This window comes from Spermophilus citellus (genome assembly GCF_964194105.1).
Source record: "Spermophilus citellus genome assembly, chromosome: 7".
Lineage (NCBI taxonomy): Eukaryota > Metazoa > Chordata > Mammalia > Rodentia > Sciuridae > Spermophilus > Spermophilus citellus.
Window position 1 is genome coordinate 121,309,344 of NC_138188.1, and position 288,358 is coordinate 121,597,701.

Below are 288,358 nucleotides of genomic sequence, written 5' to 3' on the forward strand. Positions count from 1 at the left end.
TGGTTTAATAAACAAGAGTTCTAACAGCATGCTAAAAGAAACAGGGAGATGAAACTGGTGTCTGACTGCCACTTTAAGAGAGAGGCTTCCTCCATTCATCAGCCACAAGAATGACAAGACAATATGGGTGACAAGAGTGATATCAAGAGGTGGCAACAGTCAGGCTATCGGTGCACAGTGTAGAGAAAAGTGCAGATGGCTAAGTGGATGGCTGGGCAGGCGGGCAGGGCTGACATTGGACATCAAACCTGGAGTGAGAGCAGAGAACTGACCTCTGGACTGGGAAGGTTGGCACCTCTAGCTTTAGGAGAGCTGGGGTTAAGGAATCGAAAAACAAAACGTGACCCTCAGTTATGAGTGCTCCCGGCTATTTTTATCCCCTTCTGACTGAGTGCCTTTTGACTGTAATTCACAATAAGAAATACATTTTCACCCCGTGACCAAATACAAAACTATATAGGAAATAAATTTTCAGAAGATTATATTCTTGCAATGAATGAAGTATAAGAAAAGTTTGTATTAAATATTATTAATATTTAAATATAATATAGAGAAATTCCAAATAATATAATATCAAAAATTGGGGAACACTGATATTAGAAGAATATGAATCTGGTTTACAGGTTCATGCAACCTGCTTAGTACTTTCTCTGGAAAAAAACCAGCAGACTTGGAAATGGGTGGCTTCAACATCTGAACAAAGTATTCTAAAAGGTTAATTATTCAATTATGTATAATAACAAAAGAAATAACACAAATATCCTTTAAGAAGGAACTGGTGGGATTAACTATGTATATGTATTTACATATGATGGAATATCATGCAGATGTAAGAAGAGAGGAGACCTTTATATACTGGTACAGAGTGACACCTCAGATATACTAGTAAATGAAAAGGGAACCCAAAAGTGGGTATGGTATGCTGGAGGAAAGGAGAGCAGAAACAGGAGTATGTTGGTTTTTTGGTTATGAGAAAAAAAGAGTGAAAGAGATTAAAATGGTGAGGTTAATTTAAAAAATCCTGTATTCCTGTGTTTGATTTCATGATGTACTTTATTTTAAAAATAAAAAGAGCTTTTGAATGGGGTGTGTAGCATACATCTGTAATCCCAGAGACATGGAAGCTAATGCGGGAGAATAACAAATTTGAGGCCAGACTCAGCAATTTAGTAAGACCCCATAACAACAACAACAACAACAACAACAACAAAAGAACTTTTCAATGGAGTACAGTGACATATGCCTATAGTTCCAGCTATTCAGGAAGCTGAGGCAGGAGGATTACTTGATCCCAAGATCTTGAGATCAGGCTGGGCAACACAGTGAGACTCCATCTCAATACATACATACATAACAAATAAAAATTTAAAAATTTAAAAGCTTTTCAACAACTATTACCAACAGATTTAGTAACCCATAAGTAAGAAAATTCCTGTTCATATACATCTTTTTTTTCAATTATTGCATCTTCTATTTATTGATTTATACATATACATCTTACCAAGACTGAATTATGAAGGAATGGAACACCTGAAAAGACTGATAACAAGTAATGAGATTGACTCAATAATAAAAACTCTTTCATCATGGAAAAGCCCAGGACCAGATGGCTTCACTCATAAGGTCACCAAATATTCAAAAAATAACTAATATCAGTTTTCCTAAGTTATTCAGTTATTCAATTTCTTAAATTGTATAGGATGGAATTCTTCCAAACACATTCTGTGATGCATTATACTGATACCTGAGACAAGGATATTACAAAGAAAAAAAAAACTACAAACCAATATTCTTGATGAACATGTGTGTAAAAATTGTCAATAAAATAGTAGCAAATTGAATTTATAAATATATTAAAAAGATTATTTACCATGATCAAGTGTGATTTTTCTTAGGGATGCAAAGATGTTTTGATATATGCAGATCAATAAACCAGATATACCACACTAACAGAGTAATGGACAAAACCCATATGTTCAGGGCTGGATATGTAGCTCAGTAAAAGAGGGCTTGTCTAATTATGTACAAGGTCCTAAGTTCAATCACCAGCACTGCAAACAAACAAAAGACAACAGCAACAATGAAAACATATGGTCATTTCAACATTCCTTTAGGATAAAATACTGAGCAAATTAGACACAAAAGGAATGTACCTCAACATAATAAAGGCCACATATAATAAGCCAATAGCTAACATGATACTGAGTGAGGAAAATCTGGAAACTTTCTAAGACCTGGATCAAGATAAGAATGCCCACTTTTATTCAACATAGTACTGAATCTCTAACCAGAGCAATAGGGCAAGAAAAAGAAATAAAGGGCACTCAAATTGGAAAAGAGGAAGTCAAAGTGTCACTGTTTGGGGCAAAGACTTGACCCAAACCTATTAGAACTAATAAATGAATTTAGCAAAGTTGCAAGACATAAAATCAATACACAAAATTAGGTCTGGGGATAAAGCTCAGTTGGTAGAGTGCTTGCCTTGCATGCACAAAGCCCTGGGTTTAATCCCCAGCACCACACACACACACACACACAGAAAAAAAAATTAGTAGCATTGCTATGTACAAATAAGTATTATCTGAAATAGAAATCAAGAAAGCAATCTCATTTTAACAGTTATTTAAAAAATAAAATACCTAAGAATAAATTTAACAGAAGGGAAAGATCTCTACAACTAAAACCTCAAAATATTAATAAAAAAACTTGAAGTGCGCGCGCACACACACGCATACACCTACAATAAATAAATAAATAAATAAATAAATGGAAAGACATTCTGTGTTTATGCATTGGAAGAACTGATTTTGTTAAAATGCCCATACTACCAAAGGTATTTATAGATTTAATGCAATCCCTATCAAAACAGGAATGGCAGGGAGGGAGGGGGAAGATGCTGGGGAATGGTATTGGCCAAATTATGTTATTATATCATGTGTATGCACAGATATGTAACAGCAAATCCCATCATATGTATGACTATAATGCACTAATAAAAAAAATAAGGAGGGTCTGGGGATATGGCTCAGTTGGTAGAGTGCTTGCCTTGCATGCATAGGCCCTGGGTTCAATCCCCAGCACCAAAAACATTTTTTTTAAAATGACATTCTTTACAGAACTAGGGGAAAAAATTCTAAAATTTATATGGAACCCTATATAGCCAAAGCCATTGTGAGAACAAAGCAGGAGGTGTTATAGTACATGACTTCAAAATATATTACAAAGTTGTAGTAATCAAAACAGCATGAAGTCAGACACACAAACCAATGAAACAGAATAGAGAACCTAGAAGTAATGATTTTCTACAAAGGTGCTGAGTACATGAGAGAAAGGAGTCTTTTCAATAAATGATGACGGGATGCAACTATTTCTTACCAGTTGAAAAAAATGAACAAAAGGGACAAGATTGTACAGGTTTCTCTGCTCATCGAGTTCAGCCACTGTTCCCTGTGGTCCTTGGAGTGGCCTACAGAGCCAGGCACTGGTCACCTAAAACCCCAGGCAGAGAGCTGGGGTTGTGGCTCAGTGGTAGAGTGCTTGCCTAGCATGTTTGAGGCACTGGGTTTGATCCTCAGCACCGCATATAAATAAACAAAATAAAGGTGTTGTGTGTCCATCTACAACTTAAAAAAAAAATGGTTGATGGGATGAGTCCTCGTAAAACAAAACAAAACAAAACCCAGAAGAGGAGAGGCTGGAGCTCAGTGGTTGCGCACTTGCCTGGCATGTGTGAAGCCCTGGGTTTGATTCTCAGTACCGCAAATAAATAAACATACAAACAAACAAACAAACAAACTGTTGATGGAAGACATTGGGTTTGAAATAAACTTAAGAGAAAAAAAAAAAAAAGACACCAGCAGAGGAGGGAGAAGGGTAGCCATGGAGGAGAAGAGGCAGGCTGAGCTGAAGTGGATGGACAGAGAGCTGGCAGAAGCCCAAAACGACAGAAATGAGACACCCAAGCCTGCATTTCCTTAGCCCTAGCAGACGAATAAACCTTCCTCCATGTATGGAAAAATGAAGAAAGAAATTCAAGGGGCTGAGATGGTGGCTCAGTGGTAGAGCACTTGCCTAGCATGTGTGAGGCACAGGGTTCCATCCTCAGCATCACATAAAAATAAAAAATAAAATAAAATAAAGGTATGGTGTTCATCTACAGTTAAAAAAATTATTTTTTAAAAACTCAAAATGTATCAAAGGCTTAAATTTAAAAGTTGAACTAGAAAACCACTAGAAGAAAACATAGGGAAGACACTAACAATGGCATGGGCGAGGGTGTTTTGGGTAGGACTCCACAAGCACGAGAGACATGAGCAAGAACAGACAAACGGGATCACATCAACTACAAGGCTTCTGCACAGCAAGCCATCAACAGGGTGCGGAGACGACCTACAGAATGAGAGACGCTAACTGAAAACTGTACACCTGGGTTACTATCTGGAAGACAGAACGATTTTTTTAAGAAAGAATCTCCTCTATATGAGAAATGTGAGTTTTCAAAAACCTCAATAGTTAAAAACCAAAATGGGGATGAGTTCAATGCCAAAATGCTCGTGTATCCTGTGCAAGGCCCTAGATTCAATCCCCAGAACTGCAAAAACTAAAGCTAACAACCTGATTTTAAAATGGTCAATAAACCTAATTAGACATCTTTCAAAGGAAGACATACAAACGGACAACAGGACGTGAAAAAATGCTCCATGTTGCTCATCATGGGGAAATGCAAACCAAAGTCACAGTGGGGGTAACACTGGGCTCCAGTAAGAATGGCTGTTATCAAAATAGAAGAGATAATACGTGTTGTCAAGGATATGGAGGAAAGATAATCCTCACACACTACTGGTGGGAATGTAAATAAGTACAGTCATTATGGAAAACTATATTCCTCAAGAAATTAAAAAATGGAATTATCATGTGATCCAGCAATCAGACTCCTTGGGATATTTTCAAAGGAAATGAAAGTAGTCAGTTGAAGGGACATTTATACTTCCATATTTATTGCAGCACTATTCACAATAGCCAAGAATTGGAAAGAACCCAAGTGCCCCTCAAGTTGATGAATGGAAAAAGAAAATGTATCACATATACATAATAAAACACTATTCAGCCATAAAGAAGGATGACTTCCTGTCATTTGGGATGACATGGATGGAACTGGAGATCATTATGATAAGCGAAATAAACCAGGCAGAGAAAGGCAAGTACTGTATGATCTTACAGAATTTTAAAAAGGTGAACTCATACAAGTTGAGCTCTAGACATTGGTTACCAGAGGCTGGAGAGAAGAGAGGGGAGGGAGAGATGGGGAAAGGTTGATTAACTGTTACTAAATTACAGTCAGAAATAAGGAGTTCTGGTGTACTATTACAAATAACAATTACATGCTGTATATTTCAACAAACTAAGAATTCTGAATGTTTTCAACATAAATGATAATTGTTTGAGGAGATAGATTTGTTTTGCCTGATTTAAACATTATACAGTGTATACTTATATCAAAACATCACACAGTAGCCCATCAATATGTATAATTTTATGTGTTAGTTAAATTAATTTAATCTAAATTTTAAAAAATAAAAATTAAAAGTTGCTTTTTCTAGCTCTTTCCAATACTTATTTCACACTTAAACTAGTGTTCTTTGGAGAAACAGTTGATTCCATGTCTTGAATTGAGTCTGAAACACTCAGAAAATAAGAAACCATTAAAGGAAACCATTTAACACACAGGTGTGTTAAAGTGATTCAGAACTCATTTGAAACTGAGTCATTTATTGCCCCAAAATAGCATAACTGCCCAAATACCTCCAAAATGTCCATAAGATTAATAACTGCAATTATTTTAGATTCCTCAATTATGCTCATAAGTTCATAATTTGTTGGTCATCTTTGGAAGATGCTAGGGAACCAGATCATTATTTTGGAATCCATACAAGGTGGGGAAAGTTATTTATCCTGCCTTTCCTATATAAATTGCACTCAAAATAAAACAGCTGCTTCATTCCTCTTTACAGAAGTATATAGCTAATAAAAGAAGAAAGAATTGTGTTGTTATTTTTCAAACAATAATGAAATAATGATCTTGGTATTGATAATCAGTAACTATTATATCATCACATACAGAGACAACTAGACATTTCCTGATCGAAGTGTACAACTGCAGCCTGACGCTGTGGCACGCTTATAGTCCCAGCTACTTGAGAAGCTGAGGCAGGAGGCACACTTGTGCCCCAGGAGAGAGGGATATCAGTTAGGATTCTATCAGGGAAGCAGAGCCATTTTGGGAGATCTAAGGGGTTTGACCTGACATAATTGGTGGCGGGTGAGTTAGTCAGTCTATATAAGTCAGTGGTCCTGCATCTAATGCTGGGCTTGTAGTCAGGGCAACCTGCAGTCAAGAAGAGGTGGTGGGTTTCGAAGCCCAAGAACAAGAACAAGCTAGAGTACTGTTTCCCTGGAACCCATGTTGATCTCTCACCAACTTCATTTATAGGGAGACCTTCAGAGAAGTGAGTGCAATTTAAAATTTTTTTATCCATTTATTATAATTATACATAGCCGTGGGATTTATTATGCCATATTTGTACATGCATGTACTTTCATCAATCTCATTCCCTTTTCCTTTCCCTCATTCTGATATGCTTGCTCTCCTCTACTGATTGCCCTTCCATTATTATTAGTACTATTTTAATTAGTACATTATAATTATATACATATGTATGTATATATATATTCGAGATTCGTTGTGGTATATTTGTACGTGAATATAGCATAATGTGGTAGATTTGGTTCCCCAGCACTTCCCCATGCCCTACCCTCTTGCCCCCCCTCTTGATCCCTTTCTTTTATTAGTTTCCCTTCTATTTCAATGAGATTCCCCGCCCTTTTTTTAAACTGTCCTCTCTCCCTCCCTTGCTCTCTCTCTAGCCCTGACCCAGGATTTGGTGAAGCTGAAAGAGAGACCCCGAAGTATCTGGAGGAGCTGTGACCTGGCTGCTGCCCACATCAGCACAGCTGCCTGCCGAGAACACAGGTGGAATGCAGCAGTGCCTCCCACGACCCCAAATGTCAGACCTCCTTCATAAAAGTGGGTGGCTGCTGCTTCACTTGTGCCTTTCAAATCCCTCATGTTAGAAATATGCAGGGAAAGGGATTCTTCGATAAATAGCTAGAGTTTAGCCAAGTCAATATAAGACATAGTCACCAGAGTCATCCTTGTTGACTTGACCCCTGTATATACCTTTTATAATCGTACTTAACTCCCAGGAAAAGAATATAACACAATCATGGTTCTGCTTAATATAAGTTTCCATCATTTAAACAAAAGCATGCCAGCCCTTTCCCAAAAGAGTAGACAAAGTCCCTTTATTTATCACTGGGTGAATTTATTCTTTAGTTGAGTTACAAATCCCTTGATGTCCTATAATTTAAAAACTGAGATGTGAAGTTGGTTTACTATTAACCTGTCCTATGTTATATGGTAGGGCACTGGCAGGGGGAAGGAAAAGTTGGTTAGTATACACAGAAATTAGGAAGAAATGTTCCTAAGTATTACAGTCCTCAGTTTTGTGACTGGTCAGAGAGTCATTGCCAGTATTTATAACTTCTTTAATCCAATAACAATTGTGTGTCCCATCTACCTTCATCTTATCTGGTTATGATTCCTTGACTGGTGAGGTGACTCAGATCTTTAGTCTGGCGCATAAGAGTTGTGACTGGACTGAGTTTGTCCTTTGGGTTTTTTTTTTGTTGTTGTTGTTGTTTTGTTTTAACCAACATTAATCACAGACAGGGGAGCACACACAATATGCAACTAAAATATGTTGGCAACTGTGCTTTCTATGACTAACAGTCATAGGATGACTACGGAACTGTTCAAGGAACTTTAGATCATTTTCTTCTTATATATTCAAGGGTTTATCACAGCTAAGCATCTTTCTTATTTTGAAGGTCTTAAGCTTTTCATTTGTGAGAACACTAGTAAGAAGAGTACATCGTGATCATGTTCAGTGGTTTTCAAATATTTGCCATTACCATATTTGAAATGGTCTTGCATTTACTCATTTCCAGAATAAGCATTTTTTTCTGGATCTTGTCATAATTTACACTCCCCACGTCCAGCCGTTAAACTTGAGCCTGCCTTTGTATTTTTCACTTGATCATTTTTTTCTATGAAATAATTAATTTTAAAACATTGTGTACACATTCAGTTAAAATGTTATACATTTGTATCTTAAAGTGGACTGCAATATAATAATGCCTTTTCTGAAAAACCCTGAAAATTCTTATCTAAAATTCATTAGGAATGAACAATTTTTCCAACAACAGATAAAATTGTACTAAGCTTTGCTCTGATGTTAGCTGCAACTGTTCAACATTAACCTTTCCATGGTGATAAAAGTCAAATTGATCATCACATTCCAGGGAAATAAAGAAATCCTAACCAGTTCCTGAATTCATCACATCCCTTTCTCCCTCACCATTCATTGAACTTGTGCAGAATACTGCTAAGTATCCTTAGGATGAACTCTAGTGTTTTCTACTCTGTTATTTTCTAGTATATTTTATTGCTTTTTTTTCCCAAGTGGGCTGAGAGCCAGTATTTGATTTTATGACCCACTAATTAATGGTGACCTACAATTAGAAAAATACTTCCCTAGGCTGAGTTATATTTACAACCTTAAAATCCCTCCTTTGTTAATGTTTTAAATTTGCTTACCTCTTTTGACTACCTGTATCTTTATTTTTATTCTCTGTGTTTGTGTTCATTGCTTTCCCCTGCTCCTTATGATGGTCTATGCAGTTCAGGGATAGTATAGGAATTCTGAGTGTGTGTGATGTTGTAGGTCATTTTATTTTTTTTTAATTACACGACAGTGGAATGCATTACAATTCTTATTACACATGTAGAGCACAATTTTTCATATCTTTGTATATAAAGTATGTTCACGCCAATTCTTGTCTTTATACATGTACTTTGTTTTTTTTGCATTACAATTCTTATAACTTACAAATGCCACAATTATTCATATCTCTGTATGTATATAAAGTATGTTGACACCCAATTTGGATAATGATGTCCATCACATTCCAGCATCCTTGCTAATCCCCTGCCTGCTTCCCTCCCCTCCTACCCCTCTGCCCTATCTAGAGTTCATCTATTCCTCCCATGCTCCCCACTCCCTACCCCACTATGAGTCAGTCACCTTATATCAGAGAAAACATTCAGCATTTGTTTTTGGGGATTGGCTAACTTCACTTAGCATTATCTTCTCCAACGCCATCCATTTACCTGCAAATGCCATGATTTTATTCTCTTTTATTGCTGAGTAAAATTCCATTGTGTATATATGCCACATTTTTTTTTTATCCATTAAGCCACGGAAGGGCATGACTGGTTTTCTTCTGTCTTGAAAGAGGAGAAGGCAACCTAAATAATAGGCAATAGCTCAGTCCTCTCCTGTTTCCTCTTAGGGCTTCTTCTTGTCCAGCATCTCAGGGTTAGTCCTTCATCTCTGAAAGTTATTTTTTTTCTCTAAAAGTTATTTTTTCTTTTTTACTTATGATTCATAAAATCCTGGATTTATAAAATGGCAAACATCTGACACAGAGTATCTTTAAAAGGGGTAGATAGATATTGTCCTGATTTTTCTATTATTACATGTCAAGCTACGCCAAACTTGACAGCATGATACAGCCACCGTTTCATTATGCTTATGGATTCTGTGGGCCATTGATTCAGAGCGTGCCCAGGAGGGCTGGCCTGTCTCTGCGTCACGACATTCAGATCTCCATGAAAGGAGACTCTGGTGGCAGGAAGATGGATCACCTGGGGTTCTCATCACTCAGGAGCCTGTTGCCTGGCTGGGATAACATGACGCTGGGCTGGGCAGTGTCTGTCAGCTGGGTGCTTATATGGGGTCTCTTCACTTGGCCCGGGATTCTCACAGGGTGACTGGGCTCTTGGAGGAAAGACTTGGAGAGTGAGCAGTCCAGGAAAACCAGACGGGAAGCTTGGTTGACTTTCTGATCTAACCTGAGTTATCACATAGCACCACTTGTGTCAGATTCTGTGACTGAAGCACTCACAAGCCTTCTCCAGATTCAAGGGCATAGATTCCACCTCTTGGAACCGTGCTTCAAAACCACCAGTGGGGTCTGTTTTGGGTGCCATTTGAATGGGATTTTACATGTCTTCTCATTATCTGGGCTCAGCTTTCTTTGATTCATCCAGTACAATGTTGATTGAGTCCTGCCTTAGGTGACACACTGTGTTAAGCACTGAAGATAAGACGGCCAAGCTGATTGTCTTCAAAGTGAGATTAAAAAGAACACAAATGATCACACAAAGAATGCCCTATTTTTTTTCCATTCATCTATTGACTCTTGCATTGCTGGGATGACAAGCGTGTGCCACTGCCCCCAGCTTTGGCTGTATTTTCTTTACTTACTTCTCTGATGATTATTTCCACATTGTCAGCCTTTTCTATTTCCTATAACCCCCTCCTCCCATTCCACCCCATTGTTTTCACCTGGACCTTTCTAATCTATGTTATAAGTCTTTTAGTTTTTCTTGCATTGTTTTGTGGCTTATTTGTTTTGAATCTTTCTGTGCAAATACCCTGAGATTTAGATTTCTGGCTTGGTGGTTCTTAATTGTTAATTTGTTCAGTGACATCCATTCATATTTTTATCGCTTCTCTTATTCCTTTGACTCACTTCCAAAAATGTTGTAGGTCTTCTATGTTTCAGCTACTGTGCTGAGTGTGTGGATACAGAGCTTAGACACAGCCTCTGCCTCAGGCAGGAAATACAGTTTATAGGAGGAGCAAGTTCTCCTGTCAAGCAGATGGGACCTGGAATTATGGCTCATTATTTACTAGTTCAAAAGTTACTTGGTAAATTGTCCTCGTTTTCCTCCTGGGGATGGTAAAGTTACCTCTCATAATTTGTACTGTGCCTGGAACACAGTGGAGCCTACTACATGTTAGTTCCCTTTAAATAGAGGAAGCTACTTAACATCTCATTTAAATTAACAATTAAATCAATGTTCCCAAAACAGTGTAAAAGAGTTATGTAAAGGTGTGTATATAAGATGTTTTGTGAACATAGAGATGGCACCTAGCCTGGTGTCTTAAAAAGCTCCCTAGGGAATGAATACTGGTTTCTCATCTTGGGTGTGGGGAGGAAGGGATTTGGAAGCTGCCATGAATAATCTTTAAATTGAAGGGAAGAAGCTAAAACATATATTCAATGAGACCATTTTATATTTGAAGAAGTAAAAAACTGTTATGTTCATAATCTATAATTAATAATTTACAAAAAATATACCTCAGAAAAAATAATTTACAAAAAAAAATATACAAAATCATCCCAGTGATGGAGAGTTAGATTATTCTGTTCATCAACAATTCTCAAAGTGAAATAATTAGAGTCTCAGGGGAAGGTTAGTAAGAGATACTTGTATATATCACTTAGATTTGTTTTTATTTTTTTAAAGATTGAAAGCTGAGTGAGGTAGTGCACACCTGTCATCTTGGGAGGCTGAGGCAAGAGGATTGCAAGTTCGAGCTCAACCTCAGCAACTTAGTGAGTCCCTAACTAACTTAGAGAGGCCCTGTCTTATGCCGGGGTAACCAGCACCCCAGTAGAGTAGATTCCTGCTTAGAGGTATGAACCGCCTGGAAAAATAAAAAGCCTGAAATAATCAGTAAGGGATAAAAGACAAAACCAGAAATTAGATTTAAAAGGGGGGCACACCTGATAGGTCTTCCAGCCCTGATAGGAACTGGACCTGAATAACTGAAAAAGGTTCCAATCCTTTATTTAAGGAGAAGTACATCAAAGGTTTCAGTATGGCAGGGGTCTTTTGTTGTTGTTGCTATGACAGCAGAATGCATTACAATTCATATTATACATATGGAGCACAATTTTTCATTCACAAAGTAGAGTCACATCCTTCATGTCTTCTTACATGTACTCAGGGTAATGATGACTATCGCCTTCCACCATCTTTCTTACCCTTATGCCCCATGCCCCCTCCCTTCATCTCCCTCTCCTTTTCCCTTTTGCCCTATCTAGAGTTCATTTAATCCTCCCCTCCCCACCCAGCAGCATATTATGAATCCGCATCCTTAAATCAGATAAATCATTTGGCATTTGGTTTTCTGAGATTGCCTAATTTCACTTAGCATTATATTCTCCAACTCCATACCATTTACCAAATGCCATGATTTTATTTTCTTTGAATGCTGAATAATGTTCCATTGTGTATGTATACCAAAGTTTCCCTATCCATTCATCTACTGAAGGGCATCTAGGTTGGATCCACAGTTTAGCTATTGTGAATTGAGCTGCTATAAACATTGATGTGGCTGTGTCCCTGGAGTATGCTGTTTTTAAGTCCTTTGGGTATAGACAGAGGAGAGGGATAACTGGGTCAAATGGTGGTTCCATTCTCAGTTTCCCAAGGATTCTCCATACTGCTTTCCATATTGGCTGTACCAATTTGCAGTCCCACCAGCAGTGTATGAGTGTGCCTTTTCCCCCACATCCTCGTGGCAAGGTCTTGAAGTAAACAGGTTGTTTGGTCTTGGCAGGTTACACCCATCTCCTGGCGGCTGTGTTTGTTCCTAAGGCTGTGAGCTAAGGCAGGGCGCCAGCATGATCTGAACTTTCTCCAACCAGGGAATTTCACCCAGGAGTTCCCAGAAAAGCAGCTTCCCTGCCTTAATGGCACAAACTAACCCATAATTTATACATGGCTCTCAACACTGCCTCAAAAAACAAAAAGGGCTGGGGATGTGGCTCAGTGGTTAAGTGTCCCTGGGTTCAATTACCAGTAGTACAAAGAAAGAAAGAGGGAAAGAAAGAAAGGAGGAAGAGAGCGAGAGATTTATAAACTGGAGCCCTTCTAATTTGAATTGGAAAATTTTCCTGAGATGGGTTATTGTAATCCAGTGTTTGGCTTTTCTTTCATTTGTCAGATGATAATGGCACAGGTAAGGTATAGGCTTAGCTTTTACTTTTTTCTTTTTAACCTTCGTACCAGGGATGAAACTCAGGGGCACTCAATCACTGAGCTACCTCTCCAGATCTTTTTATTTTATTTTGAGACAGGTTCTCACTAAGTTGCTTAGGGTCTTGCTAAATTGCTGAGGCTGGCTTTGAATTTGCAATCCTCCTGCCTCAGCCCTCCAAGCCACTGGGATTATGGCAAGCACTTCTGCACCCAGCACTGAGATTTTTTAAATAACTGTTTAACTTCTCAGAGATACGTTGACATGTATTGTGCAAATTTTGTTTTAAAGGTGTAAAATATGCTAAAATAGACAAAGGATAAACATAAACTGGAAAAAAAAAGGTAGAGGGGCTGGGATGGGAAGTATGTACCCCAGTGGCAGAGCACTTGCCTAGCATGTAGGAGGCATACAAAAATCAAGTGAAGGCTATTTACTGGGGAGGTGATGGCTGGTGGGAAAGTGGGGGAGTGAGGCTGGGTGGCCAGAAGCTAATGCAGGGTGCTTTAGTGAGAAGGTTACCACTAGAAGCAACTGAGTCATAGTCCAGTTGAATTCCCAGTGCAGAGAGAGAGAGGGAGAGAGAGACAGAGAGACAGCTAGATTGAGACACTTTGCTATAATAAGTAACAACTAAGGCAAGCCTTGAATAATAAGTATGAATTAGAGTAGAGATGCAAAAGGAATTCTAGGTAGTAAAAACAACCCTTAAAGGGCTTAGAGGCATGACTGAGATGGGCTACTTGGGGACTGCAGATAGTTTTATATGGCTAAGAGTGGTGGAAGATGAGCTGGAGAAGTTGGCAGAAGCTGAATCTTAAAGCCCTTGTATGTTCTACTAAGGGAATTACAATGGAGGCAACTGGGAGCCATTGACAGATTCTGAGAGACAGAGTGACAAATTAGGTTTGCTTTTCTAATAGCGCCTACAAATTTCCTTCCATAGTGATAATTTTCTTCTTTAACCTTTTGGAAAATGCGAAGTGTGGTTTTCCTGTGATCAGAGTCTTAGCGGGTCTTGGTGTTTCTGTCATGGTAGATGTCCTCTTTCCCTTGCTGACTTTCTCTTACAGATTTTAATATTTATTGGTTGCATGACTTGACCTTGATGTGGTGGTTTTTTGACTTTTTGGGTGGGTCCAACTAGGAAATTTGCAATGCTGAGTTTACTTAGGGAAGCAGCAAAAGAAAGGAAAAAATATCTTGGGCTTATGGTTCAAGTCACTTACTTGATTCTATACCTTGCCCTGATTGACTGAGCACATCACAGGCTCTCTGAGCTTCACCGTGTAAAACTCTTGTGGGGATCAGAGCCAATGTTCTCTAAGTGCCTGGATTACACAGGTGTTCAGGAATGGTAAGCCCTGCAGGTGCTATCAGTGACTCACCCCACCCCCTCAGTACTCCCTGTTCCCTTACATGCCACAGTCTCTCACAGCAAGCACCCGTGACTCTGCCTCAGGGCTCTCTCTAGCCACAGAGGTACTATGCACCCCTATTTGGGGCAGGCTGGAGATGCCATGGAGGTAATGAAAGAATGATCAAGGCTTGCTGTCGGAGAAAAATGCCCGTTTATTGAGGAACAGCTCCGCATATTTATAGAGCCGGGGGTGGTTTGACAGTTATGACAGTTTAATGGTTGAAGGGTTTGACAGTTAGCACTCCCCCACTTTCCTACCAGCCATCACCTCCCCAGTAAATAGCCTTCACTTGATTTTTGTATGCCTCCTACATGCTAGGCAAGTGCTCTACCACTAGGGTACATACTTCCCATCCCAGCCCTTCTACCTTTTTTTTTTCCAGTTTATGTTTATCGTTTGTCTATTTTAGCATATTTTGATTGGTGGTTAAGGATCATGTGAGCCAGCAGGGCTAGTCTGATTGGTGGTTAAGGATCATGTGAGCCAGCAGGGCTCACCATTAGAGGGCTCTTCTTGGGGGATGGGGAAGTTAGTCTTTGGAGCCACGGCGACTCCCAACAGGTAATGCCACAGGAGCAGCCCTTTTGACCAATAATAAGTGGGAGCTGGTAGATTAAACCTCCTTGTTGAATCTCCAAATGACACAAACCTGAGGCCTGTTCCACACTTTCTCCCAGAGGTCCCCTGTGGACTATGACTCAGTTGCTTCTAGTGGTAACCTTCTCATTAAAGCACCCTGCATTAGCTTCTGGCCACCCAGTCTCACTCCCCCACTTTCCTACCAACTATCGCCTCCCCAGTAAATAGCCTTCACTTGAATTTTGTATCACTCGCTGCTTCTGGGGGGAACCCGAGGGAAGACAGTATCAGTTACTCAGTTATTTAATGGCTATCTGCTACAACATGTCAGCACAGCTTATTATTATTGCTTCACCCTCCATTTCACTCCTACACCTATGATTTCTGGTTTTTTTAATTTGAAAAATTATAGTATTAAGAAATTAAAGGAAAAACGTAAGGAAAACTCTTTCCCATAATCTCAAAAATTTAGCACAGACACTGTTTTGGTTTTACTTCTTCCTGTTTCCTTTCAGTCTTTACTTGTGAGTATGCACATTTCATGGTGCGATTTCAGGTACAACCTAGTGTTCTGTGATTTGGTTTTCCATTTACCTCCCTACCACGCTTACTTTCCCTGAACTTCCAAGTTAACACTTGCCCTATTGTAGGGCACTGAAATGATTAATATCATGTGTGAATTAAAAAAATATTTTTTGACATAATACCTTTATTTTATGTATTTATTTTTATGTGGTGCTGAGGATGGAACCCAGCGCCTCACACATGCTAGGCAAGTGCTCTACCACTGAGCCACAACCCCAGCCCCTCATGTGTGAATTTGAGTAGGTCACAGGATGACCATATTTGGTTGAACATTATCTTTGATGTTTTTGGAGGAGATTAAACTTTTAAATCAGTAAACCCAGCAGATTAGATTGCCCTCCCTAATGTGGATGGACCTCACCCAATCAGGTGAAGGCTTGAATAGAATAAAAAGTCTGCCCCTCCCCTGAGTAAGGCAAAATATCTCTTGCCTGTTTCCTTCCAATAGGTGTATGGCATTTTCCTACCCTTGAACTTGAGCTGGAGCTCCAGCTCTTCTGGGATCTTAAGGGTCTAGCTTTCAGGTTGGAGCTGTACCGACCTCTCCTAAGCTTGCTGATCACTCTGTAGATCTTGGGACTGGTCAGCCTCCATAATCATGTGAGCACATCCCTTTTAATAAATCTTTACACATACACATACATTCTGGAGAATGCTTTTACAGACATGTAATTTTTTTTTTCCAGTTATGGCCAGCAATGCACATGAAATGCCTGTCTATAATTTATTCTTTTTTGTGTGATTTTTAAAAAATATTTAACTTTATTATTTATTTATTTATTTTTAATGTAGTGCTGAGGATTGAACCCAGGCCCTCACACGTGCTAGGTAAGCACCCTACCCCGAAGCCACAACCCCAGCCCATGTGATTTCTTTTTATTGGTTCTTTTTTTTGTTATATATGACAGTAGAGTTCATTTTGGTATATAAGCATAGAATATATCTTATTCTAATTATAATTTATTTTTTTTTGATGTTAACTTTATTTATTTTAAATGAGCAATACTTGAGCATTGAACAAATTGAAAAAATTTCCCTCCCTACACAATGAAACCCACAGTTACAGCCTTCTTGTGCGACCTTCAGCGGGTGGACCAGTCTGTTTCACAATGGCAGCACACTATCCATATTGCTTTGTGCTCTTTACTGTTCAGTGATACATCTTGGAATTCTTCCCACCCACCCACCCCCTTTTTTAAGGTTATTGTTTCCCAAATTTTGTTGAGTTATATTGAAAAATAAAAATTGAATTCAGGCACTTGAGGTACACAGAATGATATTTTGATATGTACTTACACTGTAAAATAATTACCACAATCAAGCTAATCAACATGTCCATCACCCTACATAGTTACCTTTTCTGTGCCTGTGTGGTGAGAGTACTTCCTGTCTAGTCTCTACGCAGAGTTTGAGTATATAATACATTATTATTAATGATAGTCACCATGCTGTACATTAGGTCCCAGAACTTAGTCATCTTAAAACTGAAGGTTTTTACACTTTGACTGATGCCTCCCCATTTCCTCCACCCCTAGAACCCTGATAACCATCCTTTAGAGAGAACTCTGTATGAATTCAACTCTTTAATGTTATACATATAAGTAAGATCATGCAATATGTATCTTTCTGTGTCTGCTCCCCGCCTCCCCCGCCCCCAGCCACTTAGTGAAATAATACCAAAAGCACAGGCAACAAAAGTTAAAAACAAGTGAGACTTCATCAAACAAAAACTTTTCTCCCAAATATGATGTCTATTAGAAAAAAAAAAAACTACAAAGCTCTAATAGAAAAAATAAAAAAAAAATTAAAAAGTTTCTGCACAGCAAACAATCAGCAAAATGAAAAGGCAATCTACAGAACAAGAGAAAATAATTGCAAACCGTACATCCAGTAAGGGGTTCATATCCAAAATATATAAGGAACTCATACTATTCAATAGCAAAATACAAACTAAGAAACAAGTAAATTGATTTAAAAATGGGTGAAAGATCTGAACAGGCATTTCCCCCCCAAAAAAAATATTCAAATGGCCAACAGGGATTTGAAGGAAATGCAAATTAAAACTATGATGGGTTGTCACCTCACACCCAGTGGGATGGCTATGATCAAAAAGACAAGTGTTGCAAGGGTGTGGAGAAAAGGGAACCTGTGCGCACTGTTGGAGAAACTGATAGAGCTATTATGGAAGAGTGTATGGAAGTTCTTCTGCAAATTAGAAATAGAAGGACCATAGGATCCAGCAGTCCCACCTCTGGATACGGACACACAGGAAATGAAGTCAGACAGGAAATGAAGAGACACCTAGGCCACATTTATTGCCACACTATTCACAACAGCTAAGAAATGGGAAAAATCCTTAAGTTTCCCTCCACGGATAAACAGATAAAATGCATCTCTCACACACACACACACACACACACACACACACACACACACACGCACACACACACACACACACACACACACACACACACTATTAGCCTTTAAGAGAAGGAAATCCTGCCATTTATGACAACATGGTTAAACCTGGAGGACAGGACACCTTGGCCTTCTTTCCTGCCAGCACAGCTTCTCCTACTTTCAGTTTCTCTCTGCATTCTTTTTTATGGTAGCTTCCCCCGCCCCCCAGCACAGGAACTCTCCTCCAACAAACTAACCAATCGGCCTTCTCTACTCATTCACTCACTCTTTTAGTCCCTTGACAAATGCTTACTAAGCACTTAGTAGCTACTAAGCACCGAGCAAGTCCAGGGCATGGAATGCTGAGCCATATCCCTGCCCTCCTGAGTCTTACTTCAGGGAAATAGAGGCAGTAAGCAAGAGATTTCAGAGACTAGGTGACTGGAGTGAGGGAGGATATCTGGGGCACAATGGACCACACAGGAGGGCATCTTGGCCCCGAAAGGCTTCCTGAAGTCACCTGAGCTGAGACCTGAAGAATGTTCAGGAGTTAGCCTGGTAGAAGGATGTTGGGAAGAGTGTCCCTGGCAAGAGCTGACAGAAAAGAGTGAGTAGAGAGAAATTTGAATGTGGAGGAGAAGCTTAGTGGATGGGAGAGGTGAGGCTGGAGAGGTTGGCAAGACCAGGCCAAGGAGGCTTTCAGGATTTTTGTTCTGGGAGCAAAGGGAAACTACAGAAGGGTTTGCTTTTTGATGTTTCTATATTCCTCTTCTATCTTTTGGATAATGGTGATGATTTTGTATGTGGGAATCAAACCCAGGGCCTTACATATGCTAGACGAGCACTCTATGCTGAGCTACACCCCTGACCCTGAACTCTGTTACATCAATTGTCCTTTTCACTATTCTTCCTGAATTACTGATGGGTGTTCTGGGGATGACAGTATGCATCTATCACTTTTCAAAGTCTAATTTGGAGTTTATTTTGTATCATCGCTTTATGTGAAAGGTAGAACCTTGAAAACACATGAGCTTCCCCAGCCTCTCCAGTCTTTGTGCAACACCTATCATATGTATTACTTATATATGTATTAAAAATTCCACAAGAAATTATAATTTTCACTTTAAACTGACAATTTAAAAGAAATTTATGGTAAAGTCTTTTATATTATTCAGATATTTGCCATCTCTGATATTCTTCATGCCTTCCTGAAGGTGAATTTCCATCTTCGTATTCATACCCTTCAGCCTGAAGAATTTCCTGTATCATTTCTTACAGTACTCTCCAGCTAATAACACATTATCTTCATGTTCTTAATCCAAAAAGATCATCCATTTGCTTTTACTGTTGAAAGATACTTCTGTTGGATACGCAATTCTGGACAGACAGTTTTTTTCCAGCATTTAAAACATATTTTACTGTCGCCATAAGTTTCATATTAAAGTCAGTCACTCAAATTATTATTCTCTGGTATATAATGTTTTCATAATTTCCTCTTCATGGCTTTTGGCCATTGGACCATGATGTATCTTGGTTACCCTGCTTAGATTTCACTTGACTTTCTTTAATTGGTACATTTATATCTGACTAACACAAATGTTCCTCAACTTGAGATGGGGTTACATCCAGATCAATTGAAAACATTGCAATCTAACCAATTTAACATATCTAACATGCCTAACATCATAGCTTAGCAACACAGTACCCTGAAGACTATTAGTTGTGTACACTCGTGATTGTGTAGCTGACTGGGAGCTGAGGTTGCTGCCACTGCCCAGTATCTTTTTTTTTTTTTCTTTTTGTTCTTTGAGTTTCGATCTTTTTTAAAAATTTGTTCTTTATATATATATATATATATATATATATATATATATATATATATATATGACAGTGGAGTTATTTTGGCATATTATACATACATGGAGTATAACTTACTCTAACTAGGATCCTATTCTTGTGGTTGTACATGATGTGGAATCACCCTGGTCATGTGTATTCAAGTATAAGAATGTTATGTGCAATTAATTCTACTGTCCTTCCTATTCTCCTCCCCACCCCTTTGGCTTCATCCCCCTTTGTCTAATCCAAAGTACTTCTATTTTCCTCTTCCCATCCTCTCTTGTTGTGGGTTAGCATCCACATATCAGAGAGAACATTTGGCTTTTGCTTTTTTGGAACTGTCTTATTTCACTTAGCATAATTGTCTCCAGTTCTATCCATTTACCAGCAAATGCCATCATTTCTTTCTTCTTTATGGCTGAGTTATATTCCATTGTGTATATAAACCACATTTTCTTTATCCATTCATTTGTGGGTTTTTTTTTTTAAGAGTGGAAAGTAAAAGCTTTATTAAAGGACAGCAGAAAGGACTTCCCCGGAGGAAGAAGGGGACCCAAGAGGTGGAATCCGTGGAAGGGTGATGTCTTTCCCTTTTTATAGCTAAGGTCTTCTTTCAGCTTTCCCACATTCCTGTCCTTAGTTCTGTTATCTTGCAGTGATGGAATGTAGGTGGAAAGGCCCAAAGGGTGGGAGACAGGTGGGCTGAAGGAGTAATCTGGGCAGGAAGGACTTTTGGATTAGCATCTCCATGTTTGCTGGGAGCTGCTTCATTAACATTTCCTTGGGATGGGCTCTGGGCCTTGGGGACATTTTTAATTCCCCTTTTCCTGGACTACATTCTCAATATGGCCTTCATTCTCTATTTTACTCCATATTAGACCCGATTTACCTAACTACACTAACTACCTATTTGTAAATCTGGCTTCATTCCTCCCTCTAATTTGGGGAACTCCTTACTACTGTAAGGAAAGGGACTGATGACCATTCTGGCTTCTTTGAGCTGAAAGGGGGCAGTGTTGAGCAAGCAGTTTTGGAGTCCCCCTTTTTAAAAATCGGGTCTATCGAGTGGTCCGTGATAGAAGTCCAATTGAGAAGTAACATGCTGGAGGTCCATTTGAATGATGGGTGATCGGTGACAAGTCCTTGATTCCCCAATGCTGAAGTATAACACCAGAGAAGCATGCCGAGGCAAGTTTAGAGTGGAAAGTAAAAGCTTTATTAAAGGACAGCAGAAAAGACTTCTCCCTGGAGGAAGAAGGGGACCCAAGAGGTGGAATCCCTATCTATTCATTTGTTGAAGGATATCTAGGTTAGTTCCATAGCTTGGTTATTGTGAATTGAACTGCTATTAACACTGATGTGGCTGTATCATTAAAGTATGCTGATTCTAAGTCCTTTGGGTATAGACCAAGGAGTGGGATAACTGGGTCAAATGGTGGTTTCATTCCAAGTTTTCTAAGGAATCACTATGCTGCTTTCCAGAGTGGTTGCACCAATTTGCAGTCCACCAGGTGTACTTTATTCCCCCACATCCTCACCAAAATTTATTGTTGCTTGTGTTCTTGATAATTGCCATTTTAACTAGAGTGAGATGGAATCTAAGTAGAGTTTTGATTCGCATTTCTCTAATTGTTAGACATGTTGAACATTTTTTCATCTATTTGTTGATTGATTGTATTTCTTCTGTGAAATGTCTGTTCAGTTGCTTAGCCCATTTATTGATTGTGTTATCATATTATTTAATTTTTTTAGTTTTTTATATATCCTGGAGATTAATGCTCTATCTGAGGTGCATGTGGTAAAAATTTTCTCCCATTTTGTAGGCTCTCTTTTCACATTATTGATTGTTTCCTTTGATGTGAAGAAGCTTTTCAGTATGATTCCATCCCATTTATTCTTTTTCCCCCCCATTTATTGATTCTTGATTTTACTTCTTGTTCTTTAGGAGTCTTGTTAAGGAAGTTAGTTCCTAAGATGACATGGTAGATATTTGGGCCCACTTTTTCTTCTGTTAGGCACATGGTCTCTGTTCTAGTGCCTAGATCCTTGATCCACTTTTGAGTTGAATTTTGTGAAGGATGAGAGATAAAAGTCTAATTTCATTTTGCTACATATGGATTTCCAGTTCTCCTAGTACCACTTGTTGAAGAGGTACCATTTTTTCTCCAATGTATGTTTTTGGCACCTTTGTCAAGTACAAAAATAATTGTATTTATGTTGTCTGTGTCTTCTATTCTGTACCATTTGTTTATGTGTCTGTTTTGGTGCCAATACCATGCTGTTTTTATTACTATAGCACTGTAGTGTAATTTAAGGTCTGGTATTGTGATGTTTCCTGCTTCACTTTGCTTCCTAAAGATTGCTTTGGCTATTCTGGGCCTCTTATTTTTCCAAATGAATTTCATGACTGCATTTTCTATTTCTATGAAGAATGTCATTGGGATTTTAATAGGAATTGCATTAAATCTGTACAACACTTTTGGTAGTGTGGCCATTTTGACAATGTTAATTCTGCGTATCCAAGAACATGGGAGATCTTTCCATCTTCTAAGGTCTTCTTCAGTGTCTTTCTTCAGTGTTCTATAGTTTTCATTATAGAGATCTTTCACCTCTTTTGTTAGATTGATTCCAAATATTTTATTTTTGAGGCTATTGTAAATGGGGTAGTTTTCCTAATTTTTCTTTTGGTGGAGTCATCACTGATGTATAGGAATATATTTGATTTATGGGTGTAAAAAAATTGGGGGGGTGGGGGTGGTACCAGACATTGAACTCAGGCACTCAACCACTGAACCACACCCCCAGCCCTTTTTGTATTTTATTTAGAAACAGGGTCTCACTGAGTTGCTTAACACCTCACTATTGCTGAGGCTGGCTTTGAACTTGCGATCCTCCTGCCTCACTGCAACTGCATCCAGCAGGTATTAATTTTATATCCTACTACTTTGCTGAATTCATTTATCAATTCTAGAAGTTTTCTGATGTAATTTTTTGGATCTTCTAAATATAAGATCATGTCGTAGGCAAATAGGGATAGTTTGAGTTTTTCTTTTCCTATTTTTATCACTTTCTTTCATCTGATTGCTCTGGTTAGAGTTTCAAGGACGATGTTGAATAAAAGTGGTGAAAGTGTCCATTGATTGTATTTCTTCTTCTGTGAAATATCTGTTCAGTTCCTTAGCCCATTTTTTGTCTTGTTCCAGTTCTTAGAGGGAATGCTTTCAATTTAGAATAATGCTGGCCTTGAGTTTAGTATATATAGCTTTTACAATGTTGAGGTATGTTCCTACTATCCTTAGTTTTTCTAGTGTTTTGAACATGAAGGGGTGCTGTATTTTGTCCAATGCTTTCTGTACATCTATTGAGAGGATCATGTGATTTTTGTCTTTAAGTCATTGATGTAATGAATTACATTTATTGATTTCCATGTGTTGAACCAACCTTGCATCCCTGGGATGAACCCCACTTGATCATGGTGCACTATCTTTTTAATATGTTTTTGTATGTGATTTGCCAATTTTAATGAGAATTCTTACATCTATGATCACCATAGATACCGGTTTGAAGTTTTCTTTCCTTGATGTGTCTTTGTCTAGTTTTGGTATTAGGGTGATATTAGCTTCATAGAATAAGTTTGGAAGAGTTTCCTCCTTTTCTATTTCATGGAATAATTTGAGGAGTGTTGGTGTTAATTCTTCTTTGAAGGCCTTGTAGACTCAGCTGAGAATCATCTGGTCCTTGGCTTTTCTTGGTTGCTAGGCTTCTATTTCATTGCTTGAAATTGGTCTGTTTATATTGTGTATTTCCTCCTGATTCAGTGTGGGTAGTTCATAATTTGTTGATATCTTCAAGATTTTCTATTTTATTGGAGTATAAATTTTCAAAATAGTTTCTGATTATCTTCTGTTTTTCAGTAGTGTCTGTTGTGATATTCCCTTTTTCATCATGTATTTTTGGAGTTGTCTCTCTCTCTTCATTAGCATGGCTAAGGGTTTATCAATTTATGTATTTTTTTGAAGAATCAACTTTTTGTTTTGTCAAATTTTTTTTTCAATTTCATTGACTTCAGCTCTGATTTTAATTATTTTCTGTCTTCTGCTTTTGGTGTTGATTTGTCCTTTTTCTAGGGCTTTGTAATGTAATATTAGGTCATCTATTCACTTACTTTCTATTCTTTTAGTGAATGAACCCAATGCAATGGTCTTTCCTCTTAGCACTGCCTTCATAGTGTCCCAGAGACTTTGATATGTTGTATCACTATTCTCATTTACCTCTAATTTATTTTTTAAATTTCATCCCTGATTTATTCTGCTGTACGTTCATCATTTAATAGCATATTATTTAGTCTCCAAGTGTTAGAGTAGCTTCTATTTTTTATTTTATCATTGATTTCTAATTTCAGTCCACTATGGCCTGATAGAATGCAGGGTATTATCTCTATTTTTTTTTTTTTTTTGTATTTGCTAAGAGTTGCTTTGTGGCATAAGATATGATCTATTTGAGAGAAGGATCCATGTTGAGAAGAAAGTGTATTTGCTCATTGATGGATGAAATATTCTATATGTCTGTTTAGTCTAAATTATTGATTATATTATTTAGTTCTATATTTTCTTTTTTTAAGTTGTTATTTTATTGCAGAGGAAATACATCCTGAAATATTTGTTAAAAAACACAATTCCAGACAAAATCATTCTTCAAGGTTTATGAGTCTCACTGTCTCTTCAGATGTAGTGAGATGTCCCTCACCCTTGTAATAAGCTCCATTAATATTCCCATAAACCAAAGGAAAACTTAAAAGGTTTTAGATGGCTTCCAAATTTATGTATGGATGCCCTCACTTAAGGTAGATTATAAACAAGTTGACAGATAAATTATAAGATAGCTTAGAGAAAAAATAAAAAGGTTAACACTTGGTGAATCCAGAAAGAAGGACATATGGGTGCTCCTCATACCATTCTTTTGACTTAATTTTTGAGTTAGTTGCTTTACTGAGACTATTGCTCCTTTCCAGATTGGCCTAAAAATATAAATCAATTATTTCTTTTTAAACCAGAAATAAAAAAATCAGTTCTTTCCCAGGTGTTGCTACCTTCCTATTCCGTCTTAAAAATCTTCCAAAGCTCTCTAGGAAGCTTAAATTAAGGGGCTATAGTACATTGATATGGTTTTAGAGTGTTCAGAAGGTGTGTGAGCCAAATTCTCATCAAGGGTCTGTGACAATCACTGCTCTGTCCACAACAGTCACGTGGATATAGCTACAAAACAGAGTGGATCCTTGCTGTGGGGATGAAATCCTTTCTGGTGACATGAAGAAATCTCTTCTAGTCCATGGTCAGTTAATTGAAAGAATCCAGTTTCCTGAAACTTGGGGGATCAGACAATAGCTATTGACTCTGGCAGCATCATCTGGTAGGAATAGTGAGTGTGTACGTGGACACTGGAGAGAAAGGTGGTCTGTGTGGGATGGGTATGAATCCAGCCCAGTGTAATGAGACCCTGCTGATCCTGTATGAGGAAAAATTGTTCTTCATTCTCTGTGTTGCAATAATCAGACCCAGCAGTTTGCTTGGGGATGAGAACAGGGGTAATGGTAAATTCATTCCTCCTCAGTTTTCCAAGAGAATTCCACGTTTGTACTCTCCGAGCCGTGTTGGCACTGGCTAACTGGAGAAACTGCAGACACAGCCTCCCGGGCACCACCACATGGTGCAATCCATCAATTGTAGGAATACTCTCAGTGTTGCTTAGAGCTCCAGGTTCCAAGGATCTGTCCACCACTGGTGGCTTAGCTGGCCTTTCAGTTGTGTTACAGTCTGAAGGCTGTGTGGATGACACAGGCGAGGTGGAGAACCCATCTAAGGAGGGCTTTTCCAAGTCAGGCACCAGTGGACCACCTAGGCCAGGATCCACCTCCCCAAATTCCTGTACAATTTTCAGTTGCTCTTTTTCTAGCTCCTGGTTCTGGATCATTTCTTCAAAGGCATGGAACTCTTCCTGTTCCATCTGTTGCTGCTTTTGCTGTGCTATCCTCTGTCTTTCCTTTTCCAATTCTTACTGGATAGCCATATTCTGGGCAAATCCCTCTGCTTTTTTCTTCTTTTCTTCATTATACTGTGTATATTCTTTGGTATATGGTTTTAACAGCTCTGCCTTCAGCTGTTCTGCTTTGGGAAATGCAATCTACTTTAATTTCTTCACTGTATCTTTCTTTTCAGGAATAACAGCTGATTTATAATCTCGATGCTTTGGTAGTTTCTCAATAAAAAGCATGATTTACATGTTATAGAGGATGAAGGCATGTTCAATGTTGCCTTGCTCAGAGTAAATGGATCATCTCAACTTCAGATCGAAGTATGGAGAGGGTGGAATGTCTTCCTTCACTTCCACGGTACTTCCCAACTGGAACAGAGCCCTTACCCTGTCTTTGGGTGGGAGGCTCACATCTCCATGGTCAGACATCAGGACCAAGATGTTCTTTCCTCCAGGATGACATCTGGCGTCGCGCCCACTTGGGGCCAATCTGTCAATTATTTCTACAGTTTCTTTTTTTAGTTTTTCTTTGGAGGCTCTATGCAGTAGTTTGAGAGGTGTGTTAAAGTCACCCAGTATTATTGAGTTGTGGTTTATTTGACTCTTGAAATTGAGGTGGGTTTGTTACTTGTATTCTTGATAACTGCCATTCTGACTGGAGTGAGATGGAATCACAGTGTAACTTTAATTTGCATTTCTCTAATTGCTAGAAATGTAAACAATTTTTACATATTTTTGAACATTCATATTTCTTCTTCTGTAAAGTGCTTGTTCAGTTCTTTTCCCCTTTGTTGATTGGTTTATTTGATTTTTTTGGTGTTAAGTTTTTTGAGTTCTCTGTATTCCTGGAGATGAACGCTCTATCTGAGGTGTGATGGTAAAGATTTTCTCCTATTCTGTTGGCTCTCTCTTCATATTCTTGATTGCTTCCTTTGCTGTGAAGAAGCTTTTTAGTTTGATACTATCCCGTTTGTGATTCTTGATTTTATGTCTTACACTTTAAGAGTCTCATTGAAAAAGTCAGTTCCAAAGTCAATATGATAGAGAGTTGACTGTAGCTTGAGAGTATAATGTAGAGCATATCCCTAGCCCAGGAGTAGATGAAAATAAAGATTTGGTTTCTATTAAAGGATTATCACCTTTACACCATCACAAAATTGATCAAAAATTAAATCAAACTATCATAAGTTGGGGCCTTTTGTATAGGAAAGTTTTTATTAGTGTTTCCTAAATTATTCAGGGAATGAGGAAAGAACATCCTCATTCTCTTTACTTTGACAACCCATATATTGGACTTTTAATATTGCTTCACAAGTCCCTGGAGCTATTTATTTTTTCACTATTTTCCCTCTTTTTCTTCAGATTGAATACTTTTCAAACTTCCTGGGTTGTTTCTCTTTGATCTATATTCTGCTATTAATATTATCCTGTGAATTTTTCATTTCAGATGTTGTTTCAGTTCTAGATTTTTTTTTAAAGTTTCCATGTCTCCTAAGATTCTCTATCTTTTCATTGTGATCTCATTTTCCTTTATGTCTTTGACTATGGATATAGTAGCTTTTAAATCCTTATCTTCTAATTTCAGTTGAGTGGTGTGCTCATTGTTGGTCTCTGTTGATTGTCTTTTCTCAGAAAAATGCATCACGTTTTCATGGATCATTTGACTGCATTCTGGACCTTATAAATTGTAGAGATTCTGGATTCTGCTATATTCTCAGAAGAATACGCATCATTTTTAAAACAGGCAATTAATTTGATTGAACTTGAACTGGAAAAAAAAAACCCTGCCTATCCCTTTGATGGGAGCTCAAATGTCAATTCTTTTGTTCTTAGCTCAAATTTTTCTCAAACCTGGGTGGTTCAGGGGTCAACTAGTGTTTTGGAAAGAGTTTAGATACAGAATTGATAGCCTTTCCTCTATGCCTCTTTCTAGAATCCCACTTTCCCTTCTCTAGTATCGGGGATTCCCTGAATCTTGTCCTGGGATGCTTTTGACCAGAAAGACAGCAAGTGTTTTCTCTGCTTTAGCTACCACATGCAGTGCTGATCCTGGCCTGTCTTCAGGGAAGAGGCTCCATCAATGGATAACTTACCTTTTGAAGTTTGTTTTTCTCCTGACTGTTGAGTCCTCTCTAGGATATACCTGCTTTGTTTAATCTCTTTAGGCTTTGGGGTTTTGTATTTCATTCAAAGTTTAGTGATCTGTGTGAGGATTGTGTTTTCTAGGAACTATTCAGTCATGCAGCCAAACATCTTTTCTAGTTTTGAAACATGCTTAGAATAAATTTTCAGAGTTTAGATTTATAAAAGAAGATGTAAAATTTTGTCTCATGGTATGCTTGTTCATAGATATTTCTTATTAAATATTAATGAATACTTTAGAGAACCAATCTTATGCAAGTCTATTTGCTTATATCTCATTTTATGGTTTTGATTGAAATGTTTCTTTTATCTTTTGTATTCTCTTTGATTTTTCTCTTCTCCCTTTAATTCACTTTCTGGTAGTTTCAATTAGTATGTTTGCTTTGGGTATGATTTCATTTTTTTTTTTTTAGAAAATTTAAAGGTAGAAGATATGACATGAGAGAAAATGTTTCCAAGTTCCTATCCTAAATAGATACCTAGGATAATATGTTGCAGCAATTAAAAACTAAAGTGCAAAGGAATATTTGGTGGTTTAAAAAATAGTTCATGGTACACCAGAAAATATAGTTAACTAAGGCACTGAGTGCATAGCTTAGTAGTAGAGTGCCTTATCTAGCATGTTTGGTTCCCAACACTGCAAAAATAAAATAAACCAAAAATTTTAAAAAGTCCTAACAGGACAAAAACAGTGATAATAACTTTCTTGACTAGGGGTAATTGTTGAGAGTGAACCAACTAAGAATTTATACTATCAGCACTAAGAGCACAGAGAGAAAAAAAAGAAAATGTAGTTAATTAAAAGAAATATGCTCTCATTCTTGAGAAGCAGAAAAACGACAGGGGACTATGAATGTGGGATCAGTGTTGGACTCCAAGGGTACAGTCCACAGACTTGCCAATTCACAGCTACCCAAAGCTCACAGAGGGATGCTCACAATGGCTGGATCTCAGGTCCTGCCAGCTCCAATCATAAAGGTTTTTGAGTTTGGAATCTTCTATTCTTTACATCTATGCCCTTGTTGGGGTCTCATGATGGGCAGAAAGTGTTTCCATGCCCCCAAATAGAAAAATGCTATCTTCTGAGTTCTGGAGATCAGGGTATATTGTCCCTGTTCTTCATTGTTCAACCCCTACCCTTGGCCTGGTTCATATCCACTCTCTTTCCCAACCCTAGACTTTAGAGATTTGGGGTTTGTGTTCCTTTTTTATTTTATTTTTTCTTAGAATGTCATGTACTCCTTATGTAAATATTTCTCTCCTCACTGGAGACTAGATCTCATACCATGGGACAAGGAGGGTTACATTAAATAAAAGGCTTTGTTATATCCTTTTTCCAGATGTTGACTACCTATAGCTTCTATAACATTGCATAACAAATCTGAACCTGTATTAATATACCAAGATTCTCTTTGTGTTTTATATCAATCTACCATAATAATTCTACATAAAAATAAAACAACCCACAACACATTGATATAAAATCATAGTCATTTATTTTTCACCAAGTGTCTTCAAGTTGGCAGATGTTTTAAGCTGCAGTTAGATAAGATCATACTTTAAACTATGGGATGGGCCCATGTTTGCTCCACATATTTCTCATTGCCCTTGGATCAGAGATTACCGAAACATGTTATTCTCATGGAAAAGTTCAAGCAAAATTTTGCTAGTCCACTTAGAGCCTTTCCTTTGTTTATATTCACCCTCAATCCACTGACGAAAGCAAACCACATGGCAAAGCCAAAATCAAAGTGCATGGAATACATTCTGTTCATCAGGAGGACGTGGCATGGGGATCAATAATTCAATCTACCATAGTTAGAATGTCGTATTTATATTCCTCCTATAGTTATTTTTATGTAAATACTATTTCGGAAGCTGTTAGAGAACAGGCTTTATACTCCAGTCAGAATGGCAGCCATCAAGAATATAAATAATAAAAAATGTGGAGACGATGTGGGAAAAAAACCAATTTTACACTGTTGGTGGGATTGTAAATTAGTATAATCACTATGGAAATCAGTATGTAGGCTTCTCAAAGGACTAGGAATGAACCACTCTCTGACCACTCCCAGGTATTTATCCTAAAGAATTAAAGTCATCATCATACTGTAACACTACATGCAGACCCACATTTATATCAGCACACTTCACAATAGTCAAAATATGGAACTAGCTTAGTATCCATCAATGGATGAATAAAGAAAATACACAATGGAGTTTCATTGAGCCATAAAGAAAAATGAAATTATGTCATCTGTAGGAAAATGTTTAGAACTTGAGAACATTATGATAAGCGAAATAAGCCAAACTTAGAAGGTCAAGGGTTATATGTTTTCTTTCCATATGCAGGAACTAGAGAGGAAAAAGGAAAAGAAAGGAGGATGGGAATTTATGAAAATTGAAGGAAGGTCAGGAGAGTAGAGGGACAGGGGGTTGCAGGAGGAGGGGAGATAAAAGGGAAATGCTGGGGAATAATATTGGCCAAATTATGTTGTTAAATTGTGTGCCTGTAGCTGGGTGCAGTGGCACAGGCCTGTAATCCCAGGAGCTTGGGAGGTTGAAGCAGGAGGATGGCAAGTTCAAAGCCAGCCTCAGCAAAAGTGAGGTGCTAAGCAACTCAGTGAGACCCTGTCTCTAAATAAAAAAAGTATAAAATAGGGCTGGGGCTGGGGCCCAGTGGTCGAGTGCTCCTGAATTCAATCCCCAGTATCACCCCCACAAATTGTGTGCATGTATTAATATATAACAACACATGTCCAAACTATAATGCACCAATAAAAAATATAGGGAAAAAGGAGAACAGGCTTTATAATCAAGTTCATTTGAATCTATATCTTTCCTCCAGCATTTTGCTGATTATGAGAACTTGGGCAAATTATGTCACCTGAGTCATTGTTATGGTTTGGATGTGAGGTGTCTCCAAAAGCTCATGTGTGAAACAATGCAAGAAGGTTTAGAGAAATGATGGGGTTATGAGAGCCTTAACTCAATCATTGAATTAATCCCCTCAGGAAGATTAACTGAATGGTAAATGAAGGCAGATAGGGTGTGGCTGGAGGAGGTGAGCACTGGGAGCATGCCTTTGGGGTACTGATCTTGTTACCTGTTGAGTGAAGTCCCTCTCTGCTTCCTGATCATCATGTGAGCTGCTTCCCTCCACCATGCTCTGCTGCCATGATATTCTGTCTTACCTTGAGCCCTGAGGAAGGAAGCCAGCTATCCACGAACTGAGACCTCTGAAACCATGAGTCCCCAAATAAACTTTTCCTCCTCTAAAATTATTCTTGTCAGGTCTTTTAGCCACAGCAGTGAAAAAGCTGACTAACACAGTCATGATTCCCCATAAGTCATCTATAATTCCATCACTCAGATATAAACCCTATAAATATTTTGATGTGTTTATTTTTTTCTAAGTTTCTATTAATTTTCCCCACAAATTTGGAATAATACATATATTTTAAAAACTCCAACTTCAAAATAGCATTTCCCCAGAGAGTAAACATTTCTTGAAAAAGCAGTTTTTTTTCCCTGCTGGCTTTCCCAGTTTTTGCCAGAGTAAAGGCCTCTGTGTTTGAGGATAGGGTAGAGGGATGGTCGCCAGCCACTCTCCTGTCAGAATCACAAGGAAACTGTAGTAAAAATACAGATTTTGAAGGCCTCTAGATTGACAAAACTCTAGACCTGAAGCCAATCCTCTGAAATGAGACCCTCCACCTTCAGGATGGGTTGATTTTCATAGTCAAATGTCAGCCCTATAGCAAACAGAACTACTCCTGCTTTCCATTCTTAAAGTCCTAGACATTCAGAGAGGTTATCCAAGTTATTTTCAACTGTTACCAGTTTTAGGGAAAATTATAGTTTTTTTCTTATGTTAGTTATCGATGGAAACAGTATCTTTATTTTGTTTACTTATTTTTATGTGGTGCTGAGGATTGAACCCAGTGCCTCACATGTGTGAAGCAAGTACTCTGCCACTGAGCCACAACCCCAGCCCTAAATTTACAGTTTTTCACTGCTGCCTAATTTTTATCATGTGGATACAACAATCTACTTTCCTTTTGCTGGGTATTCAGGTTGTTTCCAATTTGTCACACAAATAATGTTGCAGTAAACATTGTCGTACTTTTTTTTTAAATGGGAGTGAGGGGAAATTTTTTTTAATGTTTATTTTTTAGTTTTAGGTTGACACAATATCTTCATTTTATATTTATGTGGTGCTGAGGATCGAACCCAGTGCCTCACATGTACTAGGCAAGCACTCTACTACTGAGTCACAACCCCAGCCCCTGTCGTACATCTTTGACCACACTTTGGATTACAGTCACATCACTTAATAATGAGGATATATTCTGAGAAATTTGTTGTTAGGTAATTTTGTCATTGTGGGAACATTGTAGAATATACTTGCACAAACTCAGATAGATATAATGTCACTAGGCAATAGAATCTTATGAGACCACTGTCATATATATGGACCATTATTGACTGAAATGCCATTATGTAGTATATGACTATGTTTCTAATAGAAAGATTCCTAGAAGTGTGATCACTGTGCAGAAGGGCATAAACATCTTTAAGGCTCTTGATTAGTATTATATTGCCAAACTGCTTAACAGAAAGATCATACCAATCTACTCTCCCACTAATATAATCTTTAAGGTTATTGTTAATAGCAACTCCAAAATGATAATTTGAGATCATTTAATAATAATGTAGGGGCTGGAGAGTGACTCAGAGGTAGAGCACTTCCTTGACATGCATGAGTTCCTGGGTTCAATCCCCAGTGCTGGGGGATGGGTGAAAGAGGGTGAAAATGTGAAACTTCTCTAAAATAAAATTGTATAGTTTAATACAAATTTATTTTAAAATTTAAGTTGAAAGTGCAGTCACATTTTGGATATGCAAAAATGATCTAATTTTATTAAATATTCTAAAAGTTGATGTCCTATAGCAGAGTGTTTACAGAAATCAAACTACAAATGGTTGCTGTGGGAGCCTTGCAAATAATCTTTCAGAGAGTCCCAGGTAAACAAAAATATGAATGATAAATTTTAAAAAAAGTAGAAAATAAACCAGAATCTGTCACACACACACAAAAAAAAAAAACCCACAAAAAATGACAAAACTAACCAAAGCTAGATATGATATATAAACAATATAGAGGGACTTGAAAAACAATTTGAGGGGGCAATGCCTGATGTCCTAATTAAAATAATGGAAATGGAGGTGACTCTAGGAGACTCTGAAATCAACCTTTAAATTGTCGCTTAAGTGATCAGGATGGAAACACTGAGAAGGAAGCTCACAGAGGTGTTCAGAGTGCAACCTGCAGCAGCCTTCTCACAGCTACTCTGGGCAGCAGGCTCTGCTGGCCTCTTCACCTGGTCTGAGGCCCTACCAAGCCCTCTGCTGACTCACAGAGAGCATTTCTGAGGGCCTCTGTGTCTGGGGTCCAGCCTTTCAGAGGCTCCTTTCCTCCATGTGTCCATATGACTCCTTCTCCTCTTTCAAGGAACCCCCCACTCATACTGAACATTACTGTGTAAAAGGTTGCTAAGATGGAGGGGTCATGAGGAAGGGTCACACTGCCCATTATGCCACAAACCACTTAAAATTATCTTTTAGGCTTTCTTGTCCTTTTGATCACTCCCTGCCGGCAGTTTCTGACTAGCCTTTACTTCAACAATGTCCCAGCTCCCCCACTCCTCTCCTCACTCCTCCACCCTACAGGGAGCCCCTTCCTACACCCCAACTCCCAAGAAAAATTAATTTCCTGCTTCTGTAAGTGCAGCCGTTGACTCTTTTTGGTTGCCTGAGCCCTAGCCAGGCCTCATGCCCTAGGGGTTTATCATGGTATTTCCTGAAACAAAGACAGTTACTTTTCCCAGGGAAAATTCTGCTAATAGATCTTACCACTGAGTGACACTCCTCAAAGGTGATCTGATTCCACATCTGCCTGCCTTTGACCAGTGACTGAGACTCGGAGATGAAAGAAACTGCCCCAAGTCCAAGTTCATAGGGTAAAAAAGTGGTAAGGACCAGAATCCAGGTTTTCTATTTCTAAAGTGGTGCTGTTCTTTCTTATTTGGAGTGCTCAACCAATGAGCAATACATCCAGCCTTTTTTAGTTTAGGTTTTATTTTGAGTTGCCCTGGCTGGCTTCAGGTTTTCAGCCTCCTTCGTCGATGGGATTACAGGCATGGGCCTCTACTCCCAGAGCTGTTCTTTGTTTCTGATACAAGTTAATAACTTACCTCAGAGAGCCAACTTGGTCTGTTATCAAAAGCAGCATCTTTGTCCTTTTTTTTTTTTTTTTGGCAATAATTTCTACGAGTAACTGAGTCGGGCAATTAAAAGTTCCTTTTTGCTGGATTAAACAGAGAACTGCTAACATGAATGTTATCAGACTTCATAGATACAGAAATCACCTACCTCTATCTCCTATCACTTCCCTTCTCTCAGAAAAGTCAGACCAGATAAGAGTTTAAACAGAGTTGGAAATAACACTGATTTTACAACTAAATCATGTTTCCCACTGACTTCCAAACTTAATGATGTTTTATCACAGGAGAAAAAAACTTTTGCCTGTAAGATAAATAACATTTAAGAAAGCAAAAAAGGGCTGGGGTTATGGCTCAGTGGTAGAGTGCTTGCCTAGCATGCATGAGGCATGGGGTTCTATCCCCAGCACCACATAAAATAAAAACTAAATAAACAAAATTAAGGTAGTGTGTCCATCTGCAACTAAAATATTAAAAAAAAAGAAAGCGAAAAGGTATTATAAACTACTCTTCAAAAAAAAAATCAAAGTAAGTTGTAAACCAGGCAAGGTTGTGTATGGCTATAATCCCAGTGACTCTGGATGCAGGTAGGAGGATCACAAGTTCAAGGTCAGTGGGGACAACTTGGTGAGACCCTCTATCAAATTAAAAAGTAAAAAGGGCTGGGGTTATAGCTGTGTGGTAAAGGACCTCTGAGTTCCATCCCTCGTATTACAAAAAAATAAAGCAAAAAAACCCCAAACCAAACCAAACAAAAGCAACAACAACAACAAAACAAACAAACAACAACAACAAAAAAAACAACAACAAGGAAGCCACATGTAGTTACTCTTCTGAATTAAAACCAAATCAACATATTATACCAAGCTGCAGAAGTGCTATCTGCTCAGACTGGAACATGACTTAAAAACTGCTTGCTAGTGTCTTTTCACAGCTAGTCTGAGTCTAACCGAAGACCAGGACAAGATTTCCCTTAGAATGTGTGGCAGGAATAAGGAGCTGAAGGCTTACTTCCTTGACCTGGCAAGGGCTGCTTTTAATATCTATTTTTAAAATAGCAAAAACTACACACTTGTACACACACACATATGCTTATAACCACTGCACGTGTGCCATTTAAAATGGCCTATTTGAATAATGGCAAACTTCTGACAAAAACAATCTTAAATTTCACATGGTACTTATTTGGTTGTTGACAACAATTAGCTAATCAAATCAGCTATTTCTGGGGTTGGGGATATGGCTCAAGTGGTAGCGCGCTCGCCTAGCATGCGTTAGGCACTGGGTTGGATTCTCAGCACCACATAAAAACAAAATAAAGATATTGTGTCCACCTAAGACTAAAAAATAAATATTAAAAAAATCAGCTATTTCTGAGACCACCTCTGGTGTGATTGCTAAAAATGTCTTTCATATAAAGAAGGTGATTTTAAAGGCTGTTTTCCAGGAGGAGATATATTCAATTAGTCTATCATGGGGGGGGGGTGGGGGCGGAAAACAAATAACCTACCAGAGGTACCTGGGATATAAACATGGATAAACTCCTATTACAAGTGGAATTTAGCTAGCCATGGTGGCACATGCCTGTAATCCCACAGACCTTGGGAGGCTGAGGGAGCAGAATAGAAAATTCACTTTCAACAACTTAGGAAGACTCTGGTTTGAAAAATAAAAATTAAAAAGGGATGGAGCTCAGTAGTACAGCACCTATGGGTTCAATCCTCAGTACCAAAAAAACAGGACAAAACCCAGATTTATAGAAAGAAACATCACATTGGTGAAAAAATAACAATAATAATAATAATAGAAGTAGAATTTAGTTTATCGAACCTAACAATGTCAATTCAGAAAAGAAAACTTCAAAAACCAGATGTGGTATTAATTTTAAAACAAATTACTAGCTGGGTATGATGGTGTACACCTGTAATTCCAGGAGCTTGTGAAGCTCAGGCAGGAGGATCACAAATTGAGGCCAGCCTAAGCAACTTAGTGAGGCCCTAAGCAATTTAGCAAGAGAGCCTGTCTCAAAATAAAAAATAAAAAGAGCTGGAGATGTGGCTCAGTGGTTAAGTGCCCCTGAGTTCAATCTCTAGGACCACCCCCCCCAAAAAAGAAAAATTACTGAGGCACCGTCATCGTGTTAAATATTTGATAACCACAACAATTTTCTAAAACTATGTAACTTCTCTGAGGATTGTAAGATTAAATAATATAGTAACCTTTTCAGCTACATCTCCTTGTTTCTTCTCTCAAAAATGCTGTGAGAGCCACTGATATAATTTTTCTGAATAACTTTGAACAGGGCTATTTCCATCATATCTTGTACCAGGCAATTGTTTATTGTGTAAAATGCCAATAATGCTACACTTCTAGAACTATTTCTTAGGTTTAAATTCATACGATAAAAACAAACTTTTCCCCCTTTGGGAACTGGGGATTGAATCCAGGGGTGTTTATTACTGATCTAAATGCCCAATCATTTTTTTTAAATTTTTTGCTTAATTTTTTAAATTTTGCTTTGTTTTGTTGTGTTGCTAGGGATTGAACCCAGGGCCCTGTATATGGGAGGCAAGCACTCTACCACATGCCCAGCGCTCCAGCACCCCTCACCCACCCCGCCTTTTTAAAAAATTTTAAGACAGGGTTTTACTAAATTGCCCATGGTGATTTTGAACTTCAGATTCTCCTGCCTCAATCTTCTGAGTTTCTGGGATTATAGAAATTCTTTATTTGAGCAAAATTACTGACAACTCTAGTTTTGAGACAACAGACTAATTTCCTTCTTTGACATTTTCCACTCTTTTTTTGTACTGGTGATTGAATCCATGGGTTCTTTACCATTGAGTTACGTCCCCAGTCCTTTTTATTTTTTGAGACAGGGCCTTGCTAAGTCACTGAGGCTGGCCTCAAACTTTTGATTCTCAGCTTCCTGAGTCACTGGGGTTACTAGTGTGTGCCACCGTGCCTGGCTCCATTTCCTCTTCTTTTATGTTAGAAAAAAAAAAAAAAAAAGAAAGAAAGGAAAAAGAAAAAAAGAGAAAAAAAGCTAAAATCCTAGAGTAATTTAGCAAATATTACTGCGCACCTTCTTTGGTGCATATGCATATGCACAAATATTTCAAAAGTATCTAAGTGTCCAATGAAGAGAAACTGAATAAAACTAGATAACCAGGATCACCAGCATTTCTATAAATGACCTGCTGGTTTTGTGTAGATCAACTTCTTGGCCTTTCCAAGCCTAGTGACCATGCTCTTGCCCTGGATCTGACTCACTGTCTTAGTTCTCCTTGCTAGAGCTAGATCCCAGTAAGAAGCATGTTTAGTGCTGGGCATCATGATCTGCATATGCAAAGGCAGGTCATCAAAGGGGTGAAGAATGGAGCCCAGTTAATGGGGATGGAAGTTCAGGGAATGGGGACACTGTAAGAATTCAGAGGCCAGGCTGACTGGTAATGTTGAAGGGAGGGAGGAGACGGCTTAGCCTGGTTCTACGGGAATAGCACCTAACCTAGCTGAGCCTAGGTTCTTCATTTGTAAAATCAGCAGGTAGGCTTGAAGATCTTAAAGATCTAAATGGTTGTGAATCTATAATTTTGTGGGGAAATTAATTTCAGCTCAATTCAAGGAAAAGCTTTCTCTGAATCAACCAGTTTTTCCATAATAGGCAGCTTCAGGAGGTAGTGACCTCTATTGGTAGGAACAGAGATGGGGTGAACATCTGTCAGGAATCTGTGCTAGGATCTCCTGCGTCTACTGGATCAGTTGGACTAGGTTACTGCTAAAGTCTTCCAAAGTTTTCTAGAAACTTTTCCTCTTTTAAGTAGGGGCCATATTAGCTTTCACTGTAGCAGCGCTGAAGTGCTCTAACTTACAGCAAGAAGAGGGAAAGGGCAAAAGTCCGTAGGACTTAACATCCTCCACTGCCCTCTATTGAGTGAGAAGCCTGGTACCAGTACCTGACTACAGCATCTCTAACTCTACTTGCAATTCCACAAGGTAGTTATTATTCTCTTTATAAAAGGCAAGTGAGGCTCAGAGAGGTTAAGTAACTTATCAAGGTCATACAGCTAGTGAGTGAGTTAGGGAATTTGACTCTAGGTCTGCTGACTTCAACACAACACCTTGCATGATGTTTTTCCATCTCAGAGGAGCAGCAGAATGGGAGGATGCAAGGAATATAGAGAAGGGGCAGAATGTCAGGAAAGCCACATGCACTATAAATTAGAAATGATGAACTAAAGACTACATTTGCATGGTCTGTGGGCAGAGAGGGGGTGTTTGCTTACATGCTGAGTATGAGAGGCCACCATACCAAGAGCAGATATGTAATTGCTAAACAAGGTGTTTTTTTTTTTCCCTACACCAAGACCTTAGAACATATTAGCATTTTCTAAGGTCTGCTACAATGAAGTCTCCTGTAAGATAATGCAAAATCCCTGACAACTAAGTCTACAATATCCATGAGTGAAAGTACAACCCACACCCAAATTCCCTCTCTGTCCCCACTCCCTTAAGGTGTATGATGTTTAGCAAGTGTTGGGTATATTTGGATCCTATGACTTCACAAACATGGTCTGTGAATCACCCAACAGAATTACTTGGGGTACAGGTTTCTGGATTTCCCCCATTCAAACCACAGAACTGATCTCCAGTTCTGGAATATGGACTTTGAACAAGTGTTGAGGTTATTCATATGTACGCTGGAGTTTTTGAACTACTGACTCTGCTATCTGAAGGTCAGGGATCTCAGATAAGGCACAACCAAGCTATTTATGTGTTTAAAAAGTCATTAGCTGGGAGAAAACAGAATTAAATAAATTAAATCTTTTTTTTTTTTTTTTTTTTTACTTTCTATAAAGCAATCTGGGAACTGTATCCAAAATCCTATATTGAGAGGTAACATAGAGTTGTGAGTAAAAGGTGAGTTTTGGAGTAAAACCTAGTTTGTGGTTTTAACCTAGTTATTTGCCTTGGGTAAGTTACCTCTAAACCTCAGTTTTCTCATCTGTAATATGGGAATGATAAAACCAACCTCATTGGCTAGTGAAGAATAAATGAGTCTGTTTATCTAAAGCCCTATGTGCTATGCCAGGTCAGAATACCGATGTGGTCAATTTATCTTAAGGATTTCAATATAACTGGAAAAATTCTCACAATGAAAAAAAAAAAACTAAAAAATATGAAAAGGCAAATATCCACAGGAAGTAGAAGAGTAGAAACTATGAGGATTGAGCAACCTTATAGACTCTCCTGGGAAGGTTTTATTATGGAAGAATAAACCAGAATCCTTTGCCCAGCCACTTACAATGACAAGTTAGATGCCTAGCTCAGAGGCCACCACTTTTGGAGTATCTGCTGGGATTCCCTTACTGGGGATGTCCCCAGTTTTAGGCAATTACCAGTGTTCGATCTTTATTATTTGACTTGTGTTCCCTTCGACAACAGGTTTATTAATGAAAGTTACTTTTTACTCTTTTATTGCTAGGTTACACATTTATGTACTTAAATGTATTGCAGTACAGCTTGGATATTGCCCACTTGCACCTCCAGAGCCACTCTACACCCTGCCCTATTGTGGCTGCAGGGAGCTCTGTTGCTCCCCGGCTTGATGCAGGTGACCATTAGGGCAGGAGCAGGAGGAGAGGAAGATGATGTTTATTCCTGTGGTTCCCAGCATGTCATGCTGCAGTGAGCAGTGACTACATTCCACTCAAGTCTAATTCTATTAAGCAGTTCTCTCTTGGTTCCATTAAGTAGTCCTTCCTGTCACCCTCAGAACAAGGGGTTGTAATGGCTCCTATTGCTGCTAGTGGCAGGGGTCTTCCCTAGCCCTTGTTATCTGTTAACTCCACTTACCACTCTAAACGGTACTTCTCTTAGATTTTTAATCACCCTAAGTGTGCCATCTGTTTCCCACTGGGACCCTGACTAATACATATACTAAAAGCCTTACTAAAAAGAAAGTCTCCTCACTCCTATTGTTCTTTCCTTTATTGATCTTCTATATATTTCTAATTTGATGATACCTTTTTTTTATTTATCAATCTTAACCATTATCTAGTTATTTTCCATTTAGTTAATGCCACTTAGCTTTCTCACACCCCTCTTCCCAGCATCATTAGAACCCAGTATTTTTTCTTTAAATTAGATGGGTGAATGTAAAGACAGCCTTTATTCTTAGATAGGATGACTCAATATCATAAGGAGACCTGTTATGCCTAAGTTGACTTATAATGTAATGTGATCCCAAAGAAATACCAATGACTCTTTTGGAGCTTGACAAGCTGGTACTTCATATGAAGAAATAAATTGTCAAGAATAGGCAGGAAAACACCAAAGGAAAAAATTTACAAGGGGGATCAGGCCTATCAGACATCAAAACACACTAGAAAGTCTTAATAATTAAACAGTGGGGTATGCCCATATTTTAAAAAGTACACTAGTAGAAAAGAAAGTACAGAAGTAGACCCAAATACACATGAAACACTTATACACGATAAAAGTGGCACCTCAAAATGCATGGGCTAAAAAGATGTTTAAATAAATGGTCCTGGAATAACTAGTTATATGCTTAGAAAAAAATGGTACAATTAGATTCATACCTCATCCTAGCATAAGACCAAATTTCAACTGGATCAGGGATCTAATATTAATAAGAAGTCATACACATCTTATTAGAAAATGAGTGAATTCCTTTCTAACCTGGAAAGGCTATGGGATAAGCTTCCTATTAATAATTTGGAATTAAGTGGAATTAAAGAAAAGATTGATAAACTACATAAAAGCAAAGATTTTTTTGAGAGAGAGAGAGTGTGTGTGTGTGTGTGTGTGTGTGTGTGAAAAACACCATAAATAAAATGAAAATATATTTAAAACTTGGGAGAAAAATATCAATATCTATCACAGATAAAGGGCTCATATATGTAATAATATATAAGTCACACAAATTGAGGAGAAAAATAGAAAATTCAGAAGAATAGGCAAGAAACATGAATAGAAAATGTAAAATAGATGATCCTAAATACATGAAAATATATTTCTTCTTATTCATAGTAAAAGAATTACAAATTGAAACTATACTGAAATATGATTTCTTACCTATAAGATGGACAAAAATTAAAAAATCATAATTACACTGTTGGTAGGTTGTAGGGAAATAGGCACTATTACACAGTGTTGGTAGACAGCAAATTGGTATAGTCTCTTCTTTTTGGGGGGATGGGGTGGTACCAGGGATTGAACTCACAGGCACTTGGCCACTGAGCCACATCCCCAGCCCCATTTTGTATTTTATTTATTACAGGGTCTCACTAAGTTGCTTAGGACCTTGCTAAATTGCTGAGGCTGGCTTTGAACTCATGATCCTCCTGTCTCAGCCTCTCGAATGGCTGGGATTACAGGTGTGTGCCACTGCACCTGGATTGGTATAATCTTTATGGAGAAAAATGTCACAATATGTATTTAAAATGCACACACAGGTACATATACTATTTTTTGATCTAGGAATCTCACTCCCAAAAATTTACCCCAAAGATAAACCAACAATGCAACACATATATTCATAGCATCTTTGTTTATAAGTTACAGGTACTAGAAACTACTGACATGCCCATATTTATAAAACACGAGTACCATGAAGCTGTTGAAAAAAGAAGAGGAAGATCTCTATGAACTAATATGGAGCAATTGCCAGGATCTATTGTCAAATGAAGAAAGCAAAGTGCAAAACAGTTTCAGTAATATGCTACTTCTTTTATTGTAAAAGAGAATAGGAATAAGAAAATATGCCTGTATATATTCATTTATGCAAAAAGAATAGGAGAAATACACCAAAGATGAGCAAGACTTGTTACCCTCAGGGATTGGGTGGAATTGGGTTGCACAGAACAGAAAAAAAATCATCAAAGATAGTGGTGAGGGGAACTAAAGTGGGAAAAGCAGAAACAAATAAACCAGCCAAATTTAAAATGAATAAGATAACCAGCACCTCAGGAGGAAAATAAAACTCCAGTAATTTTAAGCCCTGTATTCAGACATTACATCCTTAGTCTAAAGACAAAAGAACTCTCAACAAATATTAGATAGAAAACTAGACAATAGGCTTCTTTTTCAAAGAAGCTTGAGTAGTCTGTGTATTCTAGGGTTGAGCAAATAAGTAAATATATTGCAGATAATGAGAGCCAGGTTTTTGTTGGAAAAGAGTTACAAATATAAAAAGTAGGAAGGAGAATGAATCCTGTTTCAGTGTAACCTTGGATTTTCAATATAGTGGTACTAGATAAATATGATATCTAGTGGTACTAGATAAATATGATAGGTACAGATTTGCATGCATATGTATTTACAGATAATCCACTTCTTAAAATCCTCCAACTAAGAGGGTCTAGAATCAATGATAGTCCAATAGCAATAAGCATATCCATCATGCAGATCTTGGTTCCTATATATTGTTCTTGGCTAAACAGTAGTAGGGCCTCTTGAATAACTGTTATTATTATTATTATTAGTAGTAGTAGTAGTAGCAGCAGCAGCACTGGAGACTTAACCCTGGGGTGCTTTACCCCTGAGCTATATCCCTAGCCCCCCTTTTTAAAAATATATTTTAAAATATGTGTAAAGCACAATATCTTTATTTTATTTTTTTAATGTGGTGCTGAGGATCGAACTCGGTGCCTCATGCATGTGAGGCAAGTGTTCTACCACTGAGACGCAACCCCAGCCCCATCCCTAGCCCTTTGTAAAATTTATATTGAAACAGGGTCTTGCTAAATTGCTTGGACTGACCTCCAATTTGCAATCACTGCACCTGGCAAGTGGTTGATTTTTGGACTGAGGCAGAGAAAGTACAAGCTGCCAGCTTGAAGGGGCTCTTATTGGCCAAATCTGGGACAATCTGAACGTCAAAATAAACATTTCTAGCACTTTGAATAAAATCAGAATCCATTAGTTCGCACTAATGAATAATAAATGGGCGAACCCTTCCTTACTATAGGAAGCCAACTAATATAAAAGGAATAACAAAATTAAAATCACCACTTGGCAACCAAAATAATTCATGCAACATAGGAACATTCTATCAAATAAATACTGTACTAATCAAGCCTGGCATGATGGAGCACACCTGTAATCCCACAACTCAGGATTGCAAGTTTGAGGCCAGCCTGGGCAATTTAACAAGACCCTGTCTCAAAGTAAAAAACAAAAAGGGCTGGGGATGTAGTTCAGTGGTACAAAGTCCTGGGTTAAATCCTCAGTAAAGCCGGGGGGGGGGGGGGGGGGGAAGAGGGGGAGGAAGAGGAAAAAAAATCCACCCAAGAATCAACAATAGATGTTAAAACTGGTGAATGAAAATTTTTGGGGTAACAAAGTATCAACATGGTTTCAAAGAATCTCACCAAGACACACTTAGTAACTTTACAATAAGAGAGTGGATATATACCAAAATACCACTAGGCAGGCAAAGCCAGTATCCTCAGTATGGGAGAATCAATACCTCCTGACACACAGCACCATAACACCTAAACACAATATCACCTCTGTGGCCTTCTTGCAAGAAAATATATAAACTAAATTTAATCATGAGGAAACATCAGACAAACCCATACTGAGGAGCATTCTATCAAATAAATAGTCTGTACTAATCAAGAATGTCAATGTTATGGAAAACAAAACATCTGAAGAACTGTGCAAACTAAAGAAAAATAAACAGACAATTTTCTTCTGTGATAACAAATATTATTGCTATAACTGGTGAAATCTGAATAGGTCTACAGATTATAGTGTCAATATTTATTTCCTGGGTTTGATCATTGCATCAGAGATTTTTTTTCTTTTTTGGGGGGTCTTTTTGCAGTAGATACAAATTGAAATATTTTTATAGAAAGGAGCATTCTGCCTGCAGTTTATCCAAACAGTTGAGAAACAGAAAAGGATAAAACAAATGTGGTAAAATGTAAACATTTGGGGAATTTGAATTGACAATATATGTCACTTCCTTGTACTGTTATTGCAAACTTCCTGTTGGGTCTGACATTATATATACATACACATATATACACACACACGTATATACTATGTATATGCATATGTGATCTCTTTTTAGCTTTTTCTTTTAAATTTTATTTTTTAAATTGTTGATAGAACTTTTATTTATTTATAAATGGTGCTGAGAATCGAACCCAGTGCCTCACACATTCTAGGCAAGAGCTCTACCACGGAGCCACCACCCCAACCCCCAGCTTTTTCTTTTTAAGATAAGCTTTTGATTTAGAAGTTTCAATGGTAGGTCTTGGGAGTAAGTATTTTTTTTAATATTTATTTTTAAATTGTAGTTGGCCACAATATGTTTATTTATTTTCATGTGGAGCTGAGGATCAAACCCAGGACCTTGCATGTTCTAGGTGAGTACTCTACCGCTGAGCCACAACCCCAGCTCTTGGGAGCATGTATTTTTTAAGATCTTTCATTATATGATTTATAATGTGGTATAAGAATCATCCTCTGCCTCAGTGTAATAAGTTATTGAAAAGATAAGTACCCATGTACCTACCATCTAACTTTAAAAACTAACAAAAACCCATACATACCCAAATAAAAACTAAAGTTCTTGAGCTGGGGTTGTGGCTCAGTGGTACAGTACTTGCCTTGCATGCATGGGGCACTGGGTTCAATCCTCAGCATGACATAAATAAAATAAATGTATTGTGTCCATGTACAACTAAAAATTTTTAAAAAGTTTTAAAAAATTAAAGTTCTGTACTTATATTCTTCTATTCCCTTTTGTCCCTTCCTAGAGGTAATCATTATCCAAAATTTGGGTCTGTTGTTCTGATGTATGTTTTATATTTTCCAGATCATGCACAGTCACTGCAGTAATAGAAGAGGCAGAATCTAAGTAGGTGGGCAGATATGTTGAAGTGCTCTTCTGATTGTTTCTATTTTCTCAGTGAAATAAAAAGCAAGGTTTTCAGTAGAGACCTAAGGTAGAAGCACAATGGAAGGTGTGAAGAGAAATGAGATAATAAATAGATATCTAAGATAGTGACAGGCAGCACAGGCCTGTATCTTCAGCCTTACTAGGTACTGACAAATTACTCTTCAGAGTAATTGTACCAGTGTATACTCCTACCAGCAGTGGATGACTATTTCTGATGTTCCACACCTTCACCAATACCCCATATCATCAGTTTTAAAAGTTTTGTTAACTTGATGGTTGTGAACAGTTTTAATTTCTCAATTACCTGTGAATTATTTGCACCTTGTATTCTGTGAAGTTGCCCATTCATATTCCTGGCCCATTTTTTTTTATCCTTTGCTAATTTTTTTATTGACACATATTAATTACACAGAATTATAGGATCATTGTGGCATATTCATACAATCATATAACAATTTCATCAGTTTTACTCCCCAGTGCTCCCCTAATCCTCTCCTCCTCTCTCCTATTTATTCCCTTGCCCTACCGCAGTGTTCCCCCTTCTACTTTCATGACACTACTTTTTGTTTCTAGATTCCACATGGGAGAGAAAACCTAACACTTGTTTTTCTGAGTTTGGCTTATTTTGCTTATCATGATGCTCTTCAGTTCCATCTATTTTCCTGAAAACAGCATAATTTTGTTCTTCTTTATGGCTGAATAAAACTCCTGTGTGTTTGTGTGTGGGAGTGAACAGACGCCTAGGTTGATTCCATAATTTGGTTATGGTCAATCGTGCTCTAATAAACTTGGGGATGCACGTATCTCTAAAGAATGCTATCTTTGCTCACTTTTCTAATAATAATCTTTTTATGGTTGACTTGCAAGTTCTTTATGTAGTTTGGATAATACTGCAATATTTATATTATGACTGTACAAATATTTTCACTGTTTTGCCTGTGACCATTGCTCCTTTCTTGTATAACCATGTGTTTTTCCTAGAGTTAATGACTTCCTTGTTTCCGTTTGCCTGGTTTTCCACTTACCTGTGATTTCCCCTAAATAGTCTATGCCTATCATCCTATCAGAAATTAATTATTACATATTCATATAAATGAGTTTGCTGTGTGTGGGGGGCGGTAAGGGGACTGTACCCAGGGGCACTCTATCATTGAGCTACATCTCCATCCCTTTCTGAGACAGGGTCTTGCTAAATTGCCCAGGCTGGCCTCAAACTTGCAATCTTTCTGCCTCTGCATCTCAAATCATTGGGATTATAGGCCTGGGCCACCAAGCCTGGCACTTCTTCTTCTTCTTTTTTTTTTTAATTTGTTCTAATCAGTTATACAAGATAGCAGAATGCCCTTTGACTCATTGTACACAAATGGAGCACAATTTTTCACTTCTGTGGTTTTGTCCCTTGAAGTTTTCACTGAGCCATCTATCCTCTTGTTCTAATCTGTGCTGGTTGCTTTCTGGATGGCTACACTGCTGGCATTCTGGATTTTCTATGTATAGTCTCCTGCATTAGATTCTTCATTTCCCAAATCCCATGTCTTCTTATTTAATGTTGTGTTTGGCACTTATATCCCAAAAGCTTCCCTCCAAAATTTGCCAGTTTGAGGAGTACCTGGGCAACTTACCAACTTACCTGTCTCAAAATAAAAACAGCTGGGGATGTAGCTCAGTGGTAGAGTGCCCTTGGGATCAATACCCAGAAAAAAGGAAGAAAGAGAGACAGGTAGAAAGAAAGAGGGAGGGAAGGAAGGAAGGGAAAGGAAAGAAATCTTCTTGTTCTACCTACTTTACCTGCCTAAAACAATCTCTGAGAAACATGATGTTCTTTACTGCCTTTGAAACTTTTGAGCAAAAGTTAACACATATTTTAAAAAGTAATGTTGATTACTATAAGAATTTCTCCAGGGCTGGAAAGATAGCTCTGATATACAGTGCTTGCCTAGTATGCACAAGGCTCTGAGTTTGATCTCCAGTACCACAAAAACAAAACAAGTCTCCCCCACAAAAACAAACAAAAAAAAAAAACCAAAACAAACAAAAAACACTCTACCAAGAAATCAAAAACCAAGTAGCCTAACCCGCCCCCCCCCCCCCAAAAAAAAAACCCACTACATTTCACAACTATAAAAGAATTTCTCCAAATCTTTTTGACCACAGTTAAGCATTCAAACTGGGCACAGTGGCACATGCCTGTAATCCCATGTACAAGGAAGGCTGAAATGGATAATCCTTTGAATTCAGGAGTTTGAGATAAGCTTGGGCAACATAGCAAGACCTTGTCTCAAAAAAAATCATGAAAATCTGATAAGATCATCCAAGAGTTTCAAGTAACCTCCATTTCAGCTCTCTGGGGGAGGAACAAGGTAGGAAATCATAAGAAAACTCAAAAGGAACTCATGAGGAAACAGAAAATAAGTTTGTCACACGGAAGCAATAACCTCTGGATTTTTGGTTCTGTTTGCAGATTGTGCTTCCTATCTTCAAAGATTCCCCCCATTTCTTCTCTATCACATGAAAAAGCAATTTCAAACCCCAAGATAAGAAACTACAGATGCTGCAAATCAGAGGTGTGGAGAAAAAAACGACCATCATAGTTACTGTTCAAGCTCTTTTCCTGTACCACCACTGTTTACAAAATGCTAGCAGGACAGAAAACACCAAGTACAACAAAAAGCAGTCATTTCTCAGAAAAATATTTGATAGTTCTGGTGATAGGGTGAGAAGAGTCCACAGAAGCTCTCTCTGCTAAGAATATTTGGATGATAACTGCTGCCCACTAGAGTACCTATATTAAAACATTCGTAGTTTTGTAGTAGGACCAAATATTTGATGTGACTGAAAATATACTACAGAAGTTTTACTAACCTTTCAGAAAGGAATGAGACCAACTAGCCCTGACACTCTTTTGTTTCTCTTTTATAAAAATGTAGCTTTGAATTACTGTAAATAAAACAAACATGCTGTTCTGTCATGCAAAGGTGACCATACCAATTTGTGTAAATAATCTGAAGGTAGTTGACTCCCACTCTGCTGTGGTTTATGCACACACAAGTTGTTTTCATCTGTGACTCTCCTCCATATTTTAGTAAGGAAGCATCATACCTAGTTTATCTATTAGTTTGAGGAATAATGGCAAAGGAGCAGTAAAATTCAGCTCCTTTTCTAGAGATGAGGAAATAAGTGAATATTTGAGACAAAGCCAGAATTTAAAACAACTGCAAATATCGAGGTGAGAATGGATTCATGATTTTCTCTAGACAATTAATTATTTAATATTTCTTTTCCCCAAAAGAAAGCATTTTAAAACTCACAATAAGTTCCTGGGGCAAAGAAACGAAAAAGCATTCACTGTGGGTGCACTGTGTCTCATCACATTACTTAAGTTATCCTTCATTTAGCCTTTTTTATAGATGAAACTTGGGCTCAGGGATGCTGGGACCTCCTAAGCTATGCAGCTGGGATAGGGAGGAGGAAGGTCCGAGTCTCCAGCAGACAGACCTTTCACCATAACAATGTTTCCCCAACAAGAATCACCTTTCTGAAGATATAAAATCCAGCAAACCACATTCTCTCCACCGGCCTCGGAAACAGGAAAACTAAGGAAAGAATACTTTACGATCCAGCTAGGATACCCCAAACCTGTTCCATCCCTACATTTGTGGCTTTTACAACCAAAAGCACCCCAAAGCCATTCCTGATCAAATCATCAACTCTCTTACGGTTCCCTGAAGTTCAGTGCTTGGAATCTTCTGCCACTTTGCCTCTGAATCCTGTCATTTCTCTTTCCTATAGAATTTCTTGGCTGCGACCAGGCTCTAACCATCAGGCTTCCCGCCAGGCCCCTTAACTTGCTGCTCGTCTTCAGTCAGTCTGGCTCCTTCCAGAGTCCCTCAGCTTGGACTGTTCTCATCTCAACCCTGCCTCTTCCGTCGGTAACGCTGTTTCCTCTGCTTGGAAGGACCTCTTTCTTTCCCGGCCCTCTCCAATGATCAGAGAACTCCTACACAGACCGCGCGCCTCGGCTTCCAGCCACCCTCGCCTCCCTCCACCCCGGCTCTGGGACTGAACGCAGCCACGCAGCCTTGAAGCGAGCATCCGTCACCCGCGGCCGCGGACCCAACCTCTCAGGATCCGCCGCAGGCTCTTCTCCCTCCCGGCTCGCTGCCCCACCCGCCACCTGGTTGTGTAGGGACTGCGGGGAAAGCCCTCAGTTCTTCCCAGAATAGAGAGCAGCTGCCAACTTCAGGCTGCCGTCCGCCGCCGGGTTCCGAGCGCGCAGAGTCCGGGCGGAGAGGACAAGACTCCCGTAACTTTGGCCTTCCGCCTCACTTCACGAATCGGGAAACTGAGGCCCGGGGCCGGGAGCAACTTCCCCGGGTGCAGACCGTGAGGGCCCGCCGGGTCCCGGGCCCTAGGTGTCCTGACTCGCGTCCACGATCCTTTGACCACACGCGCCGCCTGCTTGCCTCCCAGAGCCGAACCCGAGTGCTGGTCCCCGAGCGAGCGCACCGCCGAGAAAGCGCAGGAAGCCAGTCTCGGCCAACTCGCTGCGAAAGTTGTCTTCCAGCCTGGCCTTGCCTCTCACCTCCGAGACACACCTTCCCGCTTGCCGTGGCAGCCGCGCACTAACATCCGGTCCACCTTGCGCACACCCCTCTCCATACTCACACGCAGCCCCTCTCCCTCCCACGCCAGCGGCTCCCAGCCGCTCCCCCGCGCCCTTCGCGCGCTCCCACCCGCGCTCGGGGCGCGCCAGCCCCGCTCCGTCGCTCGCCCGGCCTGTGCGCCGTGGCCGCCCGGGGTTCTGGCGCACCAAGCCCTAGCCCGGGGCCGCGACCCGCTTCCGCCCGCCGGGCGCGGAGCTGGAGCTGGGGTAGCCCCGCCAAGCGCTCAGAGCGCTGGGGGCGTGAGGTGAGGGGCGCAGCGGCGCGGGGCTGGGAGGGGGCGCTCGCTCGCTCACTCTCGGCTGCGCACACGCCCGTACAAACTCTCACACAGACACACGCGGGGTGCGCTGCCGCCGCCCGCCGCTGCTCCTCCTCCCGCCACCGCCTAGAGAGGGAGAGAGAGGGAGGCAGAGAGAGCGCTTTGTCCGCGCGCCGCCGCCCGGCCCGGGACTCTGCCCCGAGGAGGCAGCCGCGCCGAGTCCCCGCCTCCGCCTCTGCCCCCGGGCGGGCCGGGCCGGCCGCGGTGGGGGGAGCCAGGCTGAGGGTGAGGGTGGGGGTGGGTGGCGGGCGGGCGGAGGGCGGGGAGGGGGGGCGGAGGAGGAGGAGGAGAGACGAGGGCAGCGGAGGAGGCGAGGAGCGCCGGGTACCGGGCCGGGGGAGCCGCGGGCTCTCGGGGAAGGGACGGATGATGAACAAGCTTTACATCGGGAACCTGAGCCCCGCCGTCACTGCCGACGACCTCCGGCAGCTCTTTGGGGACAGGAAGCTGCCCCTGGCGGGACAGGTCCTGCTCAAGTCAGGCTACGCCTTCGTGGACTATCCCGACCAGAACTGGGCCATCCGCGCCATCGAGACCCTCTCGGGTGAGCACTCAGCGCTGCCCCCTCCCCCCGCCTCGCCCCGCTCGGGTCGGGACGGCTCCAGCTGGGAGGCCGAGTCCGGCGGGCGGCGCCCGGCGGGGGATCCCGCGCCCGCAAGCTCACTTCCACGCACCAGACCCTTAACTCTTGCCGCCCGCCTGCTCCCGGGACGGCCCGCTCCCCTCCCCCAACAGCCCCAGGCTCACCCCTAGCCCTCCGGGCCGCAGCCCAGGGGCGCTCCCGGTGTCCTTCCAAGGGTCCCTGAGGCTCTCTGGGGGCACCCTATGTTCCTCTGGTGCTCCGAACTGCTCTCCAAAGCTCCCACCCCCACCCTTCCAGAGTCCTCTGTACCCCCTCTTCCCTGATCTTTCTGTTACCCCCTTTATCAGGGGACTCCCCCAAAATCCAGCATCTTCTCTCCTGGCCGGACCTTCCTCCTTCCCATGCCTCGTGCCCAGGACCTCTCGCCCTCTGGCGTTCCCCTGAGCCGCACTCTTTTCAATCCCCCCCTCCCCACCTTGCCCCAAGGCCCCCCACTTTCTGCACCCCTCGGCTCCATCCTGCTGAACCCCTTCGATGCTCAGGGGCTCCCCAAACCTCAGCCCCTGAACGACGGCACATCTCCCTCAGTCCTTTGCCGAAGCTCAGTCCCCTCTTGCTGATCTCAAGCGCTCCTATTTTTCCCTGAATTTTTTGTCCGATTTTATTGAGAAGAACTCGGGGCTGGGGGCTTTCCGCCGTCCGTCCCCCTGCCTCCCGCTTGGCCAGAAGCACCTTTTTACGAGGTGCCCTGTCTCAACTCGGTGGGGGCCGGGGCTGAGAACCGGGAAAGAGGAGACCGGGGGGCCCGCGAGCGCGCTGGAGCCCAGACGGGAGTCGGAGAGCGACACACACACACTCGCGCGCGCGCACTCCCCAACTCTCCCTCCCTCACTCGCACCACTCGGAGCCGCGCTCGCCCCCAGTCCCCCAGCCTGCGCCCCCAGACCCTGGGCCCGGCGAGAGCCCCTTCCCCAAGGGCGCGTGGGGTGGGGGCGGGGCGGCGGCGAGGCCAAGGTGACACCCAGAAGCTGGCTGGGACCGGGCTCTCGCAGTAGTCGACCCGCGGGGGCTGGGGGGTTCGGCGCGTCTTCTCGGGGCCACCAGGAGGGAAGAGAGACTGGGGGAGCGCAGTGGAGTCTTCGGGTTTGGGGTTACCAGAATGGGGAGGTGGGGGCCTGGAGAGGAACGGAGCCACGCCAGCCCTGCAGCTTGAGTTTCAAATGAGCTCATCCTTTCAAATTGGCGCCGCTCTTTATTAAATTTGTTTTTCCGGTAATGCCACCCACAGCTATACCTGGGGTCGGAACCGGGCTTGCGCCCTTCCCACATCGTTACGAGACCCCGAGCACCCACCTTTCTTCACACTGGGCACCAACTTAGCCCAGCTGGAGCCTCGTAGAGACCCCTGGTGGGCGCCTGAAGGCGGAGCCCTAGCGTGGAGTTGTGTGCGTGCCCCTCCTAGACCCCCGCGGGTTTGATCTCAGGAAGATTCTGAGTGCTTTAAATTTTTGTTTTAAAGGTAAAGTGGAATTGCATGGGAAAATCATGGAAGTTGATTACTCAGTCTCTAAAAAGCTAAGGTAAATACATTTGCTTAGTTTTTCTTTCTTTGCGATTTGGCTTACATATAGGTAAAAACAACAACATAAGCCTCAGCTTTTAAAAACGTGTTCTTGTAGTTTTTTTTTTTTTAAAGGTTTTTGTTTGTTTGGATAGTGGAGATACATAATTTAGAAAGTTCCAATTTTTTACTTTCATTATATAAGGTGTTTACTGTACATGAAAAATAACTGGTGCTCAATTGGGGGTCAGTATAGTTAAAGTTAGGTGGGTTCAGTTCGCTGGGACCATTTGTTTATCAAAAGTTGCCTCCCACCCCCCACTTCCCACTCCCACCCCTATCCCCAGCACAATGGCAACAAATACTTGTCAAGACTTCCTGTGAGATGTTAAGAGTAAATATTTACTGTGTCAGCTGAATTGCTTAACTAAACCACGGGATTAATTACTTTTCTTTTTTAGATAGTGTAATGTTGAATAATAAAATAGTAAGGGGTCAATATTTTGCATAGCATTCTACAGAGTATGCTATTTGTATTGCATGGTAGTGAAAAGCTAGACTTTAAAAGAAAAAAAAGTCACTGAGAAAACTGAGTCTTGCTTTTGAGCATTTTGTTGTTATTGTTGTTTTAAGAAATTTTTGAGGCCAAACAAATATCTCAGTGAAATCGTTACATTTAACTGCACTATTGTTAGTGAAGGAGTAGCAAATTTTGTGGGGTTTGGATTGCTCCACAGTGATTTGCTAACATGAAAAATATCTATGAGGGAAGAATGAGCGAGAACATCTTTGTTTAAACAAAGTATATTGTGGACTTTAAATTCGGGCCCTTTATTAATCATTCTAATCTTGTGTATTGTCCAACTTAGCTTATATCCCATTCACATACACTTCTTCACCATTAGTCATTAAGTAGCTGAATTGGAGAGACTGTTTTTGATTCACCACCTTTCCAATTTGTAATAGTGTAGTAGCCATTTGATTTTTGCCAGGATTGATGCATTTTAAAATAATCTACCTTCATTTTATAAATGCTTAGATGTATTTTGAAGGGATTTTTAAAAATTGTGTCTACGTTTCCAACTACATTTTAACTAGTAACAGAATATCTTTTGTTTGCAAGTGATTCTGTAATATATTAGAAATTATTTTTCTTTTAAAAAAGAGCTAAGAGTTATAACTTACACTTTCATGTGTCATGCAAAGCTATTTCTTCTTTTGGGAAAAATGTAATGCATAGCTGATTGGTAAATATTCTTAATTTGTAAATTTTTCTTTAATATTACTTTTGCTGAAGAATTCCAGGTAGAAGCTGATTGGTATACTAAGTATTTATTGTAAATTTAAATAACTTATCCCACAGCACTTTAAAATTTGATGAATATATTGAACAGTGTTTGAAAGAATTCCCAAGATGTTAGCACTATGTTTCTATAAATGCCTGTTGGCCGCTTAGCTGTTGTGAATCCTTTTGGGGGTTATAATTAGTAAAAATCATTATAATTTTAACTTCAGTTAGTTGGTGTCTCATTTCATGTTGTAATATATGTCACTTAATTTAGCAATATAAGTGAAATACTAGTTTATTTAAAGCCATTATCATCTAAAACTTAACAAGCATACTACTTTATAGTTTTTTTTGAAATTCATAGATTATTTACAGTTAGTTGGAATGTCATTTAAATAATTTTGTTCTGTTTGTATGAGTTAAAATTCAGAAGTATATTCCAAGTTTTTTGCATAAATTAAAAAGAACTCTAGAACTTATCCAGCCCTATTAGTCCATAATTTCTCTGAATACGCTAGTGATATGAAATGTCCAGGAGGTAGATTAAAATGTGCTGTATATGATTCACTACACTTGAGGATGTTTAACATACCAAATGTATGCATAAGCTGCTGTTATAGAGGAGTTTGCTTCATTTCTGATTGGATGTCTTTAATACATTTTCCTTTCCTTTATTGGCTTAAAATGTAGAAATTAGCTACATGGACTGTAGGCTAAGGGAAAGAGAGCTTTAACTGGTGGTGTAAACTGAGTTCAGACTCCTGGGATGAGGCAGCTGTGTGTTATCGTGTAGTACTGGGCACTACCATGCTGGTGGCTTTCAAAAACCAGGGTACTGTGACATTTGAAACCAAAGCTTTCATGTTATATGGTGACTATTTTGGTGTTCTTTTGTTGCATTTTTAATGAAAATTAACAAGTTAAAAGTAAATTAGTGAGCGCTAGTTCAGTTCTATATGTGGTTTTTGTGTTAGTTGAAGTGAAAATGTGAAGAAAACAATTCATCTTCACTGCTTGCTTGCTTAAAAAATGATTCAACAATTGAGTGCTAATTTTCTGTATATTGTAGTTATTTCTTTGATTTCTCCAAAAAGAAATTTTAATATCTGCATCCTAAATAGATATTTTTTATGACTAATGATAATTTGTTTTGTTTTGTTTTTTAAATGGACAGAATGCCTTTATTTTATTTGTTTATTTTTATGTGATGCTGAGGATTGAACCCAGTGCCCCATGCATGCTAGGCAAGCACTCTGCCACTGAGCTGCAGCCCCAGCCAGACTAATGATAATTTGGAAGGAGATTTTTCTATCTTAATGAAATTATTGGCATGTTATTTGTTTACCAGTTGGGTCTTTTGTTAAATGTCTTTCCAACATCATTTTACATGTGCTGTTACACAGTAGACTAGATACTGTTATTTTCTCAGTCACTCAGAAATTGTTTTTTTGGCCATATGTGTTTCATTCTTCTTAAATGCAAATTATTGTAATGTAAACCACACACAGAGCATCTATTTCTCTTTATTTCCTAAGTTGGTTTCAGTCTCTCTTGAATGCATCTTTTTTTCCTCTATTCATATTTTGGTAGTATATTATGGCTTAAAGATTTATTAAAGAGGAAAAAACTGGTAACTATTAAAATACTGTTCAAAGTTGTGGAAACTTCCTTGAGAGAAATTTCAGTTTTGGCGTTGATGAAAGTTTACTTTAAAAAAAAAAAAAAGTCATATACACACACAAACATATTGCATAAATTGTTTTGAGCTAAGACATACACTAACTTGAATGTGCTTTTGTATCTAAAGTTGAATGATTCTGTGAGAAACAAAACTTTGAAAAATGCAATTTCTGCCCACTTGTAGGAAGTTACTAAGTAATTCTAGACATGCTTCCACTGAGATGGTGTGAATACTATGAGGTAGTGTAGGAAAAAGCTATGAATTTGTCTTTCATGAGTTAAAAATCAGTAATTGTGTTGTCTCCCATGCAAATGAATTTGGTCTCCTATAGGAATGTTAAAGAAAACAGTATCTCAATTGTATTTTGCTTGTATGTACTACATTGTGTATAGTTGAATTAAATAGCAAAAAAAAAAAAAAAAAAAACCCACCCAACCTCAAGTCTTCCTACAACAAAGGCTTTTGCTGCATCAATTTTTAATTTTCTAGAAACAGAAAAGACTTTATTAGGTTAAAATCATATGGTAGCTTATTTCAAGAATTTGTTGAATAAGAAATTAATACTTGGATTTAATTGTATAGATTTCATGTGTGGATAGAATACATTAATACAAAATGCACAATATCAAACTTTAAGATTTTTTTTTTTTTTGGTTTTGGAGTTGGACATTTAGTTTCCCATTTTAAAAAAGGTTGTTCTCATATAGTTCTAGAAAATACACATTTTTGTGATCTCTAAGAAATAAATATTAGAGTTCAAACAGAAGCAATGGAGAAAAAAATTAGTTGGTAATTTAATGATGTAGTTTTAAAATTTGAGTTTATCTTTTTAAAAGTCTGTTCATTGGATTTTTAACATTATTTTGTTAAATAATAAAACCAATGAAGTCTACATATCAAAATAAGTTTTATGTGTTGCTTGATTTTTTTCAGTTCACCAAATACATATTGATTTTAAATTGTAAGGTCTTAATTTATACAAATACTAGCTGACCACCTAAACACTCATTCTAAAAGGTAATTGGTAATATGTAGTACATTAGACAAATTGTGATTTTTCAATAATAAAAATAATGTTTCCTTGTTGCTATAGCTGGTAAGATGGCCAGTAGAAATGGTGTTAAGTTTTGTGTTTTACCATGTTGAAAGAATATTACTAATCTTTCAATCTTTCCTCATCATTCAATAGATGAGGAAAGATTAGTAATATTTGTACAAAATCTTCTATGCATAATGATTCAAAGTACAATATATTTTCTTTAAGAAAGTTAAAATATTTTTAAAGGGATTAGAGGATTTTGAACTAATTACTTATCAAAACTATTATTTCACTACTATTTTGAGTAAACAATTTTTTTTTAATGAAGTTTGCTCCAGGTTTTTTTAGTAGGTTGGGGAAGAATGTAAATGATAGTGAATTGAAATGATAGTGGCTATGGCCACTTAATTTGAGGGATGGGAGAGTTCTGTTTAACAAAACGTGCCCAAATAAAAGGATAATAACCTGGGTACATTTATTAGAAGTCAGCAAATCTGTGGAAAACAGATTTTTGTAGAAATCATTTGTACAATTTGATACTTTTAAACTTTCTAAATATTTGCAATGTACAACTGAATCACTCTTCCAAGTCTACGAATGAAACCCTCAAAAGTAGATGAGCAATTAATTGGTCAGAGTAGTTAGAGGATATTACCAAGCTAAATGTGTCATCACTGTGATTCAGTGGGATGTGTGCAAGAGTGTGTATGTGTGTGTGTGTGTTGTGGGGGACAGTGGTTTCAGACAGATGGTGTCAGGAGGGAAGAGGAGATCTTCAATTGAACAACAGTTGATCTGGATTTCAGTCCTGACTAGGCTAATGATAATCATTAGGTGATTGAGACTTGTAAAGGGGATCAGATGCAATGGTATTTGCCTTAAATGAGAGCACTTTAGGTGGTTAACCTTGTTGTGGAAGTGAAGTCACAGGCACCTGTGGTTGCTTTTTTAGTGAACATGCTACCGAGAGGACCATCTACTGCAAAATCTGCCTTTTTTCCTTTTGACTTGGATATATCCTCTCATGAGTGTGATTCTGTGAAGGTTTCAGTGATCCAAAAGCTATTTTTAAGTATTAGAAAATTTCAGCTTTGAATGTACATTTTCATTTAGAAATTGTATAGTTTGGAAGGTAACCCATTATTTTGCATAGCACAAACTGAATCAGTCTCATTAGAAGCAATGTAGCATTGAAATGTTTTTTTGTTTTTGTTTTTTTTTGGGGGGGGGAGCTGTTAAGGTTGAATTATAGATTTCAAATTTTATTTTTTAAAATTAAATTTAAATACCACCAAAGTGTCTTCAGAGCTCTTTTCAGTGTTTGAGACTGGAGGGGCTTGGCTAAACCAATTTTTTAAAAATTTATGCTCTAAAACTTTTAATCAAAAACATAATCTCTCAAAAGCTATGGCCACTTAATTTGAGGGATGGGAGAGTTCTGTTTAACAAAACGTGCCCAAATAATTTATTAGTGAAGTTGTATTCTTCCTACAACTTCAAGTTCAAATTAGTTTGGGTAGTCTTTCTAAACAATGTTATCAAGCAGAGAATAGCAAATAAACAAGCACCTACCAGTACAGATAATAGCTTTTCCTCCCATTTATTACCATTAAAACATTTAAAATCGTTTACTTCATAATTTGACTTCATGCATACAAACTTATAATTTTCATTTGGTGGCATGGACTGTATGGCTTCTATTTTGGGCAGCAAAATTGCAGAGTGCTCAGAGCATCATTTTTAAGGTTTTACTTTTCCTGTTTTGATCATGGATTTTAGTCTGAAAAAGTGAAGAAAAATAATTTTCTTTTACAGAAAACTTTAAATTTACTTGCTTCAGCTGCCAAAAAGAAGGGAGAATACAGTGGCTGTTCCTTTAATTTGGTTTAGTTTGATTGCATATTGAGGTAGAATAAGTAGATTAGTGAAAATGGATGCTTTTTTATTATTGGTAGGCAATCAAGTCCAAAAATCATCTCTGTTTCTATCATTTAATAATTATACATCTCTTCCCTAAGCTGATGGTTTTCACTCGCTAAGTTTGCATTCTTAGGATGTGTTTTGTTTATTCCTGGTTTTTCTAATTATTCATGCTTGACACTTTATTTCTTAAAATATGAATGCTTCCATTAGGATTTTCTCATTCTGTTAAAGTAGGTCTTTTAATAAGTCCCTTAAATGAAAACTTTCAAACTTTCTAATATTTACCTTTAACATAAGAAGTGTTGCACTAAGTTACCAGGTAATTTTGTATGGGACTGTGGCAATGAGAATGTTATTTTCAGGTTTTCTTATTGTCACATAATTCATCCCCAAATGTGAATTTGCCTTAGGGGGAAACTTGAATTTTTAAATTTTTGTTTTAAATGTATAAGAAAGATAGTTTCATGATTCCCTGTATTGCTATGTAAGCAATACTAGCAGCATTATTGTAGGGGAATGTATTTTTATGTTCCTGCATCTTATATTCATATAGTACTAAGGCTGTTCAAGGCTATTACACATATCATTTATTCCAAATAATAATTTTGTGAAAAAGAGAAGAAAATTGGTATCCCTTTTCTCAGATGAGGAAACTTAGTCTCGAAGAAACTAAGTTAATTAAATAGAAGAGCTAGAACCCAGGTCTTCTGATTCTCACTTCAGTGTGTTTTACTTACTTTTAACTTTTAAAGAAGCCAACTGAGAGAGTTCTAAGGCTCCAAGGCTGCTGTTCAATAGTGATGGAAATATGTGAAAATAGATTTGATCCTTTGCAACCATCTTATTTTTTAAGTCCCATAAATGAAAACTTAAGAGTTCTGATACATCTCTATACATCTGATTTGTATGTGGTTTTTTTTTTTTTTTTTTTGTAATGTGCAAAAAACATGCATATGTTCAAATAATCTGATCTTTGTTTGTTACAGTTTTATTTTTGTTTTTGGACAAAATAATTAGAAACAAAAATGAGGAATTTTAAAAGCAGCATTACCTCCTACCATCTGCTTGCTTGTCTGTAGAGGGAAGTGGGGTGTACCCAAGAGGGTTGTGTTTTTATTGTTTTTACATTGCTTTTTTCAGTGGATGCATTATTCGTGTTATGAAATAGAACATTGCCCTGACAGGTGTTTCACTTAGCACCTGAAACATACAGATTAGGCAGTGAGTGTAGCCCTGATGAAGACTGTGTGCCATGTGGTGAGTAGTGTGAGAAGTCTAGTGTGAGGACTCACCTGGGTGGGTTTGTCACGGGTTGCAGCCAGTCCGTCCATTCTGAGAGGTCAGCACTGTGTTTTGGTTTGTGTTTCCTTGGTAGGAACTGCCAGATCTTTCCCCAGATTTGCCCCAGAGGTGATGTTTCTCTCTGTTTCACTTTCTATATAAGAACAAGGCCTTTTACCTCTCCTGTGGGGATGGTTTGAATATGAATAGGGAGGGCAACCTTAATGTTGTAATCACTCTAAAACACTTATTAACTAAGCATGTGAAGTATAGTTCATTTCCCCATAATTGCATTTTTTTTTTCCTGCATTCATACTTCTGTTTCCTTTAACTTTCATGGACTATCATATTGATGGTAGTAGTGGGAGGGAGGGAAGAATTATTAAGGAAAAAAATAAGTGAAAGGGTTATTTCCAACTCCTCATGTATTTCTTCAAGTTAGTACAGTCTACATCAGGTTTTGGTGATTTCCATGGAAATCTAACTTGGAAGATGGAGAAGAGAAAGAATAGTAACTAATACTGAGTATTTGCTATGTACTAGACAATGGACTAGGCCTTGTAGGCCTTTTATTTTATCCCTTGAACAGCTTGGAGAGATCTGTATTTAATTCCTTTTACAGATAGGGCTGTGAAGCCTCAGATTCCTAAAACAATTCTGTCCATTGGACCAAAACTGCTTCAGAGAAGCAGTGGCCATATTATCTTTGCCATTCATCTAGTTGGAATAAAGTAATAGCACCTTAGCAATCAAGTAAGCAATTGTGATAGTTTGTACATAGGCTGTGGAGTAACTTTGTATATTACTCCTAGCTCTGGGTAAAATTTACATGTACACAGCAGATATAGTAAGAAGGATAAGGGGCTGAAGTTTAGTATATTTTAAATTTAATATAATTGAAAAATAATTGAAAGTGTTAGTCATAATTTGAAGCAATTTTCTTGAAGTAGATCTCTAGTAGAGGAATCTATAAATTATGTAAGGGGAAAAGATGTTGAAACAAACGTCATGGTTGTAATGTGCAAAAAACATGCATGCAACTAATTCCATACCTTTGGGCATACATACACACATATACATATATACACATCCTGAAACAAATCAACCCACAAAAAACTTGAGGGATTTATTAGCATCCAAATAACTTCATATCGTATGTACTGTGAGACCTATGCCTTTCCAAGGTCATTTGCAAGTGATCTATGCGGGATATTAAATCCAATCCTACCAGATTTTGTTTTGTTTGGGTTTGTTTTTTGTTTAGGATCTGGAATGTTACACAAAGTTTGGCATGTTTTTATTTTATCTATGTTTTTAAAAATGTCTATAGTTTGGAAAAGGGAAATAGGGACTCTTGAAATTATATTTTATAAAATGTTCATCTTATTAAAATTAGAAAATTTTAACTTTCTGAAATATGAAAAAGCTAGTGAAAAATAGGGAGCAGATTTGTATGTTCTTTGTAAGGCAGTCCTTAAGCATCTTGTGCATTTGTGATTTTAAATTTAGTAAAGTAGACCTTAAAATAGGGCTATATTCCAGTGAAATGAGATATAAGTGATTTGCTTCTATTAAGAAAGATGATCCTTTTTGATCAGAATATCATCTTATGAAATTTCTCATAAAATATTACTTAGTCAAGAACCTCTAATAGGGATTAAAATATTATCAGAAAATACATTCTTATTTCTATGTTATATCTTTTCTTTACCCTTTCTTTTTGAAAAGTGAGACAAAAAAAATTGAATGGTGGTTCCCTAGACAGGTTAACCTCCTACCAATTCATGAAGTAGAAGATCTTTTGAAATGTTCTTGTGAGTACAGGCCAGATAGTTCTTTTATATTACATAGAGAGACCTTTTACTTTAGTCCTTCCTGATCTTTGTGATTTTTAACAATGCATACTTTGAGAATTAGGTGTTTTTCTTCATAATTGTATGTATAATGTTTTGAAATAAAATGTTTTGTGTCTGTTGAGTCACATGTAGATGATGAAAACAGATTAATAGAAAACGTGCAGTTTTAGCCTCTTCAGTTATTAATAAAGAACAGAGGGAGAGGGAGGGATGGGAGAGGATGGAAGACAGGAGGGAAAGGCCACAGAAGCAGAGGTGACTGGGTGACTGAACCTGGGTGGTTATGCGTTCCCTATAATTCCAGAGCACATGGGAAGGACTGGTCCTCCGTGGTAGCGTGTAGATTCCATTATGACAGCAGGACTGAGAGTCTCCTGCAACTTGTTTTTTCCTTTGACATTTTAAAACTCTAAAGAGTATGTGGCTGGCCTGCCCCAAAAAAGGTTTTGCATTTCTTTCTCTAAGGGCCTGGGCTGGCCACTTCCTCTCCCTTATTCTCCTTCCCCTTAGCATGACGGAGGTGATGGCTGGGAAGGGCTGGGGTGCGGAGCCTATTGTGTAGGCCTGCCTGCAGCCCCATTGCCCCCTCTTTGACTGAGGTTTGGGGCGGCCAGGGAGGCGTGTGTGTGCTTGCTCAATGTGTTGGAATGTATGGGTTCTGTGGCACATGCTTCCTTGGAATGTGCAGCAGACACACGAGCTTCAATGGGTGTGGGGGTCACACGGTGTAGACTTTTGTAAGTGGTTGAAAATTTGGGAAGGAATTTCCTGGTGTTGAAAGTTTAGATTATGTTTTCTCCCCCTGAAGTGCAATTGTTTTTATCCTTTGTAAAGGGAAAACATCTTTTTTTTTTTTTTTTTTCCAATCCATTGAAGGATAGAAAAAAATTCTGTGGATGGGTAAATCATCTGACCTCTCTCCTGGATCCAGCTGGCCTCTTTTCCCCTTTCTCTTCAAACTGATAATGATGTCTTCAAGTCGGGGACACTGAATTTGTAAACCAAGCCTTTTAAAACTCTCTGCATTATGCCACCACTGAAGATGATGAAATCAAGGTTCTTTAGAAATCAAATTTTAGGCTCAGACATTTCAAAATGTAGGATCTGTTCTCCCTTTTAAGGAATGAAGAACAAAATACTAGTTGCTTAATATCTAAAAATTTTAGCTGCTTATTCTTAAAATCATCACACATTTAATCACAAAATAGTTGAGATGACAAAGATTTTGTTTGCTCAATTATTTGAAGTGAGATAGATTTAGGTTTGTGAATTGGGCACATTTAAAGGGCATTTTTTTAAGAGTACCGAGAACTGGGAACAGGTGGCTGGTTTCTGAAATCATTTTTTCTACATTGTGAGTTTTTTCCAGGGAAAAGTTAGCCTTTTAGTTAATTGATTTTTGTACGAATGGTTTTATGTGTATGTGTATTTCAATAATGGTTTCAAAATAATAATTTAGATATTAAAATTTATTTGTGGCTTCAGTTTATATGTAATGATTATGGTCAAGGTATTAATGCCTGCCTTAAAAATTTCTGGGCCAAAGTCATATCTTTTAATCCCATAGGATTGCTTTTAACACTGTGTATCTCAGAGCCTTAGGATTCTGAAGAGAGATGCCAAATGTATGGGAAGAAGGAATGGATGAATGTACATGAGGAATCTTGGCATCTCACCACCTTGCAATCTGAAGACAGCTACATTCATTGCTCTTTTATGTATTGGAAGTCAGTCTAGAATTTGGTTTAGAAAAGGGATTGCTACTTTAAAAACCAGTTTATGAGGTTCCATCCTATGGTGTGTTTTTCTGGGTCTTGATTAGGCCCTCTAGCAGATCCAAACTCTTTCCTGAGGGAAGCGTAGACCCTGCCTTTGTTACATCTGCATCTGCTTCCTGTGGAATGGCCTTCCATCTCATGTCACTTTCACTTTAGAAACAAATGTTTGCTCTTCCAACTGCAAGCCAGACTACTAAATCTATGGATGTTTCTATAACCAACAACAGAATGTGTGCCCTTCAAGAACTTTCCAGAGACCTCCTTGGCCAGCGACTGCACTCCAGCTCTTGGCAGAGCATTGGAGTCAACTGACTTGAAGAGTGGTGGATATAGTGACATGGGACCTGCTTATTCATGGGAAACAAGTTTTTTTTTTTTTTTTTTTTTTTCCTTTAGCAGAGCAGCTCTTGGCCTTCCTATCCCTTCTTCAGGCAAAGCAGCTCTCCTTTTATCTGTTTTGCTTAAGTTCTGTGAACACATGGGTGGTGCTCAAACATTTAAAACTGATTAGAGGGGATGCTCAGCAAATCAGACCACATGTGAACCATCTTACTCCAATATGCACTTCCTCAGTATCCGTCCTGCATAACTGAGTTTTGTTCAGAAAAAGGATATCACTTTAAAAAACACTTTTCTCTTTGTGACTTCTTACCCTATGGCAAAGAACTCTTGGGGAGCCCTGAAAGTCCTTGGAATTTGGCTTCTTTGTTGGGTAAAGAGCCCCTGATGAAGCAGAGCCAGAGAGAATCTGTATTCCATCTCTCTAGCTTCCTGCACACCAGTCTTCTAAGATCAGTGACTTCATTTCCTATATGTCAGCTGTAGTAAGATTGTTGTCAGAGATTGCCATATATTTATAAGGGACTGCACTCAGATGCTTGCAGGGCTAGTGCATGTAAATGAAATGAGTAAGTGGTGGCAAGGAGGTATTTGGGGTGTGCAAGGAAAGCTGAGATTGGCGCTAGCCAGCTGTTGTTATTTGGAAATGTGGGGCTAATGTTCCCGAATCTAAATTTTCAAGAGAAGCCAGAAGGGCTGGTTAGGATTTGGTAAAGTGCTTGCTTACCATGCATGAAGCCTTGGGTTCAACCCCCAGCACTGGCGAGGAAAAAAAATCTTATGTTATAAATCTCCAAATTTTAAAATTGGCAACAATTTAAAAAAAAATTATAGACCGTGAGGATGTTAAAAAGACAGCTACAGATTAAATCTGGCCCATGGGTTGCCAGTTTGCAGTCTCTGCCATATGAAAATCTATATTATCTCCAAAAACGTTGTTGAAGACACTGTCCAGTGTATTTAATATTTCTTGCACTTAGGTTTGTATATGGGTGTGAGGGAAAAGTCCTCTTGAAAAACTGGATAAACTAGTATGTCTCTTTATCTAACCTTGATAGCTGTTGGAAAGCTCAAAATTAAGTTAGTTCTCAGTAACAGCAACCATCCTCCATTTGGTTTTGTAGAATATTTATTTTATTTTCTCTATTATAAAATACCCTATATTTTTATCTTTATGTAATAATCTTATGATGTTTCTGTTATGTGAAACCATCTAAAATTATTTTATAAATATAGCCTTACATATGCTGAATGTGTGACAGTAATATAAGTTTGTGTGTACAAGTGTTTCATAATACATGTTCATGAGAAAAAAAGCCTATATTTTCATATAATTGGAGGAGTATTTCTGTATAGATCTAAATCACACTCTTTCCAATTAAGCACTAAGCCAACTATAGATGATGTTTTAAGCCATTTCCTAAGAAACTATGATTCTCATATGTTTGGCAAACACTTTAAAACAAGAACTTGAGTTATTCTGTCTCTAAAACATCTAATGTAAGGCAAGTGGTTTTAAAAGCAGAGTATACGGTAGGAAAATGCAGTGGTGAAAAAATGGTGCTTTTGAATATATTTGAGAAGTATTTTGGTTACTGTTGAACTTTCTTATATTTAAGTCAAGGAAATTGAAGGCCATATGGATTCTGCGTCTGGGCTTTGGGTGCAGTAAACACTCATTAAGGCAAACTAAAGAAAACTGCCAGTTACCTAAGGGACTTTTTAAGAAACAAAATTAAAAACTGCTCTGACAGTTGAAATTAGCATTTTTAAAGTATCTTTTTGCTCTGTAATTTATATGAATGATGAAATAGCTTCTTAGTATAGTGGTGAGATGGAGCACATGTCTTGGAGATCTTGAGTTGGTGAATCATCTATGGTAAGGCATGACAGAGTGGCAAACACCAATCTGGAAGTTCAGGATTACAGTTGGCTCCCCTCATTTGTGATGGATCCCAGTAGTTCCATAAAAATAGCCAACTCCATTTTGGGGTCTGGTCTTTAAAACTAAAAATTGGAAGTTCTGTGAGAGTTAGGTCTTATTTGTAGTTCCAAAGCTACATTCCGAATGCTCTGAAATAGCTGTTCATTAAATAATTTTTTTGTAAAATTAAAATTGTAATAAGATACATTAATAATTTGTTCCCTCTCTTCTTTATTTCAAACTGTAGGGGTAAAAAGCAGTTGAAAATTTTTTTTCTCTTGAAAATGACTTTTCAAATTTTTTACTCTATCTTTGACCTAAAATGGAATAAAAATATTAAATATGAAGGTTCTATTAAAATTTAAGGTGAGGGCTGGGGATGTAGTTCAGTGGTAGAGCACTTGCCTAGCATATGTGAGGCCGTGGGTTCAATTCCTAGCATGGCAAAAACAGTAAAACGTTAAGATGAGCTGCATAGGCTATTGCACAGGGCTGTGGAGTGAGCATTAGAAGGCAGAGTTTTAGATTTGTTGGAACCAGAATAGGTTTTGCAAATCAGTCTTTAAAGAAACAAAAAACAAAGATAGGTTAATTCTTAAATTATAAAACTCAGTAAGGTTACATGAAAATATTTTTCCCTATGTGTGTGTCTCTCTCTCTCTTTTTTTTCAAGTATTCAATTATTTATTAGAGCATAGTCTGCCTTGGGTGGAGACATGGGTCAATAAAGGAAAGAGAACTAAAAGCTGCTATTCATTGGAGGGTCACATCATTCAGAATGCCAAAAGAAAAATTCAGCTTGGGACTTGAAGCTTTCTCACCCCATGTGACGTGCTAACTATGTTTAATTTAATTACAAATAAAATTTCATTTAAAAATTTATTTGTTTTAAGTGGCATAAATGGTTATTTTTAAAAATTCCATTACTGATCTATCGACATTAAAGATAAAAATAAAAGTCAAGTCACATCAAAGTTCATAAGCAACTTCAAACAAATATGTAACTAGTATTGCAACCTAGATAGGAATGGATGGGGTCCAAACTTCACATACTTCTTTATGACATAAATCTGTATGACAGTTTTTCAAAGCCCAAATTATTATCAGCAATGATAGGAGGTTTTAACCAAAAAGGATATTAGAATACATTTGGTGTTGAGGTCTATGTGTCTCTTAAACCCAATTTACACTAAAAATCTGCGAATCACAGGAGAAAAACTGATTTAAAAACAAAACAGCTATACTTTTTAAAAATAATATTTTTAGTTGTAGATGGACATGATACCTTTATTTTGTTTATTTAGTTTTATGTGGTGCTGGGGATCGAACCCAGGGCCTCACAAATGCCAGGCAAGCGTTCTATCACTGAGCTATAACCCCAGCCCCAAAACAGCTTAACTCTTATTCACAGCTTAACTCTTGTATTCACAGTAGGTGAATACAAGAATCAAATATAAGGTATGTTTGTTTAAACATGTTGAGTATACCTTATTTGAAATGTTTGGGACCAGAAGTGTTTTAGATTTTTTCAGATTTTATAATATTTGATATATATACGCATATATATATATATATATATATATATATATATACACACACACACATATACATACATACACATACATATATATACATATATATAATATTTAAAATATATATATATGTATATATATGCTGCTTACTTAAGTAATTTTATATGGTGCTTTGTATATAATTTTGTACATGAATAGTGATGTGAAATTTTCCATTTGTGGAATCATGTTAACACTCAAAAAGCTTCAAATTTTGGTTCATTTCAGATTTCAGATTTTTGAATTAGAGATGCTTAATTGGTAGTAGATTAAGTGGACAGCATCTAAAGTTACTAGTCAAGACAAACAAAACTCAGGTGCACAATGCCATTTACCACTGGATAAGGTAATTCAGAACCAAGGAATTAGCTGATCTTAAATGTTAATTGCAAGCAAGATGCTTTCAGATGCTTTGTATTTGTAATCTATTGCTGCATACAAATTACCTCCCAAATTAGCAATTTAAAACAACAAACATTTATTATCTCACATGTTTTTGAGGATGAAGAATATGGCAGCAGTTTAGCTGAGTGGTTCTGGCTCAGCATCTTTCAAAAAAGTGTCATCAAGCTGCCAGCTGGGGCTGCAGTCAGCTGAAGGCTCAGCTGAGGCTGGGAGATCTTCCACCAGGCTTCCTTGTATGGGTTCAGCTCCTCACAACATGAGCTGCTGCGTCAGTCTGCTCACAGCAGGCTTCCCCTAGAGTGAGTAATCCAAGAGAGCATAGCAGAGGAGAGTGACTCCACACTGCCTTTCATGACCCGTCACTGAGCAGCATGTCATCCCTCAGCCTCATTTTCTTTGTCCAGCTCACATTCTTTGGGAAGGGATTACTCAGGATGCTGAATTTCAGGAGGTTGGGGATCTTTTGGGAGTCATGTTGGTGTTTATGGCAATCAGGAAAGATCAATAAATAACGATACTTGCTTTGTTTGGGGCTTATACCGACAAATAATAATCTCCTTACATTAATATTTATAGTAAGCCCTTTTTGAACTAAAACAACAGTAATAACAATTACTGATTAGTGAATCCTTTTATAACAATTTTCACAAGCCATGTAGGAAGACATCTGCCTACCTGCCCCCAATTTATGGATTAGAGAACTGAGGTCCAGATTGTTCAGATCAGAGAAATGTAGTCGGGGTTACATTTTTAGCTTTTAGTCTGGTTTTTTTTTTTTTAAGTTATAGATGGACGCAATACCCTTACCTTATTTATTTTATTTTATGTGTTGCTGAGGATCGAACCCAGTGCCCTACATGTGCTAGGTAAGCACTCTACCACTGAACCACAACCCCAGCCATCAGTCTGGTTTTTTAAAAAATGTTTTTTAAGTTATAGATGGACACACAATATTTTTATTTATTTTTATGTGGTGCTGAGGATCAAACCCAGTGCCTTATACATGCAAGGCAAGCGCTTTGCCACTGAGCTTCAGCCTCAGTCCCTGTTTTTAAATTTTTTTTCACCTCTTTCTATTCTTTCTCCTGAAGGGTTATTTCAACTTTTATAAAAATACAAATTATTTTGTCTTACATGAAAAAACTGGCTTTTTTAATGCCTAATAGAAGAATTTTAACGTATTACTTTTCTAGTATCAATAAAGATGTTTGTCACTTTTCTGCCAGCAGCAAGAATCCTTTTTGCTATTTTTGTAACTGGGTGAGGTCTGATTTCTCCAGAATTGTGCCATACTGTGGTTAGCCATGGTCTACAAGAGGAAAATATATTTACTCTTCTTTAAAATCATTGGTTTTCTAAGAAATATGCCATTTACTATACCAAATATGAGTAAGTCTTTCTCAAGCAAAATACAGTGGTCACTTTGATATGAGACCCAGCCAGTTCTCTTCCCTACTAAAAATCCAAAGCACAAAGCACTCAGATCTTTGGTATCTACCTCTATTATATATTGAGAAAATATTGCAAACATTTCTAATGGTTCAGAAAGTTCCTGAAGAAATTTGATAATGCTTTTGTATTATTTTTGATGTCAATATGTCCATGGCAGTGTTGAATGATCATTCTGTATTAGCATTTTACCAAAGTCATGAAAAACTCTCAGCTTGGCTATAGAATGTTCTAAATGACTATGACTTTTGGTCAACAGCACTGTACTGGTAGTCATGTTTTAAAATTTTTAGTAAATTTCAGTGCTTGCTTTATTTGCATTACATATTCCTGTTTTTTAAAGACCCTGATATATTGAGTTATGTGAAATTAAAAGTTATTTTGATTTTTTTCCTTTTGAACATGTATAGACTGAGGCTTAGAGAATGTTAGAGACTCTAACATAACCTAAATGCCTGCTCTTTAGGAAAGATAAATACTTTTTTATTGTTGGAAAAAAAAACTAGGGGTAAGTATAATATCAAATTTTCTGCACAGTTGATATAGTCTGGTCAACCAGAGTCTATCCTGAATAATCCATCACCCTTTTTTCCCTTTTTTGTATGCTCTAAGTGGCTTCTTGACCCCTTTGTAATTTAAAATATTGATGTTTTTTCACAATACAGTCCAGTGATTATATTTAATTATTTTCTGCTATAGAGTGTTAACTAAAAGCTCCCAAGTACCCTCAACAGAGAGACTGAATTTAAGATTTATTTTTATAATTTTCTCCAGTTACAAGATTAAAGGTAAGTAGAAACAAGAAATCTAGTGAGCTTCAAGGACTAAATGTGATATATATTTCTATACCCTTTTTTTAATTGTTGATTTTTAATAGTTTGACTGCCTGTGGATATGCATCCAAACAAATGTATTTTTCTTCATTTTTTTCACTGACTTTTCCTCTTGGTATAATCCCAGCCTGGGGGGAATCAGAGCAGGGAAAATCAGAAGCCATCTGGAGGCCTAGCTGCCTCCAGTGACCTGCTAACCTCTCAGACAGTCTTGGTTTCTCCTCCTTAATTTGCCCCTCAGTTTGTTTTTCAAGTCAAGAAAAACAGCTTTGGGGGTAGAAGAGAATATTCCTATTTAAATATGCCAGAAAGAGCCTGTTTCCCAGGCTTCCTGACAGAGCCACGTAGATGTCTCTACCTATAAAACCTTGCCACAGGGCTTTCCACAGAGCTCTGATCAGTACCCATCTTCTGAATATCCCATATTGGGTAGCTCTTGCATGTTTATCAGCCTTTGGGAACATCCATGTTTTCTGGACTTTTGGAAATGCTTCTGAGCTAGAGCAACTGATGTCTGAGCCTCTGACATTGTGTGTGTACAGGAGTTGAGCCACACAAAGAGTGCAAATGGTTGGGCATCCTTTATCATCAAATTCATCAGTCCCCTCTCTGAAAACAAAAGCAATATCAATTTCTCTGAGTTTGCCATTCAATTCCTGACATGAGGTTATAGAGAGAATCAAATACTTGGAGGCTTCACTGATTGAAACTGGTTGGGATAAGAGAAAATTGATGATAATTAGTAGGATGTTTGGGCGTATTTAAAATTTTTATATTGCTTTCATTTCAATATTGTAACCTGAGTAAACTAGCAAAGTGTTGCTGGAAAGCAGATCTTCTACCAGACCTTTTCATTGAACACAGAAAATGATTTGAATTCTACATACAGGTTTTATATACATGCTTCTAAAAATGAGTTTAAATAACTCTTGAGTAGTTTAAATATCCCTCCTGTGCTCTTATTTATATTGACTCCTTTGTTGAATAAGAACTATTCTTGTCTTTTGAAAGGAACAACAGAGTAAATCCCAGTTCTGTCCTATTACAAGTAGAATCGTCATGTTTTGCTATTCATTGAAGCACAGTCTGGATTCACTTTACATTTCTGATAGTTTTGAGTGGCAGTTAATACTTGGGTAGTGTCCTATCTTGGAAAAATGATGCCTTTAATACTCAAAAGAGATAATACTCAAAATAAAAAGAGATAATACTCAAAAGAGTTCAATTTAAATCATGGCAATACAGTATTATTTAATTGACAGAAAATGAAAGCAACAACTTTGATCAAAAAACTCACAGTTTAATAAAATGAAAATATTTTTTTTTCCTTTAGTTTTACTTCACCAAGAAGGATCCAATAGCCAGTAGTACTTTAAATTTTGGTTTGGGGCTCTTTGACATTTTATTCTGTACTGCTCTTGAAAGGTGAAATTTGAATTCATTTTAGTTAACCTGATCACCTGAGACTGAGTCTAGCAAACTACATTTATAGAAATAGGATGATAACCTCTGTCTTCAGCTATTAGGTAGAAGAGGCTGTCTAGAAACCCTGTTCTGGTAAGTGGTACACAGCCTGCCCTTTGTAATCTTGGCTACATTATCACTCCAAAGGATATTTCAGCCTTTAACGGTTACATTTATTTAAGTTCTTTTAAGAACACATAAGTGTTTGTGGTGTTCTCATCTTAAAAAAAAAAAAAAAAAAAAAAAAAAAAGCTTCTACTTCTGCCAGGGGTCTAGGGATCTCAACTTCATGGATGGTGTTCAATCAGGTTGGTGGGTGTAAGAGGGATTCCGTACCTAGTTGGTGATGTTGCATTTAGGTTTTGAAATTGACTGCCTGCCAGCTTTCAGTTCCCTCAGCTGAATTGATTGTTGCATGTCAAATGATGTCTAAATAATTTGAACAAATTCTTGAGACTCAGTAATGCATTGAACAAGTTATTTTAACCTGGAAGAGCATGAATTGAGGACCTACTACATATTTAGCCAGAGGGTAGGATACTCAGAGTAGGATACGGAATTCAGCCCTCTGTCCCTGCTAGGGAATGAGCCAGGCAATGAGGGATCTTCTCTTAGTATTTGCAAATTTACCTAAACAAACAGTGAAAGAGCTGCCGCTTCCCACCCTTACCATTCCATCGCAGCTTAATGTGATTGCCATAATTTGAGTTAGTCAAAAACATTTCTTAAGTGCCTTAGTATGTTAAATGTGGAATGAAGATGCTACTTACAGAGAAAAAGACTGGTGGTTAGAACCTGACCTCACCTCTCTACCTGTTTGCACCCCTGGGATGCACTAGGTTTACCTTCCACATTACATCTTTTCTTTGTTGACTCTCAAGTATTCAGCTATAATGTAAAGCATTGGGCTAATTGTTATAAAAACACAAAGGGAGATAAACCACAGAGATTGCCTTCAACCTACAAGTTAAATTAGCCCAGAATCCTGATCACTCCTGTGATGGCTAGAGATAAGTTCCAGGCAGTAAGCTGCACTGGAATTGTAAAATTTGTTGTAGACAGTGGAAAACTGGCAGCTGGCTAGACCCCTTGGAAACCCTGCTAAAAGATCTTGTCCTGAGTAAAGATCTTTTTGAATTGTTCCTCCTGCAGGTCTGTGTTACCTCCTTGGTCATTATCTGACTGCACAGTTGTGTTTGTGTGCATGGACTTGTGTCTGAGAGTCTGTTCACTTGTCTAGGAAGGAAAGAATGAATTGCTCATGGCACATTCCAGCTAATGCCTTGCACAAGCCGTTGATGGGAGGTGTTTACAGGGTCGAATTGAATTGCACAGGGTCGAATTGAATTGCGTCTGACCTTATACTGGTTTAACTTCAGTAATTAAAATTCTCAGGGAATGGGTGCCTTCTGATAAACAAAGTTACCTGTTTTAATTGATGGTTCAGCTTGGCTCCATGCTGTTGAAAACCTTCCTGAAATCTTAGCACTCAGAGTGGTTTAATTATTTTAAAAATAAATTAATTTAGAATAACTGCTAATGTTGCTTAACTGGAGAAGATGTTAGAGCAGTGATTCTCCATGAGGTCTGTGGACCAGCAGCAGCAACATACACCTGGGAACTTGTTAGAAGTCTCACAACCCTTAGACCTACTGAATCAGAAATACCCAGATGGGGCTAGCAATCTATATTTTAACATGGCCTTTAGCTGATTCTGATGCACACTTGTTTCTGAAAACTGTCAGTATAGGACAATTGTTCTCAACCCTATTTGCAAATCACAGTTACTTGGGGAGCTTTTTTTTTTTTTTTTTAGAATTTTAAAATATTATTTTTTTAGTTCTCAGCGGACATAACATCTTTGTTGGTATGTGGTGCTGAGGATCGAACCTGGGCCGCACGCATGCCAGACGGGCGCGCTACCGCTTGAGCCACATCCCCAGCCTCTTGGGGAGCTTTTTTAAAAAACAGAATGATGAGCCCTCTTCCACAAATTCTGATTCCATTGGTCTGAGGCAGGGCTTACCATAGCTAAGTGTCCCCATATGATGGTGATGTGTTGCCAGAGCTGAGAACCACTGATATAGGGGTAGAACAGAGAACTTTATCCTCTGTAACTTCTTCCTCTGAAAAATTGAATAAAGAAAAACTTACTTATATTTCACTTAATCAGGGCTTTAGTGAACAGGCAGTCCCTGCTTTCATGATGCTGGATTAATTAAAACTTCCCCATTTGAAAGCAGGTGTTGTAAAGCCAGTGGTATTTTCCCACAGGAACAATGTCATATTCATGTGTTTACTTCCTGATCCAGGCATTGGCATCAAATAAATCATAGATGGGGCTGGGGGTGTGGTTCAGCAGTAGAGCGCTCACCTAGCACGAGCGAGGCCCTGGGTTTGATCCTCAGCACCATATAAAAATAAGTAAAATAAAGGTATTGTGTCCAACTACAACTGAAAAAATAAATATTAAAAAATAAATCATAGATAGGGTGAATAATATGTCAAAGACTTGTGAAACAGTAATTATAAACTTCTGTAGTCCATTTAAAATAAAAGTTATGCTTCAAGTCCAATAAAATTGCCATGAATGTGGCATACACCTTAGGATTACCCCCAAAGATCTCACTGTTGGAAAATGCACATGGTCCTAGGGACACATTTTTCTCAATCTATTATGAAATAATATCCATTAAAACTATTTGTACTCTGAGAATTTAGACAGGAAAGATTTGGAGAGCCCAATTCTGTAAAAATGTCCCAGGAAGTCTTGGGTGAATGCCTTTTCCCTCCGTAGACTTACCAGGGGTAAGGCTGGGAGCTGGTAAAATCACTGGGACTCAGTCAGTATCTTCTGTTGTTGGAGGTGGAGAGAACAAGGGTGTTTGAATTTCTGAATAAACCTTTTTAAATGGAGGGACTACTCCCTGATTTCTCTTCCTGGCTTTGGTCCTTCCGAAGGTCTGCTATCAGCTGAAATAAAAATGAGAGTTGAAAACATCAGCACGCTTGTTAAAATTTTAGGCTGCTTTTAAGAGAGAAACTTTAGATGTTCTCTTTGGGGTGGCAAGTTGGCACAGGCTTGTGAAAGTGCATGCAAGTATTGTGGCAAAAAGAGCACTGAACTTGGGCCAGAAGACCCGGTCCAGCCAACCTGGCTGTGTTGAAATTCACACACAGGGAGGTCAAAAAGCATGTTCAGGGGTTGGTGTTGGGGTTGTGGTCCAGCGGTAGAGCGCTTGCCTAGCACAGGTGAGGCCCTGGGTTCCGTCCTCTGCACCACATAAAAATAAGTTAATTAATTAAAGATATTGTGTCCAACTACAACTCATGTGGCCCTGGACAGGACACTACTCTGAGTTTCTACCTTCCATAAAATTACTGTTAGTGGGAATATTGATCCATGAGGCAAACATGGGGAATTCTATCTGTCCTTGTCCTGGGAATAGAAAGCAGACACCTAAACAGAAAGAGTTGTAGGGGAGCTGAGGGAAAGGGTAGAGGAATGTTTCTCACTCTGCAAATCCTTCCTGGGAAGAGAGTAATGTATGCAGTCTTGTTTGTTAGAAAAAGAAAGTAGATGGCATTTGCAGTGTATTGTTGGTATCTTACCTGGAACCCAATCAGGGTTCTTGATGGCAAGAGTATGTTGCTCAGTAACCAGAGTACTATTTGGACCAAACTACTGTAGCATACTATTCTTGGCAGGTATGCCCTGTTGATACAGAGCCTGGTATGCATTGATAGTTTTATACCAACTGCTACAAAGTAACCACAAGTTCACAGTGACTCAGATTAAGATGTGACTCAGATTATGCAGGTACTGTGCTTGGGAAATTCTAAGGCAATTATCAAATAAGTGTACTACTAAGAAAAATTATTGCTTGTTTTATTAAATAAGTCTCAATGGTGTTTTTCCAGCTCAGGAACTCTTCTCATTGTCTCTGGAATTCTTTTTCAAGAATTCGCTAAATTCTTTTTATTTTTTTCATCTTTTCTCCCATTTCTTTTGATTCTTTTTCCTTTTTTTTATTTATTTCTTACATACATGACAATAGTGGAGTGCATTACATTCATAATTATCCATTCACAGCACAATTTTTTGTAACTCTGTATATAAAGTATGTTCACACCAAATTATGCCATTATACATGAGCTTTCTTATTTTTTTTGCATACAATTCTTTTTTTATTGTTTGTTCAAAACATTACAAAGCTCTTGACATATCATGTTTCATACATTAGATTCAAGTTGGTTATGAACTCCCAATTTTACCCCAAATGCAGATTGCAGAATCACATCGGTTACACATCCACATTTTTACATAATGCCCTATTAGTAACTGTTGTATTCTGCTACCTTTCCTATCCTCTACTATCCCCCCCCTCCCCTCCCATCTTCTCTCTCTACCCCATCTACTGTAATTCATTTCTCTCCTTGTTTATTTTCCCGTTCCCCTCACAACCTCTTATGTGAAATTTTGTATAACAATGAGGGTCTCCCTCCATTACCATGCAATTTCCCTTTTCTCTCCCTTTCCCTCCCACCTAATGTATCTGTTTAATGTTGATCTTTTCTTCCTGCTCTTCCTCCCTGCTCTGTTCTTAGTTGTTCTCATTATATCAAAGAAGACACTTGGTATTTGTTTTTTAGGGATTGGCTAGCTTCACTAAGCGTAATCTGCTCTAGTGCCATCCATTTCCCTGCAAATTCCATGATTTTGTCATTTTTTAGTGCTGCGTAATATTCCATGGTGTATAAATGCCACATTTTTTTTATCCATTCATCTATTGAAGGGCATCTGGGTTGGTTCCACAGTCTAGCAATTGTGAATTGTGCTGCTATGAACATCGATGTGGCAGTATCCCTGTAGTACGCTCTTTTAAGGTCTTCAGGGAATAGTCTGAGAAGGGCAATAGCTGGGTCGAATGTGGTTCCATTCCCAGCTTTCCCAGGAATCTCCATACTTCTTTCCAAATTGGCCGCACCAGTTTGCAGCCCCACCAGCAATGTGCAAGAGTACCCTTTTCCCCACATCCTCGCCAGCACTCGTTGTTGTTTGACTTCATAATGGCTGCCAATCTTACTGGAATGAGATGGTATCTTAGGGTGGTTTTGATTTGCATTTCTCTGACTGCTAGAGATGGTGAGCAGTTTTTCATATACTTGTTGATTGATTGTATGTCCTCCTCTGAGAAGTGTCTGTTCAGGTCCTTGGCCCATTTGTTGATTGGGTTATTTGTTATCTTATTGTCTAATTTTTTGAGTTCTTTGTATACTCTGGATATTAGGGCTCTATCTGAAGTGTGAGGAGTAAAAATTTGTTCCCAGGATGTAGGCTCCCTATTTACCTTTCTTACTGTTTCTCTTGCTGAGAAAAAACTTTTCAGTTTAAGTAAGTCCCATTTGTTGATTCTTGTTATTAACTCTTGTGCTATGGGTGTCCTATTGAGGAATTTGGAGCCCGACCCCACAGTATGTAGATCATAGCCAACTTTTTCTTCTATCAGACGCAGAGTCTCTGATTTGATATCTAGCTCCTTGATAACTTTGAGTTAACTTTTGTGCATGGCGAGAGGAGGGGATTCAGTTTCATTTTGTTGCATATGGATTTCCAGTTTTCCCAACACCATTTGTTGAAGATGCTATCCTTCCTCCATTGCATGCTTTTAGCCCCTTTATCAAATATAAGATAGTTGTAGCTTTGTGGATTAGTCTCTGTGTCCTCTATTCTGTACCATTGGTCCACCCGCCTGTTTTGGTACCAGTACCATGCTGTCTTTGTTACTATTGCTCTGTAATATAGTTTGAAATCTGGTATCGCTATACCACCTGATTCACGCTTCCTGCTTAGAATTGCTTTTGCTATTCTGGGTCTTTTATTTTTCCCTATGAATTTCATGATTGCTTTATCTATTTCTACAAGAAATGCCGTTGGGATTTTGATTGGGATTGCATTAAACCTATAGCGAACTTTTGGTAATATCGCCATTTTGATGTTAGTTCTGCCTATCCATGAACAGTTTATATTTTTCCATCTTCTAAGATCTTCTTCTACTTCTCTTTTTAGGGTTTTGTAGTTTTCGTTGTATAAATCTTTCACCTCTTTTGTTAGGTTGATTCCCAAGTATTTTATTTTTTTTGAGGATATTGTGAATGGAGTGTTTTTCCTCATTTCCATTTCAGAAGTTTTGTCGCTGATATACAGAAATGCCTTTGATTTATGCGGGTTGATTTTATATCCTGCCACTTTGCTGAATTCATTTATTAGTTCTAGTAGTTTTTTATAGACCCTTTTGGGTCTTCTAGGTATAGAATCATGTCATCCGCAAATAGTGATAATTTAAGTTCTTCTTTTCTTATTTTTATGCCTTTAATTTCTTTCGTCTGTCTAATTGCTCTGGCCAGTGTTTTGAGAACTGTATTGAATAGAAGTGGTGATAGAGGGCATCCCTGTCTTGTTCCAGATTTTAGGGGGAATGCCTTCAATTTTTCTCCATTGAGAATGATGCTAGCCTGAGGCTTGGCATAGATAGCTTTTACAATGTCGAGGTAAGTTCCTGTTATCCCTAGTTTTTCTAGAGTTTTGAACATAAAGAGATGCTGTACTTTGTCGAATGCTTTTTCTGCGTCTAGTGAGATAGTCATATGGTTCTTAATTTAAGTCTATTGATGTGGTGAATAACATTTATTGATTTCCGTATATTGAACCATCCTTGCATCCCAGAGATGAATCCTACTTGATCATGGTGTACAATTTTTTTGATATGATTTTGTATCCAATTCGCCAGAATTTTATTGAGGATTTTTGCATCTAGGTTCATCAGAGATATTGGTCTGTAGTTTTCTTTCTTTGAGGTGTCTTTGTCTGGTTTAGGAATCAGGGTGATGTTGGCCTCATAGAATGAATTTGGCAGAGCTCCCTCTTTTTCTATTTCCTGAAATAACTTGAAAAGTATTGGTATTAATTCTTCTTTAAAGGTTTTGTAAAACTCCGCTGTATACTCATCCGGTCCTGGGCTTTTCTTGGTTGGAAGTCTTTTGATTGCTTCTTCTATTTCATCTATTGATATTGGTCTGTTTAAGTTGTGAGTATCCTCCTGACTCAGTCTGGGCAAATCATATGACTTAGGGAATTTATCGATGTCTTCACTATCTTCTATTTTATTGGAATATAGGTTTTCAAAATAATTTCTAATTGTCTTCTGTATTTCTGTAGCGTCTGTTGTGATATTGCCTTTTTCATCTCGTATGTTAGTAATTTGAGTTTTCTCTCTTCTTCTCTTTGTTAGCATGGCTAGGGGTCTGTCGATCTTATTTATTTTTTCAAAGAACCAACTTTTAGTTTTGTTAATTTTTTCAATAGTTTCTTTTGTTTCAATTTCGTTGATTTCTGCTCTGATTTTAATTATTTCTTGCCTTCTGCTACATTTGCTGTTGTTTTGCTCTTCCTTTTCTAGGGCTTTGAGATGAAGTGTGAGCTCATTTATTTGTTGGTTTTTCCTTTTTTTGAGGAATAACCTCCAGGTGATGAATTTCCCTCTTAAAACTGCTTTCATTGTGTCCCATAGATTCCGATATGTTGTGTCTGTATTTTCATTTATCTCTAAGAATTTTTTTATTTCCTCCGTTATATCTTCTGTAACCCATTGATCATTCAGTAACATATTGTTCATTTTCCATGTGATGTAAGATTTTTCCTTCCTTCTTTTATCATTGATTTCCATTTTCATTCCATTATGATCAGATAAAATGCATGGTATTATCTCCACCCCTGTATATTTACTGAGGGATGCCCTGTGGCATAATATATGGTCTATTTTTGAGAAGGATCCATGTGCTGCTGAGAAAAAAGTATAGCCACTTGATGTTGGTTTATATATTCTATATATGTCAATTAAGTCTAGGTTGTTGATTGTGATATTGAGTTCTATAGTTTCTTTATTCAACTTTTGTTTGGAAGAGCTGTCCAATGGTGAGAGAGGTGTGTTGAAGTCACCCATAATTATTGTGTTGTGGTCTGTTTGATTCTTGAACTTGAGGAGAATTTGTTTTATGAACGTTGCAGCACCATTATTTGGTGCATAAATATTGATAATTGTTATGTCTTGTTGGTGAATGGTTCCTTTTAACAGTATATAATGTCCTTCTTTATCCCTTTTGATTAATTTAGTCTTGAAGTCGATTTTATTCGATATGAGGATGGCCACCCCTGCTTGCTTACGAGGACCGTGTGCGTGGTATATTTTTTCTCAACCTTTCACCTTCAGCCTGTGTATGTCTTTTCCAATCAGATGTGTCTCCTGGAGGCAGCATATTGTTGGATTTGTTCTTTTAATCCATGTTACCAGCCTATCATACAATTCTTAATACACCTTTATACCACCATTTAATCATATCTCTGTTCGTATATAAGGTAGTTGACACTAAATTCACATCTTCATACATGTATTTTGTATGATGGTGACCCTCTCCTTCCACCATCCTAGCTAATCCCCTTCTCTCTCCCTTTCCCTCCCGCTAAATTCTTTAACTAGAAACAGTTCTTTAAACTCTAGTAATTCAAACATAATTAAAGAGGGGAAAAGTGGTTAAAGAACATAGTAATCCTCTAAATAGGTTATCTGTAGAATCATAGAATCCCAAGAGTCCATAGACCTTTGAAATGATCTAGACTACTCTCCCCTGCATGTTGAAATTCACACACAGGGAGGTCAAAAAGCATGTTCAGGTGTTGGGGTTGTGGTCCAGCAGTAGAGCGCTCGCCTAGCACAGGTGAGGCCCTGGGTTCCATCCTTATCACCCCATAAAAATAATTAATTAATGATATTGTGTCCAACTACAACTAAAAAATAAATTTTTTTTAAAAAAAGCATGTTCATTTTTGTTGCATTGGACATGCATACAAAGTCGTCTCTTTCAACAATATGCTTTTTCCTCTGCCTCATCCCAGACCTCTAAAAGATTTCTCACATGATTTATTGTTGTTTTTTTTTTAATTTATTGTTGGTCGTTCAAAACATTACAAAGTTCTTAATATATCATATTTCACAATTTGATTCAAGTGGGTTATGAACTCCCATTTTTACCCCGTATACCGATTGCTGTATCACATCAGTTACACTTCCATTGATTTACATATTGCCATTCTAGTGACTGATGTATTCTGCTGTTTATCCTATTCTCTACTATCCCCCTTCCCCTCCCCTCCCCTCCCCTTTTCTCTCTCTACCCCCTCTACTGTAAATCATTTCTTCACTTGTATTATTTGTCTCTTACCCCTCCTTTCCTCTTATATGTAATTGTGTATGACCCTGAGGCTCACCTTCCAATTCCATGCGATTTCCCTTCTCTCTCCCTTTCCCTCCCACCTATCATCCCTGTTTAATGTTAATCTTCTTCTCAAGCTCTTCGTCCCTACCCTGTCCTTCGTTACTCCCCTTATATCAAAGCAGTCATTTGGCATTTGTTTTTTAAGGATTGGCTAGCTTCGCTTAGCATAATCTGCTCTAATGCCATCCATTTCCCTCCAAATTCTATGATTTTGTCATTTCTTAATGCAGAGTAATACTCCATTGTGTATAAATGCCACATTTTTTTTATCCATTCATCTACTGAAGGGCATCTAGGTTGGTTCCACAATCTTGCTATCGTGAACTGTGCTGCTATGAATATCGATGTAGCAGTGTCCCTGTAGCATGCTCTTATTAGGTCTTTAGGGAATAGACCGAGAAGGGGAATAGCTGGGTCAAATGGTAGTTCCATTCCCAGCTTTCCAAGAAATCTCCATACTGCTTTCCAAATTGGCTGCACCAATTTGCAGTCCCACCAACAATGAACAAGTGTACCCTTTTCCCCGCATCCTCGCCAGCACTTGTTGTTGTTGGACTTCATAATGGCTGCCGATCTTACTGGAGTGAGATGGTATCTTAGGGTGGTTTTGATTTGCATTTCTCTGACTGCTAGAGATGGTGAGCATTTTTTCATGTACTTGTTAATTGATTGTATGTCCTCCTCTGAGAAGTGTCTGTTCAGGTCCTTGGCCCATTTGTTGATTGGTTGTTTGTTATCTTATTATCTAATTTTTTGAGTTCCTTGTATACTCTGGATATTAGGGCTCTATCTGAAGTGTGAGGAGTAAAAATTTGTTCCCAGGATGTAGGCTCCCTGTTTATCTCTCTTATTGTTTCTTTTGCTGAGAAAAAACTTTTTAGTTTGAGTAAGTCCCGTTTGTTGATTCTAGTTGTTAACTCTTGCGCTATGGGTGTCCTATTGAGGAATTTGGAGCCCGACCCCACAGTATGTAGATCATAGCCAACTTTTTCTTCTATCAGACGCCGTGTCTCTGATTTAATATCGAGCTCCTTAATTCATTTTGAGTTAACTTTTGTGCATGGCGAGAGAAAGGGATTCAGTTTCATTTTGATGCAAATGGATTTCCAGTTTTCCCAGCACCATTTGTTGAAGATGCTATCCTTCCTCCATTGCATGCTTTTAGCCCCTTTATCAAATATAAGATAGTTGTAGTTTTGTGGATTGGTTACTGTGTCCTCTATTCTGTACCATTGGTCCACCCGCCTGTTTTGGTACCAGTACCATGCTGTTTTTGTTACTATTGCTCTGTAGTATAGTTTGAAGTCTGGTATCGCTATACCGCCTGATTCACACTTCCTGCTTAGCATTGTTTTTGCTATTCTGGGTCTTTTATTATTCCATATGAATTTCATGATTGTTTTATCTATTTCTACAGGAAATGCTGTTGGGATTTTGATTGGGATAGCATTGAACTTATAGAGAACTTTTGGTAATATCGCCATTTTGATGATGTTAGTTCTGCCTATCCATGAACAAGGAATACTTTTCCATCTTCTGAGGTCTTCTTCTATAACTCTCTTTAGGGTTCTGTAGTTTTCATTGTATAGGTCTTTCACCTCTTTTGTTAGTTTAATTCCCAAGTATTTTATTTTTGGGGGGGATATTGTGAATGGAGTAGTTGTCCTCATTTCCGTTTCAGAGGATTTGTCGCTGATATACAGGAATGCATTTGATTTATGCGTGTTGATTTTATATCCCGCCACTTTGCTGAATTCATTTATTAACTCTAATAGTTTCTTTGTAGACCCTTTTGGGTCTGTTAGGTATAGAATCATATCATCTGCAAATAGTGATAATTTAAGTTCTTCTTTTCCTATTTTTATGCCTTTAATTTCTTTCATCTGTGTAATTGCTCTGGCCAGTGTTTCGAGGACTATGTTGAACAGAAGTGGTGAGAGAGGGCATCCCTGTCTTGTACCAGATCTTAGAGGGAATGCCTTCAATTTTTCTCCATTCAGAATGATGCTGGCCTGTGGCTTATCATAGATTGCTTTTACAGTGTTGAGGTATGATCCTGTTATCCCTAATTTTTCTAGAGTTTTGAACACAAAGGGATGCTGTACTTTGTCAAATGCTTTTTCTGCATCTATCGAGATGATCATATGGTTCTTATTTTTAAGTCTATTGATGTGGTGAATAACATTTATTGATTTCCGTATATTGAACCAGCCTTGCATCCCAGGGATGAATCCTACTTGATCATGGTGTATAATTTTTTTGATATGATTTTGAATCCGATTCGCCACAATTTTATGGAGGATTTTTGCATCTAGGTTCATTAGAGATATTGGTCTGTAGTTTTCTTTCTTTGAAGTGTCTCTTTCCGGTTTAGGCATCACGGTGATGTTGGCCTCGTAGAATGTATTTGGAAGTTCTCCCTCTTTTTCTATTTCCTGGAATAGCTTGAAAAGTATTGGTGTTAGTTCCTCTTTAAAGGTTTTGTAAAACTCTGCTGTATACCCATCCGGTCCTGGGCTTTTCTTAGTTGGTAGTCTTTTGATGGTTTCTTCTATTTCCTCTATTGTTATTGGTCTGTTTAGGTCGTCTATATCTTCCTGACTCAATCTGGGCCTATCATATGACTTAAGAAATTTATCGATGCCTTCACTGTCTTCTATTTTATTGGAGTATAAGGATTCAAAATAATTTCTGATTATCTTCTGTATTTCTGAAGTGTCTGTTGTGATGTTGCCTTTTTCATCCCGTATGCTAGTAATTTGGGTTCTCTTTCCTCTTCGTTAGCATGGCTAAGGGTCTGTCGATTTTATTTATTTTTTCAAAGAACCAACTTTTGGTTTTGTCAATTTTTTCAATTGTTTCTTTCGTTTCGATTTCATTAATTTCAGCTCTGATTTTAATTATTTCTTGCCTTCTACTTCTTTTGCTATTGTTTTGCTCTTCTTTTTCTAGGATTTTGAGATGAAATATGAGATCATTTATTTGTTGGTTTTTTCTTTTTTTAAGGAATGAGCTCCAAGCAATGAATTTTCCTCTTAGAACTGCTTTCAATGTGTCCCATAGATTCTGATATGTTGTGTCTGTGTGTTCATTTAACTCTAAGAAGTTTTTAATTTCCTCCTTAATGTCTTCTATAACCCATTGATCATTCAGTAACCTATTGTTCATTCTCCAAGTGATGCATGATTTTTCCTTCCTTCTTTTATCGTTGATTTTCAGTTTCATTCCATTATGATCAGATAAGATGCATGGTATTATCTCTATTCCTTTATATTGTCTAAGAGTTGCCCTGTGACATAATATATGATCTATTTTTGAGAAGGATCCATGTGCTGCTGAGAAAAAAGTGTAACTACTTGATGTTGGGTGGTATATTCTATATATGTCAATTAAGTCTAGGTTGTTAATTGTATTATTGAGTTCTATAGTTTCCTTATTTAACTTTTGTTTGGAAGAGCTGTCCAGTGGTGAGAGAGGTGTGTTGAAGTCTCCCATGATTATTGTATGGTGGTATATTAGACTCTTGAACTTGAGAAGAGTGATTTATTGTTTTTAAGTAAAGATAAATTAAGAAACAAAACAGTATTTTTATTTTCCAGAAGATTTCACCAACCAAGACAATTTAGTCCCTCTTTGTCTCTTTTGAGACACATTTCAAAATAGCACTGACACATCATCATTTGATCCAGTTCTGGATATATAACCAAACGAATTAATGGCAAGAACTGGAACCAATACTTACACATCCATGTTCACAGCAACATTGTTTATAGAAGCCAACATGTGGAAGTAAATACAAGTGTCCATCAACAGATGAGGTGAGTGGATAAACAAAGTGTCTCTCTGTTTCTCTCTCTCTCTCTCACACACACACACATTCAGCATTAAGAAGATAGGAAATTGTGACACATGCTTTATCACAGATGAATCTTAAAGACATTATGCTAAGCGAAATAAAACAGTCACAATAGGACAAGTATGATTCCACTTATACAAGGTGCCTGGAGTAGTCAAATGCATGGAGACAGTAAAATAGTGGCTCCTAGGAGCTGGAGGAGGGGGGCAGTGGGGAGTACCCACTGCATAGAAACAGTTTCCATTTGGGATGATGAAAGAAGTTCTACGCGGTGGCAATGGTTGTACAACAATGTGAATATACTTAACACCACTGAGTTGTGTAACTAAAAATGTTAAAAGGTTAAAATTTAATTATAATGAAAAATAAGTTGAACAACAACAACAAAAAAGGTGACCTCTGAATAAAGCAGGGCTTTGAAAGCCATGCAAAAAAAAAAAAAAGGTACTAGGAAGAGGACTCTGTTCACTGATACTTAAGAGACAGTAAATTCTTATGGAAGGCATGCCATTCTGAACCCTATCTAATTCTGGTACAGTGATTAACCAGCTCTGTGATCCACCCATCTGACCATTAGTTTCTCTTCAATGAAGAATATATATAGACTGGTTGGTCTCCAGCCTTCCTGCCTGCTAGAATTCTGTCAGTCTGTAACAAGTTCATAGCAAAGAAATACTTATTTAGAAACAACTGTCAGTGAGAAGATAAAAAGCTGGGTGTATCTGTGATATGAGGGCAGCCCAGCTCTCCAGAATTTGTGCCAACCATCCCTTGTCAGGGGCATGTTTGAAAACAGAGTAAGCATCTTTAATCTGGTGTCCATCCTGCCTCTCTAGGAAGGAACAGAACTCTGTGGGACTTTCAGAGGCCAGGACTTCTGTGCCTGCTTTGGCACCGGGCCCAGAAATAGGACTGTTTCTGTCCATGTTTTTCATTGACCAGCTGTATCATGTAAAGCAATCCGTTTCTGTAGCACTACCTCAAGGATGGAGCTGTTCTCATTTTTAGTAACCCATGGAAAAGATTTCCTATTACCTGGGCTGATGTGTCAATTATATAAAAGTTGTTTCTTTTTGGCTTTGGAACATATAATTTGGTACCAAGTTTATCCTTTCCCTTAGGTTTCATATAGGCTTGTATTAGCAGAACTTTGCCATTATTGAGCACACACAGACTGATTGACAGCCTGGAGCTTACCTTGAACACTTTCTGAGTCCCATGTGTAATCAGCAGGTGGATGTGTATATAGGAAGCCTGGCTTTTACTGTGCTATTTGCTTTATGTGGTTCATTGCTGATCTCCTAATGGTCCTGTGGTGGCAGCTGTATTTCTTAGAAGAGAAGACTGAAGTTCAGAGAGATTGCCAGCAAGAAAGGTGGAAAACCTTAGATCAGACCTTTATCAGATTATTTCTCCTGTACTGCACTTCTTAATATAGGAAAGCACATAATTGTACAGTTGAATAATTTAGAACAAAAAGTTTATCTCCAAAAAATCTGTAACAGAATTACTAGGAGGCTCTGCTTAGAGTCCCCCACCCCTCTGCATAATGCTGATATCTGAATAATTCTAAGACTGTTGAGCCATGTTTGATCACCATGACTAAAATGTTGAGTAACTCTTCTGTACCCCTTTATGCTAGGGCAGTAGAATCTTCTAGCTGAGATAGTAGCTATGGCTGATTAATAGAAGGTTTTGTGGTTTGGGAACTATAGTGGAAGACTAATGCTGCTAGTTCTTTGTAGATCTATTTATGGTGTCTTAGGAATGCTGATAGTGTGACCAGATACTCCTCATTTTGTTTGCACCTGTGTATTTCTAAGTAATCATGGTCTTAGCCTATTTTTAACTTCTACTCTATTATGGGATAGATCTTAGAGTCTGTCTTACTTTTTTACTCCAGTCATCAGTCATTCAGTAAAGTTTTTAACAAGTCAAGAAGTAAAAAAAAAAAAAAAAAAAAAAAGCTATTTAAATTGCTAATGGAGCATGTATCCCACTTTTGTCTCCTCGACTTTTTCTTAAGACTAATGGGATATCTGATACATACCTGGTGGCCTATGGATGGATGGATAGATGAAACAGCTAGCCAGTTTTAGAGAATCATTATCTTTGAATCATTGTCTATATCCTCGATAATATCTGTGCTAAATACATCTATTTGCTATCACTTTAAAAAAAAAAAATCTTAAGGGGCTGGGATTGTGGCTCAGTGGTAGAGTGCTTGCCATATCATGTGTGAGGCCCTAGGTTTGATCCTCAGCACTGCATATAAATAATAAAAAAAAAGATCCAAAAAATAATAATAAAATAAATCAAGGTTGGAAAAAAATATCTTAAGCCATTGGAGGAAAAGGCAAAAATTCCAAAATTATTTAGCCTTTTTAAAAAAATATAGCTAATGTGTTTGGAGGGTTCTTAATTTGATGGTATCTGAACCCCATTAAGTAAATGTTCTGCTTTTAAACAGGATTTGCTGTAATTTGATGAGTGATTTGTCTATGATCATACGTTTAAGCAGATGGCAGTAATATCTTTAGTAAGACAGAATTCAGTATGAGAATGCATCTGGATTTAATGAGTTTCAGAAATAAAAGATGCAAACCCTTCTTTCTTCAAACACTCAAATGATCCATATCATATTTAGGAATATTACACTTTACATTTCTTCTTCCAGTATTTTCACATGCTAGGTAATTCTTTATTTCCTCCTTCTCTCCATCCCTGACTGAGCAAAGCTCCTGTAAGAGAAGAAAAAAGAAATTAGGAATGTGGGACATGTCCCTGGAACTAAAGTATCTCTGTTACAATATATTTTTCTGTAGAAACAATGACATGGAAATAATAGGTTATATGACACTCTAAGCTATTAATGGCTAATTAGGATACTTAAGAGCATTTAAAATCATGATTTTCTGAAGCGTTACATGGTATTCCTCTGTTCTTCTTCCCTTTACAATCCTAGTGAACAGATAGGGACTGGGAAAGATGACCCTCCAGGTGACATCAGCTCATCGAGATGCCTACCTCAGGGCAGGGTCTGTGTATCCTGTATCTGTGTGTGTTCACAGAGGCTGCCATTCCTAGTACACAGGACATGCCCAGAGATACTTGTTGATGGAAGAGAAACTTGCCTTCTCTGTTTTCATCCTTGACAGCTTCAGGAGGGACTTCCTTATGTCAAACATAAGGAAGTAGAACAAGTCATTGGATTTATTTCTTGATCCCTTTACTTATTTTCCAGACATTTATTGATACCTATAATGTCCAGCACCAAAACCACATCAGTGGACTGATACGTTTCTATTGCCTGCCCTTAGGAGCTCTAGCAGCGTGGTAAAACAATCACCTTTGGGAGGACATTAGCTGGGCCTGGGACGCACAGTTCTAGGAACTGCTGCTGTTTTAGAAATGCGTTAGACCGGCCTTGAATTAGCTCATATTTCTAATGACAGAATCTTTTTGTTTCCTTAAATGTCAGTGATAAAAAAAAAGTGACTTTTTAAAAGAAATTATTCAGAAATTTCCTTAACAATAAATGGTGATGTCAGCAGTTTGTCTTTACATAGTCTTTGGTTAGAGAGTAATTCCTATTTTCCTTCTTTTCAAATACAGTTGTTACATAGTAACCCGAAAAATTTTTAGAAAGGTAATCTTTTTCAAGTACTGCTACTTATTAATGTTTTGAGTTTTCTATTAAGGCAAACAACAGGTTTCCTTGTGGCTAGTGACTAATTTAGTTGCCTTTCCCATTTCTATTCATAGCTTAGGTAGAATTGAACATGAATAGCTTTATCTGGTTTCACATGGAAGAAAACAATCATAAGGAGGAAAGGTTAGCAAATCAACAAGACAGAGTGATTGGCTAATGTCTGGGTTAGAAGAAAGTGAAATTTTTTCTTAATATTCTTTTTGTGATGGAAGGTTTCTTTCCAAATATAATTTACATAGGCTGGTTGAAGAGATTATAACTCTTAACAGGTGCCTCCAAGCTCTTGGTTATGCACAGCCTGAAGCCCAGACTGTTTCACACTGGTAGTTGGTCTATAAAATGTGCTTTCAAGATAAAAATTATTGGGGGACTTTGAGGTGATCACTTTTGTGATGAAATAATGTAATGTCAGCTCTGCCTGTTCAGTTGGAGTACACCTGGTAGCAGAGGTTTAACCTAGTTTCTCAAGAGAACTAGAGGAGAGGAAGGGCCAGGAATAAGCCCAGGGTGAGCCAGGAGCCAGTTACCTTTGGCCTACTTTCTCTAGGATGATGCACTTTATCCTTCCAGGTCGGGCAACCTCCTGCCCATGCATTAAGATTCTTGGTTGCCAATAACAGAAACTCATAGTCTAGTTTAAGCAAAAGAGAATTTTTTTTTTCTTATTTGATCAAACTGCAGGATGAGCTGGAATGAAGTGAGTTTTAATGGTGTTTAGAACCAGGAACTTGAAACACAGCTGTATGTGGCCCACTCCTCTCCCTCTCCTCATTTTGTCTAAGTGTTGGCTTCATTTTTTTCTTCGTGCAGATGGGTTTCCTCTATGTAGTATAGGGCACGGCCATGGTCAGTGCCAATATACAGACATCATTGCTGCTACGATCTAAGGAAAAAAACCAGGTTTCACCATTTGATCCAGCTATCCCACTCCTCAGTCTATACCCAAAAGGACTTAAAAAACAGCCTACTACAGTGATGCAGCTACTTCAAGGTTTATAGCAGCACAATTCACAATAGCTAAACTTGGAAGCAACCTAGATGCCCTTCAATAGATGAATGGGTAAAGAAACTGTGGTTTATATACACAATGGAATATTACTCAGCATTAAAAGATAATAAAATTATGGCATTTGCCAGTACACGGATGGAGTTGCAGAATATCATAAGTGAAATAAACCAATCCCAAAAAACCAGGGGCTGAATGTTTTCTCTGATAAGTGAATGCTAATCCATAATGGGGGGCAGGCACCAGATGAATGGAGAAATTTTGGATGGGGCAAAGGGGAGGGAGGGAGAGAGGGGGCAAGGAGGTAGGAAAGATGGTGGAATGAGATGGACATCATTACCCTAGGTACTTGTGTGATTGCACGAATGGTGTGACTCTACTTCATGTACAACCAGAGAAGTGAAAAATTCTGCTCCATTTGTGTACAATGAATCGAAGAGCTTTCTACTGTCATGTATAACTGATTAGAACTAATAGAGAGAGAGAGAGAGAGAGAGAGAGAGAGAGAAAGAAAAGAAAAGAAAAGAAAGAGAGTTCTTTCCCCTAGCTTAAATTTGAAATAGGGAAGAATTCTGATTGGTCTGGCCTAGGTCATTTTCCTGGTGGCCACAGCCACAGGACTGAGATACGAGATACTTCATAGGCTCAGCTTTTGTCCCATGTCAGGGAGGTCATAATGACATTTCCTGGAGATTGTTATAAACAGGTAGATATAGCTTCCCCTCCCCCCCTGCCCCCCGTCTGTTTCTGTAGTACAATATGGTAACTAGTTAAGATTCTTTTCATAATTAATTGAAAATCTTTTAAAGTCTTTTGTTGATGTTGTTGGTTTTGTCTGTTTATGAACTTAACCCAACTAAACTTTGTTTCCTTTTTATTTTTTGTACTGGGGATTGAATCCACTTGGGCACTTTACCACTGAACACCCCAGCTCTTATTTTTTTTTTTTTTTTTTTTTTTTTTTGTGGTGAGGGAGATTGAACCCAGGGCCTTGTGCATGCGAGGCAAGCACTGTACCAACTGAGCTATATCCCCTTCCCCCATTTTATTTTTAAATTGTAATGCAAGGTCTTTCTAAATTGATGAGGACCTTGCTAAATTGTGAAAATTGACCTTGAACTTATAATTCTCCTGCCTCAGCCTCCTGAGTAGCTGGTATTATAGGTGGGTGTTACTGTGTCTGGCTAAATATATTATAGGGGGTCTCTCAAACACTAAGGATTCAGCAGTATAAGAGGGTGAGCGTTCCCCTCCTCCTCCCCGTTTCTAAACCATGGGCTTGATACTGGGAACTGAAAATGTTGGAATGAGACAGATAATAAGGAAGGTAGGTCCTTGGCTTTATGGAGTTTACAGTTTCCTTTAGGAAATCTTGACAGGTTAACTAGAATGCTAAATTTCTTTCTTTTTTTTTTTTTTTTAAAAAAATCTGATCTGAAATTCTGATTGTCAATGTGTATCTTTGTTTAAGAAGCAAAATAAATTATTAGTAAATGATGTTTGTTTAGCAGTAAAATATTTTTTAATATAGCATCTGTTGGAGAAAATAAAGGAGTTCCTAATGGTGAGAATGCTGGAAAGACAATATCTTCTCATGATTAAGAGCTTGATCTTTAAATTGCTCAGGGTTCCAATCTCCTTACTCCATTTGTTACTTTTATAATTTGGATAAGTTTTCAGAGGTCTTTTACTTCACATTCTTCAGCTATGAAATGAAGACATCTACTTTGTAAGAGTTTTGTTGTTATTGTTGTAAAGTCTTAGTTACGTTTGCATAACATTGGTTAATTGTGGCAAAGTACACATAACATAAAATTTACCATCAAAACCAGTTTTAAGTGCACAGTTCAGTGGTTTAGGTATAGTCATATGGTTGTACAAATATCACTACCATTCATCTCCAGAGCACTCCATGACTCGCAAAATGGAAATGCTGTACCCATTACATGATAATTCCCCATTCCCCCCTCCCTAACCGCTGGCCACCACCATTCTACAGACAGTTACTTTAAAAAAAAAATATATATATATATGTAAATATTAAGATGTCTAAAAATGTTAGCTATTATCCCTCCAGATCAGGAGCCAGCAAACTCCAGCCCACAGGCCAAGTTTGGTCAGCAGCCTGTTTTGGTAGGGTCCTCGAACTAAGAAAGGTTTTTACATTTCTAAAGGGTTGTAAAAACAAAACAAAAAATAAGAATATGCCTCAGAGGCAGTATGTAACCCACAAAACCTAAAATATTTACTGTCTGGGCTTTTAACAGAACAAAATTTTTGACCCTTGTTCTAGATCTAATCTTATTTTTTAAAAAATATATGTATGTGTGTGCATGTGTATTTGTGTTGGAATCCTTTAAGAATTTGATTTAAAAAAATACACACACATATGTATATTTGCACATATGTCTGTCCTTTTCCATATATCTTTTTTTTGGTTTTGGTAGTACTGGGAATTGAACCAAGGCCTTGTGTATGCTAGGCAAGGTTCTACCAATTGAGCTACACCCCAGCCCTTTAAAAAAAAATTTTTTTAAGACAGGGTCTCACCCAGTTGCTCAGACTGACCTCAAAGTTGAGATCTGCCTCAGTCTCCCAAGTAGCTGGGATTATAGACAAATGTGTGCTAGCATGCTTAGGTTCTTCCATGAGTCACACTTGCATGTATGTGTTTATGTGTGTGAGAGGCAGACACACACACTTGGGATTGAATCCAGGGTTGTTTCATTCTACTGAGCTATATCCCCAGTCCTTTTATTTTTTATTTTGAGACAGGGTCTTGCTAAGTTGCTGAGGGTGGCCTTGAACTTGTGATTCTGCCTCAGTCTCCTTAGTGGCTAGGATGACAGGTGTGTACTACTGTACCTGGCCTCCTGCGTGTTGTAAGAGGATTATATAAACATCTTTCCTGGACCATGATTTCTCACCTGGGCCATGTTGCCTCAAAAGGAGTGAAAATTGGTTCTTAGGGGGAATGAGATCTTAGTTATTACAAAGTTTATAACCTCCCAATGGGCACCTAAACAGAGATCTCTCTCATATTAAACTTTCTTGGGGGAGGCAGTTGGGAGAAAAATGTCTAATTAGGCTTATTATGGGAGTGATAATGAATAAACATTTGAGAAACACTGCTCAAGTCTGAATTCCAGAAGGCAAGCTTATTAACCTCTGAATATACTTGTGCCAAGCAGATATTTTTGCTACCTTCTAGTTAAGTAAATGAAACCTCTGGTCTAGTTCACTGACTCACTCATTCTGTAAATTGCTTCCAGGCAAATAATATGGCACTGGAAATTAAAAAAGAATTTTTTATTTGTTTTAATCAGTTATATATGACAGTAGAATGCATTTATGCACTTTCATATGTCATACATAGTTGGGATATAATTTCTCATTTTTCTGAGTGTGCATGTTTCAGAATCACATTGGTCATGCAAGTCACATATATACATAAAATAATAATGTGTTTCATTCTACTATCCTTCCTATCCTCCCCCCCCCCTCCGCCATTCACTTCCCTCTACCTAATCTAAAGGAATGCTACTCTTCTCTAGTGTCCCCCACCTTATGGTGAATTAGCATCCGCATATTAGAGAAAACATTCAGCCTTTGGTTTTTTGGAATTGGCTTATTTTATGATATCCTCCAACTCCATCCATTTACTGGCAAATGCCATAATTTCATTCTTCTTTAAAGCTGAGTAGTATTCCATTGGGGGGGAAATATATATATATATATATATATATATAACATTTTCTTTATCCATTCATCTGTTGAGGGACACCTAGGTTGGTTCCATAGTTTAGCTGTTGTGATTTGAGCTGCTATAAACATTGATGTGGCTGTATCACTGTAGGATGCTGATTTTAAGTCCTTTGCTTATAAACCAAGGAGTGGGATAGCTGGTCAAATGGTGGTTCCATTCCAAGTTTTCTGAGGAATCTCCATACTGCTTTCCATAGTGGTTGTACCAATTTATAGTCCCACCAGCAATGTACGAGTGTACCTTTTCCCCCACATTCTCACCAACACTTATTGTTGCCTGTATTCTTGGTATTGCCATTCTGACAGGAATGAGATGAAATTTTTTAAAAAAATCTTTTTATCCTTTTAGAAGTTGTCAAATGATTAGTCTCTCTAATATATCAGACAGATTCTTGCTTGTTAGACTAAAAATTTTGTTATTTTCTTAAACATTTGTAACTTTATTTATTTTTAAAATTTATTTTAGTTGTCAGTAGACTTGATTTGCCTGCGATGCTGAGAATCGAACCTAGTGCCTCACACATGCTAGGCCAGTGCTCTACCACTGAGCCCCAGCCCCTGCCCCCTGTAAATTTATTTTTTTAGTAATTTTTTATTTGTCCTTTTTAGTTGTACATGACAGTAGAATGTGTTTTGACATATCACACATACATGGAGTATAACTTCCCATTCTTGTGGTTGTATGTGAAGTGGAGTGACCCTGGCCGTGTATTCATATGTGAATATAAGAAAGTTATGTCCAATTCATTCTACTCTGTCTTGCGTTTGTTATTGAAACAATAAAATAAGTATTGGTGCTGGGGTGTAAAGACCTCTTAACTCCCCTTACACTCATGTCAACACTCAAGTGAAAAGCAAACACAGGTATATCATCATTTTATTTGACAAAGTCTGATTTAGAATATAGAGTTCTGGTAGCAGGCCACTGAAATATCAGGTCATCCTGATCTTGCCTCCAAGACAAGGACTATGTCTTATGCATCTGTCTATCCCCAGTGCCTGGTGGAGTAGATGGCTAGTGAACGTGCTTCCGGGATCAGCTGTACTGATACTTCTGCATTTGCCTTGTTGTACCCTGGAGTTCTTACTACTATCAGTTTTTCTTTGCCCCAAATTGTTCTTAGTCACAGACCCATTCCTGTAGATACAGCTCCCCTCTGTACCAGTTGGTCCATCCCTATTATGCTGTTGGTGATGACAGATAACAGAGGATTGATCAAACAGCATTCATGGCCAAAGAAAGTCTTCACAGCATGACCATTGCTGACGTAGTAGTGCCTAGCCCTATGGTCCCTGAAGAGTAGGGCCAAGGATTCAATGCCTCCCACTGGGCTAGAGCTGGAGATAATATTTGGGGAGAAATACTATCCATTTTGATTTGTAGGTCTGAGGGAACCGCAGAGATCCAGCAGGTCAGTGTTCCTTAGGTATCTCTACCCAGTTCTCTTTGGAGTAAGAATGCCTCCAGGGATTCAGGAGGTGTCCACCTAGGTGATCTTTGTGAAAACAAAACTTGTCTTGTGGCTGGGGGTGTAGCTCAGTGGTAGAGTATGTGCCTAGCATGGATAAGGTTGACCCTTAACGTGCACACACACACACCAAATTATTATTTGATTGATGATTACAGTGCTGGGGATTGAGCCCAGGAGTGCTCGGACACTGAGCTACATTCCCAGCCCCCTTTCTTTTTTTTTTTTTTTTTTCCTTTTGTGTTTTGCATTTCGAGACAGGGTCTTGCCTAAATCGGCCAGACTGGTTTCAAACTTGGAATCCCCTGCCTTAGCCTCCCAAGTTGCTGGAATTATAGGTGTGGGCCACCACACCCAGCTAAAACTGTTTATTTTTAAACACTTTATGTGTTTTTAGCAATGCACTCTATCGTATGTGTGTTTGCTTTAATGTAAAAAATGTTTAAAATATTTTAAAATTGTACATGGAATTGATATTCCACAAAAATGAACTATATTCATGCTGTATTCTCAGCCCTCCACCCTGAATCCCTAAGAAGACTTACATCATCCCTGGAGAAGCATATTCAAGCTATTGATTGTACACACACAGGTATTAGCCACTTTGGCCAGTCAGCTCTTGGAAGTGGAGGTGTGTTTTCACATAAAGTGATAAAGACAAAAGAACTAGGTATAGAAGCAGTGGCCTGTAGCTAGAGTGATAGTGATAGCCTCTCCCTGCTTTAGTCCCTGAGTTTGTAACCATTTGTGGGTTGGAATCTCTGGGATCCCTTTGTCCTGCCCTCAAGGGTGAGAACTTTGCTGACCTTAGCAGTCACAATGGCCCTGGGCTTCCTACTCCTTAAGTCCTTCTCGACTTTTACACCACTCCCTACAGCCCTAGAGAGGCCCAACACATTCTCCTTGTTGAGGGCTGGGGAAGAATCAGGCTTTCCATGGCCTTCTCAGAGCAGAGGCACCAATCTGTTTTCAGTTAAGAGTCCAAATGTTCAGAAGACTGTGTAGGTGAGGGGTCCATTTACCTTCCTTGTTGTTCATGGAACAGGAGAGACCACTCTTGGTGTGCATGTGTCTTACTTGTATCAAGTCTAAATCAGACATGTGAGACCTTTAATCTTATAATTTTTAATCCATAGCCTTCATAAATGACCTAGGTTCATGATGACAGTCTAGTGGAAATAAACTTGAGCCAAGAGTTATGTCATTAGTTACAACTACTAACTGAGTCAAGCCTGTAACTTGATAACACAAGGAGCGACAGCTGACAGATAGTTAATCCCTACTACATAACCTCATCATGTGTTCCTTAAAATAGGGTTTAAAGCAACCACTATAAGACTTTTGGGGAAAAATCTCCAGTGGTTGTTATTTGGTGACCAAGCTAGAAAACCAGTGACTTCCTCCTGCCATCTCCCAACTTTAGGGTCCTGGTCTACCTTTCCTCTAACCCCCAGTGCTGGGTATTGAACTCAGAGCCTCATGTGTGCTAGGCAAGAGCTCTCCTGCTGAGCTACACCCCGGCCCCTGGTCTGCCTTCATGAGGCTCTCCTCTGTGAAGGTCCTGCACCCCTCAAGTCTTGTGTTTGACACGTTCTCTTCACTCTGTTATCATGCAGCTATTTCCAGACAAACCAGAGTAGGTGGGCACATTAATTTACGTTCTGAACTCCTGGTGTTGGAATGAAGTTACTAGGAATAACCGCTTTTTGATGGCCACCTTGTACGTGCCATGGTGTAGTGGGAATTCCTTTTCAAGGCTTCTCAAAATGAGCAGGTGGTAGTATAACTTTCTATATAAATGAGTGTGAGCTTCCTGAATATGGCACATGAGAGAAAACCATGATCAAAGGGTTATCACCAGCAGAGATGGTCAGCAAGACTTACTTCAGGACCTTCTGAAGCAACCACATGGTGCCTTGGGCTTGTTTGGGTTTCACTGTGACAAAGAGAAAAAGGACAGATTTTGGTCACACCGACCATTGCTGGGTTATCCTAAGTAGATTTTAAGTGTCTGCAACTGGTTGCTTTCTCATCCAAGGAAAGGAGGAGGGGACTGGTAATGATCTACATTATTAAGTAGTTCCTGGCACCTAGAGGTTGTTTTTAGCAGAACTCTCCAATGGGACAGTCTCTTCCACTCTTCCCTCCCCAAAAGTAGGAAGGGCTTGTCTTACTCGATTGAGTCAGGGTTTAAATTTAGCTAGGTCTCAGAGCCAGTATGTATGTTTTAAATGGTTATGGGAAATATGTCTCCAATTCCCATTTGAAATACACTATACTTGATTCATATTTTTTTTTAAAAAAATACATATATATTCTGCCCAATTCTGCCAAAAAAAAATCAATTTATTTCTTGGTCATACTATGAACTCCCAGGACTTTTATCAAAGCTCCTCATAGAGCTTTGAATGTGTCAAACCCATTGACCTGATTTTGTACATTTCCCAAAAGCAAGTGTGCAAGAGCATGCGCACGCGCGCGCGCACGCACACACACACACACACACAAACACACGTTATGACCCCACTTTTGGGAACAATGTGAAAACAAACGAACTTCTTAGAAAGTTGTGAGGTGCTTAAAATAGTTTGCTTTTTCAATAATCAAGAAGCTTTTCCCATAAGACTTCTTGTTTGCGGTTATAAATAGAGGCGTGCGTATGTGTCCAGCATTGCTCTTCTGTAATCTGGGTGCTGAAGAGGATTCCTTCAAGAAGTCAGTTGTATTATCTTAATATCTAAGGTACAGCATGACCTTTTAATCTTGTTAACTCCAAACTTAAATTTTATTTCATAAAACCTATCAGTTTGAGACTATTTCACATGAAAAGTTTCCAGTTATATCACTTTCCTTTAGGGATGGAATTTTTCAGCCTATTAAAGACAAACAATTAGATTTCCCCTTTACTACCAACTCCCCAAACACTATTTACATTGCCACGAGTAAATTTTTTTAATGGACTATGAAAATTACTCAAGCTGGGAGATGGGTACTTACAATCTGCCTACTTTTATATTAAAAATTTTTTTTCATAATAAATGTTTATAAACTGGAATTTATCTTTTTTTCCTCTCTTATGAAAAATCTCTTAGGATTATGGGGGTTTGGCCTTTTTTTCTTTCAGTCTCAACTCTTGGGCTGTTTGTGGAAGGTATTGGAAAAATAACTGGTTAAAACTGGTTAGATTTGGGATCTTAAAAATGTACATATTATTTGAATTCTAATTTTATTTTTTTCTTGGTAGTGGAGATTGAACCCAGGGACGTTTTACAGCTGAGCTATATCTCCAGCACTTTTTTTTGATTTTGAAACAGGCTCTCCTCACTAAGTTGCTGAGGCTGTTACTCCTCCTGCCTCAGCCTTCTGAGTTGCTGGGATTACAAGCCTGTGCCGCCAAACCCAGCATGAATTCTAACATTTCTCCTGAGAATTTCCAGTTTGAAGCTATCTAAAAATTGCCTTTGAATGTGAATTAATATATTTTTAAGTGTGGAAGTGTGACAAATATGGTACAGTTGAAAGGAAAGAGGATGTGAAATGACACTTTGTCATTTACTAACTAAATAGTGCTTGGGGGTACATCACCCGTTTTTCCTGAGCTGGTTTCTTCAGCTATAAAATGAGGACAGTTCATGCTCTGCCAATTTCTTAGGAATCTTTCAGCTATTGTTTTTATTCATTGTGTGGTGAGTTATTCATTTCGCTAGTGCGCATCATTATCTGTTAAGCTAGGACTTGGGAATGTGCATCCATAGAAACAATCACACAGAGAATATAGCTTGTTTTCAAGTAGCTCATTCACAATTGGAAGGAGTACAAATATTCACAAAAAAATGAACAGAGCACTTTTGATGACATTTTTAATAGGGTAAAATATGCCTAGTACTAGCTAAATATGTGTGTTGAAGGCAGCCATGAGAAAAAAGTGGTTCATCAAGGAGATCCATGATAGCATATCTAAATTCCAAAAACCTATAGATCTTTAAACTTTCTATGTCTCTGCACCTCGTCTTGACCGTACTTTCTCACATAAATATGTTGTGAATAAAAAACTATACAGCCACTTAAACATGTTTGTCCCACAAGTGGTACATGATGGATTCTCCTTTCAATAAGTAAGCAAATAGAACTTTATAACCCTTCTTTAACCTTCTACCCTTCATCCTGGTCCCCTTCATCTCTTCCCAAATGTAACCACCATTTCCTTTGGTAGCTAGCTGCCTTTCCAGACCTTCCCTCTTCCTTTACTTGTGCATGTACGTATCCTGGGAGAATACATAATGAAGCAGCTGTTTTAATATCTTTTTTTTTTAAAGAAGTATTGTCTTACTAAATGAAACATTCTGCTTCTTTTTTCACTTTACAAGTCTAGGAGAACTTTTGACGATCTGGTTCATTTACTTTAGTACTGGCTTGTTTTACCGTTTACCTGTTGGTGGACATTTAGGTTGTTTCTAATTCTAAGCAATGTTGCAATAGACATCTTTGTAATATCCTGTTGTTTAAGTAGACAAGAGTATTGTTCTAGGGTAGGTATTAAGAAGTGGAATTGCTGTGTCATAAATCATACTGGTTAATGGTAAGTTATTTTCCCAAGTAAAATGGACAGTTTTTCTCTCTGCAATTTCTTGCCTGGCTTTTCTGAGCCACATAGGAAAAGTTTTGCAGAGGACAGAGTAAGCTAGAATAGACCCAAGATTCTGCATTTCTAGCAAGCTCCCAGGTGATGTATATGCTGCTGATCAGGAACTACACTTTTTTTTTTTTTTTTGGTACCAGGGATTGAACTCAGGGGCACTTGATACTACATCCCCAGCTCTATTTTGAATTTTATTTAGAGACAGGGTCTTACTGAGTTGCTTGGTGCTGAGGCTGGCTTTGAACTCATGGTTCTCCTGTCTCAGCTTCCTGAGTCACTGGGATTAGAGGCATGTGCCACCATGCCCAGCTAGGGACCACAATTTGAGTAGAAGAATCTAGAGAATAGATCTTGCTCCAGCATGCTTCTGGATATTGCCTGGAAGCTCCTATTTTATGGGTATATGTACACGTGTGTTAATTCATGGATATAAGCCTGTTTCCTTAAAGAAGCTTTTTTTTTTTTTAAATTGTTGGTTGTTCAAAACATTACATAGTTCTTGACATATCATATTTCACACTTTGATTCAAGTGGGTTATGAACTCCCATTTTTACCCCGTATACAGATTGCAGAATCACATCAGTTACACATCCACTGATTTACGTATTGCCATACTAGTGTCTGTTGTATTCTGCTGCTGTTTTTTAAAAAAAAAAAAACAGTTTTTGAACTCTAGCCCCACCCAGAATGCTTGAACTTTTAGAGTTAGATACTATGAACATGGATGTCAAAAGTGGTTGTTAAATCAGGTAATGGGTACACGTAGGTCTGTTACATATCCCTATTTTTGTTTAGTTTTGTAGAAATGCTCTTGGTATATATTTGAAAATAGAAGGCAGTTTGAAGTCAGTTGTTCCTGAAGATTTTCAGCTTGGTACCTGCTGCTGTGCTATTGTAGATTTCCTCTAGTATATAGTGTTAAAGTGTTTTATTTTAATCAGTTGTATATTTGACTCATGTGAATTTTAACATATCGAAAGTATTTTTAGCAGTCTAAAAATAACTGCAAAAAAGAGCGTTTGTTCCATATCTGCCTACCTTAGCAACTGCAGTCAAATCCCCCTCAGCCTTACTCATTCAAGAGAGGATGACATAAAGTATGACACATACCTTGATCACAGCATGGTGGTGTGTTAACCCTGAAGACACTTTATAGAACCTTCAGGGCAAGAATGCCTGAGGCTGATTGATTGGTGATTACCTGGAACACTTCTAAGCAGGATTTTGAGGTCTTTGCAGCAGGGGTTATCAGAAGAAAGTTCTTTGGTTAACCAACAATGTGTGTCAAGGTATAGTGAACTGGAGAATTATATCACATCTACTAAGTATGGGTTGACTCTGGTTCACTGTGAACTTATTTTCTATTTGAGCAAACAAGATACAAAGAATTTAAATGATTGCCTACGTTAGGTTTGTGATTAGTGTAAATGCTAATATTCGAACCAGATGTCCTAATTTCTAAACCAGTTCCCTTTCTACCTTTCTATTCTGATGATGGGAATCTAACTAGGTCTTAAACATTTGCATGTTGAAGCAACTTGGTAGAGTGAAAAGAACCATTCATCTTTTAACTGGTTGAGATTGGGCAAATCTGTTAATCCTGTGAAAGTATGCTTTCTTCTTATGGAGGCATCTGACTCTCTTTAACTTTGGCCACTAGGAAGCTCAGAGCCAAGTTTGTACCTTTACTGCAGCAATTCTGTAGTCCTCTTTGACCTGCATAGTTGGATTCTAATCCTACTCTTTTACCCACTCTGCTTCTGTATTGACCTCCTAATCAAATGCCACATATTCTTGCTCTGATTTATTCATTTCACTTTTATTTTACTGTTTTATTGTATGTCTTTACCATAAGCTGCCTCAAATATTTGTGAAACAGATGGTATACAAATAAAGAACATTGGAATGTTCGAGAAAGTTGTTGACAAGACTGACAAGGATGAAAATAGTGTTGTAGTTCTGAGAAATACTGGTGGCTGTGACATCTGCTCTTTTTTCCTTCCTGGTCCTCCAGTCTCCCTGATCCATCCATCTTGGTCATCACTGGTACTCCGAACCCGAACCCTCCTATGGCTTGAGCAGTAATCTCTCTTTCTCCAGCCTCAGCCTGCATCACAGATGCAGATCCATATTTCTGACTTCCCTCTTACTGGATAGCTATATCTGAATGTCCCAAAGGTACCTCAATTGAAACTGTTCAAAACTAAGCTCAGCATCCCTACCCCAAACTCCTCTGCCTGGGTCCCAGTTGTATCACCATCAACCTCATTGTTCTAATTAGTAACTTGGTATCATTGTTTCCTTTTTCCATTTTCCAATCTTTCATATTTAATCATCTAAGGTATGTCACTGTAATTTATAAATATTTTTGGAGTCTATTCTCTGTACTCCATCCTTTCTGAAATGTTTTTTATTAGAAGTAGTTTTGTGAGGGGTAGTTTCTACTAAGTCTCCTTTCCTTTTCTTTTTCCATCACAACCCATCCTTTTTCCTAAAGCTGGGCATTCCTGTTTAAGTTAAAGTTCAAATTGCTTAGACCTTTCACTATATTTGTCTTTGCTGAGTAATTGGTCTTATGTTTTGCCATTCCCCAACCTTGCCCAGAACAACCTCCTTTCCCTTCTTCCTTTGGTGTACTCCAGTCTGCCTTTTAAGGCTTGGCTCATTCTCCTTCTTTGGACCACTCCAGGCTGCTTCTTGTTGCTTAAGATTCTATATACATCTCTATCACAGTTCTTACCACTATGATATACAGCTTAAGAGATAGCCTCCTCTACCTGATTGGATGATGTTTGGAGGGTCCAGAGTGTGATTTCTGGCTCTATCCATATTGCCAGTGTTGAGCTCCATACATGATACTGTGTTTGCTGAAAGAAGGTGAAATGTTTGCTGAAAGAAGGTATCAAAATCCTTGGAACTCATTTAGAAAACACAAGTGGTCACATTAATAATTATTACTAAATAATTTGTTGTATACTGTTCTAAATGCTTTTCATGTTTATCTCCTGTAACTTCTGTGCAATCTTTCAAAGTCAGTCTTATTATTATCCTTTTCCTTAGTGTACAAATGAAGAAACGGAAGCACAAAGCTTAAGTAACTTACCAGAGTTATCCAGACAGTAATAGAGTAAGATTTGAATCCAGCCCTATGTATATGTACTATCTCTGAGACTTACTTATTTATATCTATGGGAAGGCAGGGCTTGGTCCAGTTGTTATTTCTTGAAGTCGCTTTTACTTTCTTAAACTGATATTTTACAATAATGGAGAAAAACAAGATGACATCTGAAACACAGTGAAAGTCATCAAAATCATGTAAACACTGTTTTAGTCTCCTGATTCCCTGCCTTCTGCCCTGGACCCTCCACACTCTCCTCAATTGTGTGGACTAGAGTGAGAATAATGTAACAATTCTTTACCCTCTTGGAAGGCACACATTTTGGAGCTCCTCCATAAAAATTTTGTTCAGCACTACATTCAAGAGCAGCAGGCAGCTCTTACTCCAGTGGATCAAGAGATTCAGTTCTCCCCTTAACCAGCAAAGTTGGGACTTCTGAAAGGGCAGTCCAAAAGTGAGAAGAATTCCTGGTGAATGGAGCTGAAAAAGTATTTGCTTTTGTCGGATCACTGGCATGAGTGTGCTCAACAGGTTTAAAGTATGGCACAAGGGCTTTTAGAGCACTTGTTTTTAGAGCACTTAGCCTGCAAGAAAGTAAGATTGAGCTAATGAGTATCCATAACGGGTAAATAAAAAGGAAAAAAGAAGTTAAAGAATTAAGCCCAAGAAGTTGCATCAAGAAATTTCAGCAAGAAAAAGAAAGTGGCATAAAAATGACATGATAAAAGAAATTATAAGAAACTGCAGGGATAAGGCCAGTTGCATATTTATCTATTTGTGATGATGGTTCTTTTGCATTTATAAATCCCTTTGTGGGGATGGGGTTGTGGCTCAGTGGTAGAGCACTTGCCTCATATGCGTGAGGCACTGGGTTTGCTTCTCAGCACCACATATAGATAAATGAATAAAATAAAGGTCCATCAACAACTAAAACTATATAGAATGAATGAATGAATGAATGAATCCCTTTGTGATCTTAGTTTTAATGTTGGGAATTTAAACATTTAAACTTCCCCAAAGTCTGTTTTGTTTTGAACTATGTGATTTTATTTTATATTTATTTATTTATTTATTTTAAGAAGTAAGCCTTTATTTCTTTGTTTTGCATATAAAGCTGAGTTGTTGCTTTTTGGTGATTAGTCAAAGAGACCAAATCCCATATCCTCATCCGACTCCTCCGACTCTTCCTTGGCTTCAACCTTGGCTGGGGCGGCAGCAGTAGTAGCAGCAGCCACTGGGGCAGCAGCCACAAATGCAGATGGATCTGCCAAGAAGGCCTTGACCTTCTCAGCAAGTGGGAAGGTGTACTCAGTCTCCACAGACAAAGCCAGGACCCTCTTGTACCCATTGATGATAGAATGGGGTACTGATACAACAGTTGGATAACCAATCTGCAAACACTAGCAACATTGCGGACACCTTCCAGGAAGCGAGAATGCAGAGTCTCCTCTGTGATGTCAAGCACTTCAGGGTTGTAGATGTTGCCATTGTCAAACACTTGCTGAATGATCAGCCCAAAGGAAAAGGGGGATATGTTCAGCATGTTCAGCAGGGTAGCTTCGCTGGCTCCCACTTTGTCTCCAGTCTTTATCAGCTACACATCACTCAGGATTTCAATGGTGCCCCTAGAGATTTTAGTGGTAATGCCTAAAGCCTGGAAGAAGGAAGTCTTCTCGGGCCCCAGACCAGTGTTCTGGGCTGGTATGGTGACTTCACATGGTGCAATGGCACCAGCACGGGCAGCAGCTGGAACTTTATTGGCCAGCAGCATGTCCCTGATCTCAGTGAGGTCCTCCTTGGTGAACACAAAGCCCACATTCCCTCTGATATGAGGCAACAGTTTCTCTAGAGCTGGGTTGTTTTCCAGATGCCCTCGAATGGCCTTGCGCATCATAGTGTTTTTGCCCATCAGCACCACAGCCTTCCCCTAGAGGGACATTCGGATCTGCTGCATCTGCTTGGAGCCCACATTGTCTGCTCCCACAATGAAGCATTTTGGATAGTCATCCAAAAGTTGGATGATCTTAAGGAAGTAGTTGGATTTCCAGGTCACCCTGTTTTCCCTGGGCATCACGACGGTGCGTCAGGGATTGCCACGCAGGGTTTAAAGACGATGTCACTCTCACGAGGACGCCTGGCGAGAAAGGGTGAACTATGTGATTTTAAACACAATTTTTAAAGCTATACATTTGAGATTTTCTATTTCTAAAAATAATCTATTTTTTGTGTATTTCTCCATTTGAACATGTAATATGGGCTTGAATTTTGCATAGGAGCAATTTATATTTATTTAGTACTTCTGCCTGATCAGTTAATCTGATAGATCACTTTAGCCAAAAACTCAGAATACTGTTGATGTTCTAATAGTGATTTTTCCTCTTCACAATAACCTATTTTACTCATCAGGTAAATGACTTAGTAACAGGAATTGGGGCAATGTTTAGGAGGTCAGCAGATGTGGGCAGTATCTTTTGGCAGTTTGTATTCTTGTACTTAGAATGGGGTTCTGGAGGAGTATTGGTGAAGCTTGGCCTCCTGGGTAACAGCACATATTTTGCTGCTTTTGGAAATGTGATTGGTACCATAATAAAGTCTTCAGGCCTCCCTTACACCTCTTGGTGTCCTAGTGGGCATCATTCACATCCTGGAAACAGGAAGCAGGAAATAATTTTTGTGCCCATTCAATAGATGACCCAGCCTCTGTTTTTATTTTTATTTTTTTTATTACAAGCAGACATTTAGAAGGATAAAAAGAGAAGGGGAGAAAGGGAAATGTAGAGATTGTCTCATTATAATGATAATAATGCAATGTATGAGGTGCTAATGAGGAAAAAGGGGAGATGAAAATCAGACACAGAGCATGAGAAGATAATTGAGAATAGATAACTTTGAAAATATTTCAGGGACTGTGTGAAAGGATAGGAAGGATCAAACTGCCAGGCTGAGCCTTTTCTCTTCAGCAAATTGGATACATACACTGAATAAAACTTGACATGGGGAAAACTCTTTAAGAAAGATTTATAATAACTATTATTCAGCAAACATCTTTGATTATCTGTTATTGTCCAGGCATTATTCTAGATATTTGGGCTATAACAGGGAACAAAATAGGCCAAAAAAAAAAAAAAAATCCTTGCCTTTATAAAACAAAACAATTTAGTGCAAAGAAACAGAAAATTAAAAAAAATATATTATTTAGAGACTTTAGGTTCTAAGTAATAAAAACATAATTAAGGAAAAGGAGTGGCTCTGATCCAATCAGAGATGGCCCCAGGGACAGAGTTGCAGGATATGAACAGGCCCCCCAGAGCCCACCCTTGGGGCTGCACTGGCAGCGTGAGCTGCATAGACTCACATACTATGTCTACAATTAGCCCTGCACAGTTCCAGTTCCATTGTTTTCTTTTTCCTTTGTACTTGGGTACTAAACTTAGGAGCTCTCTACCACTAAGCATTATCCCAGACTTCTTTAAATTTTTATTTTGAGACAGGATCTTGCTATGTTGCCCAGGCTAGCCATGAACTTGTCTCCACCTCCTGGGTCTAGTTGCTAGGTTTACAGGTGTGCTTCATGATGCTGTCTCCATTGTTTTCTTTCATTACAAAGAATAAATTTTGCATTACAAATAAGATAATCAGATTTGAAATGTACCATCTTAAAAACACAGTGTGATATTACTTATTCCAACTAAGTAAATAGAGGGGGGAAATGAGAGCATAGGAAGAAGAAAGAAATGAGCTAATTGATTGAAGTTTTTGAGAAGAGATGTTAGTGGGAAACCCTTGATTATCTAGAAGGTTTTTGGAAAGTGGAACATTTACCTCTTAAGCCAATGTTTTAGTCCTTCTGAAATGGAATCCTTGAATCCCTGCTTCTTAAACGCAGACAAGTGAACACATCTTAATTATAATATAATGGTTACCTTAGGTTTATTGTAAAGTTTTGAAGGCCTGTTTGTCCCTATTTTTATAGCTTTGGGCTTCTTTGCTTTTTAAGTTTGTCTTTTAAGTGACTATTTCTTAAAAATTTTTAAAGCCTTTCCAGTGTCATCTGTTAGTCTCTTTCTGCAGTGCCAACTGTCTGTAGGGTCTCCTCCTCTCACAATTTATGTTTGCTGATTATTAAGCCACCTCCCATTGGGTGTCCCAGGTACTGTGGGAAACACAGAAGAGCAGAGGGTGAGCCTTGAGTCTGTAATTAGCATGCCAGGACACATGGACAAGCCATTTAACCTCACAGTCTTCTCCATCTGTTACCATGGAATGAAGGCCCACAGGCTCATAACTCAAAGAGGAAATGAGATGTTTTGAAAACATTTTGCAATGTATAAAATATTCCGCAAAAAAAAAAAAGAAAGAAAATCTGCAAATTTAACCCACTAATAGTTCCTTCCACACACTAGCCTTAGGGTTCTCTGCTCTTTGATTTTTGCCTCTTTTACCATGTCCTGTTTCTCCCTGAGAGAATTAGAGTTCCTTGTAAATCACTAGATATGCTCTATGGGGTGACTGATTCTATTTGACAATCCCAGATCCTTACTAGGTGGCATGCTGTGGAAGAACAGCAGCATGCACTTCATTTTCTGACATGTATTATTGCCTACCACCACATCCCTCCTTATGAGATGTGAACTATTGATGAATGAGCGCAAGAGGGAGAGTGTCAGGGATCATTTCCCTTCCAGAGGTACCTGTACCTCACACGGTGTGTATTGGCCTCTAGTCCACAGGAGCTGAGCTTTGGGAAGAAGAAAGTAGTGTTGGTCACTGTAGACAGTTGGCACTTCATTAATGATAAATTATGAAAAGATAGTTCAGTCACTCTTAGTTTGTGCTAATAGGCAATAAGCATGATAAAGACACAGGCTTCTTGGTTCATGTGATTTTGTGACTAAAAGGACATTATTTCTAATCTTTTGAGACCATGGTTTGTCTATAAAATGGACTTGAGAGCAAATCAAGGAAAAGCCTTTGAACTGAATGACCAACTCCTTTGGTCATTTGACCTTCACCACTTAGGAGCTACAGGGTCTTAGACATTTTTGCTGCCTCTTAATAACTTACTTTTTCTGAACTCAAGCTTTTAAAGAGGTTTATTGATCTACCAAAGCCTCCAAGTAAAAGTGTGGTACTCCACCACTAGAGGGCACCGCTGCCTTGGTCACATGATCTGAACCTACAAGTTGCTTAATTTAAAGTTTCCTTCAATACTACACAGACTCATACTTAAAATTCATACTCTTCTTTTTTAAAAATAATTTGTTTATTTATTTACTGCACTGGGGATTGAACATATGGGTGCTGTACCAGAGCTGCATCTCTGGCCCTTTTAACTTTATTTTTTCATTTTAAGACAGGGTCTCACTAAGTTACCCAGGCTGTCCTGGAACTTGCAATCTTCCTGCCTCAGCCTCCCAAGTAGGTGGGATTACAGGCATGTGCCATCATACCTGGCTTCTCTTTTATTTCATGTGTAAATATACACACACATATTCAAAATATGGATGTACTTAAATCATTAAATGACTTTTTAAAAACACTTAAATTAACTTTAAAAAACAATGGTTTAACATAATCCCCCCCCAATCATTATCTTATTTTCTACCAAGTTAGTCTGAGTCCTGGAGTAAAATTCTGGCCCAAAGCTTTGTGTTTTGTCATCAGCCTTCAGGTTAGCTCAACGTCATTAACAGGAGAGATACTTATGGGAAAGTATTCAACTTTCCTTCTTCCTTTTTCTGTAGAAGGTAAAGAGCTAAATAAATGTTTATAAACTGTCACAATGCCACTAAGAATACAAAGCCCTTTTGTCTCTTTGCATTCAATCCTAAAGAAGTTCTTTTTCCATCCCCTGAGTAGAGAGATAAAGCAGCAGCCTCTTTTGTATTTTTCTCAAGGGAGAAACTTTTTGTTTTTTGCACCAAGGCACAAAGATGTATGTAAGGTATGGGAATTTGATATGTATTCACATTTTTTCTTGTCTTTTTTTTTTTTCTTTTTTTGGCAGTACAGTGATTGAACTGAGGGGTGCTCTACCACTGAGCTATATCCCCAGCTCTTTTGATTTTTTTTCCTGTATCGAGGCAGAGTTTTTTTTTTTTAAACATATTTTTAGTTCTTGATGGACCTTTATTTTATTTGTTTATATGTGGTGCTAAGAATCAAACCCAGTAATTCACACATAGTAGGCAAGTGCTCTACCACTGAGCCACAATCCCAGCCCCCAGACAGAGTCTTGATGAATTGTCTAGCCTGGCTTTAAACTTGTGATCTTCTTGCCTCAGTCTCCAGAATTGCTGAAATTATAGTCATGCACCAGTGCACCCAGCTGTACATTTCTGATTTTTTAAAAGTATAAATTCCTAGAAGTGAAATTTACTGGGTCAATTTTAAAAATATTGTATGATTATAATTTTTTTGGTACTGTGGCTCAAACCTATAGTCTCATGTATGCTAGGCATGCACTCTACTACTGTGCTATATCCCAGCTCCAGCATTTTTAAAGTAGAGGATATATTGATCAATGTTTCCCCATACACATTGCCATCATAGTGAAATATAATAAGAAATGGTTCACTGGACTTGGTGGCACATGTCTGTAGTCCCAGATGCTTAGTACCAGCCTGAGAGACATAGTGAAACCCTGTCTCAAAAAAAAAAAAAAAAAAAAAGTTTAGTAGTCAGATAAAATTTTCTGTTGTTGCATACTTGTCCCGTTTTTGGAAATCTATGAAGCATATATGCATTGTAAGACTCAGAGAAGTTTAGAAGTAATTTGTTTAATTTGTTGTTTCAATTTTCTTTGCTTAATTAAATAATCCTTTTTAAAGAGTAACATCTAATAATATTTTACGGAAATGGGATTGTGTTTTGGAAGATGGTGGTGGTAACGGTGGGGTAGACGTGGAGTTTTTAAGAAATGCTCTAAATGTAAGGATTTCTTCTGAAAATAAGTTGTGTGTGTGTGATCTTAGATATGGAGAACAGAATCATGGTAGCAAATTGGAAGTACATAGAAGTACATAGCAGAATAATTGGATAGACTGAAGAAACAGACCCCAGGTGAAACTTCTAGGAATTCCACAAAACTGGTCTGCCAGGGGAGCTGCAACCTCTGCCGCCATCTTGAAGCTTCCGCCAGAACTGCTCTGCCAAGATGGGAAACCACTGAGTTCACAATTGTGTGTCTCTACACTACAGGAAGTGGGGCTGGGAGTTTGTTTTCAATCGTATTTTAGGAAGGATGGATTTACACTATGGTGAACTATCAAATCTGGAGAGAATGTTTAAAAGACTTTGGGCAGCCACACTTGGCAGACATCCAAGAAGACAGAATTGTGTAATGTGAATGCCTCAGGTCAGAAAACTGGGGTATAGCCCTGGCCTTGCCACTTAGCAGAAACATGACCTTGGGCAAATCTATTTTCAAAGTATTATGTCCCCACCTCTAAAGAGGACATAATACAGAATTCCTATTGACGTAATTCACTGATTTGGAGTAAAGATAAGTCCAAGTAATAGGTGTAACATACCCGGAAAAACTATAAAGTATTGAATGGAATAAGTAAAAGATATTTTCCACATCTTAGGTTTGTGTCTAGACCAGTGGTTGGCAAACTTTTTCTGTAAAGGGCCAGATAGTAAATATTTTTTGGCTTTGTAGGCCACATGATCTGTTTCATACCTACTCAATTCTGCAAAAGCAGCCATAGAAAATATGTGAATGAATGGCAGGACTGTGTTCCAATAAAACTTTATGGGCATTGAAATTTGAGTTTCATATAATTTTCACATCATGGAATATTATTTTTATGATTTTTCAAGCCATTTTTAAAAAGGGAAAAACATACTCAGATTGTGGACCATACAAAAAATAAATCCAGCTGGGTGGCTGGATTCACCCTATCAGCTATAGTTTGTTGACCCATGTGCTGCATCATTAAACTTAAAATATTTTAAAATGTTGAGTTATTTTTGCTTTAATGTAGTATCACATAAATTTGGAGATTTATCTGATGACATTGTCTAAATGGAGAATGTACAGTCTTTATCGCTGTTTGGATTGCCCTTCATTGTAGCTTCCTCTTTGATGGTAGAATTAAATTAGCTTAGTGGTCATGTGTGAAAACATGGTCTCCACTTTTGTGAGAGCACTCTGTGAAGGATAAGTTTACTACACAGCCCTTAGCTTCTTAGAACCTCCATGATGTCTCCCTGTCATCTTCTTTGTCTTTGGTTTTGGGAAAGGGATGGGGCAATCCTGTACTTTTATGGGAAATACCATAGTCCCATTCCCATATCCATGCCCACAACGCCTGCTTCTTAAAACCACTCCATTTCCTCCTTTGGAATATTCTGTATTTAAGTGGGCACTTTAATTTTTTTTTTTTTAATTTTGTGTGTTGCTGGAGTTTGAACCCAGGGCCTTGTACATGTTAGACAAATGCTTTACCACTGAGCTATACCCCAGCACTATTCTTTATTGAGGCTTACAATTTTGCTGCCTTATGGACAATTTTTTTTTCCAAGAGAACTTTTGCTGTTGTAATCTCATTATCTCTATTAGAAAACCAGAGCCAGAGTATTTTCCTTGTTCCCAAGTCCCATAGAGTTTCCTTCAGTCAACAGAAACCTAAGATAAGGTTTAAAAATAAGTTGGTGAAAGAAATAGTGAGTGGTATGAAGCAGCTATGGTGATGTTGTGGTTTAGAATTCCATGGTTCTCCGGCACCCATGCTTCCTGTCTTTTAAATGTGTCCTCCTTTTTCCCTTCTAGGCGCCAATAGAATAGTATGTAATATATTTACCATTGACTTTGGGCACACTGGTAGAGAACAGAGAGGGTGGCAAATGAAATAGGGCAGCATGGGAGTGCAGGGGCAAGGAGTGGTCCCAGACAGAGGAGGGGAGGTGGAGAGTTAGCCTTCCCAGGTGCACCTGCCTCTTGCAGAAACAGGAGAAGCTGACAGGTCTCTGGAGGACAGGGCTTCTCATTAGTATATGTATGTTCACAGGAGCTTTACCTTCTGAGCTGCTGCCATATAGACCAACTCTGGGGCTTATTGATTCAAAGAAACTATATTTAATTTTGCTTTGCATGTATCCCTTTTATTTGGGCTTTACTAAATATAGCTGGGTGGGAGGGAGGAAGGGGGAAATTGTGTAGAGCAGAAGTTAAAACTCGCCAGTGCTTTGGCAGCTTTGGGACAGAAAAATAAAACTTTAAACTTGCTTTCTATTTTGAGGCCATCACAAGATGTTTTGTGCTTACGTTCATTCTTAAGTCATAAACAGGGGGAGGAGGGGCTGGGAATTAAGCTATTTCTTGAAAAATATTAATTTGGAATTGAGTTAAAATTGGAAAGAAGGAGGAGGAAATAAAACACTGGACTCAGCCCATTTGTAAGCAGAGTAATACCTCATGGGTGTAGAAGAGACATGTAAATGTCCTTCCAGTTTGGGGGCCTCTGCTCCTTGACACAGGACACCATTGTCTCAGAGTAGAGAGCAAGGATGTGTGCTGAGAAGTTGGCCAGGAGAGCCTGTCAGTGAATTTTGACACAGGTCAGCCTCTTGAGTCTGTGATCTGAGTCAACATGGCTTCTGACTAATAGGCAGGAGCTGTCATACTATGAGCTGTTTTATCGTAACATAATTATCATATACGAGATGCAGTCATTATCTATTTTTAGGAATCTTCCTTCTGAGAATTATGGTGAATATGGTCTCCAGAAAACTTTCCAATCCTATGAAGCAAGCTCTCTTTCCAAGATAGAATTCCTTCCTGGCAACCTGCTAGTGCTTTGCAGGTTATTCCCTCCATCTCTCCCTCATGATTTCCCCGCCTTTGTTAAGTAGCAAGAGTGCTTTCCCCAGGCGACAGCCTTGAGCTTCCCCCTCAGGTCCCACTTGTCCCACAGTACCTATTTGTGGCTCTGCATAAAATAGTCAGGCTCTCTTCTGATTTATTCAGGTGCGGAAACAGTAGCAGAAGTTGTGAATGTGTGTAAGGAAACCTCACCTGGCCCCTTTCGTATCCAGAAAGTCCATATTTAGGACACTTTGTAACCCTGCCTTCCTAAGCATAGCCCTGATGATGTCACATTCCTGCTCTTTTAAGCCTTCCGTTCTCCTGTACATAGATGAGAGACTGAAAGGAAATGTGCTGAAATAAGAGGAGCAGTTTCTTAAAAATGATGAGCTTCCTGGTGATACCTTATTTCTTTGTTTTTTTTTTTTCTTAGTCTTTTTCAGATATACAGTGAACATACAATTTTTAAGAAATGTGTTAATTTATTATAAAAAGTCCTGTTAAAAAATCCTTCAGGGCTGGGGATGTGGCTCAAGTGGTAGCGCGCTCGCCTGGCATGCGTGCGGCCCGGGTTCGATCCTCAGCACCACATACCAACAAAGATGTTGTGTCCGCTGAGAACTAAAAAATAAATATTAAAAATTCTCTCTCTCTCTCTCTCTCTCTCTCTCTCTCTCTCTCTCTCTCTTTCTCTCTCACCTCTCACTCTATCTTTTAAAAAAAAAAAATCCTTCACAGGCTCCCAGTTGCTGATTATAAATTCTCCCTCTGACATTCTATGTTATTTGTTGTTGTTGTTTGATTGTTTGTTTTTTGACCATGCTGTTTTTATTTTTTGAGATGGGGTCTTGCTGTGCTGTCCAAGCTGGTTCTTAAATTGCTGGGCTCAAGGGATCCTCCTGCCTAAGCCTCCTGAGTAGCTGGGACTATCAACAAATACCTCTGTGCCTGGCCTCCCTCTGACATCCAAGGTCTTTTCAGTATTGCTCCAGCCTCTCTGACATCACCTTCTCTCCTTCCTAAGCTCCTATTGTCAGATACAGTTGCTGCTTTGCCTGCATGTGCCTCTTCTTCACCTGGCAGGTTTTTTAATTTTCCAAACTGACTTCGCCTTCTCTGGGAAGTATTTTTTCATCACAAACTCCTTCAAAAAGACTTGGAAATACATGCCTGTGTACGTATACACACATAAACAACCAAAAACTCAAATAAATAAATAGAAAACAAAATCCTCAGTCCTACTTCCTAGAGATAACTGCCGTTAAAATTCAGATGTACCTTCGTTCTGCAGCTGTGAGTGGTCTAGTTATCTTGGATGTCTGTTATAGACTGTAGTCTGTATGATGTTGTCATTACTCATTCTTGCCTTATTTCCATTCTTGAATTTGAGTTCCTTTTCTGTAAGTACAGCCCTAAGAGTGACTTTTCATCTTTACAGTTGCTACAGGCTTTGAACATAGTAATGTTCACATAATAAGCAGTCCAAAGTCACCTGTTAAATCAAAGGAGGGAGGTAAGATAAGCATGTCACTTAGACACGAATCATAGATAGTAACAAAAAAAAAATGATGGTTGCATTATGAATGTAATACTGAGTATATCTGTGAAAACTGAGTCACAGGAGAATACAAAACTTTTAATAATAGAGATGTGTCTGGAATGGTTAGGTGATGAGGGACCTACTATGGTAAGGCAGTTTTGATACTTCACATGAAAGAGATTCAGCCTCTGGAAGGAAGAAGGAAAGGAAGGAAAATGATGTGACTAGGTGTAAAACGGAGAGATATCTGTATAGGATCATTGATTCTCAACCCTAACTTATCTTTGAATCACTGGAGGATCTTTAAAAAAAAAAATACCAGTGCCTGGGCTCAATCCCAGACCAGTTCAACTAGAATCTCAGGAGGTAGGCTTAGCTATTTAAAAGGGGGCAGGGGGATGTATTCAGGTGTTTCTAATGTGTATCCAGGCTTTAGAACCATAACGTACTCGGAGAAATTTTCTACAAACAAAACTTCTAAAAACAAAACTACTATAACAAAAGTAAATGTTTTGCTATAACATTGATGGAGAAACCAGGGGATTGGTTTCCCCTGAGGATGGGAGGCTTTTGGTAGGGGTAAGAATAGTTGGTGAAGACTGTTCTCTGTGTTATGTACTTTAAAGCACGGGATGAAATTCATTTGTTAGCTGTTGTTAAGAAAATAGCCCTTGTATATCTTAAACTGCCCAGACATTCCACTATCTCAGACTGCTTTCTCCTGGGGCAGTAGCTGAAGTAGAAGCAGCCAGTAGGAGTTATCACACACACTCTATTATATTTAACTTCTCTGGAGATTTGACCCATATTCAAACACTGTTAAAACATACTTTATCTCTGGTATGATACATCCCACATTTATGCCTCAATCTAGTATATATGCATGCACGTCCAATGCCAACAAAACAAACACATATTTTTCTTCATGCAAACATTTGTAGTACCCCAAAGCAGAGTATCTCTAGCAGTTTATCACATGGAAAAGAGAACCCTAGTGCCTTGCTCTAGCTGTCAAGTAGCCATGCACCCTAGAATAACACATTTTCCAATGTGTACTCTCTTGAATCGAATGCAAGAAATGTTATTTTGCTAAATGGTGCTTTCATGTTCAGAAACCCACCTTACATGTTGTCATACAGTAGTTTTAAACCCAAACCTAAGTGGTTTTGTTGCAATGGAAATATGTCAATGAATGCCTAGGATTGGAACGTGTAAACAAAATATGAATCTAAATTAGTTGATTAATCATTCTTTTCCTGAGTGCAGGAAAAGTTTTATTGAACTCTTATCAAAGGAGGAATGAATGTCCTCTATCTGTGAGGTCCTTCCTTGCGAAAGCTTGCGTTTTAATGGTACTTGGTACAGGCTATTTTTCTTTTGACAAGAGCAAAGCAACCAATACCACCAAATAAAATGTGCTCAATAACTAGCACTTTGGGAATAAATACTTCACACTTCTAACAGTAAAGTTGCAGTTCTTGTTTTCTGAAGTTGCCACACATACACACCCTTCACGGTAAATGTGGCAATTTGTTATTGAGGCACCAGTCTAGGATCCCAGAGCGATACCTGCTATATGTCTCTCTCTCTTTTTTTTTTTTTTTCTCTTCATTTCTTGACTGTCAACTCTGCTAGGCTTAGTTCTCTAAACCATTGAATTGCGAATTTGTTCTTCACAGATCCTGCCCAACTCATGTATCTCTCTTTTGTGTGTATAGGAAGGAATAAATTTCACACCTCCTCATTCAAGTCACCTTTAATGCATTTATACTGCTTCTTCACTCTTTAATAGGAGCCCAAGAACCACACTTTTGGGAATACTAGCCTAAGCATGTTATCAAAAAGAAAATAATCACACCCAGATGTGAGGTGTTCTCCTAGGCTTTCAGACAGGATAGGACAGTAACAGAATGGAGAAAACTGTTGTGCTTTAAAATCTTTCCTGGTTCCAAAAGAAGTATTTGAGGTAAAGAGCAACAATACTTGAAGTACAGCTGGGCACCATGTCTCATACTTGTGATCTCTGTGACTCAGGAGACCGAGGCAGGAGAATTGTAAATTCAAGGCCAGCCCGGGCAACATAGGGAGACCTTGTCTCAAACTAAAAAGGGCTGGGGATGTAGCTCAGAGGCCAAGTGCCCCTGGTTTCAACCCCCAGTACTGCCAAAAAAAAAAAAAAAAACACAAAACCTTTGAGATATAAGAAAAATGCAAATGAAGGTAGAATATTGAACTGAGGACAGAGGAATGTTTTGGTCAGGAAAAAACGTATGATAATAGGCTACACTGTTGTAGAGGGTTGGTTGCAAATTCAACTCTCAGATAATAGCTCAAGCAGAAAGAAAAAGCTGATTCTCTCCCACCTGCTGGGAAATGGTGTTTACCCTCCAGAGTATGTTCCTGCCTTGATGGAGCACAGGGTAGCAGGGAGGGTGCAGATCCCCCCCCCCCCCCCCCCGCAAGAAATTTAAATAGTATGAGTATGAATGTCCAGCAAAAGCAAAATCCACAGAAAGGGGAACCAACTACTAGCTTCCAGGGTGAGTAGGAGGTGGGTGACTGCTGGTGGGTACAGATTTCCTTATGGGGAGAATGTTCTGAAGTTAGTGATGGTAATTGCACAGCCTTTTGCAGTATACTAAAAACCATTGAATTGTACATTTTAAATGATGAATTTTATGGTGTATAAATTATATCTAGAGCTCTCATTTTAATTTTTTAAAAAAGAATACAGTTGTAAAAGATAGTAAAATAACATTCTAGTGGGGAAAAAGAAACAGTTGAAGAGTATAAGATTTGTGTCTTCTGAAAGATGCATCCATCTCAGGGGAAGTATCTCAGCTGAGTTACTGCTTCCAGGGAGTTTGGGTTGTATTGGATAGAAATTGAACTAGCAGTCTAAATTTTTTTTTTGATTGTGAACATTCAGTTTTAAACCAACGGTAAAAAAAGATGATAAAATTATAAGAAAACCGGGAATTTTGAACACTGAGGATATACTTATTAATATAAAGGCATTATTCTTCATGATCTATGTATGATAGTGGTTTGTTAAATTTTTTTAAATCCTCATCTTTTAGTAATATATACCGACGAAGTATTTGTAAATAAAATGCTATAAGATCTGGGTTTTGCTTTAAAGTATAGATGAAACAAGATTGGCTATATATTGAGAACTGTTAAAGCTGGAGTAATTACACCATCTCTTTACTTTTGTGTAAGTTCAAAAATTTTCGTGACAAAATGTTAAGACAGATTTTATCATTCTGTTTTCACTACAAAAAAAAATCTAGCAGCATAGCTGGGGTTTTTGCTCATGAGAAATTATGCTATTTGCAGCACTTGTCTCATTTGCTGATTTATGGATGGCTTCTGAGAGATTGGAAGCCTGGGTACGGGCTCCAAGTCACATGTATAAGTAAGCATGAAATTCTAGTAAGGTCATCCACAGCTTTTCAGCCTCCCCTGTGCCCTCAGATACTGCTGCATGAGGTTGTGGAAGGAATGGTTGCAGCTCTAAAGCAAGACAGAGGAAAATGCCTGACTCTTAGTCTCTCAAGGGGGTGGAGTGGGGTTTGTCCTTTACAGGTTTTGTCTCCTGATTTTCCCTGTTCTTCAGTGGGATTTTAGTGCTCAAGTTCTTAAATTTAATGTTTTCCTTGGGAATGGAACTAAATTTTTTTGCAAGATGCTGAAGAATGGCACTTATCCTTGACTTCCTATAAACTTGAAACCCACTCAACTAAACTATGCACGGGTACTCCTGAGCCTGGAGGAGTAGGGGAGAAGTTGACAATGGTACGTGCCCGCGAGTGGGTGCCAGCTTCAGTTTCTATATATATATATATATATATATATATATATATATATATATATATATATATTTTTTTTTTTTTTTTTTTTTTTTTTTTTTTTACCAGTTATTCTTTGCTCCCAGGAGAGGCTGAAACTAGACATTGATATTTGCCCCACTTCCTTCTCTGACTCTGAAAGCTGGAACTCTTAGTCATAGTAATATTTATTACATTGATATCCCAGGTGTAAAATTACACTGAATATGTAGCTCATTTATAACCCGAACATTCTTTTTGTTTGTGTGTCCACGAGTAAACTAGGTGTGGCCTCTTCACAATGGCCTGCTTGATGCTGATTTCTTACACTGTTGTTTTTTAAATTCCTGGCATTGCCTTCATTAAAGAACTAATGCTGGTTTGGGGAACAGTATTGGCCTTCTGGGTGTTTACAGGTGATTTATCCCAAGATAAAGCAGATGAAAGTATTTTGAAATGCAGTTAAATGTTCTGCCATTGATGTATATCCCCCAAAGCAGTGTTAATTTTTGAAAACATCAAGTGTCTATGAGGATGATTGGAGATAAGTATTTTACTTAATAAATGCTTTAGGATAATATTGCTTGTAATGTCAATGAAACATCTTAGTTTCCACATTACCTAGACTTAAAAAAAATACATATATATGTTGTAGATGGACACAATACCTTTATTTTATTTGTTTTTATTTTTCTGTGGTGCCAGGGATCAAACCCAATGCCTCATTCATGGTAGGCAAGTGTCCTACCACTGAGCTGCAACCCCGGCCCCACATTACCTGGACTTTAATGACAGACACAGAGTTCCAAGGCATGAGGTGGTCTTATTTATTATAGTCACCTTACTTCTCTCACTGAGTCATGGTCTCCCTTGAAATTTTCTTTCTTTCTTTTTTTTTTTTTAAGAGAGAGAGAGGGAGAGAATTTTTTAATATTTATTTTTTAGTTATCAGTGGATACAACATCTTTGTTTTTGTATGTGGTGCTGAGGATCGAACCTGGGCCGCACGCATGCCAGGCGAGCGCGCTACCACTTGAGCCACATCCCCAGCCCCCCTTGAAATTTTCTTGTTGGATATGCAGCAGTGCTAACAGTGTCCAACCCTACAGATACCACCACTGCCTACTAATCCTCTCCTTTAGCCATAGCAATAGCTTAACGACTTCCTGAACATCTGTGCCAAACACTTTACATGTATTATCTCACTTAATCCTCAAAGCAAACCCTGTGAGGTAGGTGGCCCTGTCCTTGTTTTACAGAGAAGAAAAAAAAAAGCCCAGCAAGGGCAAATGTCTTTCCACACAACTAGTTAGTAGTAAATTAGAAATCAGACACAGGTTTTCTTGGTTCCAAATTCCATGTTTTTCCTTGTGTGTTGTCTGGTAAATATTTGCAGAATTGTTGTACACTTTGGATGCTTGAAAGATCTTTTGCATACCTTCTTCTAAGTTTATGAGAGAAATGGTTATGAGTCTATGAATGTCAAAGGTAATTAATTGAGTGGAACTCTTGGCCAAACCCATGTTTACTTGCCCACACATATGAAGGAAGACCCTGGTGTCCTCTCCTGTTGTCATTCAGAAGCATTCCTTTTACTTTTATAAATCAAAGTTTCACAAAGTTCTCTCAGTGCCTAAAATATACTGCTCACAATTTCTGGGGAAAAACAATTATTATTGCTGGTCAGGTGGTCAATGACCCCACTTGGTTTTGGAACATATTGTTAATAATGGTTTGTCTCTTCAGATATGAGCTAGTTAACGTGGACACACGGCTGCTGTACACCAGGCAGGTCCTGGTGTAGATGTTTAAATAAATTGGATCTGTAACCACCAGCAAAAATCAGTGAGCAGCGAGGTACAGTAGACCATACCTGCAATCCCAGCAACTCAGGATGCTGAGGCAAGAGGATCATAAATTCAAGACCAGCCTGGGCAACTCAGTGAGACCCTGACTCAAAACAAAACTTACAAAAGGACTGGGGACATAGTTCAGTGGTAGACTACCCCTGGGTTAAATCCCTAGTAATCCTCCCACCCCCGCAAAAATCAGCAAACATTTACCATTTGCCTGACACCATGCTAGTATCTTTGGGGGGGGGGGGGGAGATACACTAGCTCCTAAAAGATTTAGAGCGAATTAATGCATAGTAAGACTCATGGAGAGAGGAAAATAAAACAGGAAACTTGACTGTGTTTTTAATTTTATTTCCTCCTCCTCCCTCATTTTCTCATTCACAGTAACTAGGTTGGTTCCTGGCACATCAGAGGAACCCAATAAATATTTTCTGAATGAAAGAGAATACAGAGATTAGAACTTAGTATCTTTTCTGATAGTTCATAGAAGAGGTTGGATTTGAGCTGGACCACTGAGTGTAAGTAGAATTGAAGGAAGAAAAGAAGTGTAGGAAGTGGGAAGGACCTTCTAAATACAGGGAAAAGGCATCAAGAGTTGTCTGTAAGTGTAAGTGTACATGATGTGCCCCCCAAGAGTAAAGTAGATTGGTTTTGTTAGACCAGAGATACAGCTGGAAATATGGAGTATTTTGTGTTCTGGACAAGAAATTCAGATTTTATTCTGTGGCCTCCTGAGTTGCTGATCAGCAAAGAGATATTAAACAGGTAGTCACTGATAGGTGAGGGAGGCCAGGTAAGAGATTGGATATGGTTAGGTGTTGGGTAAAAAGGTCTAAACTAGGATTTTGATAGAGGAAGCTAAAAGAAAGAAGCAGGTGGGGTGCTGGGATTGTGGCTCAGCAGTAGAGCGCTCACCTAGCACTGGCGGGACCCTGGTTCTATCCTCAGCACCACATAAAAATAAAGGCATTGTGCTGTGTCCATCTACACCAAAAAATAAATATTTAAAAAGAAAGAAAGAAAGAAAGAAAGAAGCAGATGGGAGAGGGAATAGTGTTAAGAGGAGAAATAGGACTTCTTAAGTTAGTAAGACATGCATATCTGGCAAAGGTAAGAAAGAGCAATGGTCAAAGATGGTCCAGTGGTCCTGAACTAGGGACTGTGGGACAAGAGAGCTGCTGTTGTTTTATTAAGCATAATATGGAAATCATGAGTAGGAGGTAGGTGTGAGGAAATAAGATTTTAAATTTCATGCACTGGGACATTAACAGAAATGTCTTATTTAGTAGCAGAAGATGGCCCTGCTCTTTGGGTTGAACATTTGCCCTATCTTCATAGGGACACACTAGCTGACTGGGCCTCCCAGATGTGACTTGTTACAGGAGGTGATAATTTTTCATAAGGGATATATAATTTGATTTTTTTCTAGATTTATATATATATCCCTTTTTCTGTATCTTTCCTAGTAATGTTGGTGGTTACAAACTTGAGAAGGTAGAGCACATGCTTTTGAGACAATTGGTAAGAAATGAGAAGCAGGGGATACACTTGGAGGGCTGAGTTGAGAAGGGCAGAGAGCACCCCTACAGGTACTCAACAGTCCTCAAAAGTGCTGTTAGTCACCTCCATCGCCAGAGAAAACTCGCCGGACATGAGGTCATGGCTGTATGTGTTCCTGGATGTGAAGGCTTGGTGTTGGAAAGGTAATTCCTACATTGACACTTGTCAGTTTTATGATTGTACTTTACCTTACACAAAGCCTTTGATTCTTTTTTTCTTTTTAATTTTTTTTTAGTTGCAGATGGGCACAATATGTTTAATTAATTATTAATTAATTTGTTTGTTTATTTATTTATTTATTTTTAGTGTGGAGCTGAGGATTGAACCCAGTGCCCCACACATGCTAAGCAGGTGCTCTACTACTGAGCCACAACCCTAGCCTGACCTTTGACTCTTTAACAATGTTAACTAACTAAAGTGTGTATTGTAACATTTAGATTTTTCTCCCCCTCACTACTCTCAGCCCTTCTCATAGTGACTTAGAAATTAAAACATAAATAGTTTACATGTCAATTCCCTCTTATTAAAAACAATTTTAAAAATATGCTCTTATTATCTTTAGGCCCTGGGGGTGTATATATATATATTCTGATTTCATTTAATTTCACTGACAGAATTAAATTTCTCATTTTAGAAAAGTGGGGGGCAAATGTTTTAGTCATTGGAATACAAAAGGGAAGGCCTTTGTGGACCACCTGCTCTCCAATATTAGAATGTGCAGAAGATGAATAGGAGTGTATTTTAATTAATGAAAATGTTGTTCTCTGATTAAGAAAGTCAGTCTGTAAATTTTAATAAGTGGCAATAATTCCCATATTACCCTAAAACTGAGTTCCTGCATATGTTAGCGATAGAGAATAGAGATTGAAAATACATGTGCTCATTCTGTTATGCCCTAAATATACATAATGTGTGAGTCAGGAGAGATTCCAAAGGACTAAGTAAATTGTAACCCAACTATGCCACAAAACCCTTTATAGCCATTAAAGTTAGTGTTGTAGAATAGCATTTAAAGATTTGTGCAGTATAGTAAGTGAAAAAGATTGTGGTACAATAACCAGTCATGTGGTCCCATTTTTGTGAAAATTGCACATAACTGTAATAACTTTCATTAAATTATTACCAGCAGGTAGTGGAATCCCCAGTGATCTTAATTGTTTTGTTTGTTTTGTTTTGGGTACCAGGGATTGAACCCAGAGGTGCTTAATCATTGAGCCATATCCCCAATCCATGATGTTGAGGAGGAGGAGAAGGAGGAGGAAGAGGAAACGGGACATCACTAAATTCTTAGGGCCTCACTAAGTTGCTCAGGCTGGCCTCAAACTTTCGATCCTCCTTCTTCAGCCTCTTGAGTTGCTGAGATGACAGGCACGTACCACCACATCTGGTGGTAATTTTTAGTTTCTGTGGGCATAATTTAATAATAAGTCATAAAAATGAAGCAGATTTACCAAAAGGAGAAAATGTGTATTGACTGACTTACATAAATTTCAGAGAAGATGGATGTCAGGACATGCGACAGTTTGCTCATCTTTCTTCTCCATGTTTAGCAAGACTGGTTTTTTTTTTTTTTTTTTTTTTTTTGAACAGAGATGAAAGTATTGAGGATGTCTGGGGGATTTTATGTGGAAGTACATCAGGAGGAAGGGATATGACAGCATATAAAGAAAGTCAACATTGGAGTACTGACTCAGGGATAGCAGGAGAAATCTAAGAGGACCATGAATGATCTTTCCCCTGAGATTGATTTTGGTGGGTGGGAAGGGTGTCTGGATATTTTGAAAAATCTGAGTAGCTGAGAATTATCACTGATGGAAGATGTTCCTGGATTACAAATGATCTGAGTAGAGAATTCTAGAACTCTTCAGCAAGGACATAATAGTGTTGGCAGTTTTCTGAGAGTTAGACTTAGGGCTAAGAGCTTTAGATATGTTGTCATTTCATTATCACACTATGAGGTGTATGTATTATTACTATCCTCACTTTACAGATAAAGAAACTGGCTGAGGAATTCTGCTTTAGAAGAGCTTAAAAGCTAGAGAGGTTTAATCCTAGTGACTCAAGCAAGTTCAAGGCCATCTTCAGCAACTGAGCAAGACCTTAAGTAACTTAGTAAGACTCTGTTTCAAAATAAAAAATGATGGGGGATGTGGCTCAGTGGTAAAGTGTCTTTGGGTTCAGTCCCCAGTACGAAAGGGGGGAAATCAACAGATGTTTTCCCAACAGCAAAGACAAAGTGTGGGCATTTCCTGGAGCATGTCACTTTGCAGGCTTTCAATACTGTTGCGGGGATGTTCCTCATAGAAAAGTAAGCATCCTCCCACCTGTGCACACCCCATGGGGTTGGAAAGCCAAGTCAGTGATTCTCAAAGTATGATTCCCTTACCACTAACTGGGAACTTGTTAGGAATCCAAAACATTGAACCCCACCCCAGATCTACTCCAGAAACTCTTGGGGGTTGGGGGTCCTGCAAAGTGTGTGTTAAATCATTCTTCTAGGAGATTCTGATGCATGCTGAAGTTTGAAACAACTGAGCCAAGGAAATAGTCCTTACCGCTGCAGTTTTTAGTCACATGTTAAATCAGCAAGGGGGATAAAAGCCAAGATGCTATTGTGTTTTTGGTGTACTTTTAATTTTTGTTAGCTGTGTGTGCTCGCCTGATTTATCTTAGGAACAGACTTTTTTTTCTCTCTGAACCAGGCTAATTCATGTTCTTGGCTTGATGCCAGAGACCTTTTTAATACACTGTAACTTTGTTAATTGTAACAGCGCCTTTGCCTTTTAATGAGAGCGCATATCCTGGTTAATTTCAAGTCCTATTGTAGGTTCCATTTTACATTTCACACTGGGTAGGAAAACAACTTGAAGTTTTTCTCCTTCTCCTTCTTCTCTTAGTGGAAGAAGTGATGTCTCTAACAGATAACCCACCTTAGTGCTGCTGCACCTGGGAAAAAGTGCTCCCCATAGAAATTTGAGGATTCAGTGTGAGGACTCAAGATGCAGTGAAGGGCCTGGGCCTATTCACTAAATGTTTACTCTTCTTGTATCAATCTTAATTGCTTGTTTGAACTGTAGACTCTAGAATTCATTATCATCATTAGTGTCTAATCAGTAATTGACTGTGCATTTTAATTTATCTAATGGAGTTGAATTTTCAAGGGATAACCTCAGCTTCTCAGTGATAACCTCAGCTTCTCAACTTCCTGAGGAGTCTGATAAATAAACTCATAGGTAATTACCCTTTACAACACAGCCTGGACATGTAAACATTTAGGTTAAATTATTGGTACTCTTCCAATAAAAAAATCAAGTTGGAAAAGGGAAGACGTTCTTACATTACTATACCTGTTTTTAAGTAGTTTTAATGTCTGGTGAGAGGACCTCGTGGAATTTCTGAGGCTGTCACCGACATTGGCGCTCTTTGTGTCAAGAACTTGGGGAACAGGCTTCACAAAATGGAACATAGGCTGATTTTGGACTTATGCAGGGATAGCCAGACTTTCTGGAACGAGGTTGCCACATAGGGCTGTATGGGGAGGGGAAGAGGCAGCCGCATATTCTAGATTAAGAGCTGAGGAATCCAATCTCTAATGATGGTTACTTGTTATGTCCATCTAGAGTTCTACCCACCTAGAACTTGCTGGCTGGAAGTTTTTAGAAATTAGCAAATTCTATAACTTGGAAGAGAGCTTTTATATAACCTATTATTGAGTGGAAAGAAAATTTGATGTTTGAGAAGTTGCTGTTGACTTCCCACAGTAGTAACAACAGCAGGCTTTGTGGGTTATTTTCCTGTTTGCCAGTTGCTGCTTCTGGTGTTAAAGTGTAGTAGTGCTTGTTTAGGAACACACTAAGCACAGGAAGGCAGTACATCATATACCTAATGGTGTGTTTCTGATGCCAATCTGTTACTCCTTCCTCTGCCTTTTTTGGTGCTTCTGAGGGCAGGGCAAATAGAAAATCTCTTTTTAAAAGAAAATGATAAAAAGGAAACTTTTATCATCACATTTGGGACACGCCCAAACTATTAAGAAACAAATCTTAGTCATCATTCATATATATTTTTTTTTTAAAAAATCTGTATTAGTAGAGCATCTAAGAACCTAAATAACCAAAGTCTTCAAGCCCAATACCCTAAGAATAGTGAGAAGTGAGAAATCAGAGTATTACCAGTTTTCAGTACTTTCAAATATGTGACATCATGGGCTGGGAGTGTAGCTCAGTGGTAGAGTGCTTGCTTAGCATTCTTGAGGCCCTGGGTTCCAGCCCCATTTCCACCCCCCCCCCCCTTAAGTGACCTCCTAAAGAGCTAAATTTCTTAAAGCAGTAAAAGAGTACCTGTTTATAAATTATAAGTTAGAAACTATAATTGAATGATTAATTTTGAAAGGATGAAGATCCTAGAAAGCTAACATGTGTAATTCCATGGATATCTAGTAGGATAATTACCCTTAGCTTGTAGTGATTTAGAAATTTCATTTTGGTGTTGTCTAGGTCTCTGACTTATTTTTCCATTTTTGCATGCCTTTTGCTTTTTGTTTTGATTTTTGCTTAATCACACTTCCGAAAGAAGATGGGTCCAAACTGAAAAATAGCCCACACTCAAATTTAGCTTGGCTGCATTTGCACATCTACATCTCTATAGACCTATGTTTACAACTGTACTTAAAGCAGCAAAGAGATCCTTTTCTGGTCCTGCTTCTAAACATAAAAGCATTTTCTCTCCTGCAATTTAATAGTTCAGATAATTTCTACAGAAATACCTGGCTCAGGAATCTTATCATTTAAGTGAAAGTTTAAGTAAAAATTAAAAATAGGTCTTCTGATTGCATAATATATTTCCTGTTGTCTTTATCTCCACTGGTACTTCATCTCCATATATAATCTTCATTAAAAGCCTGCAGACTCTATAAATCAAATGATGTCACACACCCAAGTTATTGTGAGGCCTGGCTCTTTTGACCCAGAAGGGAGAAACATTCAGTTTGAAGTAATGTTCCAGTGCTAGAAAGGGGAGTCCTGAATGATGAGTCCCTGGCTGGCCTCCTGGGTGTAGCTGAAGAAAATAATTATCTTTAAGTCGTGCGGTTTCCACTTTTACTGGAAGGACATGATGTTGGCCTTGTGAGTTGTGCTGCCATTGGGAGCACCTGCCCTTGAGAATGCTGATGTTTGGAACTAGATGGTTTTAAAATCCACAGTTGGGTGACTCACAGTCACGTGGCTCATCAATTTGTCAGCAGTGCTGGAAGAGGCCTTCCTATCTCTTTGAATGCTGTCCACCCACTCAGGATGCCCCCAAGTAAGATGTGTCGGACCTTGCCTGTGATATTTTCAGTTATATGGGCAAGGGTTTTTTTTTTTTTTTTTTTTAAATCAGGAATTAGAATTGAATTTTTGTGTGTGTGTGAGGGTAGAGGGGTCCCCTTAAGTAGTAGCTAAACGTTTTTGTGTTTTTCTGTAGGTTTTGGAATTACTGTTGCCTTTGGAGTCTTTACAATAGGCTAGATTCTCTTAGGTCCAGAGTGGTTCCGTTGTGGCTCTACCTGAGGGAGAGTTGTCTTCCCAAACCTAGCTTCTTGGCTCTTCCAGTTGGCGAGGAGTATTTAAAAAACAAAACAAACAACAAAAAAAAAAAAGGATGTGGCCCTGCCTAGAAGAGAGCTTTCAGACCATCCATCAACCAGAGGGAGGCTGGGTCTTTTTTTCCCCCTCGTGTATAGGGGAAATATTCATTGTGGGAACATTGCCACAGCTCATGATTTTCCTTGCCACCCAGTCGCATTCACAGTATTAAATGTGATGTGTTGGGCCAGCTCCCCCTGCCCTTGTTTGTGTGGCCCGTATTTTATGTCCCCTTTTGAGTTTCCTGCTTCAGTGAATGGGAGTGGGAGTTGTGGGAGCTGAGGGAAGAGGACAGTCAGAGATGGTTAGACTCACTTCTGAATCATCACAGGAGTTCATGCTGTCCCTTGGGCTCTGCTGGGCAGCATTGCCCACTGTTTTGTCAGACCAGCTTCCCCAGCTGCTTTTTGGGGTTGGGAAGGGAAAACCACACCTTGCTCTGTGTCTACCAGTTAACAGACAGAGTTTTGTTCAGTAAATATTTATAGAACCTCCCTCCTAACCTTGAACCCTCTAACCTTGTGCCTTTGAGAAGCTTATTCTCCTTCCGTGGGCTCCAAAGTAACCATTTGGGCCTGGCAGTGTACCCGAGAGGGACAGTAATGGTGTTCCTCAACTGTAGGCCAAGTCCGTAGAAGCTCATACTTCTGATTTTAACCCTGAACTTGGTCCATTATGTCCCTTTTTAGAGGAGGAAGTAAGTTCATGGGAAGGGGTGGGGATGGATAATCTTTTCACTATTTTCCCATTTAATCTGTCAGTTGAAACCTTTATGATCAGAGGAAGTACATGCAGTGTATGGAGGGGCCTGAAACCCTAACCCCAGTGAGCCCGGACTACCCTGGCTCCTCAGCACCACCAGAGGGGTCATAGACTTTTGGGCTGTGCCTGTTCTATGGAACAGAGGTAAGTACCCTCTGTAATTCTGTAGATGAATTAGAAACAACATACATATCCCCAAAGGAAAATTGATTACATAAACTAGGGCTTATCTGTATTAAGAAATTCAATGTTATTTTTTTTAATGCTGGATAAGAATATAATATGTTGAATTTAAGAAAAAAAATACAAGCTGGGTGTGGGTGTGCACACGTGTAATCCCAACAACTCAGGAGGCTGAGGCAGGAGAATTTCAGGTTTGAGACCAGCTTGGGCAATTTAGCAAGAGCCTGTCTCAAAATACAAAGTAAAAATAAATAGGTCTGTGGTGGTAGAGCATCCCTGGGTTCAATCTCTAGTACTTGGGGCGGGAGGTGTTACATATGGAAACTACAATTAAATTTTATAAAAACAAACAAGGAGAATATCAAGTCATTAATAGCAATTTCCTCTGATGGGATTTTGTGAGATTTGGCTTCATCTGATTTCCCACAATGAATATTTATTACCTTTTGTTTTTTTCTTTTTCTTTTTTTGCAGATTATACCATTACACAAAAGCTCATAAAACACATATATGGTTTAATGAATGAATATAAGGTGAATATCCATGTAACCACTCCTCAAAACAAGAACATTAAAAGTAATACTACTTTGCTCTTTGGAATATTGACAATAAAAATTATATTAAAAATACTTTTTTTAAGTCCCCTACATGGCTATGGTGGTAATAAAATAAAACTGTATATGCAAGTATTTGTGCTTACTAAAGCTTAAAACATCCTGACCTCTAAGGTGCCAAAGATGGCCAGGCACGGTGGAGTGTGCCTATAATCCCAGCGATTTAGGAGGCTGAGGTAGAAGATCACAAGTTCGAGGTCAGCCTGTCCACCCTGTCTCAAAAATTAATTTAATTTATTTATTTACTAACTATACTGGGATTGAACCCAGGGTGCTTTACTTTTTTATTTTTTAAGACGGGGTCTCACTAAATTGCCAAGGCCAGCCTTGAACTTGCAGTCTTCCTTCCTCAGCTTCCCAAATTGCTGGGATTACAGGTGTGTGCCACCACACTTGGCTCAAAATAAAATTTTTAAAAAGGGTCAGAGATGTAGGTAAGTGGTAGAGTGCTTGCTTATGTATATGCAAGGCCCTGAGTTCAATCCCCAGTACCACAAAAATTAATAAAGTGCCAGAGATGACAGGTGCACATAAGCAGTAAGTCATTGCCAAAGTTAGAGACTATCTGTGTCATACAGAGATATACACTGAAAAATGTTATTGATTATACCTCTTACCCTACCACACATTTTCCCCTCCAAGAGAACCTTTTTAGACACAGTCTTGGATGCTGGGAAAACTAGTAGGACTTACTTGATTCTTAATTTTTTTCCCCTCCATTTCAGGCTGAATACCTTTGGTTTTCTGTGACCCTTGGGTGGTTGCAGATGGTGGAAGGAGGTTGAATGTATGTGTTGATCAACTGACTTCACCCAAGTCAGAATTCCAAGAAGTAATTAACACCCACAGACTTTATTATTGAATTATCTAGTCTTTCAGCTCTTGGTTTGAGGTTTAATTGGAAAGAGGCAGTGAATCATAATTTAATCCTTTTATCTGTTACTATTGCTAAGGCCAGCTGCATGCTTTGTGGGGACAAGTACAGAATGAAGATATGGTGTCCTTTATTAAAAAAAATATAGTGGGAATATGTTGTTAAAGGTAATAAAACATGTTTTCCTTCACTGGTATCTCTCTTGTCATGGTGAAGAAAAATGTAAATATTAATATAATTTTTTATTTTGTACCTTTATACTATACAGTTCAGTTTAAAAATGCAAATCTGAGAGTATTTAGCTTATATGCTGTCACCAAAGTATCCAGTTTATATTTTACAGCCCATACATTATTCTTACCCAAGCAGTGGAAATGTTGCACCAAACTAACTCAGCTTTTTTTTTAAATATTTTTAAGTTGTAGATGGACATAATACCTTTACTTATTTTTATGTGGTGCTGAGGATTGAACCCAGTGCCTCACACATGCTAGGCAAGTGCTCTCTCATTGAGCCACAACCTCAGCCCCTAACTCAGCTATTTTTATTTCAGTTCTTAATATGCAACACTCCTACCTTCAGCTTACTGATGAGTGAAGGAAAGGCAACACAGCCTGCCCTATCTTTTCCTTCCTTCTTACATCATCCATCATCACTTTTAGTGTAAAGTGATGAGTAAGAAAGAATACCATGTAGTTCTCTGTAGATACCACTGTCGACTTTCTATGTTCAAAGCAAGTTCTGGTTCCAGTAGAGAGAAGAGTATGACCTCTTGGGGTTGCACCTCTCCTTAGTCATAGACATAATATGCTCCAAGCCTTGCTGAACCCACATGTTAGGTCTATTAGAATCCGGCACTCACGGGTCCTCACCAGTGCTATATGCAAATGGGGTAAGAAGGAATGGCTACATGCATTTTGCACATATCTTCTCTGCTCATACATGTGCTCCATTTGCCATTGGACTTCATTTAACTACATACAATTTCAAAGATGAATTACATGAGTTTCTACTTGGACACTGTGAGTATAATTCATTGCTTCACTTAACATCTTCAAGGACCTGGTTTTGATCTTCAACACTACCAAAAAACTAAGTAAATAAATTTCTGCTTGGTGACAACAGAACATTAAACCAAGTTTGGGGCCCATCTGACAATTTTGTATCTCTATGGATTACACATCCTTATCATGATTTGTGTAATCCTAATGAGCAGTCCTTGTGTTGTCACCCTTTCCATGGCTTCCTAATCTAGGTTAGGAGCTCTCCTTAATTGTAACCCATAGAGCCCTGAGTCTTTGTCTGTTCATGGTGAATTCCAGATTTTTTTGGTTGTTTATGGGACAAGGTACATGCCGCAGTTTTGGCTGGGCACAGAATCACGAGCCACTCAAGCAGGAACAAAACTTTATTTTGAAAAAGCCGCCGATACTCTCTAGGCGCCGGCAAGCCAAACCCGGTCCTCCCACGCGGGCGTCTACCGGGGCCGCGCGCCTCCCGGAACCGGGGGTCCCCCGAAACCGGGGGTCCCCCGACCTCCCCCGGAATTCCCTCCTACTATCCTTCCCCAACCAATGGGAACTCTCCATGAGTCCCGTAACATGAGTCCGGTAGCAGGCCAAGGTGAACAGCGGGAGTCCAATTTGCATATGAATGTAAATCTTAACATAATCATCTCAGTGGCTAGCTGGCGTCACTTTACAACCAAAGGTACCATACATCGTATATTTGCTTGTGGCTCCTAGCAGGTACAGCTCACTATTTTTTAAAAAATATTTTTTAGTTGTTCATGGACTTTTATTTTCACTTATTTGTATGTGGTGCTGAGAATCGAACCCAGTGCCTCAAGCATGCTAGGCAAGCTCGTTCCTACTGAGCTACAACCCCAACCCCTGCAGCTCACTATAGATATAGCCAATTCATTTTTTCATCATTTATTTATCAGTCAGAAAAATTATTCCACACATCCCATAAAGAAAAGAAACAAAGCTGAATCTGAACAGTCAGGTTCAAGATTCAGGAAACTTAATAAAATCAAAATTTACAACAAGTAACTTGAAGATTGTACTTTTGGCAGTGAGGTATTCTCCATATGTGATACTATTGAACTTATAAAATTGTCAGTGGACTGGTGAGATATTTGCAAAACTTTCTGAACTTAACTCTGAGAGGATTTTGCATGTTTCTGGAGTATTTTGCCCCCCTTGCCTTTGATAGAGCAATTCCTCAAGGAGAAAATATCCAAACACCCGCTCCATTTGCAAGGAATTTTGTCAGCCCCTTCAGTTGGTGGCAGCCACAAAGCTTGGTAATTAAGAGCTTAATTCCTGTTGTGTAGAACCCAGTTTTCTACTCTAGCTGTAATCCTTACCAGGTATGACTTCTGGCAAGTCACGTATGACTCTGAACTTGGTTTCCTCACCTTTGAAGACATGGTGATAACACTAGCTAGCTCAAAGGATTATACTTGGTAATATACAGAAAATGAATTAGTTTGATGTTTGACATAGAAGGAAGTCAATCCAGACAACAAAAATTTTGCAAGCTGGTCAAAAGTTTGTTTTGTGTCCATTTGCTTTTTGACAATCAAGAAAAGAAGGAAAAAACGGACAAAAATTGGAAGTATGTTTAATAAAGATAGAGCTAAATGATAACTTTCCATATCTGAACACAGGCCAACCTGTAAGGCCTGAGTACAGAGGCTGATGGCCCTAGAGCCTCACATGGGATCTGGGCTGTGTTGTTTAGCAGAACAGAAAGTGATGCTCCATTCAGTTGCTACCTGGGCTCCCAGGTCACAGCCTCATCTCACAGCTCCCTGGCCAGAGAACCTGTCTCCTGGGATCAGCATCAGTGCTAAGCATCTGCCCCTGGCCCTTCGTGGCTGATTCCAGCTGGTGGTAGTGACCATGGGGAGCCTAGAGAAAAACCCAGTTATTTGTCCCTCAATAATAAAACGTTTGAGAAGTTATTCAAACCATAGGACACAATTTGAAGAACTTAAGTTAAAAAAATAATAATAATGGCAAAGTAATGGGAAAGTCATCTTTTAATGATTTACAAAAAACATGAGGCCCTTTTGTATATGGTTTTCTGTCAGTTTTGTTTCAGTGCTCTGTGATTTAAACATGTGGAGTTTTGTGACCTAGAGAGGCAACTGGACCCTAAAATTCTGAGATAGGTTAGAGGATATATATATATATATATAGCCTTGTATAGTTGGCTATTGAAAGCCATGTTCCTAGGAGTATATTCTTTAGAACACTTGTTATATCCTAGACACAAGTATTTATGTATACCACCAATGATATGCAGAAACATGAAAAAGTAGCTTTTAAGGATATTTTATTCAAATATTATCTGATGCTATTAACAGATTCTTATGCTATGTGCCATTTTTATGTAGAGCCAATTGACTTATTTTTGTAAGAGTTGAAAGCAGTTATTGATCTCACTTGCATACACCTTACCTGAGAAAGCATAGCATGACAACTGGAATTTTTGAAGTTTATATTCTACAAAATTGCTTGCTTTCTTTTTCTTTTTTCTTTCTTTCTTTCTTTTTTTTTTTTTTTTTTTTTTTTTTTTGCAGTGCTAGGGATTGAACCCAGGACTTCATGCATACTAGGCAAACCCTCTATCACAGAGCTATATCCTCAGCCCTCCTACTTATGTTTTGTAAAACAATGTCTTTGAAGATTTGCAGATTGCTTTTTTCATGAACAGAAATGCAACTGTGTATGATTAAGATGAAAACAACAAAAACTGTCCATGAGGTTTAGCCCTGAATTGCTAAAACTTTATATTGCGATAGATATTTTCTGGGAGAAGATGATAGTGGCTTCAAAGACCAACATCTGGCTTCTCTTAATCTCTTCATTCTCCTTTCCATGACCAAGATCTGCTTTTCCTTCAAAACCCAACTGAGAGATCACCACCTCCTTGAAGCCTCCCTTGATTATCCTAAACTGTTTTGGCTCATCTTTGTTGCTTTTGAATTTTTCACTTGCTCCTTAAGGAAGGAGCACTTCCTGCAGTGTTGATAATTATTACTGTTTACCTTTTATATTAGAGTATAACCCCTTTGAGGGCAAGGTCTGAGACTACTTCATCTTTGTGGTCTAAATCCCAGTTTATCGCCTGGAAAATAATAGGCATTCAGTTAATGTCTACTCAAAGACAAAAGATTTTAACAACTACAAGGTGACACCAAAATAGGTATCAGGTGGGGACACTTTATATTGGGAGAAATAAATTTAATTTAGATTGTTTTCATGCTTTTTTTTTTGTATGGTTTTGCAAAGCAGTCAAATAATAACCAATGTTGAAAATTATGTGGTAAGAAGCGTTCCTATACATTGGTGATGAGGGTGTAAATTGGCATACCCTTTCTGGGAAATTATTTGGAAATCTGCGGCCTCAACTTAGGTACACCCTTTGACCTTGTGCTCTGTGATTTAGAATCTATTCCAAAGAAATAATAAGAAATATAAATTTTATATTATAAAGCATAATATAAAAGGTGGCAGCAATAGCTTTCTGATATTATATGATCTAAACTAAGTAAATAGTTCCTGAGAATTGAGGATGATAATTATAACTTCTTGAGGTCCTTGTTTTATGTTCTCCCACATTGTCCAGCTTGTCTGCACATAGTAGAGATTCAATAAATACTTTTAGTGAATGGGTAAATATGTCCTTAAAGTTGAAACAAAGAGCACTAAATCCATGAATAATGTAACCGTTATACCTAATGCTAGCACCAGATTTAACAACTGTTATTTGACCTACTTATTTCCAATCTTATTTTTTTATATTTTAAAAATTATGGAAATGTGGTATACACACATTTTTCATGTATAGTACTTTATGATCTGCAAAGTGGTTTTATATTTTGTTCTCTTTTAATCAGGAAAGATATCATTCCCAATTTTACAGATGGGTTAACTGAGGCTTGGGACAGATCCAGGACTAGAACGGCCACTTCTGACTTCTGGTCCAGTTTCTTTTCACTATTAGGACTTGTTGGAGAACTCTTAGGAAACAGGAGTACCTAGAATATTTATTAAGGGAGGGCGTGCATCAGTTGCAGAAAGATGTTGACAGATTGGAAGGAATTTAAAGAGGAGCCAGCCCTGCTGGAAGGAAGGACATGGGAGAGATGAAAGGAGCTAAATATGTATAGCTTGGCCAAAGGATGATTAAAGGGGTTATGATAACAGTTCCTAAGAATGTGAAGGATGTAAACATCATGGAAAGAGAAAACGTACTTAGAACCGATCAAAGCAGTATACAACAAGAAATAAAAATTAATGTTAAACATCAAGAAACGCTGTGTTTTTATGGCGAGACTTGTTAGCTTGTAAATTGGAGTTCCAGGAGAAGTATCAGAAGACCTGTATGAGAAACACTCAGGACAGAGCTCTCTGCCTAGGTTTGTGGAGGGCTTTTCCAGTTCTAATTTTGATGGCTGAGGTCATGCCCCTTCCTAGCATGGATTTGCCATCCAGTTCTGATTGCACAGTTTTGCATATCAGGGTCAAAAGGAAGAGTCTGGTTACAATCTTGTGGAAGCCAAACTCAGGCATGTCCCCGGCATCGTGCAGTCTGATTTTCAGACTAACTGTTAAGCCTAAACTGAAACTCTAAGAATTTAGGTGATTAACTCTGCCCTCAGATTCCTCTTTCCCTAGTGCCCCCTCTGATCTCAGGCTGAGAGCAAGAGGCAAAGGTGCCTCTTTACTGTCTATTCAACAGCCACATTTAGTAAGTGGGCGTGTTCTGAAGGAAGAGAATATTGTTTGCCAGCCCCTGAGTAGCCATTGTGTGGGTAGAGAGTGATCTAGCATATATATATTGTGTGTGAAGCTATGTCCCAGGAGGGGCATTAGAGCCAATGGGGACATCAAATAAAATCTTAGGTCAAAGCAGTAAAAAGTGTTCTTTTCCCCGGAAATTTCTCTGCTCCATAAAAGTCAGGCAAGAGAGAATGTGAAGGATGTCCTTCAAACTCAACAAGAATTTAGAAGGCAGTCTTAATGTTTGGAATGGAAGGAATCAGAGGTCTATTGGGACTCTTGGAAAGAGCTGGAGGGTGCACAGATGCTGTACAAGAGTGGGCCCCCACTTTAGTCCTCATGCTAGATCCAGTGCCGTCTTAAACCTAGAGGTATCAAAGTAGCTTCAATCAGAGCAGGAGCAGCCAGCCTTAGCAGTCTAGTGAGTTTGATCCTACAAATTGAACAGGACTGAAAAAGGTGATCAGGGAGTCCCCAGGGAGCCTGTGACACTACAATTAAGAAAAAATCCTGCTGAGCATGGTGGCACATGCCTGTAATCCCAGCAGCTTGGGAGGCTGACGCAGGAAGATTGTGAGTTCAAAGCCAGCCTCAGCAATGGTGAGGTGCCAAGCAACTCGGTAAGACCCTAGCTCTAAATAAAATTCAAAGTAGGGCTGGGGATGTGGCTCAGTGCCCCTGAATTCAATTCCCAGGAACACCCCCCACCCACCGCAAAAAAAAAAAAAAAAAGAAAGAAAAAAGAAAAAATTCTGAGAGGGAGGGTGCTTTCAGATGGACCTTACTGGAGTGGCCCATCATTCCACAGAGCTGAGTTAGAATGTTTGTTAACAAAATGTGTGCATACAGTTTGTAAAGTAATCTTTCCCCTATTTTTTTGTGGTCTTCTTTAATATTTCTATTCCTATTCCCACTTATTCACTCACTTCAGCAGACTTCATGAGCCTCCCTTCTGTGGCCAGTTAGGAGTGCATGATGAGGAGGATATGAATTAAGACAGTGATGGTGGGAATGGAGATGAAAAGGTGGGTTTTTAGAGAGACTTAGGAGCTATGAAGTGAGGTTGGGGGAAATGCTGGGTTAGTAACTTTAGCATCTTCAGGTTTCTAGGCAGAGAGCCTTCCCCTCTGCTGCTTAACACTTATTATCGCCTCCTGGAAGAACTCTGTAACTTAGCCTTCTTTCCTGACCAAGGACTTGGCATCAAATACTTTAGGTATGATAAATAATGTTATAAAAGCAAAGATATGAAAACTACATACTCCTTAGCAGTTTATATTTGTGCTCTAAATCCTTTAGGATAGTTTTGGTTTTCTATGCACATAAAAGGATTAAAATATAATGCAGATCTGACATAAAGTACATAAAATTAATGCATTTTCTTTAATAATCCCTGGAATGAATGATTTTGTTTGCTCCTTTGAAGCAAGGACTGCCTTTTGTAGTATGAGCTTGTACCATGTGCTCTTTCATATGATAACTGCTATCCTAACTGTTGCTCCTGTCTCCATCTTGCATGGGGAAGCTGAGGCACATTGGAGCTGAGTAATTGGCTATGGCCATGTGGTAAGTGGCAAACTTTGGATTTGAATTTAGGCAGTCCAGGTGCAAAGTCCTTGACCACTGAACAAGAAAACCCTTGGAGTTAGTTTTTAGCCTGAATCTCAGGGGATCTCGCCAAAGAAATTTAAGCCTAAAGTTAATTTTTCTGTTGTAAGCAACACTTTTTTTTTTTAATTTTTTATTGATTATTTAAAGCATTACATAGCTCATGATATATCATCTTTCATACATTAGACTCAAATTGTGTTTTGAACTCCCATTTTCACCCCAAATATAGATTGCAGAATCACATCTGTTACATATTCACATTTTTACATAATGCCATATTAGTGTCTGTTGTATTCTGCTACCTTTCCTAACCCCTACTATCCCCCCTCCCCTCCCCTCCCCTCCCATCTTCCCTCTCTATCTCCCCTGCTGTTGTTCAATTCTCTCCCTTTTTTTTCCCTCCCCCTTGCCCCTCATAGCCTCTTATAATTTTATGTATCCTTGAAGGTCTCCTACCATTTCCATATGCTTTCCCTTCTCTCTCCGTTTCTCTCCCCCCATTCATCTTTGTTTACTGTAGTCTTTTCCACATGTAAGCAACACTTAATATTATTCTAGTCCATGTTACTGCTACTTTAGAATGCTATAGGCAAATGTCACCACGCTTCTCACTTCATTGGAAATCTATAAAAATAATTGCCAGGTGTTAACACACACTTTTTTAAAGAGCAGTTCTAACATTGCAAAGGCAAACCATCTCTGATCCGCCCAGTGTATGAGTCTTTGCTCAGAGACGGTAGAATGGATGGACGGAGGTGCTGCATGATTATGGTAGGGGTTTTGATTATGTTCCCATAGGGTACTGTATATAGGATTTGGGTCTCAGGAGACATTTGTTTGATTTGGGCTCTAACATTCTAATCTTTCTGATCTTCAGCAAGTCACTTCTCTGAGTGTTTCCTTCTTCAGATGGAGTTGATTTCCCCCTGTGCTGGGAATTGATTCCAGGGCCTGGAATATGCTAGGCCAGGCCTCTACCTGATCCACACCCCCCAGCTGTGTTGATACTTTTTGCTCCACTCACCCTCACAGAATATTGTTAAAATTAAATGATTAAAGTGTGTAAAATGGGTTTAACTTACAAAAATACTGTACTGTCATTACACTCCCAGGACAGGAAAGAGGTGCCCTAGCAGAGGTGAGCGGCTGTCTAGAGGAACTTAAGTGTTTCCCTTGGTTGCTGTATTAATAAGGAAATGTGCACCCTCTTGTGGCGAAGCCAGGGGGTTAAGGGCATGTTTTGAAAAATACTTAAATGTTGTCATTTGAGGGTTTTGGTTTTTTTTTTTTTTTTTTTTTGGTGGGGGGGGGGGCGACCAAGCATCATTTCCCAGTAAGTTTAAGAACTTAAATTGTAATGTGAATAAATTCTTTATTTCCCCCCATTTCTTTCTCATTCCAGTGAGAGGCAACCTTGCTAGGCTTTTTATTTTCCTAGACTACTGGATTTATTTGGGCTTTGGGTATGTGAATGGCACATACGTTCTTTGCATTTCCTTCATTTTCAAATCTGTTAATTTTAACATAGTCAGGGCTTTCTTGATCTGCCTGTTTTTTCAAATTTTAGTACTTATTTAATCAGAGGGGGAAAAACATTATAAACCTCTGGCACCCAGCATAAAATAGATATCTCAGTAAGGCATGGGTGTTAGTTTAGTTTTGATACCAACAATGTTTTTAACCATTCTTCAGTTTCTTTCCCCTTTTGGCTTTAGGCACCTCCTTTATCTAGGTATCGGTTTTCTTGAACTAAAAGTATAGTCACTTACCGTTTCCTGTTTCTTTTCGAGTAAAATAAGGGTCAAGGTGAGCCTAGGTGATTTCCAAGGCTGTCACTCTGTGGGGATAAGGGAATAAGATCACACGCTGTGGGAGTGCCTGAGAAGGCTATGGAATGTCTTATGCCTATTAGCTTTATTTTCCTAGACTACTGGATTTATTTGGGCTTTGGGTATGTTGAATGGAGAGAAAGCAGCAGAGTAAGGTACAGTGGAAGGAAGGGAAAAGGCAGGATGAGCAACAGGATAAGAAGATATTGTGGTGAGGGAGCATTCCAGAAAGTAGCTGTAACATCCTGAGTGTTTTCCATAACTTACATATGTTGCATTATCTGTGATGTGCACAGGAATTATCTGACTCAACATCCTTTTCCCCCCCCATGTTGCTTACATTGAATTTGGGAAAAAAATGTTTTTCCCTTGTTGAATTATAAAGTTGTAGTACTTCAAGTAATAGTAATGATTTTGTTGTTGGCTTTATAAACTCTTCGTTTTAAGCATTTATTTTTCAAACCGGGCTGCTTAGAAGCATTTGGATAAATGTTGGTGAGGATGAGGGGGAAAGGTACACTCACACATTTGCTGGTGGGACTGCAAATTGGTGCAACCACTATGGAAAGCAGTATGGAGATTTCTCAGAAAACTTGGAATGGAACCACCATTCATCCTAGCTATCCCACTCCTAAGTTTATACCCAAAGGACTTAAAATCGCATACAACAGTGATGCAGCCACATCAATGTTTATACATTTAGTTCACAATAGCTAAGCTATAGAATCAACCTAGGTGCCCTTCAGCAGATGAATGGATAAAGAAAATGTGGTACATTATCCCCATAAAGAAGAATGAAATTATGGCACTTGCCAGTAAATGGATAGAACTAGAGACTAAGCAAAATAAGTCAATCCCCAAAACCCAAAGGTCGAATGTTCTCTCTGATATATGGATGCTAACACACAATAAGAGCAGGGTCGGGGGGTAGTGGAGAAGTTCATTGGATTAGACAAAGGGGAGGGGATGGGAATAGAAAAGACAGAATAAATCAGACATAACTTTCCTATTTTTTTTTTTTTTTGAAGTGCAGGCTCACTTTCTTCATTTTCAAGAAAATGTCTGTCAAGTAGCCAATCTGAACAGCCATGGCTGTCGGTCAGCAACATTGTTTTCCATAGTGAAAGTAGCCATTTCAGCTCAGTTCAATTATCCAGTTATCTTCTCTGGAAGACATCTACTTCATGTACAACAGAAGTGTTTTATGTTTAGTTTCCATTTGGTCACATGATATTTTAAAAGATCCAGACTCCAGAGTCAAGATATTTAGAAATTAATAATTTTTTAATACTTCATCAAGGACAATTTTAAATGAAAGTGTCTCCCCCCGCCCATTAAAATGCATAACAGGACTTTTAGTACAGTTTAATGCTAGCACCTTGATTTGGGCACTAAAGGGTCAGCAGTTTGATCCCCCACTTCTTTTGCACCATCTGTGCAAATAGCAGCACTGTGACAAAAGGTGCATAACATCCTGGTGTAATTAGAAAAACAGTTTGGGCCTCATGGACCCCCACCCCCAAAGGGTCTTTGGGATTCTAAGGGTCTGTGCATCACACTTGAGAATTGCATTGGATTAGTGGCTAAAGGCATGACTCACCATCTGGATTATTCCTGGATTTGAATCCAGCTCCTGCTACTTGACAGTGCAACTTTGAGAGGCTATTGAACCTATTTCCTCACTGCAAAATGGATGTGATAATAGAACCTACTTTAACTCTGTCAGTAACCCTACTTGTCAAATTTTGGTGTCGTATTAAAGAAGAATATCCGTAATTATCCAAAAAGGCTGATTCTTTTTTTCCAACTGCATATCTGGTTGCGCTCAGCTTTTCTTCAGAATTTTCAACCAAAACAATAATCGCATTTATATGTCAGATTGAATGCAGAAGCAGACATGCAAATCGATATTGTCTTCTCTTTAAAAGGTATGGGTAGGACTCAATTTCTAGTTTATTGATTGCGTGATTGGTTGGTTGATTGGGCAAGTTCCTAAAGGCTGCTTGCCCTGAAGCTCTCTCGCCTTTCAGTCTTCTAAGGTGCCTGAGACATCCACTGTTGTAATTACTTCTTATACTCGTGGTAGTAAAGTGCATGTTAACTGAGTTAAAAACCCATGTCTTAGAAGATATTATATATTACCTACCAACTTAGCAATTGGTTTGTCTATTTAACTTAAAAATTCTTGCTATTTGAGCCAAGGCTGCAAAGGAATTGGGAAAAGGAGAATGCTTTGTGAAAGGATGGGCGAGGTGTTACCTAGGGCAGTGAGGATGTGTTGGTCAGCTGGTGTATACCACAAGAGTGCTGAGCTAGGGCCCTCTGGAGACAGGAAAGGACACAGTATTTTTGCCCCTCACACAGTGGGGTTGGTTTTGATCACTTGTTCATCTTGTATGCATTGGATATATGGTAGACATGCATAATGGATATGTTCTTCTCTATACATCCTCTAATTTAGGGGGCAGTCACATCTGGGGTATTATAATAAATTTCCTTAGTTCACACCTGACTAGTGGTGAACTCGTGACTGTTGAGAAGTAGGCAATGCAATGTCCAGAAAGACCATGGGCTCTGGGATCAGGCATGTCAGGATTCAAGTCATGCCTCAAGTCATGCCTCCATCATAGTCTAGCCGTAGGACCACAGATAGAGGAGCCATTCTAAGCCTTTGTCTAGTTTCTGTGGGTTGGGACTGCCAGTATCTCATGAGGGGATTATAAATATGAAGTGAGATGGCCTGTGGCAGGCCCTCATCAAGTGCCTGCTACCTCTCCTGTGCCCACTTCATTCGTCTTAAACTCTCTCTCTTAAATTTATAATAAGGTCCTAACTACTATTCAAACAATTCATCATTACTTTTTTTTTTTAACTTTTCATTAAGAAATTGAGTTTTTAGGGGGAAAAATGCCAGAAGAATTGAAAATGCTATTATTTTTTCCATGGATTTCTAGTAAAATCATAAAGCTGTAACCTCTCCCTTTACTGTTTCTGGAAACCCCTGAGTTGCTCTGATCCATAGTTTTGTTCACAAACTCAGCCTGTGAGTAATCCAGTCACTGCTCTGTCTGTGGAGCCAAGAGTCCAGTACAACCCAGGCATGTCATGCTGGGTCTACCCAAAGTGAAGAGGCAAGAGAGGGCTGAGCCTGGAGCAGCTGGCACCCAGCCACCTCTCCAAGTGCCACCCCTCCCCAAAAAAAAACCCACACCTGCTGCTTCCTGGTTACCACTCTTCCCCAGCGCCAGATCCCCCTTGCTGTTTGTAGAATGCCCATTGTTCCTAGGATTTCTTTTATTATTTCTACAATCTGGGTGGCTGTGCTTCCCCTCCCCCATATCCTTTTCAGTGAGTTTCAGAGAACCTTATGGTCATTAATGAATCTATTTTCACAACCTCCCCAGAAACAAGACTCTTCCGTGTTACCACTGATCAAAGAACTCACTACTGACACAAAAGGAATCCAGCCAACTGGACTTCCCCACAGAAGGCAGGCCCCGTTCTAATCTTGCCTTGGCTTTTGACTTGCTGTGTGGCCTTTGTTTCCTCATCCAATGATAATATCTACCTCCCAGGAATGTTGTGCAGTTCAACAAATGCTAAGAAGTGTTCCCCTTAGAGGCTGAAAGATAGGAATCAGATCTACTGTGATGCCAGAGAATTCAAAGCACTTTATAGGAACCTAATCTGTGCTTTCTCTGTGTGAGACAGATAAGTGGCAGGTGTTCCTATCCCCACTTTAAACCCCTAGGCCTGTGCTTGTCATCATCTCAGACTCACAGGAAACTCCTGCCTGAAGGGAGACTGAAGACTTGCCCAGGCACAAAACAGTCTTTGTGTCACGTCATTCATTCATTCATTCATTCATTCATTCAGTTTGTCTGATTCCACTGTAGGTCGAGGGTAGAGGGGGCTTCCTCTGATCCTGGTCCCTTCCTGGTCTCCTTTGTGGCTTCAATGCCTTTTGTCAGTCTTTTGTCTCTTTACTAATGATGATCACACCCTCTCAGACATTGGTTGTAACATTATGTTCTCAAAATTCTGCCTTTGTAACTGACCAGCCCACATTCATCTCACCTGTTATTCCTGTTGTTCCCCTAAATATATGCACTCACCAAGCTTAAGACCTTTTCCCAGCCTAGTTATCAGAGGCAGTCACATCCATTTTTAAGGTTTTAACCAAAAGCAGTCTTTAATGTCTAGTCCTGAATTTTAACTTCTTGCTAGACACTTCGTAGCTTATCCATACATCGTGCAGATTCAACATATTTAGAATGGAATTTACTTTCTTTGCTCTACCCTCTCTATCCCCTGTGGTGGATGGGACTCCCTTTCTAGATGAACCTAATTCTCTCAGGGATTCTACTATGAGTTCAGACCTCAAAGTCTGAACTTCTCTTTTTTCCTCAACCCACACATCTAATCTGTGCCCTGTAAACTTCCACCCCCACGCCACACAAAGAGTGTCCGTGGTCTCCTGTGAGTCTCTCTGCCACCGGTCCTAGCTTACCACACTGAAGCTAACCTTATGGAAACTTCATCTTTTTCAGCACTCCCAAATCTTTCCTCTGTTGCCTTGAAACAGTTGTATAAATTATCTCTTGCTACCTAGAAAACTGAGACTACATGGCATTAAACAAACACCATTTTATTAGACTCATAGTTTCGGTGGGTCAGGAATTTGGAAATGGCACAGTAGGACAGTTTGTTTGTGCTCTATGATATCTGGGGCCTCTGCTGGGAAAATTCGAAGGCTGGGGTGATTTGGCATCTGAAGGCTTGCTCACTCACATCTTTGGCAATTTGATGCTGGCTGTCAGCTGGCACCTCAGCTGGGGCTGTTGGCTGGAATCGTGGCCTCTCCATGTGGCTGCTTGTGCTTCCTCCCAGCATGGTGGCTAGGTTCCAAGAGCAAACATTCCTAAGAGAAGCAGGCTGTGATCTCTCTTCAGAAGTTGGAGACTCTTCATTTTTACTGTGGACATAAACCTGACTGGATTTCAGGGATGGGAACATAGAACCCTGTCTCTCAGTGGGAGAGATGTTAAAGTCATAAGAAGAACTGTGGGGGAGAGATTTAGATGCAGTCATCTTTGGAAAATACAATCCACCACAAAACCCAAATCAACGTGAGAGTTCTATAAAACGTGGCCCAGCTCGACTTTTAAATAGAACACTGGAACACCTACCGCTCACAGAACACTATCTATGTGCTGTGCACCGTGGTAGAAGTGTTTTCTCTTATGTCTAATCTGACAGTTCTGACAGTTAGATGAGGGAGTTGAATCAGGGGAATTAAAGCAACTCTGCCAAGGGTCACCCAGTTAGTGAACAACTGGATGGCTTTGAACTTGGAACTTTTTTTTTTTTTAAAGAGAGAGAGAGAAGAGAGAGAGAATTTTTTAATACTTATTTTTCAGTTTTCGGTGGACACAACATTTTTATTTTATTTTTATGTGGTGCTGAAGATCGAACCCAGTGCCCGCGCATGCCAGGTGAGCGTGTTACCGCTTGAGCCACATCCCCAGCCCTGAACTTGGAACTTTTGACTCTAGTTTTAACCTCTAGGCTACACTGTCTACACTTGCATTAGGACAGAAAGCCCGGGTATGGGTAGAGAGGAAAAAAGGGAATCACAGTTATAAAAACTTGTTAGGAATTCGCTTTAGTTCAGGCTTTGACCTGCCCAGTGTCCATTTGCAGTCTCAGAAGGCTCACAACTCAAAGGAAACAGGCTCTTGTTGAAGACTTTTGTTGGCTGATGGCTTAGGCCAGCTTTATCTTTGGCCACATGTGACCTGGTGGACAAGAAAAGCCCGCTGGCTGGTGTCAGAGACTGTGTGTCTCCCTCTACAATCCTCAGCTTGGCTGTTTCACTCCTGAGCTCGATGGGAGGCTCTCTTCCTCTTCCGGTTTTCTGCTGATATGTTCGTTCCTGTGTTGATCCTGATGCTCACTTAGGACACCTTGACCCTAGCATGTGCTTGCTTTGACCCTGTGCCCATTACAGCCCGATTTAGGGTTACAGTGACTTCTTTGTAGTTTGGCTTCTCCCTGGATTTGGCTCCTTTGGTTTTATTGAACCTGCTTACCCTCCTGAAGTTCCCTCCAGGCCTTGCTCATGCTGTTCTCTCTGCTGCATGAACGTCCTTTGCCACCTTTCCGACTGGCATATTGTCTACTCTTCCTTCAGATCACGTTCCTATTCATTGTCCCTCAAGGATGGCAATGGCTGTCCACTGACCTCCCATAGTGTCCTATACATTTTTCTAGAGTGGTTTTCACCCTCTTCTGTACTTACCTGTGCAGTCCCATTGGACTTTCACTGGAAGCTCCAACAGGGAAGACACTGCGCGTCACTCATCCTGGAGCCCTTGGTGCCTGTCCAGAGCGCCCATCCTCCTGGAGCTGACACAGTGCCTGGACACTGGTGCTCGTGTGTGCCTGTCAGTGGGTTCACTGAGTGGATACCGCCACAGAGACATCCGGGTGCAAAGGAGAGTTGAAGATCTTGAGACTAGAAGATGTGGCTTCTCACCCTAAACATAATTGTATGCCTTAGGACAAATCCCTTCTCTGAGGGGCAGTCTCATTATATATGAAATGATGGGTTGCCGTAAGAGCCTTCCCAGTCCTGATGGGAAGGTGGCTTTATCTGATAAGCTTTGAACTATAGGCTGCCATTGAACTAAGCAGTGAGTTCTGAGTATTGAAAATATGACCCGGTATACTGATTTTTCAAGGTATAGAAGCTTTGTTGTTTGTATAATTTGGATTATGCCCCTGGTGTGAGGCTGTGGCTGACCACATTGGATGAAATCCACAGTTTACCAACTTTTCCCCCTTTCCTACCTAAATTCCATGGATCTTAACTCAGAAGACTTAAAAGCCTCCATGGAATTGTATTGCCTTCTCTCCACTTCAGTCAGTTAAAAACATTTCAACAATTTTCAACACTTATCAACAAGGGCAAGAAAAAATGATACATCCCTTTGGGAATGAGGCAAAACGATGTTTTTATGGTTGACAGTTTCTCTGTTACACTGAAGTTTGGTCATGAGAACACCCTATTGTAGGGGGTTCTTACAACTCATAGTTATATAACTGTGTATAACTATTTGTGTACATATGTACAGCTGTATTCATATATTTGTACATGTTTGCATAATTACATAGCATCAGGTCAAAGTTCTCCACCCACCAGCCCTGAAGTGAAGAGGCCATTCTTACGTTTTTTGGATGAGCTGTGAGTGGAGTTTATGTATCACTTCCTGGTCTCTGTGTAGCCCTCACCAGTTTAATGTTTCTTAGTTTGCTTATCCCAGGTAGGGTCTTAGAAGCCTCTTGCTTTACCTTCCCTGTCTCCACCTTCCTATCATATCACCTTTTTCCAAGCTCACTATACTCCCTCCACAAAGCACAAAATGGTGTAAAACTGAGAAGCCCACTGACATTTGCCCCTCCTAGAGGTTCATTTCAGAGTTGGCTGGTGGAGGAAGAAAGCATGGCTTTGTCAAGGAGTGACTCAGATCTCTAATCACTTTCTTAGTCTTTGAAAATAACTGCCCAAATTGAGTGACACTAACTTAGATCTCCTTCCTGTGGCGTGTCCTCATAGAGATTTCCTCTTCTGTCCCTCAGTTTCACTCCCTACAAAATGGGGGTAAATAAGTACTTAATGACTGGCAAGTTTCTAAGGGCTGCCGAGGAGGGTGGTATAGGTGAGTGGTTGGTAAACAGAAGACCTGTCTGCCGCGCAGAAGTCAAGGGCTCCACAAGCAGGCCAACAGAGCTACTCTGACTTGCTACAGGGGGCTTCTTTGCAAGTAGAAAGAGCCATGAAGAAAGCCTGAGTGGCTGAGTTTCTCCCAGTGACTTTTGGCCCTGGTGACAGAAGGGATGCTCCAGGTGGGTGTTGATGACTTTTCAGATGAGAACAAGGGGGGCAGGGACAGAAAAGGATGAGGAAGATGGATGCAGGAGAGAATGATCTGAGGTTTAGATTGATAGACAGGATGTTATTAATCTGGAGGAAACCAGAGAGAGAGAGAGAGAGAGTACAGCTTTTAGAAAAAGAATTGATTTCCTATAAAATTCATCATATACTTGCTGAGGGGTGCAGGTAGGAAAATTAAAAGTTTTCACCATGAAAATAAAATTAATGGAGAGAAAAAGAAAAACAGAAGAGAGTATGGGCTTCTCTTCTCACATGTGGTATTAGTTGGCTAAAATTCACAAACCAATTTTTTAATTTCAAATAAGATGCCTGGGGATTCTTTAATCACAGAACACAGGGAACAGCATTTGAGTGTTTCATGACATCTACCTACTCATGAGAGCACACGTTCATACACACACATGCGTGTGCACACACCCCACAACTTCTAAGCATCACAGGGGTCCTTTCTTTTTCTCCTTCGACCAGGCTTCCCTGGAAGTACATTTACCAGTCCTGTATCAGCTGCACTCCATGTGACTTCACTGCTGGTGGACTGCCTTCTTTCTCTGCAGCTACTGTCTCTTTGGTTTCAGGATTTGTTTCTGATGATGCAAGGTATAATGATCCTAGCTCTTCCAGGTAGCCCAGGGTGAGCAGGTCTACTACGCAGTTCCCCGGTTACCTTATCTGCAAATGGAGTTCCTAAGTCTGAATCAGTCTCTTCAAAAGCTGTTGAAGGTCAGCTGTAAGATCTGTTACTGAATGGCTGCAGGGTGGGGGTGGTTCAGCAGTGTGACTTCTAAGTGACCTGTCATATCCTCTCACATCACAGCAGATCAGCATCCAGTTAAGAACTGTTATGAGCCATAAGCCAGATTCCCAGTGGAACGCTAGAGGCGGTTTGAGTGGCTCACCAGAGGCGACTGTGTGCATCTCTTCCCCGCTTCCCTTTGGTGATATCACATTAGTAGTTTTAAACAGGCTAGGGAGAGAGTTTGTACCACAGAAACTGGCAAAACTACAAATTTCTCTGAGGCCAGTGCTCTCACCTCCCAAGTAGGTACCTCTTTCTTTTAGTCCCCAGCCAACGACAGAGGCTTGTGCCCACAAGCCTCTTCTTGATGCACAATTACCCAAGGATCAATGTTATTCCAGTTTCCAGGGGACTTCACTTTAGAAGGGATAGCTAGAAGGCCCACCTGCAGGGTAAGGTGTCTGCCCTCACACCCATCAAAGGATCAGGACTTTTTATTTTTGTTTTAAGCTGGATGTAGTGCAGGGTCATAGTTTGCTGACCAGAGTGCATGTAGTGCAGGGGTCATAGTTTCCCTGTCCTAGTCAGATATTTGTCGTTCTCCACTCCTGACACCTGTTCATGTACCTGCCTACATGTGCTATGCATTAGTGCAGCCCTTGTAAGAGATCACGTCTAGGATATCCCCCGCTGGAAACCCTGCAGCCTCAGAGGTGAGGGTTCTGAAGAATATTACTTGTCACGTTTGCCCTACTGCAAAGGAGCATGGATTCAAAACTGGGCAGAAGCACTTGTGTTCTGAGGGACAGTATGACAAAGGTAACATTTCCCAAATGTCAGCCACCTGTGTGCTAGTTTCGTGTTTTTTGCTGTATCTCCACCACTATTAACTACTGCCATGTACCACGTAACAGTGTTTCAACCAATCATGCCCTACAGATATGTTGGTGGTCCATTATATTACTATGATGCTTAGTAACATGGCCTAGTGATGTACACCTGTAATGCTAACTGCTTGAGAGGCTGAGGTAGGAAGATTGCGAGTTTGAGGCCAGCCTGGGTAATTTAGCAAGATCCTGTCTCAAAATAAAAAGAACTAGAGCTGTAGCTAAGTGGCAGAGCACTTGCCTAAAATGTGGGAGAACCTGGGTTTAATCCCAGCATCGCGGGAGGTGGGGGTGGGGGATTATATCATCTAGTGACCTTATAGTCATTGTAATTTGTTTGAATACTCTTAATGTTGTTCACAAAATGGCAAAACTGCTGAACAATACATTTCTCAGGGTGTATCCCTGTTATTAAGCAACACATGACTGTACTTAATATTGTCTTTTAAAAATCCCCCTCAATTTTTTTAAAAGCCACATTTACTTTAGTAAGAAATGCTGTATCATTTATGTAAATAGAAAACCAGAGCTCTTTGCCATAAATTGCAAGTAACCATAAAAATAAAATATACTGAAAATAAAATGTTATTAAATTCTACCTAGTGTTGCTTGCTGGAAGGTTTTGAGTCTAACACCTTCTCCTTTTTTTCTTTTTCTTTTTCTTTTTTTTTTTTTTTTTTTGGTGGTATGTTGGGGGAGATCTAGCCAGGCCCTTGCATTTGATAGATAAGTGCTCTACCATTGAGCCACACCCCCAGCCCTCTTCTTTTTTAAGGAGGGCAGGGGAAGCTTGGTGCTTAGGCAAGTGATAAAGCTCATTTGAGGCCCTTGTTTGAGCCCCAGCACTAAGAAAGGAAGAAGAGATGTAGGAAGGAAAGAGGATTAGTATTAGATACTAAACTGACCAGTCCCAAACCGATACATTTCCTTGATAATAAAAAGAAATATTAGAAAATAAAATACAGTCCTTTTTTTTTTTTTTTTTAATTGCTGTGTTTGCACACCTCTTGCAGTCATTGCCTGGAACACCGTGTCTCATGTACCACCTAAAACCACTACCAGATTGACAGGACTAGTGACTTTGGTGTCAAACAGACATCTATTCAGATTCTTGAATTCACTTTAGATTCTCCAACTGCAAAGCAGAAACTGTTAACATCCTACTTTTATTCATGGAGCAGATAGGAAGGAGTCAGGTAGGTATCAACTCAGCCTGGGCCAGGCCCAGTGCCAGTGGGTGGCTCTTTCAGGTACTGCTACTGGTGTTCATAAGGCATTATGTACCACACCTGTCCCTAGCATGCGTACTTATTTGCGTATAAGCTGTCTTTGTCCTTGGAATCCCTGCAAATTCCGACTGTCTCTTACTATTCTTACAGTAGTACATGTGAAATGTCTAATAGTAGCCCAGAGATCCTGGGCAAGTTACTTAAATTCTCTCTGGCCTTAGGACCATTGTGAGAATTAAATGAACTTCTGTGCATAAAATGCTTTGTAATGGGTAAAGTACACGGATTTTATCATTGACAGTACCTTGGGTGGTGGTTTTGGTGTCCTAAGTTCCTTGTCCCAAGGATGAGTTCCTAGAAAGGCAGACTGTGCTGATGGGTTTCCATCTGCATCGCTCCTGCGAGCTGGCTTAGCCCAGTGCAGGCTTTCAGTGAAGGAAGATACCATTCCTGTTCATTCTCACTTCCTTCCCCCCTCTACAGCCTAAGAGCATGGTTTGGGGCTCAGTGAATCCTAATGAATTTTGGTGGTCCCTACTTCCTGTCCAGTATGGTAGGCTTTCCCCAAGCTGCGTCCTGGGATGAAGATGTGTCTGCTGCCCCCTGTGGACTCTGAGTGCATGTGTGTCACCTCCGTATTGCATTCTATACCACTTGCCCCTTTGCCAGTTGACTCTGTGTGTTTCAGAGCTCACTTTCCACCGCCTGTGATCCTGCAATGATTCAGTTTTAGTCCCTGGGAACTTTTGATTGTTATAGATGTTTTTACAAGTCTTCCCCTTTGTGTTCTTTTCTTCTAGCCTTTACAAACTATTTTTCTTGGCTCACAGAATGACGATTTCTAAGACTTCTTAGTCCTTTTCTTAGGATAAACCACCCAGTCACAGAAAGGTGTTTTTGCTTGAAAAACTCAGTTCTTGCACCATCACTATGAGAGCAAGAGGCATCTGTTCTGTCCTTGGGGGAAGACAGCAGGCGGCACTGGAGAACTCTCGACACTGAGTTGGATCTTAGCAAGAAGCCATCTGGCCCCAGAGAAGTGGAATAATGTGCCAGAGTCACATGTCTGGGTGGTGGCCACATGCCCAGTAGTCCTGATGCCTAATCTAATTCTCTGCCCATGGCCTCCAAATAGACTGGGTGTCCACCCCTCAGGGAATGAGCTCCTTCTCAGAGCTCCATGGCCATCAGAGGTCCCAGGGATATGTCTGGTCAGGCATAGAGTGAGCCCTTTATGTTCAAGTGACCTGGACTCACCCAGTGTGGGTTGAGCTGACAGGATGAACTGAGAAGACTTCTGATATCTCTTCATTTGTTTACAGTCACCCATTGAGCATGTAAAGAGCTAGATGGGATGAACAAATCCCAGGGGGCAGGATCTGGCAGGGTAACAGAGATGTACACAGAGGGTTACAGCAGGAGGACGTGATAAATTAGAAACACTGCACCGATGGAGAGGTATGAGATCTTGCCAGACTGTAGCTCCCCTCAGTTAAGGTGAAGGGTTTTTTTTTTTTTTTTGATACTGAAGATGAACCCAAGGGTGCTTTACCACTGAGCCACATCCTCAGCCCTTTTAGTTTTTTATTTTGAGACCTGGTCTTGCTAAATTACTGAGGGTGGCTTAAATTTGCAATCCTCCTGCCTCAGCCTTCCAAATTGCTGGGATTATAGGTGTACACCACCATGCCCAGCTAAAGGTGGAGTTTAAAAAAACTATTTTTTTTTTAGATATACATAACAGTAGAATATATTCTTACATATTACACATACATGAGTATAACTTCCCATTCTTGTGGTTATACATGATGTGGGGTTACACTGGTCATGTATTTATCTTAGGGTGACTTTTTTGGGGGAAGGGGGTATACCGGGGATTTAATTCAGGGTCACTGGACCACTGAGCCACATCCCCAGCCCTATTCTGTATTTTATTTAGAGACACGTTCTCACTGAGTTGATTAGTGCCTCAGTTTTGCGGAAGCTGGCTTTGAACTCGCCATCCTCCTGCCTCAACCTCCTGAGCTGCTGGGATTATAGACATGCACCACCGCTAAGATGAAGTTTTGATCCTGGTACCTAACGTTCAGATGTGGCCTGGAACCAGGGTGCCCTGTGTCCATTCTGATGATGCACCAACACTGACCCTTATTGCCAAGTAAATACTGTCTCCTTAACCAGACCAGGGAGCTCAAGACCACGAAGGGTGGGTGGTGTCTTTCCAGTGCTGCTTCTCTCACCAGCCCCTGAAGGAAAGTAGGAGGCAAATCCTTTGCTGAGGATAGGCAGATGGCATGGATATAGTCACCAGCCCTGCAGTCCTGCATCCAAGGAAGGCTGCAGAATAAGGCAGCCCACTCCTCAGAAAACTGTTCTCTTTTCTGTCAGAGGAAGTCTCTGAGTTTTGCTTTGTTTACACTGTCTATAGGAAGAGGGAAGGAAAAGGAGGGATATTGTCTCAACACAGAGCACACTTGTAAAACCACTATAGACCAAAGGCAAATCAGTGAAATTACTATTTATTGGGTAGATGCTGCAAGAAAAATATCCTTAAAAGAATTCCATAAATGTTAGAAGAATCATTGTTTGAATAAGTAGTCTTCTGTAAGGGCATTACTTTGAAGACATTATCCCTGTGCACTTTAAAAATAAAAGGTCTGGTGGGTTCGTTTAAAAAAAAAAAAAACTCAATCGTGTGGGCTGGGGATATAGTTCAGTTGGTAGAGTGCTTGTCTAGCATGCACAAGGCCCTGGGTTCAATCCCCAGCACCACCAAAAAAAAAAAAAAAGTCAGTCATGTTATTTAATCATTCTACTAACCTAGGACACTCCTGATGTATTTAATGGAGTTATCTGTTGCACTCCCAAGAGGTGTGATAAATACCTGTTAACAACAGAAGGTTTTGATAATGTAGTTGGAGGGCTGCTTTTATTTCAAGATAAGGAGGCATTTGTTGATCAAGCATACCTAGCAACCACACATCAGAGAAACAAGGAATCATCCACAGACTGCTCCGATGGTCAGATGCACACAGCCACAGAGAAGAGTAGAATGATAGCTGCATCTATAATTTCAGGGCTGCAGAGCTCTCTTTGAGGAAGGAAGAAAAATAGCCTGAGAACAGGCAGCTAGCTACACCGTGGGCTGTGTTGACTGTCAGTTTTACCTGGTGCCCACTGATTGTGTAGGATGTGGTGATTCAGGGCTGGGTCTTAAGAAGTACCTGCTGCCTTCATGGCTCACCTCAGAAAACAGGAGACTTCCACGATGTCCAGCCTGCTGTCTTGCCCTTCCCTGGGAGCATTTTCTCCTCCTCTCAGACCAGAGGACTTGAAATTCCTCAGCCTCCTGGCGGCCACGCCTTTATCTTTTCCTGACTCCTCTACACTTGTTTTTCCCTTTGGCCCTCTCTATTTCCTACTCCTCAGGGCTCCTTGAGCTCAGGCTGACTTGGAGCAGTGCCACTTGCTGGGTTCACCGCCTGCTTAGCACCTTCCCCGCCAGACTGTGGCTGGGAATAGCTTGTCCACTTCTTTCTAGTATCTGATGTGCTAAATGTTCGGTAAGGATTCGTGGAATAAACGAAGTGAATGGAGGTCACAAAGCCAGTTGTCCCATGTCTGACATACTGAAAAAAAGTAGAGAAGTGTTCTGTGACATTTCCCCCGAAACGATGGGGTAGATTATTCAACATAGGAAGAATGATCAACCTCATTCTTTTTTTTTTTTTAAGAGAGAGAGAGAATTTTTTAATATTTATTTTTTAGTTTTTCGGCGTACACAACATCTTTCTTTGTATGTGGTGCTGAGGATTGAACCCGGGTCGCACGCATGCCAAGCAAGCGCAGTACCGCTTGAGCCACATCCCCAGCCCCCTCATTCTTGATTCAACTCATTAATTAAAATACAAGTAAAATAGCACTTTTCTCCTATAGATGGGCAGAAATCAAAAAAATGATAATTGTATTTCCAGATGTGTGAGGAAATGACATTGCATTTGTGTGTTGACATTACATATGCATAGCTGTTTATTCCACTTCTGAAAGCTTATCTTCCAAGATACACTAAGTACATGCAAACTGAGATAGCTAGGTAGATAGGTGAGTATTCATTATAATGTTTATTTTTTGGAAATAGCAAAATATCAGAAATGTCATATCTATCAGGAGACCTTTTAATTATGTCTATTCAGAGAGTTGATTATTATGTAGCTAGCAAAAAAAATGATATAGCTTTATGTATGTAGATATGAAGCAATCTCCAAGATACACTGTTTAAAATAAACACATCTGTGGGGCTTGGGTTGTGACTCAGAGCTAGAGCGTTCGCCTAGCATGCATGAGGCACTGAATTCGATCTTTAGCACCACATAAAAATTAAAAATAAAGATATTGTGTCCACCTATAACTAAAAAAATAAATATTTTTTAAAACACACACATCCAGCAATCCCACTACTGAGTGTATATCCAAAGGAAATTATATCAATATGTTAAAAAGGCATCTGCAGGCAGCCCATGCTCACTGCAGCATGGTCACAATAGAAAAGGCATGGAATCAACCCAAGTGTTTCATCAGTGGATAAAGAAAATGTTGTGCATATACATAATGGAATACTATTCAGTCAATTCAGTCATTAAAAAGAACAAAATTGTGTTGTAACAATGTGGATGAACCTAGAGGACATTATGTTAAGTGAAATAAACCAGGCACAAAAAGACAAGTACTGTATGATCACACTCATGTGGAATCTTGATCCTCACAAAAGTTGAGAGTAGAATGGTGGTTACTAGAGACTGGAGTGGTTGATGAGGAGGGTAGGAGAATGGGTTGGGGGGGGAATTATGTACAGAGCACTAATATTTGTGTTTGGGAGGGAAAAAAATACACACTATATGCCATGTATAGGCAACTTTGGAGGGTTTTTTTTTTTTAAATGGTCATCAGGGCTCAGTGGTAGAGTGCTTGCTAGTGTTGGGACCTACAGGACCGACAGGTGCAGAAGGGAAAGTTTTTCTATTTAATTCTTTGGTAGCTTTTCAACTTTGTGAAAAGAATATGTAATATTTGAAAGATCCTAGTTGAGTGGCAGATATAAGTGTCCAGCTTTGCTGAGATCTGTAGAATCACTGTACACAAATTATGAGGAAGAACTCCACGTGCTATGAATACTTCTCATCCTAATATCTCTACAACCCCTCCTCCCTCATCCCTGTGCTGTAGCCTCTCTCACCTGTTACCTGACTGTTGGAGCTGGAAAGGCCCACAGACAGTTATCTAATGGTGTTTCCATTAAATCAAACTGCTCGCTGCTGCTTCCAATAAATGGGCCATGCCTTAAGTTTCTCTTACCTGCTGCTTCAGCATGCTGCTTTAAAACTGTGAGTGTGGGCTTTACAGAGCTGTTGAGATCAAAGTTGCAATAACAAGGAGAGTATAAATACAATACTAATTAACCAACATCTGAATTATGGGCCAGGGTTCTGTTTCTGTGTAGTGGAAATGTAAGCTTTGATCTGGTGGTTTATGACTTCAGTGGAATCCCTTGGCAATTTCAGGCTTCTCATTCACTTGTATATTATCTATGGAAAATGGACAAGTTCTTACCCAGCTGTGAATACTCTTTATTTGTAGTAAATTTCATGAAATAGCACCACACCATCCAAGTCTAGACCCTAGAGATCACACAAGAGTACCCCTGGAAATAGAAAGGTAAACTTAAAACTTTCTGGGGGGGCGGGGATGGGATGTAGGAGTCAAATCAGGTCACAAACCCATTGTGCTTGGATTGTAAGCTATCGACCATAAAATACTGTGGACTTTGTTTAGTTAAAGGATCATTAAAAATCATGCCCCAAACTGTGCAAGATTTGTTGTTGTTTTTGTTTTAAACTCAGTATCTGTAGATTAAGATCCACATGGGACACCTCTTCTTTCTCTTCCTAACCTTCTCTTGGCAACAGTTTTGTTGGAGCTGAGATCTGTAGAATCGCTGTACAAAAATTGTGAGGAAGAGCTCCGTGTGCTATGAATACTTTTCATCCTAGTGTCTCTACCACCCCTCCTCCCTCATCCCTGTGCTGTAGCCTCTCTTATCTGTCAAAATAAGTTTAAGTATTAGATTTGGAATGAATTATATCTACATGTTGTGCTGTCTTCCTGCCTTACATCTGAGGCATTGGAAAGGTTAACTGACTAAACCGAGCACTGTCTAACAACTTCTATGATAGTTGGGATTCAAACCTTGATCTGTAGTTTCTAGGTTGGCATGGATCCCACTGTTCTTCTCTGCTGAGTGGAAATAATAATGGTCTTTGGTAATAATAAAATGTTTTATCAGAAGGTGCAGAAGGGAAAATGTTTCTATTTAATTCTTTGGTAGCTTTTGAACTTTCTGAAAAGAATATGTAATATTTGTTTGAAAGATCCTAGTTGAGTGGCAGATATAAGTGTTCAGCTTTGCTATCACTCGAAGGGGTAGGGAAAATTAGTTTAAAAATCCAGGGAATATTTACAATTATTATTTTTTTCTTAAATCATTTCCCCTGCAAAATCAAGGTCTTTTGCTTTGTTTATAAACATTAGTAAATAAAAATGTTTCATTTCCACAAGTATCCAGAATTGAATATTTCAAATTTACATTTCACAGCAAGGAACAAAGTACTCTCTCATGTAATAAGTATAATAATCAAAGTGTTCTTAAATGAAAGAGAAATATAATCCATCAGTTTGATAGAATAGACCCTATCGTGTATATTCACTTATGCATTGCCAAGAAACCCCGTGTTTAATTCCAATCCACAGGTCACAGTATAACTTTGGTAGCCTCTTTTTTTTTTTTTTTTTTGGTGCTAGGAACTGGGCCTTGGTAAGTTGCCGAGACTGGCTTTGAACTTGCGATGGAGCCTGGGGGCCTACACCACCATGTCTGGCTACTTCAGTAGTTTTCTTTTCCTGGTTCAGTACTGGCTTCAGCCTCCTTACTCATTACCTAATTGTCACTCATTAGGTAAAGTCAGATATATTCACACTGCTAGGAAAACCAGGAAATGTTCTCCCTGATAAGTCAGGTCCAAAGCTGGGAATGAGAGGAGCCTGGGGAGTTTGGAGGTAGTATTGTGCCTCTGTCAAAATAACCCCGATAGGGCTGGGATTGTGGCTCAGAGGGCAGAGTGCTTGCCTCGAAAGGATTAAGAGGCACTGGGTTTGATCCTCAGCACCATGTAGAAATAAATAAATAAATAAAATAAAGGTATTGTGTCCATCTACAACTAAAAAAGTAAATAAATAAAAAATCAAATAACCCTAATAGCCACATTTGTAGGACACAGCACAGTCTGTAGAGTACTTCCACATAATTCCTAGAGGTTTGATGAAAATGAGATGAGAGGGCAGGAACTTATTACAATGCCAAGGAGACAGGGACCCTGTGAACAGTGCAGGGAGAGAGCACCTGCTGCCTTCCCTCAGTCATGCTGCCGAGGACCTGGCTCTGGGCAGGGAAAGGAGCGGGGTCCTGAAAGTAGCGGGGTAGTCCTGGTCTGCATCCAGGCAAGGAAAAAGAGGTAGGAAAAGAAACTCAAAGCTGCAGTAGCAGGGACCTCCCATGGCTGCCCAGGTAGCCAGGTAAGTTGTTCACTATTATTCAAGTCCGGTTTGGACTCCAGTGCTCCAATATGCAACTTCTGTTGGTGGTTCGTGCTGGAGCCTGCCTAGCTAATGTTGATGGCTTGAGAGGAAGTGATGAAAACTCAGGAACCAACTGAGACAGATGCTGTGTTTACTGTCTTTGTAAGACAAGGAACTCAGCAGACAGATAGTGTGAATCAGCAGCTGGAAGGAATTCTGTGTCTAAGTGCCAGAGCTGTTAACCCTGTCATGTATATTCATTCATGCATTAAATTTACTCAGCAACTGCTGTGTACACGTCATCAGCCCAGAAACCGTGAATGTGCAGGGATGGGAATTGGAGGTGCATTGTTCAGGAAGGATACAGGATTTAGGAACCTTGCATTTTTATCAGCGTCACTGGAAGAATTTCTCTGTGTACAAGTGTAATCTCCCAAAATTGATTTTAAGTCAAATTCATATGTTAAAAGTTATCTCCCCACTAATTTTCTTCATCTCATTTCAAAGGGATCTTAAGATACATTCTCAATGAGTTGATAAATCCTTTTTAAAACAAGAATAATTGGATGCCCTCTCTCCTTAATTCATCTTTTTTTTTTATTAATGCCTGATAATTATACAGAGAGTGGGTTTTATTGTCACTCATCCATTACGCATATGACATGATTTGATCAGTTTTACTCTCATACTTCACTTTCTCCTTATTCATGTTTTTAAGGCTTTAAAACATGGATTTGGGGCTGGGAATATAGCTTAGTGACAGAGCACTTACCTGTGTGAGGCCCTGAGTTTGATCTGTAGCACTTCAAAAAAAAAATGAGTTTTATTGTATTCAAATCATGTAACATTAGTTCTAAGAGCTAAAGATTTTCTTTTCGTTAGCACGTTATGTATTAGTTTTTCACTGCTATGATGAAATACCTGAGGCTAACTAGTTATAACTAACTTTATAATAAGAAAAGGTTTGTTTTGTTTTGGAAGTTCAAGGGCACATGGCACCAGCATCAGTTCAGTTATGGTGAGAGCTATGTCACGTCACCCAGGATAGCTGTGCATGACCAAGAAAGTGATTACATTTTGAACAGGAGCAAACGTGGAGCCAAGCTTACTCCTTTTCTAATAATCTTCTCATGAGACCTGCCAAAGGGGTCACACGGGAAATACCGGAGACCCCTAGTGACTAGGCCCCATCTCCCCAAGGTTCGGTGACCTCCCAGCAGTGCCACCCAGACCAAACCTGTCATCACAGCAGACCTGGTAAACACATAAACCTAGCATCTTAGGAGACACTAGAGGTGTTCATTGATATGTTTTTCTTTATATCCTGTGAAATGCTTTTTTTTTAAATTTGGTTTTGTGTGAGAAATTATTTTTCTAGCTCCTCTCAAATTTTGATAAATAACTTCCTGTGGTATTTTTAAAAATTCCTTCCCTTTCTCTCTTCTGGAGCAAGTAAACAGAATCATCCTAGGTTTTCTTTCTCTTTTTTTTTTTCTTCAGTGTCCCTTTGTGAAGCAGAGGAAACACAGGGACCTAAGTGCCCAAGGACGGATCCTGAGTGAAGGAAAGCTTCCCTGACAAGCCCCTGGGGCAGGGATGATGTCCCACTGCTCTCACACCACAGCCCTCCCTGGGGTTTAACTCCCACAGCCACTCTATCATGCTCTTTACTAGCCGCTATTGTGTGATTAGACTACTGTGCAGAAAGAGCTGTTTAAAGATATTTTTAAAAATCTAAAAATATGAGCTAGAAAAAGGCAGGGAATTGGATTACACAGCCAACTACAAAACACATAATATGGCTTATTAAATTAAGTAGCAAGTTTTGAGGATTGCAGGGGTCAGTATTGTCCTGGTTTGTATTCCCTAAAACGTTCAGCTACTTGAGGGCTTTTTTGCTTTGGTCACTTTTGATCACCATTGAATAGCCTAATACCGATGGCCTATAATAGGTGTTTAGAGAGCATTTGTTAAATGAATTTGGAATAGCTTATGTTTAGCCTTAGAAATTATCCTAGACTTAGAAATCAAATAAAATGTCTATTAACTTCCAGTAAAAAAATTGGGGTTATGGGTGGTTTTTGATGTTCGTGCCTCTTACCCTAAGCTTAAGTGACATGATCATTTCTTGGTGAGATGGTGATACTATTTGATTTACCTGGCAAAAGGAAGGAGCTCCTTTGTGAGGGAGGAGCCCATGGTTTGGCTGATCTGCTCTGCCGTTCCTTGCTTTCCTGGGGTTTAGGGCTGTATTAGAGATGAATTTAACTTTCCTTAATCATCATAATGACTGTAAGGAAGAAGATCAAAGTCTTTTATAATTGGCAGGAATAATTTCTACTTTTCAGAGGTAAAATAGTGTTGGCTATCACTCGTAAAGGAGAATAAAATAAATTGATGTGTCTGAAGACCAGTCAGTGTCCTCAGAGAGCACAAGTTCCTCTCCTGCTGGGAAGGCAGAGAGTGGGAGGGAGTGGGCCAGGAAAGCAGGGACAGCTGTTGGCAGCAGATGCTCCTGGATCGCTGGTTGCTGAGTATTGTGTGTTCTAGCTCCTGCTTGGGCTGAAGGGGAATTAAAATGAAAAAGACACAGGTAGTAGGGAGGGAAGGAAAGGGGAAGATTCAGGAGCTGTTCGGAGAACTACAGAGAAAAAAAGTTCTTTGCAAACCAATGGATGAGACGCTGAAAGGTTGGCCCAGTTGTTAGTGATTGGCCATGTTTGTTCACCCTGTCACACAGGACATTTATGTATTTCTAATATGACTTGGGTTGTATTGTGTTTATATATGTTATTTTGGTTTTCCCCCCTAGGCTTAATTACAGATAATGTATAGAGGGGCTGTATAAATGTACTTCTCTAGAAGTACTTTTTGGGTTAGGTTAACTGGAAACATCACAGAGTGAAAGCATTAAAGGAAATAGTTCCATTTCTTACTCTTGTTTAGATCTTGAAAAAGTGGAAGCAGTCATTCAGATTTGTGGCTCACAAAGACCCAACCTTGCATCTTGAAAGCTCACCTTCCTGAATCCAAATGCATGTTTGTACTTAGGTACACACAGATGTCCTAGCCCTTCTGAGGACCATGTCTGGCTCTCTCTCTACCCTTCCCTGTACAGTAATACATATTTTGCGTAGGGTTCTCAAACTTATTCTTGCCCAGTGAGGCTTGGTCTCAGCCAGGGATGCGGGGGGCAGTGATAAACAGAATTGTGAGGTGGGTGATTTCTCACAAACTCACACCTTTGGTGAAGCTTTCAAAATAACGCTTCCTGGAGGATATATTTTTGGTCAGAGCCTGCATTTGAGGTTGAAGCTGAAAGGAATAACTGGACATCCATTCCTAAGATGCATTTTCCTAAGACTTGTCCAAGGGGACCCCATCTTGTCCAAAATTCATTGACAATGAAATACATACTTCAAATATTGATTTTTATTGGTGAATTGACAATTCTAGAGTGACCTCTTTAGAGCATCTATTGAAATATATAAAACACAAATAAAAAACATCACACCCCAGCTGCTAGAGTGAGATAAGGGACTCATCAACTTCTCTGTTTATTTATCTGAGAAGTGTGGGTGGCAATGTGTCCATCCTAAGGGGTGATAAGGCTTCAGGGAAAAGCGCAGCATTCATGAATGCGGGTGTTGGTGAAACCTTCTTGCTAAAAGCACTGTGAAGAATGTTTGGGATGTGCTTTTGAAACCTTTTTAGACTTCATTCAATAGAGTAACTTCAGGGATGGGGAACAGACAGTGTTCAGTGAGGACCGTGAGAAGTTCTGGTAAAACTGTTTCTTTATATTGTCACAAAATGAGTTGAGGAGAAGGTAGTGTATGCGAGAGATGATGTTATCTGTGGGGAATTATACACAGACCTACATAAGAGTGTCACAATTTTCCTGTGTCAGGGATTTTCCCCTTCAGTTTCCTAAAGAGGTCTTTAACAAAGAAAAATATTTGTCTTTCCTTGAATAATTATTTAGACTTTTAGTCTTGTTTCGGTTCAAATAGTTGTACTGTTCATCACTGTTCCAGTAAAAGAAGCCTGTTCACTAGAAAAATTTTAAAAGTCAGATATTAACTTTCTTTTTAAAGAGGTAAAATATTGAATCTCTGAGAAACCTGGTGATATATTTCACTAGGACAGTGTATGATGATTCTAGGAACAAGCGTACTGGTTCCTTTTGATGGGAAATGGTTTTCACACCCCTTACCAAAAGATTTTAGAATCCTAGAGTTGGAATGAAGCTTGCTGGTTACTTAATGCAGATTGCTCTCATTCTACCCAACTCACTAGGAAAATCCAATCTCTTCACTGTTCTGCCCAGGAGTAACCATCTGACCTGTCTTCTTAGCATCCCATTGACTTTTCTTCTTTCCCTTTCTATTTCTCCCGACAGCAAACAATTAAGATTCTCTGAAGTTAATAAATAGCATTTATAATTAAATGGGAAAAAAAGGATTTCCAAAGTTTCCCTCAAAATGCAGACATGGTGTTGTTAGTGACCTCTTCAAGAGTCAAGATCTATTTATGAGCTGGTGGGCTCTTTTGGAGAGAATGAGAAAGTAAACAAATTACAAGGTCCTGGACTATTGCTTATTGCTATGATCTGGAAGTTCGTTCCCTCCACCCTGCCCAATTCATACGTGAGGGCATTCAGAGGTAGCCCCTGTCTATCTCCCTGCCTCCCTCTCTCTCACACTCTTCCCTCCACCATGGGATGCTTCACCATGAAGGCCCTCACCAGATGCTGGGACCTTGATCTTGGCCTTCCCAGCCTCTAACACTATATGAGAAATAAGGTGGTTGTTGGTGGTGGTTTTTTTATAAGCCACCCAGTCTATAGAATTTTATTATAGTAGACCAAAAAGCTTATCATATTTACTGATTTCTGTTCCATTAAACAAGTGGACTTTTGTGAATTCTGGCCCTGATTCTCCGGAAGTTTGAGTTGTTAGGGCTGCTGGGGGTTTATGGTTTTATGGACATGAGTTTACAGAGAAAGGGAAGTTATGGGATTTGTAAGTACAATTTTCCTGGCTCAAACTCTTTGCAAGGGGTCACCATAATATTGGACTTAATTATTTTATGATTTGGCCCAGGACACTGCTGCTATTCGCAGTGTGTGTGTGTGTGTGTGTGTGTGTGTGTGTGTGTGTGTGTGTGTGTGTCAGGAAGGAGAACTTTAATAGACCATCAGGTAGAGGATTGGACTTGGCTATCACCAGCCATTTATTTGCTTCTCTGAGTAGCCCTCAGTCCTAGTTCCGTTTAGCACAGTAGGCCCCTTATACAAAATGTCCAGGGTCTTAAGGGGAGCTTTTAATAGTAATTAGGACTGGGAAACAGTTAAAATGCTCCACACATCATGAGTGCATGGTACACAGTACAATTTGACCATAGCAGATTATGGCTGGGGCTGGGAGACTCTGGTAACCCCTTCTCTGTCACTGTCCTTGGACTCAGTCAGCACACCTACCTCTCTGTACAGAGCACACTCTCTGAGGTGTTCAGATTTCCCTCCAAGATGAGGACTTTGTGGCATTTGATGGAGCTCAGAGCTGCTATGGAAACAGATGGGGCCTAGCTGGGTTGAATCCCTAACTGAACCCCAGAAGACTCTCACAGGGCCCTCCTTGCTTCCTCTATGACCTCTCTTGCCCACAGTTTCCCTGAGGATCCCATGAGCCAGGTCCCCCAATTCATGTTCAGTTTGTTCTCTGCTCAAACACCCAGTGTGGTCAAGGCTTGACTGAAAACACCTACACTTAATAATACACCTGAAGATCAGAGGTTACCCTCACAAGCAGGCGCTTTACTTTCTTTTCTCCCTTGAGAATACAAATGAAAGGGTTCTTTTATTTCACAGAGATTCCTCAATGATTGTGATTTTTATCTCCCCAGCTGATTGTCCATTTATTTTAGCAACAAATCTTACCATGACAAGATAAGTTCTGGCAGGCCCTTGAAATTCATAATAATAGACATTTAGTTTATTTGAAATTCACTCAGTTGGAACCTTCTATTACCTCCTGACACCTACAGTGCAGAGATAGTAACACATTCAGAGAGAACACACAGAGGCACTTATATGTTGAAAAGCCTCGTAAACCATCAGCTGAATTTGTTAGATGAATTGGGATTAAGTATATTCTGTTTTGTAGTTCTTTACAGTTGACAGTCTACACTTGTTTAATCACCAACTAACCAGAACATAGAATCAAAGTAGCCAGCTCCCCAGTGAAGCCAAGGGATTATCAGGCTGCATTTCCCTTTTCCTGGTGCATGGAGGCTGGGCTTCTTGCCTTTGCCTACCCCACTTAGTTCCTTGAATATGAAAGCAGGAAGTTTTGAGTTCCTGAATTCCAAAGTCAAGGGAAAGAGCCTACGTATTTTTTATATTAAAGAGCACCCTTGTTCATAGCAGCACAATTCACAATAGCTAGACTGTGGAACCAACCCAGATGCCCTTCAATAGATGAATGGATAAAAAAAATGTGGCATCTATACACAATGGAGTACTATGCAGCAATAAAAAATGACAAAATCATAGAATTTTCAGGGAAATGGTTGGTACTAGAGCAGATTATGCTTAGTGAAGCTAGCCAAACCCTAAAAAACAAATACCAAATGTCTTCTTTGATATAATGAGAGCAACTAAGAACAGAGCAGTGAGGAAGAGTAGGAAGAAAAAATTAACATTAAACAGAGACTTGAGATGGGAGGGAAAGGGAGAGAAAAGGGAAATTGCATGGAAATGAAGGGAGACCCTCATTGCTAAACAAAATTACACATAAGAGGTTGTGAGGGGAATGGGAAAATAAACAAAGAGAGAAATGAATTACAGTAGATGGGATAGAGAGAGAAGTTGGGAGGGGAGGGGAGGGGGGATAGTAGGGGATAGGAAAGGTAGCAGAATACAACAATTACTATTAGGGCATTATGTAAAATTGTGGATGTGTAACCGACGTGATTCTGCTATCTGCATTTGGGGTAAAATTGGGGGTTCATAACCCACTTCAATCTAATGTATGAAATATCATATGTCAAGAGCTTTGTAATGTTATGAACAACCAAGAGCACCCTTGGGCTGGGGTTGTAGCTCAGTGGCAGAGCACTTGCCTAGCACGTGTGAGGCACCGGGGTTCCATCCTTAGCACCACATAAAAATAAATAAATTATAAAAAGGTACTGTGTTCATCTACAACTAATATATATATAATTTTTATAATTTATTATATATATATATATTTTTTTTTTAGTCGCACCCTTTACCAGGCACAGTGACGTATGCCTGTAATCGTATCAGCTTGGGAGGCTGAGGCAGGATAGCAAGTTCAAAGCCAGCTTCAGCAACTTAGCAAGACACTAAGCAACTTAGTGAGACTGAGACTGTGTCTCTAAATAAAATATTAAAAAGAGCTGGGGATGTGGCTCTGTGGTAAAGTACCTCTGGGTTCAATCCCTGATACCAAAAAAAAAATAAATAAAAGGCACCTTTTTCATTTGGGTTCTGTGATGCATATCTGTAATTGCAGCTACTCAGAAGGATAAGGGAGGAGGTTTGTGAGTTCAAGACCAGGCTTTGCAATTAGCAAAACCCTGTCTCAAAATTAAAAGGGCTGGGACGTGCATGGCTCAGTGGTAGCATACCACTGAGTTTGATTCCTAGTACTACGGGGGGAGGGGGGGGGAGCAGCCATACCCCTGCTGCCCTCTTTACTCTTGGTTTAAGGTGCACTGCAGGTATGAAAGCCCAGCCCTGGTACCTGAAATACTACAGGTATGCCAGGTTAGCATGACAGGAGTTTTTAAAGAGAGATGGGGAAGGAGACAGCCACAGGGTCAGGAAGGGGAATTTGGATTCAGGGATGGGGAACCATTCAAAGAAGGCAGAACCAGTGTGCCTGTGTTTTAGAAAGTCACTGGCAGCCAGATGAGGAATGGAGGAGAGAAGAGGGAGGCAGGCCCAAGACAGAAACAGAGACCAGCTAAGACCCTGCTGTCCTAATTCTGTGCCAGTGAACATGAGAAATTCCGTTTACGTATGTTTAGAGAAGCTTGATTTATTTTTTAAAATATTTTTTTAGTTGTCAATGGACTTTTTAAAAATTTTTTTTCTTAGTTGTTGATAGATATTTATTTTATTTATTTATACATGGTGCTGAGAATCAAACCCAGTGCCTCACACATGCCAGGCAAGTGTGCTACCGCTGAGCCACAGTCTCAGCCCTATTTATTTATTTATTTATATGCAGTGCTGAGAATTGAACCCAATGCCTCACACATGCTAGGCAAGTGTTCCACCACTGAGCCACAACCCCAGCCCCTTGATTTCTTTTTTAAGACAAAGGAATTGTGAAAAAAAAAAAAATTTTTTTTGGTAAGGGACAAAGATTTGTTTTCTTGTACTTTTCTAAGTCATTGTATGAATTTGCCTTTTTAAAAGAGGACACACTTTAATGGATTTCAAAAGGAAAAAGACTCGCATTTCTTATTTAAGACCAAGCCAAATACTGGCTTACTTGTCCAAAGAGGGAAAAGAGCTTGCTCTTCTGTCCTGAGCAGGCCAAACCTTAACATAAACCAAGTATGTTTGTGTCTTCCCACATAACAATAAATTCACAAGCTACACTACCTTCATCAGTTGCTGTTCACCAAGTGCTAGTGGGTCAACTGGTAGTCAGGCTAACAATTACAAATTCGATTATTGCATTCCAATCTTAATTTCTAATATCTGTAATAAGTCACACATCGTATTTCATACAATGATATATATGTTTTACAGAAAGACTAAGGACTAAGGCGGCCACAGTGTTGTTACAGGATGCTGTGCCAAGAACAAAGGCAGAGAGCATATTTGAGTGCAAACAACAACTATAGGGGCTCAGCTAAGGGTCCCCCCCCTTTTTGGTGGTGCTGGGGACTAGAAGCCAAGACCTTGTGCATGCAAAGCAAGCACTCTATCAACTGAGCTATATCCCCAACCCTCAGATAAGGGGTTTAATGAACCAGTTCTGCAGGTTCCTGATGGAGGGATGCAGTTCCCACATTTGGGTCCCAGCATTTGGGTGCTGGCTTAGAGTGGGCCATGTGTTATTCTTACAGGCGGAAGAAACTGCACTACACTGAAGCCCAGAAACAGAATGGAAGGTTGTTACCTGGGCAAGGTTGTAATGAGTAACCAGGTGACAGGGTCAGGATCCTGCTGTGTCCAATCTGGGTGATGTGGGGGGAATCACCTTTAATGGGTCTTAGATGAGGGGGTCATGTCATGTAGAGTTGATAAGCTCCTCTGTCTGGGTGTTTTTGATGTGATTTGGGATGCCCATGTATCCAGGTGCTCCTGATTTAGTTTGATCTGTTGGCACAAAAAAGGTATTTATCAACTTGTGCCTTAGGGTTATGCTGGGCAGATGGTTGTGTACTTGTACAAACAAGGCATAGAGTCATTCTACCTTGGCATTGGTACTCAGAATGGAGTAATCCACAGCAGACTACTTGTTTGTCTACTTGATGTGGTAGGAGCCAGCAGATCAGAGACCCTGACCTGAATGACAGTCCCTCAGAAGAGTCACAGGTGACCAGATGGAGCCCCAGCTTATTGTTTATGCTGTGGTGATCTCCACTCCTTTTTTTTTTTTTTAGTTCTTTTTTCTTTCTTTCTTTTCTTTTCTTTTCTTTCTCTGAGATTAGAGGTACAACAGACAACTTTTTAAAGATGATTGCTGCTAATGTCCTGCTTAACACTAGAACTTAATCAGTCTGGGTACTGAGCTGATGGCCTGATGTGCAGTCTTTATGGGAAGCATAAATTGTTTCAATCTGGTTCAGTGAGGATGCAGGAGTATCTGCCCTGAGCAATTTCCCTACTTTTACACTTTGAACAAAGGTGTTGCCAAATAAATGAATACTCATGAAGTAAGATTGCAAGAATGTCTAATCTAATTATGGAAAAAGGAGGTATGTGTTTGCTGCTGCCATCTCCTCTTCTCCTTCTTCCTCCTTTGACTTAGCAGGTAAACTTAACATCAAAAAACCAAATAACCCAATTAATAAATGGGCAAAGGAACTGAACAGGTACTTCATAGAAGAAGAAACATAATCAGTATACTTTAAATATATATATATATATATATATATATATATATATATATATATATATATATTTAAAGCCACTTTAGAAGTTTTAACAGTTTGTTTTTTAAAGCAAGGAAGATAAAACACAAATATATTCCTATTTTTTAAAATGAGAATTAAAAATACCTTTTTACTAATCAGATCTTCTTGTAGGTATTTACATATGTACCTATTTAATAGTATAGTTTGGGTTTGTGCTTTAAAAAAAAAGCAGGATCAACTTAATCTGTAATAAACTCTCTTATATCAGCATGTCTTGGAAAGCTTTCTATGATAGTGCACCTATCTCTGTCTACTTCATTCTTAACAGCTATATGATGTTCCTTATTATAGCCATTTAATTATATATTGACTTGCAGTTAATAGACATTTAGCTTCCGATCTTCATTACAAATAATGCTACAGTAGCTCTCTTTGTTCAAATTTCGTAGTGCTCATGTGTTTCTTATTATGGAATTTATACCAATAAATTTTGATTAAATTGAAGTCAATGTTTATATTTGGGAATAACAAAATATATTTTTCTTTGGAAGTACTCCATTTCCTTAAATCCTGATGCCTTTTCTACAAATAGACTTGGTGAAATCTTTCATGGAGAAATTCCATGTAGCCACTGTATGGGATGCTGTTGGCAGTTATATATGAACCATTGCCATAAAAAGACAGGGAAAGATCCAAATGTCCATGGGTAGGTGGTGGGCGAAATATTTGCAAGGACATCTCTGTCATATAAAATAGCCTGAGGAAGTTCTCTAACTACTGAAAGAGAGAGATCTCCAGGATGTTACTGTTATCTGGAAAAAGCAAGATGCAGAGTGTGTGTAGAATATGCAGGTATTTCTGTAAGAAGAAGATGAAATAAGTTTGTACTTACACAAAGAAATTGAAGGTAACACAAAGGTATAGTAAAAGCATTTCTGGATGGGGTGAAGGAAGACTTTTCACAGCCTATGTTTTTACAATGTCTTAATTTTTGAACCATAATTATATTGCCAATTCAGAAATAATTGACTTCTGAAAATGAATTTTACTTCTTAAGGAGCCAATTAAATCTGACCTTTTTATTTTTTGATTTTGTTCAATTTTATCTTTTTTTATTTGTTCTTTTTAGTTATACATGTCTAGAATTTATTTTGACATATTATACATACATGGAATGTAACTTTTCATTCTTCTGGTTGTACATGATGTAGAATTACATTAGTCCTGTATTCATATATGCACAAAGGAAAGTACTGTCTGATTCATTCTTCTGTCTCTCCTATTACCATTCTCCCCTCCCTTCCCTTCATTCCCCTTTGTCTAATCCAGAGTACTTCTAGTCTTCTCTATTCCCCCAGCCCCATTGTGAGTTAGCATCCACATATCAGAGAGAACATTTGGCTTTGGTTTTTCAGATTGGCTTGTTTCGCCTAGTATGGTAGTCTCCAGTTTCATTCATTTACTGGCAAATGCCATAATTTCATTTCTCTTTATAGCTGAGTAGTATTCCACTGTGTATATATACACCACATTTTCTTTATCCATTCATCTGTTGAAGGGCACCTAGGTTGGTTCCATAGTTTAGCTATTGTGAATTGAGCTGCTATAAACATTGATGTGGCCATGTCACTATAGTAATGTTGATATTAAGTCCTTTGGGTATAAACCAAGGAGTGAGGTAACTGGGTCAAATGATGGTTCCATTCCAAGTTTTCTTAGGAATCTCCACACTGTTTTCCAGAAATTGCACCAATTTGCAGTCCCACCAGCAGTGTATGAGTGTACCTTTTCCCCCACATCCTCGCCAACATTTATTGTTACTTATACACTTGACAATTGCCATTCTGACTGGAGTGAGATGAAATCTCAATGTAGTTTTAATTTGCATTTCTCTAATTGCTAGTGATATTGAACATTTTTTCATATATTTATTAACTGATCATATTTCTTCTGTGCAGTGCTTGTTCAGTTTCTTTGCCCATTTATTAATTGGATTATTTGTTGTTTGAGTTCTTTATATATCTCGGAGATTAATGCCTATCTGAGTTACAGATGGCAAAGATTTTCTCCCATTCTGTAGGCTCTCTCTTCATATTCTTGTTTCCTTTGCTGTAAAGAAACTTTTTAATTTGATTCCATCCCATTTATTGTAAATCTGACTTTTTTAAAGCCTGTGATATGTGGAACTTTATGTAGCATGTTCAAACCTACATAGTATTTGGAAGAGGTCAGTTATAGGACCATGAATTTTGAAGGAAATTCTAGAAACAGAATCTATATGGCAATTTAAATTCTAACTACTTTGGTAGGAAGTTGGAAGGGCAGATCTGTATTTAAATTGTTGTTTCTTTAGTTTGTTAGGATTTCTCAGATTTTTTTTTCCCCCAAAGTAATTGAAAACTTTAAAACATGATGCTCATGATTCACAGTAGGAATCTTTTGTGGCTGCCTTGGTAAATACAGTGATAAAGTGAACTCAGTTATGGTCTTAAGCCTGTGTTTGTTATTTGCTGAAGTTGGTATCCTACAGAAAGTGTTATAGACTGTGATTTTATCTTTACAGGAGCAGGAAAATCCAGATTCGAAACATCCCTCCTCACCTGCAATGGGAGGTAGGTCAATATTTCTTATCAATAAATTACCAAGACACTTTCTCCCTTTTTTAGTTTCCTTTCACATTCAGGAATTAGAGGTCCTGAGACTTCTCTGCAGAGTCTGGGGTCCTGTCTCTTCCTCTCTCAGTGCCCTGGTATGGCCATGGGTCTCGGGGTACATTTGGCCTTTTCACTATGTGGCATGTACTTTGATCTCTCATGCTGTCTTCTGAAGAGCCAGGCCACCAAGCACCAGCAACCAAGCTGTGAAACAAAACGCTTACCTGGTTTGTGGTTTTTAACCTCAAGATTTGGGTAAAAGATTTTATCTTTCCAAATTATGACTAGAAAAAAAAATCAATGGAAAACCAGCAAAAATAGAAAGCTGTTTGTTAGTTTGAGCAGGTTTTTTGTTTGTTTTGAATTAGTTACTATGAGTAACAGTTAAGATATATTTTCAGAGCTATAAAACTTCTAAGATTGCTATCTTAAATTTAAATAAGATAAACTATTGGGAGTGGCTTTATTGCATTATTTAAAAACTGTCCCATGTTGTATTCCTCAACCCAAAGGAAATCAAAATAGCCTTAAAGGAAACAGAATTTTTTTCTAATGTTTTCATTACTTTAAAATAATGCTTTTTATTATGGAAAGTTTTAAACATACACATCCTGCTGCCTTAAAAAATAAGGAGATCCCTGGAGGAAAACTGAAGGAAGAATTGTTAAATCTTACAGGAGGGAGAAGTGAGCCCTGTACTTTATTCTGCTTCTCTTGAAAGAGCAGTGAGTGAATCCAGCCATCATAATGAGTGATTGTCAGCAGCTACCAAGGCTCTAAAATTCTGTGGTGTCACTTGAGTGAACAGATTACTTGGGAGACAATAAGCAAATCAAAGTCCCCGTAATATTTGTTCAGTTCTAACTGTATTTCTGGATGGCCTGAAAGCAATTTAATTAAACATTTATGTATCCATTCTTGTTTTGCTTTGATTTGCTTGCTGGGGGATATCACTATATATATATATATATATAAATTTTTTTTTTGGTGATTGTTTCTTCCCATTCTGACACTGCAGCTTCCTTTTACAGGTACTGGATGGACTTTTGGCTCAGTATGGGACGGTGGAGAATGTGGAACAAGGTAATAAGTAAGGAAATTAGCCTGAGTTTTGGAGAGGGATAATACCTGTTATTTCTTATAGGCAACTCCAGAGAAGAATAGTAAATTCATATTTGAAACACGCTTCCTAAGGTGTATGTTAAATAACTGTGTGTGTGAGAGAGGTATCTGTATCTTTGTATATGTCTATATAGTTTTGTTTTTCAACTAAATATGACTCTTAGCCTGTTTTCCTTATGCTGTACAGTGTGCTCAGGCACTAGAGAAACACTTGTCAGGACCGAGTAAGCTAAATTCACTTAAGAGTAAATGGATTTACCCTGCTGCTATTTGTTTTCATCAGCTAAGAGGAACACATCCCTAATGTCCTGCATTGAATGTTTTCCAAAGAGTAGGGCTCCTGTCCCAAGAATCTCCAGCCGTGCTTATGAAAATGCAGACTCCTAGCTTTCCACTCTAAGGTTTCACTAATAAGATTCTTTGGAGAAAGAGCTCAGAAATCAAGTACCCTGAGTGATTTTTGTGTGCACTCAAGTCTTAATAACTACTGTCTTAAAAACAGTGCTGCAAAGGCCCAGAGAATACTAACTTTACTTCTGCCATCCTCATTTTTATCTTGTAAAGCATGAAATTCTATGATTAAAAAAAAATTAAAAAGTGAGGGAGTAGCTGCTGAAGCTGATGTCTTATGTAACTCATTAGAACTCCCAGAAAAAAAAAAATGTTTTATAGCAGCACAGGTCACAATAGGTAAATTATGGAGTCAACCCTGATGCCTATCAGTAGATGAATGTATTAACATAATTTCTTACGTAAAAACATAAGAAATTGTGGTATATATACACAATAGAGTTTTACTTGGCCATAAAGAAAAGTTATGGCATTTGCTGGTAAATTAATAGAAATAGAGAACATCAAGCTAGGTGATATAAGCCAGTCTCAGAAAATCAAAAGTTGAATGTTTTCTCTCATATATGGAAGCTAGAGCAAAATAAAGGAAAGAAGGAGGGAAGGATTAGATATCATAAAGACATAGGGAAGATCAGTAGAGTAGAAGAAGGAGATCGAGAGGGAGAGAGGAGGGACAGGAAAGGGGAGAAAATGTGGAATGAATTTTAAAAACTCATTCTATGATCATATATAAATATACCAAAGGGAATTTCACCTTTGTGAGTAAAAAGAACCAATAAAATAAATAAATAATAAGTAAAAGGAAGATCAGTAGAGTAGAGGAAGGAGAATGGAGAGAGGGAGGAGGGAAGGAAAAAGTGGGGAAACATGGATTGAAATAGTTTTCCATGAATTTATGATTTTATCAGGATGCACCCAAATACTGTGTATAATTATAATGCTCTATTTAAAAAAAAAAAAATCCCAAAAAAGTACATGCCAAAAGTTGGTTCCTGATATGAATGGTAGTAGCATAATAAATTTTTTTTTACCTTGCCAAGAGAGCAGAATGTAATTTCAGTAACTTACTGACCACGAGCCTGGAAAAGTCACTCAACCAGACTCAGTTTCCACATGTGTAAAATGGAGAGCATCAATTCTCTCCTGCCTTTATATCACTGATAGTTGTGCCACCTAAAGAGATCCTACAGAAAGTCCTTGTGAATAATGGAGTTTTATATAATCTTAAGGGATTATAAAGGTTCACTTAGGAAAAAACCATAGGAGACCCATGAAATCTCTTCTGTCTGCCAGTATAATTAATAGAATAGTTTTATAGCAGATGTTCCCCACTGGGCTGGGGTGGTGGCTCAGCGGTAGAGCACTCCACCTAGCATGTGCAAGGCACTGGGTTCAATCCTCAGCACCACGTAAAAATAAATAAATAAAATAAAGATATTGTGTCCAACTAAAAAATAAATATTTAAAAAATATGTTTCCCACTCTATGAATATTAAAAATATCATTATTCACATTTATGTTCCTACCCATTCATGGCCAAAGGTGAATGGAAAGACCTCAGAAGAAGACATGATTTACAAGGATTTTATTTCTCAGTTCTTATTTCCTTCAGTATGGACAAGAAGACATTCTTATGATTGGATGTGGTTGGCTAGATAGCCTTACAGACATGAACATATAAGTTCCTAGCTAAGACCATGTTATAAATTCCAAACAGTGCTACCTAAGGAAGAAATATCCCCTGTAATCCCAGCAGCATGGGAGGCTGAGGCAGGAGGATCACAAGTTCAAAGTCAGCCTCAGCAACTTAGTGAGACCCTAAGCAAATTATCTACACTGTCTCAAAATAAAAAATAATAATAATAAATCAAAGGACTGGAGATGTGGCTCAGTAGTTATGCATCCCTGATATAAAAAAAAAAAAAAAAAAGAAAAAAGAAAAGAAAGGAAATATCCCAGTTCCCTGGGGCAGCTTATAGCTCCTGATCATTTCCAGTGTCTTCACAACTACAGGACAAAACTGTTGGGCTCTTGATTAATCACTCTCTTTCTTGGATGATTCCTAATTCAAAGGGAAAACATTTTTAGTTGAGTTTTAGAAAACATAATAGTTTTGAATCCAAAAAAAATAAGTGATTTGAATGGATCTTCCAGTTCATTCCAGAATCAAAAAACTGCCTGATTTCCTGAAGAGGAACATTTTTGAACAGGGAATATGGCTAAGAAGTGGAAAGAGAACCTGAGCATCTGAGTCTTAGTGGACAGCTGTATTCAGGAGGCTTCATGCACAGGGTTTTCTGGGAGGCTGCTTCTGCAGCCTCATCTGCAATCCTAGGAAGCAGCCAGTAGGAAACCCCTGCAGCTTTCTGTTCCATATTGAGAGACACTTTTGGGCACATGTTGAATTGTGAGGACACTTTTGGGCACATGTTGTTGTTCTGTCCTGGGTACGTGTGAATTAGCAAGATGAGCGTTTCCAGGCAAAGGCTAGGGCTGGGCTTTGCATTTATGCCATGGACCTCAGGGACAGTTCTGGTTGATGATTATGCACCCCGACCCCCGTAAAGGCTGAAGCTACTTTCAAGTGATTGGACAAACGATGTTTTGTTTTCTTTTTTTTTAACCTAAAAATCTTTAACCCCTTTGAGGTCCCAAATCCCGTTGAGAATCTTATAGAAATCATAAACCAGAAAAATTAGCCTTTCTGCAAACATTGGATCATGTGACAGGTAGAGGAGGTTACAGAATTCCTGAAGCTCAAGTGTGATGGATTTTATTATAGAATTTTATATAGGTTATAGGATTTTATTATTACTTTGTAAAACAGCTTTATGGTGGTTTTCTTAAATTAACTTAATCTGGCTGTTAACTCTAAATCCTGCAACAGCTTTTTTTTTTCTTCCCCCTGCAGTGCCAGGGGTGGAACCTGGGGCCCCGAGCATGTGAGGCAAGCAGCCTGGCACAGAGCTGCACTCCCAGCCCCTCCAGCAGTTTGTTTAAAGAGAGGATTCGATTTAGTCGTCTGTTTTGGAAGAATAAATATTTTTAGCTTAATTTTACATGGAGAAAATTTTATCTGGAAACTTTTTTATTTTTGAATCTCTAACTATGGAAAAAGAGATGCTGAGCAATTATAAACCAAGATAAGCCAGACGAGAGTGAGCCCTCCTTGGCCAGTCTCAGAGTTGATGTGTTCTCTCCTTTACTCAAGTTATGTAGAGTTGTCAATATTCTTTATTGTTCACAGTTAATAGATTTAACTCACGCAAGCAGTCAAGGAATATGGTCACAGGGAAACAAAAATGGTAATGGTTCAACTTCATTAATAAGTGAAGAATAAAAGCACTTTCATAAAATAATGGTTAGCAGAGGCTGAGGGTTACGGGGTAGAGGAGATATTGGCCAAAGGATACAAAATTTCATTTAGATGGGAAGAATAAATGCAAGAGAGTACATCATGGTGACTCTAGTTAATAACAATATATTGTATAGTTGAAAATCGCTGAGAGTGGGTTTAGTGTTCTCACCACAAAAAAAACATAGTATGTGAGATAATGCATCTGTTAAGTAGCTTGATTAAGCCATTCCATAATATATGCACTTATCAAAACATCATGTTATATACTGTAAATATATAGTTTTTACTTGTCAGTTAAATTTTAACAAAATTAAAACATTTTCTTACATACGTAATTATTTTAAACAAGTGAAAATAATAATAATTAAAATTTATATCTTAGTAGTGGTACAGTAAAATTTATCCAGACTCTTAGGAGAGCAGTCTGAATATGAAGTAAAAAGCATTATGTTGAGGCCCAGAATGATGGTACACACCTGTCTGTAATCCCAATGACTCTAAGGCTAAGGCAGGAGGATCTCAAGTCCAAGGCCAACCTGGGCAACCTAGTGAGACCCTGTCTCAAAAAATATAAAGGGTTGGGAATTAGCTCAATGATAGAGCATCCCTGGTGCTAAAGAAAAAAAAAAAAGCTTCATATTGGGGCTATGAATATAATAGTAGAGTACTTGCCTAGCATGAGTAAGACCCTATTTGATCCTCAGTACTGTAAAGAAAAACAATATCATGTTCTTTTACCCAACTGTTTTCTTCTTCGATTTATTTTAGCCTACAGAAGTAATTCAGAAGAATACAAAGTCAAATGATGTTTGGAACAAAGGTGATTTTTAGCAACACTATTTATAGTAGTAACTATTGGGAGCAGCAGATTTGCCTTATGGGTTATGGTTAGGCAAATCGTGGCACATTTGCTCACTGCAATTCCATGTCAACATTAACAATGAAAACTATATTTAAAAAGTACATATATTCATGCAAAAGTGTTTATAAAATAAGTGAAAATAAAACTGTTGTGTATACAATCTATTATAAATGTGTTATAAATGTGTTTCATAAGTTGAGGACAAGTTACTACGAATGTATTGGAATAAATATAACAATGTAAATACCTACAGAGTTCGATGACGTATTTGGTACATTTTCTCTAAAGCTAGTCTGTCTACCTTGAGCCAGAGAGTGACCGACTTTTTAAAAATGATAATACAGTTTTTGTTTCTTCCATAGTCAACACAGACACAGAAACTGCTGTTGTCAACGTTACCTATGCAACAAGAGAAGAAGCAAAAATGTACGTGGACTCAGGTTTATTTCCTTTTGAATTTATTTTGATTTTGTCTTGGAATTCCATTGAGTCCTGTGTTTATAAACCCTTTCTAAGAAGATTGGTGGAGGTCAATCCATGCCCCCTTGACACATCCCAGGAGCTCATGACACCTGAGCCACAGTTGGCATATTGGTATAGCTCCAGCGTATTCCAGCCACTTTCAATATGCAGAGGAGCCCCAGGACATTCATATGACGATGTTTGGTGATTGTGCAGAAACTATCTTAAAAAATGTTGAACATTGGCATTAAAACAAAGGTGGATGCTGTGTCCTGACATGGTTGGGAATAGAGGGCCGTGTCTTTTGGACTCTGTTTTGACAACCACTTGGAGTTCCTTGTACTCAGAGCTTCCTTCGTGGGCCATGGGGAAAATACACAGCCTGTTTTTGTTCACACTCATTCGATGGGTACTGAAACATGACATTTTCCTCTATATATTATTAAAAAAAGGATCTACCTCAGTGCCAGCAGCAGTGGGTGAATTATCTGGGAGTGGGACATGGCTTAGGTTCTTATCTCTACCCCCATTCTCCTCCTAGTCTCCATTATTACATTGCTTCTGTGATTGATAATTTAAGCTTAATTGTTGACGAACATGGGACTGAGTTCTTAAAAAAAAAAAAAAAAAAACAAGTTCCTTTTTTAAAGGAGGTTCTTGAAGTACTGGTCAGGTCATCATAGCTAGAACTCTGGCCACATGTGGTCTTACTTTATGCCTGTTGCCTAACTTTGGTTATATATCTGTTACTGTTGGAACGTCAAGTCCAAGTCCAGGTCCTAGGCATTCCGAATAAGGAACTGAGCGAAGACACACAGAAGTAGCAGATAGAGTACTGATATATTGAAGGTGAAGATAGCACTCTGTTATGTAGAACAGAGTGGGATGAGCCAGAGAGAGAGGATCAAGGCCCCCAGGGTCTGCACAATGTCTTTGCAGCATTCTCTTCCCTATACGGACCTGATTGAAGGCCTTACCCCATTTTCTCCCGTTGGTTATCTTATGATACCTAGTCAGAATGTTTTCCAATCCCTCCCTGCCATTAGTTACTTTAGAAAACCTAATTAGAATACTGTCCACTTTACTTCCATTGGTCATTTTAAAATTTGGTGGGAGTTGTCATGGTAATGGGATTTATTGTCTTTTCCTCCAGCAGCTTTTGATACCCTGTCTCCGCCATCTTGGTGTCCCTGAACTCCTACCTAATGTATCCATCCAGGATTATAATCTCAACTTCTTTTGCTAGTTTTTAACACATGTAAAGATATTTTAACACATTCTCATACCAACAGTTTTGAGAAAGTTAATTTTGCACTGAAAAAAAAAGATTTATTTGCCATTAACTTTAGCATATGTGTCAACTGAAGATGCTCTAAGAACCTACCATTCTAGCTTTTTTAAAAAATTTTTATTCTTTTTAGTTATACATGACAGTAGAATGTATTTTGACCTATCCTACATACATGGAGTGTAATTTCCCATTCTTGTGGTTGTACATGACATGGAGTTACACTGGTCCTGTATTCATGTAAGAACATAGGAAGGTTTTGCCCAATTCATTCTACTGTCTTTCCTATTCTGAACCCTTCTACCTTTCCTTCATTCCCCTTTGTCTAATCCAGTGAACTTCTATTCTTCCCTCCCCCAACCCTTATTGTGTGTTAGCATCCATATATTTGAGAGAACATTCGGTCTTTGGTTTCTAAGGATTGGCTTATTCCTCTTAGTATGATAGTCTCTAGTTTCATCCATTTGCTGGCAAATGCCCATAATTTCATTCTTCTTTATGGCTCAGTAATATCCATTGTGTATATATACCACATTTTCTTTATCCTTTCATCTATTGAAGGGTACCTATGTTGTTTCTGTAGCTTAGCTATTGTGAATTGAGCTGCTATAAACATTGATGTGGCCGTGTCACTGTAGTATGCTGATTTTAAGTTCTTTGGGTATATGCCGAAGAGTGGGATAACTGGATCAAATGGTGGTTCCATTCCAGGTTTTCTGAGGGATCGCCATATTGATTTCCAGAGTGGTTGCACCAATTTATAGTCCCACCAGCAACCACCATTCTATTTTCTATCCTGCTGCCACTTCCGTGAACACCTATACAGGTTACTCTCTTGCCTTTTTTAATTCAGACAGTGCTTATTTGTGATAAATTCACAAACCCTATACATTAACTTAGTAGAATTGGATTAATGCTGCTGCCAAAACCATGGGAAGAGCCCAGCACGGTTGTGCATGCCTATAAGTCCAGCAGCTTGGGAGGCTGAGGCAGGAGGATCATGAGTTTAAAGCCAGCCTCAGCAATTTAGCGAGGCCCTAAACAACTCAGTGAGATCCTGTCTCTATATAAAATACAAAAAAAAAAAAAAAAAAAAAGGTCCAGGGATGTGGCTCTGTGGTTAAGTGCCCCTGAGTTCAATCCCTGGGACCCCCCCCCCAAACAACAAAAAAAAAAAAATGAAGGAATTGTTCTGCCTCATGTATAATTTTTAAAGTACAAAAGTGGGTTATTCTTTACCCCCTATCACAGTGATATCTATAATCTACATAACAGTGCTCTGTGCTTTTGAGGATTGGGGACATAAGTACTCTCCTAAACTGCTGTGGGATAGGAAATGTTGAAACCTTTCCAGAGGGCCAGTGGGCAATACTTAAGATGTTAGGAATCTGTGGACTTAGAGCCAGGTGTGGTGGTATACATTAGTAATTCCAGCGACCCAGGAGAATGGCAAGTTCAAGGCCAGCTTCAGCAAGTGAGGCCCTATCTTTAAAAATATATAAAAATAAAAAGGGCCAGAGTCGGATCCTGGCAGCAGCTGCGGCGGCTCTCGTCTTCGTAGAGTATTAATTTTTTAAAGATTAGAAAATTATATGTACAATATCAATTCATTTTTATAATACATTTACACTTACTGAAGATAGGAAAAAATAGAATGGAATAGAATTCTTTATTTGTACTTACGTATTTCTGAATTTTCAATAATAAATGTTATGTTGTGATTAAAAAGAAAAAAAAATGATGATTTTCTACTGATATCTACAAAGAGTTTTGGGTGAGGGGGGATACAAACCAGGGTGGTGAAGAGCAGAAGGCAGGATTGTTCGTCCAGTCGGACCAAGCCTATAGGTGATCACTTGTTTAATTGTGGGGAGCCACTCTGGCCAGGAGCTGTGTACACACCTTTAGGTCCTGAGTAAGGAGGTACTGACCATTGCAATGCAATTGGACCTTACCTCTGCTCGGATAAGAGAGGTGTGGGTCCAGAAGTGGGCGTCACCGATGGGGTTGGATTACACCCACTTGTTTGTGGTAACCTTACCCCTTGCCTCATTTGAATGGCTTCTCCCCTATAAAGTCCGGGTTCCTGGCGCGCTCTCTCCTTCTTGCCTGCCTTGGCCCCCTTGTGGGAGCTGCAGCTGAGGAGCGGTCACTGAACCCAAAGATAAGGTGCTTTCTGGGTCTGGGTCTTTATTTAGTCCCCAAATTCACGTGGAGCGACCCTAACCGGTTTAGTTGTGTGTGGCGACATTTCACTGTTAGCTGTAAGCTCCGGGGGAGCAGAGCTTGCCCTCCACTGTATCCTCAGTGCGGTGCGCGGCACCCACACCCACACCCACATAAGCGCCTGGTAGAAGGGAGTGCACCCACCCGTCCCCCAGAGAGTCTTCCTCCATGTCGCTCTCTGACAAGGCTCTCCCCTCCCTGCTGCATTCCAGAGCCATCGAGAAGCTAAGTGGGCATCAGTTTGAGAACTACTCCTTCAAGATTTCCTACATCCCGGATGAAGAGGTGAGCTCCCCTTCGCCCCCTCAGCGAGCCCAGCGTGGGGACCACTCTTCCCGGGAGCAAGGCCACGCCCCCGGGGGCTCTTCTCAGGCCAGACAGATTGATTTCCCGCTGCGGATCCTGGTCCCCACCCAGTTTGTTGGTGCCATCATCGGAAAGGAGGGCTTGACCATAAAGAACATCACTAAGCAGACCCAGTCCCGGTACGTGCCTCCGGGGCTTCCTTTGCTTCCTTCCAAGGGGGTCCCCTGCCACCTTCAGGTCACTCTTGCTTATATCAGCAATGGGGTGGGGTGGGAGGGACATTGTATGGGATAGTAGCTTCTTTAAACAGGACTACTAACAGACTAACTTCGAGCTGGGGGCCATGATGAGCTTTAGTGCTAATTGCATGACGGACACAAGCCAAAGGTGTGTAAAGAGGGCACTGATGAACCTCATAGCCAAGGATTGTTCCCATAAGCTAACTAATGCCCTGAATGCATGTAGTTCTAAAACAGCCCAGGTGTGGGGTTCTGTGGGATTGTCAAGCCCTCTGTCTTAGCTCTACCTTCTGCCCTAAGTTGGAGCCTTGGAGGTAGACATTGTTTTAGAGACCACCTAGGTAGTCTCATGTGGACATGGTGAGTCATTGGTGCATCAAGCAAGAAAGAAAGTACACTGGCCTTATGTTTAGTTTTCTCTCTGTTTAAAGAGACTGAACTGTAAAAGGAGTTGGATAAAATGACTTGTGCAGTTCTCGATTTTTTTTAGGTTTGTAAGACCACAGCACAGGACTTGAAAAACAATGACTCATGTTCAAGTTTTACCACTTAATGACTATATGATCTTGGGGGAAAAAAATTTAACCTGAGTATCAATTGCTTCTTCTGTGAAAAGGAGATTACTGTTTTGCCAGGATTATTGTGAGAATTAGCAAAACCAGGCAGATTTAAAGAAATCACTTCAATTGCAAACATCAAAAGTACGACAAATGCTAGTTACATATATGTGCTAGTGCATTTTAACCTGAAATGTTTGAGGTTTGTAAAGAGGCTTTGTAACCTGGAAAAAAAAGAAAAGCTAATTTCCTCAGCATCTGAGTTAACCCTAAGTATAGACACTAAGATGGATAAGGCCTAGAGTGCATAATCTTAGGAGGAAAAGTGAAATAGAGAAATTACTATCTCATGTTCCTTTTATTTTAAAAATCAGCCCTTTGGGTTAGCACAGTCCCATGCCTTAAGCGTACAGTAAAGTTTGTATATATTTTTTGCAAATAAACAAAAAACAAACACACAACCCTTTCTTTTCCATCAAGTTTGCCTCACTGAGAATGTGATTTTTATTTATATCTCCTTTTATTCCAAAGATTGTTGAAGGTAGCTTAAAAAAAAAACTGAATTTAATGTTCAAATTGTGTGCCTGTTTTAAAGAAGTAGGCCAAAGATTTGACTCTGGGCTTTATAACAGCCAGAGTATAAAGGGATACAATAGATACATGATTTTGAAAGTTAACAAAATGAGTAGGGCCACAACTACCCAAGGAAGTCTGATAAAGTCATCAAGCTTTTGAGCCATTAGTTTTAAGAGCCGGAAGAAGGCAGGCTGCCAATGGAAAGGAAACCAAAAACTTAGAGAGGCAGAGAGAGGGCATGCCTCTGTGTTTTATCCACACTCAAACATATAAAGCTTGATCAAATTTGGTGTTTGGGTTTGGATTAACATATGGGTTTTAAAAGCTGCAATCAGTTCAGAGACGGCATGGTGCCAGTGTGCAGTATTATCCTTCTCACTTTACTCTTTGCTTCTGCAGTCATCTGAAAGTCTGCAGAAAATACTTCATCTACCAAACTGGCTTCATTACCAAGCTGGCTTGGTGCCTCTGTCCCACAGCACTCCTATGAGAAACAGTCCCTTTCTGAATGGCAGTGCCAAGGATTAGAGCTTGGCACAGACCCCCTGCACTGCTTGCCACCTTCTTGGAGAATGGCATTGGTTGTGAACGTGCCGATGACGCTTTCCTGTCTGTGCCCTTGGTGTTGGCTGGTGCCAGGCTTTCTTGGGACTAGGGTCCTACCCCAGAGGATGTTGTACTTATTGTGCCTGATTCCTTTCTTACAGGGTAGACATCCATAGAAAAGAGAACTCAGGGGCAGCAGAAAAGCCTGTTACCATCCATGCCACCCCAGAGGGGACATCTGAAGCCTGCCGCATGATTCTTGAAATCATGCAGAAGGAAGCTGATGAGACCAAACTGTAAGTTTACATACGTTACCCGGGTACAGAGTAAGAAATGTTAAAAGCTTTAAGTCTGTAACTCAGTAAAGGGAACAGGGGAGGGATTGTGTTTAAGAAATTTGATCCCAAGAAGAACACCATAGCGAACAGACCTTTTACATTTACAATATGTTTTTTTCTTCACTTGTGTTTTGGTGATCCCAATGTTACCATCATCCATTGGTAGTAATATTGGTAAGAACATGAATACTTATGCTGTCTAGTACAACTTGCAATTATGGAACTGTTCTATATCTGCACTGTTCAATAAAATAACCACTAGTCACAGACTGGTGTTGAGTAACTGAAATGTGAATAGTGCAGTGGAAGAGATGAAAACTTGATTTCAACTAATTCAAATCTGAATAGCCATGGATATGGCTAATGGCTGTCATATTGGATAGCGCATGTATAGGATGTTCATTGTCTCCTGAGCCATCCTTTACTATTTTGGAAAAGGTTTTTTCCAGCATGTTTCTATACCATTTGCACTCTTAAAATTGGATTATATTTCCTTGAGTAGTAGAAACTAGTTTCCGAGTGATTACTCTTCATCCTCCTTTTCTTCCATCTCCTCTTTCCCTTTATGAAATAGTTCTTAGGCTTCCACAGTATAATAGTGTATGTTGGTCAGCTTTGCGTAGCTGTGACAAAAATACCTGACGAACAATTTAGAGAAGATTTATTTTGGCTCACAGTTTTAGAGGTTCAGTTCATGGTGTGCCAACTTCTTGCTCTGGACCCAAGGTGAGGCAGAACATCATGACGGAGGAAAGCATTTCATGGCATGATGGAGGAGAGCTCATCCTTCATGATAACCAGAAAACAGAGAGAGAAAGGGGAAGAGGCTGCAGGGAAGATGCACCCTTCCAGGGCATGTTCCCAATCATCTACCTCATCCCACCATCACCCACCTGCCCGAGTTCCCACTCAGACCATTCAGACTAGGATGGACTGATGAGGTTACAACTCTCGAAGTCCCATCATTTTACCTCTGAACATTCCTGCATTAACAGGAGCTTTAGGGGGACCCTTCATAGTCAAACCATAACAATGAGCATTGTATCAATTTGAATGGCAAGCACAATTTCTTACTAAATGAGTTGATTTTTGTATTATAAATTGATGAATGGTAATAAAATAGAAAATTTAATTTTTAAAAAGACAATGTCAGTTTGGCAAAATTTGTGGGCCATAGTAGCAGTTTTATAGAGGAGCAATGAAGCATGAATTGAATATAACATTAATTTGGCAAATAATGTCAAACATAACTGTCCCAAAACTGGGAAGATGAAAGTAGTTTTTAAAAGAGGAACATTGCAAGTCTATATTCAGATTTCATAAGAGACTCCAACCTTTCATTTATGAATTATTTGCTCTTTATGGCTCTTTAAATCCCCTAAATGCCACAGCTTAATTTGAAGAAAGCCTTCTTTCATCCTAATTATTTAGAATTTTATGAGTAACTCCCTCCTTGATCCTTTAACCTAGGTGCAACTTACAAAATTCTAAGTAGTCAGCAAGACTCATTTTTTATAAATTTGGTCTTTAAAGTTTTCATGTAGAGCCAAGAAAGAGCATTTGAATGTCTTTGAAATATTTTTTTCTGAGTACCTGAACCATGCTAAGCACTGTGTGTGCCAAAGCTATAACCATGAGCAAGATCCAGTCCTTGCTTTGTGGAGCTTACCAGTCCAGTGGGAGAGAGACTTATTAAACAGTCACACCAGTAATTATGTGCAGCTATGAGAAGTGGAGAAATGCAAGACCGGGTGATTACATGTAATGGGAAGCCCCAGTCAAGGTTTTAGGGGGACAAGAAGGCCCTTGAGGGTTTCAGAAAAGGCCTCCCTTGTCAGTGACAGCCCTGAGGGGGCTGAGTAGAAGATAAAAGAGAATGTCAGAGAATAAGGATGCTAAACTCTATTCTTTTGCCAACTCTTTATTGAGTACCAGCTATAGGCCAGGCACTGTTCTGTGTGCCAGGAACTGAGCAGCGAAGAAAGCGGACAAAAGCCCTACTCTCTGAAAGTTACATTTGGGGGAGGTCTTCAAGTATTCTGTTTGTTTTGAGGCAATAATGCATCTGCTACATGTTTTTGGTCTCAGGTAATAGAAAATACAAGTGGCTTAAGCCAAGTGTGATGGCACATACCTGTAATCCCAGAGACTCGGGAGGCTGAGGCAGGAGGATTGTGAGTTTAAAGCCAGCCTCAGCAATTTAGTGAGGCACTAAACAACTCAGCAAGACTCTGTCTCTAAATAAAATATAAAAAAGGGTTTGGGATGTAGCTCAGTGATTAAGCATCCTTGGTTTCAATCCCCAGTACAAAAAGAAAAGAAATGAACATAATATTTACCATATTAATAAGGCTTGGTGGCACCCACCTTGGGAAGCAGAGGCAAAGAAGTGAGTCCAGGAGTTTGAAACCAACCTAGGCAACATAGCACAAGATCCTATCTTAAATAATAATAATAAAAATTTTAAAATAAAATCTATCATAATTATTTTTAAATGAATAGTTCAATAATGTTAAAAATATTCGTATTATTGTGAAATCAATATCTAGAATTTTTCCATCTTGCAAATCTGAAACTCTGAGCCCTTTGAAGAATTTTCCCTTTTCCTCTTCCCCACCCCTGGTAACCACCATTCTACTTCATGTTTTATGAATTTGACACCTTGAAATGACTCATATACATGAAATCATAGAGTAGTTGGCTTATTTTACTTAGCGTAAATCTCTAAGGTTTGTCCATGTTATGGCATACAGCAGACCCTGCTTTGATTTTTGGGGGGTATATGCCCAGAGATGGACTTGCTGGTTCATGTGGTAGGTATTTTTTCTTTTTTCTTTGGCAGTATTAGGGATTGAATCCAGCTCTATTACTGAGCTATATTCCCAGTCTTTTTTTTTTTTTTTTTGGTGGTACTCACAGCCTTGTGTATGCTAGGCAAGTGCTTTACCACCAAGCTACATCCCGATCCCTGGTAGGTCTGTTTTTAATTCATATCTCATTGGCTAGATCTGCCTTGTAGACCCACTTTTCCCTTCCAACCAGTTACCACAAGAGAGTAAAATGATCATGGTTTAGCTACATTAATTGAAATTCATGAGCCTGAGGTTGTCGAGGGGACCTGGCCTCCCCTAAAGCCCAAGGCCACTTGGTATCCAAACAAAATAGCTTCCATTATATAAGAAAAAAGCAGGGTAATGTCTCTTGAGAGGCAGCCATTTTGTCCATCTTAAGTGTTAAATCATCATTTTTCTCTTTTAGAGCTGAAGAGATCCCTCTGAAAATCTTGGCCCACAATGGTTTGGTTGGAAGACTGATTGGCAAAGAAGGCAGAAATTTGAAGAAAATCGAACATGAGACAGGGACCAAGATAACAATCTCATCGTAAGTCACCCGTTCAGATTCATTGCGTCCAGTGATAAATCACTTGAGCATTTTGATATGCCCCACTCATCTGCTTTTCCCTAAAATTGAAATACAATCATGTGTGATATAATTATTTCCATCATCATCAAAAACAAATACATAGTTCCCAGTCTGACATTTTCCAGGGGATATGATCTAAGTCACTAAGATTTGAGTGTGTTGTGAGGGAATCCAGTTTTCTCTACCAAGACATGTTTGTGATTGTTCTGGAATGTTATTTTTGCTATCAGAAAAAGAAATGTCTCTCTTTTTCCCACTGGCCAGTTTGCAGGATTTGAGCATATACAACCCTGAACGAACCATCACTGTGAAGGGCACAGTGGAAGCCTGTGCCAACGCTGAGATAGAGATTATGAAGAAGCTACGTGAGGCCTTTGAAAACGATATGCTGGCCGTTAATGTAAGTGCCTAGCGCTTCCTTCTCCGCTGGTTTTCCTCTGTGCTTTCAGACAGGACCCAGGCCTTTCTAAGAACACTGTCATTCAGCTGATGAGAAGGTGCCTTATCTACATGAGTATGAGGAGTGTTCCTGACTTCTCTGGGGTAAAGGCATTAAAACAGTCAGGAAACCAATTAGTAAAACGTGATAAACACAAAACTGGACAAAACAATGTGAAGCCATTAAAAAAAAATAATGACTAATAATAAGATTGTAAAATCAGGAAATACTTATGATGTTTATTAAGGAAAGACATGTGAAAGTATTTATAACTAGGGTTCCGGTTACATAAAATAATATGGATTGGAATTACTGGAAGGCTCCATACAAAACTAAAAATATATGGTATGTTAGGAAAGTATTGTTTTTTTTAACTCCTAATTTCAGAACTTTCTGTAACATTGTCCTTATTACTTTGGGTGTTTTAAAAATAAAAACTTCGAGCCGGGCCTGGTGGCGCACGCCTGTAATCCCATCAGCTCAGGAGGCTGAGGCAAGATTTCAAGTTCAAAGCTGGAATTAAATTAAATTAAATTCTCAGCAATTTAGCAAGGCCCTAAGCAACTTAGTAAGACACTGTCTCAAAAGCAAAAAGGCTGGGGATGTAGCTCAGTGGTCAAATGTCTCTGGGTTTAATCCCTGAGACTCCCCCCGCCAAAAAAAAAAAAAAAAAAAAAACATACTATGGCCAGGTTCAATTACGCATAACTGTAATCCCAGGAGCCTGAGGCAGGAGGATCACCAGTTGAGGCCAGCCTCAGCAACCTAGTGAGACCATGTCTCAAAATAAAAAATAAAATAAAAGGCCTGAGCATGTTGCTCAGTAGTAAAGCATCCCTGGATTCAACCTCCAGTACAGAGGAGAGAAAGCACACTTTATAATTAACTTCCAGTTTTTATCTCGTGCTAGTGACCTGCACTTTTAAATTGCTTAATAATTGCTGACCTCCACCTGAGCTCTCATTAATACTGCTAAGAGACTGGTTTGAGTGTGTCCTTCCTGTTATTGCTACTAGTTCCCACTTGATAATGGGGAAACACAAGTCTGCACTCAGGAAAGTCCTAAAAATATTTGTCTATTAGCAAAGCCCAAGCTCAGCTCAGGGGAGTAACAACTTTTTATTATAATTTTCTAACATATACAGAAGGGTGGAAAGATCTCTGATAAGCCCTCATAGCTGATATTCCAGCTTCATTGGGTTGTGACCTCATGGCTTATTTTGTTTCATCTCAACTCTCATCCACTTCCCATCTGTGTCAGATGACCTTGAAGCAAGTTCAGACCTGATAACATTTCATAGAGGAATGAGTGTTGACCAAGAGTTCTGTGGACTAAACCCGAGCACTCTCGCTGCAGCACTTTCCACACTGGCCTTTACGCAGGTCCACACTCTGCCCCCACATCACCTGGGCCCCACCTGAGCAGGCCACAGCACATGGTGAATGTGAGGCAGGATGGGGAGAGGTGGAGGAAGAGACAGCCATGCAACCTCCTCCCTGTGTGTTTGTCTGTGGAAGGACCATCTGAACGGCTCATTTTCTTCTTGACATCTTTCTGTGAACACTTGGAAATGCTCAAAAGGGTCTGGTTGCTGCAAAGATTTGTCACCTGAGCATGAGAGTCATCATGTCTATTCAAAGCCACGGTCTGAGAGATGACTCACAAAATCACTAGGGTCTTACATATCAAATGAGATGAAGGTGAAGATCCCAGTTCTACTGTTCCAAACATTCTAAAGGAAGTCAAGTTATGGGGTGACTACATTCCTGTGTCTCTAAGAGGTTTAAAATCCACCTCCAGCCCATTTGAACATACTCAGGTTTAAAACATGGAGTAAGCGAGTGAGATAATCATGAAGCTGGCAACTAAATGATGAAGAGACAGAAGTCACAGACCATCCCAAACTTGGATCATGGAATTTCCATATGTTGTGTCCTAGTGAAGGGTCTGATCTGTCCCTGGATAAAGTGAGAAAAACCTGTTGACCCAATTTGTTTTCAGGGAAATCATTCAACAAATATTTATTGAGTACTTAACTATGTACCAGGCACTGTACACAACACTAAGTAAAAGAGTCTCTGTAAGAAATCATGGTCTAAAAGGGGAAAAGTTAATTGCACAGGTCATTCAAACACCATATGATGAGTGCTGTTTTAAGGAAACAGGAATGCCAGGAGAACCTAGATAGGGTGTTAGAGCTCAGACCTCTGGGGTCAGAGAAAGCTTCATGGATGAGGGGGACACTAAGCTGAGTGAGGGGAGACTCAGCCAGGTGAGGAGGGAGAGAAGCACTTTCTTCCAGGGGAGTCGAATGTGCAAGAGCCCAGAGGTCAGAGAGAGCATGGGGGTATTTAAAGGAGCAAGATTGAGCAGGATGGAAATAACAGGCTGACAAGGTGGCCCGAGTCCCCAGGTAGTCCTCAGTTGCCATGGAAAGATGTGTAGATGTTCCCAAGGGTGGCAGAAAAGCTTTGAAGGCATGCCACAGTCGGGTTGAGGATTGGCATCCACCCCCAATGCAAGGCAAAGAGGTCTTGTGAGCCAGGGCAGAGCTAATGGGAAATGCTGGTGCCTTTCAGACAAGAAATGGAGGTTGACCCAGGCAAGCTGGACCTCTCTGGTCTCCTCCCCTCATATTTTTTCTCCATTTCTGTTCCCAGCAACAAGCCAATCTGATCCCAGGGTTGAACCTCAGCGCACTTGGCATCTTTTCAACAGGACTGTCCGTGCTGCCACCACCAACAGGGCCCCGCGGAGCTCCCCCCGCTGCCCCCTACCACCCCTTCGCTGTAAGTAGCTCAGGATTCAGAGATTTGCTTATGCTCTGGGCACCGCCAGGCAGCAGCATTACTCTGCTATGTTGAGTCAGAGCTAAAGCTTTCATGTGGAGGCCATCCTCATGAGTGATTGGAGGAGGAATCCAATATTTCTTAGTACTTCTTCCTCAGGGGAAATTGATATTAAACCATCTTCTAAACATGTGCTCTTAAATATCCTCTATTTAATCAATATGCTAGTATTTTGTCTTTCATAGAATACTAGCATATTGATTAAATAGAAGCCTATTTATTGTTAAAAAAAGATTTGTTAGCTCAAATAAGAACATTTGTATTATTTATTACAATGTGAGGATACCTGGGTGATTCATTATAGAGAGAGAGAGAGAGAGATTTCCTATATGTCTACAATTTAGATGCATTACATTTTAATAGGCAGTTTAAAAAAAAATAGTGTTTGTGTCTAAACAGAAAAATGCCTGGTATTTAGTATGTTCTCCATAAATATTTATTGTTTGAGTTATAATTTACAACAAAAGAAAAAAATGTGAAAGGTATATTTCTACTTGTTGTTCTCCTTCACAAGCATTATTCAAGATCAATACACTACCAAATTGGGATTTCAGACACTTGACAGCTCTTCCTTTCATTTCTGATTCTTCTCTATACATATTGCTTATTTTTAAAAGCAAACTTTCTTTCGCCCAATGTTTATGCCGTTTAAGTGAAAAGAATCGAAGTCCATATCATCTCTTTAGTTTCATTCATCTTCCCTGACACTAAAGGATGCAGCTCAATCAACACTAAGTTTTGTGTGTAGGTTTGATAAAAGCAGAGCCTATGGAGGGAAGGGCTGTGGCTGCTCACTTGGCAGCTCCAAGCAGTGAGATAGCATAAGAGGTATGTGTCCCAGTACCTTTGCTGTCAGATTTGAGAATGACCCAGCTCAGTACAGGGAAAAGGCATTAAGACATATCTCATTTCTTGAGAGGGAGGCTGAACACAGGGCCCCATAGAAGATAACCTCAAGTCAGACCACTCTCACAAACTACCAAGGAGAGGCAGGGGAAGCATAATAAAATAGACCATTCTCAAGTTGGTAATCTAAAATGGGGGGTCTCCATTGTATAGCCTGAAGGGTAGGTCTGGTCCATCATTTCCTTTTTTTTTTTTTTAAGAATTCAATCTTTGTTTATTAAAAAAAAAAAAAAAAAAATATATATATATATATATATATATATATATATATATATATATATATATATAAATCCCAGCCCCCATCATTTATATTGTAATCATTTTGTAAATTGCTTTTTATTGTTTGTTGTTTTGTTTTGTTTGGGGGCATGGTACTGGGAGTTGAACCCTGGGCCTCACACATGCTAGGCAAGTACTCCACCCTTGTATTACATCCCCATCCCTTTTTATTTTATTTTTGAGACAGGGTCTTACTAAGTTGCCCATTCTGGCCTTGAACTTGCAGTCCTTCTGCCTCAGCCTCCTGAGTACCATCATTTATTTTTATAAATAAAAATTGGGGGGGGGACACAGCCATGGGCACTTATTTTCATATTGTCTATTTACTATCAGGCAGAGATGAGTACATGCAATAGAGACCATATGCTGCAAAGCCTAAAATTTTTATTATTTGGCTTTTAACAGAAAAAGTTTGTGGACCCCTGAACTAAAACAAGACAAGTTTTCATGTGATAGCAAAATGTTTTCTAAAATCTAAACTACATTTTTCCAGCTGAAGAGCTTCCTCCACATCTGAAATTTTTACTAAAATAGTAGAGTAACCATTTTGCTAATATATGTAGTTCCTGTTCTTCATAAGATGGTTTTAAATAAGATTTGCTTTTTAAGCTAAAAGTCATATAGTTCTGACCATGGTTCTGTGGATCAAGAAGATTCTAATGTAGAGTGCACAGTTGCCCCGACTTTGAGATATTCTGGCTTCTACGGACATCACCCTCAGACATCACCCTCGTGCAGCTGCAGATTGCAGAGCTAGGGTGTAAAAGCACCTCTGCAAGACCCCATACAGGCCCCCAGAGCCACATCTGGAGAGTTCACCCTGCTGCCTTCTGAGCTTTCCTGTGGGCCTAGATCTCCTGAGAAGGACAGGGGAGGGGAGGGTGGTAAGAATACTTTATGTACTTACAATGTTGCTTTCCTGTCACATAGGCATTCAGATTTCAAAGAAAGATTCTTTTTGGTTGCTGTCATACAGCACAAATCCTGCACTTTTGCTCTTAACATCCAAAGGTCGGGAAGTTTGTGTGCACCTCCTTACAGCCGAATCATACACATATGCATTTGTCTCTAAACTCTGGAGTTTTTCATGAATTTGTGTATGTAATGACAACTATCATTTTTTACTGTTTTTTATAAAAGTGACCCATGCATAGTATTTAATAAGCAATACAGAAATACAGAAAGTACAAGTTTTTCTTAGTCTAAAGATACCCAGTATTTTCCATGTGTAATATGAATATATATATTAGTCATATTTCAAATTTTCTCTATTAGAAAACTTGCATATGCATCTTGGCTGTTTTCTTGATCTCAGGGATTGAACCCAGGGGTGCTTATCCACTGAGCCACATTCCCAGCCCTTTTTATTTTGAGACACTGTCTCACTAAGTTGCTGAGGCTGGCTTTCATTCTCCTGCATCAACCTCCTGAGTCCCTGGGATTACAGGCATGCATCACTGTGACTGGCATCTTTTTTTTATCTTAATGATTTATAACAACTCATTATATATTAAAGCTGTTAAGCCACTGTCATAACTATTTTCCATCACCTTGTCATCTCTTATTATGTCTTGTACATGTAATTTTTAAAAATTATATTGTAAACAAACTATTATATGAAGTAAAATAGTTTCCCTTTGGCCTTTTTTTTTTTTTTAACTAGGGATTGAACCCAGGGGTGCTTTTACCACTCAGCTACATCCCCAGCCCTTTTTACTTTTTGTTTTGAGACAGGATCTTGCTAAGTTGCTGAAACTGGCCTCAAATTTGTGATCCTCCTCCCTCAGCCTCTTGAGTTGCTGGGATTACAAGAGTACATCACCATACCCAGTGGCCTTACTTCTTTTACCCAAATTTCATCTGTACCTATTCCCCAGAAGTGTAATACATTTTTTTAAAATTTTTTTTGTCAGCATATATATAGTCATATTTTAAAAATGCAAGTGAAATCATGCCATACACCATGCACAACAAAGTTTTGTTTTTTACTTTGGGGCATCTTTTCACAGCTATACCTAATTTTCTTTAGTGGCTGTGTAATATTCCATTGTATGAATTTACCATAACTTTTCTAAATAGTACACTATTTTTAGATGTTTGAGCTGATTCCAGGTTTTTGCTATTGCTAGCAATGTCCAAAGTAATATCGTGGGCTGGGCTTGTAGCACAGTGGTAGCACTTGCCTAACATGTGTAAAGGCACTGGGTTTGATACTGAGTACCACATAAAAATAAATAAATTATAAGATATAAAAAACTGACATTTCAAAAAAAGGAATATCTTTATACATGCATAAGTCTTTGCACAAGCGTGTGATTATATCTGAAAGTAAAGTCTCTTTAAGATTTTTCACCAACAGAATTCATGGAGAAATTTTTAAGTTAAGATGGCTAAATCTGTATTGTTTTTCTTTATGGGCTTCTGGCCTTTGATGTCATGCAATGGAAGAAATCTATCCAAGATTGTAAAAATATTGTGTCCTTATAGTAATTTTTAGTTGGGTTAGGAAGATGGTTGTTTGTATCTGTAATTCATGGGGAATTTATCTGGACTTATACTTTGAGATAGAGATCAAACTAATTTTTTTCCAGTTGGAGAGCTAATTTCCTCAAATCATTTATTGAGTAATCTACCATCTTATTATTCTAACTGAAGAGCCACACTCATGTTCTGGACCATATCCCACTTCATCCAATTCTTGGTCTACACAGCAGTTCCCATAGTTCTACACCATCTTTGACAATCTTAACAGCAAGCTTGTTTTTTTTTTTTTTTTTTTGTTTTGTTTTTGTTTTTGCCTCAAAGAATGAATTGGAAAGACGGCCAACATTTACTATTTGAGAAAATGAAAGAATATGAAGGAATTTTCTAGTCCTTGAAGGTTTGGTAAATCCCATCCGTAAAATGTCTGGGCCTACCAACTTTTGTTTGGAGAAATATAATCTTTTTAGTTTCTTACAAGTGTTGGCTTGATTTTGTGGACTTTTATAAAAATATTTGTTTCGGGGTTCAGGGTGAGCTCAGGGGTAGAAGTGTGAAGCCAATTCTTAACACCACAGATTTGTATTTTTCTCTTTTTTTCTTAAGATTTACGAGGGATTTTTTTACTTTTTAAATTTATAAGTAATTAAGTATAACAGTTTCCTTTTTATTATCTTACAATCATTTTCTGTATTCTTCTTTTTTAACGAATCTGCCATGCAATGGGTGCCTGTGAAAGCAGAACCACTAGATTGTCTGTCTCCAAAGCTGCAGTTCTGGTTCAGATCCCCCCAAACCCAAGCTCTGATACAGGCCTGAGGCCACATGTACAGATAAGAGAAACCAGGCCCACCTGGAGGGGCAGCTAGCCTCTCCCTGGTGGGCACTCAGCAAAGCACACCTTAAAAGGGAAGCATTACAAGAAAATTAAAGAAAAACAGGGAAAGAGGGAACCATTATCAAGGGTAATGACCTTCACTAAAGTGTTACATATGCTTAAGATAAAATATTAAGTAAAATATTGCCTATAAAAAAAAAAAAAACCTTTAAAAGAAGGCTGAGATTGTAGCTCAGCAGCAGAGCACTCACCTAGCACTGGCAAGGTGCTGGGTTCGATCCTCAGCACCACATAAAAATAAACAAATAAAATACAACTAAAAAATATATTTTTTAAAAAATGTAAAACCTTCAGATGTCTGCATTGTGGACCGTGAGGCTTTCCCCTTGGCCTGTAGTGCTTTGGGGGCCACATGCAGAGGGCTGGGTTCACTGCTGTGCCCAAAAGCCTTGCTGCCAGGCTGAGATTAACTGATGGCACAACCTACTCGTGGGTTCACATGGGCAAGTGGCTGCCTTTGTGCCTCACCCCCTTCACAACCCTGGTCAGTGTTGCCCACAGGAGTAACCAGGGACAAAGACACCCCTTTCTTCTGGGGTCCCTGAACATCATGTAAGAGTGCTTGAGATACATGAGGAAGGCACAGACCAAGGGATCTGTCTCCACTACAGTGTCCCCAGGCTCCTGCTCACCTCCCCTAGACTCTAGGTAAAAGCAGCTCTTCTGGGGTCTGGCCTTCCACCCACCCACCGGGAACACTGGGTATCCTCCATCAGATGAAGGGAGCTAGTCATGGTGCACGAGCGGCTCCTCCCCACTGGCCTGGTCAGAGTAGGGGGATGGAGAGGGTGCTCCTCTCCCGGCTCATAGACTGGTTGGCTGCAGCTGTGCTTGGCCCTTTGGAGGTACAGCTCCAGGAGGACCTTGTTCAGCTGCTTACCCACCCTCTCCCTGGGCACCCATGGTTGATCAGCCAGTCCATGGGGTACTTATGTGAAGGGTTGGGTCCCCGCAAGAGCTTGGCACTGTTTGGCCTGCTCTGGTGCCAGAGCAATTCCACGTTGGTGATGGTCGAGATTTCCATCATGGCCCTTAGCACTGTCATGCCAGCAGTCTGACCAACGAGACCCACAGCTCAGAGGGTGCTGCTGTCAACAGGTACAGGCGCTGGGTGCAAGGCATGTCCTCTGGTGCTGCTTACTAGGGCACAGGAGGGGAGGGTGGTGAGGGTGGCTTGCAGTAGATCCAATTGAGCATGCCAGCTCATGCACCGTCTGGATACCCTCCTCCACGTTGGTCCAGATACAGTGGCCTCACAGGTCAGGAAGGATTCCCAGTGCTGGCACCAGGACTTCAGCAGCCAGGAGAGCAGCTTCTTGCTGTGGTAGTTAAAGATTGTGTCATGGGTTAGGTCATTCTGCAGCACTAGTCCTCCAGAATTCAAGGACAGAGCAGGGGTCCAGTGGTCATAAACCTGCAGGATCCTGGTGATTATACGCTTGTTGGGGTTTTTTGCTTAAAGTGCTGAGAAACAACCAGAAGCTCAGTGTACATGTTGTAGCGATTTCCCTGGCCCATCTGGGTGAGCGCCTGCATACTCTGAGCCATCACCCAAGATAGAGAAGAGCAAGAGGGTCAGGAGGTACCCCTCTGCAAAATAAGGAGGAAAAGTCGGGAAGTGAGGCAGCAGGACACCTGGAGAAACCACCAAGATGGGTTGATGGTGGGTAGCCCCTCCACTAGAAGATGCACCTGGTCCTCCCGCTCCACAAGGCCTCCTGTATTCTTTGGTACTCAAATAATGTAGCATTTTGATTTTTGTGGCCTTGCTCATGTGTGACCAATTTTGGGGGGGGGGGATGATAGGCCTTTGGAAAGCATGCTCTGAAATGGGCTCAAGGCTGTATTAACAGCTTGTAACAAGTGACTCATCTCTCCTATAATTTTTATCTATATGATATTAAACTTTGAGAGTAGTCCACAGTTCTTAAAATTTTAAAGTCAAATTCTTAATTTTAAACAGACTTTTAAATGTGTTTCAGTCATACTATTCTAGAAGCAATCTATTATTTTAGTCCAGTTTATTAAGCTTGCTTTCTTAATATACACACAGTCTCATAATCCTCAGTTATTTAGAATTAACTAAACTTTTATTCATTTCTTTGGTCATCATGGACAATTTCCTATATCATCCTGTATTCTTCCAGTTTTTGAGTAATTTATTTGAATTTTGTTGTTGTTTGGCTGGCACACTTCATCAAACAACTTTATTTTTAGGGAATAGTATTAAAGTAATAGAATTTCCAAGCCTTCCTATATCTGAAAATACCTTTCTTTTTCCTTCAACATGAATGAAAGTTCGGCTGAGTGTCTAGAAATGCTGGGGTGCTCGTTCCTTTAGAACTCTGAAAACATTACTGTTGGCATTAAGTTGTTCAGATAAATGTGCTACAGCCTGATTCTTTTGTAGATAACTTTTTCCCTTGTAAGTTCTAACCTTTTATAGTATTTTGCTTTTCCCTCTGGAATTCAGAAATCCGAATATGAGCATTCTGATCTGAAGATTCAAGTTTTTCTTTGGCTCAGGAAAATCTTTTTTTTCTCTGCAGTAATTAACTTTAGTATCACTTTTTCTCCATCCCTCTGTTTTCTCCTCCTGGAGTTCCCACTTTATGGAGAATAAACCTCACTCTTCTTGTCATCCGATCCCCGCTCTCTGTTCTTGTTTTGTGCAGGTTAAGCTTCTGAGGTGTTCATGGGCTTTCAACAACATACACTTTCTATGTGTCTGTCCTCTCTTGAGTTTCTACTTAACCAACCATCACTGTAATTCTCCAACTGGTCTTTTCTCTCATGGCAGGGGGCTCATGATTTTCCAAAGTGCTAGCATCTTGAGTCTCACTAGGATCAAATCAAAAAGCTCTCCCTCTTCCCTGCATTAATTCACTGCTGTCTATATATGTCTAATGAATTAGAATTGTCCCTTCTTAGGTTTAAATAAACTCAACAGAGGGCATATTAATGAATACATAGGGGAGCTCTTTCATAACATGCTCCCCCAGCGCCACCTGATCCAGTGAGTTCAGAATGTTCTAGATGTGCACAGTGTCGGGTGTAATGCCTAAGATCTTGGACCACAGTCAGACTCAGAGATCTGTGTTCAAATCTTGCTTCTACTCTCTGGTTATCCCACCAGTTTCTGAGGTTGTCTTAAGAGAACACACAGTGGTGGATAAAAGCTACCATGAACAGCACTTTGACAGTGGGGAATAGAAAGTTCACCCTCTCAATCTTGGAACGTCGTGTTCATGACATCTCCTCTAGCCAAGTCCTTCCCCAGGCCTCGGTCTCTCTTTCCCAGGTGGAACACCTCTCATCTTTGCAGAAGCCCTTGCCCTCTGCACTGTCCCTTCCCCAGCTCTTCACTTTTCCTGCCCCTCATTTCCTTTGCTTCAGAGTATCACCTGTATCATGCATCAGCTGGTCTAACCTGTACCTTAGACCCTGCAGTTCTGCCAGGAAACTAAGCCCAATAGGTGATAACTCCCTTGAATTTCATAAATTTGTTTGATACATACTTTACCCACCACCCCACTCCCTATCCCAACATAGTTAAAGTCAGAGGAAAAGCAGACAGAGCCTGAAATGAGCTTGATAATGACCCCCTGCCACTGTCCCTTGGTTGGCAGGTGTGGGGCACACCGGGGCCAGGCACCTTCTCCAGAACATCACCTTTCCCTGCTCTATACACACTCAAAAATATAGTTTCTCTCACATACAATTACTGAGACAGTGAGTCCAGCTGTACCACTGGGTCAGATTCCTGATCTACTGCCAAGTCCACGGAGGCCTTGGGCTAGATGTTGGATGACTGCAACCTGCTTTCTTCAAGTTGTTGACAGGTGACTTTCTGATCATCATAAGGAAGCATGTTTAAAACCCCCCTTTCACTTGAGGCTAGATTCTGCATAGGCTTGGGTAGATGGAAAATAGAAAGTGGGCTCTGAGAAGATGTGCATTTCATTATAGACAAATACACTTGTTAATGCAGCCCATGCATGTCTGGTAATAGATTATTTCATTCCCATGGCCCCTTTGGAGACCATGCAACACCCTTTGGGAGTATCCATTGTACTCGGGGTCAAATCCATATCCAGATGAGGTCCACAAGGCCCTGAGTGATCTCATGTTGCCTGCCTCCCCCTCACATCTTACTGAATTCTCCTGTTTTCACCTACTTCTTTCTGGTTTTCAAAAAAGCTATTGCTGTCCTGGCTCTAGACCTCTAAGAATCCTGCTCAGTAAGTTCCTGCCCCAGGACTTTTTTATGTGTGTGTTGGGCATCAAACCCAGGACCTCAGGCTACTAAGGAAGCAATTATCACTGAGCCACACCCCCAGCTCCCTCCCCAGGACTTTGCATAAGGCTCCATCTCATCTACAAAAAAGTTCCAAGAACTTTATTCACCAGACAGCTAGAGTCACCATTCCACCCTCAGCTCCTCAGCTGCCTGTTCTCATTTTGTTCTCTGTCTGTCTGAAGGTATCTTTTATGTCTGCCTCCCCAGTAGAACATAATTCACAGTTAAAATTGTGTTTTAACTGTGTCTCTAGCACCTAGAACTGTGCCTCCTACATTGTAGTTATTCCGTTTTTGAGTAAATGAATAAACAGTTGCATGAACCCCCACAATAATACAGAAATCTAAATATTATTTATTTTTTGCGGGGGTTGGGGGTTACCAGGGATTGAACTTACTCAGGGGCACATGACCACTGAGCCACATCCCTAGCCCTATATTGTAATTTTTTATTTATTTTTTTAGTCATACATGACAGTAGAATGCATTTTGATATATAATACATACATGGAATGTACATACATTAATCATATTGTCTATTCTATTTTGCTGATAGGGTCTCACTGAGTTGCTTAGTGCCTCACTAAGTTGCTGAGGCTGGCTCTGAACTCACAATCCTCCTGCCTCTGCCTCCTGAGCCACTAGGATTACAGGAGTGCGCCACCGCGCCCGGTTCTAAATATTATTTGTAATTGGGCTGAAGATATAGCTCAGTGGTAGAGCACTTGCTTAGCATGTGCAAGACCCTGGTTCAGTCACCAGAATTAGAAAAAAATAAAATGTAATTGATTTACGGATGAGCCTCAGAAAAGTTTAATAAGTCATTCCAACTTGTAGAACTAGTGATTCAGACTCAGGACTTCTGACTCTAAAAACCATCTTGTGTACACAGGGGCCAATGTCAGCCTCAGCTAGAAATGAGCGCCTGATTGCTGAGCTCAGGATTCTTTCCTTATGACAGTCTTGCAGCTGTGACTCATAAATAAAAGGGAATTTGTCCTTCTTATCCTTTTACAGCTAATTAAAAAAACACCAAAACAAAACAAAAAAACTTTCCTTCCCCCAAGTGGTAGGTCTAAATTTAATAGTGTTTATGTTAGAGAAGCATTTGAACACAGAATAGGAGCCACTCTGTGGCTCATCTATTGGCCTCACACAGGTTTTGGAAGGAAAAAGCAGATTACAATTCAGAATAATTGTTTCTGCTATGAAAGCTGAAGAAACAACACTGTAGATGAGAGAAGGACAGAAGCGCCCTTTCCCCAGATAGAGCTTTGTTTGGGCAGAAAGCTGAAGGAACTCTTTCCCTGGACAAGAACCTACACAGAGAAGGGTCTGGAACTTGTGTGTTTCCCAGGGAATCCTCAAGAAAGCGGCAAACTTCTTCACCCATCTGCACAAGGTTTCCTGGACTGCTGGTCTTGTAGCACTCTCTTGTGGCCAGGAGGCAGCACTGCAGCCTCTTTCAAGTCAAAGCAAGGCTTGTGTTAAGAGCCGTGATGCCGCAGGTGCCGCTGGCACCTTGGCACCTTGGCACCTTGGAAGCAGCACCTCATGATGCCTGCATCTCTGCCTTCTCTCTCTGAGCTCCAAAGGAGGACACCTTTAATCATAGGTGGCACACACCTGTAACTCCAGATACTTGGGAGGCTGAGGCAGGAGGATCAGAAAAAAAGTTTCATTTTGTCTTTAAGGAGTCATGAGGTGAAGTTGTAATTGGGAGCTGAGTCCAGATGGAAATTAAGGAGAGTAAGTACGTGCACATCACCAGGAGATTTGCTCAGGGACCCCCGAATGAAGCTAGGTTCCCTAATCCTAGCTCCCATCCATGTCTGACATTATGGGAACTTTCTTCCTGGGGGGCTGTTGTTCGGGGCAGCTGGGCCATGGTGCCCAGAGGTAGTCATTTATTGTATGGTAAAACCAGTGTTTACTTGGCCCTTATATAGAGGATAGTTGACTAGACTTTGCTGACTTTGGTCAGCCCAAAGAATATGTAAAGTCAGACATGTAATTGTCTTACAGGACTTTTGTAGAGATTGAGGCCTCATAAGTAGATATAAAATATCTATCATGGTACTAGGTATATAGTAGGTTTTCAATTAAAAAGCAACTATTTTTAAAACTTTGATTTTCCTAATAGCTCTATCTTCTTCTGTCCACATCTTCCTTCCTTTTCCCTGCGTCCCTCTTCCCATGTTCATGTACAACATATTTGTTCATTCACTTTCTTCTTCCCCTTTCACAGTCTCTCTGCTCTCAATCTCTCAGTTCCTTCTGAAATTCTCTGATGGGGCTAACTAATCTGTCTTCCCAGGAACACATTTGCTCGGTTTGAATAACTCTTGGATATTGTCCCAGTACTCTCTGTTCCTTGTAATCCACAACTCATAATTCCCCAGAAAATAGAAGCCACTGGCCCTGTCTGTCTACCCAAAAGGCAGGTCGCGTATGTGTGTGTATGTGAGAGACAGAGACAGAGACAAAGAGAGAATGGTCCCATGCTAAGTTCCTACCAAACCTAAAGCATGACTTGGCTTAAAAATGACAAACATTTAGGGCCTGGGATTGTGACTCAGTGGTAGAGCACTTGCCTCGCACGTATGAGGCAACTGGATTCGATCCTCAGCATCACATAAAAATAAGTAAATAAAATAAAGGTATTGTGTCTATCTACAACTAAAAAAAATATTTAAAAGAAAAATGATAAATATTCAGCCCAGAGGGCCACTCTGACCGGACAATATCTTGCCAAAATATTAAGTGGTCCAAGGAGGGAAATTGGAGGAGAAATCCAAGATATAAATGGACAGGTGTGTGGACATGACCGTGAGGTTGGCTGATAATGTAGAGAGCCTGGGTTGCATGGGAGAAATCTTGCATGCATGAGTAACATGGCTGTCCCTTGGGGACCCTGTCACCGAATGATTATTTCCTTCATGCTGCAGACACACTCCGGATACTTCTCCAGCCTGTACCCCCATCACCAGTTCAGCCCGTTCCCGCATCATCACTCTGTAAGTGCCCCTCAGTTCTGCCCAGATGCCACCCTTTCTGTGCCTAGAGCTGACCCATATGGCCCCTGATTGACTGGCCACGAGCTGTCTGCTGTGGTTCTGGGCCATCTGGGAGTGCCATGTGTCAGAGCATAAGCATACCAACCTGCCTGGCTCTGCTGGTGCCTCCACATACACCCTGCCACCAGTGAGCAGTCCAGAGGTCAATTAAGAGGCAGTGTTGTGCTAATGAAAGGCTTCAAAGATCTGTGACCAAAGTTTAGCAAATGGGGTTGTCATTCCTTCACATCCCTATAGCAGGGACCCCTGGCAACCCTGTCCAAGAGCCTTCTCTCTACCTCAGGGTCCCGGGAGGGGTGAGTTCCCTATTTTCCTGGGCAGTCACCAAGAAGCCTGGTCGGGGAAGGTTTAGTTGCCTTGTGAAATTGCTGCTCCTGGCTGCATAACGGTCTGGGCAGCTTTCATTGCCCCCTAACAGAGTGCCTCAGGACCTTGTCCTTTAATAACTGTTCTGATTTCTTGGGTGAAGATAAAGAAGAAATACCTATCAGACTCACCCAGGTGAACAGACAGCTGTTCACAAACAACCAGTTCAGATGCTCAGGAGGAGCTTGCACATGGACTTCAGTGTCATCCTGCCTGGGTTCAGTCCTATTCTCAGCTGCAGAGCCACAGAAGGATCCTAGTGTGTCCTTTTGGCCTTTTCTTTTGACCGCAGGGCCTTCCCACCTTGGGGCTCACAGAAGGTGCTTGGTAACTATTGAGTGCCTAAGGGAGTGTCCTGTTGGAATGTCTTCTGTCTTCTCTTACCTTTCCAGTATCCAGAGCAGGAGATTGTGAATCTCTTCATCCCAACTCAGGCTGTGGGTGCTATCATTGGGAAGAAAGGGGCACACATCAAACAGCTGGCTCGATTTGCAGGAGCTTCCATCAAGGTAAGGCTGCTTATCCCCATGTCCCTCCCTCCTTGTGCTAGTTCCATGCAACTCTTACAGAATCCCACAGGATCTGGAAAATTTGCTTCAAAGACTGTTCCCATCTGCTCCCATCTTTCCTCTTAATGGAATTAGGGGAAAAAAAAAAAAGTACATGTTTTAATACAACCCAGCCCGATCCTCTTTGGATTTTCATTCTCCTCTCAAGAAGATAAAGAAAGGTTGAAGGTTGCTCCTAGGCAGCACACATAAGTGCTTAGCATCTATCAGTGCCTTGGTGCTTTTATTAGTCTGCACTTCAAGGACCTTTAAACTATGAGAAAATAATTAGAATGAAAAAAAACCTCTTTAAAGAGCAATGATAAAATCATAGATAAACAAAAGCTGATGACATGACCTGATATGAAGCTGGGACTGAGCAGAGAGCCCCTTAGCTTCTTAGTTCATGGAAACAGTTGTGAGCACAGCCATGGCTGCCGTTATAGACCCACATCCTGCCTGCCCCAGTGATCAGAGAAGCTGAAAGGGAAGGATTATTCGACCCTGGTCCTGCTCCAAGCCCAGCTATCAGCTCTGACTCACGGGCAGAATGCTGAGCGTGTCCCAAGCCTCATGAAAACACTTTGGGAAACAGAGTTTCCGTTGTTACGGAAAATAATTTGCTACCATGAGACAACCCGGAATTCCGAACAAGAAGTCTCATGACTTGGAGAGAAAGAATGCTTACACTTTCTCCCGAAGAAGAGCTGAATTTTCTCCCACAGCAAGTGTGCTGGAGAGAAAACAAAAACAAACATTCTGGGCAGCGCAGGATAAGGATTGCAGTGAGACCAGGAAGGGATTTTATCTTAGTAAAGTGGTTCCCCTCTCAAGCCTCTTTTTTCTCACCTGTAGTTGTAGACCCATATCCAAACTAAATGAGACCCCTGAGGTGGGGTTCGCAGGAGCCTGTCTCCAGCAACTTGTCATATGAGATCCTGACCCAGGTGCTGACAGGCAGGGGCTGGTTACCCCATTGGGTAGGATGGGGAAAATATAGAGGAGCAATGAGTGGCCAGCTGCACCCTGAGGGCCTTTCCCAGTGTTCAGTGCTTGGTCTGAGGTGCCATGCAGAGGTTGGAATGAGAGTCTCAACTAAAGGGACTTGAGGGATCATCTCTTCAACTCCCTCCTTTATTCAGCTGAGAAGAGAGGACAGTAGAGCAGCTTGTCAAGGCACCTAAGTGGCAGGACTGGAGCTTAGATACAAACCCCACTGACCTCTGGAATACAGAGTGCCCACTGGGGACAGCCACAGAAGTACCTCTCCACTTACTGTTGTACATGAGGAATGAGGCCCAGAGAGTTCTGCTGACTTGTCTAAGGCCACAGAGATGAAGGATGTGATTTGCTCAGGTTATCCTATACCTAGTCCAGTGCTTCCCCCCACAGCAACCTTACTGCTCTTTCAGAATCATTCCCAGCAGGACCTCTAGGATAATGAGAGAGAGAGAGTGTGTGTGTGTGGAGAGAGAATATCAGTTCCTTGGACTTTACCTCACAGCATTTTTACAGTCCTATGTCCAAGCAGAGTTGAGTGGTGGTGTGTCACTTTGCTCATGGACTCTGTGCTAAAGACAGAAGGGCTGCACCAGGAAGAGGTCAGGATGGGCAACAGTATTTTTGGTTTAGGATTTTTTTTGGGGGGGGGTGATATTATACTGAGGGTTGAACCCAGGGGTCCTCTACCACTGAGCTACATCTCCATCCCTTTTTATTTGAGACAGGGTCTCACTAAGTTGCTGACTCCCAGTCTTTCTGCCTCAGGCTCCCTAGTTGTGGAGATTACAGACGTGCACAATAAACGCCTGGCTACTGGGTGACAGTTTTACATGCTGGGTCAAAACCTTCTCCTTCCCCCAGGCCTGCCTCTTTTCATAGCATAAAAAGAAGGAAAGAAAACCAGGAAAGCCAAGTATTTGTGAAGTTTAAAAATCTGATTTTTGCTAGTTTCCTTTATCTTAAAAGGTCTCTAAACACATCCAGCTCCAGAGTGAGATGAATGGTATCACTAGCTCCACAGATCCCCTTCAGAGGCTGCAACAGGGGCCACTTTTGATGCTGCCGGGGCAGGGAGAGAACTCCACTCTCATCCACAAGAGTAGAATGCTGGGAGGGGAGTGGGCTGAGCTGAGATTTGGAGATGCCCTGGCTACAGGCAGGAGTTTAGCTCCTTTCACCTGCCTTACCTGCAGAGCATCCCATCAGCTTCTGAATGCCCCAGAAAATGTGGGTGACAGTGTTAGCCAAGGACACTGATTACTGATCCTCGTTCCAACCCCTCAGTCATGTTGCATCTCTAGGTCTATCTCCTTCAGCCATAAGATAGAGTCCTTCTTCCTGCCCCTCCAGAGGGAGTGAGCCTATGGAATGCCATTCTGACGCTGCTGGAGGACACATGCAGCTTCTAGATATCTGTTCTGGGCTGGTGAATGCTGGGAAGTAGGGCTGTCAGGAGTTTCAGAACCTGAGCAAAGCAGCCACGAGTCACTAAGAAGCAAACTGCGACCCCATAACAGATGATCAGCATGAATCACTAATCAGCCTTTGGCCCTTCTCAGTTTGGGTGCTGTAGAAGCTGGGACTCACTGTGGCTGTGGTCTGGTCTCTCATTTACCCTTTGAGATAAAACCCCAATTTGATGCCAGCTGTGGATCTCAAAGTAGAGGCAGGGCTTCCTGCCTCGGGTCCCAGGGCCAGCCTGTGTGTGGCCTGCCCCTGGATCTGTCTGGTATATGTGCCGAGGCCGCTGCCAAGAAAGAAAAGGCTGTCCACAGTTAAAGGCAGTCCCCGAGAAACTCAGTGTCGGTCACCTATGTGTCACATTCATTTTCATACAAAGTAATCAAGGCCAGAGATTCAAATGTGTCCCTCCACCTAGAGCAGAGTGGGATCAGAGCATATTTGAATGTGGGTCTGTCCACAGGAGGAGCCTGGCTTGGAGTGTTTACTAAGAGAAACAAAATCAACTGTCGGGGTGGAGGCCTTCCTGGAGAGGCTGAGACAGATTCGGTGGCCCATGCAGAGCTGGTGCATGCAGAGAACAGCACTGATGGTGAACCCATCCCTTTCCAAACAGAGGCTCATCTTAGAAATTGTACCTCCCCTGAGCCGCTGGTTTTGCTTTACCTTAGGAATACCGAAACCCTGTAACTGACCATGCTTCCTTTCTAATTAATTTTACTATCATTTACTAATTTTTAATTTTTTACTTGGTTTGTTTGGGGTTGGAGACAGCATCTTGCCCCATGGCTCAGGTGGCTCTGAAACACCTGGGCTGGAGCGATCCTCCTACCTCAGCTTCCGGAGTAGCTGGGACCATAGGAGCTGCCCACTGCACCTGGCTGAATTTTTTATTTTTAAAAACTACCTTAAAGCTTTTTGGAAGAAGGCATAATGTGCGAGAAAAAAATATACGTAATAAGGTCTTCTAACAAAAATGCTTGCTGGGTCCGTTGTTCGTGTTATAGAAGAGCTCAGACCCACAAAGAACCTTGGGAGTCTGGAGGAGGTCTGAGCTTATATCCATCTTTCACAGGTGAGGGAGGGGAGGAGTTTGCAGAGCCAGGACTGGAACCCAGGTGTCCTGGTCCCTGCTCTGGTGCTGTTGTACTTATGATTGATTTGCCAGAAGGAGACAGTACCGGCCACACCTGTTCTAACTCAATTGTCACAGCTAACTATATATGGAGCTGGGAGTTAGAACCAGGCTGACTATTCCTGCAAACTGGATTCCAATTTAACACCTCAGCAGACTAGCCGTTCCTTCCCTCTAAGCCCTGGTTGGGTTGGCAGGACTGTAAACCTCCCTATCCCTAGAGTTATTGACTTGTTGGTTATTTCCTAGGATGTGGCTTGGTGAAAGGAAGCCAGTCACTGTTAGGGCACAGGGCAGAGACAGGCAGGAACTGTTCACCTGCTTCAGACTCTCCCTTGGTGACCACGTACCCAAACTTGATAGTGAGCATTATGGCCTTAACTTCCTAAGACCCAGGGTGAGGCAGCATGGCGTCAAAGTAGCAGGTCCAGAGGCAGAAGCCCTGTCGAGCTACGTAATGCTAGCGTGTAGGCCTTCCACCCAGACAAGCAGGCGGGGTTTGACATTAGCATTGTCTTCTTCCCTTGTGACCTGCAGATCGCCCCAGCAGAAGGCCCAGATGTCAGTGAAAGGATGGTCATCATCACCGGACCACCAGAAGCGCAGTTCAAGGTCAGTGTCCTGCAGACTGTGGGCACAGGGAAGCCACCTCAGAGGCATGGTCAGGTTCTTCTTTGGAGGCTCGCCATCTGTTTCACTCCCAGCTGCTACTCATGGGTTTCAGAATCATTCTTTGTCCCTTCCCAGCTGTCCCCTCTGCACATTTCCCTTTGCTAGAAAGCCCTCCTTCCCTTCTCTCCAAGGAAATAGAGGTCACCTGTTGAAGCCCCATCCAGGTGGTAACTCCTCCATCATGTCTGATTCCTCACCCATGGTTTTGAGGATGACTATCTCAGACTCATTTGGTCATCACCATTCTTCAAACTATGATGGTTAACATGGGCACAGGGGGAAAGGCATGGTATATTGAAAGTTCTCTGGTAAGGTGTGTGGCGGTGGCGTTGTGGTTTTGCCTCTTTTTTCTTTTTTTTTCTAAAAAAATGGGTTTTCTAAAAGCCAGAAACACATCTTAATTTATAAAAGTATAACCCTATTATAATTTTAAAATTCTTGAAATTTAACTGAGAGGATAAAGTTAACACATGTGAGAACCATTCAAAACCAATAACCCTTCAACTTGCAAGTAGACAAAATGTGTTATATCCATACAATAGAATATTATTCAGCCTTAAAAAGGAAGGACTAGTACCAAACATGCTGTGAATAGGGATGAACCTAGAAAAAAGCATGCCAAGTGAAAGAAGGCAGAAATGAGGGCACATGGGATATGGTTCCATTTATATGAGATGTAAAGAGTAAGCAAATTCAGAGACAAAGTAGATTAGTGGTTGTCAGCAAATGGGGATAGGGGTTTTAATTTAGGCAAATGGCTAGATAGATAGTAGTGGTGGTCACACAACATAGTGACCACTGAAGTGTACTTTAAAATGATAAATTTTAGATTATGTGAATTAGTCTTGTTTTTTGTTGTTGTTGTTGTTGTTTGTTTGTTTTGTTTTGTTTAAGTTAAATAAAGCAAACTCTAGCTTCTTGGCTACCTTAACTTCGAAGTAAGACATCAAACAGCAACTCAATCCAAGTGTGGTGGCACATGCCTGCAACCCAGCTACTTGGGAGGCTGAGGCAGGGAATTGCAGCTTCAAGGCCAGCCTCAGCAATTTAGGAGAACCCTGACTCAATATTTAAAAAAAAAAAAAAATTAGGGCTGGGGTTGTGGCTCAGTGGCAGAGTGCTTAACCTCTCACATGTGAGGTACTAGGATAATCCTCAGCACCACATAAAATGTCTAACTAGAAAATATTTTAAAAGCATTTAAAGGTCTAGGGATGCGGAATATGGTAGCTCAGTAGTAGAGTGCTTGCCTAACCTGCTTGGGTTCTATACCCAGCACCAAAAGAAAAAAAAGCTCAGACTCATCAAATCCCATCACCACCACCTTCACCTTCATCCTTCTCCATTCTTTAATAATTGCACATAGCCTGGCAGGAAGGAGTTAAGAACACTCTGAATTATATGCTTCCCAGTCCAACAAAAAAAAAAAAGAAAGAAAAGAATGCCCTAACAGATTCAATCAACCAAATAATAATTAGGTGCTAGGAATATGGAAATAAGATACAGTTCTGGCCCTTCGCCAGTACCCCCAGCAACAACCCGACACTTCTAGAGGAAGGGGTCACCTGCAACCCACAAAGACAGAGCATGCTGGGGCACAGGTTTCACAGCACAGTGGCCAATGTAGCAGGCACAAGGACCAGTTCTGTGAGGGCTGAGGCACGCATGTCTGGCCAGAGTGGGGGCAGGGACATAGCATGTCCCATCACTGGATTCTGTAGTTCCCACAGCAGCATGAATATCTGCTGACTCAGTCACCAGTCACATTTTTCTCAGGCCCAGGGACGAATCTTTGGGAAACTGAAAGAAGAAAACTTCTTTAACCCCAAAGAAGAGGTGAAGCTGGAAGCCCACATCAGAGTGCCCTCTTCTACAGCTGGCCGTGTGATTGGCAAAGGTGGCAAGACCGTAAGTCTGCTTTGGTTTACTCCATCACCTAGTTGACCTGTCCCTCAGATCCCTGTGGCCACTGTCCCTTGAAATATATAGGGTCCTAGGCTAACAAGAGTTTCTCCTGGCATCTGAGCCATTTCACACATGGGAATCTCAGTATTACTCCAGAATTTAGGATCCAGTTCCACAGTGCTGAGCCTAACTTCAAAAACACCAGGTTCCTGTGCCCGGTACCACCGTCCCAGCTCCACTCCCCTAAGACAGGGAAGCTATCTTTTGCTCCCTGCACATACAAGCATAGCAGGCAATAAAAGGGTAGGGCTCCACCCAGAGTATCTGCCAGCCTAGTTGGCAGAGAACCAGCTGGGACTCCAGGCCAGAGGCCTGTAGGGTCCGTTGATCTGCACTCTCTTTCCCGTGGTTCCCATCTTCTGGCTAACTCCCAAACACAGCCATCTGGTACAGCAGAGCTAGCTCAGCAATAGGGTGAAGGACAAGAAGGAAATAAGTTTTTAAAAAATTATCTATATTTTCAGTCTGATGGTGGCAATAACAAAGTAATTTGAAAAGTACAAGAGCTGGGGACATAGCTCTTATGTACAGGGCCCTGGGTTCCATCCCCAGTACCACAGGGAAGGGAAAGGAGGGGAGAAAAGGGGAGAGAAAGGAAAGAAGATGCCAAAGCATGAGCTCTGAAGCTTGTAAGAGTGAACAGAGTGGTTTGTTGGACACATGTATGTTCTGGAACACGTCATATTTGTCTAGTGTGGAGATGGCCCCTGAAAAGTTTACAGTAGAGTACATGCTGGCAGGAGGCTGTGTTGGGTGGTAGGACTTGGGGAGGAGATGTCTACAGTCCTGTGTATGTTTGCTGTTTTTACAAAGTTCTTTCTGTGGAAATTCCTACAGAGGATTCCAAACCAAGTTCTAGTCACTTTTATGCAAAAGAATCCAGTTACATGGTATGCACATCACTCCCTGTGTCCAGGAGTGCAGTCCACATCCCAGGGTGTACACACTGAGCCTAGGCAGAGTTGGAATGTAAGAGACAGAAGAAAACAAATCCAGCAGGGAGTAGAATCCTAAGCCCTGGGATGTCCTATTTGGTTATTGTAGAACCAATCACTGAATTTTTTGTGTCTCCAGACACTGTCCACTGTCCACTAAGACTTGCTGAACCTGCCTGAGTTCAGAATCATGTTGGGGCCAGAGGAGGGAGAATGAGCCCTCAGGAAGTGACCAGTGTCTTTGGAAAGCAGCAGCAGGGAGGCACAAGGAGCAGCCACAGAATGCAGGAGATGGGTTGAGATAGGAATGTCACCATTGGCAAGCAGAGAGAATAGCAGCCCAAGGCCAGGAACGGCAAAAGCAAGACTTAATAGCTGGAGTGAAAATGGAAAGCAGGGTGCAGAGTGGGAGCTGATTAGAAGGAAGAGTTTACCGCAGTGAGTCAGACAAGAGGAGGGGTCACTGCTTGGTGGGCACCCAGGGAGGGCATTCCAGGAAGAGTGGCCTTCTTACCTGGTGAACTGTTTAGCCAGGGTCTCTGTGTGTGCAGAGCTACATTGATGTAAATTCCAGAAACAGAGAACTCAGCCCCAGAAGCAGTCCATGGCATGAGGGTTAGACTCCCTCTCCCTGTCACTGAGCCTCCCAAGGCCCAAATCCACAGACCTCTGGTGGCCAGGCAGGGAAGCTGAGTATCCTAGACTGAAGGAAAGGAGAGGTGTCTCCTCCTTGCTCTGCCCCTTCCCTTTCCCTCCTGGCCTCAGTATTGGCCTTGATGGGAGATGGAAGCCGCCTAGCCCACTGCCTCTTCTCCCTCCGCAGGTGAATGAACTGCAGAACTTAACCAGTGCAGAAGTCATTGTGCCTCGAGACCAAACACCAGATGAAAACCAGGAAGTGATCGTCAGAATTATCGGGCATTTCTTTGCTAGCCAGGTACCTGTGCTGCGAGGGCCCAGTCTCTTTCCTTTTTTCTGCCTAAGTAGTGGTCTGTCAGGTGGTTGGGATACCCCCCACTCGCACTCCCAGACACACACACACAGGAACCTCTTCCTGCTTCTCCTGGCTCTTCAGGGACTGCCATGCCTACGGGGCAGGGGCAGCGCCTATACCTTCTTACTGCTGCTGTCCCCCAGGGATGCTAGGAAAGCCTGAGGAAAGTAGAAACTGTTGAGGCCAGTCCAAGAGGCTCAGGTTCGAGGTCTCAGCAACCTCACCTCCCCACCCAGGCCTCAGTCACAGCCTTGGTCTGCAAGGAGGTGCATACCAGGCAACCCCCTCCAGACCCAGGTGCTAGAGTCTCACTGCGAAAGGTTAAATGCTTACCATGCTAGGCTCTTGGATCTGTTTTGCTCTCTCCTTCCTCACCTCATCACTGCATGCTCTCCACATAGCTGCTTCCCTTTCATATGGAGAGGCCAGCACTGCAGCAAAATGTAGCCTAGTTCTCTTGGATGCTTTTGCTGGTTTGGTTTTGGGAGAGAGTAGTCCCTGTTCTTATCCTAAGCCAGCAAAGACAAGCAGTCTGTGCTCCCTGCGGCCTGCCTGGTGCACTCAGATTTCTGCCTGGGTCTCCTGGAATCAGAGCCCTGGCCATACCCACCTGGGCCCTCAGCACCCCAGGACACATCTGAACAGCCAGGCTGCTGTAGTACATTCTGCAGGCATCTCCCTTGGTTGAGGGTTAGGCTGGGGCTCATGCTTAGTGCTCCAGCTTTTCAGGGTGGTATCTGGGAAAGGTGGATGGTCCTGAGTGCGGCTCAGGTATATACAGTAGGATCCAGATGCTGTCTGGCCTCTGCAAGACCCTATCATTGGCTGCCTGTTGCTGTGTCCTGGCCTCTGGTCATGAATGGGAAGCTCTTGGGGCTCCACCCGGTTATCTTTCATCCAGCAACCTGGAGTGGAAAGGAGGGGACCTCTGCCACTTATTTCTAGGGAGAAAAAGCCCTGGAATAAGGGATCCAGGGGAGGTGACACCTGAACATCCCACCCTTCCCCAAGTCCCAGACCCTACCCCTCCTGTGCATCCTCAGAACTGGGTTCCTTTCTTCCCTTGTCGCCTCCTCTCCCTTGCTGCAGACTGCACAGCGCAAGATCAGGGAAATTGTACAACAGGTGAAGCAGCAGGAGCAGAAATACCCTCAGGGAGTCGCCTCACAGCGCAGCAAGTGAGGCTCCCGCAGGCACCAGCAAACAACGGATGAATGTAGCCCTCCCAACACCTGACAGATGAGACCAAACACAGCCAGCAGATCGGGAGCAAACCAAAGACCATCCTGAGGAATGAGAAGTCTGCGAAGGCAGCCAGGGCCTGCAGAGGCCCTGAGAACCTGGGGCTGAGGAGGGGCACAGGGAAGGCTGGGTTCCCCAGAACCACCAGCCCAGCCACCCACCTTCCTCCCCCAGCTTCTGCAGGCTTCCCAGCCATTCACCTCCCCTCACTCAGATCTCTCCCTCACTCCCATGACGCTATCCCTTTTAGTTGAACTAACATAGGTGAACGTGTTCAAAGCAAAGCAAAATTCACACCCTTTACTTTTTTGTGGAAAATCGTCTCTGTACATGTGTGTACATATTAGAAGGGGAAAGATGTTAAGATATGTGGCCTGTGGGTTGCACAGGGTGCCTGCAGCATTAATATATTTTAGAAATAATATATCAAATAACTCAACTAACTCCAATTTTTACTCAATGATTAATTTTGTTTTCTTTTTTTTTTAAAAGAAAGCAGGCTTTTCTAGACTTTAAAGTCTTTGGGAGGTCTAACGGTGTAGAAAGGAACTTTTAGGCCACCCACACAAAATTCACCCAGAGAGAAATCCCGTCGAAGGACACTCATGGCAGTTCTGGATCACCTGTGTCTGTCAACAGAAGGGATACCGTCTTGAAGAGGGGACTCTGTCCCACTTCATCCCTGTCTAGCTCACACACCCATTTCTCTTTGCTTCACAGGTTTTAAACTGGTTTTTTGCATACTGCTATATAATTCTCTGTCTCTCTCTGTTTATCTCTCCCCTTCCTTCCCTTCCTCCCCTGCTCCATCCTGACTCTTTTGAATTCCCTCATCCCACTGTCTGATTCCCTGTATCTACGCACCCCCCAGGCAAAGCAGTGCTCTGAGTATCACATCACACAAAAGGAACAAACGTGAAACACACAAACCAGCCTCAACTTACACTTGGTTACTCAAAAGAACAAGAGTCAATGGTACTTGTCCTAGCATTTTGGAAGAGGAAAACAGGAACCCACCAAACCACCAGTCAACCAAACAAAAATTTCATAAAGAAAGAATGTATTTTGTCTTTTTACATTTTGGTGTATAAGCCATCAACATTCAGCGAAATGATTTCTTTCTTTTAAAAAAAAAAATTGTGGAGGAAAACAGCAATTTACACAAGGTTGTTGGCCCAGGGCGTTAAATTTACAGATTTTTTTAACAAGAAAAACACACAAAAAAAAGCTACCTCAGGTGTTTTTTACCTCAGCACCTTGCTCTTGTGTTTCCCTTAGAGATTTTGTAAAACTGATAGTTGGAGCATTTTTTTATTTTTTTAATAAAAATGAGTTGGAAAAAAAATAAGATATCAACTGCCAGCCTGGAGAAGGTGACAGTCCAAGTGTGCAACAGCTGTTCTGAATTGTCTTCCGCTAGCCAAGAACCTATATGGCCTTCTTTTGGACAAACCTTGAAAGTGTTTATTTAGAGAAAAAAAAAAGATAACAAAGAAAAACAGAGAGAGAAAATATTGGAGATGTCCTGAATTTCAATAGGGTACGCGCCATTAGGGCTTTTTGCGCTAAAGGATGAACATGTACTGGTTTATGTGAACAAGCCATTATACCACCAGACTGCAATGCCAGTTTCCTCTACTGCAAACAGTGTTCTGTGACAAAAAAAAGAAAAAAGAAAAAAAAGAAATATATCCAGCTAACAAGATTCTGGTGTCTTGGTGTTTTATTTTACTAAATGTTGTCACAATCACAAAGTCAGCCAAGTCCCAACTCTGAAGGACTTGGGGAAACAAGGTAGTCTGTGCAGCCAGGCCCTGAGAAGCTACTCTGAGGAGGCTTTGTCCACAAAAGCCTTGGGGGAGAAGCTGAGCTAGATCAGTGGTCCATAGACCAGCAGCCTCAATATCACCTGGGAACTTGTTAGAAACAGACTCTCAGGGATGGGCATGTGGCTCAGGGGTGGAGCCCTTGCCTAGCACATTCAAAGACCTGGGTTCCATTCCCCACACTGCAAAAACGAAACAGATTCTGCAGGTCTGCTTTGAATCAAAACTTGTCCGGGTGAGACCTGGTGTCTGCCTCAGCAAGCCCTCCAGGTGATTTCCTGTGTGCTTTTAAGTTTGAGAGCCACAGAACTAGAGAGATGGATTGGCTGCATATTGAACTAGGCAAGACAGGTCTCTGTCATTATGTCCAACAATTCAAGGAAATAAGTATTTCACCCTTCATGGGCAGTGTTTGGGGAGGTCAGAGAAGGACAGGAGTCCCCTTGGGCTGGAGGGTGGGATCTGTACCTGGCATGCCTACTGATATACCATGAAATGGTGAGAAACAATATCCTGCTCCATTTGTAAGCTAGCTTGTTCATAGACCTATGAGGTCCACCACAGATAGCTGCTAAAAGTCTATGCAGTTTTGGGGACAAAGATCTAATACTTAGGTGCTGTGATATGCTCCTGGAGTACCAGCTACTCTGAAGGCAGAGGGTCTCTTGTGCCAGGGTTCAAGGTCAGCCTGGGCAACACAGCAAGACCCCATCTCAACAAAACAGACCTAGTTCTTGACTGTCAGAAATGGTCAATTAGGCTTTTGGGGGTGACATTCATAGTACAGCAGAGGCAGATGGTGAACTCATGGGATTCCAGAGTAGCCACGTGCCTCCTAAATCACTTAAAATGGGGCATCCTTGATGCCCCATGCCCACTCCTGAGTTTCTCATTATTTCCAACCTCGGTGATCCCGATTTCACTTTTTAAGTTTTACAGTGTGTAGATTCCAAGTTATTCCCCCCACTGTTTTTCTCACTGCTGTGGCATGAACTCGGACAGGGCTAGATGGTCCCCTCATGTGGAAACCCCTGTACCTGTGGCTCCATGTTGCCCCTCCTCTATTTATCAAGTGAACAAAGAAAAACACATCTGTAAAGAAAGGACTTCAGGTACAGGCAAATGACCTTGGTAATGACTCTCAAGACTAGACATCAGGGAGGGGAAGAAGTGACACAGGAGCCTCAAAAAAAAATAAAATAAATAAAGAACCCTCTTGTCTCTGTCCCTCTGGTTTCATTCCTTGGCCTTTATTCCAGATGGCAGAATTTCAAGTTTAGCTCCTCAAGTACCCATTTCCAAAGTATTTGTCTATGAACCTGTGTGGGAAAGGGAGGGAGGTGCCAAGATAATGCTTGGCTCGCCCTGGTACAAAGCACTCAAATTATCCTAGGGTTGCAGAAATGAAGGGAAGACCATGTGGAGAGACAGGAGACAGGAGGAACGAGACCAGCTGGCCTTGTTTGTCCCTTGGCAAAGACTTTCTTCTAACGACCCATTTTCAAAGAACACAAATGCTGGGTTATTTGGCACCTGGGCTAGGTGCCCTGGAGCTTCCCAAGGGCAGTGCCAGCATGAGGCCATCATCTACACAAGTGCATCCAGTCCCATCTCACTGTGAAAAAGAGCTGTTCACCCACATGGACTCAGATCATTACAGACTTAGTAGTAACTTCTTCAGCTATAAACCTCCAACTCTCTCTTTTTTTTTTTTAATGAGAGAGAGAATTTTTAATATTTATTTTTTAGTTTTTGGCGGGCACAACATCTTTGTTGGTATGTGGTGCTGAGGATCAAACCCGGGCCGCACGCATGCCAGGCGAGCACGCTACCACTTGAGCCACATCCCTAGCCCCCCAACTGTATAATCTTGTGCACAACACAGCCTCTTAGAGACCATTCTTCTCTGTAAAATGTTGGAACATGATAGTCTTTGATTCTAGTATAGGGAACCTCCAAATCTTGTTAGCAATGTTCCTTTTCACATTTCTCACTGAATATCAAGAAAAAATGAAAGCTTCATAGCACCAAATACAGACTAAAAACACCAAACATCTGAACACCAAAAAGCAAGAGAAATTGGCAAAGATTAGAAATTAAGCAGAACAGGAAAAAGAAACCTTCAGTGCCACCAGGTCTGAAACCACTGTGAAAAAACAGAAATGTACCTTTTCCAACTCAACGGTGAAGGGAAGGGAGGTGCTTACACCTTCTCATTTCCTGCTGGAAGGGATGTGGACGTGGAGTTGGGAGCCATGGAGAAGCTGGAACAGCCATTGCAGTCCATAAAACAGAAGCCAAGTGTCCAGGATGGCTCCTGACACTGAGAAGCTGCCACGTCATTGCTGCACTGCCCAGACTCAAATTGGTAGTCGAGAGACAAAATTTTATCTTGTTGAAGCCACTATTATTAGGGTTTTTGTTATAGCAACAAACCAGCATCAAAATGCAGCCCAACAAAAATGTTGAGACCTAAACAGATTCTGGCATAGTTTTTGGATAGAATACAAATTCTAATAGGCTTACAGAAAAAAAAAAAAAAAGAAGTTTTTCAAAATAAAAAAGCAAAAGCAAGCTAGTTGCAGATCTCTCTGTTCTACTGTAAGTGCCAGAAAACAAGTTTTAGAAGACTGTGATTCAAGAATTTGAATTGTCCTTCATGGGTAAAAGCTACAGAAAAATTCTCATTTGCAAGGATCCAGATAATTTAAATGCCTTTCTTAAATAAAATTATATGAAAATAATTTCTACGAACTGAAAAATAAAGCCGAAGGAGATTCATATTTTAAAAAAAGACTTAAAGCATTAAAACTACTTTAATTAAACTAGAAATATTCAAGTTATTGCAAATCTAAATTTAGAGCTGATTATAATGACTAAATTTACAACTTAAAATTTAACTATCAAAAACCTTTTGAGAGGAAGTAAAATATATTAGTAATAATAAATCTCAAAAATAATGTAAATAAGGACCAAAAGACATACAAAATGTACAGGGAACAGCAAGGGTTGAAGGGGGGTGGCCGGGGTGGTGGCACAGGCCTGTAATCATAGGAACTTGGGATGCTGAGGCAGGAGGATCACAAGATTGAGGCCAGCCTCAGCAATTTAGTGAGACCCTACCTCAAAAAAAAAAAAAAAAAAAAAAAAAAAAAACTGGGGATATAGCTCAGTAGTAGAGCTCCCCTTCGTTCAATCCCCATTACTACAAAAACAATTAAATAAAACTATTCTCACTGCAAATCTTTAGAGATAGTTTAAAAATAAACAGCACTGTAAAAAATCTTAAATTCCATTTAGTGGCCTTGTTAAGAGTTATGCTGGTATTGATATTTTTTGAAACTAAAATAGGTATACCTTAGGGAAAATAATTACATTGATGTAGTTAGTGACCAAGATTTTCAGTATTACAGTATAAGATCAAGAAAAACCTTGGGTCAGGCTTGGTGGTGCATGCCTATAATCCCAGTGGCTCTGGAGGTTGGGTCAGGAGGATGGCAAGTTCAAAGCTAGTCTCAGCAAACGTGCGGTGCTAAGCAACTTTGTGAGACACTGTCTCTAAATAAAGTACAAAATAGGGCTGGGGTTGTGGCTGTAGTTGAGTGCCCCTGAGTTCAATCTCGGAAGGGAGGGAGGAAGGGAGGAGAGAGGAAGGGAGGAAGGGAGGGAGGGAAAGTCCTTGGAAGCCAAGTGTGGTGGCACATGCATATAATCCCAACAACTTGGGAGGTAAGGCAGGAGAATGGCAAGTTTGAGACCAGCCTGAGCAATTTAGCAAGATCCTGTCATAAAATGAAAAATAGAAAAGGCTAGAGATGTGGTTACTCACCCCTGGGTTTAAGCCCCAGTACAAAAAAAAAAAAAAAAAAAAAAAGAGGAGAAAAAGGAAAGAACTTTGTCTTATATTTGAAATGGAAGACATTGAAACAATTTTTTTTTAATTCAAAGAAAATCATTTCCTAGTCTGTTGCAAAGACTTGGGAGAACAAATAATCTGGTAGAAATTAACATTAGTAGTGTACCTTAATTCTAGAATTTCTCACTAAAAGAAATCAGGACACCAACAAGAAATGGCCAGGAAATGTGTAAGGTAAGTTTTAACTGTGCTAATAAACAATTAAAAATGGCTGGGGTTGTGGCTCATCGGTACAATGCTCGCCTAGCATGTGTGAGGCCCTGGGTTTGATCCTCAGCACCACATAAAGAGAAATAAATAAAGGCATTGTGTTCATCTACAACTGAAAAAAATTTTTTAAATAATAAAAAAGAATAATTACAGGCTGGGAATAGAGCTCAGTGGTAGAGTACTTGCATGGCAGGTAAAGAAGCCCTGGGTTAATACCCAGCACCATAAGAAAATTACATTGATTCAAAACAACATGTATCCCTCCCTATATAAATTACATTTCAAGGTAACCAGATAACCAGTTTTTCTTTATAAGCTGGGTGTGGTGGTCCATACCAATAATCCTAGCTGTTTGGGAGGCTGAGACAGGAGGATTGTAAGTTCAGAGCTGCCTCAGCACTTTAGCAACACCCTGAGCAACTCAGTGAGACTCTGTCTTTAAATAAAATATAAAAAGGGCTGGGGATGTGGCTCAGGGGTTAAGCACCCTTGGGTTCAATCCCCAGTACTAAAAAAAAAAAGAAGAAAAGAAAAACAATTTCTTTAGAGAACAGTTCAGGCTACTGAACACAGAAGGGATGTGTTTTCATCAGCTTTTTGTTGCTGTGATCAAAAGACCTGACAAAAATAATTTTAGAAGAGAAAAAGTTTATTTGGGGTTCATGATTTCAGGTCTCAGTCCATAGGTGACTGACTCCATAGCTCTGGGACCCAGTGAGGCAGAACATCATGGTAGAAGCGTGTGGCAGAAGAAAGCAGCTCAGGATGTTCCAATCAGAAAGCAGAGAGAGCTTGGAAAAAAAAATATATACCCTAAAGGCACAGCCCCAGTGATCTACCTCCTCCAACCACACCCTACTTGCCTGCAGTTACCACCCAGTTAATCTAATCCATCTATGTGGATTAACACATTGATTTAGGTTAAGACTCTCATTACCCAACCATTTTACCATTAAACTTTCTTGCATTGTCTCACATATGAACTTTCAGGGGACACCTCATAACAGGATGATAGAATTAGACAATCACCATTTTATACTTCTTAATGAAATAAAAGATCATCAAAAAAGTTTAAAACCATATGGAGAAAGATTTACAGGAAACAAGTTGGAGAGTTTAGGCCGACACTGATCAAGTCTTAAGCACCAATAAATGGAACAACCTGAGGTGGGCTCATGACGCAGTAAAACAAGATCACTAATTATCCTTGCTGAATAATTAAACCTGTGTGTTAGTCAGCTTTCTGCTTCTAAGACAAAACACCTGAGAAAATCAATTTAAAAGGTTATATTTTGGCTCATGGTTTCAGAGGTTTCTGTCCATGATCAGTTCATTCCATTGTCTTGGACCTGCAGTGAGGCAGAAGAACATGATAGGGAATGTGTGGTTCCACAGGCGCCAAAGAGGAAGGGGCGGGACCCAAATATCCCCTTCAAGTGACCTAACTTCCTTTCCCTAGACCCATTTCCTAAATATTGCACCACCTCCTAATAGCACCATCAACTGGGGACAAAGCCTTTAGCTTACGGGACATTTAAAATCCAAATCATGACCACCTGAATCTCAAGCCTTTAAATGAACTTTAAACTTATCAGTTTACATGAAATACAAGGGACAAAGGAATCAATCACTGCCAAAGAGCTGTAAGTCAAACCTATTATGTAGGATGTTCTACAGGAAAGCAGTTTCTGAAAAAATAGTATAAAGAAGGAAACTGTTATTGAATAAAAGAGATTAAAGAGACAGAAATCTGGGTGTTGGCCCACTGCTGTAGTCCCAGTTACTGAGACCAGTCTGGCAACAGAGTGAGACCCCTGTCTCAAAAAAAGAGGTGGGGGGGACATAGTTGCCATAGGCAATGTACAGATTTGACTCCTGTATTATCTTCCTGAGACTGCTGTTAACAAATTAGTACAAATTTGCTGGGTTGCACGTGACTAAGATACTCAGAGGTCACTCCAGGGGAACTGGGCTGCGCAAAATAACCACACAAGAGAGAGAAATACCTTTTCCTTTGGGGGTGCTGTAATGGCTCCTCTGACCTTAAGTGTCCGCAGAAAGAGAGAGAGCAGGCGCTGACCCCTTTTATTGAGGAGAAGCTATTCAAATGAGGCAAGGGTCAAGTTTCAAGGGACTGAGTCTAGCTTCGTGGTGTCTGCTGTCAGCAGGTTGACTGACATCTAGGAAGGCCACACCCAAGGGCAGAGTAAAAGAAGAAGACACACAAGGGTGTTTCCATGGAACATTTTATCCCAAACAGGGCAAGGGGTTAATATCACAAAGGAACAGGTGAGCATAGCTCCACCCATGGGGATTTAGGAAGGCCTGCCCATGCACGAAGACACAGCCGCTAGCACCCTATCCAGATCACAGCATGACCGCCGATGCCGCACTGGTCAGCAGGGGAGTCAGACACAGTCATGTGCTAGTTTGGCCTCCCACACAAATTTATGGGGCTGAGGTTGTGGGTCAGTGGTAGAGCATTTGCCTAGCATGGGTGAGGCACTGGGTTCAGCACCACATATAAATAAAAGTCCATCAACAACTAAAAAATATTTTTTAAAAAAATTAGTAACAAATTTAATGGCTTAAAACCCTTCATTCTCTCCCAATTCTAGCAGCAGAAATCTGAAATCAAGGTGTTGATAGGGCCTTGTTCCCTTTTAAGGCTCTGAGGAGGATTCATTTCTTGCTCCTTCCAGCTCTGGTGTCTCCAGGCTTCTTTGGCTTGTGAGTAATGTCTCTCCAATATCTGGCTCTTCCTCTTCTGCAGGAGCAGGGCTGTAGCTCAGTGGCAGGTATTTACCTAGCATTGCACCAGGGCCTAGGTTTGAGCCTAGCACCGCAACAACAGAAGCCTGCTTTCTTATAAAACCTGTGATTATGTATAGGTCTCTCTCAAGTAACCAAGAAAAATGCTTTTCTCAAGATCTCAAATTATATCTTTTATCATACAAGGTAATACTTAATATTCCCTCTGCCACATAACGTAATATCCACAGGTTCTAGGGATTAGAATGTTGACTTGTTTTTGATGGCCACCTTCCAACCCACTACCTATCCTAATTATAAGAACAAAACATTCTTTTCCAGTACTGTGATCCAACCCAGGGCCTGGCACATGCTAGGCAAGCGCTCTACCACTGAACTATTCCTTGGCCCCTAAAATACTTTTTAAACAAACAGGGAGATGAGAATATGAACCGAGCATCAGATGATTTTAGCAAATTCTTATTTTGTTACATGTGAAATGACAGGGTTTTTTTTCTCTCTCTCTCTCTTCTTTTTTAGTTATAGTGAAGGAGACATTCTGAAGTATTTGGTTAGAATAGCATGATGTTTATTATATCAGAATTTTGTTTTAAATTATTGCAAACAAGGGCTGGGAGTGTGGCTCAGTAGAGTGCATACTTTCCATGTGCAAGGCCCTTGGATTGATCCCCATCATCACCAAAAAGAAACAAAACCCCAAATCCTCCAGATATGACCACTTCCCATGGAAAACATAAATAGGTGAACCAAGATTTAGCCACATTTTCATAACTGAAAGGGCTGGAGTACATAAATGTTCATTATGCTTTCTCTACCTTTTTGTGTCTTGAGATTCCCATAAAAGTCTTTTTTGTATAGTTGCTGAAAAAGATACAATTATCTACTAAGGGAGGATCCAAGATGGTGGGCTAGAGAGAGGCTGCATTCTGTGCTGCTCCGTGACAGCTGTTCCCACACAGGAATCACGGCCTCTGTACCCACGCAGGGTCTCCGGGCCTCAGCTTCAGCGCAGGACTCCTGGGCACTCGCCCACACAGATCCTCCAGGTGCCCGAGCAGGACCTCCGGCATCAGCACCCCAGCAGGACCTCCGGCCACCACTCCTGTGTGGACCCCCATCAACCAACGTGGGGCTGTACCAGTCACCTCCATCTTGAGACACTGCAACCACTGCCATAGTCCTCTACGCGCAGTAGCCTGCACCTGGGGACAGTGGCAAGGCACAACACTGCACGCCCCAGAGCTGCATCTCTGAACACGCCGCCCAACACCACCACCTGGCCCAACCGGACCTGACACCCCATCGCTGAAACCAGCCACCTCTATCTTGGGACACCTTTGTCACCATCTTTAGTTAGGCAACTCCCAGCTTGGAACATGGGCTAGGGCCTAGAAGCAATATCAAGGTACCTACCATCCCCAACTGCCTCCTCTCCCCGCAGCTGCTAACTGGGCACAGTGCATGCGGCTTCACGGCTATGCCATAGCATGCAAAACCTGGTCGTGAACTGCCCACTACAAAACAGCTCTCCGCAGCAGGTACGCAGCCCCCAGAGCGCAGCCCTCAAGACCCCTGGAGAGAAAGGTTCCTGATTGGGAAGTAGAAAGGGAGGGGGTGAGTGAGATACAGTTAAGAGACTAGAGACCAGGAATTGTGAGTCTACAGGTGATGCCCACATCACACCTGTGGACCCCAAAGGAGATCCTTGGGGTACAGTTTCCAACTGGGGACTGGCAAGTGCTATACCCACCCCACCTCCAGGATCTCCGCCCCCAAAACCAACCCTCCCATCCTAATAACCTTCACCATCCTGAGGGTGGAGATACCAGCAAACAACAGGCAACCCCACCTATTGGATGAAAAGGGAAGCAGGAAAGATACTGATCTCCAACAGAAACAATCTTTATAGCTTCCTTCAAGATTTGTTTTTCCTCTCTTCTCTTGCCCTCACATCCCCAACATTCATAAAACCAAGTACTTTTCATGAATTAGGCTATTGAGGCCTGGGATGTCTGAATAGTATATTATAGTTGTGTATATTCTTTTATCTCCCATTTTTACATTTTTGATTTTCTTAATATTTGTTTGGTTTTTTTACTCCCTCTATAGTCTTCCCACTTACTTGTCTCCCCCAAATAACTTTCTCTTTCTTCTCCTGCTACTTCTTTTTTTTTTATTGGTTGTTCAAAATATTACAAAGCTCTTGACATATCATATTTCATACACTAGATTCAAATGGGTTATGAACTCCCATTTTTACCCCATATACAGATTGCAGAATCACATCGGTTACACATCCACATTTTTACATAATGCCCTATTAGTAACTGTTGTATTCTGCTACCTTTCCTATCCCCTACTATCCCCCCTCCCCTCCCCTCCCATCTTCTCTCTCTACCCCATCTACTGTAATTCATTTCTCTCCTTGTTTATTTTCCCATTCCCCTCACAACCTCTTATATGTAATTTTGTATAACAATGAGGGTCTCCCTCCATTTGCATGCAATTTCCCTTTTCTCTCCCTTTCCCTCCCACCTCATGTCTCTGTTTAATGTTAATCTCTTCTTCCTGCTCTTCCTCCCTGCTCTGTTCTTAGTTGCTCTCATTATATCAAAGAAGACATTTGGTATTTGCTTTTTAGGGATTGGCTAGCTTCACTAAGCATAATCTGCTCTAGTGCCATCCATTTCCCTGTAAATTCCATGATTTTGTCATTTTGTAGTGCTGCGTAATACTCCATGGTGTATAAATGCCACATTTTTTTATCCATTCATCTATTGAAGGGCATCTGGGTTGGTTCCACAGTCTAGCTATTGTGAATTATGCTGCTATGAACATCGATGTGGCAGTATCCCTGTAGTACGCTCTTTTAAGGTCTTCAGGGAATAGTCCGAGAAGGGCAATAGCTGGGTCAAATGGTGGTTCCATTCCTAGCTTTCCCAGGAATCTCCATACTGCTTTCCAAATTGGCCACACCAATTTGCAGTCCCACCAGCAATGTACAAGAGTACCCTTTTCCCCACATCCTCGCCAGCACTTGTTGTTGTTTGACTTCATAATGGCTGCCAATCTTACTGGAGTGAGATGGTATCTTAGGGTGGTTTTGATTTGCATTTCCTTGACTGCTAGAGATGGTGAGCATTTTTTCATGTACTTGTTGATTGATTGTATGTCCTCCTCTGAGAAGTGTCTGTTCAGGTCCTTGGCCCATTTGTTGATTGGGTTATTTGTTATCTTATTGTCTAATTTTTTGAGTTCTTTGTATACTCTGGATATTAGGGCTCTATCTGAAGTGTGAGGAGTAAAAATTTGTTCCCAGGATGCAGGCTCCCTATTTACCTCTCTTATTGTTTTTCTTGCTGAGAAAAAACTTTTTAGTTTAAGTAAGTCCCATTTGTTGATTCTTGTTATTAACTCTTGTGCTATGGGTGTCCTATTAAGGAATTTGGAGCCCGACCCCACAATATGTAGATCGGAGCCAACTTTTTCTTCTATCAGACGCAGAGTCTCTGATTTGATATCAAGCTCCTTGATCCATTTTGAGTTAACTTTTGTGCATGGCAAGAGGAGGGGATTCGGTTTCATTTTGTTGCATATGGATTTCCAGTTTTCCCAACACCATTTGTTGAAGATGCTATCCTTCTTCCATTGCATGCTTTTAGCCCCTTTATCAAATATAAGATAGTTGTAACTTTGTGGATTAGTCTCTGTGTCCTCTATTCTGTACCATTGGTCCACCCGCCTGTTTTGGTACCAGTACCATGCTGTTTTTGTTACTATTGCTCTGTAATATAGTTTGAAATCTGGTATCGCTATACCGCCTGATTCACACTTCCTGCTTAGAATTGCTTTTGCTATTCTGGGTCTTTTATTTTTCCCTATGAATTTCATGATTGCTTTATCTATTTCTACAAGAAATGCCATTGGGATTTTGATTGGCATTGCATTAAACCTATAGAGAACTTTTGGTAATATCGCCATTTTGATGATGTTAGTTCTGCCTATCCATGAACAGGGTATATTTTTCCATCTTCTAAAATCTTCTACTTCTCTCTTTAGGGTTCTGTAGTTTTCATTGTATAAATCTTTCACCTCTTTTGTTAGGTTGATTCCCAAGTATTTTATTTTCTTTGAGGATATTGTGAATGGAGTGTTTTTCCTCATTTCCGTTTCAGAAGTTTTGTCGCTGATATACAGAAATGCCTTTGATTTATGTGTATTGATTTTATATCCTGCCACTTTGCTGAATTCATTTATTAGTTCTAGTAGTTTTTTTGTAGACCCTTTTGGGTCTTCTAGGTATAGAATCATGTCATCTGCAAATAGTGATCATTTAAGTTCTTCTTTTCCTATTTCTATGCCTTTAATTTCTTCCATCTGTCTAATTGCTCTGGCCAGTGTTTCAAGAACTATATTGAATAGAAGTGGTGATAGAGGGCATCCCTGTCTTGTTCCAGATTTTAGAGGGAATGCCTTTTAAAAAAATCTTTATTTTATTTACTTATTTTTATGTGGTACTGAGGATCGAACTCTGCACCTCACGCATGTGAAGCAAGCACTCTACCACTGAGCAACAACCCCAGTCCCAACTTCTTTTTTTTAATATTTATTTTTTAGTTGCAGTTGACACAATACCTTTATTTCACTTATTTATTTTTATGAGGTGCTGAGGATCAAATCCAGGGTCTCGCACATGCAAGGTGAGCGCTCTACTGCTGAGCCACAACCCCAGCCCCCTCCTACTGCTTCTTCTTTAGATTCCTCTTTCATGATTCCTAAGATCTAATAGCTTTATATCCTCACTCTTACCCCCTCAACATCTCATCTTATACCTCACCCCCAGTTCTTTATCCTTCATCAGAAACTGTAGCCCCTTTTGCAAACCTACTATTTATATTATAGATAATAATCAAACTCTCCATTTCTGTGTATTTTGATAAAACTGTAAAAATCTTAATAGCAGTTATTTGGTTTAAGGCTGTATATTATTTGTATTGGGATCGGTTAATGCCTTAAAGGAGAGATATTGGAATTCTGCAGGGACACCGTAAGCCTATAGGGTAAAAACTGTAACACCTCAGATCTGCAGTGCTAGAAGGGAAGACACATGAACAATATGAAAAATCAAGGGAAGAATGTGTCCAAACAAATGAAGATACTATATTATTAGAATCCATGGCCAGCACAACAGAAGAAATGACATGGAGTTCAGGATGTAAAATGTTTTGTGAATTAAAGGATGATATAAGAGAGCAAATATAGGCAGCAAAAGATCATTTTGATAAAGAGCTACATAAGCAAATACAGAAAGCAAAAGATTACTTCAGTAAGGAGACAGAGGTTGTAAAAAAAAAAACAGAAATCCTTGAAATGAAAGAAAAAATAAACCAAATTAAAAACTCAATAGAAAGCACCACCAACAGATTAGATTACTTGGAAGATAGGACCTCAGACATTGAAGACAAAATATATAATAATCTTGAAAAGAATATTGACCGGTAGGGGTCGGAGTGGTGGTGATGAGCTGCGAGCATCCTCGTTGCTGGGGAAGAGGAAAGGGTAGTTTGGAGACGGCAGCTTTCAGCTTCCAGGGGGTCATTTGGAATTCGGTGAGACCTGGGAAGAATGTGCTCAAAGGGAAACTTGGGAAGAAGCAGCTCTTCACCTGAAAAATGTCCACTTTGCCTCAGTGGTGAATTCTTTCATTGAGAAAGAGAATTACCATTATGTCACTATATTAATGAAAGGAGAAGTAGATTTGACTCATGGTTCAGAACCAAAGAATGTAGAACCTGAAGAAAATGAAAGTTGGGAATGGGTTCCATGGGAAGAATTTCCTCCAGTAGACCAACTTTTCTGGGCACTCCATTGTTTAAAGAAGCAAGGCTATGATCCATTTAAAGAAGATTTGAACCATCTGGTAGGATACAAGGGAAATAATCTCTAGGTGCCAAGAAGACTCCTTGATTTTATTTTTTAAAAGACAAAAATAAGGTCTAGTTAGGGAATGTAAAATACATTTCAGAACAACTTCATTTTATCTAAAAATGTTCCATAAGATTGCCAGTTTATTTGCATTCTCTTAAATATCTGCTTGGGAAGATCTTTCTGAAATAGGTCATTGTAGTGTATTTCAGATACAGAATGTAGGATAAATAGGGATATTGTGGTTAATCTGCTTTCCATATTTATCTGTGATATTTCCTGTGGTTTGTCATTACAGTTTGCATGGTGTAATTACAATGGAACTTACCGTATAAGTGTTTCAGTTCAAATTCAGATATAATTTAAATTCAAACAGTATATCTATAGCAGGATTTATTATGTTTGTTGATTTCTCTTTTTCATTAAAAAAACTTTTTTGGTACTAGATTGTGACAACTTTGTAAGTAGAGAGAATAGGATAGGCCAATAAGGCATATTTCCCAGGTTTGTGATTGAGAACCTAAACTAAGAGAAGTGAGACAAACCATCTAAGATCTGTACTCTGCCATTAACATGCATGTCGTTGTGAGTGTCTCACTTCCTCTGCTGAGATCCAGTAGGCTTATATGTAAAATGAGAGTACTTTAGGGCAGTGGCTCTTAAACTGTGGTCTAGGTGGGTCCTCAAGAACCTTTCAGGGTATTCAAAGCCAAAGCTATTATTATAATACTAAGATATCATTTAACTTTTTCACTCTCATTCCTTTATGTGCATACAGTGGAGTCTTGCATAGGCTGCTTGATGTGTGATATGGTTACAGACTAAGTGTTAAAGCAGATATAAGAATCCTGCTTTTTAATATGAAGTCAGATATTAAAGGTATTTGCAAAAATGTATGACACTGTACTCACTAATGATTTTTTTTGTTTTAGAAAAAGTTATCTTTCAAAAATTATGTTAACATATATTAGGTTTTTATTTGAAAATGATTAATAAAAATTCAAATTATTTTGTTTTTAAAAAAAAAAAAAAGAATGGTGAATATGGTAAGAAACCATGAGCAGAACATTTAAAAATTATGGGATAACATAAAAAGACCAATTTAAGAATTACTGGGATAAAGGAAGGCATAGAATTACAAACCAAAGGAATGAACAATCTATTCAATAAAGTAATAGCAGAAAAATTTCCAAACATGAAGAATGAATTGGAAAATCAAATATAAGAGGCTTACAGGACATCAAATGTACAAAATCACAACAGATCCACACCACAAGAGAAAGGAATCAGATTACATATAGGGGGAAAACAATTGGGATATCTGCAGATTTTTCAACCCAGACCTTGAAAGCTAGAAGATCCTGGAAAAATATATACCAAGAAGATTACCACTAAATAGGGAAGAGAGGTGGGAGGGAAAAAGAGGGAGAAGGGGAGTTGCAAGGAAAATGGAAGGAGACCCTTATCATTATACAGAATACATGTATGATGTTGTGAGGAGAAAAAGAAAAAAAAGTGTGTCAAATTATATTGGATAGAGAGAAATGATGGTAGGGGAGGGAAGGGGAAGGGGGGATAGGAAGGGCAGCAGAATAGAATAGACATTATGATTGCTGTATGTATATAGGTGACTCTATGACCAGTGTGATTCTACAATCTGTACAATCTGAAAAATGAGAAATTATACCCCAATTGATTCAAATGTATGAATTGCCAAGATCATTGTAATGTCATGTGTAGCTAATAAAAAAATAAAAATAAAATAAAAATAAAACTGTAGAAAAAAAAAAAAAAACATATACCAAGCTCTGAAAGAAAATGGATGCCAGCCAAGAGTCTTATATCCAGCAAAATTAAGCTTTAGATTTGATGATGAAATAAAAACCTTCCATGATGAATAAAAGTTAAAAAGAATTTACAACTAAAAGCCTACACTACAGAACATCCCCAGCAAAATATTCCAAGAGGAGGAAATGGGAAAAAAAAAAAAAAAAAAAAAAAACAGGGCTGGGGATGTGGCTCAAAGGTGGAGCATTCGCCTAGCATGCATGAGGCACTGAGATTGATCCTCAGCACCACATAAATGTAAAATAAAGATATTGTGTTCACCTATAGCTAAAAAATAAATATTAAAAATAACAATGAAAATCAGCAAAGGGAGGTATTACACTAAAGGAAAAACCAATCAAAGGAGAAACCAAGTCAAGTTAAATACCAAAAATAAGCAAAAATGACTGGGAATACAAATCATGTCTCAATAATAACCCTGAATGTTACTGGCCTAAACTCACTAATCAAAAGACACAGACTAGCAGACTGGATTAAAAAAAAGAAAGAAAGAAAAAAAAAGACCCAACAATATGCTGCCTTCAAGAGACTCATCTCATAGGAAAAGACATCCACAGACTGAAGGTAAAAGGTTGGGAAAAAACATATCACTCACATGGACTGCAGAAACAAGCAAGGGTTTCCATCCTCATATCAAAAAAAGGAGACTTTAAGCCAAAGTTAATCAAAAGGGATAAAGAAAGACATTTCATACTGCTCAAAAGAACCATACATCAATAAGACATAATGATTATAAATATATATGCCCCAAACAATGGAGCATCTACGTTATCGAACAAACTCTCCTCAAGTTCAAGAGTCAAATAGACCACAACACAATAATTCTGGGTGACTTTAACACACCTCTTTCACCGCTGGATAGATCTTCCAAACAAAAGCTAAACAAAGAAATTATAGAACTCAATAATACAATCAATGATTTAGACTTAACCATCATATATAGAATATTTCATTCATCAATGAGTAAATACACTTTCTTCTCAGCAGCACATGAATCCTCCTCTAAAACAGACCATATATTATGCCACAAAGCAACACTTAGCAAATACAAAAAGGTAGAGATACTACCCTGCATTCTATCAGATCATATGGAATGAAATTAGAAATCAATGATAAAATAAAAAATAGAAGCTACTCCAACACCTGGATACTAAATAATATGCTACTGAATGAACAATGGGTTGCAAAAGACATCAAAGAGGAGATTAAAAAATTCTTAGGGGTAAATGAGAACATTGATACAATATATCAAAATCTCTGGGACACTATGAAGGCAGTACTAAGAGGAAAGTTCATTGCATGGAATTCATTCCTTAAAAGAAGGAAAAGTCAATAAATACATGACCTAACATTACATCTCAAAGCACTAGAAAAAGAAGAACAAATCAACACCAAAAGCAGTAGAATACAGGAAATAATTAAAATCAGAGCTGAAATCAATAAAATTGAAACAAAAGAAACAATTGAAAAAATTGACAAAATAAAAAGTTGGTTCTTTGAAAAAATAAATAAAATTGATAAACCCTTAGCCATGCTAACGAAGAGAAGGAGAGAGAAAACTCAAATTAAACATCCATGATGAAAAAGGAAATATCACAACAGACACTACAGAAATACAGAAGATAATTAGAAATTATTTTGAAAATTTGTACTCCAATAAAATAGAAAATACCAAACACATTGACAAATTTCTAGAATCATATGATTTGCCCAAACTGAATCAGGATGATATACACAAGGTAAACAGATCAATTTCAAGCAATGAAATAGAAGACGCCATCAGAAGCCTCCCAGCCAAGAAAAGCTCATGACCAGATGGATACACAGCTGAATTCTACAAGAACTTCAAAGAAGAACTAATACCAATACTCCTCAAATTATTTCATGAAATAGAAAAAGAAGGAACACTTCCAAACTCATTCTATGAGACCAATATCACCCTGATTCCAAAACCAGACAAAGACATGTTAAAGAAAACTTCAGACCAATATCTCTAATGAACATAGATGCAAAAATTCTCAATAAAATATGGGCAAATTGAATACAAAAACACATCTAAAATATAGTGCACACCACAATCAAGTGGGGTTCATCCCAGGGATGCAAGGTTGGTTAAACATACGGAAATGAATAAATGTAATTCATCATATCAACAGACTTAAAGATAAGAATCATAGGATCATCTCAATAGATGCAGAAAAAGCATTTAACAAAATACAGCACCCCTTTCATGTTCAAAACACTAGAAAAACTAGGGATAACAGGAACATATCTCAACATCGTAAAAGCTATCTATGCTAAGCCCCAGGCCAACATCATTCTAAATGGAGAAAATTGAAAACATTCCCTCTAAAAACTGGAACAAGACAGGGATGCCCTCTTTCACCACTTCTATAACATAGTTCTTGAAACACTAGCCAGAGCAATTAGACAGATGAAAAAAAATTAGCGATATGGATAGGAAAAGAACTCAAACTATCACTATTTGCCGACCTAGAGGATCCAAAAAATTGTACCAGAGGCCAGGCGTGGTGGCACACACCTGTAATCCCAGCAGCTCGGAAGGCTGAGACAGAAGGATCACGAGTTCAAAGACAGCCTCAGCAAAGTGAGGTGCTAAGCAACTCAGTGAGACCCTTTCTCTAAATAAAATACAAAATAGGGGATGTGGCTCAGTGGTCAAGTGTCCCTGAGTTCAATACCTGGTACCCACCCCTCAAAAAAAATTCCACCAGAAAACTAGAACTAATAAATGAATTCCACAAAGTAGCAGGATATAAAATCAACACACATATATCAAAGGCATTTCTGTATATCAGTGACAAATCCTCTGAAAGAGAAACTAGGAAAACTACCCCATTTATAATAGCCTCAAAAAAAAAATACTTGGGAATCAACTTAATGAAAGAGGTGAAAGATCTACTTAATGAAAACTACAGAACCATAAGAAAAAAAAAAAACCCAAAGAAGACCTTAGAAGATGGAAAAATCTCCCTTGTTCTTGAATAGACAGAATTAATATTGTCAAAATGACAGCACTACCAAAAGCACCATACAGATTTAATGCAATTCCAATCAAAATCCCAATGACATTTCTCTTAGAAATGGAAAAAGTAATCATGAAATTCATCTGGAAAAATAGAAGATCCAGAATAGCCAAAGCAATCTTAGCAAGAAGTGTGAAACAGGTGGCATCACTATACCAGACCTTAAACAACAGCATGGTATTGGCACCAAAATAGACTGGGAGACCAATGGTACATAACAGAGGACACAGAGACAAACCCACAAAATAAAGTTATCTCATATTAGACAAAGGCATCAAAAACATATTGGAGAAAAGATAGCCTTTTCAACAAATGTTGCTGGGAAAATTGGAAATCCATATGCAGCAAAATGAAATTAAGACCCTATCTCTCACCATGCACAAAACTGAACTCAAAGTGGATTAAAGACCTAGGAATTAAATCAGGAACCCTGCACCTAATAGAAGAAAAAATAAGCCCAAATCAAAGTTGAATTAGGCCCCGACTTCCTTAATAAGAATCCTAAAGCACAAGATTTTTATAAAATCAAGAATCAATAAATGAAATGGATTCAAACTAAAAAGTTTCTTCTCAGCAAAAGAAACAATCAGTGAGTTGAATAGAGAGCCTACAGAATGGGAGCAAATTTTTACCACACGCACATCAGATAGAGCACTAATCTCTAGGATATATAAAGAACTCAAAAATCTTAACACCTAACAACAACAAACAAACAAACAAATAACCCAATCAATAAGTGGGCCAAGGAACTATAGACATATCATCAGAAGATGATATACAATCAATAAATATATGAAAAAATGTTCAACATTTCTAGCAATTAGAGAAATGCAAATCAAAACTACTCTAAGATTTCATCTCACTCCAGTCAGAATGGAAGCTATTAAGAATACATAAAACAATAAGTGTTGGTAAGAATGTGGGGGAAATGCACACTTATACATTGCTGGTGGAACTGCAAATTGGTGCAACCAATATGGAAAACAGTTTGGAGATTCCTTGGAATCAGCGATCCCACTCCTTGGTTTATACCCAAGGACTTAAAACTAGCAGCTACAGTGACACAGCCACATCAATGTTTATAGCAGCATAATTCACAATAGCTAAATTCTGGAACCAACCTAGATGTCCTTCAGTAGATGAATGGATAAAGAAAATGTGGTATATATACACAATGGAATATTACCCAACATTAAAAGAGAATAAAATCATGGCATTTGCAGGTAAATGAATGGAGTTGGAGAATATTATGCTAAGTAAGCCAATCCCCCCAAACCAAATGCTTTCTCTAATATGTGGATGCTGATCCATAATGGGGATGGAGGGAGGGGAGCATGGTAGGAATGGAGGAAGAAGGATAGGGAGAAGGGGAGGGAGGGGAAGAGAGGGGTCATGAGGGTAGAAAATGGTGGAATGAGATGGACATTATTACCTTAAGTACATGTATGAAGACACGAATGGTGTGACTACTTTGTATACAACCAGAGACATGAAAAAATGTGCTCTATATGTGTACTAAGAATTGAAATGCATTCTGTCATGTATAACAAATTTTAAAAAATTATCCACTAAAATGAGACATTAAATCCATTACAGTGAACTGAAGACCTACTCATGAAAAATACTGTAAAACTAGGTCCATCAAGATACAAACTATTGAAGTTGGGCACAGTGGTACACACCTGTAATCCCAGGGACTTAGGCAAGAGGATGGCAAGTTTGAGGCCAGCCTCAGCAACTTGGTAAGACCCTACCATGCTCCAAATATATTCACTGATGGGTCAAATAATGGTACAGCAGCAGTAGTTACCCCTGATCAAACTTTTACATTTTTAGTACCCAAACAATCAGCTCAAAAGGTAGAGCTTAATGCAGTATTACAAGCTTTTATGATATTTAAAGATTCTGTATTTAATTTATTTTCTGATAGTCAGTATGTAGTTAATGCTATAGTATCCCTTTAAGATGCTGGTAGGATTTCCCCTTCTTCTACTGTTTTCTCTTTGTTTTCCACTATACAAAGTCTAATCTGGGACAGAAAAGATCCATTCTTTATAGGACATATCACGGCACATACAGGATTGCCTGGAGCCCTTAGTTTGGGCAATGAATTAGCAGACAAATCTACACATGACATACATATTTTCTCCACAATAGAAGAAGCTATAAATTTTCATAAAAGGTTCCATGTCAATGCTAATACTTTACAAAAGCGTTTTAAAATAACTAAAGAACAAGCCAGACATATAATAAAACAATGTCAAAATTGTGTGACATTTTTACCACAAGTTAATCTTGGAGTCAATCCTAGAGGACTGATACCTAACCATATTTGGCAGATGGACGTCACACACTTGCCAGAATTTGGAAAATTAAAATATTTGCATGTTACAGTTGATACTCCTTCCGGATTTTTGATGGGCTCCCTTCATGCTGGAGAAAAAACTAAAGATGTTATAGCTCATTGCTTACAAAATTTTGCCACTGTGGGCGTTCCAAAACAGTTAAAAACAGATAATGGTCCTGGTTATGCTTCTACCCCTTTTAAACAATTTTGCTCACATAACAGGAATTCCATACAATCCACAAGGACAAGGCATAGTTGAAAGAGCTCATCAAACTATTAAAATGTACTTATTAAAACAAAAGGAGGGAATTGGAAAGGGGTATATATCCCCCAAAGATAAACTTAAAATAACCCTTTTTACTCTAAACTTTTTAAATTTGGATTCATCAGGGCTTAGTGCTGCGGAAAGACATTTATATCCAAAAAATGTACATAAGCCTAAGGTACTTTGGAAGGATATTCTAACAGGACAACGGAAAGGTCCTGACCCAGTGATTGTCTGGAGTTGGGGCTCTGTTTGTGTTTTTCCACAGGGAGAACAGCAGCCGATTTGGATTCCAGAGAGGTTAACCAAAACAATTTCTACAGACCAAAAAGAAGATGATTTGACTTAAATCCATAACAGCTGATATCCAGAACTCCAGCTTGGCTATTCTCACATCTGCGACAGTGATTAACCAGGATGCTTTTTTCAATATCTATTTTATTATTGCTTTTTCCCACATCATAAAGTTCTATTTTATTTTTGAGCTCATACAGACCTAGGTTAATGTTTTTCTGATCAGTTTTATTTTTTGACTATAGAGTTTTTAAACACTGCAATGGAGATTTCACCTAGGTAAAGCTACAAGGCCTTTACTATTGTCTAATGTGTTGTATGTTACATGTGCACACTTCTGTTTTGTGTTGTATGTCTGTATGTGCGTATGTCCATATATCATATATGAGGAGTGCTCATGAATAAATGGATCCGAATTTTTTTTATTATTCACGTGATTTTAATGGTTTAATTTAAATTGGGTAAACAGCTGTTGAGGATTGTTTTAATGTGTGTACAAATAAGCAGGTTAACAGATCTGTTTGTTTACTTTCACCTTTCCTTTTCATTATATTTAATAATTCTGTTCAGGATAATTTAAATCGTTCAAAAAATTGTTTTCTTAGTATCTGTTGGAATGTTACGTAATTTTTTTTTTTAGCATCGTTGTCAGAATTCCTATCTTCATCCCAGTGCCGGTGAAGATGAAACCAAACTACAGTTTCTTCGATAGTTATCACAACAAACTGTATAAATTGATGCATCTATGAATAATAACTCAACAAGTAATGCTCAATCACTGAGTCGATTTATTTTGGGAGGAAATGGGCATATTGTTAGATTCCTCCGCTTTGAACTGCTTACAAAACTTGCCTGGACTATGTATCACTTGTATGCATTGTGTTCTATTTGTTGATGCAGCGAATTATGGTAGTGCTGGTGTATCTTTGCTGATGTGTCACCAGTGTTGCAATTTTTCCTAAAGAGCCATCAATTGACTTGGTGTCGTGGCATTTCTGTATCCTCCTCCCTTCTACTAGTGATGGTCTAATTAGGGGGGCCAACAGAGGTGAGGCAAAGAACCTCACCCCCCCCCACTGGCACCAAGGCCATATTTGGGGGCCAACAGAGGTGAGGCAAAGAACCTCACCCCCCCACTGGCACCAAGGCCAAATTTGGGGGCCAACAGAGGTGAGGCAAAGAACCTCACCCCCCCCCCCACTGGTGCATAGGCCTATCCACAGGTATGGCTATATGCTGGACCGGGTATGATCCAATTGCAGTGGTATCAACCTAAGACAGGAGGCTGACGCCTAGAGGTCAGTTTTCCGATGTCGGGTAAGAACCATATGTTGAATTGGACAAACCTACCAGGCACGGTCCCTAGCCACATTGCTTGTTGCTTAATTAAACAGAAGGGGGGAGATGCTAAGAGCCACAGCCAAGTAATATGATGCATGGCATTTTTGGTTGAAAGGTGACGCCAGCTAGCCATTGAGATGATATGATTATGTTAAGATTTGCATTCATATGGATATTGGACTCCTGCTGTTCACCTCGGCCTGCTATGGGACTCCTGGAGAGTTCCCATTGGTTGGGGAAGTACAGTAGGAGGGAATTCCGGGGGAAGACCTTCCTCTGGGGTTCCAGGAGAAGGCCACGTGGGTGGATCGGGATTCTTCCCAGGGGCGAACGGGGCATTGGCGGCAGTTTCAAAAAATAAAGTTTGTTCCTGCTTGAGTGGCTCGTGATTTTGTGCCTAGCCAGACTGCGGCACCTACCTAGAAAAAAAAAAAAAAGATTGGGGATGTAGCTCAGTGGTAGAGCACCCTTAGGTTCAATCTCTAGTCTCTCTGCCCTACAAAAAAAAAAAAAAAAAAAAGACACAAATTATTACCTGATGGGTGGCCAGGCACGATGACATATATCTGTAATCCCATTTACTTCAGAAGTTTGAGGTCAGCCTGGCCAATTTAGCGAGATCCTGTCTCAAAATAATAAAAGGGCTGGGGAGGTAGCTTACTGGTAGAGTGCCCTCGGGTTTAATCCCCAGTATTGTACAAAGAAAAAACATAAAGGGTAGAGGATGGGTAATTTTTTCCTGATTTCTTAATATAAATTTTTAAAATATTTTTTTGGCTGTACACAATATCTTTATGTGGTGCTGAGGATTGAACCTAGGGCCTCACACATGCTAGGCGAGCGCTCTACCACTGAGCCACAACCCCAGCCCTTAACATAATTTTTAACCCAGAAATTCCAATTCTAGGAATTTGTCCTAAAAGAATAAGACAAACATCGTATAATATACTATGTCCAATGATGCTGGAGTATATGTTTATGGCCATACACAGGAATACTATGCAGCAGTTAAAATTATATATTCATTGACATGAAAATATATTCAATGCTGGACCTATCTCAGAAAAATCAAGCACTGGGAATGTAGTTCAGTGGTAGAGTTCAATCCCTAGTACTCTTCACCCTAAAAAAGTTCAAGTGAAAAGGAGTTTGTAACTATAAACACATGCATGTGCACATACTTCTGTATTCATTAACAAAAAGAAAAACATACATCCGAGCACGCACAGGGTGCAGGAAGGGAGTAAGATATATGACATATTGACTTATTAACTCTGGGTAGTGAATTTTTAGAATTATTATTCCTTACCTTCTACCAATATTTCACTTTTCTACTGTGGATTCCTAATATTGAAGAAAATTACTTGGGGGCAGAGTGGCACCTTGGGACCAAAGACTTTATCACCATGCCCTTAGGGAAGGCAGTATGTGTGTTTGGGGATGGTAGTGGCAGAGCTTCCCGGAGTGTGTTTGAAAGCACATCCTTTCAAGAACTATGTATTGGGGCTGGGGATGTGGCTCAAGCGGTAGCGCACTCGCCTGGCATGCGTGCGGCCCGGGTTCGATCCTCAGCATCACATACAAAGATGTTGTGTCCGCCGAAAACTGAAAAATAAATATTGAAATTCCCTCTCTCGCTCTTAAAAAAAAATGGTTGATACTACCACCACCCCACACGCCAGCCAACCTATAGGACAGTGTCCACCATCATTTAAAAAAAAAAAAAAAAAAAAGAACTATGTATTGCTGCTTCTGGCACTTTCCTAAGTGTATTCTGTTCTGTCAACAGTACCACAAATGTCACAGAAAAGGGTTCACTGTCCTTGTTTTGAGAAATGCTAGGTTAAGACATAAGTAGTATAAAACTTAGAATGTTTGTTATGCAGTCCCAGGAGGAAAGGACATGGGACACACACTATTCAAGCCACAGACCCTTTGTTTTGCAACCCATTAAAAAGTAACAAGACTGCCGGGTGAGGTGGTGCTCACCTATAATCCCAGCAGTTCGGGAGGTTGAGGCAGGAAGATTGTGAGTTCAAAGCCAGCCTCAGCAATAGCAAGGCACTAAGCAACTTAGTGAGACCCTGTGTCTAAATAAAATACAAAATAGGGCTGGGGATGTGGCACAGTGATAGAATCCCTCCAAGTTCAATCCCCACTACCAAAAAAAAAGGTAACAGGCTTTCTACTTAACACACTTGAGGAATGCTAATGTTTACCCAAAGAATGAAGATTATTATGCCACATATTTCTATTCAGGATCTGAGGGCTTCTGGCCGTCTTCCTTGCATGCAAACCCCAATACTGCAAAAAGGGAAAAAAAAACCCAAAAACCCAAATCATCACCATCATCACCATATAAACCTGTTTCTCCATCCATCAGTGGGCACAGAAATCAGCATGATGATCACGATCCTCCCCCTTTTTCTAGTGGAACTCTCAAATCACATAGTAAGGCTAAGAACTGCTTGTGAAATTTTTGTATGTGCACTTATAATTTCATAATATGTCGGTGTTTGCATTCGTCACAACATAAAATATATTTATTACTATGAGTTGCAATAAAAAATTTGAAAGCCACTGAATTAAAGAGATGAAATTTATTGGTAAATAAAGAGAATCAACACCTATACCAACACACCCCAAAATCTACCTTTTAATTAAGTAAATTAAAAGAAGAAAATCATCAAAGCAATACAGTTAGCTAGATCTCCAACTCACAAGTGAGTTAAGTACCAAAAGTTTGAATATTACGTGCTCGGAGAAACTGTTAATAAAGAGAGTGGGTCCCCAATTAGTTCACAAAAGCCAATTTAAACAGTGGGGCTTATTAGCTACAGTACTAAAGTTATTACAAACAACTTTCTCCATTTTGCTTGTTTGTGTTGGAGGTTCACTGTATCTTGAAGGAAACATTCTCCCCACACCCACGCCTAGGTCTCATCACTAAGCACATCCTCCCAGCACAAACAACCATCATTCCACTTGGCAGTCCCCAAGTTGTGCTTAGGACTTCAGATAAGGAAAAGATCAGAGATTTCATAGCTGTAACTGAGGTAGAATATGGGGCTCCCAAGAACACCTTCCAGATGACCCAGGTCTATTTCTCTTCCACCCCAACCCCAGCTCTGGCACAAGGTCAAGCATGAGAAAGATACTTACAAATTGTATATGATTTTTATCTTTATTGATTTTTTAAAATATCTTTGTTTTATTTATTTATTTATGTATGTGGTGCTGAGGATTGAACCTAGTGCCTCACACATGTGAGGCAAGCACTCAACAACTGAGCTGCAACCCCAGCCCATCAGTGGTAGAGTGCTTGCCTAGCATGCGAGAGGCCCTACATTCAGTCCCCAGTACGCAACAAAAAGGGGAAACGTGGTGTGTGTGTGTGTGTGTGTGTGTGTGTGTGTGTAAGAGAGAGAGAGAGAGAGAGAGAGAGAGAGAGAGAGAGAGAGAGAGAGAGAGAGAGAGAGAGAACAAAAAGAACCATGGTTTATTGCACCTTTTATTGGGTCCCAAACTACTACAATTTAAAAAAGAAAAATCACTGGTTTTAATGCTGCTAACTTGCTACTGATATAATCAACAGCTACTTTTATCACCTGACCATTTTTTTCATAAACTGTTTAGACATAAAGGTTCTATCACCAACATGCGGCTTTGCATCAAGGAAGACATGTCAGTGCCTAGGGAACGCTGGCCTGCTGTATTTCTCCTTAAATACAGAAACTTATGGTAAAAAAATGCTACTCTCTAGCTTAACACTCTGATCTTACCAATTTCATTATGTCCTGGAAGATAATTTAGAGTTTTTCTGAAGAGTAAACATCATGGAAAGGTCAGTGAAAGCTGCTCTTAAAAGGCCCCTCAAATACTCCATCAGCTTCCAGCGTCATTCATCTGGGCAGAATACAAACTTCCATTCCAAACCAGACTAACCCATCGTGGCACAAATTTAAACCAAGGTTCTAAATTCTCAAGTGAAATAGGATGATGCCCAGTGGAAACCAGGTGCCAGTAGAGTGCAGACCCAGTAAACCCCCTGGGCTTTATTGGCTGTGGCAGCTGCTTGATCTCAATACTCACTGGCCCAGCCCTACAAGCCCCGGGGAGAGGGTCATGGCTTCAGGAAGGGTGCTCTGTGCAACCCCAGCCTGAGGGAGAGTTGGTACAATCACCTAGCCCTTTAGTTCTCACCTGACCACACAGCCTCTGATCTGGTCACCTAGTAGGCATAGCAGCATCAGTTCACATGGCAGGCACCACGTCCCATTCCAGGACTTTTAAAGTCACAGGAAAACTGGTTGCGATAGTTATATTGCATCCCAGGCCCTCCAAGTGGTAGACATTTAGATTAATAGCTGACACACACACCCAATTTTTCCAGTTTTACCTCTCACTTTTATGTACCAGAACAAGTTTGGAAGGTTAAAGCAAGGAAAGGGTAAGAAATCATTTCAGCATATACTTTTCAGGTTCTGCCAGACAACCTTTTATTACATCATAAAAGCAACACTAGGCACTAGATCTTGCAAAATATGTTCTGACCAACTCTAAACTTTCTGAAATTAAAACTGCATAACCACATCTGTAATATTTTTAATGAACAAAAAGTTAAATACAAACTTTCATATGCAAAATAGATTATTATATAACCCAGAGCCAAATGCTACGTCTTCTTCCACAGATCTGAATAGGGGTGGAGTGGGGGATGTTAATTTTAAATGAGTAAAAAACTGCATTTTAGCTTTAAAAAAAAAAAAAACTTTGAGGAAAAACAGAGCTTTAAACTGAATACTGTCCTGTGACATGGAGAGCTCTGGCCAACCCTTACTGAGGTTTATATTCAAACACATATAGGATGAAAATGAAGATTTAGGGTCTATAGTTACTCTGAATCCAGTTTCAAGAGTCAACCAAGTCACCTCAATTCCAGAAAGGGAAGTGTCTCTAAGATGACCATGACACTCTTCTGAAGACACATGGATGGCCAGACCTCCTTGGCCACACTGCTACTTCTCCACAACACTGTGCCGACGCTGGAGTGTCATATTTCCTCTGAAAGGCCATTGGCCCGACAACACAGCATTTTTGTTTATCCTGGCATTTTCCAGCCTCAAAAATGGGGAGACCCCTTACTTCAAGTTGGCAGTTACTGCTCCAGCAATAGAAAAGTTAATTAACACTTCCTTCCTCTCCCCACTGATGTCCCTCCTGATCTTCAGCAGGGAGTGGCAGTTTGATTAACATTCCTTTCAGAAATAAATAGTTCAAACAAGTAATTTAGAGTTAACTGTAAAAGAGCAGTGGAAAACGGCCACTGCCCAATATTTGCAAATGAGTGAGCAAATGAATGCATGTGAACAAACACACAGAAAAGAAAAAAAAAAATTCATAGAATAAATCCTGCATTTCCCACATTCATAGGGAAAGAACTCTTTAAAACAAAAAACATAATAGTTAGCGTTTGTTCTTGTGTGGGTTGAACAGTCCAGGGCTCTGAGCAGGCACAGCCTTACAGACAGGGTTGCAAGCAGCCCCTCCACACCCCAAGTCAGGACTGTAGTGCAGCGAGGGGCCTCCATGCACTTTTGACAGCTCAGTACCTGTGAGAGAACAGAAATGATGCAGGGACTTTTTAACCCACAATGCATGAGGTATATGGAAACGTCCGTGAAAGAACCACCAGCAGCTAGAGGGAGCAGGAGGGGCTTTCTCACAGCAACTGCTGATGAAGGATTTCCCACACCATCTTCTTCCGGAAGAGAGGCATCTGGTGCTGCAAAAAATCCCACAAACAATGCACTCAGTTACACACTGATGAGCGCAGCATCACAACCTGTAGGTGTCATCATGTAAACGAAGTGGGCTGTCCATGTCCTTATGTCAGCCTTGACATTTTTACATCACAGCATAAACCTTACAAAGCATAATGTTCATAATTATGGGTTTGGATCTCAGCATTGGGGGAAAAAATTTATGTGTATCAAAACCAGAAATGTCCAAGAGACAAGCAACTTTTCTATTTAAATGTACTTTTGAAACGTTCTATGGTGAACATTATTTGCTTTTATATGAAAAAAGTGGCCTTTATTTATGTAAGGAAAATTTTGATCTACAAATTCCTGTTTTATACACTGCCAATTCTGTTAAAAAAAAAAAAAGTTTCTTCCCTTGAAATCTCAAGTTCAGAGAATAATCAACTCCTTGCTAAATTTAGCAGCATCAAAAAATGAAATGTAACTGGGTGCAGTGGGGCACACCTATAATCTCAGGCATTAGGGAGGCTGACATAGGGAGATCACCAAGTTGGAGGCCAGTTTCAGCAACTTACTGGGACCCTATCTCAAAATAAGAAGTAGTAGAGCGCCCCTGGGTTCAATCCCTAGTACTAAACCAAACAAATTAAAAAAAAAAAAAAGAGAGAGAGAGAGATGTTTCGCTTAATGATACTGCTTTAACTGACAATAACTGCATAGGCTATTTTTTAAAAATATTTATTTATTTTTTTAGTTTTCTGAGGACACAACATCTTTATTTGTATGTGGTGCTGAGGATTGAACTGGGGCCGCAGGCATGCCAGGCGAGCTCGCTACCGCTTGAGCCACATCCCCAGCCCCTGCATAGGCCAATTTTTGAAGCAGGAAAACAAAAGACAACACCAAAATAACCTGTAACTCAACTGCCTACCCCCTACCTTCTGATGAATTAGAAGTTTACACCCTTAATGTACTATTATAAATAGTTGGGTACATAACTTTATTATAAATTACTAGTGAGTTCCTGGTATGGGGTGGGAAGTCTTAATTTTTTTTTTTTGGTACTAGGAATCAAACCTAGAAACCTGGAGGCACTTAACCACTGAGCCACATCCCCAGCCCTTTTTTTTTGTTTTTTATTTCAAACAGGGTCTTACTAAGTTGCTTAAGGCCTTACCTAGTTGCTGAGGCTGACTTTGAACTTGTGATTCCCCTGCCTTAGCCTCCTGAGCTGCTGGGATATGCCACTGCACCTGGCTATTAATTTTTTTGAATAGTCAAAACATAGAATAAAAAACTGTACATTCATTCTTAGTCAAACTGTGCCTTTCCTTTAGACTGCAATTGTATGAATTCAGCAATTATATGAACCCTGGTTACTTCATGATGTGCCAAAGTTTTGTTTGGCAAACATCAAATTGAGGTCTGCTGAAGAGAAATATATTTTTTTTTATTTATTTAATTTTTTTTTTTAGAGAGAGAGAGAGAGAATTTTTTAATATTTATTTTTTAGTTATTGGCGGATACAACATCGTTGTTTGTATGTGGTGCTGAGGATCGAACCCGGGCCGCACGCATGCCAGGCAAGCGCGCTACCACTTGAGCCACATCCCCAGCCCCAAAGAGAAATATATTTTAATGCGGGTAATACTTATTTGTAAAAAGGTTCAGCATCCACCATTAGAAACAGAAATTCTCAAGAGTTCCCAATATACTTGAATTTTCACTCAAATGTAGAAGCATGGGGAACCCAAACTAACCAGAACAGAAAGGAACAGCAGTATTCATGGTTATGTCTTAGACCTGAGGCTTACGTTTTCACAAGGCCTAATTTTTCCTTTTTATTACATATTCTCACATGCCTCCCTCTTTAGCTAAAAATACATATGAACCAGTGAACAATGAAGTTCAGAAACATGAAAATTATCCCATTCTTCACCAGAGACCAGGATAAACCTGAGAACAGATGCTAGAACAAACTCTGATTCTGGCAAGAGCAGAACTATGCCCAAGGGTTACTGCAATAACACTATAGCAGAGCAACTACTATAATTGAGGACTTAATGTGTGCCAGGCACTGACTAGCAAAGTGTTCTACCTTATACAGTAACAAGGAAGTGGATAAGGAAGGATCTTTACTCACCTGAGTAAATGTGATAGGTTTGTCCCTAGAAATATAATCTGCATATTTACAAGTAAACATTCCACAATCACTCCCATTCAACTGTTGAGGAATCTCCTAAAATTACAAAAACAAAGAGAGGAAGTGGTAAAGTATCGCCAAATACAACAACTTCCTTAGATTTTTTCCTAAATATCTAAATACTGTGGAAAACAGTATTACAAAGGTAAATGTTAAATCTAATATTGCACAAACACACAGACACACACACACTAACACAATTAGCTTTACTCATAAAAATCCTAATCATGACCTAAGAGCATGGGACTCCATGGAAAATGTTTTTTAGGAGAAAGGAGAAAGCAAAGTAAGAGTTCCATCTCTTAGCTCTCATTCAAAGAAACTAAACTGAGGGCTGAGGGTACAGCTGAGTGATATGACAGAGCACTTGCCTAGTTACTTAAGGTCCTGGTTCCATCCCCAGCACTTAGAAAAACAAAAGAAATGAAACCAAACTGGAAGGTGTATTACTAGGAACAGGAATGCTAGTCAGAATTATTTCAGAAAGTTATAACTTTAAAAAAGGTTATGTGTAGGTTAATCAAAGAGACACTTAAAATGTAACTAACCTACTTGGAAATTGCAGTTTATCTTCTCATCCTAGCCAGGAAAACAGGCCTACTGCTTTGGACCCCTATCAAGAGGAACAGACACAAAGCACCAATAAAAAAATAAGGGGTTGAGGGTGGGGAGAAAGAGGGACAAGTAAAAAAGCCTCTGATAAGCTTTAACCCATTGCAATCTGTCCCTTAAGCAGAAACAGAACTTGCTGCAAGCATCACAATGCCTGACAGAGTAGTGACACCAGTAATCTCAGTCACTTGGGAGGCTAAGACAGAAGGACTGAGCCAAGTTCAAGCCAGCCTTGGCAACTTAGCAAGATCCTGTCTCAAAAAAACACCCCCCCCCCACCAAAAAAAAAGAACAGGGAGAGGGGTTGAGTGAGGATATAGGAATATAGCTCAATGATAAAGTGCCCCTGGGTGCAATCTCCAGTACCTGGGGGGATGGGGGAGGAAGGGGAAAAGAGCATCATAAGCCAAAGGTGGCAGATTTAAAACCCACAGGAGGTAAGCTTACATATCCCCAGGGCCTATCTTATCCTAATCTTGACCAACTCTTTATACACTTGGGCTGTTAGTCATAGAGTACAAGATAGTAAGACACCGATTCCACTGCTAGAAAACAAACACACTCAATGACAAAAGTGCCATTTTTTATTCACAGAAATATAGTTGATTGCTGTAAAAAAAAAAAAAAAAACAGAACATGCACACGTCCCATACATATGCTAGGTGCCTCATACTTTTCTCCCTGGGCTGGCATCTCTCAGAGGACACAGAACTACAGACTCCAATCTACAAAGGAAGAGTATTTGTTTTTTTAAATTACATTTTCCACACCAGAACACAGTATTGATCCTATTCGACTCATACCTGTCCTCTCCTCAGGAAATTTCAAGGCTCAACTTCCAAATGATTTAATTTGGAAATGGGAATGCTTTTGTATGAAAATAGTGGAGTCATCATATACAGGTTAGGACTAAAATGGAATTCATGTGGCTAACTTTAAAGCGTAGTTATTAGGATTCAAAGAGGGACACATTTTCAAATCTTGAATTGGAAGGAGATTCAGCATGCTTGACTCTTGAAAACCCATGGCATGAGACCCTAAACCCAAATAAACAAATCCCCAGATAAATTTTGGACAACAACTTTAAACTTTCATTAGTACTAAGAAAAGTAACTGACTTAAATTTATTTATTTATTTTTTTGTTTTTGTTTTTGTTTTTTTTAAACTGGGGATTGAACTCAGGGGCACTCAATCACTGAGCCACATCTCCAACTCTATTTTGTATTTTATTTAGAGACAGGGTCTCACTGATTGCTTAGCACCTCGCTTTTGCTGAGGCTGGCTTTGAACTCACAATCTTCCTGCCTCAACCTCCCAAACTGCTGGGATTATAGGTGTGTGCCACCGCGCCCAGCTTGTTTTTCTAATCTGAGATGTGCTTTTGTGTGTGTGTGTGTGTGTGTGTGTGTGCATGCACACGCGCACACTATCTATATTTCAATTTGACATGACTACAGCCATCTTGAGCCATAACTGCCCCTGAGTAACTCTGAGTTTTCCTCACTTGTCTCCCAGCATACTTCAAATAGACAAAACAGTAGAGTAATACGTGGAGTTTTACAGCCAGACTCTGGCAGAGTAAGTAAAAGCAATGCATCTAAAGTCTTTCATAGTCACTTGAGATAAACATGATTATCTTGGCTTGAATGAAGTCACCTACTTCCCAACTACTTTATAAATTATTCTGACCCAAATCGTGGATATCTACCGGTCTTGCTGACACCTAGGACCATGCTTCTGTCAGTAAGTGTCCAATTACTAACACTCTACAATCCTGGATCTATCTACCTCTTTCTTGGATCTCATGGTACCTTGGGACTGGTTCTCATATAGTGGAACTGGGTTTTTCCAAAAACCAGTTTTAATACATTTAATAGATTTGGAGAAAGATAGTCTTAGATAAAGACTAAGAAGGAACTATTTTGGTTAAATAAATGGCTGAAGATTTGGAACTAGGTCATTCTTAAGATCTATACTTTAAGACTGGGGGTGTAGCTCAGTGGTGGAGTGTGTGCTTAGCACTCATGAGACCCTGAGTTCAATTCCCAGCACCACACACACACACACATACACACAAAGATATATATTTAGGCGGCTGGGGTATGGCTCAGCTATAGAGCACTTGCCTCCCACGTAAGAGGCACTGGGTTTGATCCTCAGCACCACATAAAAGTAAATAAACAAAATAAAGATACTGTGTCCATATGTAACTAAAAAATATTTTTTTTTAAAAAAAGATGTATATTCAGGAGAATGCATGTCATGCATGCTTAAAGCAGTGAGTGAAGTGAGGGTAAGAAAGAAGCCAAGACTGAATAAAATGATACTGTCAGTAAATGAAACAAAGTAGGCCAAATATAGATAAATATCACTTACATGTGGCTTCATGCTGTAGTGGGTCCACTCTAAAAGATTTAGATCAATATTTCTTTTGGTCTTACTTTCATCCTGTAAATACTGACTAAAGAAAACAAAAACAGCAAAGAATGAATATATCAATGAATTCCTAGGAAAATGACCATTGTGACAAAGGATTTTGTGATGTTTAACAGATATGCCATTCTCAATCCCAGTTACATTAGATTTTTAAAAATGTGACTGCTTTTGTGTCTTTAATTTTCTAACAAAAATTGTACATGAAAAGACCACTATAATAACCACTCCAGAAATAATTACTATTACCAAATTATTGTAATGTACCTGCATACACACATTTTTGTTTGCTTGTTTATTATCTGGGTACTGGGGATTGACCTAGGGGTGTTCTACTAACAAGCTACATCCCTGGCCCTTTATATTTTTTAAACAGTGTCTTACTCTAAGTTGCCCAAGGTAAACTTGAATTTGCGATCCTTTTGCTTCAGCTTCCCAAATCACTGAGATTATAGGCATGCCCTACTGCACCTGGCTATAGACACAATTTTAAAACACACATTTTGTTCTCAGTGGTGCACACCTATAATCCCAGCAACTTGGGAGTTGAGGCAGGAGGATCAAAAGTTGGAGGCCAGCTCAGCAACTTAGCAAATCTCTCTTCAATTTTGCAAGACCCTGTCTTAAAATATAAGAAGGATTGGGGATGGGATGTAGCTCAGTGTTAAAGCACCTCTGGGGTTCAATCCCAGGTACCATTAAAGAAAAAAAAAAAAAGCCCTCATTTAACAACTTGCTTTTTCTCAGTTCAAAATCAATATGACATAAGATACATGTCCTGAACTCTTGAGAAATTAAAAGGCAAGAAGACTGTTCTGAATTAAAGGAGAGACTAAAAAAGACATTAAAAACATGTCTGAACCCTGATTGGCTCTTGGACTGATGGGAGGATACAAAGGATACCTGGAGAGGCTGTGGTTTTGGCTCAGTGGTAGATCACTTGCTTAGCATGCGTGAGGCACTGGGTTTGATACTCAGTACTGCATATAAATAAATGAATCAAATAAAGGTCCGCCAACATTTTTTTAAAAAATTTTAAAAAAAAGGGCTGGGGATGTGGCTCAAGCGGTAGCGCGCTCGCCTGGCATGCGTGCGGCCCGGGTTCGATCCTCAGCACCACATACCAACAAAGATGTTGTGTCCGCCGAGAACTAAAAAATAAATATTAAAAATTCTCCCTCTCTCTCTCTCTCCTCCTCTCTCACTCTCTCTTTAAAAAAAAAAAAAATTTTAAAAAAAAGATACCTGGAGGTATCAGAATATGGACCATATATTACATATTAATGATTGTTATAAGTGTGATAGTAACATTGTGATTATATAGGAGAATTTCATTATTCTTAGGAGAATATATATTCTTAGGAATGATTAATTTTATCCACATCTTTAGGTTATTAAATTCAGCAACCTAAACATCAGTCCTAATCCTAAGGTGCATAGAAGGTAAGCCTGCATTAGACCAGGACATACAGTTTCAATGGGTGCAGTACTGTTCCAAACAGGGTAAAACATAGTTCCTAAGGGATAAAAATCAAAGATATTTCAGTGGGTTGTAGCCTTCCAAAACTCAACTCACTCAGACTTAATCATTAGTATAATTTTTTCTTATTATGGAAAAATTAAATTAAAATTTTCTCCTGGTGGGTAAGATAATGAAAAAAAGATTGAGAAAAATTGGACTAGGTGCATCAGGAAACAAAAACTATATGACTATAGTATGACTATAAAAAAGTATGGACTTTTTTTTTTCTTTTTGGTATCCTGTTATAAGCAGAAAACAAAACTGTACTGTGTGATTTCAATAAGCAGTAATAAGCAGTGCCTATGTATGCAATAATATATTAGTACATGTGTTTATGCACTCACAAATACATATGCACATTCTATATTTTACATAGGAAAGACTAGAAGGATTATATATAATTTGGTGTATCTTCTGATTTTTAAAAATTTCTTTTTTGTTCAAGATAAACAATCATAAATATAAAGATCATTTTTTTTTTTTAACTGGGAATTGAATTCAGGGCCTCATGTGTGCTAAGCAAGTGCTCTACCACTGAGCTATAGCCTCAGTGCTTTTTTTATTTTTAAATGGGGTCTTGCTAAGTTGCTGTGGCTGTCCTCAAACTTGTGATCCTCCTACCTCAATCTTGAGTCACTGGGATTACAGGCATGCAACACCATACCCAGTTGAAAAGATCTTGTACAATAAAACAAATTGCAGGGGCGAGATAAATGAATTAATTATGGTTAAGAACAACTTTTCTTTGTAAGATTCATTTAAAAAGTTAACTCATTCTTACCAAGGTAAAAGAAGGGAGCCTGCAGGCTGGGGTTTTGGCTCAGTGGTAGAGTGCTTGCCTAGCATGTGTGAGACACTGGGTTTGATCCTCAGTACCACATAAAAATAAATAAATAAAGGTACTGTGTTCATCTACAACTAAAAAAAAAAAAGGAGCTTGCATTTGCTTCCAGCAAGCAGAGGAAGTTCAAAAGGGTCTTATCTGGCCAGGTACCTAGCATAGGTGAACCCCTGGTTTTTTCCTCCACGACCACACATACACACACAAAAAAAGTATGGTGGGGAGTGGGGCTTCTCTTCCTGATGTGCTGCTTCACTTTCAAATTCATGTCACCAATTTACACAGCTAATAATTATGCTTTAAAGGCAGGTTTCTAACAATTGCTACAGGAGTACCTTCTTATCTGTGATTTTACTTTCTGTAGTTTTAGTTACCCATTATTCAAAGACATTAAATAGAAAATTTGAAAAATAAACAATTCATAAATTTTAAATTGCATACTGTTCTAAGTAGCATGAAGAAATCTTACATCATCTGCTCCAGACCATCTGGCACATGAATCTTCCCTTTGCCTAGCATATTCACATTGCATATACTACCTACCTGCATTTAATAGCAGTTTTGGTTATGAGACTGGCTATCCTGGCATTTCAGGGCTTGTAGTCAAGTAACACTATTTTACTTAATAATGGTTACAAAGAGTAAGAATAATGACACACAGGAAGCTCCAGGGCAAAAAATATGGAAGGACAGATTAACTCTGATACTATGTGGCAATGCTATAGGCACATAGGAAAAAACATAGTATATGTAGGATTCAATACTGTCTGTGGTTTCAGGCATCCACTTAGAGTTTATACCAACAGATACAGGGAGAACTACTTTCTGTATTTGAAATAGCTGCCTACAAACCACACATTATAATTTAAAAACTGCCCTTGGGTTCTATGAGATGAATCCAACTACCATGGAAAGCACAGAGACATGAGTGGATTTCATAATTTATAAGACTAATACTCCCCAACTAATAATTCTTTGAATATCCAGAAGAATGTATCAATCCCAAAGAAATCAAATTTAAATCACAGGACTATATTAAGATATATTTTACATTATAAACACAAGATAAACTTTTTTTCAATGATGCTATTAAATACGACTTCTCAGGTTCGATCAGCCACTGGGAAGACAGCTTTTTTTTTTTAATATTTTTTTTTTTAGTTAAACATGGGCACAATATCTTTATTTTGTTTATTTATTTTTATGTGGTGCTGAGGATCGAACCCAGGGTCTCACACGTGAGAGACAAGTGCTATACCGCTGAGCCACAACCCCAGCCCCTGGGAAGACAGCTTTAACTGCATATTAAGGCTGCCATCTAGGCCTGGTGAAGTGGTGCATGCCTATAATCCCAGAGGTTCGAGAGGCTGAGGCAGAAGGATTTCAAGTTCAAAGCCAGCCTCAGCAACTCAAGTGAGGCCCTAAGCAATTTAGTGAGACCCTGTCTCTAAAATATTTAAAAGGGGTGGCGGGGGGGGGGGGGGTGAGTACTTGGGATTTGGCTTAGTGCTTAAACACCTCTGGGTTCAATCCCTGATACCAAAAAAAGAAAGAGACTGCCATTCAGAGCTTACTAAAATTAAATAAAAGAGATATCAACAAAAAGGGCACAATGAGACAACAGTGAAGTTTTCTAGCCTTACTTACAGGAGAATCTCACAGATCCTGTGGCCCTTTTGTCCCATAGAATCCAGGTATTTAAGACACTTTTTTCTTAGGTCCATCACCTATAATGGAAAGATGGCAACATGGAGAAGCTGAAATATCTTAAACATTAACAGAAACACAAAGTTTAATTCCAAACGAAAAGCATCTTTAAAAAAAATCAACACATGTACAAACATGGATTAATTTAGAAACATGTTGAGTTTTTAAAAGTTATAAAATATCACAGAGATATGAGTTTAATATTATATATTTCTATTTCTAGATAAAGACCTAGAAGCTTTCTTGTTTCTTCTTCACCTTCACCTTTCTTCAACAAACCTATACCACCTTACCCATCTTATAAATGAAACTAAATATACAAATAAAATTACAAAACTTATCTCTTAGAAATGAAAGCTCCACAAGTATAAGAATCATTCTTCTAGCTTTCTAAGTTGTCCAACTTAAGAACTGATTAGGAAATTGGTGCAGTGGTACATGACTACTATTTTCAGCAACTCAGGAGGTTGAGGCAAGAAACCCAAGTTCAAGGCCAGCCTTTACCTGGGAAAGACTCTGTCTCAAAATAAAAAATAAAAAGAGCTGGGGATGTGGCTCAGTGGTGGAGAGCCTCTGGGCTCACCCCTCAGTCTAATAAGTGAAGGATGAAATACGTAGGGAGCTGGGCACAGTGGTACATGCCTATGAACCAAGGAAGGAGGGTTGCAAGTTGGGGCCAGCCTCAGCAACTTAGTGTAACCCTGTCTCAAAATAAAAATAAGAAATAGAAAAAGGCTGGAAATGTGACTTGGTGATAGAGTGCATGCCTTTCAGGTGCAAGGACCTGGGTTCAATGCCCAGTAATGCCAGGGAAAAAAAAAAGAATTAAGAAAAGACTCTTTAGAGTATGCCTTTCATACATATTATCGGCCTTTCACTGGACAAAGAATGACTTTCATCATTTAAGGAAACAGTTTGCATCCAAACTCCAACAATTAACCCTCTGAACTCACCACAAGGCTCCAATGTACCTTCCGATGAATAGGCACCAGAACAAGTTCTTGTTCAAAGAGATTAACCCCTTTGGTCCATCTTTTCACTGCTTGGTAACCCCCAGACTTTAATTTAGGATAGAAGAAAGTGCTGAATACATGAAGTGCTGGATAGCCTTGCTTTTTATTTCTTTCCACTAGAAGATTCATGTAAAAATTAATAACCTATAAAATACCAAAAGAATAAAAGTTGGAACATGGCAAGTATATTACTGAAACTAAGTTTCTACTTGAATTAATATGAATTAGAAAGTGAGGTGCTTGTTGGCTAGGGCTGTAGCTCAGTGGCAGAGATCTGAGGCAATGGGTTCGATCCCTAGCACCATATAAAAATAAATAAATAAAGGCATGTTGTACATCTATAACAAGAAGGAGAAAAGGAAGGAAGGAAGATGAGGTGTTTAGGAAAGGTACTAAGGGGAAGTCTATGGAAGAGGACAGAAAGAAACTGATCGGTGTAAAATGGGAAAGATTAAGAAAGAATGAAGGGCTAAAATGTATCTCAATAATAGAGCACTTGCCTAACATGCACAAGGTCCTGGGTTCAATTCCCAGAATGCCAAAAAAAAAAAAAAAATTGATTCAATTGATTCTCAGATGCACAAGAGAAAAATTACAAAGATAGCAGAAGTAGCTACCTTTGTAAGATTCAGGATGTTTTTGTTTAAAAAACAAGCAAAAAAACCCCTAAACCTTGTTTTACCAACCTCTTATAATTGGGCACAAATCACTTTGATTATAGATAATAGTTAACCATGATAATAGTCAAAATGGGAAGAAAAAAAGAAAGAGCTTACCTCATCATTGAGCCAGTGATAGTTCTTTAAGGTCTGGATATCTCCTCGAGTAATTCGCAATTTGAAAGCGCTACTTAGGATCTCATCCGATGGGCCATGGCCTAGGGCATTACTGATTTCTTTTTCCATTTCCTGAATTAGAAAGTACAAAGGTTGCTATTTTAACAGAGAACCATTAACAAATATTGAAAGTCAGACTAAAAAAAGTTTTCATCTCAGCAACATATGACACTTGAGAAAAAATACCATCAAAGACCTAGAAAATTCAAACTTAGAAAATATTCCAGGGGCTGGGGATGTGGCTCAAGCGGTAGCGTGCTCGCCTGGCATGCGTGCGGCCCGGGTTCGATCCTCAGCACCACATACAAACACAGATGTTGTGTTCGCCGAAAACTAAAAGGTAAATATTTAAAAAAATTCTCTCTCTCTCTCTCTGTCTCTTAAAAAAAAAAAAAAAAAAAAAAAAAAAAAAGAAAAGAAAATATTCCAACTGAGCTGGGGGCATAGCTCAGCGGTAGAGTGCTTGCCTAGCACACTTGAAGCCCTGAATTCAATTTGCAGTACACTAAAAATAAATTTTTTAAAAAATTCAGACTTAGAACTACAAAGCAATCTTTATTAAAATTATATGCTTGTTGACTAGATGCCTTCATTATTTTAAAGAACCGTGTAGGCCAGGTGCAGTAATCCCAGCAACTTGGGAGGCTGAGACAGAGTTCAAAGCCAGCCTCAGCAATGGTGAGATGCTTAGCAACTCAGTGAGACCATGTCTCTATACAAATTAGGGATGGGAATGTGGCTCAGTGGTTGAGTGCCTCTGTATAGACAAATGCACATTTAAGCTACAAAATAGAATTTGTAAATATATTCAAAGTTATTTTCATCCTAATGATTTTTCTTTTTTTTAAATTTTTTTAGTTGAACATGGACACAGTACCTTTATTTTACTTAATTTATTTATTTTATGTGATGCTGAGGATCAAACACAGTGCCTCACATATGCAAGGCAAGTGCTCTACCACTAAGCCACAACCTCAGCTCCCCAAATGATTTTTCTACTGATTCTCTCCACTGCACACAATTTGGTTACTTTATTTAGCTCTCTTTCCACCTCTATGTCCAATATATAGTTAATGCTTGAGAAATATACACTGAATAGGACCACCAATAACAAGACATCATTGGGGGGCTGGATTATGGGCTCACCTTTAAAATAAGAATTTTAACTATTTTCATTCCCTCATTTTCTGTTAAGTCTTTACTATTTTCAAATATAATAATCAATGAAAGAGATGTTTCAGTAAGCCATGATCATTACTTAAAAAAACAGAAATACATTAATTATTTTTTCTTTTCTTTTGTCATACTGGGGATTAAACCTAGAGGCACTTTAACACTGAGCCATATCTTCAGCTCTTTTTGTTTCTTATTTTGAGACAGGGTCTTACTAAGTTGCTGAGGCTGGCTTTTAGCTTGGGATCCTCCTGCTTCAGCTTCTCAAGTTTCTGGGATTAGAGGAATGTGCCACTGCATCCAGCCCTAGACTTTGTTTGTTTGTTTAATTTTGTTTTAGACAGTCTTGCTAAATTGCCCAGGCTGACCTGAAACTTGCAATTCTCCTGTCTCAGACTCCTGAGAAGTTGGGATAATAGGCATATGCCACCAAGCCCAGCAAAGCATTCACTCTTTTCTTTTTTTTTTAGTTGTAGTTGGACACAATACCTTTATTTATTTTTATGTGGCGCTGAGGATGGAACCCAGGGCCTCACACGTGCTATGCAAGCACTCTACTGCTGAGCCACAACCCCAGTCCCAAAGCATTCATTCTTAATGCCAATCCCATATCACATAACTCAATTTATGTTTGAAGAGTACAAAAAGAATCTGCAAAGAATCCATTATATTTGATTCATTAGGCCACCTTCCGAGAGCATCAATGACCAAGGTAGTCAAAGTGTAAAACAATCTCGACTCTATAACTTTTTTCAAACATTCATTCCTTGCCTGTAGAAACTCCTTAAAATAAAACATAACAAGTTAGGAGTAACTGAGGTTATTTTAAAAACTTGTGTCTTATTCTAATCAGCACAATATATAATACCTCTGAAAGTTCAAGGAGATCATCTGTTCTTCTATCCCTTTCTTTGCCTGAGAAATTCTTTTCCTTTGCCTCAAGTATTGACATTTTCCTCCTGAGTAATCCATTGCTTCCACTGCCCAGGCGGAGTCGAGCTGACACTTCTTCGGATAGGTCAGGCTCCATTCGGTGTCCCCTCCTCTGATCAAAAGTTTCTATATTTTATTGATATGCTTGATACTTGAACATATTACATATTTTCCACAGGAAATAATATATAAAACAGTGTCATTATCTTAAAAGAAAAGAGAACTAGCAGATCCTCCAAGTGAATAAAGTAGATTTAGCAGAGCTGTCGTTCTGGCGAGACAGAACAAAGAAGCTCTAGAGTTAAGGCTCAGAGACACTTCAATTACAAACCATAGAAAAGAATGCTCACCGCTTTCCCTTAAAGTAGCAAGATAAGTAATTTCAGTTTTTCTATCCCAATTGAAATTAATGTGTTAATTTTTTATTTAAGTTTTAAAGAGTTTTTAAAATGTGACCTAAAAATCCCATCAGTGAGAACAAACTACAGCTACCCTTATGCTATTTCATCAAGTAATTATAGGGGCTGGAGTTGCAGTTCAATGGTAGAGCACTTGCCTATCATGTGTGAGGCACTGGGTTCAATTCTTAGCACCACATATAAATAAATAGATAGATAGATAGATAGATAGATAAAATAAAGGTACTGTGTTCAACTACAACTAAAAATATCTTTTTTAAAAAAGTAATTACAGGACTGGAGTTGTGGCTCAGTTGGTAAAGCGCTTGCCTAGCACATGTGAGGCACTAAATTTGATCCTCAGCACCACATAAAAATAAATAAAGGCATTGTATCTGTCTACAACTAAAAATAATTTTTAAAAATAATTATATATGGGCTGGGGATATGGCTCAAGTGGTAGCATGCTAACCTAGCATGCGTGAGGCACTGGGTTCAATTCTCAGCACCACATAAAAGATATTGTGTCCACCTAAAACTAAAAAATAAATATTTAAAAAAAAAAAAAAGAAATTAGAAGTTTATTAAAAAAAATAATAATAATTATATATTACATAAAAATGAATAAAATAGGAAGGTTAAGCTGACCACCAATAACCAATAATATAACCAACCATGCCTACATAAGGAGCCTCCATCAAAGCCCAAAGATTGGGTTCAGGCAGCTTCTGTATGGCTGACCACATGCAAAAATTTGGAGTGGCATGACCACAAAGAGCATGGAAGTTCTACACCTATGCATCTCTTTCATCTGGTAGTTTATCTGTATCCTTTGTAATACTGTTTATTGAAAAATGAGTAAACATGGGGGAAAATAAAAATGTACAAGTCAGTATTGCACCTCTTTAATTAATAACTACATTCAATTCAACAAAAAGAATTCTGCTAGCACCCCAGAAACTATGACAAGCTTTTTCCCTATTATAACTCTATGTAAACCTTAATATTAGATTTAAGTCATCTAGTAGGAGAAGTATTTTTAAAATAGGAAATTTATTTAGAAATGGAGTTTTGGACTAAAACCACCAGTCCTAAAACCCCTAGCCAGTATTCTTCATTCCAGCCAACTGTCAGGTATATTAGTCCTTCCCTCTGGTTCAGCAAAGATGGAAGAAGGATATTATTTCCTAGGCAAGTTCCAAATACCTCCACTTTGTCCTCTCATGTTTAGTTCCCTTCTTCTTTCAGATTTTGCTCCACAGATAAAAACTGACAAACACAAAAGACTCTACTCAGAATCACTGAAAATGGAGAACTTAGAAAAAGGAAAGTTCTAAGATTTATGATATAAGACCATGACTTAGCCTTTTAATTATTGGGGAAACCAAACTTGACTAAACTGATTAACACAAAGCAGTCACCTATGCTTTTATAATTTTATGTATCTAAATTGTGAAATAACCTAAAACTTCAAGTTTGGACCTAATTTAGAAACACATCTCTTTTGGACATTGAATGTTTATCAAAATAGTGTGCCATTATTAAAAATTTTATTACTGCTATGGAGATCACTGAAACACTTTTTAATTCCTAAACTTATGTAGAAATATAAAATCTGATTAAGCATTAGACTGCTAATATTTTCAAGTAAATATGAAACCTTGACTCTGAAAACAAACTTCTGAAATATCTTTCCTAGAGACTTGTATGTTTTTTTAAAGTTCTCCAAAAGATGGAATACAATACAGATAAGGGTTGGTATGAAGTCAGGCTGGTCTCTCATAAAGAAAGGTGACTGCTGAAAATATAAAAATCAGCAAGATATACACAAAAAGTTGTATATCTTCAAAGCTTCTTGCTTTTTGAAAGAAAGTAACAGAACAGAAATCAAAGTAATATATGCCTTCTATCTTATTTTACAAAGGTATCAAAACATAAATCCAGTGAATTGAAGAACATATATAAAACTTACACCTTCATTTTCAAGTCTGATTCCCACCATCTTCTCTGTATCAGAAATTTTCCCTTTTGAACACCTGAGGGGGAAAAAAAAATTAAGAGACTACAGACTTCTGCTAGATAATTTTAACTTGGTCCATATTAGACTACTTTTAGAAATGATTAATTTATAAACAAAAAATCATCTGGATACATAATCCTCTATACCAGTGGTCAGCAATCTTTCTAAAAAGGATCAGACAGTAAACACTTCAGGCTTGGTAGATTTTATAGCTTCCATCACATCTTCTCAACTCTACCACGATAGTTTAAAAGCAGGAACAGATAGGATGTAAATGAATGAGCATTAACATGTTCTAATAAAACTTTACCTGTTAAAAAAAAAAGCAGGGCTGGCTTGTGGCTCAGTGGTAGAGCACCTGCCTAGCATGTGTGGGGCCCTGGATTCGATCCTCAGCACCACATAAAAATAAATAAAAATAAAGGTATTGTATCTAACTACAACTAAAAAAAATTTTTTTTTAAATAATAAAAAATAAATAAAAAATAAAAAAAAAGCAGGGGGGCCAGAACTGGCCTGGTCCCTAGGCCATAGTCCACAAACTCAGATACAAAGAAACTATCTAAAATCCTAAGACATACACAATTACCTTCACTGGTCTTAGAGATGCTCATTACTAAATATGCCACCTTGCCCACAATCCTAAGCAGCAGCTACCTTTCCAAGTCCTAATGCCTAGGAGATTAAGGGCACACTCCAAAACCAGGCTAATGCATGATTCAAGAGCTACTTATGGAAATGGACATGGTGGTGCTTACCTATAATCACCGTTACTTGGGAGGGTGAGGCAAGAGGATTGCATGTTTGGAGGCAGACTTGATAATTTATCAAGACCCTGTCTCAAAATACAATTTAAAAAGGGGCTGGGTGCCGCAGTCTGGCTGGGCACAAAATAACCAAGCCGCCACGAGGCACTTGTAGGTTCAAACAGGAACTCCTTTATTGCCCAAACTCACTCCACTGGAACTCCACCAGCACTCCACGTGCACTCCCCGGGAACTCTCCCAGCTCTGGGCTCCGTGAGAACTCAAGGGGAACTCAATGGGAACTCCAACTCCTCGAGAACTCAAAAGTAGTGGGCGCCTGAGGCAGCAGGAGCCGCCCTATTGCTAGACAGCAGGGGTCTATATACAACTGAATACACAGCCTGTTTCAACCCAGCATCATCCAGTCACAGCAATTATACACAGCTTAACTTAATTATCATCATCTTAATGGCTCGCTGATGTCACCCCTCAACCACTCCTTCTGGCAAAAAGCTAGGCGCCATCCTGACTAGGCTGTGGCTCTCAACAGCTGGGTGGGTTAGCTCAGTGGTCAAGCATTTGCCTAGCATTCACAAGGTCCTGGGTTTAATCTCTAATACTCACCCCCACCACATACAGCTATTTATATACATGTACATATATGCCTGACCAGCTACCAGAGTTGAAGACAATTAACAATTTCCTCAAACCTAGCTGCTCATAACCTTATAAAGTGAGAAAATACATAAGAAAACAGAATTAAATGAACAATGTACCTCTTTTCACTTCTCATTGGACATAGAGGTCCTCTGGTTTCAGCAACTCTATCTGTGGGGATGGTAAAGAAAAGATTAAATGTTTCCTTTACTTCAATCACAGGCTAGAATTTCAATTTCCAGTTTTAAAGTATCAGAACATTCATTTACTCTGAAATACTGAAGTGAACTCTAAAGAAATACCAGCCTCCTCACAAACTAAGTAGTCTAAAATTGCATCAAAGTAATCTTTAGCATAGGCTGACTGATAATAGTTCATTTGATAAATTATAATTTAGTATCATTCAGTAGACAGTTGATGGAGAAATATAGGCAGTTAACATAAGGAGTATAAGTAAATTAATTTTATATTCATAAAATATATTAATAAAAAAGCCTCGTATTCTATGAATCAAATTCATCTTGAAACAGCTTTTTAAAAAATGAAACTCCTGGTACTAATAAGTATCAGTCAATGTCTTGAGGTTTAACAATATTTAAAGGCTTGGGACATCATCTGCCACTTGTATGCCAATTTTCAACCTCATAGGCACACTCTAACATGAACTAAGGTCCATACATTAAGACAGAGCTAGATCTGGGAACTCACATTGTTTTGGAAAAAACTGAGTTGCTCTGACTCCGTGATTCTGCTCCTCCCCCCAGGCTTTGGTCTTTAATGTGTCCATCTGACTTCTTTGAGAACTTAAAAACACAAAAAGCAAGGAAGATCAGATACAAAAGGAAAGGCTACCTTAAATATTCATTACTTCTGTCTGACAAGATTCTCCAAAGGGACTACCTTTTAACATCTCACAACAACAAGACGCAGCAACACAGTAGCATCTGGGACTTGGATAAAAGCAATCTAATCTTGATTCCAGTGTTTCAGCCAAACTCTCTAACCTCCATTTTCTGTATTTGTAGACTAGATGTTCTCTGCTGGGCACACTGGTGCACACCTTATAATCCCAGCCACTTTGAAGGCTAAAGTGGAAAGATTGAAAGTTCCAGGCCAGCTTTAGCAATTCAGTAAGATTCTGTTTCAAAAGAAAAAAATAAAAAGGGTTGGGGATTGCCAGGTGCAGTGGTGCACACCTGTAATCCTAGCAGTTTGGGAGGCTGAGGCAGGAGGGTTTCGAGTTCAAAGCCAGCCCTCAGCAAAATCGAGGCACCAAGCAACTCAGTGAAACTCTGTCTCTAAATAAAATACAAAATAAAGCTGAGGATGTGGCTCAGTGGTTGACTGCCCCTGAGTTCAATCCCTAGTACCAAAAAAAAAAAAAAAAAAAAAGATTGGGGGTTGTCAATGGTAGGTATTACCCCTGGATTTAATACCAACACCAAAAAAAAAAAAAAAAACAAAAAAAAAACCTAGATGTTCTTTATTCCTAGTGCCACCTTGACTAAAAGAAAATTCTATCTGCTTACTCAGATTAAAAAATAAAAAAGGGCTGGAGGCTATAGCATGGTGGTAGAGCACAGCATGCATGAGGCTTCAGGTTCAATTCCCAGAACCACAAAATAAATAATAAATAAATAAAAGATGAAACAACTTCAACTATATACTAAAACAAAACAAAAAACTCTAAAGCAATACATTAAAAGCAGGAACCTAAAAAAACAAAACAGTTTTGAGGATTTTGCCAAAATGACAAAGCCAGTAGTCGTTATCAAGCCTATTGCTGTTTTTTTACAGTGGCTAGTCAAAATGGAGAACATACTAACATTCTTAAGAGAATTAAAACACAAGAAAACAAAACATGTTCACAATCAAAGTTAAAATTCTTAATGAATTTATTATTTCTGGCTTTAACAAGCTAATTAGTCCTATGACTCTTTCTCCTTCAATTTGCTGCCACATATAATTTGTGGAATCTGTGTTTTCATACAACCTGTTAGATTTACCAAGTGAATCTCAATCCTGAGCTCACACATTTTTGTCCTCTTATCACAAGCCAGACATCTCCTTCTGCCACTCTAGTTTATTTAATTAACAAGCAATCTTATAAGGAAAATCCTTATGACTTTGGTGACTTTAATCTTATCTCTAAAGTAGAGGGTTTCCAAGAATGCTAAAAAACAATCCATGAGAAGCTTCAGGGAGTGTGTATGTGTGTCTTGCAGATGGGGGTAAGGCTGGGGGCAGAAGGAAAGAAAAAAACAAGACCTGAGGAAGTGAAGGAGAGAAAAAGGAAGAAGAAAAGAGAAATGGGTGAGCAGAAGAGAAGAAGCAGGGGAAAAAAAGGCAGAAAGAGAGAGAGATTATGGAAAAATGTATGTGTTGGGAAGGCTGGAAAACTGCCCTTGGAAACTGACTTCAACCAGTAATCCACTTTTCTAGATTAGAAGTTCAAGTAAGAGTTCACTTGGACAAAAGATTCTACAGCTAACAGAAGACTCAAAAAACACTGTTCTATATAATGCCTTATTAGATATAATGTCCAGGCAAATTGCAGTGTTAAACTTTTTTTGTTCTGAGGAGGAACCTGTCCCATCAATCTCTCTCCAAAAACAAAGAAAAAAATGTCTAACAAAGAAAGCATTTGTCTTTTAATTTTTACCTGTGATGATGTGAAGTCACAGGTGAGATAGAGTTTCCATGACCACCTTCTTTAAGTCGCTCCAATAATCTTCGGTACTTCTCTCTTTCCTCTTTTTGAACACCCTGAATAAACAAAAGCAGGGTAGATAAATACTAACACATTAAACGTAAAAGCAAATCATAATCAGAGGTCAAATGCAGCCCTAAGATGCATTTTATTTGCCATCACAATGTTTTTAAAGTTTCTTGAATTAGCCATAAACTTTATTAATTTTTTTAAAAAGTCCAAAAACCCGGCCTCTTTTGAAAAATTAGATCATCAGCCTAGAGCTATATAGCACTATTCCCTTTAGATGGGCCATTTGCTCTCCATCTCATTTCACTCATTTAGCCATTTGCTAAATCTTAATGGCATCTGAGTTTTTGAATGAATTAGATTGAACAAAATTAGGTTAACTGAAAAAAAGATTAGCAGAAATAATCCACTTGCAAAATCAGAATCTGTAGCTTCCAAAATGGAACTGGTTTCTGTAAAATCACAAATGGCCTTTTACTGGCCACATCCAATGTATTTTTTCAGCCTTTACATTATAAAGATCTCCCTTCAGCATTTCACCACCAGCTGACCTCACCTTGCCTTCCTAGACAATAAACTCCTCTGATTCTTCTTTTCTTTTCAGTCTCCACTGAAGGTTATTCCTTTTCTGCCTGCCATAAATGCCGATGGTTTTGCCCATATTGTTTCTCACGCTACATTCTTTCTCTGAATAATCTCATCAGCTCCCCTGATTTGAAAAACATCAATTGCAGAAAATTCAAAAATGTGTCTCTAACCCTGCCTTCTTCTCAAAACTCCCATCACCTATATCCAAGTGTCTACAGGAGAGGTCTTCTTGCATGTTGCACAGGCACTTTAAACAATGTCCAAAACTGAAGGCATCATCTTCCCCCTAAACACATAGGGTATCTTGGTCAGTGACACGTGTTTATCCAAGACTGAAATCTGGGACTTAGGCTCTTCCCTCTATGTTATATAACACTTAATCAATTAAAAAAAAAAAGTCCTTGTTAATGTTACCTATCACTATTTCTAGAATATATCTTCTCTGTCTATCCCACAGACATTTACTTATTAATCCTTTCTCTAGTTTCTCACCTAAGAGACTAAAGTCTTTAACATTTCTTCTTAAAGTTCCCTCAGAGACTGTGGTCCACTCTTCTCTCTGCCTAAAAGTTTGCTGAATTACAATTTATCTAAAAACTCCTAGAGGGCAAAGACCACATTTTACTCAAGTTTGAATATCTCACAACTATCATATCATAATACCTCAGATCCAAATAAATCCCTTTTGATGAACTAAACAATTCACTCAGAAAACTATCTAGCAAATTGAAATAGCTAATGGTCCTGGAATGCCAAATACAGAAATAATTCTAAATTTTCCTAGACCCAGTAAAGACCTCAAGAGAGAAATGAAGAGAAAAATGTCTCTTCATCATGCTAAATGCTCTGAAAGAGGAAGGAAAAAGCTGAGAAGCACACCATTTACTCTCTTACTAAGTCTCAGTTCTCAGCATATCAAAGAAACAGAATAATTCAGGCACTCAAAAAAAAATCTATGATTTTATCTCTTCCTTATATGATTCCTTTTCCTTCTTTGTAGGGAAAAAACTATATCTGAAAATTGACTGAATTATTTACTCCAAATTATCTCTAGAGGAACGTATACAGTACCAGTCATTGCTTGCTAAGAGTCAAACAGGGTGGTAGAAGCCAGGTATGGAAGGCATGTTGGGAAATGTATAGCCATTGTACCCACTTTTGTACCTTTAGTATTCTGCACCATAGTACACATATCATTCATCACCCAAAATATTATTTATTTATTTATTTTTAAAAGAAACCAGGCTAAAAGGGCTTACCTCCTCCACGGTACAATGGGGACGTCTCAGACCCTTGCCACCCTCTTCAGAAATCATTTCTGTTACAGCCTGTTCCTGAGGTTTCCACAATAAAGAACTCTCTGGATTGGTTTTGCTATGGCGACGGCCGCCTGGTCTTCTATTATAGCCTTCTGAGTTTAGAGTAAAGCTGGCAGAGAAAAGAAGAAAAAGAATGTATCACAAAACTGCCTAAAGTGGTAGAACTCAAGCTCCTATACCAGCCTGTGATTATGCTGTCCTAGCTTAAGCTTGCTACTTGTCAGACAATTACCATTTGTAAAAGTTAGATCTATCTAGATACAGTTACCTGAGCATTCCACTAGAGAATGTGTATTTCCAGTCACAAGGGCTGTCACATGAAAGCTTTCTTCCTCATGACCAATCATCCAACCCCAAACCCAGGTTTAGGTCCTACTGCATGCAACCCCATAACACCCATATTATACTTTTCCTTTAGTCACTGGGCACCACAAAAATTAATTATTGGTGTGACTATTTAATGTCTCCATACCACATTATGTCTTAACCACACTATGTCATAAAGCCTATGAAGAGAGAGATTATATCCTTTTATCATTATATCCAAGTACAGGATCTAAGCCAAGAGCCACTCAAATAATCTGAATGATAAATTAATAAATATTAGGCTAGGCACAGATGCTGTGCACCTAGAGTCCCAGTCACTTGGGAGGCTAAGGGAGGAGGACTACTTCAGCCCAGGAGTCCAAGGCCAACCCCGGCAACATAGCAAGACCCTTTCTCAAAAAAAAAAAAAAAAAAAAAAAAAAAAGTAAATTAATAAATGCTAAAGAAATTGAAGGCATGGAACACTTCTTGAGTCACTGTGCTAGTAAAAGTTATCTGCTTCTCCTACCATTACCAATAATGAAACTGATTTAACTTGCCCCCCATTTTGAAAAGAATACAATGTCACTTATATAACACTACTACAAAAACACTACACAATCTGAAGTAAATCTTGAGTAAACATCAGACAAAATTAAAACACTAGGTAGACGCAATGGCACATGCTTATAATCCAAGCAACTGAAGAGGCTGAGGCAGGAGGATTGCAAGACCCTCAGCAATTTATTGAAACCTGTTTAAAAAAAAAAAAGAATCAGGGATGTAGCTCAATGGTATAAACCACCCGAGTTCAATTCCCAGTAAAATTAAAATGCCACTAAAGACAAAGACACTCTAAAAGGAGGTGTTCCAAATTAAAGTACATCAAAGAGACATGAAAAACAAATGCAATACATAATCTAGCACTGGATCTTGGTTCAGGTAGGAAAAAAAAGCTAAATGAAAAAATTTAAGACCTATAGATCATATGATAAAATTATAGCAATGTTAAATTTTCTGATTTCATAACCTGTTTATGTAAATCAAAGTTCTCACACTTAAGAAACAACTCAAGAACTTTGGATTCAGGGGCAAGGTTATTTACTTAATAGAGTTTCAAAATATATGGAACAAAAACTGACATACATGGAAGGAAAAATAGAAAAATACAAATTACAATAGAAAACTTAAAGAGTCACTCTTCACTCATCAATCAGTAAAGTAGAAAAATCAGTAAAGTCAAATGTATGATATGTCAAGATCATTGTACTGTCATCTGTAACTAATTAAAGCAAATAAAAAAAATCAGTAAAGTCTATAAATCCTATCAGTTGACTTGACCTAATTGACATTTACAGAACACCCTATCCAACAACAGCAGAATATAATACATTCTTTTTTTTTTTTTTTTTAAAGAGAGAGTGAGAGAGGGGGGAGAGAGAGAAAGAGAGAATTTTTTTTAAATATTTATTTATTTTTTTTTAGTTCTCGGCGGACACAACATCTTTGTTGGTATGTGGTGCTGAGGATCGAACCCGGGCCGCACGCATGCCAGGCGAGCGCGCTACCGCTTGAGCCACATCCCCAGCCCCTATAATACATTCTTTTCAAGTGCACAAGGAATATCATCCAAATAGACCTTATTCTACACCAAAAAAACAAACACCAAATTTAAAAGAACTAAAATTATACAAAAATAGTCTCTGACAATAAAAGAATTAAACTAGAAATCAGTAACATGACAATATCTGAAGTGTCCCAAATATTTGGAAATCAAACAATATACTTCTAAATAAAACAGATTAGAAAATATTTTAAATCAAATAAAAATGAAAACTTACATTTCAAAATTTGGGAGATGCAGCTAAAGCAGTGTTTGTAAGGAAACTGATAACATTAAAATGCTTAGAGAAATAAGTTCTCTTTTAAATATTTATTGCCCAAGAACAAGAACATCTCTTACCTAACAATACAATCATCAAATTTAAATTTCTCTGAAGCTATTAAAAATATCCATCACAGGGCTGGGGCTGTAGCTCAGTGGCAAAGCGCTTGCCTAGCATGCCTGGGGCACTGGGTTCGATCCTTCCTCAGCACCACATAAAAATTAACAAATAAAATAAAGGAATTCTATTTACAGCTACAAAACAAAAATTTAAAAAAATATATATCCTTCACAGAATTCTAGGATCTAATTCAAGATCTTGTGTTGCATTTTGTTGTCATACATCTTTGTTCTCCATTAATCTGAAAAGTCTTCATCTTTTTAATAGAGTATACAGATCTATTATTGATAGAATGAACTTTAATTTCAGTCTGACTCATTTTCTCACAGGTAGATTCAAATTATTGGTTTTTGCAGAAATAAAACATTAAATGATGGCTTTCTATTGCAATATATCTGGGGGCCATGTCAGTTGGTCTCACTTTTGATGATTTAACTTTGATCCTTTTTTTGTTAAGGATGTGTCAGACAGGTTTCTCTAATATTTTTCCCTTTAAAATTAGTAAATAATCTGTTGTGAGATATTTTGAGTTTATATAAATATCCCATACCTCATCAAACTTTTACTAACTAGTTTCAGCTTGAGATTCCCATTCACATCAATTATTACTGATAATCACAAAATGGTGAATTCTCTAATTTTATCATTCTTTCTGTGCTAATAGTAGGCATTCTATTACAAAGATGATCCTCTCTACATAATATAGATTTACTTACTTATATCTATATTCCTGTCTTCATTCATTTTGATACTTAAACTGTCCCCAGTTTGGCCAGTGAAGTTTCCTCTTTGGTTGGCATTTCAACAGTCTTGGAGCCCTCCTTTCTTTCTGGCACAAGATAATCCAGTCTCACTGTGTATTTTCCTCCTAGCCCTAGTCATTCATCCAACCCCAGAGGGCCACAGGTTTTAGTTAGTGTCTCACTCTTAAATAAGTGGATAGTCAAGGATTATCAGGTATTTGAACAAAGACTCTTCTTAACTTCAAAGGTAAGGTCAAAATAAACCAAAAAGAAGACCACTCAAAGGAAACAGATAAAGCAGGCACAAGAAATTTCAAAACAATATTGAGATAAGATATTTTGCATCTTTATAATAAGAACAAGATATCTGGCAAAGGAAACAAACTTGAAATGGGTAGGAAGAGGAGGACTCTTTCAACTTAAAAACTGACAGCTTAGGAAAAAAAATCAGTAAAAAATGGTTTTGAAAAGAGAAAATAGTCAAGCACAGTGGTGCACACCCATAATCCCAGCAGCTAGGGAGGCTGGATCATGAGTTGGATCATGAGTTCAAAGCCAGCCTCAGCAACTTGAGGCTCTAAGCAACTTAGCAAGACGCTGTCTCCAAATAAAAAATTAAAAAGGGCTGAGGATGTGGCTCAGTGGTTAAGTGTCCCTGTGTTCAATCCCAGGTCCCCCCCTCACCAAGAAAAAAGTAAAAAAAAAAAAGAGAGAGAGAGAAAGTGAAGTCAAGCTTGGTGGCATATGTCTGTAATTCCAGCCTCTTGGGTGGCTGAAGAAGGAGATCAGCAAATTCAAGGACATCCTGGGCAACTTAAGAGAGACCCTGTCTCAAATAAAAAATAAAAGCCAGATATAGTGGAGTACACCTGAAATTCCAGTGACTCAGGAGGCTGAGGCAGGAGGATTGTAGGTTCAATACTAGCCCCAGCAATTCAGCAAGGTCCTAAGTAACTTAGTGAGTACCTGTCTCAAAATAAAAAATAAAAGGGCTGGGTAAAAATGGGAAAGCCCCCCAACGATCCCTAAAATAAATAAATAAATAGATAGATAGATAGATAGATAGATAAATAAAAATAAAAATAAAAAATAAAAATAAATAAGAAGGGCTGTAATATGTCTCAGCGATAGACACTTATCTAACCTGTGGTGTAAGTCCCCAGTATACCCTCCGACCCGACCCCGCCACACACACACACACACACACACACACACACACACTCTAAAAATCAGATAAGATCACGATATGGGCATATATAATTCAAACTCAGTTCAAGTCTCTTAATTAGCTATATAATATTCAGCAACTTACTAACCTAAGAGTACTTCCTTAGCTATGTCCCATAGTATAAGAGTGAAAATGCGTAATAAAAGTAAAGACTTAATAATTACTAGGTCTCCCCTTACAGAAAGGCAGAATTTAACACTTACCCAAAGGAAGGCAGGACTCTACGTGGTTGATCTCGGGTTACTGTCACTCTGATCTTTGGATAGTCACTTATTCCATTAGGAGATTTATTACCTATTTGAAGAATGTATTTGTATTATGAAAGAAAAAGAAAACTTGTGAACACATTGAACTATGACAGGAATTTGTGAGCAATTTACATTTAACTGAATAACTTGTTTTTTCAAATTCTATTAATAGATGGCACAGAAAACCAGAATAAACATTGTAAAAAGTTAAAGCAAAGTAATAGGAGAGGCTGGGGATGAAGCTCAGTGGTAGAGCACTTTGGCTAGCAGTGCATGTGGCCTTAGATTTGGTCCCCCAGCATCACAAAAGAAATAATAACAAATTATTTAATACTCAAACATTATGAACAGATTAAATTGAATTAAAAAAAAAAGAATTTAAATTAACTTTTTAAAATGATATATATGACTTCAAAGAATTAACAACTTGGGCTAGAGATGTAGTTCAGTGGTAGACTGCTTGCCTAGCATACCTGAGGCCCTAAGTTCACTCTCTAGCACCTCAAAAAATGAAAAAAGGGGGGGGGGGAGAAGAAAGAAAGAAAAGAAACATCTTTGTTCCAAGTCCTCTAGAACTAGATTCTCACCTGCCACAGCAGTATCCATTTACCTTTGCTCTTCTTTGCCACCAGAGGCACTTTACCATAAAATTTTGAGCCACATAACTCTAAGGTATTTATCATTTCCTTAGCTTCTTCCACTTTTGACTTTTGAACACACAGCTTCTCTACTGCTCATTTTCCCTAACTTCCTTCCACTGTTCTCAAACTTCACAACTCTACCAACATAGCAGACATCACAACTATTTCTTAGAACTATGGATTCCTCCCACTATTCCCCATCATATTGTTTTGCATAGTATGGAAATAACTATAATTATATTTGTAGGGTTTAATGATGATATGAAAGCCTCCAATCCATAAAACTTCAAAATTGCTCTCCAAATAGATGATGAATTTCTCGATGGCAAGAACAAGGTTTTATTATTCTATTATTTGTGATAATAACTTAGCACAGTGCTTGGCATAGAGTAAGCTCTCAGGAATTTTTTGTTAAATACAAACACACACACACACACACACATATATATATACCCACATATGTATTATTATTTTTAGTTGTAGATGGACTCAACACCTTTATTTTGCTTATTTAGTTTTTTGGGTTTTTGGGGGGTTTTTTTGTTTTTTTTAATGTGGTGCTGGGGATAGAGCCCAGCGCCTCATGCATGCTAGGCATGCGCTCTACCACTGAGCCACAACCCCAGCCCCAGGAAATTTTTATTCTAACAAACAACTCTTAATCTAAGTCACATTAAGGAGACTGATAATATAAGTAGAAAACACAACAGTAATTTCAACAACAATTCCAAAGGAAAGCTACAGGTAGAACATTCCTTATCCAAAAACCTGAATGCTGATGCTCAAAAAATTTATAGCTTCAGATTTTGGATTTTTGGCTCAGGGATGCTCAACTGGTTAAGTCCATGCAAATACTTTAAAAATCTGAAAAACTCCAAAACCTGATAAATGTCTGGTCCCAAGTATTCCACATAAAAATACTTACTCAACCTGTATTTGCTTTTTAGAATGGTAGAGAGAATATGTCTTTATTCTCATCCCAATCCAAATCGGTGTTTTCCTTTCATATTCTCAAAACTTAGGGAAAAATGGGCAGAAGGAAGTACAGGGAAGCAAAAACATTTTGAGCACCTCACCCAGTTTCAGCATGGTGTTCCAGGATCCAGAACCTGTCAGTTCACAAGATGAAGAGTTCGAAAATACCTTAAAACCAAACAGAATCACCTCTGTAGCATCTAAATTTTGCAAATAAGTTTCTAATATGAAAAGATCATACTATTTGTAATTATTTTCTTAGCTGGCTCAAAGAATCAATGTCATCAAGATTAAAGGTTTAATTTGTCAAGATATACAAAATGATGTAAAAAATGACAATAGCAGGTTATTCACACAAAAGCAATTATATTATTAATACTTTTTAAATGTTTTTAAATTATTAAGGTTTTAATCTTTAATTTATTGATCTTTATCAAGAAACTTCTTGATCTTTATCATAGCTAATAAAGACACAAACATTTCTGGGAAGAAGTCATTTACATTAATTCTAAAAACAAAAAAATATTTTTTTTTTCCTAAAATTTAACTTTACTGATTAAATACAAAGATCAGCAGCTATTGGGGCTATGGGTGTAATTCAGTGGTAGAGCACATACTTAGCATGGATAAGGACATGGGTTCAATCTCAGCACCAAAAATACAAAACAGAACAAAAAAGGTCAGTATCCCCACTGACCTCTTCTGAAGGGGCCACATTCCGTGTTCCATTACAAGCAGAAGTCACCATAGGCTTTGTGGTCAGCTGGAATGGGAATCCAAATAAGCTGGCAGCATTGTAGAGACTGTTTTTCACTTGGTGAATAAAGCAATCTAGAAGATGTCAACAAACTTTAAACACAGAGTAATAAACTTCTAGGAAAAAAAAGTTATATCTTGGAAAGAACCTCTCGCAATTTTTATTAAAAGTCCAACTTCCAAGCACTAAAATAAAAAGGTATATATAAAAATATTTTTTTCTAAATGAATAACTGGAATTCAAGTATTGTGATTTTTAAACAAAATATCCAAGATGCTAGCAAAACATGGAACCATCATTTCAGCAAATCAGATTCACAAAGAAATGTGCTGAAATGGAAACTTTTAAGAAGTGACTTCTCCACAATACATAAAATGAATTTTTACCAGAGAGGTGAGAGCATTATTAAACAAGGATCATATGCCACTAGTTATGACAGAATCCTACAAGAAGCAGTCTCATTTCTCCCCTGATTTGTCTTTATTTCCCAGGCAGGTAACATTTGCTCTCAACAACTACTTACTAAGCCCTCATTCTACCTTGGCTAGGTGAAGAATAAAATATGAAACTCTTAAGCATCTACGGTGAAATAAGGCCATCCCTCTCTCTGCTGGATTAGATGTGTTCAAAGATCTGTTTTATCTCTTCCTGCCACCAAAAATAAAGACCACAAAATTAAGAAGTAAATAAATAAGGAGGAGGGGTAGATTTCAGTACTTTCCCACTTCCTCCTTTTATAATACTACCTTTTTCTCAATTCCTACACACGTATGTTTTTCACAATTTTCTTTATATATCCTAATTAAGGGTATTTAAGGCAACAGTTTCTGCTTCAAAGCCTGCAATGGTGGCTTTAACCAATAAAACCTCCAGAATATATAACTATAAAATACTTTTCAGAAAGATAGGGGAACAACTAAGCAAATGGGAGGATGTGATAGCCAGGTAAAGTAGAATCCAACTTGAAGTAATTTATTATACGATAATAGTTAAAAATATCAAAGTTTGCAAATGAGTTTTTTCTTATTTTACAATTCAAGGTTATTCCTACAGTGCTGAAGGGTGCAATTTTTATTCTACTATGAATATAAGTAAGAGAAAAATCATGTTAGGGATTGATGCTTAACCCATACTGTCATCTAGATACCAGAGAACAAGAGGTACCCCTTAATAACATAGTAAATAGTAGTCACTAAAAAGTACACATTTTGTCCAAAATTTGGGTATGACCTGAGATTAAGTCAAAAGATTGTACTGATGTTTTAAAAAAGGAATGAAGGCAGTCCTGCCTCAACTGTAACATGGGAATAAGACTACCATATTTTCCTGAGATTAGGCTAAATTTATCTCTTATAATTCCTTTTAACTATAAAATCATGTGTCTGTGATTCTGAGATCCTTTCTTTTACCCTTGTTTCTTGTTTCATCTGAAAAGCAACCAAGAATTGTATTGTTCAACATACTAACAGGTAGGCAGGCAGATGTGGTTACCTAGTAATTTAATTAAAGTTAAATATTCAGTTAGTAGCCAGATATGGTAGCACACATATGTAGCTTCAGCTACTTGGGAGGCTAAGGCAGGAGGATCGTAAGTTCAAGGCCAGTCCAGGTAACCTAGCAAGACTCTGTCTCAAAATAAAGTTTAAAAATGGCTGGGGTATAGCTCATGGGTAGAGAGCATGTGCCTAGTAAGTGCAAGGCTCTGGATTCAATCCTCAGCACTGGGGAGGGAAAAAAATTCAGTTACTGAGTCAAATTAGCCATTTCAAGTGCTCAAGAACCATAATCATACGAAGTTCTAGCATTTTATAGACCTTTAATAACTCTCTAACAAGTACTGCCTCTGCTACCCACCACTTCCTCTTTGGTTTATTCCCTTCTATAGTAGTCTGCCACTCAAAAAATCATAGTACAAGCCAGGCATGGTGGTCCACACCTGAAATCCCAGTGACGTGGGAAACTGAGGCAGAAGGATCACAAGTTCAAGACCAGCCTGAGCAATTTAGTGAGATCCTGTCTCAAAATAAAATTTAAAAAGAACTGGAGATGTAGGAGCTTCGTGGTAAACACCCTTAGACTGAATCCCCAGTATAAAAACAAAAAGAAAGTCCTAATGCATATTTAATAAAAATGACAATGGGTGATCCTTAACATAGAAGGCCATAAAATAGGTAATTACCACAAATAGTTCAGGAACCTTCTGTAATACCACCAACAAGATTTTTTTTTTAAACTACATTCAAATACAAGCTAATATTTATTTATGCTTTTCTTTAAAGTTGACTCACTTTTTTTGCTTAAGTAAATGATAATTTTAAACTACCACTATAAATATAAAACCAACATCATATGACTTATAAAGAAAAGACTATAAATTTCTTATTATATAATCATGATTCAAAGGTAACATGTTACAAATGTTATATTCTTTAAAATCATTAACTAAATTGGGATCTATCCCATGCTTTGGGACATAATGTAATGAATACAGTAAAAATTCCTTTATTAAAAATCTCGTGATTTGCAGGGCACAGTGGCACACACTTGTAATCCCAGAGGCTTGGGAGGTTGACACAGAAGGATTGCAAATTCAAAAGCAGCCTCAGCAATGGCACGGCCCTAAGCAACTCAGTGAGACCCTATCTCTAAATAAAATATAAAAAAAGGGCTGGAGATGTGGTTCAGTGGTTGAGTGCCCCTGAGTTCAATCCCTAGTAATCCTCCCCCCTCCCAAAAACAAATCTCCTGTCATTTGACCTGTTTTCAGTCCATTTTTCCCCCCAGCTTTAATAACTATTGCCTAAATCTGCACAATTTACCCATGCCTAGATTGCTTTTCCTTCCTATTGATCTCTTTTGATATCCTACCTATCCATCTTATATTCTACATCCTTCCTCAAAAAATTATGAGACTCAACCAGTTGAAAATTGGATACGATTTTGAAACTGCCTTTCTTATGTCATTTACCATGTCCTCATTGATATTAGTATTAATTATGTATTTTATTTTATACCCCTTGCCATGTAATCACGTAGGCCCTTAAAAAAATAGAGAACTTGTTTTACTAAATTTTTGTATTTCCTGTAGAACCTAACACATTTCCTGTAGAACCTAAGGGCTGGAGATGTACCTCAGAGGTAGAGTGCCTAGCATGTGTGAGATCCCCTGTACAGCCAAAAAAAAAAAAAAAAAAAAAAATCAAAATATCTAAACAACTATCACATCTGGAATAGATCTAAATTCACATTACTGTTGAGAAAGAGTAGAATATAGTATTCTACTGAGGCCTTTTCCCTTTAACCAAGTTTTATTCTCTTCTAAACCTGAAGATATATAGAAATAAAAGATTTGTGACAACAAATTAGATCACTTCATTTAATCATTTGAACTTCATCACAGTTTGAAGTCATTTTTGCAATGCTTTTTTAAAGAAGGACTTAAAACTTCAAAATGCAAATTCCATAAATTCATTTATTTATCTGGAAAGATATACAAGTTCCTAGTAACAGTGGTTACCTCTGGAAAATAACTGAATAGAAAAGGGACAGAAAAAAAACTTTTCACTGAATACACTTTTTATCTTTTGAATTTTGTTCCGTGAATGTTTTCCCATTAAAAAATAATTTTGAAAAATTATGTTTAGTACCTAATCTTGGTCTTTTAGCAGGTATTTCATCAGTGTCCACTGTAGAAAACAGAGTGCTGAAAAAAAAGAAAAAAATATATATATAATCCATTTCTATAAATAAACTAAATAAATCCAAATCTATAAATAAACTTAACTAGTCAAGACTGGGATATAACTCAGGACTAAAGCTGTGTTTAGCATGCACAAGGCCCTGGATCAAAACTCAACACCAAAACAAAAAATATTACTGTTCTTATCATATCAAACATCCCTCTTTCATTCACTTTGTCATAAAATGAGATCCAACTGATGTTTTAAAAGATAGTATCTTAAAATAGGCTGCTAGCATTTGAGGGTTTAACACTGTAGTTTCCACTATTTGAGAGACCCAAATTCTTTATCACATAATAATGAGTAATCTGGCTAAAATTCAAACAATAAATAATTTCCTTTTGAAAGATGACCCACCTGAAAAAAGCCATCTCTTATTTCAGTGACAACATAAGCAGCCTTAAAAGATAATTCCTAGCCAGGTATGGGGGTACAAGCCTATGAGTCCAGCTACCTGGGAGGCTAAGGCAGGAAGATCGTGTAAGTTCTAGGCCAGCTTTAGTGAGAACCTGTCTAAATAAATAAATAAATAAAATTTAAAAGAGCTGGAGACATAGCACAGTGGTAGCTGTACCTCTGGGCACAATCCCAATACTTGGGGGAGGGGGGGAGAGGCAGCTCTTAGCTAGAAAAAGGTGTTACATTTAACTGCATTTTATAATGGGAATTATATTACAGTGGTAATAATTTGGAAATTCAGGGAAGTTTCTGGCCCTATATATCAAAAATATTAAAGGTTAATATATTAATCATCTTTCTGAATCCTTCACCTTAATCAGGCAGAAAGGAAGAATGAGTTGAAACCATATCCAATTTTATCAATGACCTGCATTCCAGACTTATGTATTAATCATTTTGCTCTCTTAAGCTACCCTCAAACCAACCCTTTGTCTACCTCTCTTGTCTTTGAGACTTAATTAAAACATGAAATTAGGCTGAGCATGGTGGTACACATGCTATAAGCCCTATTACCTGGGAGGATGAAACAGGAGGATCTCAAATTGGAGGCCAGCCTCAGCAATTTAGGGAGACTTTGTCTCAAAACATAAAAAGGGTTGGGGTATAACAGTGGAATACACTCTAGGCCAGGCATTATGGTGCTCGCCTATAATCCCAGCTACTCAAGAGGCTGAGGCAGGACGATCTCAAGTTTGAAGCCAGCCTCCACAACTTAGCAAGACCTGTCTCAGAATAAAAATTTTAAAAAGGCTAGTAAACCGCCCCTGGCTTCAATTCAACCCCTAGCACAGGAAGAAAAAGGAGTGGGGAAAGGAAGTAATTGACACTTGATCATCCAAAATTAGGAGGTATACAGAATTTGTTTCATTTTCTAGATTAATTCTTAGGTAAGGCATAATTCTTCGGCAAGCAAAAAGATATTATAAAATGAGAAGCAAGGGAGAAGATAATGAGCAAGAACGATCTGTAGTTTCTCTTTTAAGTGAATGAGAATTCACACTAGTGATTTTATTTAAAAGGAGGCAGGTACTTTTTTTCCCCCTCATACACTAATTCTAAAGGAATTAGTTAGTTACATGTAACTGTTTATAAACACCCTTCTCCTTCCGGCCCCAACACACACACACACACACACACACATTGTTCGACAGCTGTTTTAGAACAAGACAGTTGCTGTTTCTTGGTGCTAAGCGAACAGTACTTGCAGTCAAAACGAGTTGGGGCAAGTTACCAATCTCACTTCCCTTAACTGTGCTTACTGCCCGCAGATGACACTTCGGAGTGTGCTTGTAAACAGGGGGCCACAATAAAGGCAGTAGTTCTTTAATTTTTAGTTTTTAGCTTAAGAGCAGTAAAATACGAGAAAGCCTCATTTGTTGTCAGTAACCAGCTTGGACTCTGACAAGAATATTAAAGATCCTATGATCAACGACCACTCCAAAGATAAACAAGCTCCTTCCTTCCATCAAGAGCCGCGTTCCCAACACCTTGGCGGGAGCGACTACGCCACCAGGATACCAGCGACCCGCAGCTCCTGGGCTTCAGCCGAGCGGCCGGTTTAGGGGGAACAGGGCTTGCGGGGCTGGATGAACGCTCTCCTGACCGAGGAGCCGCGGTGGAGGAGGACGAACAGCTAGGCCGGCACTCAGCCTCTTCTCTTCTCACCTGTTCGAGCGCCGCCTCTTCAGGAGAGCCCTGGCAGGGGGCACCGACCGGTCGCAGAAGCGGAAAATGGTGCCGAGAATCCTAACCAGCCATCTGTACATACCAGGCCGGAGCAGCAGCGGCGGCCGACACACCCCGAGACGCAAACCCCAGAGCTGTCGCCGCCGCTGCCGCCTTGGCCACCACCACCACCAAGGATCAGTCGCTGGCTTGTGACGCGATCCGTGGGCCCATAGATACAACGTTCTCCGGGCTAGGGAAGGCCCCCACCCGCCACCGCTTCCGACGTCACCTCCTCCCGCCCTACCGGAAAGCCTCATCCTCAATCTACGCACGCGCAACCTAGCACCGCCTTTTATCCTCGAGCCTAGCAACAAGAAAGCCTGCTAGACGGCAGGGTCCAATCGCTGACCAGACTGGAAGAGCGGTGGGCGGGACTTTCTCTTTGGCGGAGCCAATCCAAATCCGCCCGGGAGACAAGGCCCACGGAATGGAAGTGTCGCTGCTAGGCTCTGGAGGAAGAAGCATTCTGAAGTCGTGAGCGCAGTTGGAACCCAGCAAATGATTGTTAAGTGAGCTCAATAAAAATAGATCAGAGCAATTAACAAATGTTTACCGTATTAGGGGCCCTTTATTTTGCCTATACCTGTGCCTCATATTTTACGTGCATTGTCACCATACCTCCTAGGAACCGAATGCGATAGGAAGTCTTACGCCCAGTTCACAAATAAGGAAAAGGAGGCATAAAGAAATTAAATAACTTTCCTCAAAACACAAAGCTAGTAGAAGCAATGTTGAAATTTGAGCCGGGGTCTGACTACTAGCACCAGTTTCACACCCTTGAAGTCACACTACCTGGAAGAGGATTGTACATAGATAATTACAAATTACAATATAACTGACTGCTATGATAAAGGAGTGTGCAAAGGGCAGTGGAGCTAGAGGAACGAAAACCACATGCTAGGGGAGAGAAGGAAAGGGCAGAACTCCTGAGGATGGCTTCACAGTAACGAGGATGAAAAGATACCTGTGGCTTTATAATACAGTTGTCTCCTCCTCTGATCTGAGAGGGAGTAATTCTTAATACCCTTCCTATAGAATCTAGAGGTCAAACTGTGCGTGGTAGAGCTGTCTTGTAATCCTAACTACCACTCTGGTGGCTAAGGCAGGAAGATTCCAAGGAGGCCAGTCAAGGCAATTTATGGAGACCCTGTCTCGGGAAACAAACAAAAAAGATGTGGTAGTGTGTGTCACAGGGTTCAATCCCAGTTACCACTAACTAAATACATAAATAAATCTAAAGGCCACACTTGTAATTATCAACTTTTGAACAAATTACACCCTATTTAACCCAATGTCTGCCCATAAACATTACAGGGTTCAAAGGTTTTTTTGCTCCACAATAATTCACTGACTACTTTTTCTTGGCCTGTGATTCAGTGAAGAACAGGTTTCCAGACTTTATTGAACTTAACCCAGGTGACTGCCTGTCCAGCCTCCTTCTCTCAATAGCATTCTAGAATTCTGCCACATGTCACCCTGTTGTAGGGACAAATGAGGCAAGGCACCGATGATAGCAGGAAATAGTTTTATTCAGAGGGCACAGCTTTTGCTGTAATCAATCAGTCACCTGAACCCCGAATTCAGGTAGTATCAGAGTTTGATACCCAGCATGTAAGAGGAGGGGCTCAGAAGTTCACAGTCTGTAGAAGTTCACATAAAAGCAGCTTTTTCTTTCGCTGTTTTGGGCAAGTTAACCCTTCATGGACAACACCTTTAGAAGGGGAGAGCTTTTTCTCCCTTTCCTTTCCTCTCCCTGCCAGCTGTTACCATGGAGCCCAATTGGTAACTTATCTTGAAAATGTAGACTTCTCTGTGAGGCCCAGCTCAAGGCCAGAGGTCTTGTTTGCCCATTTCTACAAACTACTATACTGGATACATTTGTGAAAAACTAGTAAGGGAGTGTTCAGCACCTGGAGTGCTGGTACCTTCTGGGCCAGTGGCCAAGTAAGACAGGGTGACATGAAAATAGGAAGTTTATTTACATTGAACTCTTTTGCAGAGACTCTTGCTAACAGTCCTAAAATCAGCCATGGTGAAGATTTCTGGAGAAGCCCAGTTAAGACTTTCCTATGGAGAAAGGGGGTGCCACTTCAACCTAACTAGAGACACCACAGTCCTGCCCTGAGAGGTGAAAAGCAGGTCTTAAGAGGGTAGAAACCAATTCTAATGTGCAGACACTTCCCTTAATTTCCCTAACGATAGCTAACACCAATACATTACTGAAAGTTTAAAAAGGGAAGTTTTAAATTTATTCTTTTTCTCTCTGAAGCCTTGATAATGTTAGTCTATGTAGTAAACCAGCAATAGGCAGATTAAAAGGAAAAAGGGAAACATTTAATATATAAAAACATGGGAGCCATACACAAAATAGGAGACTCAAGAAGGGATAGAGAATTTAAGCTTAAATAGAGCTAAACAAGCTGGACAGGCATGGTGGCACATGCGTGTAATCCTAACAGTTTAATGGCTGAGGCAGGACGATAGTGAGTTCAAAGCCAACCTCAGCAATGGTGAGGCACTTAGCAACTCAGTGAGACCCTTTCTCTAATAAAATCAAAATAAGGTTAGGGATGTGGATCAGTGGTCAAGTGCCCCTGATTTCAATTCCCGGTACAACCCACCTCCACTCCCCCCACCCACGCCCCCACCCCCACACACCACCCACCCCTGCAAAATAGAGCTAAACAAAGGGAAAGGGGCTTAGTGTCCAGATGAAAGGGAGGTGGGTGGCAACTGGCTAAGGAAGTTTGAGGGAAGGCTAGCACAGAAAGTGAGGGTTGTCTTGTGTAGTAAAGTCTACTAGGTAATAGCCAGGTATCAGATGCCTGTGTCACAGTGTGTGGCGTGTTTTACTGGGAATCAAACCCAGGGATTCACAAAGCTAGGCAAGTGCTCTACCATGAAAACTACTTCCCCATCTCTTCTTGCCATGAAAATACCTTTCTTACGCAGAAAAGGGGTTACCAAATAGAAAAATCTTTTTATACACATTTGCTGTTTACTTCACCAATGTAGATTTCCTTTATAAATGCAAACTCCTCTTACAAAAGGGCCAGCTTTTAGAGTTAATCCTGTCGACTGTTTCTCCAAATAGCTATCTTAAAATATGCCAAAGAAATACATTTCAGATGGGGCTGGGGTTGTGGCTCAATGATAGAGCGCTTGCCTAGCATGTGCAGGGTGCTGGGTTCCATCCTCAGCACCACATAAAAATAAAATAAAGGTATTGTGTCCAACTACAACTAAAACAAATATATATATATATATATATATATATATAGATAGATAGATAGATAGATAGATATATAGATATAGATATAGATATAGATATAGATATAGAGAGAGAGAGAGAGAAATACATTTCAGAGCCCAGAAGGGTGGCGCACGCCTGTAATCCCAGTAGTTCCAGAGGCTGAAGCAGGAAGATAGTTCAAAGCCACCTTATTTAGTGAGGCCCTAAGCAGTTTAGGAAGACCCTGTATTTAAAAAAGGGCTGGGGATGCATCTAAGGGGCCCTGGGTTCAATCGAAAGGAAGGAAGGAAGGAAGGAAGGAAGGAAGGAAGGAAGGGAGGGAGGGAGGGAGGGAGGGAGGGAGGAAGGAGAAAGAAAGAAAGAAAGAAAGAAAGAAAGAAAGAAAGAAAGAAAGAAAGAAAGAATGAATTTCAGAGGAACATTTGAAATAATAGAAGAGTTACAAAACTGAGAAGACTTGAAAGTGGCTATTACATATACAGTGTTTATAACCCCTTGCCTATTGTCTCCCAAAGGGACTCCCCTCTACCTTCAATTTCATCTTTGTCCCTTTTAGGGTGGATTCCTTGTATACTTGTAACAGGGGTTCACTTGATACTTTGACTATATCTCTTGTGGATTTGAAACTTACACTTTTTTTTCTTTTTCCCAGCCTTCATTCTCCCTGATCTTCTTTCCCTAATCTTCTGCTTCCTGATCTCTACTTCTTTATTATTATTATTATTATTATTATTATTATTATTAGTTATAATGGACACAATATCTTTATTTTGTTTATTTATTTTTATGTGGTGCTGAGGATCGAACCCAGTGCCTTACATGTGAGAGGCAAACACTCTGCCACTGAGCCACAATTTCAGCCCCTCTACTTCTTTTTTAAAAATATTTCCTTAGTTGTAGATGGACACAATACCTTTATTTTCTTTATTTATATGAGGTGCTGAGGATTGAACCCAGTGCCTCACACATGCTAGGCGAGTGCTCTACTGCTGATCCAAAACCCCAGCCCTGATGGTTACTTCTTAATTTCATTTTCTCTGAATCACCTCTTTAAAAAGCCCCTGAATACTCTCTTTAAAAAGCTGATGGGCAGAATCACATCCTTTGGGACAGGAGTCCCCTATGTTTCTCCTTTGCTAGCAAAGCAATAAACTGTCTTTTTCCTTTTTCTCAAAACCATGTCCTCATTATTGGGTTTGCATCAGGGACAAGGACCAATCTTTCCATAACATACTTAATGAAGAGCCAATTAAAAGAAGACAACTGTTGGCATTATTATGCAGAACAGTTTATTTATGTCTTAACCATAAATTCCAGTGTGAAAACTGTTTTTTGCTGTTGCCAAACCGAAAAGCCCACCAGTATAGGAAGGGGATTCTCTAAAACAAAAGAGCAGTTTTTGTTCAAACAAATCAGAAAACTGAAAACTGCATCAGAATAGCCATCTATCCCAGGTCTAGCCACAGGGATTTAGGTTACATAGCACTCCAGTGCAACATCACAACACAAACATTTTTTCCTTTGTTCCTTGTTAATAGTGCCAACATAAATGCAATATTGAAATATTGGTTATCTGTCATGAAAGTTTCAAAGTTTGGGGTTACAAACCTCAATCAGAATTCCAGAGTGTCATCAGCAAAATAACTCAGGAAGGAAGTGTGAAAACCCCCTAACCAGTTTAGTTACCCGCTGAATAAAGAAAAAGAGACTCATTCTTTCTTTTTTTTTTTTTAATTTTAATATTTACTTTTTTAGTTTTTGGCGGACACAACATCTTTGTTTGTATGTGGTGCTGAGGATCGAACCCGGGCCGCACGCATGCCAGGCGAGTGCGCTACCGCTTGAGCCACATCCCCAGCCTGAGAGGCTCATTCTTATGTTTGCTCCTGCCTGAGATTTGTCCTGAAGTTGTTACCTTTGATGCCCTTTGATCCACAGGAAGTGCAGCAGCCACTGCTTGTCCACTGACCAAGAAGCAGGCTTATCCTTAACCCCAACCCCACCACTACCATAGCCATTCCTGAACCAAGGAGCTCTTTATTGAAGGGTCAGAGGAGAATCCCAAGGTCACATAGAGAAACATGAATATGGAGATTTCTGCCCTTGACTTGGCTAACTTGAAACCTTGTATCAGTACAGCCTCATTGTTTAAACTTTTGCAGCATGTCCCAAACTGAAGTTCCAATTTCCCAAAAACCTTCTCCTGGGAGCCCTCACTGAGGTCTTCTTCAAGTCCTTCCACAGCCCTACCCTCATTTCCTCAAAATCTACTTCCCCTCCACAGAGCAGTGAAGACCCAGCCTTCTGATCCATTCTTGGAAATTTTCCCTTCTGGTGCATTCCCAGAAGATTCAAAGATTGGTGTAGGAAGGAGTGGGGATATAGCTCAGAGGCATAGGACTTTCCTTGAATGTGCAAGGCCCTGTGTTCAACCTCCAGTGTGGCAAACAATAAATAAATAAGTAGAAAGTAAGTCAGATTGGAAAAGCAGCCCATAGGTGAGATTTTGTTCGGTTTGGTCTTATGTCTCTTAAAATTCCATTACAGCCTAATGTATCTAAAATTCAACTTAATTGACCATCCTAAAGATTAATTTCCCTCTGGGGACCAACTCTTCTGGTACTAAAGAAGAATATATCCTAATTCCAAGACTTCAATTTGATTCAATTATCTAATAATAATCTTGGTCCTATTATAAGTTGTATTATAAAAGCAAGAATATCGGGGGCCACCTACACATAAGCTAGGCCCACCCACCAGCCTTGACTAACGAGAGTATTGAACTGGCATCACATGCTGTGCGAAGCAAGTGGGCCTTACCTTTGTTGGGCAAGGAAGTGCCTTAGCTCTGGGCTTGGACATTACCCAGTGAGATTGGGCTACCTATAAGGCCCTTGCTTTAGCATCTGGACAGCCATCTTAAGTGACAGCTGCCATTTTAAGGAAAAAAGTTGGGCTGGGGATGTGGCTCAAGCAGTAGCACACTCGCCTGGCATGCGTGCGGCCCGGGTTCGATCCTCAACACCACATACAAACAAAGATGTTGTGTCCACCGAAAACTAAAAAATAAATATTAAAATTCTCTCTCTCTCTCTCTCTCTCTCTCTCTCTCTCTCTCTAAAAAAAAAAAAGGTGAATTTAAAATCTTTTTTTTCTCAGTAAGTTATATTTTTTTATTGATTATTTAAAGCATTACATAGCTCATGATATATCATCTTTCATACATTAGACTCAAATTGTGTTTTGAACTCCCATTTTCACCCCAAATACAGATTGCAGAATCACATCTGTTACATATTCACATTTTTACATAATGCCATATTAGTGACTGTTGTATTCTGCTACCTTTCCTATCCCCTACTATCCCCCCTCCCCTCCACTCCCCTCCCATCTTCCCTCTCTACCTCCCCTGCTGTTGTTCAATTCTCTCTCTTTTTTTCCCTCCCCCTTGCCCCTCATAACCTCTTATAATTTTATGTATCATTGAAGGTCTCCTACTATTTCCATGTGCTTTCCCTTCTCTCTCCGTTTCTCTCCCCCCATTCGTCTTTGTTTACTGTAGTCTTTTCCTCATGCTCTTCCTTCCTGTTCTGTTCTTAGTTGTTCTCTTTATATCAAAGCAGACATTTGGCATTTGTTTTTTAGGGCTTGGCTAGCTTCACTAAGCATAATCTGCTCTAATGCCATCCATTTCCCTGCAAATTCTATGATTTTGTCATTTCTTAGTGCTGCATAATACTCCATTGTGTATAGATGCCACATTTTTTTATCCATTCATCTATTGAGGGGCATCTAGGTTGGTTCCACAGTCTAGCTATTGTGAATTGTGCCGCTATAATCATTGATGCAGCCGTATCCCTATAGAGCGCTTTTTTAAGGTCCTCAGGGAATAGTCCAAGAAGTGCGATAGCTGGGTCAAATGGTGGATCCATTCCCAGCTTTCCCAGGAATCTCCATACTGCTTTCCAAATTGGCCTCACCATTTTGCAGCCCCACCAGCAGTGTACAAGTGTACCCTTTTCCCCACATCTCCACCAACACTTATTGTTGTTTGACTTCATAATGGCTGCCAATCTTACTGGAGTGAGATGGTATCTTAGGGTGGTTTTGATTTGCATTTCTCTGATTGCTAGAGATGGTGAGCATTTTTTCATGTACTTGTTGATTGATTGTATGTCCTCCTCTGAGAAGTGTCTGTTCAGGTCCTTGGCCCATTTGTTAATTGGGTTATTTGTTATCTTATTGTTTAATTTTTTGAGTTCTTTGTACATTCTGGATATTAGGGCTCTATCTGAAGTGTGAGGAGTAAAAATTTGTTCCCAGGATGTAGGCTTTCTATTTACCTCTTTTATTATTTCTCTTGCTGAGAAAAAACTTTTTAGTTTAAGTAAGTCCCATTTGTTTATTCTTGTTGTTAACTCTTGGGCTATGGGTGTCCTATTAAGGAATTTGGAGCCCGACCCCACAATATGTAGACCGTAGCCAACTTTTTCTTCTATCAGACGCAGTGTCTCTGATTTGATATCTAGCTCCCTGATCCATTTTGAGTTAATTTTTGTGGATGGCGAGAGAAAGGGATTCAATTTCATTTTGTTGCATATGGATTTCCAATTTTCCCAGCACCATTTGTTGAAGATGCTATCCTTCCTCCATTGCATGCTTTTAGCCCCTTTATCAAATATAAGATAATTGTAACTTTGTGGATTAGTCTCTGTGTCTTCTATTCTGTACCATTGGTCCACCTGCCTGTTTTGGTACCAGTACCATGCTATTTTTGTTACTATTGCTTTGTAGTACAGTTTGACCTCTGGTATCGCTATACCTCCAGATTCACACTTCCTGCTTAGAATTGTTTTTGCTATTCTGGGTCTTTTGTTTTTCCATATGAATTTCATGATTGCTTTGTCTATTTCTACAAGAAATGCCGTTGGGATTTTGATTGGCATCACATTAAACCTGTAGAGAACTTTGGGTAATATCGCCATTTTGATGATGTTAGTTCTGCCTATCCATGAACAGGGTACATTTTTCCATCTTCTGAGATCTTCTTCTACTTCTCTCTTTAGGGTTCTGTAGTTTTCATTGTATAAATCTTTCACCTCTTTTGTTAGGTTGATTCCCAAGTATCTTATTTTCTTTGAGGATATTGTGAATGGAGTGGTTTTCCTTATTTCCATTTCAGAGGTTTTGTTGCTGATATACAGGAATGCCTTTGATTTATGCATGTTGATTTTATAACCTGCCACTTTGCTGAATTCATTTATTAACTCTAGCAGCTTCTTTGTAGACTCTTTTGGGTCTGTTAAGTATATTATCATGTCATCCGCAAATAGTGATAGTTTAATTTCTTCTTTTCCTATTTTTATGCCTTTAATTTCTTTTGTCTGTCTAATTGCTCTGGCTAGTACTTCGAGAACTAAATTGAATAGAAGTGGTGATAGAGGGCATCCCTGTCTTGTTCCAGATTTTAGAGGGAATGCCTTCAGTTTTTCTCCGTTTAGGATGATGCTAGCCTGAGGTTTAGCATATATAGCTTTTACAATGTTGAGGTAAGTTCCTGTTATCCCTAGTTTTTCTAGTGTTTTGAACATAAAGGGATGCTGTACTTTGTCAAATGCTTTTTCTGCATCCATCGAGATGATCATGTGGTTCTTGTCTTTAAGTCTATTGATGTGGTGAATAGCATTTATTGATTTCCGTATATTGAACCATCCTTGCATCCCAGGAATGAATCCTACTTGATCATGGTGCACAAGTTTTCTGATATGTTTTTGTATTCGATTCGCCAGAATTTTATTGAGAATTTTTGCATCCAAGTTCATTAGAGATATTGGTCTGTAGTTTTCTTTCTTTGAAGTATCTTTGTCTGGTTTTGGGATCAAAGTGATGTTGGCCTCATAGAATGAATTTGGAAGAGCTCCTTCTTTTTCTATTTCTTGAAATAGCTTGAAAAGTATTGGTATTAATTCTTCTTTGAAGGTTTTGTAGAACTCCGCTGTATACCCATCCGGTCCAGGGCTTTTCTTGGTTGGTAGTCTTTTGATGGCTTCTTCTATTTCTTCTTTTGTTATTGGTCTGTTTAAATTGTGTGTGTCTTCCTGTCTCAATCTGGGCAAATCATATGCCTTAAGAAATTTATCGATATCTTCATTATCTTCTATTTTATTGGAATATAGGGTTTCAAAATACTTTCTAATTATCTTCTGTATTTCTGTAGTGTCTGTTGTGATATTGCCTTTTTCATCCCATATGTTAGTAATTTGAGTTCTCTCTCTTCTGGGGATGTGGCTCAAGCGGTAGCACACTCGCCTGGCATGCGTGCGGCCCGGGTTCGATCCTCAACACCACATACAAACAAAGATGTTGTGTCCACCGAAAACTAAAAAATAAATATTAAAATTCTCTCTCTCTCTCTCTCTCTCTCTCTCTCTCTCTCTAAAAAAAAAAAAAAAAAAAAAAAAAAAAAAAAAAAAAAAAAAAGGTGAATTTAAAATCTTTAAAAAAAAAATAAGGGAAAAAGTTTCTCTTTCACACCCAAAGGCCTTTCTGAGAAGGCTTACCACTCCCTCAAACCAACCCAACCCTTAACTGCCTGCATTAGGACCCACCTGACTCTGATTTCTGAGCCTGCCCCATAAAAGTCCCAGAACCAAGCCTGTTTTGCCTTTCTCTCCTATAGAGAGAGGGCCTTTATTTGTCAGTTCTGACAAACTCTCGTGTGTATCCTGCCTGGTCTGTCTTTCATTTCTCGCTTACCCATCTCTCATTCCTCGCTTTCCCTTCACCACCCCCCTGTTTCTTGTAACACTATCCCTTGCCTTATTTGGGTGGAATATTCTATCGAATGTCTTTTCCCTAATAAATAGAGGGGTTCCAGGTGTGCTCTCTCTCTCTTGGTCCTCTTGCCCTCTTTCTAGTGCTCTCCAGCGTGGGAGCTGACTTTTGAGGTTGCAGAGCTTTCCCCAATCCCCACAATTGAGAAAAAGGTACTTCCATGTTCATGTGGTCTTTTTGTTGCCAGTCCAAACCACACAGAGTGACCCTGATTCCATCGCCCTAACAGGACGTGGGTGATACTCTGTTTATTTGTTTCGTGCGAGGAATTGAACAGAGCAGTGCTTTACCACTGAGCTACATCCCAGTCCTTTTTAGTTTTTGTTTTGAGGTACAGTTTCCCCAAGTTGATGAGGTGCTCCTCTAACTTTGGATCCTACTCCCTTGGCCTCCTGAATCACCAAGATTATAGGTCTGTGCAATGGTGCCTGGCTTATTGTACAGGCCCGTTCCATGGTGCCCTGCTGTGTTTTTAGAACTTTCCATAAGAAAAAGCAAATTGTCTATGGTTTGGCTTGTTCCCACAGTCCTTGAAGTTTCTGTGCTCTGAAAACCAGCAGTTACCGAAAGGGCTGAACCACATCGATTTTGTTTGACACATTGTAAGAAGTCTTGGTTTTTAAAACAAGGTAGCCCTATGCCATGAAAAATACTGTTTCGTTTCTTTTCTTTTCCTTCCTTCCTTCCTTCCTTCCTCCTTCCTTCCTTCCTTCCTCCTTCCTTCCTTCCTTCCTTCCTTCCTTCCTTCCTTCCTTCCTTCCTTCTTTCTCTCTTTTTCTTTCTTTCTTTCTTTCTTTCTTTCTTTCTCTCTCTCTCTCTCTCTCTCTCTCTCTCTCTCTCTCTCTCTCTCTCTTCTTTCTTTCTTTCTTTCTGGGTCTTGCTATGTTACCTAGACCAGCCTGGGAACTCCTGGGCTCAAGCAATCCTCCTGTCGCAGTCTCTCAAATAGCTAGGATTATAGGCTCATATCAATGAGCAGCTATGGAGTAAAAAATATTTAAGCCAGAAACACAGTATGCAGAGGTTTTTCTCCTTGTTTTGCAAAAACTTACCCCCCAAAAATTTTTACTTGTATTATATATATAAAAATATAGTTTTTATATTTATTATATGGTGTGTGTGTGTGTGTGTGTGTGTGTGTGTGTGTGTATTAGGGATTGAATCCAGGGCCTGTGTGTGTTTGGAAAGCACTCTATCACTGAGCTACATCCCCAGTCTTATTTGTATTTCATAACAATAATATAGTGACATAAATAAGTTTACAATAACAACAAAGTCAGGTTCCCACTACTGAGACAGGGACCACCACAAGGATGGAAGACAACCCACCAAGAGCTCCCCATCTCAACCTTAGCCCCTGTCCTGTCATCAATTAAAATAATAATATGCAGAAGGGAAGGAGAAAACTCCCTAGGCCTTAAGCCCCTAAACTAACATTCTTTAAAGTTGACATTCCCACCCCCCTTTTCTTCTCCTTCTCCCATATTTCAAAAACTTTATCGCAAGGCAGGTATACCATAAAAGCCAGAATATTGGTGCCATAATGTCTCTAAGAATAATGTAAACAACTATTGATCCAAACCTTTTGCAAGGAAAAAGTTCATTGAAAAATTGAAAAACTACTACACTCATGACCAAAGAGAAACACCAGACCCTACCCCACCCCAGCAACTCCATAAAAAGCCGCGCCTTCCTTTGTTCCGGAAGCAGCCTGGTCCCCTATCCATCAGTGCTATCTCCGTTTAGCTGAAGCCACAATCAAAATCTTGCCTGTGAATCTCACAATACTCAGTTCAAACTTGTTTCTATTGTTTTTGTACCTAAAGATCTCATCTCTGTTAACACTACATTGAATATAAAATCTCATATCTTAAGCATAGCATATGAAGTTCTTTATAGCCTATCTTCAAATCATTATCGGGTTTCCTATTTATACACACCAATTCTCAAACCACACTTTTTTCCATCTTCCAAGACTGTTCCTTGTGCCTGGAATGCTCTTCCCCAACCTTCTTCATCTAGCAAAACTCCTACCTGGTCTTTGGAGCTGAAATCAAAGGGCCCATCCTCTGTGAAGCTTTCCCAATGCCTCCTGCCTCTGGGATTCCCAACATCTTTTTATTTGCCCCTCTGTTCTCCTATAGAATTTATATCCATGTCCCTATGTTAGAATTATTATTGATGTGACTCTCCTTGACAGAAGGACTTGTGTCCTATTTTTTCCTTATAAGTTTTTTTTTTTTAATGGGAGCTTTAAAAATGTTCAGTAAATAAAAGAACAAAGAAATGAAGCAAAGGAGTGGTTTGGGGAGAAGTTACCCTAATCTCCTTGTAGGATATGAATTGAGGAAACAGACTTTTCTAAACTTGGACTGTAAGAGAGATAGCAGCAGTCACTGATGCAGATAGGGAAACAAAAGGATTTTATAGTTAGTCATATACCAACTTGGAGCACTAGACCAGAGTGGGTGGGGACATAGGTCACCTTTCTGGCTACTGAAACCAGTGATAGTTATAAAACCACCTCTCCTCAGCTCCATTACACTTCCATACCTGTTTTTCCTGTCCATGTATTTGGAAGGCTACCTGCCTCTTTTTATTTTGCTTTCTATGGCAAGTGATTTCTAGGTTAAAGAAGGAGAAGGAGAAGGCAGTACAAAATACTTGGTTGGCAATGAGGAAAATTGTGGCATTCTGGAGTTGTGATATTTATCAAAGTCATAAGACTGATATAGTCTTTATTAGCTAGTGAGAGATTTAAAAAAAATTTTCAGAATATCTTTAAATAAATGTCCTTTCCAATGATTATAAGGGTTTGTAACAGGGGTTCACTTGATGCTTTGACTATATCTCTGTGGCTTTGAAACTTAACATTTTTTTTTTCTTTTTCCTAACCTTCTTCTCCCTGACCTTCTCCTCCCTGATCTTCTTTTCCCTAACCTTTTCTCTGATTTTCTCCAATCTTCTTTTCCCTGATCTTCTCCTTCCTGATGTCTCCTCCCTAATCTCACTTTCTCAGAATCACCTCTGTAAAAATCCCCTGTTCCTGCTGATGAGCAAAATCACAACCTTTGGGACAGGAGTCTTTGCAATAAACCGTCTTTTTACTTTTTCTCAAAACCATGTATTCGTTATTGGATTGGTGTGGGGGACAAGGACCGAGCTTTCTGCAACAAGTTGACATATTTGGGGGAATTTTAAAAACACCTTCTATTTTGAAATAATTATTGGTTCACAGGAAGTTGCAAAAATAGTGCAGGGGTCCTGTGTACCCTCACTCAGTTTCTCCTAATTATAACATTTTATATGATGAGTAATGCATTACCAAAACCAAAAACTTGACAGTGGTATAACCTACTGATCATTTAGATTTTATCAGCATAACATGAATGAGTGTGTATGTGCGTGTAGTTCCAAGTAATCTTACTGCATGCGTAAACTCCTGTAGTCACCACCACAATCAAGGCACAAAACTATTCTATCACTAAAAGTCTCTGTAGGTCTGGGGAAAGAGCCCAGTGGTATAGCACTTGCCTAATATTCTCATTGCTGGGAGAAAAAGTTTTCTTGAGCTATCCCTTTATAGTCAGACCCATTCTCCTCTCATCTCCCCTAACCTTTGGGAATGTTTTGTTTTCTTATATGTGATGTTTCTCACTGATCAAAAAAAAAAAAAAAGAAAAAAGAAAGAAGGAACAGGTTCTCCCCTTGATTCATGTGCTATTTCGAATGTTGGAAGAAAGAAGCACACAATTAGAA

At 39.4% G+C, this 288,358-nt stretch overlaps 2 protein-coding genes and 3 pseudogenes across 13 annotated transcripts; 2 read left to right on the top strand and 3 right to left on the bottom strand.

Moving 5' to 3' along the window:
• Positions 1-25,043: 25,043 nt before the first annotated feature.
• On the bottom strand, positions 25,044-26,310 carry LOC308653394 (STAM-binding protein-like; annotated as a pseudogene). Its single transcript has one exon. The product of its transcript is annotated as an STAM-binding protein-like (transcript).
• A 24,109-nt stretch (positions 26,311-50,419) lies between these two features.
• On the top strand, positions 50,420-212,087 carry IGF2BP2 (insulin like growth factor 2 mRNA binding protein 2). Of its 3 annotated transcripts, none has more exons than XM_081302149.1 (16): positions 50,420-50,759; positions 52,318-52,378; positions 169,111-169,159; positions 170,233-170,284; positions 175,257-175,320; positions 179,083-179,355; positions 181,256-181,390; positions 184,691-184,813; positions 185,120-185,255; positions 187,956-188,084; positions 199,956-200,024; positions 200,843-200,959; positions 205,134-205,208; positions 207,045-207,176; positions 208,992-209,105; positions 210,252-212,087. In XM_081302149.1, exons 1-16 carry the CDS (start codon positions 50,582-50,584, stop codon positions 210,342-210,344), a joined length of 1,800 nt encoding a protein of 599 aa, XP_081158275.1. In that variant the 5' UTR covers positions 50,420-50,581; the 3' UTR covers positions 210,345-212,087. The 3 variants fall into 3 exon arrangements, with proteins under 3 accessions (XP_081158275.1, XP_081158276.1, XP_081158277.1); XM_081302151.1 differs by lacking the exon at positions 50,420-50,759 and adding an exon at positions 51,707-51,812; XM_081302150.1 differs by lacking the exon at positions 187,956-188,084.
• On the bottom strand, positions 103,159-104,193 carry LOC308653552 (large ribosomal subunit protein uL10-like; annotated as a pseudogene). Its single transcript has one exon. The product of its transcript is annotated as a large ribosomal subunit protein uL10-like (transcript).
• An 8,528-nt stretch (positions 212,088-220,615) lies between the features above and the next one.
• On the top strand, positions 220,616-225,994 carry LOC308653395 (nucleotide triphosphate diphosphatase NUDT15-like; annotated as a pseudogene). Its single transcript has 2 exons — positions 220,616-220,712; positions 224,631-225,994. The product of its transcript is annotated as a nucleotide triphosphate diphosphatase NUDT15-like (transcript).
• A 10,817-nt stretch (positions 225,995-236,811) lies between these two features.
• Positions 236,812-274,743, bottom strand: SENP2 (SUMO specific peptidase 2). 7 transcript variants are annotated; one of them, XR_014022976.1, is made up of 18 exons: positions 274,450-274,697; positions 272,233-272,288; positions 268,526-268,659; positions 267,930-267,996; positions 266,168-266,258; positions 261,622-261,790; positions 259,718-259,821; positions 257,764-257,858; positions 257,175-257,226; positions 255,605-255,668; positions 253,170-253,346; positions 251,069-251,200; positions 250,233-250,436; positions 249,220-249,299; positions 245,153-245,237; positions 243,449-243,500; positions 242,104-242,199; positions 236,813-239,980 (listed from the first exon to the last, which is right to left on the bottom strand). XR_014022976.1 is itself a non-coding variant. In XM_081301391.1 (17 exons), the coding sequence occupies exons 4-17, from the start codon at positions 267,940-267,942 to the stop codon at positions 239,918-239,920; spliced, it is 1,425 nt and encodes a 474-aa protein (XP_081157517.1). In that variant the 5' UTR covers positions 267,943-267,962; positions 268,526-268,677; positions 272,233-272,288; positions 274,450-274,506; the 3' UTR covers positions 236,812-239,917. The 7 variants fall into 7 exon arrangements, 6 of the variants coding, with proteins under 6 accessions (XP_081157517.1, XP_081157516.1, XP_081157512.1 ...); XM_081301391.1 differs by lacking the exon at positions 243,449-243,500 and having other exon boundaries at positions 236,812-239,980; positions 267,930-267,962; positions 268,526-268,677; positions 274,450-274,506; XM_081301390.1 differs by lacking the exon at positions 243,449-243,500 and having other exon boundaries at positions 236,812-239,980; positions 268,526-268,677; positions 274,450-274,506.
• Positions 274,744-288,358: the final 13,615 nt, after the last annotated feature.

Coding starts and splice junctions, on each gene's coding strand:
- IGF2BP2 (XM_081302149.1), top strand. CDS start 50,582: ATGATGAACAAGCTTTACATCGGGAACCTGAGCCCCGCCGTCACTGCC. Junction 170,285..175,256: donor GGTGGAGAATGTGGAACAAG/GTAATAAGTAAG, acceptor TTTCTTCCATAG/TCAACACAGACACAGAAACT. Junction 200,960..205,133: donor TTGCAGGAGCTTCCATCAAG/GTAAGGCTGCTT, acceptor TGTGACCTGCAG/ATCGCCCCAGCAGAAGGCCC.
- SENP2 (XM_081301386.1), bottom strand. CDS start 274,550: ATGTACAGATGGCTGGTTAGGATTCTCGGCACCATTTTCCGCTTCTGC. Junction 267,997..268,525: donor ATGTGGCCCCTTCAGAAGAG/GTCAGTGGGGAT, acceptor TTTGGTTTTAAG/GTATTTTCGAACTCTTCATC. Junction 251,201..253,169: donor ATCTCCTTGAACTTTCAGAG/GTATTATATATT, acceptor TTTCTAATTCAG/GAAATGGAAAAAGAAATCAG.